Genomic DNA, 288,358 nt, shown 5'->3' on the forward strand with positions numbered 1-288,358 from the left:
TACACAAAGATTCTGCTTTCAAAGGTACATGCACACCATCTCAATTCAAGACAATAGACTTCAAGGACTCTTCCACTGACTTTTAAATTCCATAAAACACTGAAAGATTTTTCTTTTTTATTCTTTTTTCACTAATACAACAGGAAAAATTCACCTTTGACTACATCTTCAATTGATATATTATTTAAAAAAACACACTTTTTAATCTAATCTCTGGGATTGTCTTTAAAATCATTTTCTGAGACATGAAAGAAAATTGGAATCATTACCAATCATTATCATCCTTTTGTTTTTTAATGCAATGTTACACAATTTGACTTGTTTAATACTACTTTTTCACAAGAAATCACAGCAAATTGTTTGTGGTGGTTAAAAAAAATTAAGTCTACTCTTAGTGAATTCATCAATGGAAACAGCGAAAATAATGTTTCAAACAAATATGCAATTAAGAGAAAAAAAAGAACTAAATATAGCTACTCCAAAGTTTTCATTGACTAGAAAAACACTCATTTACATGTAATGGTTCTAAAGATTGACAGCATTCAGGGCTACTAAATTGAACTTATTGTTAATATATGGGGATCAAAAGAATGGATCCTGGAATCAAATTTCCTGGGTCTGAATCTTGGATCTGGGTTCACTAACCTTGTGATATTTGGGAGGTCACTTTACTCATTTGCAAAACAAGTATAGCATTCATCGTGCTCATAGGGTTGTAGTGAAGATTAAATAAATTATATATATATTGTGTATGTTATATTTTTATATATTATATTAAACATGTATAAAAATAAATACATGTAAATAAAACAAAATAATGCTGCTGCTGCTGTTAAGTCGCTTCAGTCATGTCTGACCCTGTGCGATCCCATAGACGGCAGCCCACCAGACTCCCCTGTCCCTGGGATTCTTCAGGCAAGAATACTGGAGTGGGTTGCCATTTCCTTCTCCAAAATAATGCTGGTATATTATAAACACTAAATAAAAATTGATACCACTACTACTATTATTATTAAAGGCTTTGTTTATTGTTTTAATCATAGACAATCATCTACAATTATTTTTTCATGAAAATAACCTTCTTCATACCAACTAAATCGAAACATGAAAACCCACTCCATAATTCATTTATTAAGCTGGAATTTACTGAGCACCTTATATGCCAGGCGGGCTACAGTCCATGGGGTTGCAAAAAGTTGGACATGACTGAGTGACTAACAGTTTCACTTACATGCCAGGAACTGCATCAAGCATTAGATATTTAATATTTTTCAGATTCCATTTTGAGATGATTAAAACTCTCTGCATTAACACTCTTTAGGATGTGCTTAGTTGCTTCATCATCTCCAACATTTTGCAACCCCATGGACCATAGCCCACCAGGCTCCTCTGTCCATGAGATTATCGAGGCAAGAATACTGAAGTGGGTTGCCATCTCCCACTCCAGGGGATCTTCCCGACCCAGGGATCACACCTGCGTCTCCTGCATCGCAGGCAGATTCTTTACCTGCTGAGCCACCGGGGAAGCCCCAACATTCTTTAAGGTTAAGGATTTAAATGACGCAATCAAAAACAATTTCTGAGGATATTTTAATTGTGGGAGGCACTCTTCCTCTTCCTGAACCCCATTCCTTGCCTTTGTCAAGGCAAACTAACATTTACAAGCCAAGCATTTTCTTATAAGCTTTAAAAAGAATTCTCTTCTGGCTGGTGATTCAAAATAAATAATTCAAATAAGATATTGTTTGGAAAAATGTTAATAAACTTGCCCTGGCAAACTATTTGAGTTTTCTTGCATTACTTTCATTTGGCAGGAATTTTATTTGAGGACTGAAAAAAATAAGAAATGAAGAAAAATGTCATGAATTTACAGAAGGATATTTTTATTCTAAAGTAATGATTATCTTATAAAACTACTATTCCAAGTTGAGAATTAGGAAGCCTTTCATTTAAATTTGAATTATATAAATTACACTGGAAAAATAACGAAATCATCAGAAAGCTTAGGATCATTGGTATCGGACTGAATTCTCAGCATCTCATCTGTCAACAGATTCTCACTGAGTGCTTGTTCTTGGAGACTACCTACAAGGTGCCAGAGAAACAGTGACTACCAGAACCCAGTCCTTTCCCCAAGGAGCTTTCATTCTTGCAGAAAATGCGAAATAATAATTACGAGTAATCTAAGAAATTATCATAAGTAAATAACTACCAGAAAATGAGTCACTTTGGCAAGTGGCCAATCAATATGGCCCAGATTTTGGCATTGTTTTTCAATATTTTAAAATCCTGTGTCTTAAGATTTCTTTATCCCAAACTCTTGATGCCCACTTTCCCTAAGTTCTAAACTTTGAGAAGAGGAAATGAAAAGTGTTCTCTTCACCTTCTTTAGCCAAGGAGAAGAAAATTCAGTTGTACCAATGTAGTGCTGGAAAAAAACAGCTAGGAAGAGAGCTAACATCATGGTCAGTACACATGGGTACCCAAGGTGCCTGTCATCACTGCTGTTGCTTCTTCTGGTTCACTGGTCACCCTTTCTTCTTATTAACTGCTAGGAAGGACTTTGCTAACTAGTAAGGCTGCAATCATTAGCAATTTGGTGAGATTCCAAAATACACAACCCCTAGAAATTTTCCTGGATCCCTTGCTTGGAGAAACACTGCAAGCAAATTACGGCACACAAATCAGAAAGGTTGGCCTGGAAAACCATTTATGTAATTTCTCTGCTTTTGTTTTGGGGAATCTTCCAAATGAACTGTCTAGAGAATCAGATATAATTTTGAGCAGGGGATGGTAACGTGGCTTCAACAATGATTTTACTTTTCTTGTAATTTTGCACTCGACATCATTTTTTCCAGTGGTGTGTCATGCTGTCCCAGTTGACCGTCTAGCCATATTTTGTTCTGGTGTTTGCTGTAGCAAAAAGTGCAGATATAAAGTTACCTTCTTCAACTTGATGTTAATTTCAGTGAAATATCTCAAGATGCATCATCTCCCCTTTTCCTCCACTAAATCTATATGATCTCGGAGTCCATCCTTTTTTGATTATATTTCAAATAGGAAATAGTAACTCTGATATTTTGAAATAATTCAAGAGCCTTATTTTAGCTCTGGATTTCTTCTTAATCAGTTCGTCATCACAACTAATAATTAGCAAATGTATTTATTTCTTATTTCTTCCCTTCCTCACCACAAAATGTGTTGTGTACATCACTTCAAATTGGAAGATCAGGAGGGTCAATGAATTTTTACACAACCCTTTGCATTTTGATCACATCATGCCTCCAACTATTAACCTTTAACTGTTGGCCTCCCATTGCCAGTCACACCCTAACTGATATTTTAGGAGTGACTGTTTCAGCTCACACCAGGCAGCAATCAAGAGTGATACAACCCTGATGTTGAATCTCGGTCAATGAGGCTGCTCACTTTGGAGCTGACCTTGATGCTACCTACCAAAAACTGGATTGTGATTCCTACACACAGGAGTACTCTTGATAATACTATTATTTGACTTCTATATATTCCTAGAGATACTCAACTAAACCAACTGGCGTTTGCATACATCTCCAAGGAGTTTAAGTCAATAAAGCAAGCATTCAACATTTGTCTCACATTATGTGTGAGGAGTCTGAATTTGTGAAAGAGAAGGGAAATTTCAGTCTTTTCATGACTTGATTATTTTACTTTTTTTTTTTCTTTTTAAAATTTTGACTGCAAGAAATTGAGTCAAAGGACGTGAAGCAGTTCAAAAGTGTGAGAACTCATCTTGAGAGTATTTCATTCTCATGATACTCATTTATATGCCATTTAAAATTTTTTTATCCCCGGTAGAGAGGGAGGTGGGAGGGGGGATCAGGATGGGGAATACATGTAAATCCATGGCTGATTCATGTCAATGTATGACAAAACCCACTACAATATTGTAAAGTAATTAGCCTCCAACTAATAAAAATAAATGAAAAAAAAATTTTTTTTATCCCCAAAATAAAACAGATGAAAATTTTGATCATTTCTAGCTCAATTGTTTAATTTCTTATTAAATTAACCTGTCATTCTTTCTTATATTCCTTGGTAAATTACTTACATTTCTTTCCATTAAAAAGCTATTGTTATTATTTTTAATACTTTTACTTGTGATACTTGTAGGAAACACAGAGTTCAACTGCTTTCAACTGGTTTGCTAACTAGTCCTATTGTTTGCTTTTTTTAATTTTGGAAACAAATTAATAACATCTGTAAGTTTTAAAAACCCATTATCCAAAGACTTCCTATGCTGGAAAGAGTGACCTTCCTTTTTTCAGGTTTATGGAAATACTGAAAGTAATTAACTTATTAAAAATTGCATCAGTTCTAAAGAATACAAAGAAATAGATTACTTCACATGCATTTTGTTGGATTAAGTGTTTCATATTGTAACTCATGTGACACTTAACATTTACTAATTGCATATTGTATGTAAGACCCAGTAATCATTACTGTTGGGTATAAAATGATGAATGAGCCTGAATATTGCCCTGGAGTAGCTGTCAGTCTAGCAAGAAAGATAAGACACTGGAAAAGAAACCAAGAGCCATGAGAAGGGTAAGGAAGATTAGGAGAGGAGGAGAAAGATCTCAACAGGGAGGATCAAAGAGATTTCCTAAATCAAAGATCTTGAGTTGAGTGTTAAAAGTTGGAGTCGAGCATATAGAGATGAGGAAGGCTCATTTTAGACAGAAAGGCAGCATAAGCAAAGGCACAAATACAAATAAATATGTTAGGTATTGGAAAAAGAGAGCCTTCAATTTGTTAAGTTAGTGTCTGAATCGGGATGAATTGCATACCAGAAATTATCTAAAACAGTTGTTGGGGTGTGGTTGGTCAATGGAGTCAGTAACTGGACATGAAAGAATAGAAATAAAGTAACATGAACCTACTCAGTATGATCATCCAAATATTAACACTTTGAATAATCAGGATGGCATAATTTTCATATGGAAACTTTCTACTTGGAGTGGCTTACTTTCATTAGTCAGATGTTTTGACTTAATTATTTCATGAAATGTAGCTAACATCTGTAAAATGGTGAAGAGCAGAGGTGGATTCCTGGTATGGGTCCTGTAATTTTAAGAAATGCCCATATTATTAAACTTTAACTTCCCCCCACACTTTTATTTATTTATTTTCAATAAGTTTAAAATCTTGAGGGGTGCAGCATCACATAGATTCTGTGTCCAGTGGCTTGAGCAGAAGGTTACTTCAGAATTTGGCACTCACCTTGCCACTGTTTCCATGAACACAAGTGGAATGACTTTTCCCCAGATTCTTTTGGTTTTGCTTGGTTTGCCACCAGGAGTCACTGTATTCTTTGCTTTGTACACAAAAGAGCAATTCTTGCTCAAATAGAATTCAGTTTTATTTCAGGGATTATTATCTTCAATTTTTAGAAGAGCTGTGTGGTGCTCTGTCTGGCTCTGGAGATCCTACTTAAGCCAGAAGAAATGGTCTTGGACTACAGCCTTCCAGACATATCTGCATTTTAGAAAGTCTATTCCCAGCAGGCCTTCACAGGTCCCAAGATAGTGGAAAGAGAATGTCTAATATTTTAACTAATCCATAGCAATCCATTCCTTTTTTTTTTTTTTACATTTATTACCTATTACCTATGATTGACACAGGAAGGAGTTTACTGCTGTGCATTATTTTTAAAAAGGGGGATGGAAGTAAAAAATAAGAATAGCCTATAAACAGGAATAAAATAAATAAATATATGTACATATGTATATATACATATAAAGCAAAACTACTAAAATGGACATTGTCACATGAAAGCCAAGACTCTAAAGGGCAACACTTCAATCTATTGGGACAAAAGGAGCCTATATACCATAGCTTTCTTCCACCAAGAATTTAATATTGAATTATTCCATAGACCAATAAAAAGTCTCAATATAGAGCTTCTTTAAACATGACTTAATGTTTAAACATGACAAAAATGCAGTCTTCAGATAATCAAGCAGAATATGTTTTACATGAACATTAATGCTGACCTGAAGAAAGGTTAACTATGCAGAGTAACAGTCATAATTTACACCTAGGAAAGCCACCTTTACTTCCATTTATTTGAGGACAGAGAAGCAGATGGCTCTAAATTTCTTTGTCCTAAGAAACTATTTGGATTAAAAAACCCTAAATATAGCCCCCCACGGAATATCTGAATATAAAAATATTGAGAGGAATTAAAATTACTCTATTTGAAGCACGTAAATCCAATAAGTTTGGCTTTGACCTATCTCAATCTCCTATCAGAAGACCGTAGTTTGGGTCTTCTTTTTATCTTCAGATAAAATTGGCTTCATTTGAAAAGCTATTGCAGCTGTGTTGGATACTGCTGAAAATTCCTAAGTATGACTCAGATGACAAATTCTATTTGATAGAGAGTCTAGTGGGATTTGCAGAGTGGAGCTTCAATCCTGAAAACAATTAAGACCCAACAGAGAACTTCTGAACTCCTATGAGATGTTGCATCCCAGAACCTTTAAGACAAAATTTATATTTTATAAATTACAACAGAATTTATAAAATAATTACACTGCTTTGAGATGAGTCAGTATGCTAGGTAATGTGATTGATTCTAATTTTCTATAAATTTTCAAACATAATTATAAAATTAAGATGGTAAATATCACTGAAACATAAGTATATAAAGACTTCATTCCAGGTGGAAATAACTACAATATTTCATAAACTTTCACAATTCAAACACATATATTAAGGCAGTTTCCATGAAATTTTACTTGCTCAAATTTTTGTCAAACTTTAAAAGCATATGTGAATATATTTTAAAATATATGCTCATGTATATATACATGTACACTTACACACAAACCACACGCATAGAAATACATATGCAAATTCTCTTGAATGCCCTAAGATTAAACTCCATCATTCAGTGTAAATTAATAAGGATTAACTCAAAACATTTACAGTTACAGCAACATCAGAAATTAAAGACTAGTGATGAGCCAAAATCAGAATATTCCTTTTTTAATCGGTCATTAACTCTACAACAGTATCCTTTCTCTTCTTTCCATCTTTTTACAATCCCTCATTAAAAAAAAATGTATTCACCAAGTTCCTAAATTGCATAAAAATACTGTTACCACATCAGTGACTAATTCAAGTGGAAAACATGGTGAAAAAAATTTGGAAAGTGTGCTATTTAATTCCCATTCCAATTCCAATGAGTAATTTTGAGGGTCATGTAACCTCTTTGAACTTTCTGTTCAATCTTGGGGTAATTTTCAACTGAAAAAATGCATGGAGAGAAATGCAGGACCTCAGGCTTAACAGCAAAGGATATTAAAAAAAAATAGATAAGAACAAAGATACTAGTGTTTCCAAAATGAGCATATTTCATTTTATAAAACATCAAGGAAATATACCAAAGTAAAATTTCTGTGTTAAAGAGAAGTGGTTATCAACACAGTTCTATAGGAACAAAAATAAAGGGACAATTAACTTTACTTCAGAGAATAGGAAGACATTAAAGGGTCTTGAAGAATTGATCATGGTAATCATTCAAAAATTTGCCTTGTTACGTCCCATTACCAATCTCACAGCCTCAATCTTAGGTAAATCTATGGCTAGATATGCCCAAGTCCTTCACTACAGCATGACATTTGCAATCACATCTTGGCTCTTCTATATGCATATTAGTATTTGTTTAAATTATTTTTAAAGGAACACATCTCTCCAAACATGATTTCACCACTGACCCACTTCTCTAGGAGTAGCAAAGAGAATATATGTTGTATTTTACAATTGTATTGTAAGTTATCATCTTTTAGACTGCAATTCTGCTATGGATTCAGTATATTTTTAGGTAAATCTTCCCACAGATACCTTTTAAGTGTTTTATAGTGGTTTGAAAGCATATAGAAAATGTCCATTAAAAATGCATCTCTTATGCTTAAAGAAGATAATCACATATGAAGCAATATAAGTGAGAGAGACAGAGAGATTTTCATGTGTTTTTCATGATGGAGGTAATTGATTTTCTTACTGCCCTTATAGAGAGCACTGCTGACATTCACTGGTCTACTGAGTTCATCACAGCTGTGCTTATGCGTCTCTCCCAAGCTCCTTTTCAACTGGAAAAGATTTGAATTTTTGCTTGATAATCTGCCACACCCTGACTTTGCCTCATCTTTCTAGTCACTCTTTTTTTGTTAAAGGAGAACCAGATTAATCAGCGCTTTAGTTGGTGTGGGTGTTTAGATTTGTGTTAAACTTTAGATGCAAGCCAGAGAGCAAACTGACATGTTCTGTTTGAGCTGGCTAATATCAGAGAAATCAGGGATGTATAGAAAGAAATGTGTGTCTAGGTTACTGTGAGGACATCAGCTGTTAGATTGCACAGTAGAATTCACCAGTGTGTGTATTTCACCCAGTCGTGACACCAACTGAAATCCACATCCATCTAGATACCATATTATAAAACATTTTGACTTGAAGAAGAAAAATAGGATTGGGGCATGGACTACAAAGGATCCTGGTGCAGGACCTCAACATGCTCAAGGTAGTGAAGAATGCTAAATCAGAAAATTTGGAGTACGAGATTTATCTCTGGATCTCTCATGGATATTTTAAAACACAATTTGTGTGTGTGTGTGTAAAATATCAACTAACTTTTCTAATGAGCACATTGATCATGGATTTTTCTTATGGGTATAACAATTTTATTTGAATAGATATCAAATTGAGAATTTTAAGACAAAAATTACAGTAGAAATCGTATATGTAATGCCTGAAATAAGACATAAAAAGCATTATTTTAAAACTAACATATCCAATTTTCCACATTAGAAAACAATTATAATTACAATGAAGAAATGTAAAGCATTTCAACTTTTATTGATCATTTAAAATAATAAGATAATGTGTACAGACAATGAATTTTTTCACACAAATGTCAAAGACATCAGGAGAAAAATTAACCATGTTTCAGAATTGGTTTGAACACAAGGGGATTTTTTTAAAAGTATAAAATAAAGATGATTGAGAGATAGAAAGATAGATATAACAGTCTTTTCCCCTAACATGTCCTCTATGATCCAAGAGCAGAGCTTGTTTTCATGACTGTTCAATCATTACCCTTTTTTTTTTTTCATTTAAGTAGCAAATCTCTGGTTTAAAATCAGAAGATGTACAAGAGATTGGTCCAACTGGTTTTCTTTTCCTGTCAGCAGATGATGTCATCTATATTGGAACATCTGTGTGCTTTTTGTAACTGGGCCTATAGGGAGGCCTGTGGACTACTGTCCTCACTTATAGCATGGATGAAACCTGGGATTCTACAGATAACATGTGAATCGAGCAAAAACTGAGTAATATGAATTGGCAGAAAGAGAAAGAAGATGAAAACAAGTTTAATGGGGAAAAGTTTTGAACTAGGCATTAGAGGAGTAACTTCCATGAATTGCTGTGAGGTGGGGAAAATTTTATGTGCACATACATGCATGGAGATGGCATGGTTAAGTTGACATGGCAAAAATAAAATAAATGCAGATGATCATGATTACAATTGAGTAGCTCATCCAGAATATAGAGATAAATGAAGGGCTGGTGATTAGGTTATAAAGAAATGTCTTGATTGCTAGAAATAACTTGGTACTGTAGATAAGCACATTATTCTTGCAAAGATTTATCAAAGACCTATAAATGGTATTTGCCCTTCTTTCAAATACAACCCAGAAATTACTCCCCACATCCAGAAATAAATACATTGAAAAGCTATCTTAATGTGGTCTGGAAATTAGACACATGGAAATCCAAATTTGGAAATATTTATACTAATATTTATACCAATCCAGATAAAATGAGAACTTCTGGTACTATTTTGATATTTCACATGACAAGCTCTTTCTCTTTCTGTTTCTTACACAGTCAAGACATGAAGGGCTAAATTTTCCTCTAGAAAAATCCATTTCAGCTTTTACAAACAGCATAAAATTTGAAATCTCACAAGGAATCCCTCTTTGGCTGGCTAAAGAAATTTGCGAGAAATAGAAACAGCTCTAGATAAGCATCTAACTTTTCAGGTGCCATTCAAACATACCTTAGATACATAGTCTTTTGACATTTACCTAAAACTGAATTTCCAGGACTCAGAGTGGGTGGATGAATGAAAGGGAAAAACAGAGGTTTTTCCTTCCAGTTAATCTTTTGCAGTTCCCTATTTAAACTGAGTTAGGGGGGATTCTGGCAAAATCCCAATATAAATATCTTCTAGGAAGATCAGGGTTGCAAATTAGTCATGCTCAAAAAATGGGCATCAGGCAATTTCTCAAAATTATGCAGCTGTTAATAAGGGGTTATTTAAAAACACACACATGTAATTCTTTTATTAAAACTCAAGGCAGAGCATTTTGATGTATATTTTAAGTTAGGCAAATATACATATGACTAAAATATACAACAAACATATATATACTCAGATGCACACAAACTCCAGAGGTGCCATTTTTCTTTGTGGGTTGTGTCTTCCATAAGGGAAAAAGGCATATTAATCATTTCTTTTACTGCTAAGGGGATGGGTGCTGCTCTCATATTTCAGAAAGGGGCTGGAAAGTGAGGGAAGCCAAACTTTTTCCTATTTAAGGCCAAAGCACAGGAATCTCAGTGGCTGAGTTTTATGACGGGCCCGGTGCTGAAGGGCAGGGAACAATTGATGGTGCTACTCTGACCTGCTTTTCTTTTCTCCTTTTTGCACAAAGAGTCTCATGTCTGCTGTTTAGACATGATGAGCTTTGTGCAAAAGGGGACCTGGTTACTTTTCGCTCTGCTTCATCCCACTGTTATTTTGGCACAGCAGGAAGGTGAGTAGGTACTGCTTTCAAGAAACTTCATGGGGTTTTCGTCTTTCCTTCTCCTTACAAAAAGGGAGAAAGGGGAAATCTCTCTCATAAATGCTAATTTTGTCTGTCAGCTCCCAGCTGTGAAATGTAGAACTGACCAGGATGGTGCCTTTTATATTTGCTTAAAGAGAATATTGTCATTTCTGTATTTAAAAGTTCTCCGGTCCTTGAAGATAAAGATGTTCTTGTACTAGCTTGTTTTCATGTTAAGGGCACTGGAAACTCTTTAAATGGCTTTAAAAAGTTCCCCTCCTGGATTGTTAACATCTTGGAATGCTTCCCTAAGCAATCTGGAAGTTATTGGTCTCTTGTAATACTTTTATGCTCTCCTTTGTATGCTGGGTTCTTTGTCAGGATAGTGTATTAAGAACTGTTTACTCAGTAAGATGAGGTGATTAAAAAATAGCATGTTTTAAGTATAAAGGGAAATACTATATATTACTAGAATCACTGAATATATTTCTGTAAATAGCAACAGTATCTTCAGCATTCTTTAAACAGTTTCAAACTGCAAAGAAGTTTCATCATTTCTATTTTTTTTTTTTCGGTTTTAAGCACTTACACAGTTGATTAACATGTATTTGTTAATACTTTATTGTTAAGGGTCTAGTGTTTTTGCATGTTCTACATTTTAACTGCTTTTATGTTAATAAGGAGAAGATTTATGAAAATATTTTCAATAGGAATGTTTGACTTTCCTGAAAACAAGGTAAAGATACTAGTGTCGTTTGACCTAAAAAGTTGATTTGCTCTATTTTCTAATAAATGCAAGCAGTGATTTTCATGTTCTAATTTCCTCGAAACTATGTTTGGTTCATTATTTCATTGTGTGAAAACATGTCTTTTAATTTATATGTTTCTCAGAGTCATGAAAATATCTGACATATTAGAATTAAAATTTTCATAGAAATAAATCTTTAAGTGCTAAATTTGAAGATGCTAGAAGAAGCCTTTACATCTACATTTCTACACACACATAATAAAAAAGTTTACATTTAAACCTATTGCTTTGGTGAACATGTGTCTGAAAACAGCTTTTCATTTTTAGTATCATTTCTTTAATGTCCTCACAGGTTGTGTATGTAAGTAAGGGGACACACCCAATGGTCTCTGGTCTCGCTTCAGTTATATTCAGCCCCATGCTCACAAAAGAAAAGAAATATCCATATTCTTTGTTCCCTTTATTTCTTCTCCTCCTTTTTCCTTTTCTCCCTTCCCTTCTCCACCTTCTTTTCTCTCCGCCCCTTTTGGCCTCTTTCGACCTCCTCCCCCTTGTCTTTCCTTCACTCATCACCCCACCCCCTTCCCAGGCAAGCCCATGTCTCCTGCTCCCTCTCCTCTTTCTCTATCACCCTCTCCCTCATCTCCAAGTGTCCTCCATGTGCCTCCATCTTTTTTCTCTCTTCCTTCCTTCTTCTTCCTTTCCTTCCCTTAATTCTCAACTCTCTTTCCTCCCCCCTTCTCTTTCCCTCCACATGCTATCCTCCCAGAAGATGTCACAACTCCCAGTCCTTGGCTAAAATACCAATGACTTCTACCACATCCCCACCTCAATAAAATCTTTTACTTTTCTAAAAATTCTTAAATTATCCTAATTTCCTGGGGCGGGGGGGGCGGTGGGAAATCACAGAGTTCTCATTTACTGGAAAGACTACAAAACTTTTGCATTTAATTCAAAAGAGTAACAAAATATTTGTGGTTGCTTGGTGGTTACAATCTTTTATAATCATTATGGCTATTTTCCTTCTCATTCTGACTTTAGAGGGGAAAAAGTATTTAAAAAGTGTTCTACAGTATCTTTGTATCACATAAGTTCTTTTCATTTTCCATTTAGTTTCAAAATATAGTAAATAGCCATGACATTTTGCTTTTAGGCTTAAAAAAGTTGAAAAAGATTTTGTTCAGCTTACTGTTTTTGTTTGTCATGAAAAAATTGTTTTAAAATAGTATATCTTATTTTTATTACAGATTTAAAAAAATCTTTCTGATAGATTAGCTATAGGAAAGTTATAGGAGGTGGTTGAATGTCCAACACATTGAGAATAGTCATATATAGTTCTGGGGCATGGATTTCTTATAAATGTCCTGAGAATACCAGATAGAAACAGAACAGCTCTAATGAACACTAACTTCTAGTCTACTAACATGAATTTTCTGGAACATAAAACAGGTCCTCACAAAATTTTGGTCTTTTTACAAATCTGTGAAAGTTCTATTTAATTCACATGTTTTTTGAACCAATGGAGAAATGTGATCTGTTTTATGTTTCCTGTAGTTTATAAACATGCCAAGTTTTAAGTATTGACACAAAGACTCGCCACCTAGTGGCTGACAGACAGTTACCATTTGCATACTAATGCCAACATAAATTTTATACAGCTGTATTCCATAACTTTATAATGATATTTTAAAATATTACTTGTGACTTTTAAATATTCAATACTACTTTTCTAAGAAAATAGGTATGTTACTGATAAAATAGGTATGTTACTGATAAAATATTGTCAAGCACACATACTCACACACAAACACATGGTAATAATATTCAAAGACTTAGGAAATGGACTTGAATGTTATGGCCATATTCAAAATTCAGTATATAACTTTACACATATAACATATAACTATTTTTGTGAATATTTGTAAAGTTTCTGATTTTTTTAGCATATTTGACATAAGCATTTTAGTTATAGCTTATTAGTTGATAAATAAAAGGATTAACAATTATTACTTATATTGTTTTATTAGGGTAGGGAGATAAACTTTTAATTAAAAGTGTTCTAATGTTTCAGCTTATATTTTGTTACTCTGATAATTCCACTGTGATAATGAATTGTGGGCATTTAATTGTTTTAGAATTAAAGTCCACTGTAAATGGACTCAGAGAATCAGTTCTTTAACCACAGGTTATGAGAGTCTATTTTCTGTTATGCTTATTTCCATTATGTTTTAAGAGGGGATTTGTAACTGATCAAGCTCGTTCAAGTTTTCTGGTTTGTGTTGTCCTTAAAATGAAACATGCCAAACTACTGAAAAAATATAGCATAAAATCACTAGAAACAATTGTACTTTTAAAAGGAAAGAATACATACTTGGTCACATAAATATAACATATATTTAGGTCAGTCATATAACATAGATTCAGTGCTTTAGCTAAGATTCCACAACTAGGAAATATCTAGGGGTTAACACTAGAACAAAAATTCTGTTAAATCTTAGGTAATTAGAGGATACAAAACAAACATTTAATCCAGAGTATCTTAATTTTCTTGTTTTTTAACTGTTGTTCATAGGAGATACTAAAAACTTGTATATTGTCCTAGAAAACATATGAGTTAATGCACTTCTAAGGTAAAAAAAAAAAAAGATAATTTGTCTGTTTAACACTTTGAATTGTTAAATCTACTTTTTAAATAGGAGCCTCCTTTATAATTTAACCAGAAATTATCTCAGTTCTGTAAAAATATAAATTTCAAGTAAATAAAGTACTGATACAAAATTTTGTGTTTTTCATTCATGAGACCTTGCATTTTCTTCCCATCTCTGGAGTATTCATCATCAGATGACCTAAATGCCTATAAGTAAACAGATTCTGATTAAATTCTGAAATTAAACATCTCTATTATAAGAGAAAAGAGCAAAGCCACGGAAACAATTCTGGTAAAGAAAGAAAGACTGTGGTTATGTGCTTTTTCTTAATTCAGATTCTTGGGTTGATGTCTTATCTATAGGTTCATTATAAAAAATCAAGAACAGTTGGATGTGAGTTTTCCAGGAGCAGAGTTGAAATTAGAAGCACTCACGAAAGTCCCTGTTGCACATCTTCAGAGTTGCAGGCAAGACTTTTGCGTAGTCACTCAGGGAGAAGAGCGCCATCTACTGAAACCCCGTAGTTTCGTTTCCCCTGTGGATGGCTGGCGCAGAGGTCCAAAGATTATGCAGCTCAGTTCCTTCATTTTGGAACATCAAATGGTATCACCACCTTGAAGTGATTAAAGTGGATTGCTTAAGAGTTAAAGTTTTAGAGATGAAAGATGTTATTGCCTTTGCTGGACATGCAGAACATTTGTAAAGTTTCCAGGTCTACAATAACTTTCTGGAAACGTCTCAGAGGGCTGTTTCTTGTAAAACAGTTTTCCTTAGAAAAAAGTGCAGTGCTGTTGTTTTCCACATTGAAAAGAAAAAAATAGAAAGGAGAGGGATGGTGTGGTATAACACTAGAGTTTTCAAACGGGAAACTTGGCCTGTTTCATGTCACGATGACAACGGAAAAAACGAGATAGCAAGTCTTCCACAAACCATTTGTTAACTGCAGTTTGGGAAGTTACATTAACCACTAGAATTTCTGTCTGCGCCTAATGAAAACACAGCAGAAATGGATTCCTTTCAGATTAACTAATACAACCCTTGTATTTTCCATGACTGAGGTCAAGAACTGCCGTTAAAATGTAATCTTAGTGAAAAAAAAATGAAAAGTTCAAAGAAAAGTGCAAAACTTAGTGTTCCCCGAAGATGTAAAAATTGAAGATAAAGGATCCAGAACCTACTAAAAGTTATATTTGCTTTGAAAAGTCAGATTAAGAAATTATTGTTTCAGCAAAATGGCATTTATTTTTTTCAAAACTTTGTTTTCTATAATATTTGGTTTGGAGGAGAGCAAACAGGAACTGTTTCTCAAGTTAATTAAAATCAGAGAAACTCTCTGGAGCTGCCTGATATGTTCATATATGTCCACATTCAGAAAGGAATTTCTTAATGAAGTTAGAAGTTCATTAATATGACTCATTTAGTTACTATATGTTCTGCCACTCAATCTTAGACATCCTAAATATATATATTTTTCTGCATGAATGCATAAGCCTTATCTGTTCATTGTTGTTGCTACAGACAGGATCCTGGTTTTCTGTATCTAGTAAAACATATGCTGAATTCCCAGTGCCAGTTAATCCTGTTGGTGGTCTGGATGTCATTAGGGTGGTCTTGGAGATTAAACTCTTTTTCATAAGTTCAGAAGAAAATAAACAACAGAATTCAATTCCAGATGTTATCTTCTTGTGTTGAGGCCAGATTGAAAAGATTTTCTGTAGGAAAATGTTATTCCTTTAAAAAAATAGAAAAGAAAACCCTGCTTTTTTACATTCTGATTTCAAGTTTGCTGGACTTAGAAATTATAATGGGACAGAGCCTATCCTGCCCTTGAAACTACAGAAAGGGAATAGAAAGTAGTAACTAAGAATATTAAATTTAGAGATACCTTTCCTAGGTTCGAATCTTAGCTTTACCTCTTAGCATATCACTTCCTGTCTGTGTATCACTTTACCTCTTAGCATATCACTTCCTGTCTGTGTATCTCAGCTTCCCTACCTATAAAATGAGTATTGTGATGGGACCCACCTCACCAGGCCAGTGGGAAAATTAAGTAGGATACATATGCAACACATTTAGAACAGTGCCTGCCACACAGGAAAGACAGACACAAACTCTGCCTAGTATGAGTTTTACTAAGACTGGAAAATAAAATTACTGTAAGGAAGGTGAAATTAAAGTACTTTATAATTCAGTGATAATGAAAGTAAGAATAGCATTTTGGTTATCAGACATAAAATTTAAAGATGTTTACCAACTGTAACTATACAAGTAGACTCTATTTTCTTCAGTATTCTTATAATTTGTCACTAATCAGGTTATATTATAATGCAATGGCTGATTGTTAGATAAATGATACTTTTAATTCTAATTCTTTAATTATTTTTATTTTTCACAGGACAAAATCTTAAAGGAAATTTCTAATTGGAGACATAAAAATCATATATCTATAAAGAATAAAACCAGAAAACATCTAGAAATGATTCATAAAATTTCTTGGTCTTTGGTTTTTTTTGTAGGGGATAAGAATAAGAAGACTCTACCTTGGCCATGCAAAAACCATTTTAAAATTGAAATTATCCCTCTACATAGGTCTACAGAGATTTCCTTCAGTCCTTTTTGTTAACTCATCTAACATATTTTAACATATTCTGATTAATAATAAGCAGCCAGAACATATTTAATAAAAATGTGTGTTTTCCAAACATAAGTATCATTTAAAAGCCAAATATATTTCAGTTGAAAACTGTATGAACTCCTTTTGTTCACACTTACAAAATATTCAGCTTTCTACAGTAACAGGAAAATGTTATGATAATTTGCTTATCACGTCTGTTATTTTTAGATTTTCAGATTAAAGAACACCTTTTCTCTGAGAAAGATTCAGTAAGAAGGGAAGAGGAAAAAAAACTAAACTTGCCACTCAAGCTAAATTAACAATTTGATTGGATGCTTCAAGGCATATAATTTTTACTCCAAAACTAGAATTAAAGATAACTTACAATGTATTATAGTTTAGTCACAAGAGTAAAATTTTATCAAATCAGCATAAATTAACATGAAGAACGGAAACCAAAACAACAAAACGAAAACTTTCAAGAACTTCTGAAAATATGTTACTCGATTTTATTTTTCTCTGAAGTTCCAAAACAAAGAGCTAGAAAATTAAAGAGGCAAGGAATGGATTATGTCATAGACTAGTTTCATTTTGTTTTATAACTTAGATGATGATTTAGTCTAATGCATTGTTGTGTGACCACAAAGAATTGATTTCAGGACTGCTTTTTGTACTCAGAAACAGGAAGTGACATGAGAGATGGGGTTTAAAATTAGTTACACATTGGAAGGGAGAGGCTTAGTTTAAGCAGTAACAATAAAGGAGGGAATTGGGAAATCTACTATTTGTCCAACAGTAAAAATTAGATTATTTGCCTTTTCTTTAACATATTTGCAAAAGTATGTAACGTTTCTTGTCATCAAAGCTTCTCTGAATTGAGATATCGAGAAAAGAAGGGAATAATATGAGATTACTATTGTTTCTGAATTTCATTTTTTATTTCTAAACACTGCCAGTGGCTAACTAGAGCATTTTTTTCCTTTTAAAAACAAAACATTTTTTTTCCTTGACTCTGGCACGATTTTCTCATGTACAGCTGGGCTATGGTCCTAAAACTGAGGACTGCGAGACATCTGTGTAAGAGGTATAGCTTCTAAGAGAACATACTGCCAACCATATTTGGTCATACACAAAACAAAAAGTTAAAGGGAACTGCATAAAATTCTCTGTTCTTTCAACAAGGGTGACTGAGATAGAACAGTAAAGTCTGACATTCGGCTGCAAGTTTCTATAGGAACTGACTTCAGGAGAGCCAAAGTTCTTTCAAATGGATGAGAGATAAATTATGGCAATAAACAAGTGCATTAATCCTTACTTTTCAACCATTCCAACTTTCTTATTTTATTAAGAACAAATAATAGGTTTTAAAAGGTACGCCAAATTAACTCAATCTTTATATTGAGACCTTTATGTTATAAAAAGCGTAACACACAGGTATGACTTCAAATAAAATTTGAAAACAAAAAACTAAATAATTTCCACTTATGTAACATTGGGCTTAACCCCAGTTCTAACAAATTCATTTACAAATTTAAATATCAATATTATGCTTATCTGTTTAATGGTTTGCAGTGGGAATGGAAAATGCTGTATTTCTAGGTTTGATGATATCTCCAATAAGACACAAACATAAGAGTATGAATACATAAGGGAAAATTTTTATGTTAATTTTAAGGCAGATTGTAAACATAGGAAGAGAAGATATTAAAAATATGAGATACTTGACCCTAGCTCTGTCATCTTCATTTGTCTTTAATACATCATCAGTATCCAGCAGCTAATTTTCATAACACAGGCCCTATGTTAAATACAGAAAGATATTCTTGACTCAAAGGCAAAGAGCTAAAAATTTGTTAGTATAAACTGATGGTGTCTTTTTTGCTTTCCTAGCTTTATTGAAGTGTAAATGACAAATAAAATTATATATATTTAAGGTGTGCTTCCCTGATAGCTCAGTTGATAAAGAATCCGCTTGCAATGCAGGAGGCCCCTGTTCAATTCCTGGGTCAGGAAGATCCTCTGGAGAAGGGATAGGCTACTGGCTCCAGTATTCTTGGGCTTCCCTTGTGGCCCAGCTGGTAAAGAATCTGCCTGCCATTCAGGAGACCTGGGTTCAATCCCTGGATTGGGAAGATCCCCTGAAGAAAGGATAGGTTACCCACTCCAGTATTCTGGCCTGGAGAATTTCATGATATTGTATAGTCCATGGGTCGCGAAGAGTCAGACATGATTGAGCAACTTTCACTTTGAAGGTTACAACATGATGAGTTGATATATATACACAATGTAAAATGATCACCACAATCAAGTCAACTAATACATCTAGCATCTCACATAGTTTCCTTTGTGTGTGTGTGTGGTAAAAACACTTAAAATCTACTCTTTTAGCAAATTTCAAACACACAATACAATATTGCTACCTGTAGCCAATATTCTGTACACTAGTGATATTTTCAAAGATGCTAAGAAGCCTAAGAGCCATATTATTAATGAGAAAAATCTTGAACTAAAACCAATCTGTTGAAATACTTCATATAATGCTAATTTAAATAATTCATTTAAGAAAAGGGAGCCACTGTAAACATTGAAGAGTGAATTTCATGCAATTTTATTAAACAATCTTTCATCTCATCAAAACTTTCAAACCTTTTCTGAAAACCAGTGAACTTAGTTCCTGAGTATAAGATGCCAGTTCTCCTTAGAGAAAAAGTTTAATGTCTGGATCCTTACTGTTCATAAAATAATAGGAAAAAAGATTGCACTTCTATTAAGCATGTCTTTCAAAACACCATTTCGATAGGCCTGCTTCATTCACATTAGGTAAGCATTCTGGCATTCAGCTTTTATGCTCTCAAAGTATAAAGGAATGCTCCTTTAAAGCCGAGACAATATTTCTTTCCAATGTTCTCATCTGTTTCAAACATGGAGGAGAAACTAAAATAACTTTTAAAAATAAACAGATTCTTTCTTGCCGACTTAAAACTGCAATGAAAAAAAATTATGCTTTCTTTTATTAGCTGTAAACCACATAGGGTAATTATAACATGTAAGAATGGACTTTTAAACCTCTTGAATCCATCAAAGGTGTAGCACAAGATCATTCAGGTTGGATGTACACACATGGATGGAAATGAGGAATAGAGGGATCCTGCACAGTCCATAGTTTCTAAAATTCTACTTTTTTTTCTAAATTTTTACTGAGTCAGTTAAACCTCTAAACCCAAAATATTGGGTTGGTCAAAAAGTTCATTCAGGTTTTTCCATAACATCTCATGGGAAAAACCCAAACGAATATTTTGGCCAACCTTCCATTTAACATTAATTCAGGTCTGGAGAGGGTACAAAAATAGGAACTTGGAAAGGTTTGCTTCATGTCTGTATGTAGTATCCAGAAAGAAAAGTCTAGGACTCTCCCAAAGGCTTTTAGGCCATAAGGCACCAAAAAGTGTACTCAGACTACTTGCTGTCTCCCAAGCAGGCCTCTTTAAGTAGGCATTTTAAAGCTTATGGCTCTGAGAAAATAAAATTTCACTGTTTCACAAAAACACAAATACTGAACAAGTATATGATTCGTTTGCAAAAATTTTTGCAGATGTTTAGTAACTTCTAATTTATTTATTCAGTTACTGGCAAGTCATCATAGTAGCCCTCAAGAACTAAAGTTGTATTCAACCACAATTCAGAGCCACTCCTTTAAAAATTGAGACCAGGTTTTAGTTTGGCAACCCTTAGGCCAACTCATTGTTAATAGCCACTGAAATTTCAGTACCCTACATATAATTAGGAAACAAGTCTAAAATTTTGGTCAAAGCGAATTTTTGACCATTTTAAGCCACAAATACACATGGTCATGATTCATATTTCTCCCTAGTATTTTAACATATTCCTTGCCAATGTTTGTTTAAAAAAATTTTAGTGATTTGGAGACCACTTTACATCCATATGGGTTATACAATATATTGTAGCATATCATGTTGACCTAGTAATGCCCAACAGAGCTAGCAGTGATAGTCAATACATGCAATGAGACTTCTTAAGGTTTTCCCAGGAATCTGAAAGAGTTTTACGTGCCAAGAGTAGCTCAGTTTTCCCCTGAATTTCTCAACTAGGTTAATAAAATCCAGAAAGTCTTCAGAGTTAGTGACAGAACCATCTTTATAGTTTAATGCTTCCATCTATAGCTAAAGCAAAGAATAGCAATTAGAAAAACTTCTTTTCAATTGAACAATTAATAAATAAATGCTTAAGTGAGTGTGGCATTTCCACTCGTGGTAAATTCTTACTACAAGCAAAATTAAAATATCTACTGGCCTTAAGGCAGTTTTATCTTGGTGTGCTAGTTTGATGTTAATAAACAGATTTGGTATTTTAATTATTACTTCATAATTAATTAAGACTACTTAGCAAATTATGTAGGGAGAACATAATACTCTTGAAGTTTAACTTCTGGATTTTTTTTAATGTGAAATATCACACCATCTCTCTCATTTTCCAGCTGTTGACGGAGGATGCTCCCATCTCGGTCAGGCCTATGCAGATAGAGATGTTTGGAAACCAGAACCGTGCCAAATATGCGTCTGCGACTCAGGATCCGTTCTCTGTGATGACATAATATGTGACGACCAAGAATTAGACTGTCCTAACCCTGAAATCCCTTTTGGAGAATGTTGTGCAGTTTGCCCACAGCCTCCAACAGCTGTGAGTTTAAAGAAAATCTGTATATATTCATGATTCTTGTTTAAACACATGAGTAGTTCCTATGTCATAGGAGCCAGAAAGGAAATGAGGTAATATCTGGCAAACAGTCAAATGGGCATTACCAGTAAAAGGTGAACCTTCCTATTTAAAACCAGGGGTTAGATATGATTTAGGCTGAGAAATTGGGACATATTTCATGGAAAAGTTTTTCCTGTGTTTAATCTATATCTTTTCCATTTATTAGCCCACTCGCCCTCCTAACGGTCTAGGACCTCAAGGCCCCAAGGGAGATCCAGTAAGTAAACAATGAAAGGAAATTAGTTCCTTGATTTTTTTTTTCCTTCTAATAACCTTTCCATATTTGAACTTTTATCATTTATACATTTCCTTTAGTACCACATATTTAAATAATAACACAGGATATCTCAAACTGAGAATCCATAACTGTGCATGTAAGCGTTTGATCTCCCAAACTTTGACTAATATGTCTTCACTCCTATTATCAGTTTGAAAAATAAAATAGAGGTCAATATACAAAGGAATAAATTACACTGAAATGATTTACATCATTTGTTTAAAAATGTATAGATTCCCAAGAAAACATATCACATATATTGATTTCTTATAAAGCACAGAATCTACAATTTGATAATGATTCTAAATCACTAAGAATTTTCAGTGTTTTCTTTATTTTTATCTCTATTTTTTTTAGGGTCCTCCTGGTATTCCTGGGAGAAATGGTGATCCTGGTGTTCCAGGACTGCCAGGTTCCCCAGGTTCTCCCGGCCCTCCCGGAATCTGTGAATCATGTCCTACTGGTAGCCAGGTAATTCTGGGACTAAAAGATCACCCATTTAAAACTATCTGCTTCATTTTCTCCTCTTTAGTCCATATTACATCTCACTCCTGTGGCGTCCCTATATCTATTCTCTGATCTTATGTATTTCACAAATTATTATTTAGTGCTTATGTTTGTGCTAGGCACGGTTCTGTTTTATAAATACATTCACTTTCTCCATAATTCTCATGCCATTGCTACTATATCTTTACAAAATTTCCCAACTTCTCAGCAGGCAATATAATATATGCACCATGTTTGAGAAATGAGCAGTCAACTACCCAAAGAATTAACCCTGCGAATTTAGGAAGCACTGCAACTGTGCCTTGTTCCCCTTATAATCCTCATGGTAAATCCTCTGAAAGTCTGTACAAAAGGCAGTTGAGGAGTTATGAACACTCCTTAATGGCTTGAGGTCAAAAGGATTATACAAGACTATGCAACTACTCTTGTCCGGGCTTCAGAGCATATCCTGCTCCTCTGGAAAATCATGGCAACCCACTAACTCTGCATGTAAACTCTACATGTAACTCTGCATGTACACAAATAAATAAGACAATGTTTCTGCTGCGTGGAATTAGGAAGAATTAGAAAACACATACACAAATCACTGTGGGTTGGGAAGAAAAAGATTAAAAAAAATCAATTCAACAGGAGGCAAAGGATAGAGTCTAGCTTATTCTTATACTGGCAAACAGAATCCATTGCTAGGCCAAGAATTCAAAATAAAATAATATCCAAAACAATCCAGTAAAAATATAAGCCTTTCCATTATTCTTGGGCTTGTTTTCTATGGGGATGTCTATTTTTTGGTGAATCTGTTAGGCATTAACCAAAAACTGGATATAAAAATTTCACTTGTATCAGTAACTTTTGGACAAGTGATTTGACATCTTCATTTTTTCTGCTCAAAATGAGAGTCAGGTTATTTGATCTCAAGGCTCTTTCAGCCTTAATCTATGATCCTATGTTTCCAAAGCTGTGGATATCACTTAGAAATGATAATGCTTGGTAAAAGCATATAAAAACAAATTATTTAGAAACAAATTGCTTACAGTTAGTTGAAAAAATGTTGCATTGCATAGACAAGTATTTCTGTAGGACATTTAATACCTAAAGTTACAGGGCGAATTAGCAAGATAATTAAACCATGCCTATACTCTCTGGCATGCAGAAAAATTTCTATCGATGAATAGATGGTGCATGCATTTCTACTAAATGCTTTTGAAAAGAACTATGATCTGTATCGCAACATGATCTTGTCTATCTGGTCTCTTTGCTGCAGAACTATTCTCCACAGTACGAGGCATATGATGTCAAGGCTGGAGTAGCAGGAGGAGGAATCGCAGGCTATCCTGGCCCAGCTGTAAGTACAAGTGTTTGTCAGCATTTCTGAGAATTATTTAACCTTCCATTCTGTTAACCCTTGAATGGTTGTTCTTCTAGTAACACGATATTACAGCAGAATTGTACAAAATAGCTTATTTTTGTTAAGGCTGGGAAAGAGAACGGTAGGTTTACCTTGATCCCTCTATCCGAATTCATTTTTTCCTTCACTGACTCATTTCACACCTGTTTGCCACTCCTTCCTTCTGTATACACCTGCCTTCATGCTTAGATCTTACACTCTATTTCCCAATTGTAACCAAATTTTGTTGTTTTTTGCTTCCACTTTTCTTCTTTTAATGTCCATTCATTATTTAAATGCTGCTATCTGGATGACAATCCACAGGATAAAAATCCATTATCACAATTCATCTCACCTCAAATCCTGAAATCAAATACAAATGTTTCCAGAATTTATCAAGTCTTTAAGTTCATCTACTGTAAGGGATAGCAATTCACATTGTACCCAAAGGATTTTCTTCAATGTAAATGACCTAGAGTTTTGGTAGAAGAAAATAGCAAAAGAACATTGAAACCTGGGCATTTATGCTTAATGCATGTGTCCCATGTAAATGATTGTTTTTGAAGAACAGCTCTTAGAAGGAACAGTAGCAGGGAAGGTAATCATTTTACTGCCAGAAACGTAAGTCTGTGTGAATGAGACATGGAGCTGGCTTGCCAGGGATCATGGAGGATTGCTGCCCAGATCGCTGGACCCCATATTTCTAAAACTTCCAAAACTAGAAAGTATAAAACTTCAGCTATTAGATCTAAATGATAAATTACAGAAAGACTCTTAGTAGGTAAAAAGTAAAAAAAGAATTTTAAAGTTTTAGAGCCTGGGTTTTATTTTATCTTTATTTTTTATATCTTTTAAAACCAAAATGATAATTGCATTAACCATGTAAATGTCAGTATCTCGCGTTTCTCAGCTACATTCACATTATTAATCCTATTTTTCAGTCAGACATACTGTTTTTACTAAAAAGCAAGCAAACAAAAAAAGCTAAAAAAATCGAATACTTATTTTTTTAATTACAAGATAAAATTTAAGAACTGATTTTATAAATTTATTATCAGTATTAAGTATGCTACAAAACTGAAGATTTTTCATTTAATCTGTATTTCTGAACAATGACAAATCGTTTATAATTTATTGTTGCCCCAGGTACAGTGAGTCTTACATACACATCTAAATCTTCATATCAACACAGCTCAATGATACTGGGCTGATTGACATCATTATTTTTAGAAACTTGTGTTTATAGTGTGCAGATTAATATTTTTCCACATTGAGTTGGGCTGCCAGGCAAAAGTGTTCTTCTTCACCAGCTCTAGCATCATCTTAATGTTGCCGAGATTCTCATAGCATTTTATGTAGATTTTTCCAGATTTGGAATGCCCCTTTTGGAGAACTCAGGTCAATGTTTTATAACATTTGCCTATAATTTTTATTGACTCTGAGAGAATTTCATTTAACAGTAATAAAATTAATTATATCTATGAATAGTTACTGCATAATGAGGTACGTTGTTCTCATTTTTAAAGATGTCAGCATCATTCCAAACAGAGGCATCTCTGATGCCTAGATAAAGTGTATTTCAGAAGCATTTGTTTTGTATTTATCCTTCTAATTTGTGTTACAGGGTCCTCCTGGCCCACCCGGACCCCCTGGCACATCTGGTCATCCTGGTGCCCCTGTAAGTATAGCCATTAGTGGTGATTTCTTTTTCATGAATATTATATGAATCAAGTTAATACAGATCTTGCTGTAATTCTGCCATTCCAGCAGACAATCCCAGTTAAGTACAGTAGTAACAACCAAGAAACTATCATTCCTTCAAAGATGGAATTTCATGCTTAGTTCCTTTCCACCAACAACTATTAGCACTTGAAACCTTGGTAAAATTAAATCATATTTTTAATTTGCATGTCATATGGCTTCAAGTCTGAAACAATGCAGTTTCAATAGAATTAAGGGTGTAAAATGGAATAAATGGACTATTCTGACCTGAAAATTTTTGCTTTCCATCTTTATGAACTGGAATAAAATTCACTGACTTCATTCACAAATTCTGATTTCATACTATCTTCAAGATGTAAATGAATCATATGAAATTAAGTTAATTTAAAAATATTTACATATTATTCTATCCACTAGGGCTCTCCAGGATACCAAGGTCCCCCTGGTGAACCTGGGCAAGCTGGTCCTGCAGTAAGTAACATTTATATCTATACTTAATAAATTGACAGTTTTAGATAGAAACCACCTTTATATTCAAAAGCATAACCTGCAAAATATTTATCAAATTTATTTAAAATACTAAACTGTACTTTTATGATTGTTGAACTGCTTCCAAAGATCTTTTGATCTCAGTCATTTTGATATCTTAGAGACACTATTTTAATCTAGGAATTTCTTGGCTAAATAGCCACCACAGCAGTCCACTTCCTAGTATGAATACAAATCCTCTTTCTGTTGAATATAGATTAATTTTCCTAATGCAATTCAGTTCACCTGCATATCTACTCTTTTGAAATATAATTTTTAAACTTAATTTTGTTGAAATAAGCATATTATAAAAGAAAATATGCTGTGTAAATAAGATGAATTAGTTTAAATTAATATTTCAAAATACCTATATATTTAAAAGTTCAATATCTCAAAAAATGTAGAAGTGTATTTGGATTATACATATATATATATATATATATATATATATATATAATGTGTTTTATATATATATATAAAACACTGATACATGGTACTTTTAATATTCTTTAAAAATAAGTTTAATAAACAGTAATAATTAGATTTAATATAGATAACTTATTAAGTCAAGGTTTCATTTTCATAATGAGACACATTGAGAGTATTTCTAAAAGGACTTTTTTTCTAGGAATACACCTAATTATAGTAATAAATTGATTGTAACAGAAAAATCTACAGATATATTTGTTTTTTATTTCCTTTTTTCAGGGTCCTCCAGGACCTCCTGGTGCTATAGGTCCATCTGGCCCTGCTGGAAAAGATGTAAGTTTTTAAGAAATGCATGGGGATACAGTACAATTCAATGCATGGGGATACAATATTCTAAATAATATATCCCATGTTCTAGAATCTCAAAGAAAAACCTTATTTCAAAATTTGTTGATATCTTAATAACATTTAAGCTCATGTTAATCTCTGAATATCTATGCTCTATTCGTATAGGTATATATACCATTTTTAAAATTCAAAACTAACAAAACCCGTCATCCAATGAATACATCACTTAACTAGAGATGTTTCTTCTCTCTGTCTCTTGTAATAAAGAAACTGGTATCAATGCTTTATGAACTCGAAAACTTAAAAAACACCATTAATTTTATTCTATTCTCTTTTTCCATTTAATATCCAACGGCAAATTCTCCCACTGGATTGAGAGTTGGTCATAATATTTGCTTGGAGCGATGCCTGAATTTTTAATGAGTTTATGTCAAGGTGGAAGAAACACGCCTCATTCCTTTTGCTGAGGAAGCTTTTCTCACAACCATATGTCTAGCCTAACCCTGTTCATGAATCCTCAGAGAGAAAAATACAAAGTAATCAGTTCACTAACTGGCTACAGTGAGTTTTCTCTTATACAAGCTCTCATATATTCTCTTTTTCTCCACCTAGGGGGAATCAGGAAGACCCGGACGACCTGGAGAGCGAGGATTGCCTGGCCCTCCTGTAAGTCTTTAGTACAGAATGAATTAGTTGGAGTAATCACAATGGTCTTAAGTTGAAATTGTATGATTAAATTATACTTTAAAATAGAAGGCATTTTATTAGTAAATTGTGAGTCTACTTGAAAATTCATTAATATCTTTTTTATTCCTTTTTTTTAGGGCATGAAAGGCCCAGCTGGTATGCCTGGATTCCCTGGTATGAAAGGACATAGAGTAAGTACAGTTTCTAAATTAACTCTTCCGTTGTTCCATTTGGCTATGTTTATTTACCTAGCCGACTTTATTGGGCAATTGAGTGTGTGCCAAAAATGACTGATTCCAACTAGTTGTTTGGGTGGTTTTTTTTTTTCATTTTCTGAATCTATCAACTTTATTGACCAAATCAACTACTTATTTTACATAAAACAATAAAGCTGAATATAAGTAAATGGAAGATATTTGTAAAAGAATAAGTTTCTCATCGCCACTGTCAGAAAAGATTAAAATAAATTATTGATAACTATTCTTGACTTAGTATGATTTACAGATCAAATCAAATGACTTTATTCTATGCAAAAACATTAGGTAGAGTCAAACAACTAGATGGAAAATCTATCAACTTCATAGAAATAAAATTTATGACGCAGATATTTGCTACTGTACAGTTAAGGCAACTTCCTAACTGGACTAAATCGTACTTTCTAATTAGATCACATTTTTTTACTGTAAAATCAATGTTCCAGGTCTTCAGTGCACTTAACAGCTTTTTAAATCATTTATGTCAGTGTTGAAACGAGTGCTATGTGCTAAAGCTAGCTATAAAAATTTAATGTAAAGTTTTTAACTATTCTGAATTGTTAACAGGTCTTAATATTTTTACTACTTTTATATATATCATAGGGCTTTGATGGACGAAATGGAGAAAAAGGCGAAACTGGTGCTCCTGGATTAAAGGTAAATCACAACAAACTCACATTTTGATAAATAAATTTATTTAAAATTATAACTATGTTTAAGGTTTATATTTTAGGGTTTGGATTTTTCTAAAACCCGCCTGAGTTTTGCATTTTAGGAGCTAAGTAATAGTGAGATATAACTGAGATGTTCTATTAAAGCTTCCATGAAAGCTGATAACTTAAACTGTCCAGATTAGAAATGACTAAGAATCCCCAAGTAACACGTTGACTTCTTCTGTCTAGTCTTCAAGTTTTTAAAATGCAAAAATTGAGGTTTACAGTGCATAAGATTGCTACAAAATTTTATATTGCTTAATATAATCTTTTTCTTCAGTTCCATATGTTTTTTATAATATACTATGTTGAAAAAATTATAAATTTTTTTCCTGTTATACAAAATGGTGACATATTTTACATGTTTCTAGGGGGAAAATGGCCTTCCAGGTGAAAATGGAGCTCCTGGACCCATGGTAATTATGTTTCCTATCATACAATCTTCAGCTGTACCATTAACTTCCATCCAATGCAGAACTTGCCTCACTGCTTCCCCAGCCATTTTTACACATGTCTAGTTGAAAGTAAGATCACACTTTTAATTTTATCCTCTAGGGTCCAAGAGGAGCTCCTGGTGAGAGAGGACGGCCAGGACTTCCTGGAGCCGCAGTGAGTATTCCTACTGCCATTACACAATTGCAATCCGAGTCATGGATAAACATCTCAGTCAGCTTTCAGGCTGTGACAATCTGCAAAAAGTTTTTTATAAAGTTGCATTTAAATATAACTGATAATATTTCCAAGGGATTTTTAGGTGATAGGGCTATTAATAATGCTGAATATTCTTGCTTTGTGACAATAATAAATATTAATAAGCATTTAAAAAAAAAGTCACCTCCATAATTAGCAATAATTATAAGCAAACAAATAAGCTTTTTATAGTTATTATCTGGTAAGGATTTTTTAATGTGTTAACTTGCATTCGGTTCTTAAAACACAGAATCCAATCTTTCTACATCAGATCATTGCTGTACATATCAGAATTTTTAACAATTTGCGTTTAAAAGTATATCATTAAGCAGATTTTAACACACTAGAGGAAAAGTCAGCTCAGTTACGTCAGACTTTTAGTTAAAATATCACTTCACTTGTGAGCAGCCTTTCAGAAAGATGAAGATGTTTGAGACCAAATTCTTTTTTTAGGGGGCTCGAGGTAATGATGGAGCGCGAGGAAGTGATGGACAACCGGTAAGTAACTTTTTGTTGAACCCTGATATGCTCAGTGTAATGAAAGATTATGGGACTGTGGAATATTGAAATAATATGGATTGTAAACCTAAAATTCAACATTGTTCATGAATATCTGATTCAAACTGACACTAATCCCATAAACAAAATCTAGAAACAGTTAATCTAAAAACTCTAAGTCCATAAACAAAATTCTGATACTCCTTATTATACTTGGCCAGTTGCTAACATCTGTATGGTGCTTAACAATGTTAGTTAAGGGCTAATATTGGATTTGGGACAATTAAAAGAGTCTTGCAAAGATAGATAATAATGTTATCTCTATTTTACAAATGATATTTCAAGGCTAAGCAACCTATACAAAGTCACAGAATTCATGGCATAAATGGTGGGGAATGGGGGATTGAAATTTTCATTTTATTCTGCCATATTGTTTCTCTACATAATGGTCATCTCTGCTGATAATACAGTTTTCCTCTGTATTGTGTATGTACCCATTCATTATTTACCAGTGGTATGAGTTTTCCTTTACTTAAGAGATCTTGAATTTTTTTTCATTTTTTAGGGTCCCCCTGGCCCCCCTGGAACTGCAGGATTCCCTGGTTCCCCTGGTGCTAAGGTAAGCATGTATTTCCATAGAAGAAGATAAAATATATCTTGAAGACTTCAGAAAATCATTGGATTTCTTCTTGAAAATGTTTTTTTAATAGTCAAGTGGATTTATTTGATTTATATGGATGTTTGAAGCCCTGTCCTTGACTCCAAAGGGGACGTTATCCCTGGCTTTCAGGATTCTGATCTCTTCTGATGTCTTTTCTTTCTTCCCAATCTCTTTCTGTGAACAGAGATAACACAGTTACATACACAGTTATGATTTTTTCTCTGCCTTTATGATTAATGACACCTCACTTTAATTTTCATACTACTCCAGCCTTTGAAAGATGAATTTAAGCAGGACTGAATAATAAACTAGCTAGGAGATTAGAGGTGGAAAGGGAGACTGACTACTAAGGTTTTTATCTCTTAGGGTGAAGTTGGACCTGCAGGATCTCCTGGTTCAAGTGGCCCCCCTGGACAAAGAGGAGAACCTGGACCTCAGGGACATGCTGGTGCTCCAGGTCCCCCTGTAAGTACCAAAAACTACTGAGAGGAAGTGTCGCTACACTTTATTTCATGAAAGCATATATTTTAATGTTGCTATCAATTAAAGTTACTTTTTTGAAAAAAAAAAATGTTGCTTAGTGCTCTGCAATACCTCTACTAAGATAGATACTGATTTGATTGTACTGAAATTAATTTTTGAGGTCTGTGCTTTTCTAGAATTTATGAATGTTGTGGTTATATGACACCGAATGAAGTAGAGGGTGAATAGCTATCTGATACTCTGAAGACTATTCCCCAAACTAATCAACAATCAGAAACACTCAGAGAAGAAAACAAGACCAAAATAAAACCTCTTCTCTTTATGTACTTACTTAATAATTTAGTCCAAGTGCATATTATCTTTAATTTATTCAGATAATGATCATTTTTTGCTACTTTTTATGTGTTGTCCTATAGTTGGAGGAATCACCCAATCTCTATAAAGCACAACATGTGTGTGTGCTAAGTCACTTCAGTCATGTCCAACTCTTTGTGACCCCATGGACTGTAGCCCACCAGGCGCTGATGTCCATGGGATTCTCCAGGCAAGACTACTGGAGTGGGTCTTCATTTCCTGCCCCAATAAAGCACAATACCCATCAGCAAATTTATTTTACAGTTTATATAAGTGACTTCAAATGTAGGTGCACCGTTGACATTATTATGAATATGCTCTTTCCCCCTCTAGGGGCCTCCTGGGAGTAATGGTAGTCCTGGTGGCAAAGGTGAAATGGTAAGATGTCCCCACAACTCACCCTCATCTCACTCACAGTCACATTTCTGGCTTCCTTTGCACTGAGCATGATCATACATGTAAGTTGGTTATTGAGAAAAGAAAATTCAAGTCTGGCTCATGTGAATGTCCTTGGGTTGTTTCTAGGGCCCTGCTGGCATTCCTGGAGCTCCTGGGCTGTTAGGAGCCCGCGGTCCTCCGGGGCCACCTGGTACCAATGGTGCTCCTGGGCAACGAGGTGCTGCAGTAAGTGGTTTGTTTTCCTTCATTGTCTGAGAGGTGTGGCTTATTTCTCACAATAAAAGTAACAGGCTCTTTGTTCTTGTTCATTGAATGTATATTGATTTCATTGTTTTTGTAATTGAATCAGCTGTGACTGGTGATGATTTTGTTAGTCTATTCTCCCTGTTTATTAAGCCACAATTATGTTCCATTTAGGGTGAACCCGGTAAGAATGGAGCCAAAGGAGATCCAGGACCACGTGGGGAACGTGTAAGTATTGCCTCAACAGATTCAGTTATTTCTTAGAAATATAGAACGTAGTTAAGAACTAAGCAGGTAAAAAAAAAAGTGCTTGAAGTTCAGTCATTATTTCTGTCATTTCACAGGGAGAAGCTGGTTCTCCAGGTATCCCAGGACCTAAGGGTGAAGATGGCAAAGATGGTTCTCCTGGAGAACCTGGTGCAAATGGACTTCCTGGAGCTGCAGGAGAAAGGGTATGTCTCCCATGGGCATGGAAAAGGAAAACAATCATAGAACTTCACCTTCATGGTGAGGCAATTGTGTTTGTTCTTAATCTGAGTAGTACTCAATCCCAACGATTATTTTGAAACATCTCATACTATGAGAATTATGAAAAAGTTTTCACGTTTTGGAGTTAAATATTTGCCTTTCACTATTTTCAGGGTGTGCCTGGATTCCGAGGACCAGCTGGAGCAAATGGCCTTCCAGGAGAAAAGGTACAGAACATTAGTTTCAAAAAAAAAAGAACATTAGTTTCAATTTTCAGAAATGCTTGTGCTATATATAGATATATTCTTCTAAACAGTGTCCCATTAGTTAAAACCTAAATATCTGAAAGAAATATATTGGAATTAAAAATAATAATTCCAAATGTAAAACAATGATTCCAGCTCCTGTTCAGCCATTCTCCTAGCTTTGCAACTAATGTTACTCAACCTCTGTGAGAACTCTTTAACTTATCTTTCAACTAGGAATTATTTATCTCAATATCATTGCAAGAATAAATTAAAGTGCCTGAAAGTTCTTTGAAAACTCTGAAGTGCAATATAAATTGGATTTCATAACATCAAAGATATTTGATTTTATATGCACCGAGATATATTGCTAAGCCCACTAAATATCAATTCCTTCAGCATGTGATGTTCATCAAAGTTACCTTATAATATTACCCAAGCTAATAGATAATGTACTTTACACTGAGCATGTCGGCAATGTCCCATCTCTCTTGAAGGGGCCAAAAGAAATTCTCTAGCTGCAACCCCAGTACCATCAATGTCTAGGTCAACGAAGGCACTTTTACATACATGTTGTTTTTTTTTTCACTACATAGGGTCCTCCTGGGGATCGTGGTGGCCCAGGTCCCGCGGGGCCCAGAGGAGTTGCTGGAGAACCTGGCCGAGATGGCCTCCCTGGAGGTCCAGGATTGAGGGTAAACAGAAACACTTGTTTGATCGACACTATCATTTAGTAAGAGGAGAAGCAAATGAAGAGGGTTCAAAAATACTTAAGTCAGACATTATGTTTTGTAGGCTCAAATGAAACAAAATTATTTTACAAAAATTTAAGCTGGTATAGATTGAAGAACATAAAATAGAATGCTTCAGTAAGATATTTAAAGACAGAAAAATGTGTGTAAATATGAGGCTACATATATCAGTGGAAATCTCAAAATTTTATACATAGATTTCTAGTTTTTTTTCAATTATCATTGTTAAATCAGCTGACTGACTGAATTCTTCAATTTAGGGTATTCCCGGTAGCCCTGGAGGACCAGGCAGTGATGGGAAACCAGGGCCTCCTGTAAGTACATTTTCAACATCTCATTTTACAAGTCCAGAGAGTGATTAAATGCACAATTTGGACTAGCCTTCATGTATATTGTATAGCTCTAGTATGTACATTGCATATTTTATCAGATTTTGAAATTTCTGTTAATATAATTTTTTCTTATTAGGGAAGCCAAGGAGAAACGGGTCGACCCGGTCCTCCAGGTTCACCTGGTCCTCGGGGTCAGCCTGGCGTCATGGGTTTCCCTGGTCCTAAAGGAAATGATGTGAGTTCCTCCCTTCATTTCTTCAATAAATAGTTGATGGAAGTCCTTTTATTTTCCATATGGGGGTGCAGATGGCCCCAAATTGATTTCCACTTCAAAACACAGAAGAGTATATGAGAAAGAGGTTTCCCTCTACTGTGTGAGAAGGGAGCTAACGTATTTTTTCTGGAGTTCTAGAAAGGAGTTTTCAGTTGGGGTTATATACATGTGTGAGTAGGGGGCAGATCAAAAACATGAGAGAATACGATAATGAATAATTTCCTTTTGAGATTTAGTAAATACTGGCTACTTCTTTAGGGTGCTCCTGGAAAAAATGGAGAACGAGGTGGCCCTGGAGGTCCAGGCCCTCAGGTATGTAGCATTTATCCACTCATTTCCAGTCCTCTGACAGTGCTCCCCAAGCTTTTTGGCCCCAGGGACCAGTTTCATGGAAGGCAATTTTTTCCTAAGACTGAGGGAGAGGGGATGGTTTGGGGATGATTCAAACACATTGAATTTATTGTGCACTTTATTTCTATTATCATTAGATAAGCTCTACTTCAGGTCATCATCCTGGAGGTTGAGGACACCTGTTGTATTAGAGGCATTTCTCTCCAACCCTACGACTTCTGTTTTCTTATCTCCGCTTCCATAACTGCTTTTTTTTAGGGTCCTGCTGGAAAGAACGGTGAGACCGGACCTCAGGGTCCTCCAGGACCTACTGTAAGTTTCCTGACATGAATTGGAAATGGAAGTGGATGGGAGTGGGCCTGAGGGAAGACTTTGGGAATTATGCAGTCTCTGACACTGTATTGTTATAGTTCGCCAAAGCAATTATGAAGATTGTTTATTTAATCAGCTAGCTAAATACTGCACTGAGTAAAGTTTGTGCTGTATATGTCTTCCTTACACCACTTCCGCAAGCCAGACTCTGCCTTCCTTCATACCATTGATTTTCAGATTAAGCAATTGGCCTGATGAGATGAAAAATATGTGGACTAAATATGAAAGGATATTTTATAGTGAAGCGTCTCGTTGTATTTTTTTACATAGGGGCCTTCTGGTGACAAAGGAGACACAGGACCCCCTGGTCCACAAGGATTACAAGTAAGAAATTGTTAATTAAATGTCATTGGGCCCCTATTTTTATCTGTAATTACCTTTGATAGCTATACTTGTTAAATTAATCAACACTTCAATTTTTTTGTGACACTGAAAGATAATTCATCTTAAGCTTAAAATGTGTGCATCTGACTTCTACTTTGAAGTTCACATAATTCATATACTTATATTTACTTTTATTGTAATTTAAATGTATCTGACTAAATTCATCTAATCATAATTCACTTTTATACACAACAACAGAAAGAATAGAGGGAGATGAACATAGGTTTCTAAGGTTGAATATCACCTCTGTTACAGGATTTTGAGGGCTAAAAATTTTCTACACCTAAAAAGACTGCTAGAACCATTTTTTGAATACTCTGCAGAAACATCCTTACTTAAGAGAAGCTTTCCTATAATCAACCTTTGACATGATTATACAATACAAATATGATTCTTTATAGGGCTTGCCTGGAACAAGTGGTCCTCCAGGAGAAAACGGAAAACCTGGTGAACCTGTAAGTTACATGTCATGTTTTCAAAACTCAGAAGCCAAAAGAATAAGCAGTAGCCATGTATAAATAATTAGCTCTCACATTTTCATGCCACGGTATCTGAGTTTTAACATTTAGTTTTGAAATAACAAATGTTATTTGTTAGTTTGTTACCAAACAAAGAAAAATTATTCAATCATAGCTATTCCATGAAAAGTTTGAATTTTATCATAAAAGGACCTAAAGGAAGAGAATATAGCTCATGACTGGATAAACTGAACAAGTCAAGTGTGTATTTTGCTTGTTTATTTATATAACATATATTCTGATAGAAGCCTAATCATGCAACGTCGTCACTGTCCTAGGGTCCAAAGGGTGAGGCTGGTGCACCTGGAATTCCAGGAGGCAAGGTAAATATTTCAACTTACTTTCTCATTTCTTCAGCATTTTTAGTATATCAAACCAAAATATTCTTTTTTTAGACACTCAACATCGAAAATGTTTGATGAATATATTTAGGGTAATCCAAAACATTTCCAATACATTAAATTTGCATCATCTGGAAAATTAAATTTTCTGACATGAATAAACAGGGTAGAGTCACCTATAGGCCTGAGATTAAAAAAAAAAAAAAAAAAAAAACTTTCTAGTGTACTGCTTCTCTACAGGAAAACGGTTTCGATAGAACAACTTTGAAATTTTCCCCTAGTGATAAAATAATAGTGTCAAAGCTAGCTCATCAGGCCAGGTATAAAAATTCCTTTGCTTTCCATTTTTCATTCAATTGATCAAATGCAGTTTATAATTATTAAAATTTCCAGATTATTCAAAAGTTAAGAGCATTGTGGTCTGTATCAAAAGAATACGATGTAGGGTATTGTTGTTTGGCTGTAAGCCTGAGTTTCCTAACGGGGATGTCTGTCTTCCTCCTGCAGGGTGATTCTGGTGCTCCTGGGGAACGCGGACCTCCTGGGGCAGGAGGGCCCCCTGGACCTAGAGGTGGAGCTGGCCCCCCTGGTCCCGAAGGAGGAAAGGTAGCGCCCCCAGCCAATTTGATTCACTTAGACTTTGCAAAATGCATTTTGTTTCTTTCTTGTGAGCTATGGTTTCTCCTTTAATTTCAGGGTGCCGCTGGCCCCCCTGGGCCACCTGGCTCTGCTGGTACACCTGGACTGCAAGGAATGCCTGGAGAAAGAGGGGGTCCTGGAGGCCCTGGTCCAAAGGGTGACAAGGTATCAACCTATTTCCTGTTAATTATGTAATATGACATACTTTTTTGGCTAAAGGAAGCAACATTACTCTAAAGTAATCTGTTTCTAGAGAAACTTTTTTTTTTTTTTTAGAGAAACTTTTTAATTGGAACACCTATGATGCATTGCAGTGAATCCTGAGGGTTGCTCTTCTTTTTGTCATATTTTCATTGGAGATACCTCTAATCTGATGCCATTGTTTTTTATTTGACAGGGTGACCCTGGCAGTTCAGGTGCCGATGGTGCTCCAGGCAAAGATGGTCCAAGGGTGAGTACTCAAATTGGGGAGAAGCAAAATTTATCTTTATATAGTATGAAACAGCCCTTCACCTCAACTTATTTTTTCCAAAAACTCCTCATGATAAGTTAGATCATACTTTGCCACCTTCAGGGCATTAAAAAGAACTAAATGACATGATTGTTAAAATTCCTGATTTCTATCACTAACAGTTCAACAATGACCTGAGAATGGAAAAATTTCAAAAGTATGAGAAATATTACAAGCTAAAGTCATAGTAATTGACTAAAATCCAAGATAATCAATACTGCTCATGAAGGAACTTTTTCATTTAAAAAAAAGCATTGAAATTCTGTGGTATATTCATACCATGGAATACTACTTAGCAATAAAAAGGAATGAACCATTGATACATGCAATAATGTATACAGACACCAAGGACATCATGCTGAGTGATAAAAGTCAATCTCAAAAGGATCCATACTGCATGATTCCATTCATGAAACATTTGAGATATGGAACAGCTTTATGGTTGCCAGAAGTGAGGAATAGGGGAGAGGGAGATGGATATAACTATAAAGAGATTAAAAAGAAAAACTATAAAGAGATGACATAAGGGGGTCTTTTATGGTAATTGGATATTTGAATATCTTGAGTGTGATGATGGTCATGCAAGGTTATACAAAATAAAATTGCATTAAAAATCACATACACATATACACACAAAAATAAGTGCATGTGTAACTGGTGCAATCTGAAAAACTCTATGGATTGTACAAATGTTAAGTTTCTTGGTTTTAATACTATACCATAGTTGTGTAAGATGCAATCCTGATAGAGGCTGGGAGAAAGATGCACAGAATTCTCCTGTATATTTCTTTGCAACCTTCCATGAATCCATAAAACTATTTCAAAATAAAAGTTAAAAAAAAACCACATTATAATCAATTCTGTCCACATTAGAGAACACCTAGATATGACTGTAGCAAATAAACATGATAATTAAGCCATTAGATAGACATTATCTTTACTGAAGTTGCCTTAAACAAATTCATAAATACTTCACTTTTAACAAACTAGATGGGTAAGCCATCATCCAATATTTTAAAATCTAATATTTTATTTATGTAATATAAGTAAACCTTAATATTTGAAAATTTTGATGTGAAAACTTTGATATGTGCAACAATACTTTGAGTGGCTATATATTTTGAATAATAAGTTAAATAAAGCAGTACACTTTAATTTTAAAAGATATGACTGTAACATCTTACATCATGTCTTATTTATCTTCTGCAATAGAAAGAAAACTGAATGAATAAATTGCCACAGAATTATATAATCCATAGAATCTTGTATTTAGTAAACTGTGCAGTATTTACACATTGAGTAAAGAGTATCTAATTCAAGCCATCAAGGAAACCACATTATCTAGTTTATTAGATGAATAATAATATATCCATGTATATGCTTTTTGATTAATAAGGAAAATGATGCTGCTCATCTTCAATATCAAAGTATATTTCTATTTCTTTAGGGTCCCACTGGTCCCATTGGTCCTCCTGGCCCAGCTGGTCAGCCTGGAGATAAGGTAACACTTAGCACTGTTTAGAAACAGAAAATGTCTTTTGTTGTTGTTTGGATGAAGGACAATTTTTTTTTTTTCTTTTTGAAGGGTGAAAGTGGTGCCCCTGGACTTCCGGGTATAGCTGGTCCTCGTGGTGGCCCTGTAAGTGTTACAGACATTTTAACATCATTTTAGCCCCACACAGGCAGCAATTATCTGTCCTTCCCTCTTTAGCAATTCTGTCCATGGCCCTAGTCTCAATGGTGGGATACTACCTGTTAGCATCATATGACACGCAAAGCAAGGTGAAAGTTGGTAAAGCCAAGATTCACGAGAGACTATGAGACCATTTCAAATCTTGCCATCTTTCCTAAGTAATTCTGGAAAAAATATAAAAGTTACATAAGTAATAATATGCATTTGTAAAAGAGTATTTCTTAAAGCCATAGGATCTTTGCCTGAGGCTACTTCTAGATCTAAAATTCTCTGCCTTCAGGGTTTGCAGACTCAGGAGATATATTTAGTAAATGTTCTTAATTAACTAATCGAATGATTTCTCAACACTTTAACCTTATTTTTATTTTCTAAAATCCTTGCATTTTTAGAAGTTATACAATTAGGTTTTTTAAATACTTCAAAATTCTCAAATTATTTTTATTACACATAATATCACAGTCAGAGGCAGAGAAATCAATGGTTCTGGTGCTACTTCTAATTTTATTGAAAAATGGAGATGTCTTTAGAGGTTAAGCTCTGCTAGCTTTGCACACTAACATTATCTTTCCTTAGCTTAAAGGAAAAGATAGATGATGTAGAGGATGACGTGTGCTCCCAATAGGAAGATGTTTCACTGTGACTAATGAGGATATTTTTCACTTAAGGGTGAGAGAGGCGAACATGGGCCACCAGGACCTGCTGGCTTCCCTGGTACTCCTGTAAGTATGATCATTAAAATATGCATGTCACATAGCCCAGAATCACTATCTCACTGAAAAATAGTAGGAGAATAAGTCAAGTCTGAATGCTAGTCTATCTCAGCCACTCATTCCCTATGAGGGTTCATTTATCCACCTCTTTTTTTTTAAAACTTTATTCTTACTGTTTAAAAGATGGATACAAAAACACCTGGCCTGCCTTTACACCAGATTAATGAGACTAACACGATCTCTTAGACTTCAAGCACTCTGAAAGTTTTTATTAAAGTTCTTCCATTTTTAAATGGTACTAAATAAAATTTCCTCTAAGCCCCATCTTTCTCAAGTGCATTTATTGGTGCTTGCTTTGAAATGCACAATCCTTAGAGAGAGGTTCTCCCTTTATGAAAAATAATGTAAATCGTACCACTTTCTTGACAACTTTCTTTTGTCATGGAAACTCTTTTTATTTTCTGGTGGCTTCATGTGGGGTGCAGGACCTTAGTTCCCCAACCAAGGATCAAACTCATGCCACCTGCAGTGGAAGCATGGAGTCTTAACCACAGGACCACCAGGGGAATCTTTATCATGGAAACATTTTCATTGACTTTGTTTCTTCCTCCATGTCTTCAGAGACTGTTCCAATTTTATTTCAACATTTAAATATATCCACAACTACGTACAAAATAGATAACTAATAAGAATCTACTATATAGCACAGGGAAATCTACTCAGTGCTCTTTGGTGACCTAAATGGGAATAAAATCCAGGAGAGAAGAGATACATGTATGCCTGTGGCTGACTCACTTTGCTATACAGCAGAAACTAACACCATTGTAAAGCAACTATATTCCAATAAAAATTAATTTAAAAATTAAAAATAGGTTAAGAATATCTCTCTGCATGAAGAATTCTGTTTTCTGAAGAAATAAATAAGGATAAGCCCAGTGCATCGTGAAGGGTGTCAGCTCACAAGTTGTTTTTGTTTCTGAATGCAGGGCCAGAACGGTGAGCCTGGTGCTAAAGGAGAAAGAGGAGCTCCTGGTGAGAAAGGCGAAGGGGGCCCTCCTGGAGTCGCAGGACCCCCTGGAGGTTCTGGGCCTGCTGTAAGTATCTCTCCTTCTCTAAGCCTTCTAAAAGAAAGTACTTAGCTTTGTCGATAATGTAATATTTCACACCGAGAGAGCATGTCATGGTGACAAGAATACAGTTTTCTTAGGAATACAGTTCTGAGTTTGAAGCTTAGCTCCAACCATCTAGTTACCTCCATCAGGTTATTTTCATGTCCTCAGAGAGTTACTGCTTTTGTGTTTTGGTGTAGGTTCTCATTTCTGTTGTAGTGTTTTCCCCCAGTTTTACTGAGATATAATTGACATATAACATTGCATTGTAGAAGTTTAAAATGTACAACATAATGATTGTATGTACTGTGAGATGATTGTCATGATAGGTAGAGTTACTGATTTTTCAAAGGCTTAAAGCTAATCCCAAATTTTGATTTTGATGCTATTCCTATCAACCATTTCCATCTCCATTCCATATAGGGTCCCCCGGGCCCCCAAGGTGTCAAAGGTGAACGTGGCAGTCCTGGTAGTCCTGTAAGTAATGATCTTCTTAACTATTATTGAAAAGCATTAATTAATATCAATCTGTATAAAAACTGCTTTGAAAGCCCTAGTTTCCTAAAGAGAGTATAAAATTATGATCACTTATTCATGCGTGAGTTATATGCAAATTCCAAGAAGAAAAAACAAATCATAAATCTCAGAATAGGATGCAGTTTCTACCACATTTCTTACATGTCATATTTGTTTTTAGTGGTTAATTAGTTGTTCTCCTTGATTTTTGACATTCAAAAGTATATTTATCATCTTGCAGGGTGCTGCTGGCTTCCCCGGTGGTCGTGGTCCTCCTGGTCCTCCTGGCAGTAATGTAAGTACTTTTTAAAGTAATTTTAAGCCATATATTCCATAAAGAGTACTCATGTATGCATAGGATGAGAAACTTATTCACTGCAACTTCTCTTTTTATTAAATCGCATATAAAATTATTTGAATCCAAGTGAAAGAGGGAAGAAAAAAATGTACTTTTTCATTATAAAATATTCAAATATCAAACATTTCTTTGTAGGGTAACCCAGGCCCCCCTGGCGCCAGCGGTCCTCCCGGCAAAGATGGTCCCCCAGGCCCCCCTGGTAGCAGCGGTGCTCCTGGCAGCCCCGGGATCTCTGGACCAAAGGGTGATGCTGGCCAACCAGGGGAGAAGGGGGCACCTGGAGCCCAGGGCCCTCCGGTGAGTGCTTTCTTTGCTCTATTGATTAACAACAGTTTTATTTTCAACCACAAATCAATAGAGGAAAACACAGTCACACGAAGAGTAACTGAGATTTCATTATCCGTCACAATAGGGAGCTCCGGGCCCACTTGGAATTGCAGGAGTTACTGGAGCAAGAGGTCTTGCAGGCCCACCAGGCATGCCAGGTGCTAGGGGCAGCCCCGGCCCACAGGGCATCAAGGTGAGTGCAGCTATCTTTCGCTGGACCTTTGTTTCCTTTGTGAAGTCTGATAGTCTTCAGACAGCACATAACCATGGGAAGTATGTAACAAACAAGTTTTCCTGTAATTAGATATAAATTCTTGATATTTTCAGTTTCAGGAAGCATGCATATTATTAAAAGGCTCTGGAATCCAAAAACAATGCACATCATAGACCAACTGTGAACACCATCACAAATAGATTGATATCACAGGAAATATCTTGTCATCTCAAATACCTCTGTTAGGAAACTTGTCAGCATTCTTCCATTTGCTGACTGTCAGTCTTGAAGGGGAAAATAATATCAGCTTGTAGACCTGTGATTCCTTTAATTGATACCAATTATCCATCAACTCAATTCATTTTATTCTCCTGACTTTCTTTCACTGATACTTCTATAACATCCTAGTGCTTAGCGTCTTAAATATCCATTTAGCAAATAGGGTAATAAAATTGTATCTTATTGGGGCTCACATTTGACACTTTGAGCACCCTTTTAAACTGAAAGTCATATAATACTGTAGTGAAATTACAATATAACATTTAAGTCTACTTGATTTATATGAACATATCCAATAAATGTATATTCTTTAAATAGAGCCAAATATTTGATATATCCTAATTCTAATGGGCACCATAAACCTCTGGTTTCATGATGAATAATCATTATTTTTTTCTTACAATAGCCATGTCTACTTATGCACCTCATTTTAGGATGTATTCTAATATGATCAACGTAATTACTCAGGCATCCAGGTTCATTGGACAAGTTAGAAAATACAAGGAGTTTGTTCCCCAAAGCATTTTTTCTCTGACAGGGATAGTTTTAGGAACAAATTCAATAAGAATTGAATAATACAAAGTTCGTCCCTGGAAAACGAAGACATCTAAAAGTATCATATTAATTGATTTCCTAGAAAGAAGTATGGATTTCTTTTATTTCTTTGTACACAGGGTGAAAGTGGTAAACCAGGACCTAGTGGTCAAAATGGAGAACGTGGTCCTCCTGGCCCCCAGGGTCTTCCTGGTCTGGCTGGGGCAGCTGGTGAACCTGGAAGAGATGTAAGTACTCGTTCTCAGAAAACATCCAAGAAGTCACGTTGTTGTTCAGTAGCTAAGTCATGTCTGACTCGGAGACCCCGTGGACTGCAGCACATCAGGCTTCCCTGTCCTTCACCATCATCTGGAGTTTTCTCAAGTTCATTTCCATTGAGTCAGTAATGCCATCCAATCCTCTCATCCTCTGTCATCGCCTTCTCCTCCTGCCTTCAATAACTTATTTAAGCAAGGGTCAAATTAGCCTTACGTGGGTCTAAAAGTGTAAATATTGCCACATGTCAAAGTTCACCTTCTTTCTCTAGTAAGAGATATTCTTTCTATTACAATTTATTACAACACAACCTTAACTGTTCATGTTCATTAATATTTATGCAGTGAATGATCATTAATGGAGAAGGATATGATCTTTAGCTAAATAAACAAAAGAGTTGGGGATAGGGAGAGCCCCAGTTTACAGAATTCCTTCCGGGTAAAAATATTCTGCATATTATTTGTGATTAGTGTTTCTTAAATTGTAGATTTTCATTATCTGCTTAAATTACTGTGTGTCAAGCTTTTATTCATTACCTCTCTCCTAAGACCCTTTTTAATTTCCTAGTCACTTCTCTCTCTTAGCCTGTGAAACTGCAGTTCCACGGGTGTACTGCGTCTCTATGTAGGCATTGTCAGCCCTTGCAGGGCCACACCCATTGTCATGTCTAAGATTTTTCACTCCCGAGAACCAATTTTTACTCTCTTTAGGAATGATATTTTACCCACTGAGAATGCATGGCTTCAATGGTATGTAAATAGTTCCAAAAAATTTGATTTCTTTTCTTATTTTTTTTCTTTAACCAGGGAAACCCTGGATCAGATGGTCTGCCAGGCCGAGATGGAGCTCCAGGTACCAAGGTATAACAAACACAAGTACAAAAATTTTTTTTGTAGGTTTTAATTATACCTTTTAATAGATGTAATTCGAGCAATAACTGCTGATCAGATCGATTTTGGAACTGTGAACTTGTCCGCAGGGCGACCGTGGTGAAAACGGCTCTCCTGGTGCCCCTGGAGCTCCTGGTCACCCAGGCCCTCCTGGTCCTGTCGGTCCAGCTGGAAAGAACGGTGACAGAGGAGAAACTGTGAGTGCTAATGAACACCATCTTTCCTTATTTATCCATTTTCCGCGCTAAAGAACTCAGCAGATAGAAGAGAGAATGTCACATCCGCCAACCAAAAGATCTACTCCCATTTGTTTTACAATTTTGTATGCTAGTCATTCCTTAGACAACTGTGGTGACAAAGATATACATGAAGTTTCTGACAGTAGTCAATGAAGAATTCATTTTTTAAATTCAAAACGGTATTAATCACACCAAGGGTATATCCGCTTGGTCAACATATAGTTGAAATAACAGGATGGTCTCAGTTTTCCTGTTTAGATGCCCAGGTAAAGCTATAAACAGGTTAAGGGTTTGTAAGGAAAAAGGAATACTAAGTTTCAGAAATATCAGCAAGCATACCACTATTCTCTCCCAATGAAAAAATTAGCATTTAAATAAAACAAATCTATATCAAAAGACAAACACCTCCCCCTGTGTTTGTCTGTTTGTTTATTTTTATTTTAGGGCCCTGCTGGTCCCGCTGGAGCCCCAGGCCCTGCCGGATCAAGAGGCGCTCCCGTAAGTTTTTTTGTTTGTTTGTTTGTTGTCTATTTTAACTAATTCTATGGTGTAGAAAAGTCTATTTTCCAGCATGTTCAGGAAAAAGGGATGAATAAATACATAACCTTGGAACCAAATTTAAACTTTCCTTTGATGAAACAGAAAGCAATTTAGGATCTAAAATGTCCTTGGGGCCATGGGTATACGTGGCAATTCTGGGGCTCTATACAATTCTCAGTCCAAAATCCAAACAACCACAACAGTTTGTATAGTTGCATGTTTGCCATGTCTGTCGATGGGACTTCTAGCTTGTAGAATATTATACAATGGACTTAATTGTTATAAGCTCTAACTTGTTTTTCCAATGTGTGTGTGTATGATCCTAATTTGAGATGTGTTTGTAAAGGGTCCCCAAGGCCCACGTGGTGACAAAGGTGAAACCGGTGAACGTGGTGCTAACGGCATCAAAGGACATCGCGGATTCCCTGGTAACCCAGGAGCCCCCGGATCTCCAGTAAGTGCATCCACTTTGTTAGAAAGTCCTCTTAATGCATTTTCGTTGATGAGATAGGCAAACCTTAAGAGATCAATAATAGAAAAATGTTCATCTCTGAAAGCCTATGCTACAAGAGATTAGAAATCAATTTAAGGACTTATTTGAAATAGTAGTTGGCATGAGACAATGGGGAGAATAAGGAAAAAGAACTCATGTTTCATCTTGAGCCTCAAGTTTCTTGATCTGACTGTGAAAATACAGTTTCCTGAGCTTTTAAAAAGGCATCACTCAAATTCACCTTCCTTTCCTTTCAGGGTCCCGCCGGTCACCAAGGTGCAGTTGGCAGTCCAGGCCCTGCAGGCCCCAGAGTATGTACAAGAGAGAGATATTGGAAGTTCCATGTTTTAAAATTTTTGCACTGCAGGGAAGTATTCTAGCATTGTGATATCATGATCATTTCTTAGGGACCTGTTGGACCCAGTGGGCCCCCTGGCAAGGATGGAACAAGCGGACACCCTGGTCCCATTGGACCACCAGGGCCTCGAGGTAACAGAGGTGAAAGAGGATCTGAGGTAAGACATTACTTATAAACATGTGTATTTAATTGGCTATAATCTGCACATTTTCAGAAGCACTTTGCCGTATTTTAAAACTGAGATAGCGAGTAAAACACAATACAATTACCAAACATAATTTGGGAGCTGAACAATGACTTTCGGACATTCTCCACCACGTGAAAACTTTCTCCATCACACTGCCAACAACAGGGAGAAAAAAAGAAAACCTTCCTTACAGTTTGGTCAGATAACAGTTATATCAAAATAAAAACATAGCTCAGTTAATAAAAAGAACTCTGCCAGTGCTGATCTCACATTAGAGAGCTCACAACTATGATCACCATAATGACAGGTTTAAAGTACTGATTCATTCCACTGCTCAAACAGCTTCAATGATTATTCCTGTTTTGCTGCTTACACCATCATTTCTAATACATTCTATCCCACACCTTTGGGGTAAATGGAAGAAAAACTATTATCTCCACAAGTTACACAATTAAACACAAAGTTAAGTGGTTAACCCCAAACCACAAGGTTAATGATAAATCTGGGGTCAGAATCTAGGTTTCCTGATCATAACTCCTCTGACATGTCAGCCTTAGAATTGCTCGCATCTTAGAATAAAACACGATAGAGTAAAATCTGTGATCTAACACCACTTCTTCCGATACAGTAGAGCACAGTAAACTTCATAATAATGGGTTATAGTTATAAATTGGTTAATATTCTATCAAAAAGCAACCCAAGTAAACTTGCATAGAAATAATTATGCTGAGACAATGTATTAATTCTTCGTAAGACATTTTCTTGGGCTAGCAAGGTATTTTTTCAGTGGATACCAAACAAGTTCACATCAACAACATTATGTTCTTACACATCAATGTGTGTGTTCTCACACATCAGTGACGTTAGTTCTTGCACGTCGGTGACGTATGTTCTTGCTCCTTCTAGGGCTCCCCGGGCCACCCAGGACAACCAGGCCCTCCTGGGCCTCCTGGGGCCCCTGGTCCATGTTGTGGTGGTGCTGGGGTCGCTGCCATCGCTGGCATTGGAGGCGAAAAAGCTGGTGGTTTTGCCCCGTATTATGGAGATGAGCCGATGGATTTCAAAATCAACACCGATGAGATTATGACCTCACTCAAATCAGTCAATGGACAAATAGAAAGCCTCATTAGTCCTGACGGTTCCCGTAAAAACCCTGCTCGGAACTGCAGAGACCTGAAATTCTGCCATCCGGAACTCCAGAGTGGTATGTTGGGGAAACTTTCACACTCATAGCAACAAGATAACAGAGAAAACTGCCTGTATTCAAATTTAGGGAAAAGGAAAATTTTACTGTGACTAGAAGATATTATATAGCAGGAATAATGCTTAAATAGTGTTAGTTGAATTGCAACTCCTTGATGTTGTAAGAAAACGTGAATTTGTAGGTGTGCTTGAATGGTAACATAAATTCAAAATATTCCAATATAGTAAAATTTAAAGACAATTTTGTAGAAATTTTAAAGCAAATCATGTTTGGGCACATTTCTTCATGTCATCACAAAGTTATTTGAGTTATAAACAACATATATCACTATGTTCTCAGGATCAAATATTTATAATTTGATGCAGGCATAATTTGCAATTTAATCATTGTAGCCTATATTCATTGAAACAGTTTTTATAATAATCTAATTACTAAATTTTTCAAATTAAGAAACTATCTAAAAGTTCCTCTATTATGCTACACTAAAAGTAGAAATATGTAAAATACAAATACATCGGCAGTCAACATTGTGAATGCCTCAGTCAGTCACTCCAGCTGTGTCAGATTCCTTGCAATTGGAAGGACTATAGTATGAATGCCTTACAAAATCATTTTTGCCCAAATCCTATTACTGGACTTTATAACTAATTCTGTTGTCCTTTTTGTGATTATCCAGGAGAATATTGGGTTGATCCTAACCAAGGTTGCAAATTGGATGCTATTAAAGTCTACTGTAACATGGAAACTGGGGAAACGTGCATAAATGCCAGTCCTCTGACTATCCCACGGAAGAACTGGTGGACAGATTCTAGTGCTGAGAAGAAACACGTTTGGTTTGGAGAGTCCATGGAGGGTGGTTTTCAGGTAAGAAAAGATATGCCATTTTTCTTTAACTGATTTATCTTTGCTTCCCTAATTTTTTGTTCCTCCCATTTGTTCATCACAAAGCAAAGATAGTTAATAAATAGAAAAGTGCAAGAGATTGTATATACTCAGGTAGCTATTATAACTTGTTTCTCAAGCTAAATTAGATTAAATGATTCTTAATACACAATCACCTTTCTTTCAAATTTAAGATCTTCTTTACTCTGACATTATGTGTTATACATGCAATTAAAAGTCATAGATAAAATACATAAACAATTTACATTATAGTGACATTACTCCCTGTATAAATCCACTAGATATAATTGCAGCCAAAATGTTTGATCAGCTTTATTTGTTCCCTACCACAGTTTAGCTATGGCAATCCTGAACTTCCCGAAGATGTCCTCGATGTCCAGCTGGCGTTCCTCCGACTTCTCTCCAGCCGAGCCTCTCAGAACATCACATATCACTGCAAGAATAGCATTGCATACATGGATCATGCCAGTGGGAATGTAAAGAAAGCCTTGAGGCTGATGGGGTCAAACGAAGGTGAATTCAAGGCTGAAGGAAATAGCAAATTCACATACACAGTTCTGGAGGATGGTTGCACGGTAAGTATCAGCATTTTTATAAGCTTGCCTTATGATGATGAGCTCAGCTTGCTCATTTAATCATGCTATTTTTAAAATAAGAAAGAAAAATAATGAGTGTGAACAAAAGGTGGCATTCAGTGTGAGTTATGTTGAATACTGATTCATTCCAGGGAAGGTTAAATATCACAAACAATGAGTTTATCTTCTCAACCTCCAGGTGAAAACTAGTTGCTGTGAAAGCAATTGAAATTTAAATCCATGATGTAAACTTTATCAGATAATTTAGATGGCTACTATCCATTCTACATAACTGCCATCATATGATCTCAATCTAAAATCTGTTTCTAATTTTAAAGGTTACTTTAAACCAACCCTTTATTATTATAATTTATAAACAGAAGGAGAATTCACTCCTAATATTAATAATATCTCACAAGTTCCAATGTAAGAGACCTATCTACTTCTTAGTAAACTAGCTCTCTACCTGGTAGCAATGATCGGAACTAAGGTTTCTGAGAAGGCACTGGCCTGTGGCAGTCTCCCTGTTGGGTTTACCCTGAAGTACTGTAAGGCCTTTGGTTAATGATATGGTTTACCTGCTGGGAGGATTATCACTTTGAACTGGAGCAAGTCTCATATGTATAGAAGATAACATCGCAAATTGCTAACTCCCTTTAAGCATAATATTTAATATTATTATTTAATATTATTTAATATTTAATATTATTTAATATTCAAGCAAAATATTTTTAAAACTTCATCAGAAAAATTAAGTAATTATAATGTCATTGTCACTTACATTTTTTATTTGCTCTTTTTTTACAGAAACACACTGGGGAATGGGGCAAAACAGTCTTCCAATATCAAACACGCAAGGCCGTCAGACTACCTATCATAGATATTGCACCCTATGATGTCGGTGGTCCTGATCAAGAATTTGGTGCGGACATTGGCCCTGTTTGCTTTTTATAAACCAAACTCTATCCAAAGTCCCAGAAAAAAGCTTCACACTCCATATGTGTTCCTTTTGTTCTAATCTTGTCAGCCAGTACAAGTGACCAAGTTCCAGTTATTTATTTCCAAAATTTGGGGGAAAAAAGTGTAATTTGACCAAAAAAGGATATTTGTGTTTGCTCTTACACCAAATACAGTTCAAATGCTTATTGTTCTATTTTTTTACCAATTTCAATTTCAAAATGTCTCAATGGTGCTATAATAAATAAACTTCAACACTCTTCCAATAACACTGCGTTACATTCTTTGAATCCTAGCCCATTTTCAGAGCAATGATGGTGCTTACCATTAAAAGATTACCTTTCTTCTGAAACAGTCAAACAAGAAATTAGAAAAGAACTTCCTGTTTCAACTACCTCAACCTGGTCAGAAACACAAATGAATTCTCTAAGTCCCAGAAGATGAAAAAAATTCTTATAAAATGCCAAAGCTTATAAACTTCACTGATTAAGTTCCTAAAATATTGGTTTTAAAAAAAAGGAGAATGTAGTGCAAGAATTTAAAGAAATCGTTTTGAAGCCATAATTAATCTTTGAATATCAACTGCTTTTAAAGGTGCTTTTCTTTTTTCTGGTCATTGCTGGTCAAGTTTACCAATATTTGGCAAGTCTTTAAAGACACATGGTCTGGTGCTAATGTACTTTCACTTTTAAAACTCTAGGTCAGAATTGTTGCCTTGCATTCAAAACATAGATGCACCATCTGTACTTGTCTCCTGTCAAAAGTGTTTCCTGGTGTATCACTGCAGGAGACACTTTCCCTGCATCCTGTGAAAGTCAACAACAACAAAAAACTAAATAAAGGGGCTGCTTTTGTCACAGTAACACAGAGAATGTGTTGAAATTAAACTTTGTAAGCTTGTATGTGGTTGTTGATCTTTTTTTCTGACAGACACCCATAATAAAAGATCATAATAAAACATTCCTGGTTTTTGTCAACTTTTCATACACATATGTTTGCACTCAGGAACTCCAGTGATTTTTCCTGGAAAAAGCATATAGAGTCTTAGCTCTCTCGCTTAATAATGCAATAATTCTCCTTCAGGAATATGAGATAATATAACTCATGATGGAAAGAGAAATAATGCTCAATGGGGAATCTTGCAAATTTTTAGATCATACTTAGTAGAACTCCTTGGGACATGTTCAAAACCGAGGGCTTCTATTTGACACAATTCCTGGAAATAGTAACATGGTAAATTAGCAAGTCCCTAAAGTGGAAGTAATAAAGGAGGAAATTTCTGGTAATTTAGAAGAAAGTAAGCTGGGTTTAGCAAAACAGACTTTAATATTGAGAATAATTGCAAGGTTAGACCTTTTCTACCTCTTCTAAACACCGCCTCATTGCAGTCATGGGTCAGGGCAATGCAAGTCATTAATTTTCTCCACCAAGTTATTAATTTTTTAGCTACTGTAAATAATAGTAGTACCATCTTACATACCTTAATTTATAGTTTGAAATGTATTCACTCTATGATTAATAATAATATTTTCAAAAATAAAAATTCCATCAATCATATGTCACTACTCTTTGTCCACATATCATCCTCCAAGCTCAGCTCAGTTCAGTTCAGTTCAGTCACTCAATTATGTCCTACTCTTTGCTACCCCATGGACTGCAGCATGCCAGTCCATCACCAACTCCCAGAGCTTGCTCAAACTCATGTCCATAGAGTCAGTGATGCCATCCAACCATTTCATCCTCTGTCGTCCACTCCACCTCTCCCCCTCAATCTTTCCTAGCATCAGGGTCTTTTCCAATGAGCCAGTTTTCATCAGGTGGAGTTTAAGCTTCAGCGTCAGTCAGTCCTTCCAATGAATATTCAGGACTGATTTCCTTTAGGATTGATTGGTTTGATCTCCTTGCAGTCCAAGGGATTCTCAAGAGTCTTCTCCAAGACCAGATCAAAAGCATCAGTTCTTTGGTGCTCAGCTTTCTTTATAGTCCAACTTTCACATCCATACATGACTGCTGGAAAAATCATAGCTTTAACTAGATGGACATTTGTCTGCCAAGTAATGTCTCTGCTTTTTATGAAGGTTGGTCATAGCTTTTCTTTCAAGGAGCAAACGTCTTTTAATTTCATGGTTGCAGTCAACATTTGCAGTGATTTTGGAGCCCCCCAAAATAAGGTCTGTCACTGTTTCCATTGTTTCTCCATCTATTTGCCATGAAGTGATGGGACCAGATGCCATAATCTTCGTTTTTTGAAGAGTTAGTTTCTCTTTGTTTTTTGAAGAGTTAGTTTCTCTTTGTTTTTTGAAGAGTTAGTTGATTAGCAAACTTAATTTTTTTATGCAACTTTAATTCTTTCATGTCTTGCCATGTAACATGGCATATTTCCAGGATCCAGGGCTTACGATATGGATACACTTAGGAGCTATTCTGTCTACTTGAAAAGCAATACACACAAGTAAGAAGAATAATGGTGGTCATAGCTGTAGTCAGGGCAGCAACAGCCAGGTTCCTAGAAGAACTCGGGCAGTAGAGACAGAAATGGCAGCCAGTGTCCAGTTTTTTGGTTTCACCAGGCTGCTTCTGGGGTGTGATTCTGAAGATGGCTCTGAATGTCAACATCCTCTTCATGTTTGTTCATTTTATGAACCTGGGTTCTATAGCTTTCTCTGAATTTTCCCAAACTTCAAATAAAAGCTATAAATTACATTTCTACTTAAATCAGTCAAAGTTGTTTTAGTTTTTGCAACTAAGAATCCTGACTGGACTAGCAATTGATAACAGAAGTGATGGCAGGGAGCGGGAAAACGGAAAGTTCGGGGATCAAATGTTTGTACTGGTTAGGGATCAATGTAAGAAAATCCAGGTTGTATCCTGGGATGAGAAGTCAGTGGCCCATGGGAATAGGATTTATCATCTCTGATTTCCTGGAGTGATTTGCACTTTGAAGCCAAGGCTTAAGAAGATGAATGGCCTCTGCTATACAACAGTATATTTAAATTTCATGAGAAAGTGCAGGACTCATGGGGGTATGACTGTTTTTCTAGTGATGCACAGAAAAAGAATGGTAAATTCAAATCCCTAACTTCCTGACTCAAGGTGCAGAAAGAAAAGCTATAGACTTTCTCTGTACTAGAATAAAAACAAATTAAAATGTTTTTTAGAACCCATCCCTTTGTAGAAGTCTGAGATAACAAAACTTCACCATAAATCTAAATGGATTTTCTGATTAACTGTTTGATCGTTGTGTAATTGGGAAACAAGGGGACCCCAGGAATTTGCATGGGGTTAATGCTCTTCAAACATTCCTGTTTCACATTAAATTTCTCTAGCCTTCTAAAATAAGACCTTTTATTTCCTGTCTGGTAATAATTCTGCTTCTCTTGAAACACAAGATGCCTATGAGAAAAGACCAGTTCTCCCCAAACCTCACTTCCACCACTGCTTATTGTCTCCAGATTTATAACTAAAGTCAGATTCCAGAATGCTTCGGGGGGTAACAATCAAAAGGCCAACCTCAGGAGGAGGCTTACACATAAAAGAATGGAAGAATTTAGCTAATTAATGTTGTCTAAAATTTGGGCCATATGTGTGGAAGCGTGTGGTGAGGTTACTAGACAAAGGAGAATTGTGCGATTCAGGTCAGACAAAATTTATCAATATGTCAGGGTAACAGAGAGTTCTAGGAAGATTATGATTATGAATGTGGCTGGTTGACTGAACCAGGCCTCAGTGACAGCACAAAGTAAATGAATTTGAGATATCAAATTGGCAAAAGGAGACTGCAACTGAAAACTAAGACAGAATTTTGAAATAGTTTATCATCTGTAATATACCATTCACCTTCAAATTTATGTTCTCAGGGTGGACCACCAAGGTCTTGAGAAATGAAAGGCAAGTGTGGGACAACACCCTTGAAAACCTTCTTGTAAGAGTGTCTTTAGTCTGGAAATGGAAGCAGAAAAAACCCAGCTGACATAAACTTCTTGGAGCTTAAGTTTCAATGGAGATGACAGAATTACATAAATTTCAATAGAGTTGACAGGATTACATTCCAAAGTCATCTCTAGATTACCAGAAACAAAGTGAGAATTATAAGAGACAGCAGGGTGGCATGGTTTAAAAAAAAAAAGTCTAATTCTGAAATGTCTCTGGTGTTGGCTAATTTATAATTATAGCCTATTTGATAGGCCCTATTAGATGGGCTGCCTGGGGCAGTTTTACTTAGTTTTTTATAAATGAAAAAATTCAAAAAATGGCCAAAAAATCAGTGCAGGTGAAAAAAGAGCTTAGCTGAGCAACCACCCAGGCCATAGTACTTTCACCCAATTCCCAGACTATGAGTTCATAGACCAGCACCTTCAGTGAAGAAATTCAGTGCTTTGAAGGCTGTCCTGTGCAGAAATGCCACAGCTACTGGGCTATTACCATAGGCCAAGCACCATTCTAGTCACTTTAAGCATTAATATCACTCACTTCAATATCCTGTGGGGCTTATTATCTTCATATTAACCAAAAAAGGGAAAATAAGGCATGAGCTTTTGGTAATTGCCCAAGTTCACCTTGTTAGTAAGAGGGAGGTCTAAGATTTTTAACTCAAACAATATAACTTAGAACTAAAACTCTAACCATGTAAATAAACATGTTTATTAAAATGTTTATTATAAAATGCTTATTAAACTGTTTCTACAAAAGAAATCTAAGCTACCATGTTATAGACACACTAGGGAAATAAAATGCAATTCTTGAAAGAAATTACTGAAGAGTAATTATAAATCATCACCAATTCCTAGTTATTCAGAATGTCACTCTCAGCTTGAGTTGGGATTTTGATTATGTACATCCAGGATGCTGCTAATTCATGCTTACTTCATATGAGCATGCGTTTATTTAGTAAGCCACTTGGTCATCTACTGTGTACCATTCATTGAGAAAATATCTTACTGTAAGTGAATTTCCTAAGTTACTTGACCATCCCTCCTCTATCTCTTCTTCCTCTATCCAATCACTAGAGTGGATTAGTCACTCTAGTATCTCTCCCTGACAGTCTCATCTAAAGATATGGAAACATCTTTAGTTATCACTTCCGTTGAAGATATTTCACAATCTATATCTGCATTTCATGCAACTAAAGACCATATAGTTTATGGTCTAATTAAGATCCCCACTAAGTTTTCAAATATTTTTCATGAGACAAGCAATATACTTGAAGATCTTGAAGGTCACTCCAAGCAGTATGTGGTAGGGCACTTCAATCATGTCCAACTCTTTGTGACCCTATGGACCATAGGTTGCCAGGCTCCTCTGTCCATGGGGATTCTCCAGGCAAGAATACTGAAATGGGTTGCCATGCCTCCTCCAAGGGAATTTCTCAACTCAGGGATCAAACCTTCATCTGTCTCCTGCCTTTGACAGGTGGGTTCGTTACCACTAGCACCACCTGGGAAGCCCCCATTCCAAGCAGAGTGAATAGCAGTTGCAAAAGCCTTGAGAGAGGGATGTTCCTGGTGGGTTCAAAGAAGGGTAAAGGCAGCATGTTTGAGGCAGAGTGAGCACATGGGAGACTAGTACAAGAAAAGATGACGGAAATAGTGAGGGAGTGACTTCCCTGGTGGTCTAGTGATTAAGAATCTGCCTTGCAATGCAGGAGGTGCAGATTCAATCCTTGGTCTACAATTTAAGATCTCACATTCCACAGGGCAACTGCGCCTGTAGGTCACAACTAGAGAGCCTGCATACCACTAGGAAAGATCCCGCATGCCACAACTAAGCCAAATAAACAAGACATAGTGACAGAAACAGATCGTATGGCATAATATAGGAAGGATGACAAAAGGTCTAGGTTTGCCTGGGAAAGCTCCAGTGTATGCGGATTCTTTTTATGTTTCATAGCATTGAGGATTTGGGAACTCTCATAAGTATTCTGATTTGATAACATTATGTGACCACCCTATTTTCATTTGGCTGCTGTGAGGATTTTTGCCTTTGCTCTCAGTGAGATGAGGAGCCATTGAGCAAGTGGATGACACAATTTGGCTTATAGGTTTAGAATGTTGCTGCATCTGCTCTCTTGAGATAACAGCATGTTGGAGCAGAATCTATGAGAATAATTAGGAGTCTAATGCAATAATCTGGGCCAAGGATCATGGTAACCTCCACCAGGATGGTAATAGTGGAAGTGATGAAAAGTAGTTGAGTTATGGATCTATTTTGAATACAGAGGCAACAGGCAGTGCTAAAAAATTGGAAGTGTGGTCTAAGAGAGTGAGAGATGCCAATCATGAATTCAGAAGTTTTGGCCTGAGAAACTTGGAGGTTTGCTAATAGCTACAATTGAATACCCGAACAACAAGATGGATGAGATTATCAAGGTGAAAGATTTGAGAAGATAAAAGAGTTTACAGGGCTTCCGTCCATATCTCAGTCAGTAAAGAATCTGCCTGCAAGGCAGGAGACCCAGGTCTGAGGCCTTCGTCAGGAAGATCCCCTGGAGAAGGAAATGGCAAACCACTCCAGTATTGCTGCCTGGAGAATCCCATGGACAGAGGAGTCTGGCAGGCTACAGTCCATGGGGTCGCAAGAGTTGGACACAACTTAGCAACTAAACCACCACAAAAGAATTAACAAGACAGGGCATGTTAAATTATAATGCCTGTCAATCACCTAAGTAAATTTGATGAGTTAGAAATTATATATAAATCTAAAGGTTAGAGGAAAGGTCCAAGTTAAAGAAATAAATTTAGGAATTTCAGCATATGCATGGTTTCTATATCTATGGAAGTGAGTGCAGTCATAAAGTAATTGAGTGTGGAAAGATAGGAGAACCTAAAACTGAGCCCTGGGATACAGGAATATCTACTGGCTGGAGACGGGAGGGTGAAGAAGCTAAGGAGATGGAGTGGGAATGAAGGGAAAGCAGGAAAGTGTAATGATCTAGGTGTCAAGTGAATAAAGATGTTTGTTGCTCTAATTTTAGAATTATAGCATTTCAAGAGGATAAGGAACCTTAAGGTTGATATATTCCAAGGCCACTAAGTATGGATTTTAAAAAGCGAGATCAGGTGAGGTTATATCAGTTTTCCTATGTCCTATAGATGTCAAATAATTATATTATCAAACCTTCTAATTCATGGTTATAGTATTACTTTATTATCTCTTTGTTGATGAAAAACTGAATACAATTCTCTTTACCTTCAAGCTAGCATTCAAGCAAAAATTATTTCACTTATAAAATTTCATCTTTGAGAATAAAATTTATTTTTGCAGTTATTAACAGCATTTCTGAAAATTGGAGAAAAGTAAGAAGAAAAATTAATTATCCTCATCTCACATCAGTGGATACTTCCATAAAATCTTCTCTGTATATGCTGACATAATTGAGACAAACTACATGTGCAGTTTTGTATATTGCTTATTTCATTTGACACAATACCATTTCATCCATGAAAAAAAAGTTTTATTTGGGTTAAAATTTGGAAAAATATAGAGAAAAATTAAAGTAATGGCTCCAAAGTTAGAAATAACATTTAAGCGATTGTACTTTTATCTAGTTTATATTAAATTTTTTTTTTGTCTGAGTTCTACCTTAGAGGAATGTACTTATTTTTAAAAGTGAGTCATAAACTGTGATAAACTTTATTATTTCAAACATAACTCTCCATTGAGTCATAACTCCCCGAGCTTGATACATCAGTGAAAATATTTTATATTATGGACATACATGAAAGTTCTTCCCAAATCTTTGTTTCCCAATTTATCACAACTGAGATTTTCAGAAATTTTTGAAGAACTACTTGTAGAGTCAATGTCATAAAGACTTTAAAAAAAAAAACAATCATCCATAGTGAATATTTTTTAAATAAATTCTTACCTGATTCTATTTTTCCTCCTCCTTTTCCTTCTCACCTCTTTAAATCTTGTTCAAAAAATATTTTCCTTTAACCTCCTGTGTGTTTTCACTAAAATACACTGCATGATTTGGCATCTTTTAACCTGATATTTATTAACAAAAAAAAAAAGGCTACCCTATGTGCTCCATAAAATTTATAAATGGGGATTATTATATTTCACAGTTTTTAGTGACAATGGGAAATCAATAATATGCTTGTTTCAATTTTGAAAAGGAGATATTTCATAATTAAACAGGTGGGAGAAATAACAAAAAGATTTAAGCTTTGTTTTAGACTGGGTTCCCTGGCAACACTCTAAGATGACGACTTAGTTGCATATTTAATGGGGAATCATCTCAGAAGACAGAGAAAGTCACATTTGAGTAGAATGAGAAGCTGACCGGCATATAATTGGCACTGAGACAATCCTATAAGAAGCTCTGGTACCTCATTGTGGTTTTGATTTGCATTTCTTACACGCCAGTCAGGATGGCTGCTATCCAAAAGTCTACAAGCAATAAATGCTCGAGAGGGTGTGGAGAAAAGGGAACCCTCTTACACTGTTGGTGGGAATGCAAACTAGTACAGCCACTATGGAAAACAGTGTGGAGATTTCTTAAAAAACTGGAAATAGAACTGCCACATGACTCAGCAATCCCACTTCTGGGCATACACACTGAGGAAACCAGATCTGAAGGAGACACGTGCACCCCAATGTTCATCGCAGCACTGTTTATAATAGCCAGGACATGGAAGCAACCTAGATGCCCATCAGCAGATGAATGGATAAGGAAGCTGTGGTCCATATACACCATGGAATATTACTCAGCCGTTAAAAAGAATTCATTTGAATCAGTCCTAATGAGATGGATGAAACTGGGGCCCATTATACAGAGTGAAGTAAGCCAGAAAGATAAAGAACATTACAGCATACTAACACATATATATGGAATTTAGAAAGATGGTAACGATAACCCTATATGCAAAACGGAAAAAGAGACACAGAAATACAGAAAAGACTTTTGAACTCTGTGGGAGAAGGTGAGGGTGGGATGTTTCGAAAGAACAGCATGTATACTATCTATGGTGAAACAGATCACCAGCCCAGGGGGGATGCCTGAGACAAGTGCTCGGGCCTGGTGCACTGGGAAGACCCAGAGGAATCGGGTGGAGAGGGAGGTGGGAGCAGGGATCGGGATGGGGAATACGTGTAAATCTATGGCTGATTCATATCAATGTATGACAAAACCCACTGAAATGTTGTGAAGTAATTAGCGTCCAACTAATAAAAAATAAATAAATAAATAAATAAAGAAGCTCTGGGACCAAGATGACCTTTCAGAGTGGTTATAACTCCCAGTAAGAGAGATGTATCTGTGCATCCTTGACTCAGGGGGTGATTTACTCTGGCCAGAATCTGGAAGGTGTGGGGAGTGGGAGGACCTTCTATAAGGCAGTCTTATTGACAGAAAGAAACTTTCAATGAGGAGCATGCCTGTTAGTCCTCAGTAACAATATTTCCAGGAGCTGATGCTTTAACTTTAGAGAGAGACTATGCATGGAGCAGCACGTTACCTACTATGAGCTCCTATTCCATCCTCAGCACTTTACCAAACATTATAGGGAAGTATAACATATGATTCCTCCTTAGGAATGTGTTGTCTAGAAAAGATATGTTGAACCCATATGAAATGGTACAAAAGCCTTCAACATGGTTAACAATTGAGTGCTATATTATGCTGGGCCAACCATCTGAGATATAGCGAGTAGATGAGAAAAGGAATTGGCCAGTGATGATTATATTGTTATAACAATCTTGGTTAAGAAGATAAAACTTGAGTTGTGCAATAAACAAGGGGTAAGATTTTGGTTAACTGTGGAGGAAAGGAAAGCCACTTTAGACTAGGAAACAAGAAAAAAAGAGAGGAGAAATAAAAGTAGGAATAATTATTCCATGCCCACAGGATAGTGAAGAATCCAGGCTACCTAAATCTATTTATTTCCATCCACAACATTGTTGAGCAATTTATAAAGCTCAGAACCAAGTACTCAAGAAGGTTCAAGGAGAATGAGATTCCATGAAATTTAGGAAATAACCTGTCACAAGAGTCAAAGTAATAAGTTGTGTTAGAGAGATCTAAGGCACTTAAGGACACAAGAAAGGAACTATCATGTCTACTTGGAGGCCCTTGGGAAAAGCTATGTGAAATATTTGGCAACTTATATTAGCTCAGTTTCAGATGAAGCATGGGTTTCACGTGGTGGTGTAAGAAAAAGGCTGAAAGTAAAGTCTGGACCAGAGAGCTTAGCAAAGCAATAGGCTTTGTCTTTTTTTTATTTTTTCCCCTTAATCTGCATCTCAATGTAAACCCATATAAACATTTTAAATATTGGAAGGCTTTTGCTTGAGGAATGCACAAGGTCAAGGGCAATGAAGTGAAACAGAATCAGATTTACAGCCAAAGAGGAGATACCTATGAAACCTATCATGGAAGGAAAAAGGATGAATGGACATTTTGGGGAAGAAGAGGATGAGACTAGGGAATCTTGGCACGGGAAAGAGCACATTTATTTTCAAAGACTAGACTGAGGAAAGACTCACAGAGTGTAGACATACTTGCTGGGAAAATTGGGTTAAGAGGGAAAAATGGGGACAGCAAAAGAAGCACATCAGAAATCATGGAGAGATGTTTCTACTTAACAGACTAGCTCAGTGGAAAGTTACACAACTCCAGTCTTACTCACCACCCTCTACGTGGCAGTTCACCATGACAGTGATTCATTTGGAAGGGTGGTTGAACATGATAAAATGTGTGACTGATTGGAGTATACTAGGTCAGGGGCGGCTAAGCAGATTTGGAAAGTATCTTTATACAGATGGTCGATGAAATCATCTGGCTCCAGATGAAATCATTAGGGAGCAAAACTTCCAAAGCAAAGGGGAAAAGGACAGTACAGTGGGTCTGTGATGGGAGGGGTGATGGGGAGAAAGCATCACCAAGGGTCGGATTTGGCATCCTGTGGTTCTTAAGGGTTTAAGAAAAGGAGGGTTTAATTTTGAGGACTAAGGTTGTGATTAATTCAGTGATTAATTCATGGGTTATGAGGAGACAGAGGAAAGGAAACAGGAGGGGACTTGCCATTTGTGCTATTGATAAAAATGATTCGGGTCTGACTTTCACATCTTGTCTTGAACTTAAACCACCTGGAAACTTTCCTCAGTGGCATCAGCAAGAGCATGGAATTGGAGGAGTGGAGGCTGTGAGAACCCACAGAGCCCAGCATTATGCAGAGCAGCTTGTCAGATATCTCTGGGAGGGGCTTGGACTGCAGCTCCCCGTCTGAATCTTCAGGGCTTACATTTGGACTACAGATGTCTTCAATTTCTGTTGCATTTTTTTCTCATTAAAGTGACTAACAATTGTGGTCATTCTGTATCTCCAGCTGCCTCTCATTATAAGATCTATCTCATAACAGTTTCAACTCTTGGGAAAATTGTTCACATTGCAGTTCTACCTTCCTCTATTTACCATCTGGAGCCACATTTATTTTACTTCACATATGTGCAGACCAATTTCTTATAGTATTGATGGCATTTAACCAGAATTGCTTATATACATGGGTATTTGTTACACACTCCTTAAATTGTGGTGAATCATTTCCTTGAAAAAATAAATGCACTCTTTGTGGTTTTGATTTTTTTAACTTGTAAGAGAGAAGGCATCTATATGAATTAAGTATCTTTTGAGGTGTTTGTTAATAGCATCAAAATAAAATCCAGCAGAGAATTAAAATCATGAATTATATAGGATTATGCTTAATTAGTACAGTTTCACCTTCAGGGTTCCTTATTATAATGGTCTCACTGGCGTCTTTGTTTAGATTGATTTTCAACCGGAACTTTTATCTTTCTTCATATTTCTTTCTATTGGTATTCTTGAATTTAGTCATGAAAGTGTAAAAGTGAGGAACTGCATTATTGACAAGCACCAAGGAAGGCTTTCAGCAAGCTTTTCCAGAGTTCATGGTTATACCTTTAACAACCAAGGTTCGGGACACTATAACCAAGAAACAATATTCCTAGTAATAGGAAAATAACTTTTCTTTCTCTCTTTTCCCCTTAAACAGCAGCATTTCCCAGTATCTGCTCTGGCTCACTGCTCTCCTCTGACATCCTTCTTGAGTGATCCCATTCCCACCCAAAGCCTTAACAACTCCTTGATGTGATGGCTCGTATAAATCTCTTGCTGTCTCACCCTCTCACTCTTGAATCAGACTTTGTTGATTCTATTTCTTACATATCTTCAAGTTCATCTCTTTCTCCATCCTCAGTAACACTGACTTATTCCCTGTTTCATTTTCCCCAATTTTGTTCTAACTAACCTCTCTGTTGTCAGTGTCACTCAGGTTAAAAATTTTCCCTGAGTAATGCTGCCAAGGTGATCTCTCCAACATACAAATCACAATTTGTATCTTTGTCGCTTAAAACTTCAGTATTTTGCCATAAAGTTTCTATTGATATTTTGGGTGGTTTAGATTTTGTTCAAAGGGATTGGTCTGCATGCAAGATATTCAACATCATTAGTCCATCCACAAAATGCCAAGAATATTTCCCAATTGTTACAACCATGAACACATATTTCCAAGGCCCCTCTGGAGAGTATGATTACACACCCAGCTGAGAACCAAAAATAGTTACCTAAGAAAAAAAGACTTCTTCAGAATAATTTTTAATTGCTTTAGCTTGACATACTTTCATGGTTCCTCTTTCTGCTTTATTTCCAAACAATCCCCTTGTCAGCCTACATGGGGTTCCCTGAATAAGCCACATCTCTTAACTGCGTGCCCTAGTTTATGTTCTTTACATCTGGTGTACTTCACTGCTCAAGATACTGTCTTTATCTTTCACAACTCATTGAGGGAAAATATTTTCCAGATGGTCTTCCTTGCTCCACCTCCTCTCCAAATCTCAGCCTACTTTTTAGATGGCTTAGTTCTGTGGTTCCACTATCCATACTTTAATTAGATCACCTATCACTATGTATTTATTCAATTCAGTTGATATATTGGTTTATTTTACCCACAAAATTATAAAATGGTAACACCAAAGCATAGAATGTCTTCCTGTAGCATCAATGGATACTACGTTCCAAACGAAAAATATGTACCAATGTTCTTACATTAACTACATAAGCAAAACATGCACTCACAGCAGATTCTTAGGCAGTAGTGTGAATTAATTGGGCTTCCCCTGTGGTTCAGTGGTAAGAATTTGCCTGCAATGAAAGAGACACACATGTTCAATCTCTGGGTCAGGAAGATCTCCTGGAGAAGGAAATGGCAACCCACTCCAGTATTCTTGCCTGGGAAATCTAAAGGACACAGGAGCCTGGCCAGCTACAGTCCAGGGGGTCACAAAGAGTGGAACACGGCTGAGTGAGCACACATGTAAATTAACTGGCCACCATTGTGAAACTGGTTGTGTTATGTGAATTTTAAGTTCCATTCTATTTTATATTTGTGTCTGCAACTTTTACAAATCATATGTTAATCTACTCATCATCTATTAAAATTCATGGTCCTGGAAGATATCCCAGAATATCCTGTTCTTTCTCCTGCCACCAAATCACTTCTGGTGGCAATATCTACTCACATTTACAGGAATTCTAAGTAAACCACTTTGATAAAATGACTTTAACTATGCTTTGCATGTCCAGTGAGAAAAACAGACAGAAGTGTATGTGAGTGTTTTCCTGCATCTTCTTTTACACCTAACACAATCAGATCTTTTAGTATTTGTTAAATTCTGATAAGACTTTAATATCTTACTGTTTTGATTACATTTTTTATTTCTAATGACATTACATATTCTCCACATGTTTATTGGCCTTTATATTATGGCTTTCTGAATTAGCTATATATTATTTTGTTTTTTGTACTGATTTCTAAGGGGTGTTTTTGCAAGTAAAATATATGAAGTCTTTTCTGTCATAGTTATTACAAAAAATTTCCCCATTTGAACAAGCTCTTAAGCACACTTATTGAGAGTTTTATAGTAAGATTTAAAATGTAGATTTTAAATTTTGGAATCTTATTGATCAATATTTTAAAATTTCGAAGATTATTAAACTACTGAAAATATCTTATGCAAATACTACATTTAGAGATTTTTTTTTTTTTAACGGAAATATTCGGTCCATTTGGGATATGTCTTGGTTCAAAGATTAAGGGAGGAAACCATTCTTTAAAATGTTAAATGTCTATCAAGTAACTGTAACAGCTTTTATTGAATTAATAGTGAAGGACAGAGGAGCCTGGTGTGCTTCAGTCCATGGGGTCACATAGTTAGACACAACGTAGTGACTGAACAACAACAATTTAATTAGGTATTAAATTGTACTGTAGATTCATGTCTAAATACTTTTCTTTCATCATGGTCAGTAACTTTTTATTATTTTTCATATCTAATAGGAACAATAACTTATCTTACTCACCATTTCTGTTTGGGGGGATTCCTTATCACTTTCCTTGCATATTTTTTATTCCAATGAGCTTCAAAATGGTTTTGTCGTGTTTCATGCTTTTAGGATCTTACAGGGACTATGAGTAAGATTGTATTTAATTTATGCTTTGATTTAGGAAAAAGAACTGCATTTTTCAAATACTGAGTTTCCCAATGTGAGAAAAAGGAGCAATTATTCCCATTTTACGTTATTTTACATATCTTGATCAAGACATAGTTTTTTTTCCCCAATCAGGTGCTAAAAATGTCTTATTATGTTAGGTCTTCAGTGTTGTATGTTGTTATTGCTTTTATGGATAGAATCATTTCTTCTGATATGTTTTCTATTCAGTAATACAAATAGAAACAGTAATCATAATACCATAGTAATAATGAGATGTGCTTCACACTAGTACATAAATCAAGCATTTATATTCTTTAAATATACATTTCCAGTTGTACAGTATTTATTTTCTCATCATTTGTCCAATGAATGTATTTTGAACAAACACAAATACTGAGTAGTTGGATCCTGTAAACAGCCCCCTGCCCTTTAATTAATAGAGAAGACCGACACTAATCCATAATCACATAATTATAGAAAGCATCATGGTTTGTGCTATAAGGAAAAGAATACAAGGTGCCAAGAAAATTCTTCATGGGAGATGTCATCTAATCTGGGAGGTAATGAAGGCTTAGGAGTCTAGGAGGATTTCATGAGGATGCAACAGTGAACAGAGCCCTGAAAGATGATAACTGGTAAGTCAGGCGAAAGAAATGCAAATGGCCCTTAACAGGATGGGGAATGCGGTTGAGGAAGGGGACAGAAAGACATTGTGTGTCGAGCAGAGAATAACAAAATGAAGCTTGAGGAAAAGGTCAGAAGTCAGGTCATGCCAGAGCCCTCCAAGAGTTTTATTAATTTTGTCTTAATCCTACAAGATACCACTGAGGCTTTTAAAGGGTGTGTGTGTGTCTGCGTCTGTGTCTGTGTTGTGTTGGTTGGTGGGTGAGGGCGAGGTGATGTATTCAGGTTTATATTGCAGACTGATCACTCTGGCTCTCCTGGGAAGAATGGATCAGAGGAAGGCAAGAGCAGATGCCTGAAAACCTTTTAGGAGGCTATTGAAGGAACCCAGTGGAGAAGTAATGACAATGTGGATGAGGACAGTGACAGCGGAGATGGAGTGAAGGGTATGGCAATAAGGAACATTTAGGGAACAAAACTGAAACTACTTAACAATGAGGATTCTGGCATGATAAGGAAGAGAGGGGTGACAGGAATGACCACCAGGATTCTGGCCTGTCCAAGGCGATGAATAACAAGGCTTTTACCTGAGATAGCAAATACAGAACATAAATCAGCTTTGAGATATAACTATCATAATTTTTAAACATAATGAGCTACATAAACTCATCATAAGCTTCTCAGGTAGCACAGTGGTAGAATCCCTCTGTCAATGCAGGAGATGCAGGTTCAATCCCTGGGTCAGGAAGATCCCCTGGAGTAGGAAGTGGCAACCCGCTCCAGTATTCTTGCCTGGAAAATTCCATGGACAGAGGAGCTTGGAGGGCTACAGTCCATAGAGTCGCAGACTTGGACTGAGCGACTGAGCTCTCATGCAGGCACTTGCTACAGGTACTTCTGAAATCCAAATGAAGATGGTGAGTTAAACATTTACACAGGCATTCCTTGAACTCTCAGGAAAGATTTGGGTTGTATATATACATTGAAGCTACTAGCATTAGATAGATATGATATGAGTAAGGGCCAGTGATGAGAGTATTGAGTGTAAGAGTAAAGAGAAAAGGGCAGATCCCTGGGGGATGTTGACACTGAAACATGGAGTAAAATGATGCACTGATCAAAGAGACTGGGAAGAAAAGCTGCTCGTGGGTAAGCCAGCCAGTCTGATTTAAAATATAAATATATATATATGTATATGTATTTATACCAAAAGCCTACTGGCATGCCCCACACTCCACAGGTTTTGGCTGTCTTTGCAGAATTATTGCATTAGTTTGCCACCATTGGATCTCAACCCTCAAATCAGTTTTTAACAGATTATTCTTAGTCTCTCCTAAGACTAATAGATGGTATCACCAACCTGATGGACATGAGTTTGAGCAAGTTCCGGGAGTTGGTGATGGACAGAGAAGCCTGGCATGCTGCAGTCCATGGGGTCGCAGAGTCAGACAAGACTGACTGAACTGAACTGAACTGAACTTAGTCTCTCCTGAAATTTTCATAATTTCAAAGAAAGGAGTTATCTTGATATGTTCTTTTTTCATGGTGGGATAGAAACTCTAAGTGAGGTGCTTCCAATCATCGATTTTGTTTCTTCCCAGATCTTTTCTGCCCTTGCTTTCTGCCGTATGACAATATTCACCTGAAAAGAGATTTCTCTATGATTCATTTCAGTCTCTTTTAAATTTAGAATAAGTTACACTGAGTGAGTGAGTGAAAGTCACTCAGTTGTGTCTCTTTGCGACCCCATGGACATAGTCCATGGAATTCTCCAGGTCCGAATACTAGAGTGGGTAGTCTTTCCCCTCTCCAGGGCATCTTCCCAACCCAGGGATCATACCCAGGTCTCCAGCATTGCAGGTAGATTCTTTACCAGCTGAGCCACTGGGAAGCCCAAGAATACTGGAGTGGGTAGCATATCCCTTCTTCACCAGATCTTCCTGAACCAGGAATTGAGCTGGAATCTTCTGCATTGCAGGTGGATTCTTTACCAACTAAGCTACCAAGGAAGCCCAAGTTACATTGAACTGACTATAATTTGACAAATTTTGTGTTATATGACTTTGGGACTTTTTTGGCCTTGTTTGTGTTTTCTTTGCTATTTTTCTCCTTTTTCTTCTTTTCAGTTAATTGGGGAATTTCCATTTGTATTTTTTAATAAAATAATAATAAATTAATGTCGCATCCCCCCAGAGGCAGACTATTTCACTTTTGGTGATGTAGAGTTGGAGGTGTCTGTTGGACATGAAAGAAAGCAGTACGCTTATCTAACGGAACCTATAGATGTGGAACTCAGGCAAGAAACTTGAGGGCTTCTGGAATGGTCTGGGACAGCTTTTATTTATAACATTCCTGAGCTCCAAATAAGAAGTGGTATTTCTATAGCTGGTAATTATTAGCGCTTTGACTTCACAGAACCATTACATGTTTCTGGCTTTTCTAGCTGAACTTGTACAAACTTGAATAGGTTGAACTTGGAGGAAATTTTAATACAAACAAAACTCACAAATATTTAGGTATATACATATTCAAATATTCATATTCAAGATGTGGAGCTCAAATAATAACCAATTTGGGGAGAAACAATACTGTGAAATAAATGTTGAAGATAAAATTCTGAAAACATTTAGGCTAAATTCATATGTGACACGCTGAGACATATATTATATTATCACAGTTTATTCAACTATGAAAAATCAGCTGCTTTTCTCTTGTTATCAATAGTAACTACCCTGAGATTTTTAAGGGCATAGATAGTGAAATTTGAGTCATGCTGCCTTTGTGAGTGATGTTGCAAACTGATTTTCATTATAAGCCAGTATCTACATGACAAAAGGCATTTGTTGTTTCATCTTTTAAACAAACAGCAAACAAAGAATACCACAGCATCTAGCTTTTCACTACTGAAAATGAAATGGATCTAGTACGTTCAAAGGAATTCCACAAAACGAAAACCATTGACATGACAAAAGCGTGCATTTAATTCAATGCTTTGCAGAGATACATGACTAAAGTTGTGTGCATGGCTTGTCCTTTGGGATGGTCCCAGTTGTTTATTTTTAAAGAAAAAATAAAAAATGGAGCCAACAGAGAATTAAAGGGAAAGAATCCTTGAGACATAAGGGGACCTACATGTTCTAGTCTAAGAAACATGCAAGTGTTACAGAACAGTATGATACAGCATGACAGGTGAACAGTGAACAGGCGCTGGAACAGTGCTCCTTCTTTCAGAAACGGGAAGTCTAACAGTTATGTTTTCACAAATGGTATCGATGAAGCCATCTTTATTTTTAAAGAACTTTATAGAAGGAATTTTAGCACCATCATTAAAGGATAATAATAATAATACATTTTAGCCCTGCCTATCTCCAGTCTTGGAATAATCACAGAAGCATAGCACCTTTTAGTACCTAAAATATAAACAAGAAGAGTAAGTCCATCCCAGCTTCTAGAGATGAGGTAGCTCATGCTAAAAAATGTTGGGTCATTTTTCCTAAGAGAGTTCAAAAACCAAATATTCTAATTCCAACTGTCACGTTTGATTAGACTCAGCTCCACAACTCTGAGTTTCTAAAACTTTTTTCTTCATTATAGGCTTTAGGAAGATGAGATTATATATGTGGAAGACTCTCAACTAAGGGTCCTGAATACTTGTTTCTAAAGTTGTATGGGAATTATTTTGCATTCTGTGTCTTCTTAAACAAGAAAGTGCAAATATATTCAATGGTATACTCATTTAATTTCTATCTATATTGATAGATTGAGTCAATATAGGGAAAGGTAGCTTTAAATTTGAATTCGAATGAAGTCAAGATTTACCACATTTTACAAAAATTTAAGATCTTTTTTTTTTTGGTCAGAAATCCCATTGAATATATACTACTTTAACATTCCATTTAAGACAATGAGAAACTGATATTTTTTCATGGTTCTCTAAAGAGTCTGTATGTTAGTTATACAATATCAAGACAAGCATTCAGTTTCAATCACAAGGATACACATTTTGATTTCATTTTTAATTGATAATCTGTAAATGAGAGGTCACAAAAGGGCATTACTTTGTATTTTTCCAATTGCAGCCACGTGAAATAAAAGTGTTGTGATTTTATATACCCCACTCTTTAAGCTATCTGCCAGGAAGAAAGTTTTTCTCATAAATAGTAAGCAACTTTGTCATTACACTGAAATGAAGAAAACGGAGATTTATTTATTCAATCAGTTTACTTTTTTTTTAAAAGGTGGTCTTTGTCATTGATCATTTTAAACCTAAACTGTTGTATTGAAAAATATTTTAAATCAATTAAAACTTGAGGACTGTAAGTAAAATAAATATTCTGAAGGATAAGGAGGCCAGGCACTTAAGACCATATATACAATGCTGATGCAGAATCAGCCATTACTTCAAGAGTCTCAGGATCAGCTTCAAACAGTCAAAGTCTTGTGAATGGTGGTGGTCACTGATGGTAGGGGTGGTGCTCATTGTCGATGTATCTCGGCTTGCTTTACACAAAACAAACTGGTCCAATTTCGATGCCAAATTCTTGGTCTGTACTGCCAACATCCACAGGGGCAAGATCTATGATGGGCAAGCGTGCCACATTCTGTGTTCTATATTCAAAGATGGTCTTGCCCACGTTTCCATTTCGTTTCTGGAATTAAATGGTGCAGTGGGTTAATAGCATACCCAAATTAGTACAAAAATGATAGACAGCAACTTCCAAACCAATTTTTATAATGTGAAAGCAATGATTTTTAGAGCACTACTTAAAAGAGAACTGCCAACATAAAATGAGATACTGTCATAACTGGCAGGCATTTCTTTCATTCTTTAAATTGGGAAGAAGCCCTTTATTCTTTTGTAGCTTCCCAAATGGTCACTAACAACATAAATTATGAAAGCGTTTTTGGTTTTCATGATTGAAACCAAAATTCATCATTAAATATTTTCTTTTTTATATATAGATATTCAAGAGGAAAGACAGATCAATCAGTGAAAAACCTAAGGTATCTCAGATGGATTATATATTTCAGAGTCCAGGAATTTTAAACATAGAATTGAGATTAAGTAACCTAAGTAATTTGCAGAAGAACTAAAGTGAGATTGCAAAAGAGCTGCAAGGATCCAGTCTTTTATGTTTTTTCTTAAAGCCTCTAGCGTTTTTCATATACCAACACACATTCAGGTTTATCCTGAGGAACAACTAATTGCTGTCATGTTTATACACAGGGTAAATTTGCCGCCACCTCTAGTACCATGACAGTATTTTTAACAAAGTAATTTTTTATTTTCTTCACCCAGATCAATATGGATCAAAAGTACTTACAGAGCAAGACTCAAAAATACTTACAGAGCAAGAATCATGAAGAACTATGTATCTGAATCTAACATTTCCCTCTGCTTTGATTTCTAAGTCATTTGACCCTTTGAGAACCACAGCTTTCTTCAAGTTCTTAGTTTGATCATCCATGTATCCTACACTGTTTTTACAGATGTAGGTGATGTTCTGGGAGGCTTCTTTCGATAAAAGGCGCAAGAAGGTCATCTGAGTAATGGCTGCATTAGGTGACTGGTGGTCTCCATAAACAAACTAGAAAAACAAAAAGAGTCTTTGTTATACATGTCTACCCCTCCTGAGTTTTTGTGATTGGACTAATAAAATTGACACAAGACAGATTAGCCGGAGAGAAAGAAACAACTTTAATTTGGGACACAGAGGTCAGAGGTCTCACAGAAATGGGACCTAAGTAGGGGCCAAAGAAACAATAAATTTAAGAGGAATTGACAGGACAAAGAAACCTAGGTTTGGATGCGTAATTGGTAAGGAATTTAAAGTTTGGGCTTGGGTAGTAAATTAATAAGGAAGTAAGGATGTTTGTTTATACAGGCTTCTTGGTTCTAAATTCCCTATCTGTGGAGATAAGGTTGTCTTTCTACCCTCAGTACAGGGAGATTTCACATGGGAGATTTATTTCCTACTTTCAGGGAGACAGAGAGCAGGATCAAAGCGTTCCTCTTGCAGCAACCATTACTTTAGTGACTTTAACTGAAAAAGATCAGTCAACTGAAGCAAGTTTTAGAGCAGCCTGCCCTGAGCCCCAATATACATAAAACTGATGGGTTTCAATAGCGCTGTGTGTGTGAGTATGTGTGTTGATTTCAGACAAATTAATTTTGAAGGGCATTGCTTCTATTCTTTCACATAACAAGATATTCTACCTATATATATATCTATCTATATATATATATAAATACCTTAAAATTTCTATGAATATTCACAAGTAAGAAACTTCATCCTTACTATCCCAAATGGTGGTGAAACCAAATATAATTATAACTCACCAGAGAAAGTTTAAGTATTTTAAAATTTGCTTCTCTAGTTCTTTAAAAAAATATTGAATATTACTTTTTAGAAGTTATATACTGAAGCATAGGTTTGGATATTCAATCATGTATCAAAAATAACTGATTGCTTTTATTGTCGGTCATGATAAAAATTTGGACTTAACTATTAGTATAAAATCTTTTTAACCCAACTGTTACATAATTATAGGAAATATGAATTACAAGTTTTCCATTAGCTAACAAAAACAAATAATCAAAAAATAATTTCCTATTAGATATTTCCTACTTAGCTTCTACTTTGAGCTCTACTTTCAAAGCTCCTGTTTGAACTTTTTACATAATATGTTAACTAAATTATATTCCAATTAGGTAGGTAAATTTAAAATTTTTTCCTGTTCTTTAAATAATGGTAGATCCTGCATATACCCATAATGTCCTCATACCATGTTCATTATGAACATGAGTTCTGAGGAAAGGTCTAGAGCAGAGGTGAGAAGAAAACTGCAAAGTTAAGCTACTACAAAGAGATGTGGAATAAAATACTCATATTGCAATAGGAAGTGGCAAGGCTAGTGAAGAATCTAAATACTGGACCATGAAAGAAACAGAGGGGATTAGACTCAAGAAAAAATATGAGGTAATATTATAATTATAAAAGTGCCTTAGGTTTAAATAACTACTAAGTTTACAAAGGGATTCAATTATCAAATTATCATAATAAGTATCTAATATTTATCCATAACTTACCAAATACTAGATACTATATACTTTATATACACATGCTTTATGTACACACAGAAGCCATGAGATAAATATTATCACGTTCACTTTAAAATGGCAGGACTGAAAACAAAAAAAGGTTAAGTGACTTTCTAGGGTCCCAGAGGTAGTAACAGATCCACCTATGAGTCACCTAGGTTTCCTGATGCTAAATATAATCCCTGTCTTCCAGCTACGGCAGAATCCCTTCAACTCTACTCCATTAGCAGTGTCACAGGCATTAGAGGAGCTAATATGAAAAATAATTACTTTTTTAAATTCCATCAATTGAAAAATTATCATTCAAAACTATATTAATTTAATTCAAAGCAATGTTTATGCAATGATGTAACTAATGAGAATCTATCACTTCCAATTATTAATAAACATAGTAAAATAAGCATGGTCACAAAAATATTTACAAAAGCCCTAAATAAATACTAAAATATAATAAATAAAGACAAGCGATGAATACAACTTTAAGTAAGCATATAAATTACCTGAGATCCTCGATTCATATCAAGACCATACCAAACAGGCTTATTATCAGGAGATTTGCTGGCCCACCAGGTTTTACGTGGTACACTGGATGGATTTGCTGAAATACACGTTTCTCCTGTTTCCATGTTGCAGTAAACTTTGATTGCATCTTCAGCAGATCCCTGGTTAGGGTCAATCCAGTACTCACCTGTTTTCCAAAATAAAAATATTTGCTAAATAAAAAGAATCTCAAACATGATTATGAGTCTCTAAAATAATTAGCAGAGGACCAACTCACTGATTAAGGACTAACATTCTTTTAAAGAGAATCCCAGTTAAGGAAATATCTGCAGCTAAGAAAAAAGTAACTGTTATGCATTCAGGTCCTTTCTCCTTTCTATTCTAAGGTGCCTGGCCAAATTAAGGTTCAAAACACAAATGTGAAGGAAATATCATCACACCCATTTTGTAGATTAGAAACTATACCAAAAAAATAATCCACAGTGAGTAAGTGGTTTTGCCAAAATGGATGGGTTCTCATTAAATTTACAAAGTCAATATTTTAAATCAAATAATAATTGAATATTAAAAAAATAATGTCTTTTCAAAACTATTAAGTGAGTCAAACTGCGATTAGAATGCTATGAATTATCTCACTGGCCCTGTTTATTTATTTAGGCCACATCATGTGGCATGTGGAATCTTTAAGTTCCCCCACCAGGAATTGAATACATGTACTCTGCAACAGAAGCATAGAGTCTTAACCATTGGATGGCCAGTCCCTCCATGGTCCTAAAATTGATCTCTGTTCAATATTATGTAGCATCCTATCGTAAATGGGAAAATAATTTGAAAAATAATAGATATATGTATATGTAAAACTGAATCACTTTGCTGTCACCAGAAACTAACACAACACTCTGAATCATCGATGCTCCAATATAAAATAGTTCAAGAAATTGATCTTATCATGTAGAAGAGATCCTTGAAGTAGGCTACACCAAGTTAGTGCTTGATGCTAGAGATATAATTTAATAAATATGCAAACAAATACATTTTTGTGCATATATCTTTATGTACATATCTGTGTGTATGTATATTCTGTATGTATATGTAAAATATATATATACAGATTATATTACATGTATATTTATATAAGCATATGTAAATACATATAATTTATATAATAGCATATGTAATATATGCATAATAAATATAAATTTATGTATGTATGTATAAATACAGTGGTGGATGTAAAGTATAGACTTGGTAATCAAATGGCCTGTTCTGCAAAGATAAAAATTTTAGCTATCCCTGTCAGCATCATTTCAAAGTTATCTGAAACTCTTAAGCATTTCATAGCTCATTCCCATGGCCCTCTTATGGATCTTTCTTTTCCAGGTCTTATTAGATTAATCAAAACGATAAAATTTTGCAAACTTTAGGCATAGTGTTTCCAACTAGGGGAAAAAACAATTTAATTTCAAAATATTTTATAAAATAACCATAACACAATTCCACAGCAGAGATTATTGAAGTATGATCTGTAGAACATTAAACTACATGAAAAGAATTCCATATTCTAATAAATCTGAGAAATAATGCATACTCTATTCTGCTCTCTCTGTTGTTGGAGTAAAATTGCTTTACGTGTTGTGTTAGTTTCTGCTGTACAGCAAAGTGAGTCAGCTATACGCATGAATAAATCTCCTGTTTCTTGGACCTCCCTCCCATCTCCCCTCCATGCCACCCACCTAGGTCATCACAGAGCACCAAGCTGAGCTCCCGCTATAGTAAGTCCCCACTAGCTATCTATTTCACACACAGTAGTGTATTTGCTGTTTTTTTAGTCACTAAATTGTGTCTGACTCTTTTGTGACCCCATGGACTGTAGCCATGGACCGTAGCTGAGCACTGAAGAATTGATGCTTTTGAACTGTGGTGTTGGAGAAGACTCTTGAGAGTCGCTTGGACTGCAAGGAGATCCAGTCAGCCCATCCTAAAGGAGATTAGTCCTGAATAGTCATTGGAAGGACTGATGCTGAAGCTGAAACTCCAATACTTTGGCCACCTGATAAGAACTGAGTCATTTGAAAAGACTCTGATGCTGGGAAAGATTGAGGGCGGGAGGAGAATGGAACAACAGAGGATGAGATGGTTGGATGGCATCACCAACTCAATGGACATGTGAACTCCAGGAGTTGGTGATGGACAGGGAGGCCTGGCGTGTTGCTGTCCATGGGGTCGCAAAGAGTTGTACACAAATGAATGACTGAACTGATCTGAACTGGACTGCTGCCTGTCAGGCTCCTCTGTCCATGGAATTTCCCAGGCAAGAATACTGGAGTAGGTTGCTATTTCCTTCTCCAGGGGATCTTCCCAACCCAGGGATTGAACTTGTGTCTCCTGCAACAGGGCAGCCCAGTAGGGTATTTAGTCTCCCAATTCATCCCACCCTCCTCTTCCCCAACTGTGTCCACGCATCCTTTCTGTATGTCTGCATCTCTATTCCTGCCCTGGAACTAGGTTCATCTGTACTATTTTTCTAAATTCCATAGTATGAAGGTATCTTTAAAAACTAAAAACAGAACTTTATTCTACTCTTGAGGATCCAGCTATATGTTAGCATATTAAATCACTGAGAATTATTGAGGAAACTAAATATATTTAACCTTGCTCAAGCAAGTATTTTTGACATTTACGTGGCACCACAAAATTATCCATATTTTAAGATTTTTGGAAGGAAATGGAAATACCACCATGAAATTGGATCATTAATAGGACATGTCCTCTATTACAGTACATATCTCACCCCATATTTTTTCATATCAGTAACAGTTCCCATCAGCAAACCTCAAACTCTGTGATGGGCCACCATTTTATCTCTCATGTCTATCACTAAATAGAGAGTAAAGAAAATATTTTGGAATGTTGGAGAATTACACATCAGAAACAATGAGCTTTGATCAAATGGCCAGCTGTCTACTCACCGCTCTGCTTTGCAGAATGGCAAAGCTTTAAGTCGTCACAGGTCCGGGCAGGGTGCTTTCTAGAGCCATCAGGGCTACGCATGGTTTCAATCTGACTACTGAGTGACTTCAGGGTCGCATGTACCCCGGGGTCGGTTTTGTTTTTGTCATCAGGAGCCGCCTGATCTTCAGTAAACTCCGGAAGTGGGTCTGGCATGCTCTCATCATAGTGCCCCATGATATCCCCAAGAGCAGCTGTAAGGTGGCCAGGGGGTCCCGGAGGGCCGGGGGGACCAGGCTCACCAGGAGGACCCTAATTTTAAAAAAATTGGAAATATATTTAATACAGTTTTTAGTTCTTGCTTTTCCATTGGACACAAAGGCACTGATGGGACTTGGGGCAAAGGGGTTACAGTGCAAAACCTCACTTTGACGTCACTGAGAGATCTATGGCTTGAGCCCTTTTTTAACTAAATGGTTCTGGTCTGCTAACTTATAACATTCCAAGGATGAGAAAGGATGCATAACTGTTTCTCAGACAAGATGTCTGCAAGTTGACATCTGAGGTTGGTATCTTTATTTAAAGATTAAAACACAAAATATGTGCTTTGATGTTTATGCATGAAGATGCAATACATTTTATGTTAGTTATATATAGATTTGTACACTCATTTTCAAACTATTTTGGCAAGGCACAACTAAAATGTTTTAAAAGGATGTATAAACAAAGGCTGAACAAGGAGATGCAGAGGAGTTTGTGGGTGCTACTTCCATAAGACTTCCCATCAGTACCAAGGGAATACATGAAGAAACACCCACAGGAGAATTTCCCCCATATCTAAATAAGGGGAAACCACAGGAAATCTTTTTATGTGCATGAATTAGTGGGTAGATCAAAATTATCTCTCCTAAACAAAACTGGAGGAAGTTATCCTTGCCTAAAGAGCTCTTTTAATAATTATTATTATTTTGCCAAATAAGAACTACTGGAGCAAAAGGGAGATGAGCACACCAAATATGAGAGACTAGAAAAACAGATCCCCTCTATTAATTTCCTTCTGCATTTTCCTGAGGAAGAACTCAGCATCTTGAGAGAATTACCCACAACCTGAAAAGATGTGTGGGCCACATCTCTCTTGGGGAGCACAGACCTGGCAGGCAGAAGGCTGGAGTTCTGTTACTGGCTCTGCCACTAGTTAAATGAGTCTGGACAAGTTGTATCAAGTTCTAGCGCAAACATTTCCTCACCATCAAACAACCATTAAATCCATTTTTTTTTCTTTAAGGTCATCTCATGATTCCATACATTCCTTTATGTTAAACTCAGGGGAAGAGATTTTTTTTCTGCTATCAAGGACCACTAAAATGCAAGATAAAGTTAATCAAGAGCCACATAAGTAAGAGGTATTCCAATTTTGCAGCCATTTTCTATGAACAATTAGAGAAGTAAACAGAAAAGATTCCTCTTGACCATAGGAAATGTAAGGCTCTTCTTTCTATGTAATAATAAATATTTGGTTGAATGGTATTATCATTAGGACAGAGACAGAATAAGAAAAGGAAAATAAAGCAAAAGAGGAAGAAACGCCAGGGAGGGATGCATAACCTCACATTACACATGCACACGCACACACACATGCACACGCACGCACACACATGCACACATGCACACACACATGCACGCGCGTGCACACACACACACACACACACACACACACACATGCATGCATGGCAGACAGAGCAGGCTGTTTCCCAAAGTTTGGTTTCTGAGAAGCCTAACTAAAGTCTAACTAAAGCAATTTAAAGCTTTACAAGTCAATACCCAAGTCAATACTACTGAAATATTCTATTGAAAGTTTTAATTTGAATCTTTTCTGAATTTCATTTTCAGTAAATAACACTTTAATTTCCTAGGCTTCACTTTCCAACATTGTCATGAACGAATACATTCATCGACTCTCCCATTGAGTCTATTGCCACTTTAAGCAAAGCCACATTTTCATAACTCTAACGATAACACAATCATAACTTACTATTTGCTCTCACTGATATCACTCCTTTCCTCTCACTGAAGACAAGGCCTAGGTAGCTTAGACTCTAATTTTATGTATTCTGAATAATCTATGTTAAAATGTTTGAATTAGCTATTATACAGACAAGCTGATGTGATTTTCAGGCTTGTTTTCAGAGTTCCTGAAGTCTTTTGTCCTTCATGCTGCACAGATCGTCCTTAGACAGAATCCAAGCTGTGGGAATCAATAGCATTACTCACATACAAATCTCTGTGATTTTACCTCAGGGCCTGCTTCTCCAACGCTGCCCCGCACACCAGGAGGCCCAATGGGCCCAAGCGGCCCAGGGCTTCCTTCTTTGCCTGAAGGACCAACTGGACCTGGGGGGCCCTGCAAGAAACAAAGACTGTATTTTAGATCCTAGGAGGAAAAGCTCTTCAAGGCCTTTCTTTGATCAAAGAACTATTTCTTTTTGGAGTTGTCACATTGATTTCTCATATTTGTATTCCTAATGACTAATAAATGGACTTCTAGCACTTTCTAATATTTACTGCTTCACCACACATGAGTTCTCCACCATCCATGCAGGGGAAAAGACCAGTGTCAGTTAAAACATTAATGGGCTAGTCATCTACTTTTAATGGACTAGTCATCTACTTTTTAGGGCTTCCCTTGTGGCTCAGCTGATAAAGAATCCGCCTGAAATGTGCGGGAGACCTGGGTTCGATCTCTGGGTTGGAAAGATCCCCTGGAAAAGGGAAAGACTACCCACCCCAGTATTCTGGCCTGGAGAATTCCATGGACTGTATAGTCCATGGGGTCGCAAAGAGTTGGACACGACTGAGCAACCTGCACTTTCCCTTTCTTTCATCTACTTTTATTGGCAGGAGCTGTTTCATCACATTTCACATATTGTAAACTTAATTAGAAATTCAATTTAAAAAAAAATAGAAATTCAATTAAGTAGGAGTAAGAAAATCACAGAAGTCACAGGGTTTGACATAAATTAAATTTGTGTCCTTGTACTCCAGAATTTTATCACATCTCAGTAATTTTGATACTATTCTCAATTTTATGTGTGACTTGTTTATACTGTATTTAGATATAGCAGAAATTCTTTCTAATGATTTTCCTAAATAATTGTCTTGTGGCATTAATGACCTATCAGACAGCATTAATGCTAAATGTAGAACTTCTATAACCTTCAAATATTTGTTTCATTTTATGATTTTCTTCCTAATTAGCCTTATGCCAACTTCTTCTGAGGAACTATAGCAATTGCTTAAATGAAAACAGTATATCCAGCTTCAAAATCTGTCTCCACTTCATGGTAAATCCTATAGTATCATCTCAAAGAGTACAATTAAATGGAAATTTCAATAAACACAGAGTAAGAAAATGAACAAGCAGATGAAATATCTACCCTAGGGAAGAGATTCTGAATGGACCTATGAAGTAATATATTTCAGGCTATGTCTACTTAAATGTAAATGCTGAATGGTTTATCTCTTACGTTTGCTGCCAGCTTCAGAGAACCTAAGCCAACTCCAGCTTCAATACCATGAAAATGATACTCAAGCACTAACAACATGTCCTCAGGTGCATTAATATTTACACCTGCAACTTACTGCTAAATTTTGTTACTTACTCTTGGGCCAAATGGTCCAGGGATTCCAGCACTGCCTTGTTCACCATTTGGACCCTAAGCAGAAAAAAAAAAAAGCCAAAATATTTATATCCTATATTTAACCACTCTAGCTTTCAAAAATGTCCTGTCATTGACTTTAGCAGCATATATTTCATTCATCAATCTCTATGTCTACATAAGTTGACCAATACTAAAGACAACTGTAGGAGTAATACTGCATATAACCTTTTGGTTTATTTCTTTCCCACAAAATTACAGAAAACATATGAAAAATTATATTGGGTACTTAGGTAATGACTCAATCATCAAGATATTCTTTAAAATGAAAATAAGATGCAAAAAGTCCATCCATTTTATAGACAAATAAATGTTCATGTCAAGATACCTTTGCATTTTCACATGGAGAGCAGGTAATACTTAAAAGAATAACTTACAGGAGGTCCAGGAAGACCTTGAAGACCAGTAAAGCCTCTGTGACCCTTCTGACCTCGATCCCCTCTGTCTCCATGATCACCTTTGTCACCACGAGGTCCTTGGGGTCCCTAGAAATAAGGTAAGAGCATGAGCATTGCCTATTGAAACTACAATTTACAATTTTACTTTGTGCAATTGTATTTGCTACAATTTTGAGCATTTTATTTTATATGAACTAATATATTTACTTATCTAAATGGTATTACTAGGAATTTTTATCTAATTTTATCTACAAATTTTATCTTTTTTTCTCAAGGAATGAAAGTGATCACTAAAAGCATAGGATATAATAATGTTTTCTAAAGATTCAATTTTTTAAATGTTTAACCTACATTTGGACTAAAATGAGCTATTTTAAGTTTAATCTAGCCTGAGATATTTTCCAAAGTTTGGAAAGTTTGGATTCTCCTTCACATATTTAGATTATATCATTATGTAATGATCTAGCTAAAAATAAAATATACTTGAATAGTACTTTTCAAGTTTACAAAGAGTTTTCAAACCCATTTGCCTACATAATTTTTAGAAAATCTCAGAGAATGGCACTGTTACCCTTGCTATTGTGGGAGAAAATTGTGACTAAAAGTTTTAATTGATTATTGAAATAATTTGTAGTAAAATTCAGATGAGTTATACTAACACTATAAAAACAAATATAAACTCCTGGGTGCTATCTTAAATTAATGTTTTATCTAAGGCTTGAAGAATTTGGTAATTTTCATTTATGAATCTTAAAAATTATGCTTTTTCTTTGGGAGTATATTTTATGTAAGAAGTCATATATTTAAAAAAATAAATAAACAAATCCAAGAACTTACAAGTAAGCCACGTTTCCCAGCTCGACCGGGTGGTCCTATAGGACCTCGAGAACCCTAGAAGAAATTTTCATAAAATTAATACAATGAAAAATATGGATATATTATAGAGATTTAGAATTCAAGAATATATGTCTGTAGTTGAATACTTCTATATGTGTAAGTGTATCTACGTGTATACTCTTATGGCTAATTAAATAAAACCAGGCTAATTTCCCTAGGTATAAGAATGTGCTCACTATAACCCCAATCACATCTCTATAATCAATTTTATTAATGAACTTCTCTGAATGAAGATCATCTTAGTTAATTATCATAAGACATTACTTGCTTAAATTTAACATGATCCATACTTACTTACTACAGTTCCTATAAATCACAACATTTTTAGATAATGAAAGCCAAAGCATCAAGATTTTTGAAGATCTATTAGAAATCAAATTTTTAAGACTAGAAAAAATAATTCCAAGCACACATGTCATTGCATGCATGCATATATGTATACTCATAATACAGTATGTTGATGTTTAAAACTGTCAGTGTGAAACTGACTCTCCTTACCGGATCTCCTCTTTGTCCTGCATCTCCTGGAGCACCAACAGGACCGGGAGTTCCAGGGGCACCCTGAGAGCCTGGCAGACCTGCAGGCCCAGGGTCTCCACGATCACCCTGACAAGGAAACCATGATATTACCTTTTTAATATTTATTATAAAACAGCAAAATTCTATATGCTTATGTTATTCATGAAAGGAAAAAAACACACCTTTTAAAACATTCTATTTATTAATTTATTTATATATTACTTAAATGTTCTACTTATATTTACATATTAATAAATCAAACTGAAAAGGGTAAGATATTTTCCTCCAATATCATCTGTCCCCTCACTCTCATCCTATTATTCCCATAGTCAAGATTGCTGGGTATGGAAGTTGTCACTTCCAGAATTCAGCATGTGACTTAGACCCACTGGGGTATCTGTACTGTTAGTATAGCATAAACAAAAATTTTCCAGCATGTGAAAACAGGGAAAATTCTAAGGAAACCACTTTCCAGGTTTACAACTTCATATGAGTTCTTTCAGAAAACTGATTTGAAGCATCTTTTCCTACTTCCTCTTTAATAATCACCCTTCTCCCATTTTATGAAATAAAAGCATATATCATACCACCTGCAACCTTAATATGGCACGATGCTCCAAGGAATAAACCCCCCTGGGCATCAAACTCAAGGACTTTTCCAGAATGCACAGTTCACTTGAGAATAAAACAAAGACATATTTGGAAAGAAAAGCTGCTTTTTATTTTGCCCAGTCTTACTTGGCCCCAAATCTTACTTGTCTCTTTAAGAAGTCAGAGGTGAGATTATAGTTATGTGGATACGTATTAATATAATTATTTGACTTGAAGAATGGAGCCAGATCTTTTTTTCTAACAGAAGTTAAGTCTTGTTTGACTGAATAGTTTGGCAACCAGGATAAACTTTGGCAATTAGGTTAGAGAATGGGCATGTAATAAAATACACTGAATACGCTGAATTGGCAACTCCAAGATTTAAAAAAATATATATATGATGAAAGCACATATACATTTAGAATTTATCAGAACTACTTCCTTTGTAACTGTTAGACAGTTAGAACAGGAAAAAGGAGTCCAAGATAGCAATTAGAGACAGTGGCGACTAGCAGAAACATCCAGAGGGCAAAAAAAAGAAAGACAAGGCCTATGAAAAAGGGAAAGCACTTCAGGCTGGAGTGAAGACCTCCAGCAAGAAAACATGCCCAAGCACACCCCCTTCCCTGACTGGCTGTGAACATATACCATATTTGCATTTCCTTCCCTGATTGGTCTTAGGTACAAGCCTTATTTTGCATGGGACAGAAGCAGTCAGGCTCCAGGGTCTCCTTAGGACAGGGAACAAAGGACAAAAAAGGAAACCCTAAAATGCAGCAGGACCACTCCCACCGGATTGCTCTGCTCTGAGAGTGTACTATTTGCCTGCTTGAGCTGTCTTAGTCTGTTGTTTCAATTCTTTGCTACAAGGAGACAAAAAGTGAGGGAAAAGAACTGACCCAACATAACTATCAAAACTTACGATTAAAATAAATGATGGTAACTTAAAATATGCACAGAGGTTCAGAGATTTTCAAAATTATATTGGGGGTACATCAGCAAAACCTCTGAAGACTACTACCCTGGACAATATATACCAACCCTGGGAAAAATTAGGTCCCAAGAGAATTTGCATTCCCTTGGCTTTACAGAAGACGGAGGGGGACCCTTGCCCCAGGATTCCTCAAAACTCTTTCTTTCCCTTTCTTTGAGTGCCTATGAGATACTTTGAACATGATATTTAAAACATAAGTCCTCAATGGTATAAATATTCATCACATTTAAAGTATTTAAAAACCAAGGTTCAGAAAATTTGTTCAAGATTACATAGCTAATTACTTAAAGAATAAAGATGAGAAGAAAGAATAGTTTTTTACTCTTTAGTATTACAGAGATTTCAAATGCACATTATTTCAGATTTTTTGATCAGTGAAATTGCCCTTACACGTTCTCCAACAGCACCATCCCGTCCTGGAGTACCATCATTACCAGCTGGACCCTATAAAGAATCATATTTGAAAAATGAATTAACTGAATAATAAAAAAAAAAATCACATTTCAATTGCCAGAAAAATTACAGCATATATTCCACCCCTATTCCACATTACAAATTAGCATTTATGGAAACTTCAGTAGAAGAAAGTTTCTGCCATCTTTCTATTATTCTGATTTGCTTGTAAAATTATTAACACATTCTTACACTTTTGGTGCCAATTTTAAATAGTTTTACTTAAGACACTATTTTCCACTTACAGTACAGTGCTTATAAAGTGCAATGTTATTTCATTTCCCTGTGTACATATTCCTTAGTCAAGAATTAAGGATGCCCAGTTATTTAATGTAGCAGTTCAACTTTAAAACTGCCCTGGAATTGCTACAAATTTGGGCTCATCAATGTTTGTTGTGAAACATACTACATCTATACTCAGCTTAATCAACCTCTTCAACAGTGGACCCAGAGGAACTACAACCAGACAGAGGTGCTCCAACACCAGAGAAGCCCCAAGACACTTCTTTTACTGTTCCTCCTACACTTAGTCTAAATTCATCTTTTTTTATTTTTATTTAAAAAAAATCAAATTATTCAAAATAAATAGACAACACTTATATTCCTTGCATTTTGTTTTCTTTATATTACCAGTGAATGGTTTCCCTCACTTTTACTTCCCCAAATAATATCCTTAAGGTTTTAAAATAAAATATCTGTGTTTAGACATTAAATTACATTTTAAAATATACAGTCTTCCTTTCCTGTTTTATTTTGATTTCTTTTTCCACAGAACTATATTTTTACCATTTGAACAAAAATTGTTCTGAAAGGCATTAATTGTTTCTTTCAAGAAAATGTGACACTAAACTTTTGGCAATTTACTCATTAAAGCACAGAACAGAGGAAATTTCAACCTGTAATTTTTCAAATCACCTTCCAAAAGCTAATTTCCTCTCAAAAGAGCCTAAGGGAACTTAATATCCACAATGTTATATATAGGGATATTTAAGTAAAATGATCTCTACTTACTTGGCCCTCTTTACAAGCTTTAACAATTATATTAATCCTATCACCATAAAACTTGGCAATTTTGACAAATATGCCATTCCAGAATGAAATAATAACAAGAGAAAAGATAAACAGTTGTAACCTTTCACCTTCAAATCAATTTGGCAACAACCTAAACCAACTAAAATACTTGGCTCCTGAGGAGATGAAGGCCAGTGCAAGACACCAATCTTATTACCTTTTTCTCATGTCATCATTTAGTCAACTCTCTAGGGAAGGAAAAACACATCAAAAAATAGCACTAGAAAACTTCCTTCAGGTCGAATGTACAATTTCTAGTTTCTAAATTAATTTCTAAATTTCAGAAATGTCCCCGTAACACCAGGCAAGGAGGGGAGGATGATCTTCACTGTGGTACTCACTTCCGGTCCTGGCTCCCCCACAGGGCCATTGGAACCTGGGGGCCCAACAGGTCCAGGTGGACCTTTATCTCCTGGGGCTCCAGTTGGTCCTACTTTTCCTGGTGTGCCCTGAAGTAAAGCATAAATACATCAACCACTTCTGAAGAAGCTTGAGGGGACAGTTCACATAACGGCTACGTTTAAACGGCACCCAGTGTCTCCCTCTAGAGTAATAACTGTCAGTTATCACACAAGACCAATATCACTGCAGTACCTTCCCAGAGGTGCGCCCACTTCTTACCACACCCATCCTGATATATCGATGGGACTATCCTTTGCACCAATTCAGGTGCATTTTGGGTTTTACTCCGAAGTACTATTTTCAGATCTGGATGCCCGTCTTGAATCTGTGTCACTAAGATATGCTCATCCTTACTCTTCCACTTAGTCTCCTCACTTTATTTCTGTATCCTGACAGTTTGAGCTCACTATTGGGAGACCAAATATTTCAGGTTCCTTGGCTCATTCCTGATAACAATAAAGCTGCTCTAGACTCCCAGTCTGCTGGTTTCATATCTCAACTCACATGTCCCCAGTTCCAAGACCCCAGCAGTAAATCTATCTCCACATTCCATATAAAAACATCATTTTTTTTCTCAAGTGTGTAAACTTTCAGCAGTAAAATTTAATCTCTTCAAAGCTAACAGTGAGTTAAACTTTTATCCATACTCCAGAGAATATGAAATTCTTAGCACCCTCCAGGGAATAGGAGATTGCTTTCAGAATCTGTCTTTATAGTTCACCCCACTTTCACCCCCAGTATTACTTTAGCTCAACTATTTCTTCCCTTTGATGGTTTATGAAAACTTAGTCTCTGAACTGTGAAATATGGATTTTTCCATTAGGCATGTTTATTTAAAAAGAGGCTACCTACTCACCAGGAGATTATCCCTCTTCTCTAGCTCCATGGGTATTTTTAATCTTTGAAGAAAGATTTAGAGTCACTAAAAATCCACATCCTTATTTGTCTAAGTCTCTAGTCCCAGGGTTAAATAAATATATTTTTCAAAGGTACTTAAGAATTTGACATTTAAAGTCAAAAGGTTTTTCAGATACTCTGTGCCTTTAAAAGATTTTAGATTTATTAAGGAAAAAAAGATAAATTCTCCCTTCACAAATGATATTGCACATAATCAGATGAAGTATTGACCAGTGCAGCTACTTACTGCTGGGCCTGGAAGGCCAGGCATCCCTCTCTCTCCACGCTGCCCCGGCATGCCGACAATTCCTCTTTGCCCAGTGGTTCCAGCTGGACCAGGGGGACCATCTGGACCCTAATTTTGAATACAAACTATAATAAGAAATCCTCCAGGGAAAACTATATGCAAGCACTTTATAACAGACGACAGCTTTATAGGTTATTAAGTATGAATATTATTATTACTCATAGTAATATATTAAGTATGTAATATTAGGTAAGTATTAAGATTCTGTTCTACTAAATCATACCATATATGAGCAGTCAAAATGAACAATCCACACTGAGCCTCTAACATTATTTAAAAGAGAGAACTGGTTGGAATTAAACCAATTAAACCATTATTAAAGCTGAGAATTAGTTTAAAAGAACTTGAAGATAATGTGAATATTGACAGAATAAAAGAGGTAAATATTCAGACAGTTTTCCTCCTTTTAAACTGACAAAAATTTTAAAACAAAGAAAAGAAGTTGGGCTCTATCTAAACATATTAATGTTGAGGCATTTATATATTCAGTAAATTGCTTTAAAATTTTTTCTTAATTCAGCACAGATATTTAACAAAAAATTGTTTTTTTGTTTAGTTTTTGAATACCATATCCATTAATGTTATATAATGGATATGTTATATGTTATGGATATGTTATGGATATAATGGATATGTTATAATGTTATATAATGGACATATACTTTTTCCTAGAGTAGAGAATTGTAAGTTAAAAACCTATAGAGCACAATGTACTCAAAGGATTATAAAAGTGCTCAGGATAATGTATAAACAGTTTCTTTGTGGCAGTAGTTATTATGAGTTTCTAGTTAGAGGTAGTCTAGAACCAAGATGCCAAACTTACAGGCTGTCCATCTTCTCCTGGGTCCCCTTTATCTCCTGGGCCACCAGGAGGGCCAGCTGGTCCTCGGTCTCCTACTCGTCCATGAGACCCGGGGTCCCCACGAAGACCTGGAGGTCCTTCCTTCCCAGGCTCCCCTAACGGCCCCGCGGGTCCTGGAGCTCCCTAGTATGACACGGGAAGAGGCCCAGAGGGCAAAGTGGAAGCCATGTTAGAATACCTAATACAGGGATCTCTGCTGCAGAAGCAGAACCCCATGCTTCACAGGTCCATTTTTCCTGTTAATCACTCAGTGGATTTAAACAAAAAGTAAAATACACAGCTGTAGGTTCATTTCATTATCTGCAGACACTTACCTCTGACTCATTATGAAAAGTGTACTGACAATATTATAAATGAACTAAACTTCAACTAAAAACTAAATGTGGTTTGAAATCATAAAAAAATAAAAAATGTGTTTGAAATTAACTTGAATTTTCAAGCTCCATAAGGCTCTTCACCAACAATGAATATGTATTTTCTTTTATCTGACTTGATCTTATAATGAAAAATAACTTCTATTATAATCTCAGAGATTCTTCCTAACTGAAAGGAATGATTATTACCACACAATACTGTGAGTGTTCAGTACCCAAATGAAGTAATAGTCAAATACTGGAGTTTAAAAGGATTTGCAAATAAGCTCCTCCAAGAAACATTCAATGATTAAAGATGATTTGCTTGACAACATACCTGTATGAATTATTGGGACAAGAACTATTAACACAGGATAGCAAATCATTAAGTGATTAAATAAAAGAACAAATAATAACTCAAATCTATGTGTGTGTATCATTATAATATGTACATGTGTATGTTTGTGTGTGTTTTTATGTGTTGTGTGTAATTATTCCACTATCAGTGATTTCAATTATTGAATTGACTTACAGCAGGACCTGGAGGTCCAACTCTGCCGGCAGAACCAGGAAATCCTGTAGCACCCTAGAAATACAATATCATATAAGCAACTTTAAAATAAAAAATAGTTATATATACTTTCTAGGGCCTACTTATTTTACAGGGATACCTAGGACTTTATATCCCTTTCCCTGTTGTGAGCAATAAATTTTTTTCCTGTATCCCGCTTTTGTGAACAGATCGGGATTAACTGGTAGGAAGGATGCTATTTTTCTCTTTCCACTTTCCATTTATCTTGAACATATACAAGTATATTGAAGACGAGCACTAGGATCACATTAGAATTTCTTATAACAGAATTACATAAAGCGGGTTCATATTATTCATTCCCTCTTCCATAGGTAATCTATTATTTAAGTTATATATGAGGAAACTGGGTCTCCAAAGTCATAAAACTAATTTTAATGCAGATTGTCATCCAAGTTCAGCACTTTTTCGACTGCAATATATACAACTAAAAATTGGTTGTTATAGCTTCAAAGGAACTTTAAGATGGCTATAAAGTACTAGATATCTGTGACTAGCTATGCATAATTCCCAGAGCTTCAAACCAACTTACAGGTGGACCCTGAGTTCCTCGACCACCTTTCAGTCCAGGAACACCATTAGGACCCTAAACAGAAAGAAACAAACAAAAGGGTGCTGCAGTAAAGAAAGATGGTCTAAACACAAGGTCTAAACAGTGGGAACTGGACTCAAGTCGTATCTTGTTTTACTTTAAACTTACGTGAGGCCCTGGGGATCCTGCTAGCCCTTGTGGTCCAGGAGAGCCAGCATCTCCCTTCTGCCCAGGCTCTCCAGGTTCACCCTTCACTCCAGGCTGCCCATCAGGACCCTATACCAAAGAATAAAGAAGGAAATGGCTGCAACACTTACAGACAAATTTTTCATAATAATTATCATTTATTCTTATATTATAAAATGGTGATTTGTAATCAGTATAAAAGCTTAGAAGAAAAAAAAAACACCCAATGAGATCTTTGAAGACAGTCTGAAAAAGTAAGTTATGCCACCACATTGTTTGTTATAACAAGTATATAATTCAAAATAATGCAGATGCATCCATTTTGTGCCAGTCCATGAAAAAAAAAAAAAAAGTATTGAAAATGAGACTATTGCCTAGAAAACTATGTTCTCCAAAATCTTGGATATACCTTCAAAACAAATGACAGTGATAATTAAATTCATTGCTGTAGCAAGAAGAATGATCATTTGTAAATTCAGGACATTTAAAAATCATACCTGGGGTCCAGCAAAACCAACAGCTCCAGTCGGGCCATTTTCACCACGTGAACCCTAGAAGACAAACATTACTGTAGGTTTCACACATTATTCTAAACAGGAACAGTATTTTTAAATACAATTTTATAAATCTGTAGTGTCTTGAAATGTACATATAGAGAAATTAGACATGTTGCTTGAGGAAGATCCCTAAGGGTGATATAGAGATGAGGGTCATAAAAAAAAAAATTCCAAGTCTCAAAGAAGCTTCTGATTATTTAGTAAATGAGCTGCTTACATAGACTTAATAGACTGTATAGAAATAATACACTGATTTTTTTTTAAGTGTAATAAGAAAAGTAAAAGGTGAAAACCAGGAAGTTAAAAGTAACCTAACCCAACAGGCATGGTTTCAAATAAATATCAAGACAAAATGATGGCTTCTTTTACTGCTCAATCTCATACTACAGAACATCAAAATACCGTCACTTACGGGATTGCCACGGGAGCCAGGTGGGCCAACTAAACCTCGAGGGCCGGGTTCTCCCTGAAAAGCAGATTTTGGATGGTTATTGTCCAAAGCAACGGGAAAACACAGTACAACTGTAGGACATGGTGCTCAATGTGTTGGGTGGATGGATGGAGAACTCTGACATGATCTAGCCCAGCTACCATATTTTATGAAAGAGAAAATGTTATGAAAAAGAGCCAGCACTCAGATCTCAGAATTTTGAGTCCACAAGATAACAACTTTTGACATTACCTTTTCTCCAGTAGGGCCTGAAGGACCTGGAGGGCCCAAGGGACCCGGAAGACCCTGTCAATGAACATAGCATAGGCATATTGAGGAAAAGAATGCGCAAAAATCTCCACATTTAAACAAACAAAGAAGGTACTATTTTGTTACAGATGATTGCTTTTGTAAAACATTACCTGTAATAAATGATACAATCTATATATTCTTAATATTTTTACATCTAGGCTAAAACAATTCCCAGGGGATTCTCTCCACAAAATGTTTCAATCTGTTTCATCCAACTCAACTCATCTATATACATAACACTGTCTTCAAATATTAGTCTGAAACCAGTGCTATCCTTCAACAATGTTTCTGTGTTTCTTAGCTTGTTTAATTTTACTAATATCTATTTGAAATTTGACAATAGATTGAAAAGGCTTTTCTTATTTTCTATAGAATACTTTATTCTTAAACTATACAAGTGAAATATCATTCCTTTATTTCTTATAAAAGTGAAATTGTGCTAAAGCCCTGTTTTCCACATTCCTCTGTGATGAAAATGAATGGAACCACCCCACTGCCCTGAAGGTGATGATGTTCTTTGGCTCAGAGTATAGCAGAGCGACACGTGGGGTTTTCTTGACACACAAGCACAGTTTTTAAACCGCTGCACTGCATTGGAGCCCTTCCTAAAACAGGTTTTCTCTCTGATATTTGTGTATTGCTTTTTCACAAGAAACTCAGATATTCCTTTGCCATTTAATTTGTGTATGCATTACAGAAGAAACTTAGGGAATAAAATGACTTTTTAATTTTATATTGTATTTTAAGACAAGAACATGAGAAAACTGTGATCTTAAATTCTCTAGATCTATAATGAAACAATATTCTGTCTTTCACCTAATACACTTCCTTAAAAGATTTGATTGAATATAAAAGTGACTACACTAAAATTTTTTCCCCTTTATATGAGATAAATTCTCTGCTTCTTGCCTGAAACAACGCATTTCCCTCACTAAAAATTAAGCAGTCATTGCTTAAGTCTTGATCCTATTGCACTGCAGTTTCAAAGTATTCAATAGTTCAAAGGAGCAATAGATGGATATTTCTCCTTAAAATAAACTGACAGCACATCATTCCTTCAAACAGCTCTTCATTATTTACTGTGCACTCCAGACCAACTGTGATGTGAAGCACAAACAATAAACCAGATTCACTTAGACCACTTTTAAAATATTGAATCGAATGTTAGATTTAATTAAAAGGCAAAGATACTTTGATTTCATAGTTTGCTAAATTGTTTCATCTTTAACTAGCTTTCCAGAAAAAGAAAAAAGGAATTATTATAATAAGGCTAAAACTTTCCTATAATATACTTTTTTTTATCAAAAGTTAATATAATCAGTGTATTAATAGTGACTCAATGGGCAGAATCAAAATATTAACAGCGGCTCAGTGTCATTTCTTTCTTTAATAGCACAACTGCTGTTGTCAGGGTAGAGCATGACAACTAAGAGCAAACTAAGTCATACTGAATCAGAAACTATTTAGCAAATATCAGGCACTATTTCCAGAAAACGCTGACTATCTGAGTGACTAACTATCTGTTCTTACCTGAGAGAATCATTCATGTCTGAAAATATATTTTCATTCTGATTGTTTGATTATCCTTAGAATTGCAAATACATTCTAGTTTTGAGGACATAAAGCTTGTTAAGCCTCAATTTCTGGAAGGGCATTAAACAATCCTTCTTTACATTTCGCTTGTTCAGTCTCATTAATGATGATTCATCGTTCAGTAATTTTCTCACACCTGACATCTAGCATTTTGAGAAACATTCACCACACCTTTGGTTACTCGGTAAAACTCTACTTGCCTACACTGGAAGGAAGTCTAAGATGACTCATTAGATTAGCATTTTAATAAACAGAAACATTGCATATGGAATAAATATGATAGAGAAGGAAAAAGAGGGCCCCACTGCTTAAAGCATCAATTTCATATGCACAGTAAAAATGTGTCTTATTTCATTCTCTCAATAATGACTTTATTTTTTTTGGCTTGTTCTAATTCAAGGTAAGCAAGTGAATATCCACAGGCAATCAATGTCAAATCTCAGATCTCATCATTCTCCCAAATCCTGACCACCACGGAAACATGAGGCTTATTCTAGAAAGTTCTGGCAACCTCATACAGTCATGATGATGTTGATTCCTAGCCCTGCCACTGAAAAGAATGGTTTCACTTACTCTTGCTCCATCATTTCCAGCTGTACCTTCAGCACCTTTTTCTCCTATGCCACCCTGCGAAAACACACAAAATGCCATTTATTCACTTAAGTGTCTTCTTCCTACACTGGCGTGGAAGCTTCATGAGGGCAAGAGCTCATCTCTAATGTCCATAGCTGTATTCCCTTGGGCCTAGAACAACGGTGGGAGCAATGCAGTTGGGACTGCATTTTCTAAGTGCACGTATACTGAAAGAATGAATGACTTGCAACTTAGGATGGCAGAAGTAAAAGTCTGCCCAGAAAATCATTATCAGCAGAAAATCTAAATGAATGAATAAAATAAATAAATAAACTTACTCTGTCACCCTTGGGGCCAGGAGTTCCTGCAATTCCCCTTTCTCCTGGCATACCTTGAAGACCTGGTGGGCCTGTATCTCCAGGGGTTCCAGGTGGTCCTGGACTGCCCTAAAATGAACCAACAATAAGTAAGCTCATCTATATATTAAGGTTTAGCCACATGGAATCCCTGTTTTGGTAGACCAAAAATAGTAGAATCTTGGCAATTACATATGGTTCAACCTAATACTTATATTTTTCATTTGGGGAAACTGTCTCTGAGGTCATTATTTTTTCTTTAAATAATACCTTTCTGTTTTGACTGTTGCTTTGCTTTCAGATTTCCTCTCTGGGAAAATTGGGTACTGATTCAAACAAAAATGATAGAGTTGCCTCTTTATTTTCTTTTATTGGCAACATCATAAGGATTCTAATAAGAAAAAGAAGACATTACATTTAGAGAGTACATCCATTCTCTCTCTAAAGAACCCATGAAATGAAGCTGGTTTTCAGACTTATTCAGTAATGAAACTGAAGTAGATCTTATACAATCTCTGGCCCTTGAAGGTGATAAGGTATCTAACATCTGATCACAAAAATTTCTGCTCTAGTAGTTTGCACTGAAAATGGCCACATTATCTTCTATCAACTTTAGAATGGGACCCAAAAGGAAATGGTGCTGATTTTTGCATTATAATGCACTGTACTTTCAGATTTCAAAAATGACATACTTTTATACATTTGGTGAGCAGAACTGCAGAAACTGTGACAAGGGAAATGGAGCATATGATTAGGAACATCTCCTAATAAATTATGCAATTTTCCATTTCTTGCCTCTGCTTATAAGTAAAAGTACTTAGGAAAATATATAAATAAATTTTAGAAATTGTTTTGTATACGAGGAAATATCACTACCTTGTGTACTGGATCATAAATCCCATCAAGGAAGAGACCCCTTTATACCCAACTCTTTAACGTCAAAGAAAATCAAGTAGGTGCTCTTTAAATATTTGTTAAAGAAATTACTTTGGAAAAACAAGAGAAATAAATTCTAGTACCACCATGTGTTTATTGACCGGTAAGTTAGAAATCAGCACAGTATTGTAAAGCAAATATTTTGCAATAAAACATTTTAACAATTAAAAAAATAAATTAATAAAAATTACTGAGCTCACAGCCACACTTACTTTTGGACCATCAGGACCGTGTCCTCCAGCCATTCCTTTCTCACCAGGAAGTCCAGTTATCCCTGGTTCTCCTCTCTCCCCTGGGTTTCCTCGTTCTCCCTACACAACACAGAAATGACAAACAGTCTCAGTGCTTGATCTGAAAATGGATTTAAATATGTTTCCAGACATCTGAAAAGTGACTTCTGGGAAAAAATTTAGAGATGAGCAACGATTAAGACTCAATTTTTTAATTTAGTGAGAAGAAATGAACTTGAAGCATATGCTGGCTTCACAGCACAGACTATTTCTCATCAGACTGATTTTCATCAAGTAAAAGAATTGCAATGACTAAAATACAGCCAAGTTTAAGATGAAAGATGGTTTTATAAACTGAAGCCAATGGAAACACAGTTAATCAAAAAAAGAAGAAGAAGAAGAAAATACTTACTCTAGGTCCTAATGGGCCAACTGCCCCAGGATCTCCAGGAACCCCCTATAAAATACATTTTTTAAAATGAAAAACTTTCAACTAAATTTTAGATATTTATTAGCAAGTTTTCCAGATCATATACCTAATTTCTTCTCTAATACATTATTGGACATCTGACTAAGCCCATAATATTGAGTAAAGAAAAATATGTACACTTTTATAAACGAGGGGATATCATATACATTATATGGAAATACCTGGATGACTGTTTTTTGGCAACGAGCAAAGGGCAAAATATTATCTCACAAAGATAGTACATTACTTAGTGACAAAGCAAAAGAACTTTAATTTCCTAACGGAATATGAAAAACTTTTAGCAGAGGAAAGTGAAATTAAAACTAATGAAGTACTGATCTTTAAAATAAGAACAACTTAATTCAATTTACTAAATATTTCTTGAACACAGAATATAGACAACACACTCTACTAGAAATTGTAAGTTCAAACTAATGCAGTCATGACTATGTTAAAAGTCTTAACTAAAAGCTCTTAACTAAAGGAAAATTTGTCACTTAAAATTACAAGTACAATTTTGTATTATAATAACGATACAAATGTTATTTGTATTTAATACAAATAATAACTTTATCAAGTAGGCCTCCAGTTTTATCCCTTTAAATGTACTGTCTTCATTGTGGCATGATCTTCCTAAAGCCCAAATTTCATAGTATTTCTCTCTAATTAAAAGCCCTTCCTTAGCTTCCCATTACTCTAGGAATAAGAACAAATTAGACTCAAAACATTCCCTGTCATCCTCTAACCTCATCTTCATCCTCCTCAAGTTGTTACCATATTTCTGACTTACCAAACATTTTCAGCACCTAAATTTGATCAGCAAACCTTTGCACTCGCTGTTTCCATTTCCTAGAATATTTTCCTACCTTCCCTCCTCCCGACTTACCATCATTTATTCTTCAGATTACATAAAAGATACTACTTTGTTGAGAAAATTTTTTCTAAACCTCCAATGTCTGAATTAGGTGCATCCTCTAGATTTACACATACATAGTACCTCTCTTAGCACTGTACTTAAAACATGCTACTGTCATAACTGTCTTTCTATACTCTCTGTCGCTATTAAAACAAAAATTAAGGCAAGGTCCAATTCATCTTATTCAATTGGTTAAGGCCGAAGTTTAGTAGAGCTTAGGACAGAGTGCTCAGCAAATATTTGTTTAAAAGTTAAATGAATGAATAAATCACTCCAAGAAAAATAAATTATATAAACCTATATGTTGGTAAAATGATATAAATAAAATGGTAATTTTCTGTTCTTAACTGCTTATGAAGTCTCCAGTAAAACACTACAGTTCCAATAAGACATATTTAGTGATTAATAACACAATCCTATAAGCACTTGACATCATATTGGCTGTGTGATTTTGGAAAAATTACTTAATATCTATGTGCCTCATTTTCCTCATCTGTAAAATGAGCTACCCAACGTCCAAGGTCAGGGGCAGTGGCGGAGAGGACCTACCCCACGTCCAAGGTCAGGGGCAGTGGCGGAGAGGACCTACCCCACGTCCAAGGTCAGGGGTGGTGGCCGAGACGACCTACCCCATGTCCAAGGTCAGGGGCGGCAGCCAAGAGGAGCTAACCCACATCCAAAGTAAGGAGCAGCACCTATGCTGCAGCAGCCATGAAGAGATACCCCACGTCCAAGGTAAGAGAAACACAAGTAACAGGGTAGGTGTTAAGAGAGGGCATCAGAGGGCAGACAGACTAAAACCACAATCACAGACAACTAGCCAATCTGATCACACAGACCATAGCTTGTCTAACTCAATGAGACTAAGCCATGCCATCTGGGGCCACCCAAGACGGTCAGGTCATGGTGCAGAGTGACAGAATGTGGTCCACTGGAGAAGGGAATGGCAAACCACTTCAGTATTCTCGCCTTGAGATCCCCATGAACAGTATGAAATGGCAAAAAGATAGGGCACTGAAAGATGAACTCCCCAGGTTGGTAGGTGCCCAACATGCTACTGGGGATCAGTGGAGAAATAACTCCAGAAAGAATGAAGGGATGGAACCAAAGCAAAAACACATCCAGTTGTGGATGTGACTGGTGATAGAAGTGACGTCCAATGCTGTAAAGAGCAATATTGCATAGGAACCTGGAATGTTAGGTCCATGAATGAAGGCAAATTGGAAGTGGTCAAATAGGAGATGACAAGAGAGAACGTCGACATTCTAGGAATCAGTGAACTAAGATGGACTGGAATGGGTGAATTTAACTCAGAGGACCAATATATCCACTACTGTGGGCAGGAATCCCTTAGAAGAAATGGAGTAGCCATCATAGCCAACAAAAGAGTCTGAAATGCAGTACTTGGATGCAATCTCAAAAATGACAGAATGATCTCTGTTCATTTCCAAGGCAAATCATTCAATATCACGGTAATCTAAGTCTATGCTCCAATCAATAATGCTGAAGAAGCTGAAGTTGAACGGTTCTATGAAGACCTACAAGACACCCAAAATAGACGTCCTTTTCATTATAGGGGACTGGAATGCAAAAGTAGGAAGTCAAGAAACACCTGGAGTAACAGGCAAATTTGGCCTTGGAGTACAGAATGAAGTGGGGCGAAGGCTAATAGAATTTTGCCAAGAGAACTCACTGGTCATAGCAAACACCGCCTTCCAACAACACAAGAGAAGACTCTACACAAGGACACCACCACATGGTCAACACCGAAATCAGATTGCTTATATTCTCTGCAGCCAAAGATGGAGAAGCACTATAGAGTCAGCAAAAGCAAGACCAGGAGCTGACTGTGGCTCAGATCATAACTCCTTATTGCCAAATTCAGACTTAAATTGAAAAAGTAGGGAAGACCACTAGACCATTCAGGTATGACCTAAATCAAATGTCTTATGATTATACAATGGAAGTGAGAAATAGATTTAAGAGACTAGATCTGATAGATAGAGTGCCTGATGAACTATGGAAAGAGGTTCATGACATTGTACAGGAGAGAGGGATCAAGACCATCCCCAAGAAAAAGAAATGCAAAAAAGAAAAATGGCTCTCTGAGGAAGCCTTACAAATAGCTGTGAAAAGAAGAGAAGTGAAAAGCAAAGGAGAAAAGGAAAGATATACCCATCTGAATTCAGAGTTCCAAAGAATAACAAGGAGAGATTAAAAAAAGCCTTCCTCAGCGATCAATGCAAAGAAATAGAGGAAAACAATAGAATGGGAATAACTAGAGATCTCTTCAAGAAAATTAGAGATATCAAGGGAACATTGCATGCAAAGATGGGCTCAATAAAGGACAGAATGGTATGGACTTAACAGAAGCAGAAGATATTAAGAGGAGGTGGCAAGAATACACAGAACTATACAAAAAAGATCTTCATGACCCAGATAATCACAAAGGTGTGATTACTCACCTAGTGCCAGACATCCTGGAATGTGAAGTCAAGTGGGACTTAGGAAGCATCACTATGAACAAAGCTAATGGAGGTGATGGAATTCCAGTTGAGCTATTTCAAATCCTAAAAGATGAAACTGTGGAAGTGCTGCACTCAATATGTCAGCAAATTTGGAAAACTCAGCAGGGGCCAGAGGACTAGAAAAGGTCAGTTTTCATTCCAGTCCCAAAGAAAGACAACCCCAAAGAATGCTCAAACTGCTGCACAATTGCACTCATCTCACACACTAGTAAAGTAATGCTCAAAATTCTCCAAGGCAGGCTTCAGCAATACGTGATCCGTGAACTTCCAGATGTTCAAGCTGGTTTTAGAAAAGGCAGAAGAACCAGAGATCAAATTGCCAAATCTGCTGGATCATCAAAAAAGCAAGAGTTCCAGAAAAACATCTACTTCTGCTTTATTGACTATGCCAAAGCCTTTGACCGTGCGGATCACAATAAACTTTGGAAAATTCTGAAAGCGATGGGAATACCAGACCACCTGACCTGCCTCTTGAGAAGCAAGGTCTGTATGCAGGTCAGGAAGCAACAGTTAGAACTGGACATGGAAAAACAGACTGGCTCCAAATAGGAAAAGGAGTATGTCGAGGCTGTATGTTGTCACCTTGCTTACTTAACTTATATACAGAGTACATCATGAGAAATGCTGGGCTGGAAGAAACACAAGCTGGAATCAAGACTGCCGGGAGAAATATCAATAACCTCAGATATGCAGATGACACCACCCTTACGACAGAAAGTGAAGAAGAACTAAAGAGCCTCCTGATGAAAGTGAAAGAGGAGAGTGAAAAAGTTGGATAAAGCTCAACTTTCAGAAAACTAAGATCATAGCATCCAACCCCATTACTTCATGGCAAATAGATGGGGAAACAGTGGAAACAGTGGCTGACTTTATTTTGGGGGGCTCCAAAATCACTACAGATGGTGATTGCAGCCATGAAATTAAAAGACGCTTACTCCTTCGAAGGAAAGTTATGACCAACCTAGATAGCATATTAAAAAGCAGAGACGTTAACTTTGCCAACAAAGGTCTGTCTAGTCAAGGCTATGGTTTTTCCAGTAGCCAGGTATGGATGTGAGAGTTAGACTACGAAGAAAGCTGAGAGCCAAAGAATGGATGCTTTTGAACTGTGGTGTTTGAGAAGACTCTTGAGAGTCCCTTGGACTGCAAGGAGATCCAACCAGTCCATCCTAAAGGAGATCAGTCCTGGGTGTTCATTGGAAGGACGTGATGCTGAAGCTGAAACTCCAGTACTTTGGCCACCTGATGCAAAGAGCTGACTCATTGGAAAACACCCTGATGCTGAGAGGGATTGGGGGCAGGAGGAGAAGGGGATGACAGAGGATGAGATGGCTGGATGGCATCACCGACTGATGGACATGAGTTTGAGTAAACTCCAGGAGTTTGTGATAGACAGGGAGGCCTGGTGTGCTGCGGTTCATGCGGTGGCAATGAGTCGAACACAGCTGGGTGACTGAACTAAACTGAACTGAAAATGGGCATTATGATAATACCTAGTACATAAAAGTTCTTTTGAGGGTTAAAATAGATAATTTAAAGCAAAGCAGAATAAAGCCTGACTCATAGTAAGTGATATTATAAGTCAGAAATTTTTAGTATTACTACTTTTATTACTCAAAAACTTACCTGATCACCTGGCTTTCCACCTTCCCCAGGAGGCCCTGGAGGACCAGGAAGCCCCTAAAGTAAAAGTAAGAACATAAACCTGTGTCTCCATGGAAGTTAATAGGCCACTAGTGTTAACACTTCACCCTTTACAATGTATGGATCTCCCTTACTATTTTCAAGAACATGATACTGTTCAAACAAAAGTTGAGCAAAATAAAACTAGAAAGCTATACCCTCTAATGTAACACAGAAGCTAATCCTTTTGTGGGTGTAGATTTTCATTTGCACACCACTTAGCAAAAATGATTATGTAGCAATAGGTTCTTTATATTTGTGAAGTATTTAATGGCTCTCAGAACAACATTTTAAGCTGATAGAATAAATATGGAAAGTTAGCCTGCAACTTTTCCCCCAAATTATGATTACCCAATTGTATTAAATATTCTACCAACATATTTAGATAAATCACAAAAATTTGTTCAACAAAAAAATTTATGGCTGAGCCCCTTCACCTAAAAACTGTCACAACATTGTTAATCTGCTATACCTCAATACAACATAAAACGTTTAAAGGAAAAATTTTAGACACCAATAAATTAGATAAGCCTTAATATAGTTAAATAAATCCTACTGAGATAGCAAAAGCATTTTATAATTTTTAATTTGTTAAAAGGTTTGGGTTTTGGTCAGTTTTTCAGGGGAAGTGTATTCCTGTTCTTTGAACAAAATTGTTTGATTTCATCCAAATGTCTATCCTATTTACTAAAAGAGGAATTGCTTCTTTGAAAATTGTAGAATGTCACATCATTCAACTTTATCCTTTTCATAAAGAAGCATTTTATTGAGGGAAGAAGGAAGGGAAGATGGGGTCAGTGCGTACCTGAAAGCCGGTGGGGCCTGGAGGACCCTGCTCTCCTCTCTCCCCGGCTAGACCCTGAGTGACAAAGAAAAGAGAACCATGAACCCCAGGAGGCAGGGCTACTCGCTTCCTCTCTGCATGAACTACCCAAGTATTCATATTTCTTTGCATTTCTTCCAATCACAAGTTTTTCACTTTAGCCAGATAATAAACTAGTCCTAAAAATCACCTAATGGTATTGTTTGAAGTCCTTCATGGTGTGAAAATACCTCCTAAAGCCAGCAAAGAAACTGACAACGTGTTCCTTTTTTTATCCAAACATAAGTGTCTGCAGTCAACTGTAAAATTTGTGGGAAAACTGACTATTGGACACAGACAAATTCTTTACTTTTTTATACCCAATCTAATGTTTCCATTATAGTTTCTCAGTGTTATAAGAAGTATTAATCAAACTTTCAAAACTAAAATAGAGAAAGCAAAGCTAACATTTTAGAAAGATATTTAAATTGCCCCAGTTCAAAACAAATAAACATGCCAAATGATAAACAGGTTTTAGACTCCTAGGATGAAAATAAACCTCAAAAGATATTATTCCTTTAAGGAATAAGGAATAATAAGTAGGAAATAATAAATTTATATAAGTTTATATTATATAATTATAACTTCTATCATAATAATTCATAATTATATATAACATAATGTATTATTATTCATAATTATCTTCCAGCTTAAATAAATTTCTATAAGGTTTAATATTAGAAAAATAGGCATATTTTAAATAAAATACAGTATAAAATATTTGTCAGATACTATTTTCCTAGCTGCTATATTTTTCAACTGTGACAACACAAAGATGATGAAGTAGCTTTTGCCATTAACATTCATAGAAGCTTAAAATAATAAGGCAGGAGATGCCTTTTTATTTCAGCTATCAAAAGATATAACTGAAATTCTTTCACCTTGCACTTTCTTACTTGCTTCCCCCTGAAACTTATCCATATGTAAAGTCAAGTCTTAGAGATAAGACAACCATCATTGACAAATGTAATGTGAATATATTCTCAATAAAACTTACCGGGGGCCCCACAGGACCAGAAGGACCAACTTCGCCATCTTTTCCAGGAGCTCCCTAGCATCACAGAGAGATAATATATGAGGTGAGGCCAAGAGAATTTGGATAATTCCATTTTTTTTTTCCTTAGCATAAAATGGGTAGTTACCCTCTGCCCAGGAACACCAGCATTTCCTGCTTCTCCAGGTTTTCCAGGATCACCCTAGAGAATCAATACAAACTAACTTAAGTTTCAGTAACAACTGATTGACAGTTGTTATAGCAAGTGAGGATTATGATGAGATGGCAACATTATACACGGTACTTACATTGCTACCTTTAGGGCCTGGAAGACCCATACTCCCAGGCTGCCCTCTGATTCCTATGGAGCCTGGAGGACCTGGCCGGCCATCTTCTCCTGGAGCACCCTACAAAATTGACAGGAGGAATGCAAGTTTCACATTAGTTCTCTCTAAGTGTCACAGCACCCAAACTGTCACTCATTTTTGCATACTATAAAAGTTATATAAGCTTTAAACTGTGCTACATTTTTATGTTAGCAAACCAGAATAGTTGAGTATTAAAAAAAATACTGCCGAGATATTTTAGTACTTAGAACAGAGACTTAATTCTTATTCTATATATGTTTCATCTTTATATCTCTTTACACTCTCATATTAATAGGGGAAATCCTTCTCTTCTTTCATTTACTCTTATATGTGGTAATGAAATCTCAGGACTTCTGTTTCACATGTACAATATAAACGAAGGGCCCAGAACATGTGAGCTGTCAAATTTTATACCTACTTATCTCTTAAATGTATAAGATTGGAAGGATATCAAGAAACAAGATTGTTACTAATAGACAAATTCTACAAATATTCATAAATACATCATTTCAAGTTTTTCATTTATGTCAGAGAAGTAATCACAATCTCAAACATTTATTTTTTTCAATGTGTGATCAATTTTTGGTCAATTTGAAAATACTCAGAGCCTTAGGATTTGCTTCCAGGAGGGGAGGGTGTGTTTCAGACATGATCAGCACCCACACAATCAAAAACATTGGTATTGTTCAGCTGATAGGTCATGTCTGACTCTGCAACCCCATAGACTGCAGTGCACGAGACTTCCCCATCCTTCCCTGTCTCCCAAAGTTTGCTCAACATACATTAACCTTAACTAAGGATCTTACCATTCAAGCTGCGTGTCTATTGAGAAATATTAATGGTGGTGGACTTTTGTTTAAATCACTTACCAAAGGTCCAAGTTTTCCTTCGGGACCTTGGACACCAGGATTTCCTGTCAGACCCTAAAAATTAAAAGCAACTGTCAGTTTGCTGCTGACCTACCGCTGAAATAAAGATTCTAAAGAGTAAGCCAGCCCAGGTTGGATGCATGAGACAAGTGCTCGGGCCTGGTGCACTGGGAAGACCCAGAGGAATCGGGTGGAGAGGGAGGTGGGAGGGGGGATCGGGATGGGGAATACGTGTAACTCTATGGCTGATTCATATCAATGTATGACAAAACCCACTGAAATGTTGTGAAGTAATTAGCCTCCAACTAATAAAAAAAAAAAAATTAAAAAAAAAATAGCACTGCATTTAAAAGATCCAGCCCTGTTTTGCAGTGCCCACTCTCAGGAACCTTAGGCTCCCCTAGACAAACTCAAGAGTTCCGTCATGGACTTCACCCAAACTGGCTCCAGAGGATACAGGACAGACAACACAACATGCCAACAAGGTACCCTAGGTGGAAGCCTCCACTGGGAGAAGTCCGCCCAGCACAGCCTTCAGGGCCAATGTCCAAGCCTCCTGTAATGGGAGGCCCATGTGAGGAAATCCGTCTACATGGGAAGTGCAGGGAGCCACCCTGGTTTGAAATCTCAAGGTAACCGATTTTTTTTAACAGCACCTTGGACTTAGTATGCCAGTCCTAGCAAGGCGAAGGCCCAGGTACAAGTCTCTACAAACTCAAGAAATACAATAGCCATGCCTCCTACCAGGTTCTTAGTATCCTTCAGAGTCCTCCAAGTTTGAAATCTATAATCAGGAGTCATTTTTACTCAAAGTAATTGGCCATTCAGTGGGCATTCCACCTTCACCATGTATCTAGAGAAGATTATCAACGCAAAGAGGAACCCAAGGACTGGTTCTCACATAGAAGGAGAGAGAAAGGGTGGTAGGAGACTTTTACTCCTACCTCTAATGCAGGGTTCAAGATAAAGAACTTATACTGAGCCAAATTTATCTTTCCAAGCAACTTTTCTATAATTTTTTCTCTTTAAGGGGCGTTGTTGACAACTGAATATGAGTATTTACATAGTTTGAATGAATTTTCAAATGACATTTTGTTAAAGTGAAATTTACCAGGAACACTCTCTGGTAAAAGTCAAATTGTTGTTTATTAGCAAATAAAGGAAAACTATAAAAATTGATAAATTGGAAAAAAAATTGATAAATTGGATCTTTTTGAATCAAGTGGTAAATTTATTAATACATAACCCTTTGAAAAAAGGAGATTAGAAGTTACTAGTTTTTTCTATACATGATAAAAATAACAAACAATCCATAAGGAATAAAGCCAAATCCATAAAAAAAAATGCTCCAAGTTGTGATATCAAGTTACTAAAAAAATAAAACCTTTAAAAATGGATTCTCAGGAGCATAGCCCTTGGGTTGATGTAGCAAAAACTTGCTGTGTTCTTACCCGAGCACCTGGAAGCCCAGGTTCACCTGGACGTCCTGGGTCCCCCTGACCTCCTTTAGGTCCTGAAGAGCCAACAGGACCCCTCTCTCCTTGAGCGCCCTGTTCCAAAGCAAAGTAGAACACGTCATGAAAAAAAGGAATGCAGGCAAACAAAAGCAACTGTATGTAAAACCCTTGTTTTATAAATCAAACCACTAGTGTAAAAGAATTGGTCAAAGTGGGTACAAAGACCTCTTTGTAAAGCATGTCACTTCACATTTTATTCTCATTTGGATTCCTTGCAATAAAGGTTTTTCATCATTATTTAATGAGAGTTGTGTTTAAAGCCTCACTCCAATAACTTAGATTTAGAAACCCCAGAATTTTAAGAGTCTAAATTTCTCAAAAAAGGAAGCAAACTATATCAGCTAAAGGAAAGATTTATGATCTGTTCTTCTCAAGAACTTCCCTGAAAAGTTTGAAAAGCAAACTCCAATATACCTCCAACTATCATCCTTCTCCCTGAGGCCTCTATAATGAAGAAACTGCACAAGAGGGATCTGGCATTAGGTCTAATATCTATGTCCAACTCTTTTCTAGATCCAGAACCCACGTGAGCCAAAGCTAGATAACCATTCTGGACAATGGCATCTTTTGCAAAAGCACCCACAAGAATGTCAGTCTTGACAGGATAAACGTACCTTTGGTCCAGGTAAACCATCAGAGCCTGGAAAGCCACGATTGCCAGGAGCACCCTGCAAGTGACCAAAGTATGATTTTCAATTGTGGGTGTTTATGTAACATACACTGAATGGGTAATTTTTATTCTTAGTATTATAAGATTTTAGGAGCTATGATCAAGCCAACACAGCAATAGATATGTATAAGAAAAAGTAACCTGACTAAACGAAAGAAACTTTAAATTTTGAAATATATATATATATCTAAGTCGGAGAAGGCAATGGCACCCCACTCCAGTACTCTCGCCTGGAAAATCCTGTGGGCGGAGGAGCCTGGTGGGCTGCAGTCCATGGGGTCACGAAGAGTCAGACACGACTGAGTGACATCACTTTCACTTTTCACTTTCATGCATTGGAGAAGGAAATGGCAACCCACACCGGTATTTTTGCCTGGAGAATCCCAGGGACGGGGGAGCCCGGTGGGCTGCCGTCTATGGGGTCGCACAGAGTCAGACAAGACTGAAGCGACTTAGCAGCAGCATATATATAAGTACTGAGCCAAAATTATTCAAATAAAGAAATATTCTAATGCTTCACTGTAAAATCAAACTTTGAGAAAAATTGATACCTAGATATAGATACAAGAGGCAAAGAAATGGTACCATGTTTGACAACCACAGTGTCAGTGATTATAGGCATTAGTATTGTCTTGGATGTGAAACTGTTTACATTCTCTGAAGTTCTGTACAAAAGTAAGGTGATATTGTTAATCTTCCTTGCAGACCGGTTTCATTATAGTCCAGTCACAGCAACTTTTTCTGATCATTAAAGTCACTCAACATTTACAGGCTTCCTGGATGTGCATTTGTTGTTTGCTCTGCTGAAAATGTTCTTTCTTTCAAATTTCTTGCTGACTTATCCTCATCTTATAGATCTTATCTAGATGCCAACTTCTCAAAGAATCTCATTTCCTAAACACCTAATCTAACGACACATGACTGTCATATGGTTACTCTCTACCACATCACCCTGTTATTCTCTAAATGTAAAATGTGTGATTACACTGAGGAAATCAGAGTTGAAAGAGACACGTGTACCCCAATGTTCATCGCGGCACTGTTTACAATAGCCAGGACATGGAAGCAACCTAGATATCCATCGGCATACGAGTGGATAACAAAGTTGTGGTACATATACACAATGGAATATTACTCAGCTATTAAAAAGAATACATTTGAATCAGTTATAATGAGGAGGATGAAACTGGAGCCTATTATACAGAGTGAAGTAAGTCAGAAAGAAAAACACCAATACAGTATATTAACGCATATATATGGAATTTAGAAAGATGGTAACAATGACCCTATATGTGAGACAGCAAAATGGACACAGATATAAAGAAGAGACTGTTGGACTCTGTGGGAGAAGGTGAGGATGGGATGATTTGAGAGACTAGCACTGAAACATATATATTACCATATGTGAAACAGATCACCAGTCCAAGTTTGATGCATGAGACAGGGTGCTCAGGGCTGGTGCACTGGGACAACCCAGAGAGATGGAATGAGGAGGGGGTGGGAGGGGGGTTCAGGGTGGGGGACACAGGTACACCTGTGGCTGATTCATGTCAATCTATGACAAAAACCACAATATTGTAAAATAATTAGCCTCCAATGAAAATAAATTAATTAATTAAAAAAATAAAATATGTGATTATATTTTTATGTATAGGTTGACTTATTTATTGCTTACCTCCCCACTAAACTATTGTTTACTATCTCTCCATGGAGGCTGGGACCATAGCACTCTTGTTCACTGATGTGTCCCAAGCACCATGTATCAAAATTGGCATGGAGCAGTTGTTCGATCAATGTTATTGAGTGAATGACTAAACAATGATTAGACAGTTGGCTTCCTTAATTCACAGATAGCTATACTGAACTGTGTAATATACCTGCTATCATTTCTCTTAACTGCTCTAGTTTTCCTCAATTTCCCAAAAGTTCCTCGAGTAATCTCCCCACAACTATAAGAATTTATTTTGTTATTCAAATTTTACCCTTTCTCCCATTGGGCCCGGAGGACCAACTGTTCCTGGATCACCTCGGGGACCTCGTTTGCCTTCTTCACCAGGTGGGCCAATTGGGCCCTGGATACCATGTGGCCCCTATTGAAAGCAGAAGGACAGATAACAGAAAGAACCATTCATCAATCGGGTTACAGTCAAAAGAGTTCAGTGAGTCACAAACTTTAAACTATAGCAAGTGAACTATTTCCATCAAAAAGTATAATTCTCTTTATCATCCTTTTAAATACTTGAGTATTTTGGGCTTACACTTTGGGATCACATTCATGCTCCTCTTATCAGTTAAAAGAAAGAAAACCTTACCGGTTCCCCTTTTGGTCCAGCTTCTCCTTTGAAACCTGGGACTCCTGGATCCCCCTAAAATAGGAACATAGAAAACTATAAGAACCAGGATATTTATCCAGCCCAACCTGCTTTAATTGTTACAGTGAATGGGCTTTAACAATTTCTGCAGCAGAGTCTGTACTGAATCAATAATACAGTAATTTTTTTAATGTACGCAAATCTTATAGAATGTGAGTGAAGTTTTATAAAATCCAGTATTGTTAGGTAGCAATTTGTATATTTTACAGTGATCTTCAAGAGATTTACCCTTAAAATCTTATTTTTAATCATGCATAGTAGGATGATTAGAATAATTAAATTATTATTTCAATTTGATAATAAAAATTAGAACTAACAATGACAACTTCAGTAGGTATATCTATTTAGGGTTTCTTTTAGGAAATAGATTTTGTTCACCCAAAACCAAAGTAATTTTATATCTATGCAGTATTTATTAAGATTTGACAACTTGAAATAGGGTATTTTATGTTTAGAGTATTCTAGGATTTGGGGGCATGTATAGGATTTTGGTCTTTATATACCAACTGTACTTTTATTTGTGGGAACCAAATTGCTAAACTGAGAACATGATAAAATCAAATGTAAAATATCAGCAACATTTATGTTTTTATAAATTTGTCATCAGTATTTGAAAAGGATTTATCAGTGTAGCCAATTACTTATAACAGAATCCAAAATATTTGTTTTAAGTAGTACTAGCAAAAGTTTAATTTTTTTTTATATCAAGCTAAAAGACACATAATTACAACTTCTCAGTATTTATTTCTTAAGAACTAACCGTACTACTTTACCAATAGATGAATACACAAATATAAAATATACAAATTTCTACAAAATATGGATATTCATTCTATATAAACAATATGTTGGAGTCACTTTTCAAGAATAAATCTCAAGATATAGCTGTTGAACACATGTTAGCCACGCTGTGATTTTAAATCCCCATGAAACTTCTATATTTCCCCATATCGGCTTGTAAAATATTCTCATAATATTTATCATTCAACTATTTATAAAATTCTATGAGGTGGATCATTAAGTTATGACCTTACTATTTTAAATAAAAGAACACTAAAATTGAATAAAAGGCATTAATTTTCCACTTTGAATATAAACAAATAAATTGTACATTAACATTTGGCTTCCACTTTACAAAAATTTCTATCTTCATCTGCCTCATTCAGATAAGTTACATTATCTATGTTTCACTGTATTTCATAACCTATTATTGATATTGATATTTCTCTGGTGACATTAGATGTATTATATAGGGTGATAATTCTTTGAAGGACATTACCGGTTGGCCTCGAATTCCAGGAGGTCCAGTGCTACCCTGAGGTCCTGGAGATCCAGGGGGTCCTGCTAAGCCAGGAGGACCAGAAGTACCCGGAGAGCCCTATTGGAATGCAAGAGTAATAAGCAGAGAGCTCAGCACAGTCTATGGTCACCGTCCAAAGCGCACTGTGTCCCTGTGAACTTCCCGTGGCTTAAATGCAGTTAGTTACTCACCGTTGGGCCTTTGGCACCAGGTGTACCATCAGTTCCTACTGCACCCTAAAGGACACAGGAAAAGTTCACAAGATATTAAGCCATATGTTGGGTGGGATTCAGATGTCCACCCACCTTCCAAAAGGAAGCAGAAAAATTTAACCAAAAAAAAAAAAAAGGGAGGGATAAAGAAATCAACCATTCTATCATAAAAGTCACTTTTATGATTAATTATCTTTTCCATAAAATAGACAAAATTTGCAGAGTTGACAAGGGAAATGTTTTTTTTTTTTTTCCTCATGAGTTCTAACAGTCAGAATTGAAAGAGAATATTTTAAAATAGATTGCCTTTGTTCTGATGTTATAAAGCACATCCAACTTGGAGTGACAAGGAACTTACAGGAAGACCTTGGGAGCCAACAGGACCAGGTGGCCCAGTTTCACCTCTTTGCCCCTGGGGACCTTCAGGGCCTCGTGCCCCAGTGGGACCTGCTTCTCCCTAAAGGGGTACAAGAGGGAAATGTTAATTTCAGAAAAGCCTAAATGCGATGTGGTTCAAAGCTGACTGCTTGTTTGGAGTTTTACATTTTACACCTAATCGTTTGAAGAGGTCAAGAGCACCAAGCAGTTTACAAGGGGTGTACGCCTGATTTTTCTTCAAGGGTGGGCATATTTCCCCAACCTTGTGGATGCTATGGTGCCTACAGCATGTTAGAGCAGAGCTCCTGGTCAAGGTCACCTGATAGCTTTGAAACACCCCAGTTTTCAACCCCAGATAGGAGTCCAGATAGTAAAAATATAGGATGCCTGGTTAAGTTTTAATTCAGATAAAAAACAATGGATCTCAGTGTCACTCTGTCCCATGCAATGTCTGGAAAACATTTACACTAAAAATTTATTCTTTTTTTATTTGAAATTCAAATTTACCTGGGTTTCTATATTTTATCCAAGATACTAAATACCTAATGTAGGTCAAATCCTAGAGGAACCTGGACCTGGAATTTTAGGACTAAAAATTCTAAGCTTAGGGGGTCTCATTGGTATCAATAAAACATACAAAATTTCTATTGAATCCTATTATCCTTCACTGAAATACAAAGAACTAGATGTGAAAGTTTATTCTTCATGCAGAGAGCCAGAGACCCTGGAAGGAGATTACAGTTATAGCAGAATTAGACCGAAAACAGACTGTGGCGGGGGGCGGTCTTTGTGTTGGGGGGGGGCGGTCTTTGTGTTGGGGGTGGGGGGTGGAAAACAATTTCTGAGAGAAACCGTTTCTCAAGGTGTTTAACTTTATTAAGTAGTTCTCAGTAGCCAACAGGCAGTACTAGAAAAACCCAGGAGGAGAGAGAAGTGTCCAGAGTGAACCATTATATAAACTACGACGGCTACTGAAGTCTGGTTCAGAAGCCACGGTAGGTGCAGAAACCACTTCCTGCCAAGTCAGGGTCCTGGGCTCTTGGGTATTCTTTCTTGAATTCTCTAGCCAGAGCTCAGTTTGAACGTGGAGAGTCTCACAGTGAGAGAGAGAGAGAGGGAAGGGATTTTGCATACTTTCATTGAGGTACACAGGGAGGTTGGGCCCCCCAAGGTCAAGAGTCAGGAGCAGTAGCCTTGGGACTTCGGGGAGCAGGCCAGATACAGAGGGGAAGAGAGAGGGTCCTCCTCGGCTGAGCTCACAGCGGGCTCTCAGTCAAAGGAGGGGCTGCTTCCCGAACTGTCAGAGGGCGCCATTTTAAAATAAAACAGCCACATCCCTGCGGCACGGAATTTACAGTCAATGTTAGAGAGAGCCAGAAAAATAATTTGACTTGATGACTCCCACATTTCAAAGAGCATTTGAAATGTCAACTATAGACTGTTTGTTTGCTTGCTTGTTTCAAAGTTCAAACCCAGTTTGAGCGAGCCCACTAACAAGAAGCATGAGCCTACAATGAGGGCGTCCTCTGCCTCAGGTGCTATGTTGTGCGTGTGTGTACTAAGTCCAGTCGTGTCCAACTCTTTGTGACCCCATGGACTGTAGCCCACCAGGCTCCTCTGTCCATGGTATTCTTCAGGCAAGAATACTGGAGTGGACTGCCATTTCCTTCTCCACAGGATCTTCCTGACCCAGGAATCAAAACCACTTCTCCTGTGGCTCCTGCATTGCAGGTGGTTTTACTGCTGAGCCAGTATCATGTTTTTCAAAATTTGAAAGTAGTGTTCTGAGTTTATTCACTAATTTAGCTTATATAATCTTAATAACCTCTTACTGCAATCCCTGAATTTATCATCCAAAGTACTTGGGAGAAGGAACAAACTGTGACTCACTACAAATGTAAATCATCCCAGCAGAATATTTTAATCCATTCCCACGGGGAGAGCCAAATAACCTCCCTGCCCATTCCTTTAATGATTGTGTAAGTTGGGGGTACAAGGGGAGGGGGGAGGCAGATGTGAAGGACCATATTTCATGAAAGAACAGCCTTTTGACAACCCCTGATTTATTTTAACCTCCTATCATTTAGAGCATTATGCTATTTATTACTGCCAGACACAGTATTCAAGAACAGAGTTACAATTCGAATTAAACTTTTTCCTTGCAGCTGTTAAATTGTCTGGCATTAGAGTCCTAGTGCAATCAGATTCTTTGATGTTACAATTGTATGATTATAGGTAATTCTTTTTAAATTACTTATATAATAATATCATCTTTTTCTTTTTTTCTTCTTTTTTTTCATTTTCTATTTTTTTCCCTACCATAATGGACATTGAGAGCACTCTAGGCGCTTTCCTTAGTCAACAGCAACTTCTATACTCCTCAATGAATTAAATGACATTCTTTATTTGGGGATTCACGTACTTAAGTAATTCATGTCATCAAAAGCTACACATATTAACATCTTACCTTCATTCCAGGATTTCCTGGAAAACCAGCAGAGCCAGGTATCCCAAGAGGACCCTATTAAAGAAACCAGCAAAGTGATGAGACATGTGTTTTAATCAACATTTTATCAACATGTAATCTTTTATCCTTTGAACATTCTGTACTTTGATATATAGGAATAATCCACTTAGTATTTTAAAACACAAGAATAATATTATAATTTTATTATAAGAATCTTGCAATATTGATATGAGACATTGGTAGAAGAGGTGTCCAGTGGTATTAAGCATAACAGAATCTTCTAGTTGTAGCATATGACGGTAAGTCAGTCACAAACACAAATTGTCTGAAACAATTGCTTCTTGAGAAATTACTTTCTTTGTGTTAACCAAGTAATAGTTTTTAGAAAGTTACACATTGTACCAAAACCTAGAATCTCACTTTATAAAAATGATGCTTAAGAATCAGCTGGATACCTTAGAGTGATTTTTTTCAGGCTACTAGCAAATGAACATGTGTCACTATACTACCTTTGGAAAGGCATGAATGGAGTCTAAACCGTTGATTTAAAAGCTGAATTGAGAGGAAATTAGTGTAGATGAATTTCATTCTAGGTTATCTTGATTCTTCTCTCAGGATTGCATTTTAATGCCATCAACTTTTGCGTTAATAAAAGCCCTTTTAAGTTACACTTATTTTTCTTCCTATAGTTTGTTTCATTTTTGTGAGTAACGAGGGAGAAGAGATCTTAAGCACAAGTAATTTCAAATCCAATCTACCCTCATAGTATTTCCCTGAGTTTACTGTGGACCACACTATACTCTTATTCTTATCACATGCTCATCTTTCAAGACTAAGCTTAACAGTTGCTCCTCTTCGAGTCGTCCTGGAGATCTTTGCCTCACCACTGGGGTCAGTACAGCTAGGTCCCCTACTGCGTGTTGCTTCTCCTATTACAGCAGTTAACAGTAGCATTCTGCTACAGTATTAATTGTTATATCTTTCTTCTTTGATAGGAAAATGCTCAAAAACAAGCACAGTGGATTTATTGTCTTTTTACTCCAAGCATCTGGGACACAGCAGGTGCTTCATAAATGTTAATGAATGTACAAATGGAAGAATGAGTGAATGAATGAATGAATGAATATGAAAGCAATACACTCACCATCGGCCCAGGTTTTCCAGGCATGCCATGTGCACCTCGCTGCCCCTGAGCAGAAGAAGAGAGATGGTAAGAGTGCATTTCTATAGCACTTGCTGACAAGTCATTCACTTCACAAAAATTTCCATGTTAAAAAATTGGAGAATATCTATTAAGGTTGACAACAACCTTAGCTAGGTTAAGAGCAATAAAAATACACATTTATACAACATGGGTAAGGAAGCAATAAAACACATCTATCCAAGGATAAGAAATAAAAATCAAAATTGGAAATATAAAACTGTGTAAAATGATTTTGTTTTTACTTGAACACATCACCTTCTATCAAATGAGCTCAAAGACAGAGAAACTTTGAACACTGGGCTCTTCTTAATAGCTAGAATAATAATAATAATGTGTTTGGAGTAAAACAAAAAGCTAAAGCTCACATGCACACGCATATACTCACCCACAAAGGAAATTAAGTGATAGTGAATGCTGTGTGCGTCACCCAGATCCCCCTTCAGCACAGAAGTAAGCATCCTATCACCACTGGAAGTGTTGTAAGCTGATGGCTCACATCTGAGACCCTCCCCATAAACCGCTGCAAGATGGGAGCTATTCCAAGATTATGCCTGTGCCCTTCCATGGTCAATGTAGTGAAACAAAGGATTAGCCCCATTCAAACCAGTCTGAAGAGCCATTTCAGCTCCATAGTTCTCATGGAATGGAAGATTCATGGAGACTGAGGCCTCTGTTGCAAATGCAACACAGCTTTTAATTTCTCCTTGTAACAAGTCCTGCTTATTTCATTAATTTCTTCATAGGTATAGTTCCTGAGTGCACTCCTCAATAAATTCCCTGCACACAAGTCTTTGCTTTGATGCCAGTTCCGTGGAAAACTGACTCATATGCCATTGGTGCCAGAGATAGTCAAGAAAGCAGATGCTAAAATGGAATTTTTAATCTGACTTCCACACTGGCCAGCTGGTGATAGATGCGGTATGGAATTCTCTTGGCATGCTGTAGTGATGTAGTGGTAAATATTGTTTCCAACAGTGAACTGAGATAGGGTACACATGTAAGGGAATGGGGCTTTCCCAGGTGGCACCAGTGGTAAAGAACCTGCCTGCCAACATGGGAGATGTAAGAGACACAGGTTCGATCCCTGGGTTGGGAAGATCCCCTGGAGGAGGGCATGGCAACCACTCTAATATTCTTGCCTGGAGAATCCCATGGACAGAGGAGCCTGGTGGACTACAGTCCATGGGGTCACACAGAGTTGGACACAACTGAAGCAATTTAGCATGCACACAAGGGAATGGGCTATGGGTGCAATAGCGCAGGCATTTGAGAAGGTGTAGAGGATGTAACAATGATAAAGTTAATGGAATCCTATGGGTCTTGCTGAGTGAACCCACTGGAGAAAGATGTTGTAAGGCTGATGGTAATTAATTATCAATATAAACCTCCTTAGCAGCATTTAAAAATATTATCATCTTCTACAGCTAGAGGGAAGAAGAAGTTGAAGACCAGCCCAGGACTTAATGCTAAAGGTTTAAGTACTCTTGAAAAGGTTGAATTCTAAAACATGGAAATTCTGCTATGCCATGGTCAAGGCCCTTGATTGGAAGGATGGGCACTGAAATTTAGCACTGGGATATATTAAGAACTTTGAAATCTCAGGGACCCTGAAGCCTCTGGGCCTACAGAAGTGATCCTTTCCCATTAACAGTTTATACTTTCCTCTTGCTTAAAGATGATAGAGAGCCCTCTGCTTTACCAGACAATATAGCTACCCCCACCACTACCTGCTTCTCCCCTGGCCACTAGACCAAGAACTAGCATCAAGTCACAAAATAGCTTGGTTGAAGGAACGCTGTCTCTGATAAAAGAAAGAATAGATTATTTACCAAAAACACTGTAAGTTCTATACCTCATGCAGAGGCCGGATTCAAGAAAGAACACATGGGACTAGGTCTTAAAGGTATGGGATTGAGAGGGACAGGGTATAAAACTGGAGAATTTTAGTGATTTGGAAGCACTCTACCATAATATATATTTAACACCCAGATAAAGACTCTGGGAAATAGTATTAACAGAGAAAATAGCTTCTGGAAACTTGGAAAGAGCAATGGCCCACACTAAGTGAGGTAGAAACGCCAGAGCTGCCTGGGCAGACAGTCAAATAAGGCACAGAGAAGTAAACACAGCAGATTGAATATAATATATATGGCTGGATAAAATAAGAGCTCACTTTGGCTGACTTTATTTTTCTGGGCTCCAAAATCACTGCAGATGGTGATTGCAGCCATGACATTAAAAGACGCTTGCTCCTTGGAAGGTAAGTTATGACCAACCTAGAGAGCATATTAAAAAGCAGAGACATTACTTTGCCAACAAAGGTCTGTCTAGTCAAGGCTATGGTTTTTCCAGTAGTCATGTATGGATGTGAGAGTTGGACTATAAAGAAAGCTGACTGCAGAAGAATTGATGCTTTTGAACTGTGGTGTTTGAGAAGACTCTTAAGAGTCCCTTGGACTGCAAGGAGATCCAACCAGTCCATCCTAAAGGAGGTCAGTCCTGGATGTTCATTGGAGGGACTGATGTTGAAGCTGAAACTCCAATAATTTGGCCACCTGATGCAGAGAGCTAAATCTTTTGAAAAGACCCTGATGCTGGGAAAGATTGAGGGCAGGAGGAGAAGAGGATGACAGAGGATGAGATGGCTGGATGGCATCACCGGCACAATGGACATGATGTTGAGTAAACTCGGAGTTGGTGATGGACAGGGAGGCCTGGCGTGCTGCGGTTCATGGAGTTGCAAAGAGTCGGACACGACTAAGTGACTGAACTGAACTGAACTGATATTCTACAATATTCTCTACTTTTCCAGGGGACACTCTGCCTATAAGTGATAAGGAATGGTCTAGTGAGAGGGTCTCACTTGTTCTGAACCAAAGCCCTGACTTCAGTACCACTGAGAAGCTCTAAGGTGGTTGTCTTCTGTGGGATCATAGTAGGGGATGTGATCAACCTGGGACTCTTAATTCTAAAGATGATAAGATATTAAAATAAGAAAGGTCAGATGGCATCCTTAGTTGTCAAAAGAAAAGTGAGTGTAATGTAATGAACTGCAAGTTTGAAATATTAGCAAGTACAGCCTGACTTCCAGAGAGCTGTGAAGAGAATGAATAAAATAACTGCCCCTGCCCCAGGTTTAAGGTAGGTGGGCAGAGAGCAAGAGTATTTCTCAATCTGTACAATTAAAGGGCTTCCTAGGTGGTGCTATTGGTAAAGAAACTGCCAGGCAATGCAGAAGACATAAGAGATGCGAGTTTGATTCCTGGGTCTGGAAGATCCCCTGGAGAAGGGCATGGCAACCAACTCCAATATTCATGCCTGGAGAATCCCGTGAGGATTCTCAGAGGAGCCTGAAGGACTAGTCCACAGGGTCGTGAAGAGCATGACGTGACTGAAGCAATTTAGCAGGTACAATTAAAATCAATCAAGGGAAAATGATCAGGAGATTCTAATCTTTTAAAGGGTTTATCCATAGTATTACCTTTTAGGATTGTGAGGAACAAGAGATAAAGATGTTTAGAACACTTGGTAAATAATAAGTAATAACATTTTCTTAATTTCTTTATTAAAAAAGTAGGCAATGAATATACTTTGGTTATGTAAGACGTTAACATTAACAGAAGGTAGGTAAAGTGTACCTGGGAACTCTCTATTCTATCTTTGCAACTTTCCTGTAAACTTAAAATTGTTTCAAAATGAAAAGTATAAAAATTACAAAGTAAGTAAAGTAAAGTTTATTCTCCCTTAAAAGGCATATTCAACAAAGTATTTGAAAGAGCTAAAATACACATACTTACAGGAGCACCCTGTGGTCCAAGCCTTCCTCTCTCTCCTGGCATTCCTCTTGGACCCTATAGATGAGAGATAGAGAATACCTCTTGAAACATCTTACTTGAATCTGACAGTACTTTGATTTCACTTTTCAAATCAATTATTAATAAAATCACTACTCATTATAATTGGTCTAAATAGATTTCACTTAATCTAGCATTAATGGCCTAAGTCTATAATAATCCTGATTTGGTCACTGGGTACAGAAAAGAAAAGTACATTCAACAATTAAGAAAAACAATGTAATGCAGGAAGCCTTTTCTATTTGAAGGGGCAGTTCCTATAGGATACTTGCCTTTCAGCTGATAATAAAGAATTATTTCACCAGCTAACATATGCTCTCTATGTCTTTTTTTCCATTTAAATATTCTCTTAGCATAATCTAAAAAGCAAAGAAATAGCAACAAATTAAATTGATACGTACCAGCGGACCCATGGCACCCATTGGACCAGTAGGGCCAGCTTCACCCTAAAGCAAAAGTGAGATCACATTACAATACAGGAAGCCTACAATTGATATTCACAATATTCTCTTCCAAGTGTGTTATTTTAAAGGCTTATTTTCAAAGTGAGCATTTGAAAGGTATACTTTCAATAAAGGACCTCAAAACTATGCTGTATCACCTATTCTCAAAATACAATGGAAATTTAGTGTCTACAGAAATAAGTCTAAAATCAAATTGGGAATTTAAGCAAGATTTATGGGACAATCTTTTTTCACTTTCATTTTCTTTACACCTAGCCACATTAATCAAATTTTAATACAAATGCTTAGTCTATGTCTGATAATAAAAGTAAAATTTTACAAAACTAAAATTGACTATAATATCCCTTTAAGATCTCTTGTAGGAAGCTTAGAAATGACAAATTTAAAGCCAAATGCTTTTTCACACATGTATCTCATTGTACTTTGCATTAAAAAGTCATCTGCACTTCTTAGATGTTCTCTTTCCCTCTAGAAGCATAAATAAATTTGGTGAAGAAACAATGGCCAAAAGGCCCTAAAATTAAAAGGGTACTAAATGATGGGACCAACGAACCATCTAAACCTCTCTGATATTTTTAAAGAAGAATAAAGAGTGAATGTGTTTTACAGAGTGGATTCATAGTGCATCTTTATATAAAGGTAACACTCATCTTACATTGGTAGAAACCAAATGGCATGGTAGGGGTTTCCAGCAGCAAAGCAAGGTCATATCATGTATCCTCTTCAATCTACTACCACTCATCCATGAAAAATTATATTTATCTACTTAAGTGTTCATTCTTTATACTACTCTTTCCTCTAGAACTATTTAAGAACTATTCTATTAGTTCTATTCTAGAACTATTTAAGAACCAGAACTATTGGAAAAAAATTTAGACTTGAAGCAGAACAGAAATTCTGTTGTGACATTGTATTGAGATATTATTCATTTACCTTGGAACCAGTTGCTCCAACTTCACCTTTAGGGCCTTCAAGACCTTTGTGTCCCTGAGAAGAAAAATATAAATTTGTATTTAACAGCTTTTTTGAGCCTCAGGCAGGTAAAAGAAGAACCAAAAACAAGTTCACTGGAAGTGCCTTATGAAAACAGATTGCAAATTTAAAGTCGTTACTCAAAATGTTCCCAAATTCTCATCTCTTTTTTTTGAAAGTCTACTCAATGAAAATTAAAGTAGGGTTTCCCTCTTTAAATAACATTTTCAATTTGCAATGGCTCATCTTTCAAATTTTTGTGACTTCATAGAAATTTAATTAATAGAACCAGAAAATGTATGGTGGCCTTAGGGGAAACAAATGGTTATAGAATTTAGTTATAAAATATGGTTCATATCCAAGTGATTTTAAGAATATTTAATAACTAGTACAGCACAAGCGTTCTAATCATAAGCTCAACCACTCAAAACAGAGGCCAGCCAATGTACACTGAGTGAATATCAACTATGCTTTCAGATAGATGTGTAATTTCTATGTACATATGCATGTAACTAATAGTTGCATATTCATTATCTTGAGTTAAAGAGAGAAGCATTCTACAGCCTTCCATGTCTGAGTTGGATCTGAGTTGACTAGGCCCCTGTGATCCAGTACACTTTATGGTATTATGTAAATATTCCACTATGTAGTAGTTGCCTATTTTCTTAAAGAAATCTCATTAGACTGAAGCTGAGAGTCATGGACATTTCTCATTTATCACTACTTTCTTATTTATAGCACAGTATTCAGCACATTGTAAGAACTCAAAACACATTTGTTTATAGAATCAAATGAAATTCAAAGGAAATGTAAAAAAGCATTGTGATTTTGGTAACTGACATCTACTGGAACCAGAGCCACTTAAGGGCAATTGACAAATGAAATTGTTAAGATTTTCAAGGTAATGCTCCCCAGACCCTACTCCATAAGCTAGGGTATCTAAAAGGATTACAGAGGATTGAACTTACTCGGTGACCCTTCAGGCCTGGAAGACCAGGAGCTCCAGGAAATCCTCGAGCTCCCTGTGGGGGGAAAAAAGAGATAAGGCATTTCAGAGTCATTAACTGCATAAAGCACTTTTTTTTTTTCCCCAAAAAAGATATTTGGTACATAGTTTTTTTTTTTTACCAACAAACCTAAGAAGAAAAAGGAGAAATATATTTTTATATGTCAAAATACTTCTAAGTTATCAAAAAATTAGCAAGACAAATGAAAACAAGTCTTACACAAAGACATGGGTTAATTCCAGGTGTTGATTTGATGACATTTTTAAATTTTCAAATGATATTGCTGTGTTATAATTAGTCAAGAATAAACAATAAGAAAATAAGCCTGAATCTACATTCTCTGTGTCTAAATCAAGTAGGTCAAGGTATAGGAAAAATAATCAGGAAACTTAAGGAAAATTATGCTTTCTCTCTTTTATATAGTGTTTTATTTGTGGTAGAATAATAAATGCATTTGTAGCAAATAAGTATAATCTATGTTTTCTGAACTTTTAAATATTATCAGTAGAGTATGATTAGAAATATTATATTAAACTGTTACAGAACTTTGTAATAAAATATTCAGGAGAAGCTTATGGATTTGTGATTGTTTAAAAAACTGAGAAAACGAAATATCCAACAGAAAAGAAAGTCAAGTAATACAAAGGTTGATTCCTTGACTCAACTTCTTAATTTGTCAATTCTGTGCATCCTTCGCCTAACTGTATAAATTAAAAAAAAAAACAAAAAGCCAGAAATCAGACACTAAGTCAAATCCAAAATGGCACAACTTCTTTGAAATTATGCTTGAAACTTTTTCCTCATACCCTCTTTAAATAGTTGAGGATCCAGTGACTTAATTACTCACTTATTCCAGTTATCTACATTAAATAGGTTTTGTGTTGAAGCCTATCTACTGTACCAGTCGAGTAAGCACTTTGATAGCACAGACTGACGCTATCAATTATTATCACTATCAATCTGCATATCCCTAACACTTAGCCTTCTGCCTTATTAGTAGGCATTCAAGAATAAAAACTGAATAAACAACTGAATAAAGAAATGACTTCCCATTCTTCATCTTCTTGACACTCATAGAGCTTTTCCTAAATCTTTCAAGGAACTTCTCTTGTCTTAGTACAATCTTACAGAGATGGCAAAATCCTTCTGTTCTGTATTACCGTACCCTTTACTTAGTGTTAACTAAATGAATGAATAAACAGCTCAATAAACAAACTTTGTATGATAAAAGCAAAGCAATAATTCTTCCATGACCTCTTTCAGGAAAAATGTCTCTGTAGTGTTTTGTAGGGGGTTATCACAGTAAGGGTACATCAAACCCTGCCCTCTGAACACATAAAGTTCCACTAAATCTTCTGTTTACACAGCCCAACTTAGGAATTCTTTCACTTCAAAAATGCCCTTTAAGTTTTTCCACTGGAATCCTGCCCTTTACTGAGATTCATCTCCCCACCATCCTGAGCAGAAACTCAGCATACATCCCTCTAAGCCTATAGAGGAATTACTGAGCTATGGTATTTCAAGCAATTAGTAAACTTTTGAGCTTTTGTGGTCTGCAAGGGAATTCTCCTGTGATTACATATCTCTAATATAGCAAGAAAATAAACCAGATGTACTAGCGCTCATAAAATTTTTCTCCTTCTGCTGACCCAAGACTGTCATCATACCCCAATCACACATCATTGCACGGCCCTTGCGGAGTGCATCTGTGACATGCTGGCGGGGCGCCTTTCTTCCCCGTGGAGGGCCCACGCTGTGAGTAGGTGCAAGTGTGCAGCAGGGCAGGAGTTCCAAGCCTGGATTGGTTCACACCGACATCTGTGCTAATGACTAAACCACCTGTCTTTGTCTGCAGGCTTTGTTTGCAGTCTGATGAGGGAAGAAAGGAAAAAGAGCAGGGAGCTGCAGGCCTGGTTTTATGTTCGAAACTAAATGATCCTTACAGTCCTGTGCTTAAATTCCCGTAAAAGATCATCAGCATTTGTTTGTCCAAAAAGTCCCTAGCATTGAACCTCATCAATTTTCATAAAGTAAATGGACAATAATTCAGTATAGTTGTATGTATATGGTGGTAGAAATATTAGGATATTACAGGAGATATAATAAGTAGGAGGTTGAATCAGTTTAGGGGATTCTGGACCAAGAGAAAGCCTAAGAGCAGGAACATTAGAGCATTTACGCTTACTTATCATTTTCTACCTTTCCCCACTGTCTCGGTAGCACATCCTAGGGGAGCACCTGTCAAAGTAACATGAGTGAAGAAAGACAGGTGGGTTCAGAGCAGCTAAATGACCCAGGTCTTGAATTCTGGTAGAGCTAGTTACTCTCCCTGTATTGAGCCAAGTGAGAAGACAACTGTTATGAGGAGACCTGGTGCTTAATATATCTGGTTACAAGCTTTTAGGAGAAAGAACATCAATAAAGAATTTCAGTCAACAATAGGGTTTGGGGAACAGCCAAAGAGGCGTCCTGTCCACAATTTATTGTTCTAGCATATAAAAAACAAATTAATAAACTCTTTAAACCTGTCATTTCTGACATATGAATACAAAATCTTTTGAAAAACTAAAAATATCTTTAAAAGATAAATTGGGATTGAGATATTATGAAAGGTAAGGAAGTCAAGCTGGTGACTTATCTGAAAATTTAGTACTCATTTTGGGAGAATCCATGTTAGGTTATAATTCTCTAGCTCTGGGAGGGTCATTCATATGGTGCCAATGCAAAGCTGGGAACTCGAATTAGCTCTCATCCTGGCAAAATGACCTGTTTCACAATAACAGAAGGGAACATGTCTTGGTGACAGTGTCTACTGTATGTGAAGGCAATGAATGGTGAGTTAGTTTTAAATGTTCTTTATTTTTTGAATTTTGTCTTTATATTTTTGTATTGATCAGTATAAACTTACCGGAGATCCTGCGAATCCCACTTCACCAGGTTTTCCATTTCTACCAGGCTCGCCCTTTATGGGAAAAAAAGCAAAGAAGAGGAAAGCAAAGAGGGACTTAAAATTTTCTCTTCTGAGACTAAATGACAAGTCAATTACAGATGAAAAATCTTGCTTGGAAAGTTCACATCCAATGGTCTAAGCAGTGTGGGGAATACAGCTCTACTCCTGAGGGCAGTCCATTATAGCAAGTCAGTCTGTGGAGATTCCATTCATTTATCAGAAGAAGAAATAAATATACTGGTCTGACCTAGCTCTCCATTTTACAAACATCAAAATTTGCACGCACACACACACACATACACACATGCCATGAAATTCTGCATCAACATGCAGCACTGAAACAGTGCTTCTCAAAATAAATTTACCATTTATTTCTTGTAATGAAAAAAAAATTAATAACTACCAGAGATATTTTCTTTATGGCCAAATTCATTGTAATCTACTTAAATAAATCTCATGACACACAAAAAGAAAATATTTTCATGTTTCAGTGCCAAATAGACATTAATGACCTACCTAATGATTTTATGCTCAACTTTGGTGCATCTAAGAGAGGAATTCAGGAAAGCAAATCTGTTGTTATACACTGTTCTTAAATGTTCTTAAGAACACTGATCACATGTTCTTAACGTTAAAATCTGAAATTTAGGCTTAACTTTAAAAATTCAATTAAAGAAATAACTTTTTGAGCATTGGAGAGCAATACTGACACTATTCTGTGAACACATTTTTAAAAATCCACTTAATGAGGGCCTCATAATGATCTTTTGGGATCGAAGAAATGTGTTTTTCCTTAAGATCACTTCAAAAGCTCTGTCCAACAAATGTTGTTGCTGTTCTGACAGCAATTCTAGAATCCCATGGAGAAATCATAATGGAAAACCTAAAGAATGAAGGCAAAGATACAGTACCTAACAATACAATACCATCACAATTAAGAGCACTTTCAGATTTTATAAAATTCCATTCTGACCTCTCCTGTTTTTATTAAATTTAATGACAGTAAAAAGTAGGGGAATGAAATGGGAACCAATGAATAATATTCATGTTAATGTCGCAGCTCTTTCCTACCCAAAATTTTGCAAATTTTGAAACTGGAAAAATTTCAAAGCAAAATGAAGAAAAGCAGCTTACATCTTCACCAGGTTTTCCAGGAGGGCCCTCTGGTCCTCGTGCACCAATTGGACCCTAATAACAAAACGAAACAAAAGGAAAGTAAGGATATTTACCTTTATTTACCCATATCCATCAAAGATACAATCCAAAATACTGTTGAGACAAACGAAAAATATCAGAGAAAACAACTTCATTAATATTCTGAAGTTTATATTGTATCTCTCAGATTATGTGCTCAAAGGAAAAAAATTTAATTTCACAGATGCACATATCTTAGCACTTTCCGCTGACCACATTCAAAGCCTCTGAATCTAAATACTCTGCCACAAGAAACATGTAGCTTAAGCCCAGTCCATAACACAGGACTCCTGAACTGGACTAGAATATATTGCTACATTAGGAAAAAGGTGGTAACATAAATAACTCATGACATCATTATAACGGCGGACCCATAGTTAACTGGGTCTACATGCTTACTTGACATTTACCATTGGGCCAGGGTCACCAGGTTCACCAGGAGGTCCTGCTGGGCCAACACCACCCTAAAATTAAAAAAAAAAATTGTATAAAATTTATATATAATACACAAATTATATGAACAAATCAAACACAATACTAAATCCTATACTGTCTGCAGTATAGTGCAATTGCTCAAAATGTTGACTCTACCACTCTCCAGCTATGACTCTGGATGAGATACTAATACTTCATCTCTCTATATTGCATTTCCTAATCTGTGAAGTGAGAATAATGTGGTGCCTACTTCATTAAGCTGCTATAACTCTTTAGGTAAATAATGCATGTTGAGAGCCTAGGACAGTGCTGGCACAGAGTGAGCGTCAGTAGTGGTAGTCATCTTCCTCTTCTCTTCCTCCTTCTTTATCAACTACATTTTCCATTCACAATGGCAGTACTGTAAACTAGCTTGGAGTAAAACCCCACACATGATAATGAAAAAAGAGCATGTTTGAGCTAGGAATTCTTTTCTCTCTCTCTTTAGAAAAAAACATTTTCTACAGACTGTCAAATCACTACAAAAATTAAAATAGCTCTACATCAGTATACTATTGGTATTTGAAAGGTTATAGAAAGAAAGTACAGAATTATATGCTTTGTAAAGATTTCATGGAGTGATCATTGTCACTGTTATTTCTGATACTACTACCTGGTGATATTCTTCTATGATCTCATTTTATAGCTCCAGAGTTGGCACATAATTAATTATAAGGATTTTCACCATGACATGAGATAATGATCTGTAATTTTACAAACATAGGCACATAAAAATTCTTTGTACTGGAGGTCAGTCACATAAAGAAACCAGGTGATAAAACTTTAACATCATGAAAAATCTTTGAAAAACATATTGAATATATTTTTTCAGTTCAGTTGCTCAGTCGTGTCTGACTCTTTGCGACCTCATGAACCGCAGCACACCAGGCCTCCCTGTCCATCACCAACTCCCAGAGTTCACCCAAACCTACGTCCATTGAGTTGGTGATGCCATCCAACCATCTCATCCTCTGTCTTCCCCTTCTCTTTCTGCCCTCAATCTTTCCTAGCATCAGGGTCTTTTCAAATGAGTCAGTGCTTCGCATCAGGTGGTCAAAGTATTGGAGTTTCAGCTTCAACATCAGTCCTTCCAATGAACACCCAGGACTGATTTCCTTTAGGATGGACTGGCTGGACCGCCTTGCAGTCCAAGGGACTCTCAAGAGTCTTCTCCAACACCACAGTTCAAAAGCATCAATTCTTCAGAGCTCAGCTTTCTTTATAGTCCAACTCTCACATCCATACATGACTACTGGAAAAACCATAGCCTTGATTAGACGAACCTTTGTGGACAAAGTAATGTCTCTACTTTTCAATATGCTGTCTATGTTGGTCATAACTTCCCTTTCAAGGAGCAAGCGTCTTCTAATTTCATGGCTGAAATCACAGCCCGCAGCGATTTTGGAGCCCAGAAAAATAAAGTCAGCCACTGATTCCACTGTTTCCCCATCTATTTGCCATGAAGTGATGGGATTGGATGCCATGATCTTAGTTCTCTGAATGTTGAGTTTTAAGTCAACTTTTTCACTCTCCTGTTTTACTTTCATCAAGAGGCTTTTTAGTTCTTCTTCACTTTTGGTCATAAAGGTGGTATCATATGCATATCTGAGGTTATTGATATTTCTCCCGGCAATCTTGATTCTAGCTTGTGCTTCCTCCTACCCAGTCTCATGATGTACTCAGCACATAAATTAAATAAGCAGGGTGACAATATACAGCCTTGACATACTCCTTTTCCTATTTGGAACCAGTCTGTTGTTCCATGTCCAGTTCTAACTGTTGCTTCCTGACCTGCATACAGGTTTCTCAAGAGGCAGGTCAGGTGGTCTGGTACTCCCATCTCTTTCAGAATTTTCCACAGTTTATTGTGATCTAAGTGAGTGAAAATTAATTGAATATAGCCCATTCAGTGTGCATTGTTGTTGTTCAGTCACTCAGTCGTGTCTGACTCTTTGAGACCGCATGAACTGCAGCATGCCAGGCTTCCCTGTCCTTCACCGTCTCCCAGAGCTTGCTCAAACTCATGTTCATTGAGTTAGTGATGTTATCCAACCATCTGGTCCTCTGAGCATTACAATATGCAATTTAAAGCCTAGCCAAAAGCAGTCAAGTCCCAGAGAACTTATTTATTTTTCTTTTTTTTACAGTATGTGATTTAATTATTGAAAAAACTTACCTGCTGCCCTTGTAAACCTTGAGGACCCCTTGGGCCAACAGGACCCTTAAAAACAAATGAGAAGAAAAGTTGCATAGTGTTCATGACAATTAATTCACAACTCTCAAAAATGTTGAATTCACTTTAGAATATGGAAAAATGAATCTCTGACAGTGAAAAGTGATGACACTGTCCTTCTGTATTCACCTGGAATACAGCTAAATTCAAAAAGGTTAAAGTTTGGATAATGTTTAGGATCATCTCATGACACATTCAGAGTCATGAAAAGAAATAAAAATGCCTGTGCACACCCAACGTCTTGGGATGAAAACTCTTGCATACTTAAGGGGTGGTTTAACTGAAGCAGAATAACCAACAAAGAAAAATCTTGGCAAGCATAAAGTTGTTATCAAACCATCTATTTAATTCTTCAGCTTCACAGCAAATAACTCATAATTTAAATGATTACATTGAATTAAATGCTTATGAAACTATCAACAATAGCAACTGGACTATTTTAAATGTAAGTTTTAAATGATCTGGGGCACTGAGTTTTGTTGGTTATTTCTTTCTTTCATGACATACATCTAAAGTTCCACGCAGACTTCCCCCATTTATTATGAAATGCTTACAATGTGACAGAACAAAGGTAAGAGAAGGAAAATGCTATTTTAAAAGTTTTTAGTAAATGTCTATGTAATTTTTTTTTTAATGTCACACTTTAAAAAGTGAAAGCAATTAAATCAAAATCTAGTTTGTTCTTATGGTGAAAACAAATTTTTGTTTTGGATTGATCAGATTTTTAGCTAGCAAGAAAATAAGAGCTTCATTTAAAAAAAGAAACACACCTGTAACTTGAACTTCAAATGGTTAAAAACATGTATTTCAGAAAAATACCCCCAGTTAATCATTGAATGAGACCATACTGCTGCTGACTTAGAATGTGTATAATTAAACAATGTTTAAGTGACTTAAAATATATACCAACAATGTTTAAATTACTCACTGGCCTTAAGGATGGGTGTGTGTCCACAAACATTCCATTTTGTCTGACTATTTGTAGTCCCATGGACTGTAGCCCACCAGGCTCCTCTCTTCATGGGGTTCTCCAGGCAAGAATACTGGAGTGGGTTACTATGCTCTCCTCCAGGGAATCTTCCCCACCCAAGAATTGACCTGGGGTCTCTAATGTCTCCTGAATTAGCAGGCAGGTTCTTCTTCTTTTTTTTTTTCCATTTATTTTTATTAGTTGGAGGCTAATTACTTTACAATATTGTAGTGGATTTTGTCATACATTGACATGAATCAGCCATGGATTTACATGTATTCCCCATCCCGATCCCCCCTCCCACCTCCTTCTCTACCCGATCCCTCTGGGTCTTCCCCCTGCACCAGGCCCGAGCACTTGTCTCATGCATCCAGCCTGGGCTGGTGATCTGTTTCACCCTAGATAATGTACATGTTTCTATGCTGTTCTCTCGAAAGATCCCACAGCAGGCAGGTTCTTTACCACTAGCACTGCCTGGGAAGCCCAAAGGATAGGCAGAAGGGGTGTTTATCTATGCGACCTGACTTTACATTGTCTGAAATGTCATTAATCTGGAATGCCTTTGAATTATGTCATGAGCAAAAAAGTATGGAAGAGTTGCTTTGCAAAGAGTTAATTCATTTCATGAAATTACATTGTTCCAAATTCCCAGGTTAAAGTAGAGAAAATGGGAATCTTCCTGGCTGTTGAAGAAATGCAAAACAGAATGCTAATGGCCCAGTGAGTAAATTTTAGAGTTGTCGGCATAAGGCAACCAAAGAGTATTCAGATAAGTAAGGAAATAATATAAGGAAATAATAAATTTTGCCAAATAACTTTCTACCAATACCATAAAACAGACTTTGCTTTGTTTTTTTTGTTAGTTTGTTTTAGTTTTTAGAAAGTACAGATTTTGTTGAAGTGGTGGTTATAAGTTAGGTGAAAAATACAGAAAGTCCTTTATTAACGAAGACAAATACTTTGTACAGTTACAAATGGAACACCGCTGGGCTTTCAAATATTACACAGCAGAGTTTGATAAGTAAATAGAATGAATGGATGGATATATTTTAAGAAGACACATATTACTTTTTAACTAGCTAACTCAAAGCTCTCTGCATAATCGTTTTTCCAAAGTACTTTGATTATCAGTAAAATCTACACTTACCACAGATCCAGGCATCAGGCCTACTTGACTCCCAAGTCCAGACTTCTCATCTAACCCAGCCATCTGAGCTGAAAACGGCTGTTAAAGCAATGTGTTGACATTATTTCCACAGTAAAAGATATATATCAACATACTTTTTAAACTGAGAACTGTACATTCTCTGGGATTCTTAAAGAATGACTCTTTTGAGAATCATTGTAAACTTTTGACTTTAAAGCAAGGAAAAAGATTCAAGTTGCTTTCATTGTATGTGTTTTTGAGTGAACAATCTTCCTCACTATGTTGCTTCAAAATAACTACTGCAGTGGGCCAAATGCTTGATACTTGATAAAAGCATGGATCATTCTGATAAGCATTTAGCCAGTCTAATCGATTTTAGGTTTAAGTCTCTTTATTTGCTTTCTTCCCATTGTTAGAGCATGCCAAACATCTGAACAAAACCAAAAAGTGCCTTTAAAACATTTGTCCTAAAGATTTTTCCATTATACCAGACTGCTTTACTTAGATGGTATTCTTCTTTCTTTGTTAGTGGCCAGTAAATTTTAACTGTATTTATATAAGTTGATTAAAATTTTATGATCTTTTTAATAAATCCTGGAATATTCCAAAATCGGTAACAGTTTTACCTTCTCTCCTTCACATCTAAAAATCTCTGGTAACTCAAGTGACTAAAACTGTCCATTTTCCTTCCAGGAGCTCTATCAATTTAAAGATTCTAATTGGAAAAGAAGGTGCGTATTTTTAAAAAATCAATTGGCAATTCCTTCTACAATGAGTTGAAAAGCAAATGTAAAAATTGTTGTAAAACAAAAATCACATTTCAAGGTTCCATTCATTCCCTTGCTGTACTATGCAATTTGCTCATAAATCTACTCAAAAGTCTGCCACTAAGAATTCAGAGGCAGGCATATAAAGACATTTCGTTTTATTTCTGATAGGAACTTAACATTCAGAGACGTAACCAGAACGCATTTTTAACGTCTACACAATGGCCCTTTCGCAAGCATCATCCCGGGTGTGTCATCTTTCCTCGGTGGGAGGACATGACACAGATTTTTTTCAGCATTCTGAGCCAAGAGAACAAAAAAGGAGAAAGACCTAGTTCTCTTTCCAATTCACGGTGGGAACAATATTAGTGGTCCTTTAGAATCAACAGAAAGAACAAAATCCCAGTGCCCAGAACTGACATTAGGAGATATAAGCCATTTGAAGCAGCATCTTTGAAAAGTGATACTTTGAGTTTTCCAACAATTCCCTGTGGAGTTCCTAGTTTTATTGTTACTCACAGCAGCATTATGTTCATTTAGCTGCTCTTACAGCTAAGGACCAATATGTGAACTAACACAATTTAAGATCCTAATAATATACCCAAAACTTAATATATTATCTAAAGAAGACATTAAGCAATGCATACCACTCACCCTGCTCATGCCATCAGGTCCTGGGTGAGACGGATGCCCAGGAGGTCCTGGGGCACCTGGCTGACCAGGAACACCTGGTTCTCCATCAATTCCCTGAGGACCACGAGGCCCCTGGAAAAATAAGTCAGAAGAAACTAGAATCCATTGCCAAATATGTACTAAGGAGAAAACAAAAACCACAAACTTTTTGATGGAGATGAAGTGTTCATTATTTTTTAAAAAAGAGCAATCTAGCCACCCCCAGTAATTTCATCAGCTACACCAAAACTGCAGATTTCAGCACTGGTCACAGCTTCTGCCATCAGGAGAGGACACATTCTGGGTAAGAATTTTACTCTTGATATGTTAGATTCCCAGTAATCAGCTCTTTTGAAATAATTATAAGAGAGTGCTCAGTTTGTCAATATTCTAGAATAAGTTTCCTTACTTGTTTGAGTTTTGCTGTTCAAGGGTATTTAGTCAACAATTTCTAAACTCACTTGTCTTAAATTAACTGTGTATGTTCTTGCTTAACTTTTCCCCACTTAAAAAAAGAACTTTATGGATCTTTGAACAGTGTTTGTGGTTTTCCTCAGCTAATTTTTAATGTTTTACATAGTTCCTGGCTCAGAGTAGACAGCATATGATTACTACATTTTCACATTTCAGTTTCTTTAGTACTTGAAGTCTGATATACTTTATTTTCCCTACTACTCCCAAAAGTAGACCAGCCCCATGAGAAGAAGAGGGAAAGGCACGGGGACTCAGCCAAGTCTAGTTCTCAGGGAAGTGAGCAATGAGTTAGAGCTGCCAAATTCCACCCTCCTCCTAACCCACATTCTGAAGGCAGCTTGGGGAACAGCCACGTCCCCAGTTCTGGAAATGCTCCATCTCCTAACCTCACCATTCCCACAAGTCTTGTTAAGGATTTTCTAGCTTTTTAACCCTGGAAATGCATAATAGGACCAAAGAAAGGAAAGGAAGAATCAAAGAACTCAAAACTCAATATGATTTTACTAATTAGAAGCAGGGATCTATATATACATAGATCTCTCTCTCTGTCTCTGTCTCTGTCTCTGTCTCTGTCTCTCTCTCTCTCTCTCTCTCTATATATATATATATATATATGATGAGTTAAACTGTAAAGGAGGTTTACCATGCCTACACCTGAGACTATCTATCAGCGCACAATAAGCAAACGTGAGCTGATACAGTGGAGGGAGGAAGCATAGGACACGCAGAGTGGGGAGGAGAGGTGGCTTGCAGATGATGGTTTGGGGGAGGGTGGCTTAAGAGCTATTCAGAAATGTAATTAATATATTCTTATATATTAAAACACTCCTGTTTGACATGTTTACTTCTTGGAGTAGTGGAATAATTAAACAAATTTATCTATTCAAACAGAAGTAGATAACAGCCTGAAAAAAACTCACATTTTGAAAACTGGTTTCTCAGACACTGACTACTCACTCTACTGTTTTTTCATTGTATTACATAATGGAGGCTAATTTTTCATTGCTGCCTAAGACTTCCAGATCATACAAGTGTGACACCATGATCTGGAAATGTATGCTGTCAATGGTGGCATATAAAACATAGTAGTCTGACCTACTCAGACCACTGTGTGTGGAAAATTTAATGTGTTTTTAAAATGTGAAATTGCTAATTAATAATCAGGTATCATTAATACAAAAAAAAAATGAGCTAAAACATTCTCTCTGCTCCCAAAGAGATTTCCAAAGCAAAATCAAAAACTACATTTAGTGTCACTGGGAGTAGAGAGAGGTTTGGGTAATATTAATCCTCAAAAATTGGGTCCTTTCCCCTGCCCTCTGTGATTAAAAATCCTGTTTCAAAGTCTGCTCTGAAGACAGCCCACTTTTTCACTGACTTCATGATGCATTCTATGCCTCCATGGTATCTCCTATAAATAGCCTACATGATTTACTTTTATACAAATTGAGGTTAAAATTAATAAAAACCTGTGAAAATCATCCAAAACTAAGTGAACATAATTAGCAAGACTATAAGTGAAAATAAGGAAAAAGGCATATAATATGTGATATTTTACTGATAAATATTTAAAACAAAAACTATAACTTCAGAATACATTAAAATATATATTTTCATATTTCCAGGTGTGACGAATCACAAAAGTTTTGTATCAAGGTAAGCATTCTCTCTATAATCATTCTTTCCCCTCCCCCAGAATACTTCACTATCTCAGGAGGCAACTCACAGTAAAAAGTACTTGTAGATTGTCACTAGGTGGCAACGTTTAAACATTCACAAAGAGGAATAATAATGCCCCCAAATCAAAAAGAACTTTATTCACTGATAGTAATATCACCCGCATTATGAAGTGTGAGAATTAGTAATAACTGGTATATTCTCCATTTTACAGATGAGGAAAGAGACCTGTAGAGGTTAAGTGACCAGCGCGATTAGAACTCAGCCCACCATTGATTGTTGTCCATCTCCTGACAGGTTGCTAGTTTGTCTCTATGAAGTTCCCAGGACAGTACACTTCAAACAAAGGATATGTGTGAGCGAGGACCAGGGTGATCACTGGCTAGTAAGGAGGGCTTTGTGAGAGGATCTCTATATCAGAAGTTCCCAATCTTGAGCACTTTGCTCCCCTCCCCACTGCCAGGGAACATTTGGCAGCACCAAGAGATGTTTGTATTCGTTACAGTGGTATGGGGGGGAAGCAGGTGTTCCTACTGGCATCTGAGTCGACACCAAGAACGCTGCCAAATTATCCTACAAAACACAGGGAATTATCTGTCCCCAAACATCAGTGGTGTTAAGAGTGAGAAACTGCTCTATTTTATGAGCTTTCTGTAACATGCGACGGTAACAAAGGGGAGAACAGTGGTATACGTGACTACACCACCAGCTTATTTCGTGGCATCCACAGCGTCTGTCCAGGTAAGGCTCCTAGGACCAGCCAGTCTTAGCACCTGAGGGAAAACATTCTACCTGCAGGTATTTGTGACATCATGCCAGCATCTTGGAGAAAGTTGTGGTGGGAGTACTTATACCAGAGAAATCAGCAAAAGCTATAGGCATATTTTAAAAAATAAATCAGTTATTATACACGTGGCCATCACACCACTGCTTGCTAGGATTAAGAGAGGAACAGATTTTCCACTTGGGTATCTACCAGCACTGCCTTGCTCAATTCCAAATAAATAATTACTTCTCACTCTTTTTAACACACACACACACACACACACACTTCCCATTGATTGTCTCAGACTAAACCAAGATAGGAAATGGAGCTTAGAACATACTAAGTCGAGAAGAGAAGAGAAAGGAAAGAGAGACTAAGAGGAGTGGGGAGTAGATTCATTGAATCCTAACAAGAAATTCTGTAATTCCAAACATGAGTTTCACAGCAGCTTCCACCTACACTTAGGACTCAGTTTTATCAATTATTCGGGCACAAGTACATTGAGGCACAATGTTTTCTGCATGAACACCCACCCTCCACCCAACTGAAGTCATGTTCCACCTGTCTCTGTCATCCCAGGCTTCTGGACAGACATCCGAATGTCTACCAACGGGGTTTCAGCTACCAATGCCAGGGAGGCAGCATGGCAGAACACCAATGAAGAATGGGCCATGAGGTCATCAGAAACCAGCTCTACTGCCCACCTACATGGCTATGACCTTCTTCCTTGGGACCACTGTCGTTTACCTGCATGCCTGCAAATACTTCCCATAACTTCAGTTGCAGTTTGGAAACAGTACTGGCATCATCCCCTTCTTGGTGAAATGAGTAGAAGCGAAAAACAGTATCAAAGATGAAACCAGTGGCTAGGGTTCCTAATAACATGATCTAGAATATGTTTTTTTCCTTACTTATATATTTAAGGTGGTTTGTTGCCTCCTTGCTCATCCATTTTTCCCATTTAGATATGGATAAGTACATATTTGGAAGGTTAAAAACCCATAGAAAGTTACAGCTTAGTAGATACCATTAGACAGAAAATTAAACAGTTTGAATTTTTCAGATTGAAACATAGGATAATGATAGATTCATCTGAATCTATTTTTGACACACAAATTCATCGAAGTATTTGGTATTAATATATAAAAGACAAATTTTGAGGGTGAGATATAAAAAAGAAAAATAATTGCTATAATAGGACTTCTTAACAAGAGAAAACATTTAGCATGTATTATATAATAATCTCATGGCTTATCTCAAGAACATAGAGTTGATTATTTAAATTTAAAGGTATTCCCTATGGTAATGAATTTATTGATATTTAAAATTACTCCTTTGATAGCTCTGCAGCAGCTGCCCAATGAAAAAGGCAGCATTACTCAGGAAATCAGTTCATTACAGAACCACTTGAAAGAAAATTTTGCCCTCTAATAATTTCTTTTTCCTTTATCCAATTTGGTTATTCCTAGAGCAACCACAGATCACATAACTTGGGTGTTTTCTCTCAAGGATGCATTGTTGGCATTGTTGACTCATAAGTTACAACTTCTGAAAACAATATGAGGTATTCACTATGTTTCCTTAGATTCTACTTTAATTTGACCTCATAAAGGACACATGGATATCATCTGTGTTATCTGAGATCATAGGTAATTACTAGCATGTAGTGTTTTCCTCTGAATCAGGATCAATGCACAATCGCTTCATGACCTGAATTCTATGTCGTGTTTAATAGACGTGAGAAAGGAAAACTGCCACTGGCTCTTTGCTGCACCCAACGGAACTCGCCGTAGATGGGCTTGCTCGTTAAGATTCATGAAGAGGGGGCTCCACCATCAACGTACAGGTTTTCCTTTTGGGCCCCTCTCTCCTCTCGGTCCTTGTGATCCTGGTGGTCCCTGAAACAGAAAATGATGGTTATGTCTGTAAAACATGTATACTTCAGATAATTTTGCTTTAAAGGTTACTGATATAAGAAAATTGGAAGACAGAAATACAATCTATTTTAAAATTTCCACTGAAGACAACAGAAAATAAATCCATGTATGTATAAAAGTTCTGTGTATACAGGAAGGCTGTTTATTTTCACACTGAAGCTTAAAGACTTGTGAAGAAGTAAGTATAACAATGTGGTACCCAATGAGTTGTATATATTAGTCTGAACAATAATTGTAAATTTGCAAGGATGATTTTTTTTTTGCTTTCTTGTCTTAGACACAAAAACTTACAATTCAAATTTTGAGAACTACATTATTGTCCAAACTCCAAATTTTCAATTTTTTTGAGGAAAGGTACGAATTCATGTTGGTACACAATATCCCAAACTATTCATCACTATTCAAGATGCTGACAAAAGCAATGGCAAAACAAGCTTACTCTGCTACTACCTTGTATGCCTTCAAGTATCCAATATCATTTTTTAACTTTGCCTCACCTCCATTATAAATTTAAAACCCACCAAGAATTTTCCAAATGGTAACTTCAACTGCAGTTATTTTTCCATTAAAATAACAAATGATTATTATATTTCAAAACTGGCATTTTGTGCTTATATCTTAAATTAACTTTTTTCCCCAGAAAATGGCAGTTGCCAGGAGAATTTTATTTCTCTTCAAAAGAGTTTCAACTGAGTTATAAAAATTTGATTGTACATTTACTCAATCCAAAACATAATGTTCTTTAAAAGCAAGTGCTTCAGAACAACTACAGCAGGTCTGTTGAAGTGTATCAGTATTTCACTTACATTGATCTACTGTGCTTTAAAATTTATGAGTGTGTGTGTGTGTGTGTGTGTGTGTGTGTGTGTGTTATACATCTGGCTACCTGTGAATGCTACCACTAATCCAAACCTGAAATCAGTAGTCTTTTATGCTAAACCAGAAATATGCCATTCTGATGTATATCTTCTCAAATTCTACTGTAATATTTACTCTTATATCAATATAATACATATTAATATACTGTTATATAACGTAATGGTAAATATTACAATAGAATATATCAGAAATATATCAATAATATCAAATTCTATCAATTTAATTTTAATAACAGATGGAATTAACAGTTTATTTCATGAAACAGATAAAAGTAGTCTACCCTTAATCATTGTCAGCAAGACTAATTTGCCCTAATTTCAACGAGTACAGTTAACCTAAATAGGGTTCATCAATTTCATTCACTGCTGCAAAGAAATGTTTAAACTTTAAATTGTTTCAAAACAAAATGTTTCAAGAAACCAAGCACATCATTGTTTTATAATCTGTTGTCTTGTCGTGTACATAATATCCATAAAGATTCAGTATCTCAAAGAACTTAAGGAATACCACGAATACTGAGAAACTACTTACTGCAGGTCCTGGACGTCCACGTATGCCTGTCACCTAAACAATAAATGAGACAATGTGCAGAGATAAAGTTTCAAAAGAGTTTTAGAAAACTCAATAGTCAGATAAGAAGAACAACAAAAGGCCCAGTTGTTATTTTAGAACAAATGGATGTTAACAGATGGTGCCCATTTCCTCCCCAACTTTCTTATAAGGCTAAGACATTAATTTAAATTCTAATACAAGGAGGCAGTACTGGTATAGTGATTAAGAGCCAATGCTGGATCCAGGAAACCTGCATTCAAATCCTAACCCCAGCCCTTACCAATTGTATGACCTTGAACTAATTAATTATCCTCTCTGTACTTAAGATTCCTTTTCTGTAAAATGGTGATAATGATTATGAAATTAACTCCCTCTCAGAGTTGTTGTGAAGACAAACAAATAAATATTTAGGAAGTGCTTAATACAGTACCTTAGGTATTGTGCTTTTAAATGAACACAAACAATATGAATGGTTTCACTTTTTAGGTAATCTTTGTTAAAAACAAGTCAATTTAAAAGCAAAGCAAAAATGCAAATATTGTCAAATAAATCAACATGCTCTACTTTTGTCTTAACAAAATGATAACTCCTTTAAAACCAAGGAGAATAGTGAGGAACTTTCATCCTATATAATGATATACTTTACAATCATCTCCAAGTCTAAATAACTCTTAAGAACTCTATACACTATGGACTTTACATCATGATAATGACATAACATCGGAGAAGGCAATGGCACCCACTCCAGTACTCTTGCCTGGAAAATCCCATGGACAGAGGAGCCTGGTAGGCTGCAGTCCATGGGATCGTGAAGAGTCGGACACGACTGAGTGACTTCACTTTCACTTTTTACTTTTATGCATTGGAGAAGGAAATGGCAACCCACTCCAGTGTTCTTGCCTGGAGAATCCCAGGGATGGGGTCGCACAGAGTCGGACATGACTGAAGTGACTTAGCAGTAGCAGTAGCAATGACATAACATATTTCCAGAAGTGTGGCACATTAAATCATACCTCTCCATTTGGATGATATAGCCAAATATACTATAAAAATATACATCTTAATTATCACTTTATATTCACATACAATATATTTAATTTTGTAAAATTTTGATTTACACTTTTAGTCATGGGACAATAAATAAATAAAAGTCAGGAAAAATAAACAAGAAATATCATATTAAATTAAGAATTGATCTATTTTATTTTGCTTGTTTTATACTAAAAGTTTGGTTATAAAATAACTAAATTCCCTATTTTTGAAAGTATGTGTATAAGCAATAATATACAATGATGCTATAACTAAGTTTATCAAAGGTACATGAAAACATATACACATGTATACTTACAACAGGTACTAATCCTGGTTCTCCCTTTTGTCCCTATGAAGAAAAAAAAAATTCAATTAGCAAAATATAGTGGCTTGTTGAGCATTAACATGTTATATCAAAATATTCCATGTAAACAATGGAAATTTGTAAGAAAGGTAAAAAATAAAATGAGAAAAAGGTTAACAATCAGTTTTAGAATATTGTCAGACCTTATTCATGAAAAAAACACTACTTCTTTCAAAAACATGAAAATAGAATTAATCCACTGTGTGAAATGCGTAGTTTCCATTCCGTTTTTACGGCAATCAGACCCAAAGAGATGATTAGAGATGTCTGTGATGGGACTTCCCTGGTGGTACAGTGGACGGGAGTCCACCTGTCAATGCAGGGGACACAGGTTTGATCCCTGGTCCAGAAGGATCCACATGCCATGGAGCAACCAAGCTCGTGCACACAACTACTGAGCCCATGCTCTAGAGCCCGTGAGCGGCGACTACCGAGCCCAGGTGCTGGCAACTACTGAGAATGAGCACCCAGAGCCCACGCTTAACAACAAGTGTGCTTTAAGGAATAAGAAATATAATTAAACACAAAGACATGCTTGTGATAAAAAAAAAAAATGTAAAGTCAAAGCACCATAGGAAAAACTACCCAAAGACTGAAAACACAAAGGGAAATCCAGAATATATATATATTTGAACTCTCACACTCATATTACATGCCATTTAGTTTTTAGTGACTTATCAGATGCCAATCCTAAAACACCTGCCATCTTTTTTTTTTTTTTAACTCATGGAAGACTATGAGAAATAACAAGAGATATCTGATCATCTTTTAAAGAAAAAAAGGAAAGAAAATAAAAGATATAATGACATTAGGTAATTCTCAATATCTAAGGAAAACCTAGAAAAATTATTATTTGAACAGGAAAATAAAAAATAACACAAGAAACTATCATAACTCAAAGTGAATAAAGCATAATTTGCTCTTATCTTTATCTTAACACCATCTTTGCATCTATATCTTAACACCACAGATATAGATGGAATTTCTTTTGATTCTTAGAACTTTAGATTATCAAAAATTGTATTCTTATAGCATGATGTCAAGTATGTTGTTTAAATAACATTGGTTGAATTGTATCTTTATATATCTCTACTGTGAACTCCCCCAGATGGTAAAGAATCTGCCTGCAGTGTGGGAGACCCAGGTTCAATCCCTGGATTGGGAAGATCTCCTGGAGTAGGAAATGGCATCCCACTCCAGTATTCTTGTCTGGAGAATTCCATGGACAGAGGAGCCTGGCAGGCCACAGTCCATGTGGTCACAAAGAGTTGGACATGACTGAGCGACTAAGCACACACATACATGAGAATAATTCCTTTTTGGAACAAGTCTAAAAATACAAGTAAAAAGGGAAGAGAAATTACTTCAGCCAAAATTAGAAAAATGAGCCTTCCACTGTTCCACAATACTTGATATGGGATTAAATGTTCTATAATTAAGTTTTGATAACAAATATATCTAATGATTCTATGTATTTCTTATTTTGGAAATAAGTCAAAAACAGAAATATTTACCACTTTTGTTAATGTGAGCTTTGAATAAATCAATTGTGGAATGATAGTTTTACTAAATTTGACTCTCATACCCCTGGGAAGCATAAAATTCAAGTATTTGTGTTCAGATGAGAATTCCAGTTTAATTTAACTTCTCATCTGTTACTCATCACTTAATGCTATGTGGATATGCCTCATCACTTTTATAGAAGCCTTTACCATGGAGGCAGTCACAGTTATTTTTCCCACCATCATGGCATCTGCATTATTTGCCTCCTACAGGATTTTAACAAAGGTTCAATAATCATTTGGTGGTTAACATGAGTAAATGAATAAATTATAAATAGAAATCAGTATTATATAAACCTAGCACAAAGTGTGTTTATACAATATTGCTCTGCTCTCATATTTCTGATGACTTGATAATAAATGGCAGAGACATGAAGATAAGCACATAACTAGAATGTGCTAAATTAACAGCTGCTTTGAGAACGTCCTTCTCCAAGCTGTCCCACACCACCTTTGGAAAGAGGCAGTAAACTAGACGACACAACCCAACAGTTGTCCCTCAGTAAACTGGATGATTACTAACCAAATTAAATTGATTACATCAAGGCAGTTCTCACAGTCTATTCCTTTTTTATTTCACAGTTTATCTATTTACCTACTAATTCATTTATCTATCTGTTTGCATACTATATTCAAACATTTAAGTTTCATAATTTTTTAGCTTTCAAATGTAAATTAAATGTGAGCTGGCATTTGCAGTCCTTCTCCTCTGACATATATTGACGTATAAATAGCTTCACTGATATTTATGACAAATAAGATGAATTCATGGTATTGCCCTCTGAGCCAAAAATGTAAGAAGTGACCAGGACCTCCCCTTGATGACATCACTTTTACTTACCATAAAGGTGTTGCATTGCATTGTACGATTATTAATTTTATGAAGTTCCATTGCATGCAAAGGCAAAGAATTTAAATTTGCTGTCTAATAACTGCCAAGAAAATTGAGATGATTCCTCATTTTCATTCTTAATTCCTGTGTCCATCCCATCTGGATAAGACCGAGCAAATGTCATAGTTTTCAACTTAACCAGAAAACAAAGAACACTTCCAAGGGGATGGAACTCTCTCACGGAATGGGATTACCCATGTCCAATCACTGGTGACTCAGACGATAGTCTGCCTGCAATGCAGGAGACCTGAATTCTATTCCTGGGTCAAGAAGATGCCCTGGAGAAGGGAATGACACCCACTCCAGTATTCTTGCCTGGAGAATTCCATGGACCGAGGAGCCCAGTCTGCTACAGTCCATGGGGTTGCAAAGAGCTGGACAAGACTGAGCGACTAACACACACATGTCCAAATAACAAGTGACGAAACTAAGTAGGCATACCAGGGTCTTGGCTACACCCCATCATTGTCCTGTTGAGTGTAATGCTTGTCTCTGGGATTAGATTCCAGGGTCCTTCAATAAGAAGAGGAGAGAAAGGGAGGTGATGTGTGTCAAATCATTCAACTAATTCTTTTAATTGAATCTTTGTGTGTGAAAGTTGATCAGTCATGTATGACTCTGCAACCCCATGGACTATACAGTTAAATGAATACTCTAAGCCAGAATACTGGAGTGGGTAGCCTTTTCCTTCTCCAGGCGATCTTCCCAACCCAGGGATCAAGCCCAGGTCACCCATATTGCAGGTGGATTCTTTACCAAATGAGCCACAAAGGAAGCCCAAGAAAACTGGAGTGGGTAGCCTATCCCTTCTCCAGAGGATCTTCCTGACCCAGGAATCAAACCCAGGGATCTCCTGCACTGCAGGCTATTTCTTTACCAACTGAGCTATGAGGGAAGCCCCAATCAAATCTTTACTGCCCAACTGATGGGAGAGGGACCACAACTCCACTGAAGTAGAACAAATATCCTCTCACCCTTTCTTCCTTCTTATCTTCATTCCTTACTTCATTCAACTAAACTCTTATTGCGGTGTCTACTGCATTGCAATTAGACACTTATTCTAATATATATGATCAAGGTGTATGATTAACATGACATAGTCTCAATCCCTTAAGGATTCACAACCTTCTGAAAGAGCCATCTATAAATAAAAATTTTAAAAGTGAAGAAAATAGAGGAATCTATAATCTATAATCAAAGTAGTTAAACTATGCTTATATAGTTATATTCATATGGTACTTTACAAAGGGCTTTCAAGCTCTTCAAAGCACAGAATTATGTAGATATCATCAGAATTTTTTAAATTTACAAAAATGAAACTATGCAAAGTAAAACTTACCTTTCTTCCTCTTCCTATAAAAAAGAAAAGAATATATTATTTTATGCATATATATTATTAAGAATCTCGATACTTATTTCAATAATTTTTATAGAGTCAGAATTTAATTTTAAAAGCTTTCCCTGTCACCAGTAGATAGAAATCCAAATTATTTGCACAAATATTTTCATAACAGACAAAATAACGTGCCCCTTTGGAAAATTCTGACATTTGAATATTCTTCACAACTTTTATATAGAAAAAATTCAGTAAATTATAAAATTAGCTATTAAATTATAACTATCTTCAATCAATATTCTCTATTTTTGGTTTTTATACTTTTTTGAGTAGGTTATTCATTCACATGATTAAAAAAAAACAAACCTAAAATATATTAATAAAGGTATAGATTGTACAGTGAAAATTTCTTTGTCCCCTTTTCTCTATTTCCCACATTTCACTTCTCACCAGAGGTCACCATTATTGATTTTCTTTTAGTCTTCCTAACCAAGAACATAATAGAACATTACATGTATTAAAGTCATTATTTGAGTTAGTAGTGTTCGAAAGTTTTCTTTATATATATCTTAAATATTTTGTTTTGTTTATCCTTAACCACCTTATCCTATATATTCCTACTACAAATGAGATAATTTTATTCTTATTATTCATTCTATGAAGTAATATGCAAATATATATTATAATATACTTGTATATTACTTCATAGAGTGAATAATAGGAATAAAAATATTTATAATAGCAATATGTAGGTGACTCAGATGGTAAGGAATCTGCCTGCAATGCTGGGTACCAAGGTTCAAATCCCTGGATTGGGAAGATCTCCTGGAGAAGGGAATGCCAACACATTCAAGTATTTTTGCCTAGAGAATTCCATGGACAGATGAACCTGGAGAGCTACAGCCCAGGGCCTCACGAACACTTGGACATGACTGAGCGGCTAACACACATACATTCTATGAAGTAATTGTATATAGTATATCTATTAATTTGTTAATTTTATGTTGCACTATCTTACTAAATTGTTTTGTAGCATTTTTTTACTCCATTCCCTAAGGTTTTGTAAGTACACAGTTATATTTTCTGTAAATTGATCATTTAACCTCCTCTTTTCTAATATCTAGATTTCTAATTTCTTGTTCTTATCTAATTGTTTGGTCAGGTACATTTAATAATGTTTAATTGTTCTGTGATAAAATAGAAATAAGGGTTGGTCAGAATTTTTATCTGTTCTGTGATGATATACTTATTGGAGTGTTCTTTATCTCATATATTTAGTTAAACAGTCTCATCTTTGCCTTATAGTATCTTTGTATCAACACTGTTGTCAGTACTTTTTAAAATTATTCATCATGGAATAAATTGGGCTTTCCTAAATCACCTATTTTCAGGAAGCTGTGTATTTTGCTCATTTTTTTTTTAATATTTAGAGGAGGTTGTGTATTTTGCTCTTTTTTTTTTTTTTTGCTACTATTGTCTCAACATGAATTTGTCTCCACAGGTTTAATTTTGCTTTACTCCCAGGGATTCTGTGCAGATCATATCCACTTCAGGTAGTCCATTAGTGCCTTGTTTTCAGTTCTTCCCATTATGTCTTCCTTACTGTGTGTATGCTAAGTTGCTTCTGTTGTGTCTGACTCTTTGTGACCCTATGTAGTGTTAGCCCACCTGCTGTAGCCCACCAGGCGCCTCTGTCCGTGTGATTTTCCAGGCAAGAATACTGAAGTGGGAATTTTCTTATTACATGGCTAAAAGCTGTTTGGGTATGTATTCTAGGCCAACTGTTACTGTTGAATGATATCCAAGAGGCTAATTTGTAAATTATTGTGTAATGTTTCCATGAAAATACTTTTGAGCACTTCATTATATTTGTTGTTATTTGCAGTGAAATTTAGGGGGAAAAAATAAAGCCTTGAAACTGTCTTGACAAGGGTACATGCAAGCCTCCATTCATGGCTACTAAAACAAATAACCTAAAAGTTTAATATTAATCTTATCTGGTTCACTAAAACATATAAACATGAACTTGTTTCTCTTATATGTAAGTTTTTCTAACATGTACATGCAAATACACAGTCTTTGCTAAACACAGACACTTTTCTCCAAAAAAGAAGCTTTAAGAACCAATAATTTATGTTATTGTTTTCTCCAGGAAACCCATTCTATTCTCTTGTTTTTCTTAGCCAAAATTAAAAGCATTCTGCATTTATGAGCCTTTATAATAGAGGGTGCTGTGGCACTAAATTACATTAGAGATTATTACTCCATTACCAAGGGCAAAGTTGGCACAGGGAAGAGAAATGTGTTTTTAGATCTCCTCTTAGACATTAATGGACTTCATAGAAAACCAACAAATATCTTGGAGGCACCCAGCATGGATAGGGTAACAAAACAACATCTTAAGCAGTACAAGGAATTCTCAAATTAGGTATAGTCACTTAAATGCAGCCCAAAAAATTCCTTGTTTTTTAAGATGAAATAACTTTCTTTTCATTACTGTTAGATTAAAGTGGGTGAGTGGAATTATTACGCCAAAGACTACTGAATAGCAGCTTAATTATCTTCTTGGGTTGCTGAATTTCGAGAGCAAAAAACACTGTAACTATAAAGATAAATCACTGGACAAATTCTAAGTTGGCCTTACGCATTCTTACCAAAATTGGTATTGCCACCTGCAGTTGTGTGTGGACAGACAGGACAGCATTCCCCGGGGGGAGTTACGGGGTCAGCACATTCAAGCACATCCTGGCACTGAATCTTGTCACAAAGAATGGCGCCATTGTCACAGACACAGATCTGGCAAGGGGCAGGTTTCCAAATGTCCCTGTTTAAGTACATCTGACCATTCTGGGTGCAGGCTATTTCTTCACCATATCCTTCTAGAATAAGAAGAAAAACAAAGAGGTTAGTATCTGAAATTTCAGAATCTGGGAAATATTTAGGAAGGTAAATCATCTTGTGGGTTCTAAAATCTCTGGGCTAAGTGGTAACCTCCTAAGGAGCCAAACAGAAATGAGCTTACTCCATTAGTATTTAAAGACAAACATGTAATTCACAATTAAATTATTATGAAACATATTGTAGCACGATGGGGGCAGGGAAAGTGATCCAAAGTATACTAAATCAGAGTGCTTCCCAAAATCATTTTTGAAGATACAAATAGTCAAACAGCATAAGATCATGTTTGAGGGATAAAAGTAAACCATTTGAAGAGAGGGCAAAAAGAATAGTTCTAAAGAGAATACATAATTTCAGTGTTTGGTGAACCCTATGTGACTTTAAACTGACTTGAAACTTTCCATCAGTAAATCCCACAACAGAAGACAATAAGTATTCGTGTATCATGAAGAAAAACTTAAATTCATTTTAAACATTAAGATAAAAAAAGCTAATGGTTGACCCATTCATGGAGTGGGTTCCGCTAAACATCTGAAAATAGTTTCCTAAACTGTAGTGGAAATGCAAAGCTTATACAGCCAATGTGTTAATTATCTTTGCATCAAAATTAACTAAGTCAGGACCAAGACAACATGGTAAGCTATTACATAATATCTGCCAAATACTTTACTATATTTAGATAAAAATTTAATGCAGATTTGGAAAAATATATGCAATTTTATACACATAGCAATTCTATCATGCATTTGCTATAAAATAAACATATACATCTTTCACATTGTGATTCTCGAGAAACAAAACTATAGTATTTTAAAACACAATGTGGATCATAAATCTTTGCTTAATTCCTTTCATTTCCAACTACTTAAATTCAAAGCTCCTTTTTAAAGCCCAAAAGTCCTCCCAAAGGAATCAGTACAACTCGATCCCTTTGCCTGGTACTGCCTTTCCTTTCCTCAATCCAACTCCAGTAGCCCACTATCACAGATTGCTTAATTGCCACCTGTCCCCCACAATTCTTCTCTGACTAATCTCTAAAAGTAGACTTTCTTTATCCAACTGATGTGCTTTATAGAACACTACATTTAAATCCATGGCTGATTCATGTCCATGTACGACAAAAACCACTGCAATATTATAGAGTAATTAGCCTCCAACTAATAAAAATATATGAAAAAAATATATAAAAAAAAGAACTCATTCATCCATCCTTCCATTGATTCATTCTTTTTGTATTATAAGCAAGGTAATTAAATATTTACTAAAATGGAACCGCTAGGCAAAAATCACTGCTTTCATAAGGTTTATCACAATTAGTATTTACTTATTTATTTTTACTTGTCTATTTTCATATTTCCACCACCAGGCAGTATGAAAGTGAGAACTAGTGTATCTTGTTCATCATGGTATTTCTAAAGTTTGGCACCATACCTTGCATAGAATCAACATTCAACAAGTACTTGTTCAATGGATGGACATGAATGAATGAGTGAATCTAAATTATGGTTGATTAACAATTGTACAGCTACTTTACAAAAATAAAACAAAATTTTAAAATGCATTTACAATAAGTTTATGAAATATAGTTACATTTAGTAACATTTATATATATCTTTCACAATAAATACAGTCAAATGCTAATATAGAACTACAGACGGAAATGATTTCAGTTTAAACAGACATTAGTCTAAATATCCATCTTCATAACTTCAGAAAGTTTTTCTTGGATAACATTCTTCTCATTGCTCTATGGAATACTTTGCCTCACATATTTAGTCTCTCATCACAGATATTTGGTAAATGGAAAATTGTTTTCAAAGCATGGCACCACATCCTGGCTTTTGTGCTATTCAGAAGAAAAGCACAAAATTTCTAATCTGTCTAATCTTCCCCAAATGATGTTTATCACATACTATGTAGCTCATCAATAAAATAATATTGGCTCTGTCTATCCAGTGTTACTATAGGCATGTTCAAGGAAGGAGAAAATAAATATCTAGCTTCAGCATGCTTTTCTGTGGAACTATTTTGAAAACATAAGAAAATAGTACCTAAAAAAAATAATGTATTTTTTAATTCAAAAAGCAGTGCTACTTTTAGATGAAAAGTCACTTTGAAACAATGCAGTTCCAAGGTGAATGTTTCCATAAAACACAATTTCCATAGAAATAGATTCACACCCATAGTCCACTGAGCTATTCCATTAAGTACAAAAAAAAATACTTTTGTTCATTAAGTTTTATGATTAAGACGGAAATATCTAATCACAAGGACTAAGCGCCATTGGCTGAAAATGAGATACACCACAAGTTCAATTCGCTTGCTTCTCCCTTACCACACCCTGGGAGGCAGAAGTGCTCACATGTATTTACAGAGGGTTAAGTGGGCTTGTGCCTAGTACTGCATATGCAAAATATTAAAAGCATTCTGCTCTCAAAAATATATACTATCATTGTGAAGCGGATCTCAATTTCACTGATGAAACAATTATAAATGGGGAAATAGAGAATATGGAAAACAACAAGAGGACGTACAATGATGTTGTCAATTAAATATCATTAAAATGTGAGAGACTCTTCAGGGGTGGGTTATCCTGCTCACTGTGTCTCCTTCAGGGTTGGGATAAAAAGACACACTCTCTCAGACTTGTGTTAACTCATAGGTCACTTTCTTTCTGAAAGCTTAAAACAGTTTTGACCTCACTCCAAAGAACAAAGAAGTGGGCCACTATCTTACTTTAAATGACAATGTTAAAAGTTAGTTTTATACTCTGAGTCATCACTGGTCCGTTTCCCCCTGAGGATTTATAATTAAATTTAGGATGATGTGGAAAGTTAGTTGGAATGCTTTTAAATGGCAGGGAGATGAAAACCCACATTCACTGCTAAACCCTCCCTCTCTGCCCCCACACAGAATCCACACACATCACAGACTGCACAAAAACTCAGTGAGTTCCCATTGTTCGTGTCTGGATGAAAGACATGGACAAAGAAACACTGGGAGGAAAATACAGAGTGTCTTGCAGTTCTCAAGTTTGTACATGGTAGTTGTGTACCTTATGATTTAGGTTGTCTTTTCTGTTTTCTGCATAGATGTTTACTTAAATGAAAAGAAAAGTAAAATAGGAAGCAAAATTGCAGCCAATTTGCAGTGAAGTAGTCATGACATAATTATTTTATGAATGACAATATTATTAAAAATAACTAAGAATTTTTATATGACATTCTGAGAGGGTCAATACCATCCTCCTCCCGATTCCTCCATAGAAATCATAAAATTAATGCAAGCTGACATTAGCCTTTATTGAAGGCCCAGAAGTTTAAAAATCATTTCTTGTAAATATCTGAAAAAGACCTCCAAAACCAAAGTACTTTGACACTTGTATTTTTTTCTCCATTTATATTTCTTTAACTTTTCTATAATTGAGGAGGACTGATAGATACCTGATTGTATTGCCATTATTTTGTAATCTCTCATGGTGGTGTAACTTCCAGAAATTTTATCTTCCAAGCTACATGTTTCTTTCACTCTTACCAAATGTTCCAACAAACTGAATCAATCCATTGCAAAGTCATTATCACAAACATCTTGGCACTGATCTCTTAAGAGAGCAGAGATACATTTTATCTGATCATGTTTTGCTTGAGAGTAACTCAGTTGTTCTGTGTTTCTCAAACATCCTCATAGATTTGTCTTCTCACAAAGTTTAGGTGCTTTGGAATTTGATTGTAAGAATTCAGTTCTTAATCACTAGATGGCAGACCAAATCCACCATCTTATTATAAAAAACAATTAAAAACTCATCCATCAAAATTGCTGTTTGACAACTATGCGCCACACCCTATGTCTACATTTCTTTATACATACTTGTGCAAAAAAGTGTAACTAGAAATGGCCTTATTGAAACCTTTGGCTGTTCAGGAGAGATGTGATTCTATTTTTAATATTAAATTATTGGGCTTTACCTAAAAATTTTGAAAAATATACATAATAAACCTTCCTAAGCCTATGCTGGACATTCTGTAGACATTAACTAAAGAACTTTCCTGAAGAAATAATATGCTCAGCTATCACAGAAATTTTAAATCTTTTATTCAGAGAAGTGTTTGTTCAGATCATTGTATCTCACTAGACTGTGGGCTCCTTGGGAGCCAGACATGTATTCATCTTGGTAATCTTCATACCCAATGTTACATAATCAGGATGTGTACTATGGACCTCTATTTTGAATGAAAGGGAAATGGGTCACTTGGTGGTTCTTGCTAAGTGTACCCCTGACATCTAGACTTCTGTGCAAACAGAAAGGAAGAAGTCTATGTCAGTCATAGCAGCTCATATTTTGAAAGAAAAAATAAAATAAGTTAATAGCAGTCCTTCAGCTTTCCTGGGCTTCCCTGGTGGCTGAGACAGTAAAGAATCCGCCTGAAAAGTAGGTGACCCGGGTTCAGTCCCTGGGTGGGGAGGATCCCCTGGAGAAGGGAATGGCAACCCACTCTAGTATTCTTCCCTGGAGAATTCCATGGACAGAGGAGCCTCATGTGCTACAGTCCATGGGATGGCAAAGAGTCAGACATGACTGAGTGACTAACACACAGCCTTCCTGGCCCACTTGGTCTAGGTCCCATTGGAGGTTATGAAAGTCTGGGCTAACATTATTTAAAGTTTCTCTAATTGCAAAAGTTTCTGCAGGGTTAGAATCATGGCTAGGCAGCTGGTGCCCTCCTGAAGTGGGCAGAGAATGCTTCACGGGACAAAGAGGATGCCGCAGAGCAGCCCCTCTGGTCCCGATGGACCAAACCACAGACGCTGCATTTACCAATGCACAGTGGAGCCCGGCTGCTGGGCTCAGCTCTGGAGAATCTTCCAAGGAAATCCCTCCCTTCCTTCTGCTCTCAGGCACTCTTTATCATCACAAGGGAGAGACAGAGAGGTTAGAGTATTGAGTTCTTCCTTTAGACCCTTCTGACTCAACGCCAACAGTTCTGCACTGATCATCTCTCTTTCCCTGTCTGATCCCTCACATTTAAAAAATTAGACTCATATGAGGCCACCAGAGATAGCTGAGGGGTACGTGTCACATACTTTGACAATACTTTTCCACCTCAGCCTCAAGGTCTGAGTGGGTGGAGAGGTGAGTAAGAAGCAGACCTATGAAGTTTTGCATCTTTTGTTTCTTCAATCCACTTATCGATTTTTACTTTCCAGCAAATCATCTGAATTTAAATCTCTTTTTAGGATGATTAAACAAATTATTACTTTCTTGCGTCCTTCTCTATTTTTTTTACAATTAAATAAAGTCACCTCTCAATCATTATTTAAGCTGAGTTGAATTTCTCTTCCACAAAGATAATATACTTAATATTCTAAAGCAACATAATAACAATTAATTATGAAAACTTATCTTGAAATTTGAGAAAGTAAAAAGAAGACAACTAATACATAGTATTTCAGTGAAACATATAAGTACAGATAAAATGAGATTAGATCAACTGTACAAAGGTAGTTAGTTTCTTCAATACAATCATGAAAGCTTTCTGTCTCATGTCCAAGGGCTTTTCAGTTAACTAGTAAAGCTGCTGTTTTTCCTTTACTTAAAATGGAAAAAATACAAAGGAAACTTTTATATTGGGTACTACTTAACTTTCCATGTATCATTGGGAAATCTAAATGACTGTGGCCAAAATGTGAAACTAAAACTGCACATAATGCACATGCAATGCTCATCTACGGTTTTGTCTGGAAAGCCAATTTTCAGTCTGGTAATCCATTTGACATAGTTTTTTCCCTCCAAACACAAGGCTCAATAATGAATAGCTGTAAAAACGCCACAAAGAGAACTGAGCCTGCCTTGTATTGAATACACTAGAAATGTTAGTAGTAATATCTCTAGCAAACTCTAGTCCTATTCTCAAATATTATATTAATCTTAAGTGAATAAGGAAGTACAATCTCTGCCAAGCAAAATGTGTCTGCCTGCCTAAATGAATGAAAGATTTTGAATTGTGTTGGATGAAGTCTGGGTACTTAATCTATCTCCAGCAATGACGTTGCTTAAAATAAAGAAGAGAATCAAAAATCTGCCTAGCCATTTCTCTCTTCAAATGGGTACTATCATGAGTTTTATGTAGTCATGGAGATAAATTTACCTCCAGATACTCTGGTCGTGGAGTATCTGGAGATAAGTAAGTAGTAAATCCTGAGCAGTGTATAGTACCCACATTTCAGATTTCCTTCATTTCCTTTACTTTTAGCTCAAATGTCACTTTCTCCATGAAGCTACCCTGACCACCTTACAAAAAATTGAAAACTACCACACACAAAGCCATGTCTCCCTCTATCTAACAATCCCTGCTCCATTTTTTTTAATGTGGTATTTAGCACTTTTGAACCTACTATACTGTTGTATTTTTGTCTATTTTTTGCCTCCTTGTGATAGATTTATAGTTCTGTAAGGACAGATATCATTTATTCTGACTTGTCCATTGATATATCCTAATATATACTGGTGTTTTAGAATAGTAGTCAGGATCATAGTATATGCTTATTAAATATCTGTTGAATTAATTTTTTAATTGAATCAAATATTTGTTATTTGTATTAGCCACTTTAGGTGGTAGAGTTGTCTTACAATTGTAGAGTTATTGTATGACTAAAAGGAGTTATTGTTATATTATAAGAGAATATCTAGTATGGTATATTCAAATAAGTATAAAATTAAATATTATATATAATAAGACTTCTAGAATCAAGTCAACTCTGTATCTCATGATTTCTCTGCAGGTGCATTTTGCCTTCTTTTCTTACCTTTCTTCATGCAGAAGAATATTAAAGCCTCTAGAGAAACTCTAGACATCACGGTAGTCACTTTATTCCTTCTAATTCATTCTTTATTGGCTTATTCTTTATTCACTGCCCTCACTCTAACTAAATTGAACTTGCTCTTATAGTGAACTAAACATTCCACAGTTCTCAATGGTTCTTTGACCACATTCACTTTACTACCAATGATTCTAAAGTATTTTAAAGTGTCTAAAGTGAACCTTAGAAGGAAAGTTATGACTGACCTAGATAGCATATTAAAAAGCAGAGACATTACTTTGCCAACAAAGGTCCATCTGGTCAAGGTTATGGTTTTTCCAGTAGTCATGTATGGATATGAGAGTTGGACTGTGAAGAAACCTGAGCGCCAAAAAATTAATGCTTTTGAACTGTGGTGTTGGAGAAGACTCTTGAGAGTCCCTTGGACTGCAAGGAGATCCAACCAGGCCATCCTAAAGGAGATCAGTCCTGGGTGTTCACTGGAAGGACTGATGCTGAAGCTGAAACTCCAGTACTTTGACCACCTCATGCAAAGAGTTGACTCATTGGAAAAGACCCTGATGCTGGGAGGGATTGGGGGCAGGAGGAGAAGGGGACGACAGAGGATGAGATGGCTGGATGGCATCACCGACTCGATGGGCATGAGTTTGAGTAAACTCTGGGCATTGGTGATGGACAGGGAGGCCTGGCGTGCTGCGATTCATGGCATCGCAAAGAGTCAGACACAACTGAGTGACTGAACTGAACTGAACTGAAAGTGAACCTGAAGGAGCTATCTCTTTGTGCCCTATTCCCTCTGGAGCTCACTTCTGGAGCTCATTTCTAGTGCTTTCATTCTGAAGACATAACTTCTATGTTTATCCACTTGAGTATATCTAGAGACCTGAACAAATATCCATAATACCCACTTTTGTCCTGATCTACCCTTGGCTCAGATGGTAAAGAATCTGCCTGCAATGAAGAAGACCTGGATTCGATACCCGAGGATCGAGGAAAGGAATGCAACCCACTCCAGTATTCTTGCCTGGAGAAGTCCATGGACAGAGGAGCCTGGCAGGCTACAGTCCATGGGGTTGCAAAGAGTTGTACATGACTGAGCGACTATCACCATCACCAAGACTTAATTTATGTCTATTTGTAGCTATTAAAAATTAGAAGTCAATTTCTCTGAAGAACAGAAATGAAATGGATTTTACCCTTCTTTCTGGTATTCCCTTACCATCATTTCAGAATATAAATCTATCTCTTTAATTTCATGTTCAGCTTACCTACTATAATGCACATTCATGACTGTATAGAAGTCCCCTTATTTAAGGGTCAAGCCTCAACACCAGTCTCAACAGAGGACAAATGCTCCAGGAATATTCAGGAACAGAAAGAGAAGTTGTGGCCTTTGCTGAGAAGTTCTCTTAATAACTTTCTAGATGTATAACAAAGTTATTCATTGTAAAATTTCTGTGCTTGTAGGGAGAACAATAGACAAGAAAAGCAAAGATAGAAGGAGCAGGAAGAAGAGAAGGAGGAGAAAAAGGGAGAAGCAGAGGGAGAGGGAAGGAGGCTGAGAAGACCAACAAGCAAGATAACCATTTCTTCTCTGACAAACCTTTACTACATAGAGAAGGAAGATCAATTTCAAATTTCTTTAGCAAAATACAGAACTAAACTAGTGATATTTCATTATCCTATGTTTGGATAAGACAAAAAAAATTTTTTAATGGAATCTAGGAATTTGACCTGTAAAGCCATGTGCTTCTGAGAAGTTATTATCCTAAATAACTAAATGTTAGGCTCTCAGTCATGTCCAACTCTTTGTGACCCCATGGACTGTAGCCCACCAGCCTCCTCTGTCCATGGAATTCTCCAGGCAAGAATACTTGAGTGGGTTTCCATCTCCTTCTCCAAATAAGTAAATGAGTGGAGACGAAATTAAAATACCCTTATGTAGAGAAAATGTGAACAGGGACAAGCTTTATTACAATTTCAAAAGCTTTAAACTGTTAATAATTATTAATAATTATTCAATACTATTCCTTTTAGTTTTAGACTACAATTTTTTACATTTCTCTTAATTTCATATTTTAACTTCTTAAAATATGATGACTATAAAAAGTATATAGAGGAAAGGAACACATATTATTTTCTTAAAACATCTGTTGAAAGATTTAGAGCTTTCAAAATAATTTTTATTATTTGTTCAATCCCAAATAGCTATGGAACACATTTTTGGGTTAATGCAATGGGTTAGCTCATGTTGAGATTAGAGGACAAGAATGTAAAACATTTGCTAATGTGGAGGATAAGACTTAGGTTGAACAAAAAGATTAATTAGGCTGTTAAAGGAAAATGTGCCTCAGTTTCTCTACTCATTAATGTATAGAAAAAGATAAAATATGATCCTTCACTTTCAGGTGGGATGAAATATACCAGGATATGACAAATAAAGAAAGAATGAGTGCAATTGTCCCTTAGTTTGAACATTTAGAATTTCGCATGCTAGTAAGTTTACACTCAAAATCCTTCAAGCTAGGCTTCAGCAGTATGTGAACTGAGAACTTCCAAATGTACATGCTAGGTTTATAAAAGTCAGAGGAAACAAGATCAATTTGCCAACATCCGTTGGATCACAGAAAAAGCAAGGAAATTTCCTAAAAACATCTGCTTCATTGATGATACAACAGCTTCTGACTGCGTGGATCACAACAAACTACAGAAAACTCTTAAAGAGATGGGAATACTAGAGCACCATATCTGTCTCCTGAGAAACCTGTATACGGGTCAAGAAGCAACAGTTAGAACATGGAACAACTGACTGGCTCAAAACTGTGAAAGGAGTACTACAAGGCTATATATCATCACCTTGTTTGTTTAACTTCTATGCAGAGTACATAATGAGAATTGCTAGGCTGGATGAACTACAAGCTAGAGTCGAGATTTGCAGGAGAAATATAAACAAGCTCAGATATGCAGATGATGCCACTCTAATGGCAGAAAGCAAGGAGAAACTAGAGAGCCTCTTGATCAGGGTGAAAGAGAAGGGTGCAAAGCTGGTTTAAAACTCAACATTCAAAAAACTAAGACCATGGCATCTGGTCCTATCACTTCATGGCAAATGGATGGGGAAACAATGGAAACAGTGACAGACTTTATTTTCTTGGGCTCCAAAATCACTGCAGATGGTAACTGCAACCACATAAATTAAAAGGTACTTGCTCCTTGGAAGGAAAGCTATGCCCAACTTAGCATATTAAAAAGCAGAGACATCACTTTGCCAACAAATGTCCATCTATTCAAGGCTATGGTTTTTCCTGTAGTCATGTATGGATGTGAGAGCTGGACCATAAAGAAGCCTGAGCACTGAAGAATTGATACTTTCAAATTGTGGTGCTTTGGATAGCACCTTGGACAGCAAGAGTCCCTTGGACAGCAAGGAAATCAAACCAGTCAATCCTAAAGGAAATCACTCCTGAATATTCACTGGAAGGACTGATACTGAAGCTGAAGCTCCAATACTTCAGCCACTTGATGCGAGGAGGAAGATTTCATTGGAAAAGATCCTGATGCTGGGAAAGATTGAGGGCAGAAGGGGGAGGCAACAGAGAATGAGATGGTTGGATCACAGATTCAGTGGACATGAGTTTGAGCAAACTCCATGAGATAGTGAAGGACAGAGAAGCCTGGCATGCTGCAGTCCATGGGATTGCATAGCGTCAGACAAGACTTAGCTATTGAACAACATCAATGATAAATAAATTTGCCATAAAAATCAAATTGCTGCTGAAAGTTAATCCAAATAAGTTAATCCCAAAATGAATAGAGACATTATTTAACCCATTTAGTCAATATATATTTATCTAGAAAGTTTTACTGAATACTTGTCTAGTACCACAACACAGTTTAAGTCGTAGGATGAGACATTTGGAGTCCAGTTTCCTTGTCAAAAGCAATCAAGATATATAGAAGCTGAAAAAGGTAATGAAACTTTCTTGTAGGAGAAAAAGTAAGTTTGCTCAAATTTATATTTCAATAATTCATTTTGGAAAATTTGCATACACATTGAAATTTTTATAAACTTAATTCTACTTTCTCATTAACCTATATGAGCCCCAGGCCTTTTTGAAAAATTGTTTCTTATACTGGAAATCTTCCTCTGTGTGTTGGAGAGACCTCTGCCTAATGCTATTTATTTCAATTAACTAGAATTCTCAGGAATAACAACCTGAGGGATTCCTAGGATCCCAAACAAAAACAATCTTCAATCATTTGGTAGAAAAAGTTAAATTTATAAAAGCAGACTACAAGTAAGCTAGGAGTGAAAGGAGTGCAGAATTCTAAAAGGCATTAATTTGTGAGTAGATTGATCATGTATTAGCCGTCTTTCAAAGTCCTATTTGGTAAGAACATGTATTTCAACTCTAGGACAGTCTAAATGCGTATCAGTGAAAGAGTTGAAAGCCACAATTTACACCATCCAATGAGCCCCCACAGTACATCTGCTCCTCTGTGCATTTTTCAGGCTTCCTTGGATGTTTTAGTCATCCAATAGCTTTGGCATTAAGATAGCTTTAAATTATAAAGTAAACACACTGACTCTTGAAACAAACATCAGAATAGCATAATATATGCTTTTCGATAATAGAATTTATTTATTTAGCAAATATTTATTATCTATCTGTTATTTTGCCAAACACTGGGAATACAGAGATAAGGTAACAAATTCCTCCCCATCCTCAAGAAGCTCACAGACTTATTAGGGAACCACTCCAGCAATGGACTAGCAGGACATCGTTCTTGAAGTATAAAGCTAGATGCAAAGCCAGGTTGTTGTGGGGATATTTAAGAGGGGCACTTCATCTAGGCTAGAGGTCTGAGAAGTCAAAAGCGTTCTACAATGTCCTTATTTCCTTTCATTTAATACTTTTAAGGTATTTTTAAAGGGCCAAAACTAATATCCAATATGGTTTCTTCCAAAAATTCACTTCCAAGCTGTATAATATTGTCACTCCTGGTTCACTTACTGGCGTGTAACTCTTTCTTTCTGCCAACTGGCTGGGATGGGTCTGGAGGAGCACCGGCACTTCCTCTCACTCATTTCTTCCTGTTTTCATTTCTTTGGCATCTATTCTCCTGTCTGAGAGTCAAACAGCACTCTGGTTCCTAAACCCCCCGATGTCTTTAGGTGGGTGCCTAAGAGGGGAGCAGGGGCGTGGCGCATCAGTGGATGGAGCCGACCAGCAGTGCAGAAGCCGGGACAGCGGCACATAGCCACACAGCAGCAACCAGCTGCCACCAATGACTAAGTCTGGCAACACTGTGTTGAAATATAAATGCATTTTTCCAGGTCCAGTTCTACAGCCATTTGGAAATACAGCACAACTGAATTAAAATACCATTCCTCAAAATTAGATACAGAATTCTGGATTATGCTCCCTTGACACTTTAGGAAGTCAAAAATGGTTGTATTGTATAACATTTAGCTTGAAAGACAATGAGCTTCATCCATGGATGCCAGTTTATGATTTAGAAAACAGTGAGAAATAAGATATTAAATATCTGTACTAGAAATTCACTTTTTATATTTTATACCCAGCAAATCCATTCAAATTCATTTTCATACATTAGATAAGTATGTATCAAGAATCTATATTCAACCACATCCCAGAGAGTTACAAAAGTAAAAGACACATATCCTACTCCAGAAGAACTTTTAGTTGAGTAAATAAGAAGGAAGTTTATAAAATCATGCTTTTAACAAATATTTACTAAGGACTATCTAAACATAAATTATCTTCTATCCAATTATTTCCCCAATGACCACAATTAGTCAAGAAAGCTCATTGTATATTCTAGGTTTGAGAAGTTATGGGTAAGAAATCTAAAAAGATGAGATCAAGATGAGCTGAAATTATCTGAGGAGGGTGAATATAAGTGGGGTCTAAAGTAGGTCTTGAAAAATGCAAACTCTTTGAGATGGTGGAGGTAAGGAAGGTTGCCTGGAATGGGAGAAGGAACCACCTAAAAGAGGCGTGGAGAGGAGGGCAAATGTCATATTAGTAAGGAACAGAAAAGAGAGAGGGTGTGAATTCTTGTGTGAGCAATGCTTTTTCCTCTAGGAAAGTGTTCTTGACTTAACCCTTTCCCGTATGCTTCTCTGTGCTCTGATTTTATCTTATCCATACACCTAGCAAAATACCTGCAACAATCTGTCTATTGTTTGTTTACAAGTAAACACTACCAGGCTATACATTTCATGAGGGAGAACACATTTAATTTCTCTCTGCATTGTGAAAGTAGAACAGTGCCTGACACATACAACATGTCCGACTCTTTGCGATGCTATGGACTGTAGCCCCCCAGGTTCCTCTGTCCGTGGGGATTTTCCAGGCAAAGATACTGGAGTGGGTTGCCATCCCTCCTCCAGGGGATCTTCCCATCCGAGGGACTGAACCCAGGTCTCCCACATTGGAGGTGGATTGTTTACCAACTGAGCTATGAGGGAAGCCCCAGAATACTGGAGTGGGTAACCTGTCCCTTCTCCAGGGGATCTTCCCAACCCAGGAATTGAACTGGAGTCTCCTGTACTGCAGGAGGATTTTTTACCAACTGAGCTACCAGGGAAGCCCAACAACATGTCCAGTAAATGCTTATTGAATAAATGAGTAAGTGAATAAACAGAAGAATGTATAAGTAGCTTTCAGGAATATTCATCTAACAACAGAATTGAAGATGAAAGCAAATGAGTCAGTAGTTTAAAATATTATACTGTAGTTAGGAGAAATAGTCATTCTGGGAATAAGAGGGGTAAATCCATAGGACACAAGACAGAAAATATGTAGAGTGTGATTGACTATGGATGGGATAAGGTATTAGAAAAACTAGAAAATAACTTTCAAGGTTAATTATAACTTCAGGAAAGAATGGAGGAATTAACATCTGTTGGACACAGTGGTGGATTGAATGTGTCCACCCGGAAGGTATGTTGATCTTTCTTGGAAATAAGTCCTTAGAAGATGTAATTAATTAAGTTGAGGATGAACTAGAATAGAGTTAGTCCTTAATCCAACATGACTGGTATCCTCACAAAGAGAGAAGACAGCACACAGAGAAACACAGACTCATGTGATAGAAGCAGAGGGACTACAGTGCGGCAGCTGCAAAGCAGGGAAAATCCAAGACTGGAAGGCAACCACCAGATCCCAGGAAGAGGCAAACAAGGTTAATCTTCAGGTTTCTGAGAGATCATGGCCCTGCTGACACCTTGATTTTGGACTAAAGCCTGCAGAACTGTGAGACGATACATTTCTGCTGTTTCAAGCCACTCGGCTTATTATTCTTTCTATTACAGCAGTCCTGGAAAAGTAATACAGGTAACTACAGAAAAGGAGGATGGCCTTGACATTGAGTGAAATGAAAGTTTTGGATAGATACATAAATTTGATTGGATAAATTTATAAACCCTGTACAAGTCATACTGGGATGAATATTAAGGAATAACAATGAAGTATAAATATTAGTAGCTACTATTTATTCTGTTGTAAGAGCTGTGTTAAATTCCTATGTACATTTTATATTTAATCCTTAAACCACATTGGTAGAGGCCTGGAGTCAAGCAGGATTACAAAATTAGTGAGTAGCAGAACCAGTATTTGAGCAACTACATCCTCCTAACTACAACATTCTAAATTATACTGCTACCTTAGAGAGTATATAAAAGAAAGACAATTTTGTATATATAGGACTTAAACTTCACACTCTAACTGTAGATTTTGAATATTGAGAATAATAACCTGACAATCCTTATGAAGGATGACGAGCAAGAGGAGTCTGGACTGACTTGAAAGAAAAAAGAAAAATTTTAAAGAGTAAAGCGCTCTTAGAGATAAGGAAAGGGAGAGGTAGTGTGTTTTTTTTTTAAATGAATTTGTTATTAAAGGGAAGCAAATGAAACATACTAAGAATATGAACTCCATGTTTTCTTTCTGTTCAGCTCCCAATTCTAAACAGTCAATATTTCATTTCCTGATGCTATGCCTGTCAGCTACCAAATGTTACCATTCTAATATCCTGTGAAATTTCCCCTAGCTTTCCTGAGGCTTCACAGGATATTGATGGGGAAAACTAGCTCCATGACACAAATAAGCTCTCAGACATTTTGATGAGCATGGGTAGTTAATGACTGCATACCAACTATTATTCAGTTCTTTTTCAGATTGGTTTATAGAGGACAGGAAATGAAAATTTCCCCCAGAAAATTCAGCTTACATTGCATAAATGTGATTTTCCTCATAGCAAACAATATACTTTATTCTATCTACTTTATTTAAACTAAAAAGGGATGCTGAAAAAGCCACTGGGGGAAATTCAACATTAAAAAATACAATTTAAAAGCAAACCATCAAACACCTGCTTCTTAAATTACATCGTATTCAGTTCATTTCCTTTCATTTTCCTGAAGTCTGAACTAGTCTTTACAAAAGTTAACTATTTTCTTTTTTTTAACATTTAATCTTCTCTTAAGAGCTTTGAAAGTAGAAATTTCCTCAAAGAACCAATCTACAACTTCAAGTTTTTCCTGTTTAATAACTATCAGTTCAGTCACAATCTATTTAACCGGCAGTCATGATTAGAAATAAAAGGAAATAATGGAATAGATGTGATTGGACATTTTGCTTTATGTTAAAGGAAAAAGGCAATGTGATCTAATAAAAATTTTGCCCTGATCTATTTGCGTCTTAATCTAACAGGAAAAAATTGGGTTAATCTGGATATTCTTATGATATTAATGGGACAGCAGTGATTAAGATTTATTTAATGGAAATTTTTGGCTAAATATCAAATATAAAGACTGACGGGATTTATCATGAGCTCAGTCAAACTTTTCATGACTGGATCACGTTATCAAATAAGACAATTAGATGAAAATGTGGGCTATAAAACAAACAAATGAACAAAGAAACAAAAATACTGACAGTGTATCTCCACCAACAGAAATCTCCCTGGAGTTAGAGATTCAACCACAGGAGAATCAGGTCATTCTCAGCATCTAAATTGCCAAACAGAATAGATTGAGAGGCATTATGTCATGCCTGTAAACATTTACAAATGACTACTCTTAGAGTTAGGAATTCTAAGGCAAAGGCAAAATCATTCTCCATATTCACACCAAACTGTATGTCCTACATAATAGCATAATTTATGTATTCAACATTATTGTACTTCTTTGCATTAAAGTCTTTGCATTTCATAGGCTCCCAAGTTTTGAGTCCTTAAACTGTCCCTTGAGTAAGTGAAGAGTTTATCCAGAACTTAAAGGAATACGAAATATGCAGAGATACACCTCTCTCAGCCATGACTTTCTGCTATTTTATGCCAGCCCATGTATGACAGAATACAAGCTCCATTATATAGAGTGTTCTACAGATGTCAGAAATGTAAAAACTAATTCTTAAATGAGAACTACATTATACTTAAAATTATTGGGGGTTAATTTAGCTCATCAATCATTCAGTTTGTCAATCTTAAGACTGAAACAATTTAAAATATCAGTAAAGGGAAAAAGCCAATGTGACAATAAGGTAGCAAAATGTATATTATCTAATAGTCAATATATGTAGATTCTTTACATAGTGGTATTTATTGTGATAGAAAGAGACTATGGAAAATTTCCCTCAGTCATTACTGAGTTACTATTAACTCAAGTACTATTAACACCAAGTTACTATTTTCTATTTTAAAATATTGTTAATACTTAGGAATTATTTAATAATCAAAAAAGTGCTCTCTTCCTTATATAAAATTGTATTTCTTTCCATGTTGCCAAACAAGGATGAATTTCAAGAAAAGTGATATAACACTTAGACCACATCAAGTGAAACATTCTGCAGAATTTCCTAAAAGGAAAGAGGAAATGACCTCTTTGGCAGTTATACTAAAACATCAAAAAGTCCTAAAACTCAGGAGGAATAACTTATGTGTCTTAGTGAAATATGTAAATAAAATAATGTAAATCAAATCTTATTTCCCCTGTGAGGTAGCACTGTAATAAAAATGCATTCCAAACCAACAACAGCAATGACAAAAATGATCATATTTAATTAAATGAAAGGTATACAACCAAATGTGCTACAGAGGGGCTTTGGACAGAGTCAAACAACTAATTAGAGTCTCCAAAGAAATATCCACAGAAACACTCCAAGGAAAGCTAAGTCCATGAGGAGAGGCAATATGGTCTTTATCCTGTCAACAAATATTGAGCACCTGCTATATGCCATTTCTCTACCAGGTATTAGAGCTGAACAAAACAAAATATACCATCCTAATTCCAAATAGCTTCAGCCCAGTGAGGAAGACAGGAACTTAATCAAGCAATTAAAGTATGTAATGGTAAGTACCTTGACAGAAAAAAATACAGAATGCTAAGGGCCTCCCAGGTGGTTTACTGGTAAAAAATCTGGCTGCCAATGTAGGAGATGTGGGTTTGATCCCTGGGTCAGGGAGATCCCCTGAAGGAAGAACTGGTGACTCACTCCAGTGCTCTTGCATGGAAAACTCCATGGACAGAGGAACCTGGCAGGCTACAGTCCATGCGGGTTACAAAGAGTTGGACGTGACTAAACACAACACAGTTAATGCCACAATACTTGAGCTACCTGCCCACAGCAATATACCAGCATTTAATGTAATCACAGTTAATTATATGGCATTTTGACAAGAGGCTTTTAAAGTTGTCACAGTATATTTTGTGATTTCAGCCAATATGACCCATAACTTGCCACTTAAGCTTTTAAAAAGTAAGTGGTATTGAGCCTACAGGGTTGGGAGGCAAACCCCAGTGTCATCTTTCAGAGCCATTTAAAGTTTCAGGTTATTTTTATGTCCACAGTTTATGATTTTTCATTTCTTTCCTCAGTCAAAGATTTCACCCAAAATCATTCCTGTAAAAACTATAGATTTTTGTGATTTTAAATGCTGTATATGCCTTAGATTTAATTTCAGCCTTTGCTTTAAGTTGATACAGTAGAATCTACTCGAAAGAATTTTTTTGAAATACCAGTTCCTAGAATCTACCTCTTATGATGCCAACTTTGTTTTGCAGCTGGAAATCTCTATTTTTGTAAATGCTTCTCTGTATTTTGATGCCTGATTTGGGATATTGCTGTCATCACAACGAGCTTCCCTAGTAGCTCAGTTGGTTAAGAATCCACCTGCAATGCAGGAGACCCCAGTTCAATTCCTGGGTCAGGAAGATCCCCTGGAGGAGGACAACTCCTCCAGTGTTATTGCCTGGAGAACCCCCATGGACAGAGGAGTTTGGCAGGCTACAGCCTAAGAAGTCACAAAGAGTCGGACATGACCGAGCGGCCAAGCACAGCATGGAAGTGCCATCACAATAAGAACTTCCAATGATGTACCATGTTCTTTAAGTGGAAGAAACAATAGAAAAACTATTGCTGCTTAGTGAATTCTGCCCATTTAGGACCTTTCCTTCCTTATGGACAAGTTATTAAAGAGTATATTTTCTGCCTCTTCATTATAACAACACAGATAAAAGCTAGATAGCATTCCCCTCCATAGAGGATTTCCTATGAAGAATGACCACAAAGCTGAAATCTCACTCGGTAGTCATCCTTTTAAGGTGTAAACACCTTGAAGTTTAAGTTGCTTTAATAATTACGACTCTGGTATTTCAGTAATAAATGTCACTAGAAGAGTGTCCAGTTTTGATCAGTACAGTGAGACTCTGGTGTGAATGTAAGAACCTGCAAAGTTCCTTGAGAATCCAATTGGGTCTTTATGGTCCACTAGTGAGTTGTATCACTGGGCAGAATTCATATCAAAGAGAAATCTCAAGGAAAATATTTCACAGGGAGAATTTAACAAGAAAAAATAACAACTAACTTATAGAAAACAGATGCTAGTGTTGGTAAAGCTGGAAGGCTGTCAGCCGTACCTTCGCCTATTTTCTGTGCCTTTATAAATTGGCATGGAAAGTCCCTTATGTTTTACCTAAAAGGGTACAGCCTGTAAAGAATTGTTAAAGAAATCTGAAAATCCATATTTTGGATATGAAATACGTTAAATGATTGAAGAATGACTTTTTAGTTCCTTTTGAGAGATGATTCTGAAACATTCCTCAAGTATGCAAGAGAACATAGAGAAAAACCATGTAAACAAAACAGTAGGGTCTATGACGAATATCATTTTTGTTGCTGTCTTTAAAAACCCTCTTCTCACTTTTACATTCAAAACTACTTGGAAACCACCTGGTGTTGCTGCTTCTGCTAAGTCACTTCAGTCGTGTCCGACTCTGTGCGACCCCATAGACAGCAGCCCACCAGGCTCCTCTGTCCCTGGGATTCTCCAGGCAAGAACACTGGAGTGGGTTGCCATTTCCTTCTCCAATGCATGCATGCATGCTAAGTCACTTCAGTTGTGTCTGACTGTGTGTGACCCCAGAGACTGCAGCCCACCAGGCTCCTCTGTCCACAGGATTCTCTAGGCAAGAATACTGGAGTGGATTGCCATTTCCTTCTCCAAGGAAATCACCTACTTAATCTCAAAACAGATGAAATTTATAGCCTAGGAAATTATTTTCAAGTTAGGAAGCAAAGAATGACTTAACTGTATTGTGTGCATTCATTCAAACTTAATTTATGCAAGGGACATAGGAAAAGAGGTTGGATTATAATTTAGCCATTTATTAAACAGACATATTATACTGCTGTATTATGGTATATAGTATGCTAGGAGGTTTATAGTGATATAAAGTTCATGCCTCCATGTGGTATGAAAGCTTCAGCTGTTTTAAATTTTGCTCTTTTAATGGTCCTGTCTAAAGTAGTTATGAATTTTATGACCATAACTGCCACTGAAGCAAAAAAATATGAGAGAAATGAACAGTTAACTAAAATAAGACATCTGAATTGTGATATCTAGGGATCTTTTTGGCCACAGAATTAAAATACTTTTCCTTCCTTATATTTCTTCAGTTCAATTTGACAAAAATGCATTTTCTATATTCTATATGTCAGGCATTTCCCTGGTCCCTGGTAATACAGTGATGGACAACACATGTCTGAATAATTCTACTTCTCACCTGGCTTTGCAGGATAATTCTCCTTCCTTTAGTAATTCATGGAAAGATGACAGTATTTGTAGGTAGAATTCATGTGTGTACTTTTGGACAATTTAATACAAATCTTGTTAATCACAGAGATATCATGAGAGGAGATTCTATGAAAAAAAAATGTTTGCTTTTCACTAATAAGTGAAAAGAGTAAATTTTGATTGAGAATTTTTAAAAATTCATTTACTCACTCATTTAACATTTATTGAGCACCTAATATGTAATTCATTTCAAAAAGATACTTCTATAAAAAGCTCATCATATTCAACCCTAATTTTTGCTTTAATACCTTCCAGACTAAACTCTCCATGGAGGCAAGGTAACTCTGTTCTGTTCACGGCTAAATCACTGACATCAACCAGGCAACCTGAGACCTGGTGTTCATTATAGCTGCGTGGTAAACTGAAAGGAAAGGAAGAAATCAAGCCAGAGGATTGCTACCATATTTAAATAGCCACTTTGGCTCCGAAAAGATTTCATACATATCTTTCATTTCTTCTAAAGGGATATGTCCATTTTCTAGATGAAAACATATTCAGAAGATAAACCAGTCTACAATCTTACCTTTGACACTGTAACTGTGAACTGAGTCTGGATTTAAAGTCCCAAAAAGCTCAATAGATTTCTTTGTCATTCATTCAATACATATATATTGAGTACTGCTCTGTACTGGCACCATACCAGTATTAGGAAAGTAAGTATGGACAGACTATAAAAAGATCTCTTCCCCAAAGACCTTACAAACTAATGAAGAGAAAGAGAACATAAGCAAATTAACTACACTATCACGTGATCTGTCTAACAGTGATGAGCAAAGAAAACTGTAGCAAGGAAGAGACAAAGAATGCTAGAAGAGAAAAGAATTGAATGGGGAGAGGAAAGCAGGAAAATTTTTGAATAATCAGGGATGATGTTACAGATAGAGTGTGAGCAGAGATCTAAAGGAAATAACATAGTATTTTTTTTTTTTAATTTTTTATTAGTTGGAGGCTAATTACTTCACAACATTTCAGTGGGTTTTGTCATACATTGACATGAATCAGCCATAGATTTACACGTATTCCCCATCCCGATCCCCCCTCCCACCTCCCTCTCCACCCGATTCCTCTGGGTCTTCCCAGTGCACCAGGCCCGAGCACTTGTCTCATGCATCCCACCTGGGCTGGGGATCTGTTTCACCATAGATAGTATACATGCTGTTCTTTTGAAATATCCCACCCTCACATTCTCCCACAGAGTTCAATAGTCTGTTCTGTATTTCTGTGTCTCTTTTTCTGTTTTGCATATAGGGTTATCGTTACCATCTTTCTAAATTCCATATATATGTGTTAGTATGCTGTAATGTTCTTTATCTTTCTGGCTTACTTCACTCTGTATAAGGGGCTCCAGTTTCATCCATCTCATTAGGACTGGTTCAAATGAATTCTTTTTAACGGCTGAGTAATATTCCATGGTGTATATGTACCACAGCTTCCTTATCCATTCATCTGCTGATGGGCATCTAGGTTGCTTCCATGTCCTGGCTATTATAAACAGTGCTGCGATGAACATTGGGGTGCACGTGTCTCTTTCAGATCTGGTTTCCTCAGTGTGTATGCCCAGAAGTGGGATTGCTGGGTCATATGGCAGTTCTATTTCCAGTTTTTTAAGGAATCTCCACACTGTTCTCCATAGTGGCTGTACTAGCTTGCATTCCCACCAACAGTGTAAGAGGGTTCCCTTTTCTCCACACCCTCTCCAGCATTTATTGCTTGTAGACTTTTGGATAGCAGCCATCCTGACTGGCGTGTAATGGTACCTCATTGTGGTTTTGATTTGCATTTCTCTAATAATGAGTGATGTTGAGCATCTTTTCTTGGATGAAATGGACAAATTCTTAGAAAAGTATAACCTTCCAAAACTGAACCAGGAAGAAATAGAAGATCTTAACAGACCCATCACAAGCAAGGAAATCGAAACTGTAATCAAAAATCTTCCAGCAAACAAAAGCCCAGGACCAGATGGCTTCACAGCTGAATTCTACCAAAAATTTAGAGAAGAGCTAACACCTATCTTACTCAAACTCTTCCAGAAAATTGCAGATGAAGGTAAGCTTCCAAACTCATTCTCTGAGGCCACCATCACCCTTATTCCAAAACCAGACAAAGATGCCACAAAAAAAGAAAACTACAGACCAATATCACTAAAGGAAATAACATAGTATTTTAAAATCACCATTCTTATTAGGAGAAATGTTGTCTCCAAAAATTGTAATAATGAACAGTGATTTCAAGTTGATTCTTCGGTTATAGGAGGTGACTTTGACAGTTAAGTGTATTGAAAGTTCATATAATGGGACATTTTGCAAATGTTAGTTAACAGCACATAAAATACAAAGCATTTTAAGAACTCTGTTTTGCCCTTAAGTTGTTCATACCATTTCAAAGATTTCATGAAAATATGACAATCATTTAGTGAGGAAATTTAACTTTTGCTTAAAGAGCTCTCAGCTGAAAAAAAGTTTAATGAATTAGATTGCCTTAAAGCATCAAAATGACAGTCTTAAGACACTTCACTGGACAAAAGATTTAAAAGTCAGAGGTTAGGTTTGACCTGCTGCTGGATACTGAAGGCAGCTTTAAGCACTCTGCTTAGTCCATAGAGAAAGGCATGTGATGTGTGTGTCACAAGCAGGTAGACTTCTGTTGAGCAGAAACAATAAAAAATTAGGCTTGGAGTTCACTAATAAGATGCTCAGCCTGTCTGTACCCTGGAGGATGAAAAAATATATGATACTTCTTGATGCAATTGGGCTTCAGAATAATACACTAGTGATACACTCTTCAGCCCTAAAAGGTTAAAACTTAGCAACTCCAGAGGAATCGGGTGGAGAGGGAGGTGGGAGGGGGGATTGGGTTGGGGAATACATGTAACTCCATGGCTGATTCATGTCAATGTATGACAAAACCCACTTCAATATTGTAATTAGCCTCCAACTAATAAAAATAAATGAAAAAAAAAAAACTTAGCAACTCTAGTAAAACTTGAATTTAAAAACCAAATTGTTGAAAAGAATGAAAACTATGATTCAATTAGTTTTACAGTCTCGCCAAGAGAATTTCTTCATATATGTGTAAAAATTTTAGCTAAATTCACCTCTTGTACTTGGCAAAACAAATTAGAAGGGAAAGGGAGAGACTGTGTATGTTAACCATATTTCTCATAATACTATTTGAATTTTAAACATAATATTTACATTTTGAACAAAATGATCCTATGTACTATAACTGATAAAATATAAATGTTAAATTTGGGTTAATTCAGAGGATATTAGATTTTTATTATATCTACAATTCACACACTGAGGTTCATATTTTGCTTGTCTTGTATAAAATGCCTCTTATTTGAAAGGTTAAGTCATTGAGACATACGGACATGTGATTAAACATGTTCATGGCAAGCTTCTTTGACCTCAAGATGCCAGAATAGCCACGTTTTACATCTATTTTTATGATATGTAATCATGGCCTACTTTTTAGAGACATAAGTAGAAGTTTCCTACCACATCAACATTCCAGAATAACAGTATCATTTTGGTACAGACAACTTCAAAAAATCCAAGAAAAAAAGATTGTGTTTTAGGAAGAGTTATAATCTTGATTGGATGCATCTTTTTAAATTAAAAAATTGTTAATCAGATAAAATGAATTTTATACACTCAAGGAAGTTGTATAAATAATTGTTTTAGCCCTGACTTCAAATTTGAAGTAAAAATTATCCTGACTTTCTAATAACATGACTCTACTTTTATTTAAGCCCAGGCTATGAATTTTTTAAGCATAATAGAATTAAAAAGCAAAGAACAAATTCAACTAGCCAAATCATAATATATAGCCAAAAGATATGTATAATAACCACCTATCTAATTTATTGTCAAAACTCAATAAAACAATTAGGTAATTACTGCCCATAAATGCCTATTAGGAGTTTCAGAAGCAACAAATGGGGAGATACTCAAGAAATTACTCAGAGATCAGGAGTTAAAGATGGGATATGCTTAGGGAGCATTGCAGAATTTGGTTTGCCTGATACTGAGTATTCTTATATAGGGAATAAGTGGAAGAAATGCCAGAAAGTACCAGTTACTTCCAATCATAGAAATCCTGAACACCAACTAACAGTGCTGTATTTAACTTGATTGATGATGACGTAAAAGCACTGAAGTCCTTTCCTTAATTGAGCAGAAAAATGAAAGGAAGAAGATTGAATCTCCTGAGATTGTAAACAGGGAGAATCACAGAGGAGAGAAAGATTCCAGGCAGCAAACCAGGTCATTATTCTGGTCCTAGTATGAACTGAGGAGGGTTCAGCCTAAGGACAGAGGAGAGAAAAAGAGAAAGAAACTAGAGAGGCCATGGGAAGCCAAAGGTTGGTGACAGAGCCAGAGGAGTTCAGAAGTTATGTTTCTTACAAGACATGATTTTTAGGAGCAGTTTGTCCTGCCTCCAAGAGTGGATGGGCTGGTTCTTCTTCTAGGTGTCTTTTTCCGAATAAGAGACTGAGGAGACACACTAGACCTTACAGTCTAGTGAGGACACAGCCATGGAGACTCGGTTCACCAAGCCTGAAAGCTCTTCTTTGACTAATAAAAACAGAAGCAAATACTGAAAATGATGTGCTCATAAATGTTCTTTGGTATCAAGAAAGATTCCTAGATCTAACATTCTCTCCATAATGATCTGAGAGTTATTAATATTTCTAGCCCTCCATTCTGCTCCAAAAGTCACTCACCTAGAACTTATTCTCTCACCAGCCAGTAGTCTTTACAGAGTTAGTAGTAATTATATCTTGAGAATGAAAATTATTCTATCAAAGTAGCTGACAAATAAACACAATAGTCTCTCAGAAACTTGCTAGAATGTGCTGGAGTGCATAATTTTCAACAGTTTTGCAGAAAGCAAATTTAAATTTGAGAAAACACAGAGTTAAAAGAAAAAAACACATAAAAACATTCTTTTAGAATTTGGGAGCTGCCAAATACCAAGAAATAAAGGGCAAATTTCAGGAAAGTGAGGTAAATTATATAATAAATGGCAATGCAAGAGATCCATTTATATGTCTTAAGCCTGTCTATAAAGAAGGAAGTGGTGTAGATAATCAGTTTTAAGATTTATAAAATGAAATTTCCCTAGTCCCAATTATTCCATTATTAGTAAAAACACTAACTCCTATGTTAACCTTAATGACTCCTTATTAACCACATGAAATTAGTACAGTCTGAGAAGTTATAAGAAGTATGAGTTTCAAAGTTTTGGCAAGTCACTTTGCCCTTAGAACATATCTTCAGCTCCACAATCTAGGGTTAGCTGGAATATACATATAATGTATATAATAAATCTTTGTATATAATAAAATAATTTTTATTTTTGTTCTCCTATTTCTATTTGCCATTTCCACTTACATTTATGGCTGAAGTCAAAAAAGTAAAGTACTAGCTTAATTTAAAAATAATTTCTAATTCAAATCACAGTAAAAACAGAATCTATCACAGTCATACATTTCTAGAGTATTATCTCAACCCCTTTAGAAACTATTTTCTTATCAAATTTGGATAATAACATGCAATATGTACTTTATGAAGAAGATATTTTTGGACAAAACATTGCCACACACGGTGTTCTGAACAGCAACCCAAGTATTTTCTAGTCTCCATGAAGCTGCAGGATACGTGGTAAGAGAAACACTACCTAAGATTGCAATTGAAGTACTATAACAATTTCTAACAAATTCTACTCTACCATGTCACAAATATTGGTTACAGCGTACTGGAAAACCCAAAGTAGTATTCCACTTGGAAGTTTATTGTGCATAATAAGCTGCAGGCTGAAATATTTCAATTGTTGCAGCTTCCAACAATGGCAAACACTATGGCCATACTTAGACACACTTAGGAAATTTCTGGATTAATGACAAAGAACTGGTGGCTCAGCATTTTAATGCTAATCTTTTTTTTTGTTTTCTAAGAGTTATTAAAATAAAAGACAATTCAGTTTCAAAGAACTTTAATTAAAATGATAGTCACAATAATGTAGCACTAGAAATAGCAACAGGAGCTTATATTTATTGAATACTCGATATGTACTAAGTATTATCCAAACTGTTTTATACTCTTGATCTCATTTAACCCTAAACATAATTTCATTCCCAGTAGGTAACTGACAGTAGCTCATAGTAATTAAACAACTTGCCCCATTACCAAGATTCCCACACCTCAGAGGTGAAACCAGACATCATAGTTGTAGGTTTAAGCTTTTTTATGAGGAATGAAAAATCAGCATAGAAACAAGTTTTATTTAATCATACATTTTTTATCAGCCACATTCATTTTCTGGATGTGATGCAGTCAGATGGGTATTAGTACAGAATGATTGGTAGCATGAGACCTGCTGAGATATGGTCATGACTCAAGCTCTGGCTTCTCAGCACTGAAAGGCCAGAATCTTGATGTTTAACTCAATCTACATTCATCAGATTTATTTCTCTAAATGTTAACTTATGTGGTATAAGTTCACAAGAAATTAATTTGTATATGAAAAAGCAACACATTGTTCTGCAAACCAGAAGTTTCCATTGAATTCAGCAGCATCTTCTAATAGAAATATTACTATTATGTATGTAAAAATAGACTTCCCTGGAGGCTCAGATGGTAAAGCGGCTGCCTACAATGTGGGAGACCTGGGTTCAATCCCTGGGTTGGGAAGATCTCCTGGAGAAGGAAGTGGCAACCTGCTCAGTATTCTTGCCTGGATAATCCCATGGACGGAGGAGCCTGGTAGGCTACAGTCGGTGGGGTCACAAAGAGTCAGACAAGACTGAGCGACTTCACTTTCACTTTTCACTTTCATGTAAAAATAGGGCTTCCCTGGTGGCTCAGATAGTAAAGATTCTGCCTGTAATGCAACAGACCTGGGTTGAGAAGATCCTTGGATTGAGAAGATCCCCTGGAAAAAGAATGGCTACCCACTCAGGTATTCTTGCTGGAGAATTTCATGGAGAGAGGAGCCTGGCAGGCTACACTCCATGGGGTCACAACTAGTCAGACACAACTGAGTGACTAACACATTCACTTTCATGTAAAAATATCTAGTAAAATCCCTATGTCATATTTCTCCTTATATGTGTATATTTACTTATACACATATGCACACATAAATATAAAACACATAATTTCATACTGTGTGTTGTATTTCAGTTCAGTTCAATTCAGTTGCTCAGTCGTGTCCAACTCTCTGCAACCCAATGAACTGCAGCAAGCAAGGCCTCCCTGTCCATCACCAACTCCCGGAGTTTACTCAAACTCATGTCCATTGAGTTGGTGATGCCATCCAGCCATCTCATCCTCTGTCATCCCCTTCTCCTGCCTCCAATCCGTCCCACCATCAGGGTCTTTTCCAATGAGTCAGCTCTTCGCATGAGGTAGCCAAAGTATTGGAGTTTCAGCTTCAGCATCAGTCCTTCCAATGAACACCCAGGACTTATCTCCTTCAGGATGGCCGGGTTGGATCTCCTTGCAGTCCAAGGGACTCTCAAGAGTCTTCTCCAACACCACAGTTCAAAAGCATCAATTTTTTGGTGCTCAGCTTTCTTCACAGTCCAACTCTCACATCCATACATGACCTTGACTAGACGGACCTTTGTTGGCAAAGGAATGTCTCTGCTTTTTAATATGCTGTCTAGGTTGGTCATAACTTTCCTTCCAAGGAGTAAGTGTCTTTTAATTTCATGGCTGCAATCACCATCTGCAGTGATTTTGGACCCCAAAAAATAAAGTCAGCCACTGTTTCCATTTTTTCCCTATCTATTTGCCATGAAGTGATGGGATTGGATGTCATGATCTTAGTTTAGCTTTAAGCCAACTTTTTCACCCTCCTGTTTCACTTTCATCATCAGGCTCTTTAGTTCTTCTTCACTTTCTGCCATAAGGGTGGTATCACCTGCATATCTGAGGTTGTTGATATTTCTCCCAGCAATCTTGATTCCAGCTTGTGCTTCTTCCAGCCCAGTGTTTCTCATGATGTACTCTGTATATAAGTTAAATAAGCAGGGTGACAATATACAGCCTTGATGTACTCCTTTTCCTATTTGGAACCAGTCTGTTGTTCCATGTCCAGTTCTAACTGTTGCTTCCTGACCTGCATACAGGTTTCTCAAGAGGCAGGTCAGGTGGTCTGGTATTCCCATCTCTTTCAGAATTTTACACAGTTTATTGTGATCTACAGAGTCAAAGGCTTTGGCATAGTCAATAAAGCAGAAATAGATGTTTTTCTGGAACTCTCTTGCTTTTTTGATGATACAATGGATGTTGGCAATTTGATCCCTGGTTCCTCTGCCTTTTCTAAAACCAGCTTCAAAATCTGAAAGTTCACAGTTCACATATTGCTGAAGCCTGGTTGGAGGATTTTGAGCATTACTTTACTAGAGTGTGAGATGAGTGCAATTGTGTGGTAGTTTGAACATTCTTTGGCATTGCCTTTCTTTGGGATTGGGATGAAAACTGACTTTTTCCAGTTCTGTGGCCACTGCTGAGTTTTCCAAATTTGCTGACATATTGAGTGCAGCACTTCCACAGCATTATCTTTTAATATTTGAAATAGCTCAACTGGAATTCCATCACCTCCACTTGCTTTGTTCATAGTGATGCTTCCTAAGGCCCACAGGATGTCTGGCTCTAGGTGAGGGATCACATCATTGTGATTATCTGGGTCATGATGATCTTTTTTGTACAGTTCTTCTGTGTATTCTTGCCACCTCTTCTTAATATCTTCTGTTTCTGTTAAGTCCATACCATTTCTATCCTTTATTGAGCCCATCTTTGCATGAAATGTTCCCTTGGTATCTCTAATTTTCTTGAAGAGATCTCTAACTTTCCCATTCTATTTTTTTCCTCTATTTCTTTGCACTGATCACTGAGGAATGCTGTCTTATCTCTCCTTGCTATTCTTTGGAACTCTGCATTCAGATAGGTATTTCTTTCTTTTTCTCTTTGCTTTTCACTTCTCTTCCTTTCACAGCTATTTGTATTGTGTTTAGAGATATTTTGTTTTATATAAATGGTTATTTAGACTCATTAGGCAGCTGTAATTTTTCATAGATACAAATATATACACCTAACATTATACATGCATAAACAAGATAAAAATCTTGTGGTTTTTTATTTATATATACAGACAATCATGCATAAACATAGTAAAATTTATGATGCTGACAGTTACACAGTGACATTGGGGAAGGGAGGTGGTCAAATTTCTGAACCTGATTTATTTTATATACTTTTAAATTTTGTTTTATACTATACTTATTTTTGTGGGCACCCCTTGTGGCTCAGGGGTAAAGAACCCACTTGCCAATGTAGGAGATTCTGGTTCAGTCACTGGGTTAGGAAGATCTCCTGGAGAAGGGAATGGCAACCTGCTCCAATATCCTTGCCTGGAAAAGCCCATGGACAGAGGAAGCTGACAGGCCCTAGTGCATGGGATCGCAAAAGATTTGGACACAACTTGCGACTAAAAAACATACTTATTTTTATACTTAAAACTTGATTTAAACCCTCCCCACCTTTATTCAGGTAATTATAATCTTTTGTTGTTGTTGTTCCTGCCATAAGTCACTTGTCTTGCCAAACATATCTAATTTAGTTCAATCAGTAAAACATAGTAAACTATAAGCTTGCTTCCCTTCCAGCTACTTATAATCCGGGATTTATTTTCATTTTAACTGTTAATTGCTCAAACTTTCCAATTTCTCATAATGTTCATCATTTTAAAAACAGAAGATAAATGCTAAATATGATGCTAAATCCATATACTCTATATTTAGCATACCAGAAATCTATATTCTACAATTAATGAATGTTGTCTTTATTCATTTCCTTTCAGAATAAAACTAACTAGACTGATCTTTGCAACAAAAAAATACAAACATAATGTTTTAAATATAGCTGTAAATGTAGTTTATGGATCCTGAGTATATTATTTTCATTAGCCATTTACACAAAGTAACATGTTCAAGATTTACAAAAATTGTCATGAAAAAATATGATATTAGAGATGTCTTCTAAAGATTTAAAACCTGGCCATATAATAATAGTATATACTTTAAGGCCACACAAAAATCCAAACTCCGTGCTAGATCATAATACTTTGTGGAGCATTTTATAGAAGTGGCAGGAAGGAAGACATTTTGTTCTGATCCTCACTGGAGGACCAAGGATTAGGGCAAACATACAAATTTAGTGGACAGGGCTTATTTTGCACTAGAATTTTAAGTGGTGTTATCTTGATGCAGTGACACTTTGCAGATCAAGCAAATAGGAATATTTCTCACAATGTGCTTTCTCTCATTTTACTTAAAAAACATGTCATAGACAACCTTTTGTTTTCCCAATGTGCGAGTCACAGGTTCAAGACTATGTGAAAAAACAGTGCATGTGGGGTGAAACCTGAACTGGCTCGTCAGTGTCCAAGTGTGCAATCCTCACCAAGGTTTCAACCACCATTCAATGCAAGGTGATTGATACATGAACAATATGGGGCCACGGTTTCTGAGACATGATAAATCTTAAAGTGACGCTGGAAATCAACACTTGTAAGTGACATCTCTCAATTTTCAAATGGTAGTTTTTCAATTCAAAGAGTTAAAAAAAAAAAAAAAAACACCATGTGGTCCAAACAAAACATATATGCTGGCCCATTCAGCCTGTGAAATTCAGGTAGGGATCATTGGCTTAAAAAACCATATAGAACAAGTTCAGTTCAGTTCAGTCGCTCAGTCGTGTCCAACTCTTTGCGACCCCATGAATCACAGCACGCCAGGCCTCCCTGTCCATCACCAAAGCCCGGAGTTTACTTAAACTCATGCCCATCGGGTCGGTGATGCCACCCAGCCATCTCTTCCTCTGTTGTCCGCTTCTCCTCCTGCCCCCAATCCCTCCCACCATCAGGGTCTTTTCCAATGAGTCAGCACTTCGCATGAGGTGGCCAAAGTATTGGAGTTTCAGCTTCAGCATCAGTCCTTCCAGTGAACACCCAGGACTGATCTCCTTCAGGATGGCCTGGTTGGATCTCCTTGCAGTCCAAGGGACTCTCAAGAGTCTTCTCCAACACCACAGTTCAAAGCATCAATTTTTTGGTGCTCAGCTTTCTTCACAGTACAACTCTCACATCCATACATGACCACAGGAAAAACCATAGCCTTGACTAGACAGACCTTTGTTGGCAAAGTAATATCTCTACTTTTTAATATGCTATGTAGATTGCTCATAACTTTGCTTCCAAGGAGTAAGTGTCTTTTAATTTCATGGCTGCAGTCACCATCTGCAGTGATTTTGGAGCCCAAAAAAATAAAATTTGACACTGTTTCCACTGTTTCCCCATCTATTTCCCATGAAGTGATGGGACCAGACGCCATGATCTTAGTTTTCTGAATGTTGAGCTTTAAGCCAATTTTTTCACTCTCCTCTTTAACTTTCATCAAGAGGCTTTTTAGTTCCTCTTCACTTTCTGCCATGAGGGTGGTGTCATCTTTATATCTGAGGTTATTGATATTTCTCCTGGTAATCTAGATTCCAGCTTGTGCTTCTTCCAGCTCAGCATTTCTCATGATGTACTCTGCATATAAGTTAAATAAATGAAACTAAGCCATGCCGTGTGGGGCCACCCAAGATGGTCAGGTCATGGTGGAGAGTTCTGACAGAATGTGGTCCACTGGGGAATGGCAAACCACTTCAGTATTCTTGCCTTGAGAACCCCATGAACAGTATGAAAAGGCAAAATGATAGGATGCTGAAAGAGGAACTCCCCTGGTCAGTAGGTGCCCAATATGCTACTGGAGATCAGTAGAGAAATAACTCCAGAAAGAATGAAGTGATGGAGCCAAAGCAAAAACAGTATCCAATTGTGGATGTGACTGGTGATAGAAGTGAGGTCCAATGCTGTAAAGAGCAATATTGCATAGGAACCTGGAATGTTAGGTCCATGAATCAAGGCAAATTGGAAGTGGTCAAACAGGAGATGGCAAGAGTGAATATTGACATTCTAGGAATCAGCGAACTAAAATGGACTGGAATGGATGAATTTAACTCAGATGACCATTATATCTACGACTGTGGGCAGGAATCCCTTAGAAGAAATGGAGTAGCCACCATGGTCAACAAAAGAGTCCGAAATGCAGTACTTGGATGCAATCTCAAAAACGACAGAATGATCTCTGTTCGTTTCTAAGGCAAACCATTCAATATCACGGTAATCCAAGCTATGCCCCAACTGGTAATGCTGAAGAAGCTGAAGTTTAATAGTTCTATGAAGACCTACAAGACCTTCTAGAGCTAACACCCCAAAAAAGATGTCCTTTTCATTATAGGGGACTGGAATGCAAAAGTAGGAAATCAAGAAACATCTGGAGTAACAGGCAAATTAGGCCTTGGAGTATGGAATGAAGCAGGGCAAAGGCTAATAGAGTTTTGCCAAGAGAATGCACTGGTCATAGCAAACACCCCCTTCCAACAACACAAGAGAAGACTCTACACATGGACATCACCAGATGGTCAACACTGAAATCAGACTGATTATATTCATTGCAGTCAAAGATGGAGAAGCTCTATACACTCAGCAAAAACAAGACAGGAAGCTGACTGTGGCTCAGATCATAAACTCATTATTGCCAAATTCAGACTAGAGTGGGTAGCCATTCCCTTCTCCATGGGATCTTCCAGACCCGGGATCAAACTCAAGTCTCCTGCACTGCAGAATTCTTTACCATCTGAGCCACTGTACATGCATACAAAAAGGAAGGGAAAGAATGGGAAAGTTTATCTTTGCTTAAAATACCTAATGCTATAGTGTCAGAGCTGTAAATATTCATACTCCTGTTTTTTAGGTATTATCTTTACCCTTTCCCCTTGTTTTTATTAAGTATTATTTCCCATTGTAGAGTTTTAATGTATACTAGGAAAAATCATTTCTGACATCTAAAGATCCAGCTCTAGAAAATACTAACAGGGACACCTTCAGTAAGTTATTTATTTTTCTAAGTCTTAATTCTTCCAATTCAAAAAAACAGGTTTAATAATGCTTACCTCAAATCTAGTGAGATAAGTTGTGTGAAGGAAGGTACTGCCCTCTACTTATCACTACAAAAATATTACTTGTTAATGAATAAAGATTCAAATATCCTATTCTAAAATGTACTCAAAATCATACTTTGCCCATTTGAAATTTAAAAATATTTTTAGTAATAAATCATCATTGTTTGATTGAAAAAAAACTGCTGGGAGCCGGCACACAAGATCCCACCCATGACAAGGTCATGAGGAGATAACCTGACAGGCAAGGCAGATCAGGTTTTTAGGGATTCCGAAAAGCTGCCCCCGGTGCTCACCTTAAAGATGATATCTGTCTTTCTGATGCTTGCTTCAATAAACTACTCCCTAATTTCTGTGACACAGGCAGAAGGCCTTCCCCGATCTCTTTCCAAATAAGCATCAATTTAGATCTTTAACCAATAAGTTTCCCGGGTGGTGGTATTTTATGAGATTATCCAGGGTGAAAGTAGTGTTTTAATTTAAACTCTTTTGCTGGTATTTTAGTTTGTTTGGCAAATGCGCTTATGCCCTTGGTACTAATATGCATGATTGCTTATAATACCCTAATCATAAAATAACATAAAGAACCTGATCACATAAAGGCCCTAGTAGACATAGAGCCCTTTGGGGGGGTGAGGAAGCCCTATTAGAAAACACAAGAAAAATTATTCTAAAAGTAGCTATTGGGTTAACATTTGCTTGCTGTGTTTTTGCTCTTAATGTGCTAAGGTTGTGTTATAGAAACCACTGTTAATATAATTATAGATCTAGAAAAATAAGAGCTTAGCCCTAGTGTGGTAACAATGAGATGGTTTTAATTGTCACCCAGGAGTGCTAGGCAGAGGATGCCTACCAAAGTCGCAGAGTCAGTGTGGGGTAAACTTCTTAGATAAACTCAACTGACAACTTCTGCAGAAGGATTAATTTTTGTGTTAACAAGGTTATACTTCTACTCTGTACTGTTGCCCTATGAGACTGCTACCTTTCAGTTAAGGTCACCATAGAAACAGAAAATAGGTTTACATTCACCTGACTTGCATAAAATGTTAATAGGCCCCAAGGCCAGAAGATAATGTACAAGACCCTCATAAACAATGGAGTATGGAGAAAACATCCCGGTTTCGTGAAGAACAAGCTGATGTAACGTTAAACTATCTTCCCCTTAGAAATGTACTAACTTAGGGTATAAAAGCTACGGTAAAAAATAAAACATTGCCAGACCCTGCCAGACCCTGCAAACACCCCCGTCTGGTCACTCTCTCTCTCTCTCTCTCTCTCTCTCTCTCTTTCTCTCTCTCTCGCCATTCATCCTTAGACTTGGCCCTATCAAGGCTGGTCTCACATGTCTTCTCTTGCCGACACCGTTCATCCTGAGGGTACCCCCTGGATCCTGCCAAGGCTGGACCCCGGCAAAAAACTATAATATAGCCAGATGTATTCCTTACCATAGAGATATGCTGAAAGTGAAACAGTCTAAGAATTAAAACAAGATTGGCAGGCAGACATGGGAGACGAGTAACACAAACTAAGGATTCCAGATGGTTTAGTGTGGATCTATAGTGTGCAACAGAACAATGAAGATATTGCTTAATTTAGATGATCAAGGTCATCAGTAATCATAAGAATTACTTATTAACTGTTTACTTTTTTCAAGACATTTTTCAGATGTTATTTGATAAATGCTCACAACTATTTGAGATAGAAATTATATATCTGTTTCCCCATTTTACAGATAAAGGGACTGGGACACACAGAGGCAAATGATTTCCCAAAGTACTAAAGAGTCAGTTTTCAAAGGCTTATTTATGTGACTGCAGAAGGTGTTTTTTTTTTCTATTACTTTAGCCAAAAACTATGTCATTGATATATAGTAGAATGTCCAACTGTCTAGGATGATTTATTCATGGCTCTGGTTAAAGATCTCTTCTCACGCAATAAATAAAATAAGTTTACATAGTCACTTGGGTCACATGGTTAAAGCAACCTTTATAGTTTATACACTCTCTTCTCTTAACTTTCCCCTGGATTCTTGAAATTTACCAGTGTTGCAGGGAAAGAGTGAACAAATTCACTGCTAAATTTCCTCTGGATTCTTAAGGTAAATGCTGACCTGTAGACAAAGTCAAGTGATCAGTTACTTGGATCAAAGAGATTATAGAGCTTAGTAGTGAAGCCATCTCTTCTAAATGTAAAGAAATCCAGTTGTGCAATAGATTTCACTTGCTTAATTTCATAATGAAGTTTATGTCAAAGACTTAATTTATCACAAAAATTAAGCTTTGTGATAATAAGGAAAAAATTGAGATGTTTTATGGATATTATCAAATTTTTCTGGAATCTCTTATGGTTTATGCTAGCAGATTATATAAATTTGATATGTGACAGCTAAATTTTCCCCTAATCTATGCAAATATTAAAAACATTGCATAGAGATGACAGTCTACAATTGGAATATATACAAACTATTCTGAAAGATTTAAATTAAAACTATTTTAAATGTTTTGCTGATTGAAAATAACTGTATTTTTTTTAATTGGAGGATGATGGCTTTACAATGAAAATAACTTTAAACCAAAAATTTCTTTAAAATAGTAAAATTCTTTCTCCTACAGGTTTTCTTTTCAACTAAATATGTCTAAACATTTATGTTCTATGCTGTGCTTAGTCACGCAGTCTATCCGATTCTTTGCAACCTTATAGACTGTAGCCCACCAGGCTCCTCTGTCCATGGGGATTCTCCAGGCAAGAATACTGGAGTGGGTTGCCATGCCCTCCTCCAGGCTAAACATTTATAATTACCCCTGATTTCTTTTTATTCTTATTCTTGATACAAGCTTAAAATTTATGAAATAAGTAAACTATAAATCAGTACTTCTTCTTTGACAGTCAACTAATTCACCACAATCAAAAACTCTGTACTTGTTTATATTACATACCATTATTTCTGTGTATTTTCCATTAACATTTATTTTAATTTGACTCTTCTATTTTTGAAGCTTTAAATTTTTAAACTTAGTTCTAAACAAACCTCAGATTTGATAAGCTATACAGTTTTTTTTCTAACATACATATAAACATATAACTGCAAAATATAAAATGTGTGCTACATGAAATTATCCTGTGCATCATTATAGACCAATATTCTATTCTTTGGGAAACATTCCCACAAGATCACAGAATTTTAGAGTGTGAGTAATTTTTGAAGCTAGTTTATGCCATTAAAATTATAAGCAGATTTTCAATTAAGGAAAATAAATGATCTTTTATTAAAAATGAATACTTTAAGCCTATACCGAGGATATCATATTTTTGAATGTCAATTCAATACTGTTTTGCTTTAAGAGAGCTTAATAATTGAGTGCATATATTAGGAACTCAATAATCAGTACTCTCAAAACAATAATAATTATTTTTACATTCATGAATATCCAAATAAAATAATAATTTAAGTCATTACTATCCATTCTATTTCCTTAATTTCAGAGCACACATCCTCAGATTTTATACCCACATAGAGTCAACCAGAAATTTTTCTCTATACTTTATCTTAATCACTCCCCTTGAGAGAGTCACTTCCTAGGCAGGTTGATAAGAAGTCCAGGGGTCCCCAAGGAGAGAGGAATCTGGAATTCTCAAGGAGGAGGAAAGGCCAAACTTTTTTTCTTCCTCTACATTCCTTAGGATTATATAACAATAATGTATCCTGCTTGAGGACAGTTTCTAGAAAAAACCTTCTGGCTAATCCTGTTATCTTAAAATGTAAATTATGGGAGTGGGTCTAGTAAGGTCTTTACAATCTCCAGACATTCTTTTGATTCACTGTAATAACTAATTAAAAAGTATGTAACTCCATCGCTAACACTAGCAAGGGGTTCCTCTTCCTGCCCCCTTCTGATGTCTATGTCAGAAGCTTCTCTATCCCTTTTATACTTTAATAAAACTCTATTACACAAAAGCTCTGAGCAATCAAGCCTTGTCTCTGGCCCTGGATTGAATTCTCCTCCGGATGCCAAGAATCTCGGCATCCTTCGTGGTTCAGCAACATCCTTTCACCCTTTTCTTTCTGCTTTCAATACCATATACATCTTGCAATTTTTTTTCTACTATTGGTACCCTGCAACCTATTTTAAAGGCAGCTTCTAAAACTGTCTTCTTAAATGGCACTCAACCACATCACCTTTCTCGAATCTGAGCGATAGCCCTTGGTTGCACTCTGCCCTAGTAACAAATGCATCCACACCTTCAGCACTGTGTCATTTTCTTCACTCTGTTGCTCACACCCTACAAACCTCACCTACTGCTTTCTTACTTTCCTACCCATCTCTGGCCTTTTCAATCTCTTAAATATTTCTACAGCTATTTAAAAACCTAGCTTCTTAAATATATCTTTTTCACAACAGCCACAACTACTCACAACTCTCTTCCAGCATGTAACTCATAAAATGTCCTGGGTTCATAGGCTCTAGCTTCATGCCAGAGTGAATTACAGAGTGTAGGCACTTCCTCACCTACCAAACTTCCTCTACTTCCATGCATCATCTGTGCCACTATCTGGAGGGCGGCTATGTATCACTTGCACTTTGAACACTTCACAAAGCTCCAACTGAGGGGCCCAATGGGAGCTGAAATTAATTCCAAGCTCCCTTTGTCTTGTTTATGAGCCTTAGCTAGAAAGTTGCACCCACTGGATGAAGAGCGACTGACCTCTTACCTAAGGTCACCCAGAGTTGACACCTTCTCTAATTCACACAAAAGCTGTGTAAATGCTAGACCTGGCCCTCTAATTGAGGTTAACATTATACATTACAATTTTTTCCCTAACTTAATCCCTTCCTAATATAGTCTCTCCCACATTCTGTTATTAGAATGAGGTTTCTTCAATGGCATTAATTAGTATTTATTCAACAATGAGGTCATGACTATCCATTGTGTCTCTTATACTGTCTCTTACACTTCACTACAATCCACAAAAAGAATCTTGCTATCAAACAATTTTACACTCTGATTGAGGAACCAAACACTTATGAAACATTTAAACCAACATACACCATGATTTGGTGCAAAAAACAAGTACTCTGGGCAATGAAAGAGAGATGCATGAAGGTTGGTTTAACTAGGAAAGACTTCACAAGAAAAAAAGACCTTAAACCAGCCTTTGAAAAAGGAGTAAGATGTGGCTAGGCTATGAAAAAGAATGAAGACATTACAGCACCATGGTAAACGTCCTACAAATGGAATGTCATAGGTAGTGTGTGTTTCATCCTTAAAAAAACCAGGTAGCTAGAGAATTGAACTCCTGGAGAATTTGACACAGTAATGAAGATTATTATATTAGGGATCATCAGGGTAAAATTTTAGGTCCAATCTCTTTCCCAAATCATTAGGGGGAAAAAAAAAATCTAGTGCTTGTATTTTTCATCTGCGAACCAGATGTTTATAGAAAGGGGTGCGGACTCTCAAAGACATTCTTCTCCTGCAAGAAACATGTTGTTGTGATGCAAGACTCTAAAAACAGTGAACTCAAAAGTACTTTAAAGTTTTCTCAACAATTCAAGAAATCAGAAAAATAGACAAAGGAAAGAAAGAAATATGCTGTTTGACACATATGACGAATAGGAATCTCAGTTTCAATAAGTAAGTACATTGTTGGGAATTTGTTTAGTTTTATCTAGTTAGGGGAGCAAAAGTTTTATTTCTGAGCAAGAGTTTTCTAAAAGGAGAGGGAGGAAAAAATAAATAATCAGTGCTTGTTTATTGTAAATGCTAGATTAGAAAATTGGACTGTGATTTTATAAATATATCTTTAGCTTCATCAAGACTCAGAAGACTGCAATGTCTTTGTGGTAACCACAAAATGCTGAAAAGATTGTGAGCCAAAAAAAAAAAAAGATATACCTGATATGATATGTGACACTTTTTCAAAAAAATTTTGACTGAAATTCCATGAGCCATCTTGTTAAATTTTTTAAATATATACATTTTCATCAAAGTTTTTTTAAAGTCATAATGAACTTGAGAAATGGCAAATGCTTACTATTCCAATAAATAATGCGAATCACTAGCTGCACTAAGTAGTTTATATGAATAAAACATCCTGAGCAGGAAGTATTGAGCACTGAACGGCCCTGACTTTCTGAGGTGAATGAAGAATTCGCCATTTGGTTCTGAGTAGGAACAGATGCCTCATTTTCTTTTTGAAAGGAAATTACATTCTACGTAAGAGGAACTCAGCACTGCCAAATTAATAATATAAGAGATTTCATCATCTCCTGGAACACTTTAGCACGCAATTTTCTTCCTATTACAGTGATTCTTATTGAATTAGCCCTTCAAGTTTGGAAACTCATGGAAAGCTGAGCTATAGTCCGCAACCAGCATTGCCTTCAGAGCATGGCAGAATTCCTTCTAAATTCTTACATTATGGAACAATGGAAGCCAGGAGTGTTTCCTTATTCTCATAAAGACTTCCTAAATCCCAAACTCTGAAAAAAATGGGATATGAGAAGATAGAAGGATTCTTTCATCTGGAAAGCACTAAAAAATACTTCTTGGGGACTATGAATTCAATATAAACCTAATTTAAATGAGTAAAATAATGTGAAAATTCACTTACATTAGAAACTAAGAATAATGTATTCCCTGAGCATCTGTTCCTTGTTTAATATTTGTACATAGGTTCAAGGCAGTGTTCACTGGATTTCTTATTTAATAGTAAAATTATGGTAATGAAAATACACTATGGTTCACTAAAATAATGAAACTAAACTGAAAATATAAATGATTAGTTCCTACAAACCCAAATATTTATTAAATACCTATTAAGCACAGCATTATATATGTGTGTGTGTGTGTGTGTGTGTGTGTGCAACACTCAACTCCGAGAATTGCAAAGTGAAATAAGACATCATCCTTCCTTTGAGTTTACAGACTAGTAGAGATTAACCCACAAATAACCACTTATAATAATTCATGGTTACCTGTAGGAATAGAAGTATGTATTGGATGCTATAGCAGCCACAGGAATGACACCAAATCCACCTAGGGATCCATATCAAGTAATCTGTAACCATGCATGGCTGCTTGAATGACATACTAAATTAGAAACTCCAAGAAGGGAAAAATTTTATCTGCACTTTCACCACTATAGAAGTGCTGTCTGCTACATTCCCTAGATCACTGTGGGCACTTTAAAAATTACTGTTAGGTAATAAGCTGAAGATTTTATTCAGTAAGATTTCTATTGGGCAAGCACAACATTGCCAAAGAAAGAATACATTTGCTAAGTTGTTTAGAGCATAATGGAGAAGGAAATGGCAACCCACACCAGTATTCTAGCCTGGAAAACCCCATGGATGGAGGAGCCTGGTGGAGCTCCTAGAGGAGCTACAGTCCATGGGGTCGTAAAGAGTCGGACACAACTGAGTGACTTCACCTTTCACCTTTTAGAGTATAAAGAAAGTCTGTATGGAAGGTGAGGCCAGACTACAAAAATGTATGAAACAAGGAAAGATTTTTTTTTTTTTTTTTTTGAGAAGGAAGGTATGGGAGAAAAAGAGATAAATAGAGGTAGAAATAGATGGAGTCAAAGACAGAGAAGAGTGATGAAGGATGAAGAAAGAAATTGTGATCTTAGTCCTTAATAACATGCCTCTATCTTAGAATCCCAAATTTTCAATTAAACGATTAAATGCTCAGAGAGTTGGTATGAATGGTCTTTATTGTGTTTCCAAGTTACAAGCTGACTCTCACATCTGGACTTACACAGGGTGAGACAGTGGAATTACATAGAAGGCAAAGGATCATAGATTTAGGTAAAGTAATACATAATTTAAGGGATTCCCTGGTGGCTTAGATGGTAAGGAATCTGCCTGAAATGTGGAAGACCGGGGTCCGATCCCTGGGTTGGGAAGATCCCCTTGAGAAGGGAAAGGCTACCCACTCCAATATTTTGACCTGGATTATTCCATGGACAGAGAAGCCTAGTGGGCTGCAGTCCATGGGGTCTCAAAGAGTTGGACATGACTAACAGACTAACACACACATATGTAATTTAGGGCTTCCCTGGTAGCTTAGCTGGTAAAGAATCCACCTGCAATACAGGAGACCCTGCTTTGATTCCCAGGCTGGGAGGTTCCTCTGGAGGAGGGCATGGCAACCCTCCCCAGTGTCCTTGCCCAGAGAATTCCCATGAACAGAGGATCCTGGCAGGCTGCAGTCCATAGGGTCACAGAGTCAGACATGACTGAGCAGCAAAGCACACATGCACACACATATGTAATCTAGCTGCCCTGGTGGCGCAGACAGTAAAGAGTCTGCCTGCAATGTACTGAAAAGTGGCCTACAGATAACATTGTGATTATAGTGGACATCTGGATTACATTTGAATACATGAAGATAGAAACAAGTATTCCAAGAAGATGTGGGAGAAGGTACAGATTTGTGAAATTATACCAATTATGAAGAACTTTATTGGAAGAGCAAAGGAAGAGTTTGTGTGGGAAGTAACTGATGATATGCAATTAGAGACCAAGTTATCAAAGGCCTTGTTTGTTAAAGAATATGAACCTTTTATTCTAAATGTTATAGGGAACCATTTTAAGGAAAATAATCAGAATAGTATACAACAATTAAGAAAGTGAAAATACTCGATAAATTAATGATTATGTGAATTTATATTGTCAGTCTCCCACAGGCAGATAACCAAGCATACAAGAGATTACAAACATCTGCTTGGTAAAACTGAAATTTCAGAGTGTCTAGACAGAATTGAGCAGGAATTGATGCAGGCTCTATCATGAGTGCCTGAGTCTGTCTACTCATTACTTACAATAATAGGTTCAGCATTTGGGCAAAAGAAGGAATGCCATATTAAATAATTTAATTTTGGGAAAGAAAGCCTAGGAAAATGTGGCCATTATTAAAAAAAAAAAGTAAAAAGGAATAGTTTAAAATAAAATAAACCACAGGAAGTCTGGAGACTATTTTAAAATGCAGCATTAGAAGCCCAAGATGAATTTTTTGTTCTGAATCATAAAAACAAACCAAATGCAAAAAAAAGAAAAGAAAAAAAAATGCTTTAACAGCAGATTGCTACAGTACAAGCTGACTTCATAGAGAGTAAAGCAATAAACATAAAATGGAAATATTTCCAAATCAAGAAAGAAAAGGGAAAATTCCAAAATATGCGAGATCAGATACAAATAGAAATTAAGCAAATCAGAAAAATATCTGGAAACCACGTTACAAGGAACATCATAGCCAGTAATGAAAAGGACTTCTAAAATTTTTCAAAGAAAAGAAGAAATCCAACCATTCAAAAGAATTCAAAAGAATGATAAATATAAAACAGTATATTGGAGGAATTCTCTAATAGTTATTTTTTTGTTTTGATGTATTCACTTTATGATTTCAACATTTAAACTGTATATTGAGGTAGGCACATCAGAGTTACTAGATTCAAGGTGCTAAAAAATATATTAAGTGTTTTCTTCATTTGGAAATTGGGCACAGATAAATACCTGTGATTATATAGCATCTACACAAAAATTATGAAAGAATTTAAGAGTGAGTGTTGGACAGTGAGCTAACAAAGACATGTAACGTATCAATAGCGAATTACACCAGGCCAGAAACGGTAAAAGGTAAATAATGACCCCATTCCTAAACACGAAGTCCAGTGAAGACCTTGGAAATCTAAGATTGATTTTCACCCAGGCAATCTTATGAAACCTGCTATTAAATGGGGTATAACTATGTGCTTAATACACCAGAACTCACAGAGGAATCATTGTCCTGGAAGGGCAAATGATGCTTGACTAATCTATTAGAGGTGTCAGGCTAAGTAAGCAATTTGGACAGGAGAGACCTGGTGGTTGTAATTTATTTATATTTTCAAAAGGACTCTGACACGATTCATACCAAAACTGCTTGAATATTGAGTCACCAAGAGAATTGGGAAGATGTTTTGACTTGCATAAGGAGCTCGCTTAGAGTCAGGAAACAATAAGTAGGAGGGGCAAATAAGTACTTCTTAAGATAGAGAAGTTCAAATACTGGAACATTTTAAGCAGTAAAGTGCTCTGATTTCTTTAGACAAAGTAGTGCCCCAAGAATTCTCTCGAATCATGAGAGTGATTTTTACCTTCAAATCTGTCTACAAGTCTTCCCCAATACTCCAGCACCCCAGGAAAATCTCTTGGGTAGGGAGATGAGAGAGTGGCAGGGTGGAAGAGATGGAGGAGGAAGAGGAGGGCGTTATAGGAGGAGGAGGATGAAAAGAAAAGAAGCCTCATCTCCTCTCTCATGCTTTCTGGACCTATACCAAATAAGCTAGTAGAAAAAAAATTGAGCATTTTATCACAAATCCTTAGAACTGCTAGTTTGTTTAGAATCTTAGAATCTGCTAGATTGTTTAATCTTCAGCCCTCCGAAAATTAAAAAACCAAATAATGATTATCAAGGAAATGTTCTGTGATGCTCTAAGTAGACAGATAAAAGGACTAAGGAACTTATCTGTAGAAAAATATGGTTACATTTACAGAAAAGCAAATGTCCATTCATTGGGGGAAGGGGGGAATCCTTAGATAGAAAACTATGCTCTGATGGGAAAGACTCAGAAAAATAATCTGAGCTTTTGCACAGTTATCTCAGAAGATATTCCAGCAAGACACTAGTTTAAAAAGGCAACATATTAGTGATGAGAGGAAAGTATATAAACAAAGCTGTGTCTGACACTAAAAGTCATAATGTATCTGAGCCTGGAACGTGTAATGTAGCTTAGGTTGCTACATCTAGGGAAAGACATGTAGAGGTAGAAGGAACCTAGTAAAGGCTAAGCACAGACCCAGGGGAGGCTGGCATCTGGATAAATTCCTTCATACAGAAGAGATGAAGCTTCCAGGCTGAGATGAAGCCAAGAAGAGTGCAATAGGCCAGTGACCTCTATTTAGTCATAAGGATATAAATTGAGGCTTGAAAGATGTAAATATAGGATTGAAAAGAAAAGAACATTAAAAAGTTAGTAATAAACATAAAATCCATATTTGCCTCCTATATGGTATTAGAAAATTATGAAGTACTGCAACAAGATTTAGCAAAACTTAGGAATGCTAGAAAAAATACAAAGATGTTTCAAAGAATTTTTAAAAGTCCTTCATCTCCATGAATTATAGATTAAGCTGAATCTTCATTTTGCCACAAAGAATTAATGCACAAACTTGATCCCACATATAGATTGATAATTCACATAGACCATGGCTTTAACCAAAGATAGAATTCCTAAAATATGATCTGCATAAGAAATACTGATTGTTCTCCAATAAAAGTTTGAAAAAGTGTAAAATTTTATTTCTCCATCAAAGTCTTCTCACTTCTCCTTATCAGAAAGAAAACTTGATATGTGATTTTAAGGTTAATATTTTCTCACCATTATATCTTTCATGTTGTTTCAGAAACTAGTGATGAAGTCAACTAGATCTAAATTTCTACAAAATTCAAACAAGATTACTTTAGAGAGTGAAATAAATACATTAACATTTGCTAATCAATAACCTTAGAACACTAATATTTTAATTGATAACTTAAATTTTTGACTTACCACAATCTAAAGTAAATTAGTTGTAAATATTTTGCTTATTTAACTTATGTCAAGAGCACATAATATGAAATGCTGGGCTGGATAAAGCACGAAATGAAATCAAGACTGCAGGGAGAAATATCAATAACCTCAGAAATGCAGATGATACCTCCCTTATGGCAGAAAGTGAAGAGGCACTAAAGAACCTCTTGATAAAGGTGAAAGAGGAGAGTGAAAAAGCTGGCTTAAAACTCAACATTCAAAAAATGAAGATCATGGCATCCGGTCTCATCACTTCATGGGGAATAGATGGGGAAACAATAGAAACAGTGACAGACTTTATTGACTTGGGCTTCAAAATCACTGAGGATAGTGACTGCAGCTATGAAATTTAAAAATGCTTGCTCCTTGGAAGAAAAGCTGTGACCACCTAGACAGAATATTAAAAAGCAGAGACATTACTTTGCCAGCAAAGGTCCATATAGTCAAAGCTATGGTTTTTCCAGTAGTCATGTATAGAAGTGAGAGTTGGACCATAAAGAAGGTTGAGTGCCAAAGAATTGATTCTTTTGAACTGTGGTGTTGGAGAAGACCCTTGAGAGTCCCTTGGACTGCAAGATCAAACCAGTCAATCCTAAAGGAAATCAACCCTGAATATTCATTGGAAGGATTGATGCTGAAGCTGAAGCTCCAATACTTTGGCCACCTGATGTGAAGAGCTGACTCATTGGAAAAGACCCTGATGCTGGGAAAGATTGAGGGCAGGAGGAGAAGTGGACAACAGAGGATGAGATGGCTGGATGGTGTCACCAGATCAATGGACATGAGTTTGAGCAAACTCAGGGAGATGGTGATGGACAGGGAGGCGTGGCATGCTGCAGTCCATGGGGTCACAAAGAGTCGGACACAACTGAGAAACTGAACCACAAGTATTTCTAATATTGGGTCTAAATTCCATTTAATTCTGAGAGTCTATGATTCTTTTAATAGTTAGATGAAATGCAATTTTATTTGTAGAGGTCTAATAGAAAGGCTATGGTTTTTCCAATGGTCATGTATGGATGTGAGAGTTGGACTGTGAAGAAAGCTGAGTGCTGAAAAATTGATGCTTTTGAACTGTGGTGTTGGAGAAGACTCTTGAGAGTCCCTTGGACTGCAAGGAGATCCAACCAGTCCATCCTGAAGGAGATCAGTCCTGGGTGTTCATTGGAAGGACTGATGCTGAAGCTGAAACTCCAATACTTTGGCCACCTCATGCGAAGAGTTGACTCACTGGAAAAGACCCTGATGGTGGGAGGGATTGGGGGCAGGAGGAGAAGGGGACGACAGAGGATGAGATGGTTGGATGGCATCACCGACTCGTTGGACATGAGTTTGAGTAAACCCGGGAGTTGGTGATGGACAGGGAGGCCTGGCATGCTGCGATTCCTGGGGTCACAAAGAGTCGGACACGACTGAGTGACTGAACTGATCTGAACTGAATAGAATAAAAACTAATGTGATACTTTACATTAAAAATAAAATAACAATGTCCCATATTATTAACAAAAAAAACCCCCACAAATTATAAAGGCTAGTTATAAAATTAAACTGAACTTGGCTTAATATCAACATATTCTGATAATACAGAAAATAAAGTGCATTAAAAATGACTGATCTTTCCGGTGGGTTAGGATCTAAATTCCTTGTTCCCCTGTTCCTTTTTAGTAGCTGCTGGCTTCCAGACAGTTTGGAAGGCTAGCATTAGGAACTTCTATCATCAAGCCATTAACCTCCAGAATAAAAATATGGGCTTCTATTGTACAAACTGACATTCTTCTTCCATAGCCAAATTTTTCTAGAGAAAAACTTTATGATAAGTTATTAAAATAGAACCTTTTATTTAGTGTTCTTTGTAACATCTTAGAAACTTAAACATACACTTAGCAAAAATGATATATGTACCATATGGCTATATAATTTCAGGATTAGTGCAAGGGCTTTAAAATCCCTCTGTGAAGTGTATTTTCTATGTACCCTCAGTTGTTATGGTTTGCTTTAATTTATGTAATTATGTATGAGGTCAATATGGAAAAGTAGCCCTCACTCATTACTGGCAAACATTCCTGAAAAATATGTGTGCTTTCAGGAATCAAACTAACAGGCTCACAGTCTATAACAAGGTCAAATGAAAGCAACCAATTGTTCAGCCACTAAACGGTTGTGATTGTTTCTTAAATTACAATTGCACTTTGCAGATGGCTTAACAGGCAATAAATTATGTCCAAAATACTCTCAGATGACAAGCTACAGCACAGGAAGTGAGTAGAATTCATGCTATTGTCACATATAAAGGCACAAACACAAATTTTCTGTTACGTCAATATAAAAATCCTTGAGACATGGTTCACAGAAGAGATTTCTATTTGAAATTTAGTCAACTAGAATTCTCTGAGACAAATAGTTTTGAAGATGTAAACTTTAAAGTCCTTTAAAAGTTCTCAAAGATTGAAATGTTAGTTTGAAATGTTATTATCTCTGTAGGCTATCATTATTTTCTATTTTTTAAGAAAATAAATCTAAATCAGGTTTGGGTTCTATTCCTTGTTAAAAAAGATCCTTGACAGATAAAGAGTTTTGTATATGCAGTGGATGTTTCCTGATATTGGTATGCTTGGTTACTTTAAGAGATGGAGAATTCACCATCTAAACTGTAACCTATTCTATTTTTGATTAGGTCAAATCATTAAAAAGATCTTCCACAAGGAATCCTAGAGGGGATTTCAGAGTGTTCCTATGTATAAATACACAGCAGAGCAGTCTTTGATGTAATACAATGAATATGTCATGGATTATGCAGCAGCCAAATCAACCTACCTATACTTTCTACCATATGGAGCTACCATGGCCTGTTGGAGTCGTGAGAAATAAACCTAATTCATTCCCACACAGATGATCCCTTAAAATATTTTAAGATGCACTAACAAGGCCATCACCTTATTATCTTCTCTGATACATACTCAATCACTTTACCCTTTGTATTACAATAGAATTACCATATTCTTCCCTGAACATACTTCCAAAATGTACTTTCTTTAAAATTATCTCTTTGGCAAATAGTCTTACAGTCAGTCAATCCCAAGATGGTTTTATGGTTTATATTCAATAAAGGCATGATGACAAATGAAGCATCTTCAGAGTGAAGACACTCATAATCAAGATAAAAAGTCCTTTCAAGAAAAGCAATAATGAAAATAACTGGGCTTTGTTTGACTCTTTTTTCTATGGTACCCATGACTAAACCCATGGATGCATGGAAAAGCTTAAAGAGAAATGATGGTATAGATAATCTAAAAATCAAGTAAACATCTGACATTTAGCTACTGCTTATATAAGATTCCTTTTCAGTTAGCTTATTCTCCTTCCACAATGAGTTTTAAAGGTATGTTTAAATTAAACACACTTTACATAAGCCAGTAAGAATTATATAAAAGCTATTTTTATTTTAAAAAGCACATTGCTTCTTTAAAAGATCGATCACATAACTATGGAATTCATCTGACAGTTGTATTGTTGGGTCTATGATCTTAGCATTTATATTTGAAAGACAGCTGTTCTGTTCCTTTGCTTACTTAGAAGCTTACAAAGATAACCTATAATTCAAGGCATAAGATTGTTTTCAAACTTCTAGAAAAATAAAAAGCATAATCATCTAATCTGATGTAGAAGAAAACATATTTAGGTAAAGAAAAACTCATTAGAAACATTTTTAAAAATCACTGGTTACCCACAGTCAAAATTAAATCTAAGGGATTTTGTGAGTTTAATCCATACTACACATTGTGTTAAGTACTGTAAGTATATTCTCTTGTTTGATAAATCAATTAGATAAGTGATGACTTTCATCCCATTTTACAAATGAGATAAATGAGGCTTCCTGAGGTTAGATTCCTGGTCAAAGTCATACAGAACAAGGCAGCCTGGGATGTGGATTTGTTGCAGCTTGACTTCCAAGGCCCGACTCAAGAGTGTTCTATATACCTCCCCTGGATCAGCCAAGTACTAGATACTGTGGCTGTGACAAATGCATAGAAATAAAAATGATCTCCATCCTTTTAGTCACTAAGCCGACAAGAGTCAAGGGGCTTCCCTGGTAGCTCAGATAGTAAAGAATCCACCTACAATCCAGGAGACCTGGGTTCAGTCCCTGGGTTGGGAAGATCCCCTGGAGGAGGGCATGGCAACCCACTCTAGTATTCTTGCCTGGAGAATCCCCATGGACAGGGGAGCCTGGCGGGCTACCGGAAATGGGGTCACAAAGAGTCAAACACGACTAAACATGAGCACCAGGCAGAGCCAAATAAATTACGATGTAAACAGAATTATTCAAAATCTCAGAGAACTGAGACCGAGTCATCCACTCTGTTTCAAGTACTTCAGCACACATGATCTCCTGCAGTCTGCACCCAGTGCAAGGCAGTCAGAGCAAGTCTTCTTATCTTCTACACTTGATAGGTGTAGAGTCTGAGGCTTATGTATATGATTTAAACTAGAAGATCATGCAGCTTGTCAATGGAAGAGCTAAGATTTGCACTGAACATTTTTAACTCCAAGTATAATCACAGGTTATAATCACAGGTGTCAGGGCTTCCCTGACACCTCAGTTGGTAAAGAACCCACATGCAATGCAGGAGACCCTGGCACGATTCCTGGGTGGGGAAGATCCCCTGGAGAAGGGATCGGCTACCCACTCCAATATTCTTGAGCTTCCCTGGTGGCTCAGCTGGTAAAGAATCCACCTGCAATGCGGGAGACCTGGATTCGATCCCTGGAGAACAGCTACCCACTCCAGTATTCTGGCCTAGAGAATTTCACTATGACCTTCGGACTACATGAATCCTGATACAAAAATGTTATGAATTGTATCCCTGTGCTTTTCTTCAGAGAAACCAGGATGGCAAGGTGCATGGGCAGCTAATGTGTAAATTGAAGTGGCAGGAAGATCAACACAAGGTGTAGCTCAAAATTCCTACTTCAAAGCTTCCACAGCAAAGTCACAGAGGAATGCAGCCAAAGGTCCAGGTGTGGAATGACTAGTTCCCCATGGGGATCTCTTTCTGTTATCCTGGCTCCCTTTACTCTGCCCCTTGGGGAAATAGTTGCAGTATAAATTATGTTTTTAGGTTCCGACTCCAGCAGAGGTTGACCTATTGGAAGAACTTGGTATTTTCCGGCCCCAGACCAGACTTAGCACAGAGGCTGGGGAAAAAAATCTCTATTTCAGAAAAGATCTGGGGCAGAAGGATTGTAGGGAAAGGAGAAAATGAAAGTGACTTAGAGAGGGAAGTCCAAGATCTCACCAAGATGTGAAGGCAGATGGGGAATTTATCTGTCTGGAACTGCTTGGAACTGGTTGACTAATTTGGTAGGGCAATTACCAGTCTCCTATTTAAAATCACCACATAGGTTAAAAGAATGCTGGAGTAAAAGAAGCATCATGGCTATTCACTATATAAAAGGAAATTTATCAAGGACGGATTTTTATTTTCATGTTTTCCTCACCCTTTATGAAACATTTCCAAGAGGATGCCTGATACATAGAGAGAATACATGGTGGCCCGTGTAATTCTATTACAAGAGCTCACAAAAAGTCAACCTGGTAAAAATATCAAATTGGTAAGTCAGCCAACATCACATATATTTAACTCTCACATGTCTTCTGAAAATGTCTTTTTCCTAACTGGACAAAAGCATAATGCTAATCCTGGAGGTTGGCTGAAGGGGACCAAAAAGAGAAAAAAAATAATTCATGCATGCACTTCACATACATTATTTCATTTGATTCTCACAACAGGCCTTTGGCAATGATATTATAACCTCCATTATGCAGATGAAGAAGCTGGACAGATTAGGGGTTGAACAACTCAGTCAAAACCACCCTGGTGGTAAACAAGGAACCCAGAATTTGAAGACAAATCTGTTTCCCTCCAGCCACACAGGTTTTATTAACCCCATAATATCTGACAAACATGCTATCCAGAAAGAGTTTCTTTATTAATATACTGTCAAAAACAGTTATAAGAAAGATAATGAAGGCACAGGAAGGAGTGTGGGGTGCACAGCTGTGATAAGCTTGTGTGTGCATCCCAGGACAGAGGCAAACATACTTTCACTACGTGCAATTAATGGGGGCACCAAATTTTGATCTCTTGGCTCAGCTATCATCCCTGTATCTATACTCTCTGGGTTCTTCTGACCTTGATTTCCATGGGCTTGATCCTGCTTACATCAGGGCTTCACATCCCTTCTGGTTGTTCTGGCAAGACATGCTTTAGCTTTTTGGGAGCAAATGCCAAAACAAGCATTTCAACATCTGGAAATCATCCCCCATCACTTTCCCTGGTAAAATGCATTTGCCTTAAAAGGTAGTTCCCGTATAGACCCCTGGAGATTCCACATTACCTCTGAGTAACAACTTTTCAGTGTTCCCTAGCTATGGAAATTGCAATCCACTGACTGCAAACTCTGGCACTTTCTATCAACTGAATAATGATGTATTTTATAAGCCAATATTGTAGCATCTTAAAGTAAAATACTTTTAAAAGGAAAGATTAAAACAAATGATGAAGCAAACTAAAAAGCATGCAACAATACACACACATACACAACTTCCCGGATTCCTTAAAGGAGAAAGCCATACCAGAAACTCTATTGTTCATCCTACAAGACATGACAGTTGAAAATCAATATCACTGATATAAACTGCAAAACAACAATGAAATGAATACTTAGTAGCAACAACAACAAAAATACACTATGAAGATGAAGTTCTAGTTCAAGATTTACTAACAGAAGGACTTAAGTTTTACTGAAGATGAGCCTAATCGGCTAGGGGAGCCATAATTCATGACTCTTACTTCTGCACCTTCCACTGATGTGATTTGTGCTTTTGGCAGGGATGTGTCAGTTCCAGAAAATGACCAAGAAAATGTCTTTGATACTGGACAGGAGGGCAGTTCCCAGCAGAGCAGAATTCTGAAAACCCCCTCTTCCCTCACCCTCCCTAGAACAAAGCAAAACTGTTAGTTTAACTCTCTACCTCTGGAATCAATGGCATTCTGAGGCCATCAAGTTCAGTTCAGTTCAGTCACTAAGTCGTGTCTGACTCTTCGCAACCCCATGGACCGCAGCACGCCAGGCTTCCCTATCCATCACCAACTCCCAGAGCTTGCTCACACTCATGTCCATCGAGTCGGTGATGCCATCCAACTATCTCATCCTCTGTCGTCCCCTTCTCCTCCTGCCCTCAATATTTCCCAGCATCAGGGTCTTTTCCAATGAGTCAGCTCTTTGCATCAGGTGGCCAAAGTATTGGAGCTTCAACAGCAGTCCTTCCAGTGAATAATTAGGACTGATTTTCAATGAACCATAATTTTTAAAAGGAGAATTCTACCAAACTGTGAGTTCCATGAGTCTAACAACTCTGTCATATCACTTTTGTATGTATGTTATCTGACATAGACTTTGATGCAAAATTAGGCTGTCAGTAAATGCTTGCTGAGTGGATGAATGTTTCTTTACAGGTACTTAAAATGGAAACCATGTCTCTAAAGGACATTGAATGGATTTTAAGTGCTCTGTGTCTCATTTGTCTGTTTTTCTTATTTTATAGCATATATTGCTCTGAATTCTACACCTTCTGCCAGAAGTGCCTTTCCTTGGCCTTTACATGCCTGATTCCTTTTTCTCATTCAGATTTTAACATAAACTAAACCCACCTTACGTGAAGCAGCAGTACACCCCAGCTCTCCTGAAGAGCACTGCCCAAGAGGCCATTCTGTTTCGATGAAAATGTTCTATTGCCTGCACTGTCTAACATGGTAGTCACCAGCTACACTAGTAGCAAGCACTTAGATTTTAATTAAATTAAATTTAAATTGTTAAAAGTGGATAGTGAATATATACTAGCCAGCACAGCTTCAGGATCCTACTCTTCCTTTATGCTACTTAGTAACTGAAATTATCTCTTTTTTTAAGAGAATTATTTTACTCATGTATTGTCTTATCCCATTGTATTAATTTTTAATTGCTACTGTAACAAACTATCACTGACTAAAGAGTCTTAAAAATACCACCAACATTATTTTATAGTTCTGGAGATTAAAAAAAAAATCCCAAACAGGTCTCACTGCCTAAAATAGAGGTGTTGGCATTCCTTCTGGTGGCTCGAGTAGAGATTAATTCCATGGCCTTTTCCAGCTTCCAGAGACTGCCTGTATTCCTTGGCTCATGGAGCCATTCCAAATTCAAAGCCAGCAACAACAGGCCAGTAGACCCAATGCTGCCATTTCTCAGTTTCTTTCTTCCAGTTTCCTCCTCTACTTTTATATTGCTGAATTTGCTTCTCACTGCTGCTGTAACAAACTGGTACACATTTACTGTCTTAACAACATAAATGTATTATCTTGCAGTGCTGAAGATCAGAAGTCTGAAATAGGGCTCACTGATCTAAACTCAAGATGCCAGCAGGGCTATACTCACTCTGAAGGCCCTAGAAGATTATTCATTCTATTGCCTTTTCCAGCTTCTGGAGGCCTACATTCTGTGACATATGGCCCCTTCCTCAATTTTCATCACTAGCAATGTAGCATCTTCATATGTCTTTCTCTGACTCTGACCCCTGCTTTAGTCATCATATTTTTCCTGACTTGCATCTCTTTTGCCTCTTTTTTTCCTCTTCTAAATATTCTTGTGATTACATTGGGCCCACTCAGTTCATCCAAGTTAATCTTCCTCTCTTAAAGTCAACTAGTAATTCCATGGATCCATAATGCCATGGATAAACTTAATTCCTCTTTACTGTGTGAGGTAATATATCCACAGGTCACAGGGATTAGAGCATGGACTTCTTTGGAGGGCCATTATTTGCCAGCCACACCCTGGAGCAGAATTCCAGTTCCACATGGTCAGAGCTCTACTCATTGCTGCATTCCCAGAGTCTCAGAATTGTGTCTGTCACATTGCACTCAATAAATAAGTCAATTCTAATTTCCCTTTTAAGGAACAATTTTTTTTTTGGCGGGGGGAGGCGCATATGGCATGTGGGATCTTAGTTCCCCAACCAGGGATTCAGCCCGGGCCCTCTGCAGAATCTTAACCACTGCACTACTAAGGAAGTCCCTAGGGAACAATTTTTTACTATATATACTGAAGATTATAGAATTAAAAAATACAAGAATAAAGCATACCATAAATCATAATTTACATTATTTGAAAACAAATCAGTACAATATTTCTTCTTTGCAACATATTGTCTTTTAATAAGGATTTGTCAAGACCTGAAAGTTTAAATATACACAGTTTTTTTCTGATACATATTAATGGTCTTGCCCTCATATATTAATTTAAAAAGAGTCTGGCTATCCTGCTTTGTTGGAGAGATTCCCCAATGAGTCATAGGCATTGCATAAGCAGAAAAATATCACACATAGATGCATTAATAGAATAAAATTAATGTTACTTTTGCATACCTCAAAATATATATTGGTGTGCTACAACTACGATTGTGTGCTAAATGTTTGATTCTGTTATCTAAGAACAATTTCTATTAAATTTTCAGTGTTATGCTATCTTCTGAAATTTCCCAAAAAGTTAGTGTAAAATCCAGTGTTAATTCACACTAGGGAATATAATAAGCATATGGTCTATTAAGCTACTCTAATAAGTTGCAATAAAATAGTGGAAATATGATGGAGGATTAGTTGCCATGGTAGATGAAGAATAACATCTGGTAACAAAATGAAAAATTCAGCCTAAGAAGCTGTTAATATGACTATGTAATAGCTTTGACTGCCTTCTACTTCTATATTTTTCACCCATCTTCCAGCAGAGAGCCCTCAGCACTCAGGCTATAACTTAGCAAGTAGCTAAATGTTCTATACAATTCAATGAAGATTAGAAATCTAGATAGATAGATTACATTACAATGCAGAGTACAATGTTCTACATGAGTTTTGTGAGATAATATGAAGATCTGAATACAACTAGTGCTGAAAATACTCAATCCCATTAAAAGTGAAAGTTGTGTAAATTTGCTTTCTCTTTTAAAAATTTGTTTCTTCCATGTTTGTTAAAGCATATATAAATGATAACACATCTGGAAGCTTGACCTAAAACCAAAGTAAAAAACAACACAGTGTTACAGAAGAATTTAAAATATCCATTCAGTTAACAGGGCATTCTAAGAACATTTTAGTAAAAAGTACACAAAGAACGGGAATTCAACTTCATCGATTATCTTGAACAACAATCGCAAACAGGATTTCGTTACTTCCTTGTGCTAAAGGAAGCCCTAGTCACACCACTTTGCTGAACTGGCTGGATGGAGTAAACAACATGGAATTCCAGCCTACACTATTGTCTGCTTCAAAGTGTACTTCACACATACCAGTTACAGGAAGTCTGGAATATAAAGTGCTTTGGATGATAAAAATAAAATGTGGGCTAATTTTTCAGTGGAACTAAATGTTTTGTGGTGTTCTTGCTTGAAATAAAACTTTGCCGAGAGTTTGGTCAAAATGCCCTACTCCCTCTGGTATGTCCTGGTTTAAAGAAACAATATTTTTACCATCAGTGAAATCCCTGAAGTAATAAACAGCTTTTATCTGATATTAGTTATAGGGTTTCCCAGGTGGTGCAGTGGTAAAGGGTCTGCCTGCCAAGATCCCCTGAAGGAGGAAATGGCAGCACACGCCAGTATTCTTGCCTGGAAAATTCCACAGACAGGGCAGTGGGGAGGGCTCCAGTCTGTGGGATCCAGCTGGACATGACTGAGCACGCACTCATGCACGCAGATATACATATAGGACTTCTTCTTGATCTAAATAGAAAATAGTACTTTATTTGTGACCATTAAATTTTTAAACATTCCCATTCTATGTACTTGGTTTTTCCTCTCTCTCTAAAGAGACTATATGTCTTAACTACTGCAGTATCCCTATAGCTTCACATAATTTCTGGACCACAGTAGTGTCCAATAAATGTATGTAGAATTGTAATAAGAAAGTCAAGATTTGTAGGTAATCATACCGATATTTAATAGATTAGTCTCTGAGTATCAGCACAAAGATAGCAGAAGATATATGCAATGACTGACTCCATAGGGATGACTTTATTGAGTAATTTATGGAAATTTATGCTACTTTCATGGTAACAGCAAGTATTTTTCTCACATGTAGATTAAATATCATCAAGCCAAAGAGAATTTTATACAGCTATCTACCTAATCCAAGATCACCATTCTCTACTTTTTGTAATACCTAAGCTGAACTACAAACATTTCCTGGCACTAAAAATATTCACATAATGGAAACACCAACAGATCATTTCTATCATTTCATTAATGACAGCCAACAAGCCATTAGAATTACAAAACAGCACAGAACTAAAACTAACTGAGTACAGTCTAGTTAAATATACAACCTAAATGGCTACCACGTGAAATTAGTTCAGCAACCAGTATATTTAGAATATACAAGAAGTCTGAGCTGCGGAAATTTTGCTTTGGTTCTTAACTGTTTGGACAACCACTCTCAAAGGTGAACAGGAAACTCCACACTGCCAGATCCAGAACTTTGCCTCCACCACCCTCCCCTCGGCTCCTGGTGATACAAATGACATTGATTTCTGCTTAGGACACTTCTGATAGCTCTCACAACACTACATTCTCCAGGGAAATCTCCATTCATTTCCTGACAACTCCAGCTGTTTCTCTCCCTACTGAACTGACTCTAGGCTTATTCTGAAAGGTTTAATGTACTTTAGTTCATGTTACATATTCTATTTCTTAGCCTAATTACTTCAAACGTTTACTTTCCAACTAAATTTGAAACTCCTTATGGTTGGGAATCAAGGATTCTACTTCCTAACTTATTAATAAATATATAGGTTAAGTGCACCATAGCACTTGACTTGGTACACAGAAGTCAAATAAATACTTCTTATTGGCAGCTTGAGTGATTACCAATGACAGCATGTACACAAATTGGTAAAACATTTTTGCAGATGATTAAAGTTTTAACTCATTTGTAACTACATCAATGGAAACTCTTACAAATGTTTTGACCAAAAATGTCACTGAAGCGGGAAGAAAAATATTTTCTTAGCAAATAAATATTTTCATTGCAGATACTCCCATTGAAAGTGTTCGGTTCAGATGTCTGATATTTATAGTTTTTGACTAATTTATAAACCAGCTTAAGATGGTCTTCACACATGTTGTTACCTGTACATCCATCACGTCTTTTTACAAAAATACATAACAGATTGGGTCTCTCATAATGGGATTCTTCAATATAAAGATCATTTATTATTTTTCTTTCAACTTCCTATTTTTAATATGGCACTTAGTAGTTAAGGATCAATGAAACACTCAATAAATGTACGGCCAATGGTGGTTCCTTAATTTTATAATCAGTGTGGTGCATAAAGCCAGGACAGAAAGCCTAATAGTTAGAGGGATCTCACTAAACATTAAATCAGCATAGTTTTTCTTTCCAAAAGTCACTTTTGCTCCTTGCCCTGTAACACAACCTGTGATTGCTTTTGCTTTCACAGCTATACAGATTCCAGATTACAAGGTTTCCTATTACATCTCAAGCAAAAATTTTAATTGGATAAATCAAAAGATGTATGGTCCTTTCCTCCTCACTACAGTCTTCATGAAAGTCCCTAACTTCCAGGTTTAAAAAAATAAGCTTCTGCAAGATAGATTTATACTTTCCCTAATCTTTGCCTGTCACAGGTTTGGTCTTACTGAAGTCTTTAAGAATGTGGCACTGCAGAGAAATGATTTTCATATAGTAGTGTGGAGTGCTTTTCTTGGTAACTAAAACTATCTTTCTCTTTCCTTTTCTTCTCTCTGTGAGATACAATTGAAAGAGTCTTGGACTGAGCCAGGAAACCTGGGTTCTCTGCCCAATATCTGCTGCATCATTTATGCCTATGCATCTCAATTTCCTCATCTGTAATCTAAGGTGCTTAGTTTTACAGGGACATCAAATGAGTGGATGCACTTTGTGAATTGTACAATTTTTTTTTTTTTAGGTATAGTGTGATATTATTACTAATAAAAGCAGAAAAATCTAAAAATAAACATCAACTAAATATAGCCTACTGGCCTGTAAAGGCTAGACTACTCCAGCCTTGCCTCTGAGAAAGTGAATCTCTTTTTATTGTTCTGATTTAGTAACAGTTGACCTTTCGAGGGGCTGAAGTGGGAAGTGGGGAGAGTTAGTAGCTGATGGAAATCTGAAGCTGCCTATCCAAAAGCACAACACACTGCCTAGTCAAAAAAGGAACATCACGTGTCATAATGCAAGCATTTTGAGTAACTGTTTGATATCTAATTGACATTTCACAATAAAAACAAATGATTTACTGATAACATAATCTTTACATGATGCTAGCACAAGCAGAGCAATAGGTGAAACAACTGGTCTCAAACAACATCCTAGTATATGTACTTTGTTTAAATTAAGCTGATTCAATTTTAATTTAAATTAAAATAGTTGCATGAAAATGATTGTGACATTAAAAATGATTGTGACATTAAAATGATTGAGACAATAAAAAGAGTTAATGTCCTCAAGCATGAACAATCACATCCTCACCTCTTGTACCCCAAACATATCTCTTTCCCCTGAAGCTACACCTGCATCTTTACCTCCCTGTATCTAAAGTCACATACAATAGCCAATCTCTCTTAGACTCTAACTCCTCTCCCCTTACACCCAGTGTTGCATCTTTCTAAATCCTGGACAGTCTATACCCCCTTTCTTTCTGTATCTTTGACATCTGACATCTGTCCCTCCAAGGGACTCTTTCTTTCAGTTTATGAACTGCCATCTGAAAATAAAAAAACAAAAATCCTCATTTGACTCTACCTAACTATGGTCCTATATCTCTTCTTTCCCTAACAACTAAGTTGAGTAATAAATAAGGAAAGAAAAAAAAAGTCTATACCTTCTGTCTCTGTTGTTGTATTGAATTTTAAAATAAGTAATAAACTATCCCAAAAAGTCAAGTCTCTAATAATAAATGGGGCTTCCCTAGTGGCTCAGTAGTATCCAAGAATCTTCCTGCCAATGCAGGAGACACAGGTTTGATACTTGGGTCAAGAAGAGGCCCCTGAGGAGGAAATGGCAACCCATTCCAGTATTCTTGCCTAGAGAATCCCATGGACAGAGGAGCCTAGCATTACAGTCCATGGGGTCACAAAGAGTCAGACATGACTTAGCGACTAAACAACAATGATTAATAATAAATGAGATCATCCTACATTCCATTCTCCAAGCCATCAAAGCAGTTGTAGTTTCCTATGAAACAATACTAAATTTACTTCTGAGTATTTCAAGCATTTTTTTTCCCATCTACATACTATTTACTTGCTCCTCTTACCTCATTTTGGTTACTGTGCATTCATCATTCATATTTTGGATTTATCTCCTCCAGGAAACCAACCTTTGCTCTAATGGGTGAGTTGGATACTCCCATGCAATTCTTTTTCATCATATTTATTATTATATTGTTTTATAATTATTTGTTCACATGTCCATTGCTCTCATTAGGGATGTCCCTTAAATACAGGTAGTATATCTTTGCATCCTTATAACCTGAGTAAAATCATGATAAATAGGTAAGTTATAAAATTAACTTACTTTTGTATTTATTAGTCAACTAGTGTCCTTTGAGATATGTATTTTTATGCGGCTTCACACAAAAATGTACTAAATACAACTAACCTATAAGTAAAAGCTGGTTCCATTTTTTAAAATTTGCTGTTATGAATGTAAAATCAAGCTAGATTGAGTAATATAATTAGACAACAATCTGACAATCAATGGAGAGAAGGCATTTGATTTGAATCATCAAGAGAAATATAATTTGTTCAAACTGTTAATCACAAACATTTATTGAGTACCTAATATATGCATAGCACTGAGTCTGTACCTGACTTTCTGGGTTTGAGAAATGGTCTTTACACTCAAGGGACATATGATATAAGTAAAGAACCAATGACATTTATTATCGTTGTTGTTTACTCACTAAGTTGTGTCTGACTCTTTTGCGACTCCATGAACTGTAGCCCACCCAGCTCCTGTCCATGGGATTTCCCCAGGTAAGAACCCTGGAGTAGGTTACCATTTTCTTCCCCAATGACATTTATTAAGTGATATTAAAACAATGGGTTATACAGAAAAGGTTTTTATTAAATGCTAACTATGTCAAAGAAAGGAGAAGTGCTGTAGTTTACAGAAAAGAGAATAATCAAAAGGTTTCAAAGAGGATACACATCAGACTTGACTATGATTTGAAGGATGTGGATGTGTTAGAAGAGGATGACATACAGACAGAGAAAATAACGGGGTGAATGCAGGGGAAGACTGCTCAGGTGTTCCCTCCTCTGAGACCTTCCCTGACCTCGCATCCCGCCTTCCACCTCTCAGGCCCTGTGCGGTAGGGATGCCTCGTAGACACCGCCTGGCATCCGCTGTGGGCCTCCATCACCGAGTGATGTTGTTCATATGTAGTAGTCAATTGTCCTTGATATTTATTTGTACTCTTTAGACAACTAGCTCCCTGAGCCAGAGGCGGTGGGAGGAGGGGGTGGGGCGGCAGGGAGATTAAATACTTGATTCTGTATCATTCAGTAAAGTGCCTGGTTATCAACAAGTACTCATTAATCATTATAATAAATAATGAAGGGATGAAAGTAGGTTGCAGGGTGGGAAAATACTGCCCTGTAGAGAAAAGCAAGTCAAAATCATCATTGCTTGAGATCAGAGAACTATTTCTTTAAAACTATTTCTTAAAAAAAAAAACAAAAGTCAAAATTTTCAGAATCATCTGAAGCAAATTCTGTCACTAAAACACTTATATAATGATTTTTGAGAATAGAATAAGATTTATATTCCCCAAAGAAGTAAATTATTGTCATCTGCTTTAAGATGACCAAACATATCTCATTATCAAAGAGTACATTGATCTAAAACCTGACAGCTTTCTCCCACCAGTATTTCTGATTTTAACATGGACTGTAAGCATTTGTGAGTGCCTCTTTAAAATCTTGTCAGATGTTTAATTTAAATTTTTCATGTATCTTAATTAAACAAACGTACTTCTTATAAAGACATTTTTAAGGCTAGTTTCTGCCCAGAATGCCTGGGAGTGAATTTCTAGCAGATCTTGGGTACCTAAATGTTTAGAGAACTAAGTCACTATCCACGAAGGAGGAAAACTGGGAAATAAAACACAAAAATGGAGTTCCTCATTTTCCCTGAAGAAAATGGGAGGCAAGTAGCATGTGCCAAAAAGTTCTCCAGTATTCTTGCCTGGAAAACCCCATGGACAGAAGAGACTGGCAGGCTACGGTCCAGGTGGTCAAAAAGAGTCAAACATGACTGAAGCAACTTAGTATGGTGGTGGTGGTGGTGTTTGGTTACTCAGTTGTGACTGGCTCTTTGAAACCCCATGTGCTCAAAAAATACCCATGGATTAAATCAAACCTTCTAAATGTTCAAACTAAATATGTACATATCTCCCAACAAACATTATTAATAAAGAAAAATAAGGGCTCGGGAACAGGTATAAGGAATCAAGAACAATCATGATAATCTCATGATCTACTCTTCAGGGAGATCTCATAAGCTTTAAATTCTCCTTCCTTCTATCCTTCCTTCCTTCCAACTTTTTTTAAAAGGCTAGATAAAATAGCAGTTTAGTAGGTTTAGCAGATTGGCAGGAAAAGTAAGCAATGTCCTCACTGCAAAGACAAACCCATCAGCTTTAAGAGCAAGAGCCTAGAATGCCACTAAACTTTGACCACTATCCCCCCCAAAATATTTATAGGGCATCAAGTCTTACGATTGAAATAGTATAACACAGCACTGAATGTATTTACATATTTTCTAATTTAAAAATTCAAAATTAATCTGAAATATACAAAATTTATTGCCAGATTATTGTGAATTTTTTTTCACAATTACCTTTACAACAAAGTCTAGAAACTTTGTAAAGACATTTGTGTGTGTGTGTGTGCTAAGTCACTTTAGTCATGTCTGACTCTTTGTGACCCTATGGTTTGCCAGGTTCCTCTGTCCATGGGGTACTCCAGGCAAGAATACTGGAGTGGGTGGCTATTCCCTCCTCCAGGGGATCTTCCCAACCTAGGGATCGAACACAGGTCTCCTGCATTGCAGACAGATTTTTTACTATCTGAGCCACCTAGGACACCTGAAAAGCCATTCACTGGAAAACAGATCATTTTGGAAGTTGCGTTTCTTAAATAAATCATAGTAAGGTAGTCTCCTGCCAATGCAGGAGACGTAAGACTCAGGTTCAATCCCTGGGTTGGGAAGATTCCCTGGAGGGGGGAACGGCAACCCACTCCAGTATTCTTGCCTGGAGAATCCCATGGACAGAAGAGCCTGGCAGGCTGCATTCCATGGGGTCGCAAAGAGTCAAATATGACTGAAGTGACTAAGCATGATGTTGTTGTTAAGTAGCTCAGTCATGTCTGACTCTTTGCAACCCCATGGACCGCAGCACGCCAGGCATCCCTGTCCTTCACCATCGCCCGGAGCTTGCTCAGACTCGTGTTAATTGAGTCAGTGATGTCATCAAACCATCTGCCCCCTTCTCCTGCCTTCAATATTTCCCAGCATCAAGGTCTTTTCCAGTGAGTCGGCTCTTCACATCAGGTAGCCAAAGTATTGGAGTTTCAGCTTCAGCATCAGTCCTTCCAATGAATAGTCAGGATTGTTTTCCTTTAGGATTGACTGGTTTGATCTCAAGAGTCTTCTCCAACACCACAGCTCTAAAGCATCAGTTCTTCAGTGCTCAGCCTTACACACAGGTAAATAACCAGAAACCTGGATCAAAACTTCAAATCCTAATTTAAAAGTACAGAAAGATATTACTTACAGAAATTATGCATAATGCCTCAATCTACCAAAACTCATACATGAAATTCTTCATGGTGGTATAGCACAAATCTGACCTATGTGAGTAAGTAAGAATGTAAACATTCTATAGTCCTAAAACTTTAGAGTAGGAAGTAGCCCTGGATAATATACCACAGGTCTTACAAAGGAGGAAACTGAGGCCCAGAGATTTTAAATCATTTCCACAAGATCACCAATTTAGTTCATGACAGAGCTACAATTAGAATGCAGATTTCCTGTGACCTGGTCTAGTTTTAATTTAGAAACTTTTCTTTAAAATTATTTCAACAATTCATTCATGAAAGAAAGAAACAGTCTATTTAGTTGAGGCTCTCATCTCTTTAACTGCATGTTTCTCTCTGAACAAGTAGAGAGTCTTAAAATACACCAGAAAGTAGACAGGCTTGAGGGATGATGGAACCTTTGTCTAAACACTTGGCTCAGATTGCTGTGGATATTTATCATCAATTTAAACTTCTGTCTCACAGTCACCTTCTGACCCAGGGAAAAGGGATACCATGCTGCAAACAGGCCCTTAGAGCTTAACTTTGATTTTGAGACAGGCTTCCTGATGAGAGATGAATAGGGAAAAAGTAATAACAACAGTGGATTCAGCCTTCTGCCAGGAAGCTACATTTTTGCTTGTAGAGAGACTGCAGTCCAGTTATATTAGAAAAATCATGTTTTGTTTTTCCATCTATTCTGTTTACCCTCAAGGCAAGGTCTCTATTCTCATTTTTTCCTATTTAATTCCTATTTTGGGGCTTTGGGAGTTTTTTGGATGGTTATGTAAGCAAGGTATTTTACTCTCTGCAATTCAAGGTTTTAAAGAAACCCACTAACTTTGCTTTCTTACATTTCCATGAAGAATTTTCTGTTCCTTTGGATTATAAATATTCTCATTTACCTAAAATAAAACCCTTATTTTATATTCATCTAAAATTTTATTACAATAAATCATATAGACCCTTACTGAGACCTTTAAATCTGACACAGAATTTCTGCAGACATTATTATGAATTCTTCATTCTGAACCTGTGAGATAGCAAAATAAAAAGTACTATCCCTGTTTTATAAATGAGGAAATTAAGGTTCCAACATATTATATTTATAAGGAATTTATGAGGGAAGAATCAGGACTTTACTAGAGTTGCCTGACTCAGGGACAGGTGCTCTTTGGACCTTGTTGCCATGTTGAATTAGGAGAAGTGGAGTGAGCTCACTCAGCTCCTTCTTCCACCTTGACCACCCAGGTGGAGGTGCACACCATCCCTCATAAAAGCATTGCCAGGGTCCAAATAAGTCTGTCTTGAACCAGTAAAATCTCAGGAAAGGAAATAAATGCTGTATGTATTGAACATACTTTCAGTTTTCTGGAACAACTCTACATGAATCAAATGTTTAAACAATTTAAATCATTATAATAGAAAAAAAGAATAAAATCAAATGAGTATATGTACCACTCAGTTTGCGAATGCATCCTAATACCAGAGTAAAACTTTCAGGAGTTGTGCTGGTTTGCTTTTCCTTTGTGAATAATCAAGAGCTCAGCACAGGCCTGGCCCAAGGGAAAAGCACAAAATAAACAAAATTTCTTATTACCATTTCACTCCTCCCCACCCCCATCCCCAGCCCTGTTCTGCTCCAGGAATTCTGCTCCTCCATCATTTCTCTTACCATTTTAGTAACTGAGAATGGTCTGATAAAAATTATTTCAGTTATGCGGAAAACTCTAATGGCCCAATCAGAGGATTCATCCTGAAAGAACAATATCCACTTTTCTTCAGTGCCTATAAATTGCAATTCAATTTTTCAATATGCAGATGAGAATACTGAATCTCAAACATCCATACCTTGCTCAAGGTCACAAGGTTGCAAAAACACAGGATTCAAATGTGAGACTCCAAAGACCCAGGCTCTGTTAATTGCTTTTTGAAACTAAACGGAAAAGGAGAAGTTCTAAATGTAGAAACTGTTCACTGTTAAAGGTCCTAAGTGTAGAAAAATGGTAGTAATTGGGAGTTGAAGAAATTTCCCAGAATTAAAAAAATCTAACTGTGAGATGCTACCCTCTTCCTACTATTCCTATGGCCTATTTGGCCTAGTTATAAGTATCTATGTTGTTAGCTCAAAATAATAGAGTTATAGGACTGTGGTTGTGTTTATGTGTTCTTTCCAAAAAGAACGTGTCTTAAGCATATAGGGTTAAAAAAATTAGAGAAATCAAAGAAAAAAAATTAAAAGATATCACAAACTTTCCCAGCCTCTTTGAAATTTTCTAAATAAATCCCACAAGACATGATAGCCTTCAATGAGGCTATCTGTGCAAACTGTTAGTTGGTGTCTTGGGTACCCACAGAAAACTCCCATGTACTTATACCTTCTATATGATGCACAATCATACAGTTCTATTCTGAAGAAAATCAAATATCCTCTTCAGAAACAGTGGGAATCCTGTGGACAAATTTCCATTTTGACTATATGAAGTCAACTTTCAGTTTCTATTAGAATGGATTTGAAGTGATTCTAATGTCTTGACTGTGGAACCATCCACGGACAAACACAGACTCCCATGACAGCTGTGTTTCGTCCGCCTATAGTGTGAGCCAGAGTCCACCCAGCACTGGGACTTTCACCCAGAGCCATGATGTCAGCTGATTTTGATGGCCAGAGAATACTGGGGAAAAATCATAAAAGGCAAATTACCATATAATAATACACTCAGATTGGGTGACTGCTCAGTTGCTCAGTTGTGTACGACTCTTTGTAGCCCATCAGGCTCCTCTGTCCATGGGATTTTCCAGGCAAGCATACTGGAGTGGGTTGCCATGCCCTTTTCTAGGGGATCTTCCCAACCCAGGGGATCTTCCCCATCCAGGGATCAAATCCATATCTCTTAAGTCTCCTGCACTGGCTGGAGGGTTCTTTCCTGCCAGTGCCACCTGGGAAGCCCATATTTGAGAAGAAGACATCCACATAAATCTTCAGTGTGAGACCTTGATTCTCAGGTAGATTCCTGAATGTCTTTCCTTCAGACTGAAAGTATAAAGCATATTTCCCTTAAAAAAAGTTTAAAAGTCATCTACTTCAAAACAGTTTTCTTAAAACTGGAACTGCTTGTCCTCCTAGGACTTTAGCAACATTACATCCACAGAATAGATGTGGAGGGGGTACAAGGTAGATCAGGTGAGTATAGCTTTAACAAATTTATGAAATATTTATATCCTGAATGTACCAAAATATCATGAAAATACTAATTATCATAAGACACTTAATTTAATTTTGTTTCATCATCCTCCGCCTACCCAAACACAAACACTGCCAGTGGAACTTTGAATGCATCCACTGATTAATTTCTTTAGAACTCAGTGCTTCAATCTTGATTCATAAACAAATTACCCCACTCTTTTTTATGTTTTAATGAAATAGACTGTGAGTATCCTGAAATCTTCCCAGGCTAATAAGAATTCCATTGGTTCAGGAAATTATTAGTTGTTTCTCAACAAAATTCAGTTCAGTTTTACTGTGCCTAAGGGAGAAAATAAAAACACAAACAAACACATGCCTAATCTAACCTGTAGAGACCAAGATTTAAAAGGAAATGGGGAAGTGATGAAAAAAGAAGTCATTTTTTTGTGAATACTCAGAAAGACATAATACTTGTAGCACCTGAAAGCTTAAACACAAGCCGTCAATGGAATGTTCAATTGTTCCTCCTTCATTGACTCCAAGTGTTTTTTTCTTTGTTTCAGCACAAGCGCATGTAAAAGAAGATTCCTATATTAGAATCACTCATTTGCCTTAGAATGGCCAGTGCCCTTCTGCCTTTCAAAAGAAAGTATAAGCTTTCTTTATAAAACTTCAGAGGGTTTGTGTTTGTTGCCAAAGACCAGAAAACTAGAAACTTTTTCTTTGCAGTTCATCTTCCCATAGTAACCAGTTAACCTCACTGTTCACCCACCAGTCCATCCTATCAGAAACTCTAGATGAAAGTTGAGCACTAAATGAGAAGCATAATGTTCTGAATTAAACTGTAACTTAATCATTTCTTCAATAGAAAGCTCTGGAAAGAATGAAAAAGAAAAAATTTAAAAATAATTTCAAGCTAGCATCAATGAATCTGATAGGTTCTTCTACCTCAGGAGCAAATAATAACTATATAACTGCTATTTAAGCAGTTAAACTTTTTAATGAAAATATTAAGTCTCTATAAATAAGTTGTATTTGCTATGGGACATATCCATATATTTTTAAATTCTCTATTGAAATATCTTTAAATTTTTAAATATTTTTAAATTCCATAATGAAAAACTATAAAGCTGATGGCCACAGAACAGCTCTACTGAATAAAAAAAAATTTAATTAAAGTAATTCATAGCTACTAATTATCTGGTGAAATTCCATGCACATACCTTCTTCCAAGTTAAACCCATTATTTTGTTCAAGTTTGAAAAACTGAGAAGAGAGAAAACTGCAGCAAAATAAGGAAAGTGTGAGCATGAAGAATGTGCCTACATATTACATCAGTGTCTGCTTTCTGGAGTCAATTTCACAAAAATCTCCTGGGAGTGAAGGGAGTGAAGAAACCAGCAGTCTTTGGAAAATGAGGAGACTTGCTGCAAAATCTGGGAAAAGATGGTCACTCCCACTACTCTATCCAAATAGTCCTGGGAGCTGCCTTGTAAATCCCCATGCAGTGAAGCAATTCCTCTCATTCCAGATGCAATCCAGAGCAATGCAGGGTGGGAAATAGGCTTCCAGTTTTTAATACAGACTTTTATGACTATCATATTTTCAGAAAATAAACTCTGAAACAGACAGAGCTGGTAGACAGACGTGAGGCAGCACGCGCTGCATGGAGTGGGTAATGCTTGGCTTGCTCACATCTTGGAGACAATCGCAGAGAATGAAATGTGTGTGGGGTATGAAACAAGAGAGCAGGAATAATGCTTCAAATCACATGGCCCTTAGAAAGTATTTAATGGAAAGAGGTTTTTGTTTCTTTTTTTTCCCCATAGTAAACCTACACAAGAAGACACTATAGTAAAGCTCTTCTATTTGTAGGGCAAAATGTATAAGTAAGCTTAAAATATAGCCGATTTAGATATTAGATAAAAATACTGACGCATTGCCTAAGTGACCGTAGTAGATAAAATTTGCATTTTAAGATTTATAATTTTTTTTTTCATTTAATCTCTTTGAGACAAAAGTTGTTTCTTTATTTTTTCCATAACATCTAACATTTTGGTTCTTATAATTACCCAATAAGCATTTATTATTATTGTTATGTTATTAAATAGTTGAATAATAATATCAACTGGATAATTATGTCAGACAATAGTATCAATAATCATTTGATGAGCTCCTACTCTTTGTTAGGAATCATACTACTATGTAGGTGGTTTAATACATGATAATCTTCAAAATAATTATTTAAGGTAAATATTGCTATTCTAATTTTATAGATGAGAAAACTAAAACATAGAGCACACAAGAAAATTACTCAAGAATATGCAACTATAACTTGAAAAATCTAAATCTGAAATTGGTTCACTCATATTTGAATTAATAAATAGTGGGAGAGGTTTTTTTAGATTAAAAAAAATAATATTCAATTGGCCTATGTGCAAGGAATAGCAATCATATACCTAATACATAAAATAAATTTATGACATGGAGTGGAACCTGGGAAGTAGACTAAGGAAAAGTGTGTGTGCGTGTATGTCACGGGAGGTGAGAACTACAGGCAATTCCTTATTTCGAAGCAAAGAATGACAGCCACTGGACTAAAATTCTAGAAATGATACAGATCATGAAAGGTCTTGTATGCTTTGCTTAGGAGCTTGAACATTATTCCTTCCTCAAGTTATGGGAGTCAATGGAAGGTTTTAAGGAAGGTAGTGAAGTGATCAGATTTCAATTTTATAACACAATAGCAACAGAGGTGGTCCCAATAGGTACAGATGGGAAGTAGCCACATGGGAGGCAAAGAGACGAACTTACATGCTATTGCAGTAAAAAGCAGTAATCCATGAGAGTTTAAACTGGTGTAAGAGATGGGGTAGAGATGGAGAGGAGGTATATTTGAGAAATATTTAGCAGGTACGATGGTAGAATTTAGTAACTGATTCGAATTTTGCTTGAATAACCAAGTAGGATGATGTTGCCATTAACTGACATAAAGAATACAGGAGAAAGACGATCCTGTCTGGAAGGAAAGATAATGTGTTGAGTTTTGGGTACACTGAACTTGAAGTGGTTATGAACCAACCAGTGGGAAATTGGGTATTCTGAAGTTCATGTGGAAGATCAGGGTTGAAGAGAGAGATTTGAAAATGATCAGCAATTAGCTGTTAAGCAAAACCCTGAGAGTAAGATTCCTAGATAATCTAGGAAGAGAAGAGACGGAACCAGTGGACTAAACCCAAGAGAAAACAAAGTGCTAAGGGATAAAAAAAGAGAGAGAGAGAGAGAGAAGGAGCCCATGAAGCTGAGAAGGAAAGGTCAGGAGGGTAAAGTGGGACCCTTCAGAGCACGGCCTTTCAGGAAAGCTGGGGTCGTTAATGGTAGGTGAAAGGAGTCCACTGGAACGTCACACATTACCAGACAAGGTTAGGAGGAATAGAGGGAGAAGAGTGGGAGTGCATGGGATGAGCGAGGGCACAGGGTCGGACAGAACACTGTTCTGCTCCTTTAAGGCAGCTAGGCTAAGAATAAAGAAAGGGTGAAAGCCAGACACAGGCCCTGGGGGAGAGCTGAGCTGTTTACCGGCTAAGGGGAAAGAACTCATAGAAAGGAAGCTGTTGAAGTTATGGAAAAGAGAGCATGATTAACGGAGCAACTCGCCCCAGGAGATGGAGAACAAACAAAATACAGAAGGAGGACAAATCCGGAAGGTTCTTCAAAACTAATTCAAAGATTTGGTAAAAGTAAAATTTATGCCACCCAGATTTATAGCTGTGATGACTGAGATCAGACCAAAATATCACTTTGTGAGTCTCATGTAAATGCTCTAAAATTGCCTTCAGGTAAATTTCTCAAATGACCCTCCTAAGAGTTCCATCAGATTGACAGGGGTGTGTATAATTTCTTCAAATTCAGATGAGGACCCAAAGGTTTGGTAAGATTTGTTGTTGTTGTTCAGTCACTAAGTTGTGTCTGACTCTTTGTGACCCCCATGGACTGCAGCATGGCAGGCTTCCCTGGAGTTTGCTCAAACTCATGTCCATTAATCCAGTGATGCCACCAAACCACCTCATTGTCTGTCACTCTCCTGCCATCAGGAGAAAGGAGTCTAAAGGTTGCCTAACTCCTAAGTAGCAGAGATGGATCAGAATCCAGGTGTCCTCCCAATGATGGTGGGACCATGGCTTACTTTACTTACTAAAGTATGTAGACTACAACAAGGCTATGATGCTTATGTTGCAAGCAATAATGTCATCTTTAAACTGAACTTATAATTCTGATTGAGCAGACACCCAGAAAGAAAAAGGAAAGAAAACCAGCCAATTGTGAGACTGTCTTTCCTCCTTCCCAGATGTAAACTAAAAAAAAAAAAAAATTTTTAAAGCACACAAACATTTTTGAGTTTGAAAATTACACCAGAAAGCTATAGAGACAACGTTCATTAATTTATTGATGCTAACTTTTTAACATTGTTAATGTTACCTCTCTGTAGAAGACAACAATTGGGTAAGGAAAATCTTGTGCTATTGTAATGTCCCTGATACACTGTTCCTTAGGAAAAATACTCAGTATGAGATGGAACCATCCTGATTTCTGTTGAAGAGTTTAGTTTTAAACATACCAATAAAATAAAGTAAAAACACGAAAGCCACCAATGCAGTCACAACTTCAAAGAAAAATTTTCCACTGGATAGACTACTTCTCACACAAAGGCCAAGAATAGATACCCTTTGTGTGTAAAAGCTCTTCAGCATTAAATAAAATTTAGAAAAAGCCACATGAAATTTACATGAAAAGAAATTTAGAGGAAAACTGAATTGTCAATATATTCCTAGCAATTCCACTGTCTTATATAAACTTGTTCAACTTGCCAAAATGTATATAATAGGTCAATTAATAATTAATAACTTTAGTCTTTTTTTCCTACTATTACTTTATCTCTCATATATAAATCTAAACTTTTCAGTGTCGTAATCTCAGAACACAAAACATCAGTCAAAAAGTGACTGATCCAATGTTAAATATTTTATAAATTGCCATATAAGACTAAGAAATGACACATGAATTCTCCTTCAAGTAGGAACAAACTATTTGATTAAAAAAAGAAAAAAAATAGATTAACATAACTTTAATCTCTAAGTCTCCTCCTCTCAAAACAAAACTTCCTCTTGATGTTTTTACTTAACATATGGCATTATGTGCACTTCTAGAATGATCAACACAATGTGTCTTTGGCCTGCGGGGATATGATAAAAGTGTGAAGAGCAGGAAGTAAAGGAAAGAAAAAGAAGACTAGATAGTCACCTGGAAATACATTTTAATAGTGTGGCCTTAGAATGATTCATCTAACTTGCCATAAGGAGGATTTGGGTCTTGAGTATTTTTTCCAGAAATGATTGTGAATTCACAATGTCTTATCTATAAATTTTAAATAAGCAGGCTTGTAAGTGAAAGGAATGACTAGAATAGCAAGTTATTAGCAAAGTCACAGTGTGTAGCCTTAGAAGAGGAAGCCAACTGGTGTCACATCAAGATCAAGAGTCTAGGCAGAGACTTAACACAGTGGTTCACCGGCATGAATCCATCACCTAGAAAGCTTCCCAAATCCCATCCACAACCAACAAATCAGGATATTTGGGAACAAGAGGAGCCTAGAATCTATACTGGCAACAAGCTCTTCAGGTGATTTTTTTATGCAACCAGCTCAGCATTGATCTGTGTGGATTGCTTACCAACTAACACAAAGAATCATGATCAAAGTCTACACTGCATTTGTCAATATCAAACATTTACTGTACCTATCAATCTACCAATCACATATATAGAGAGATACTCTCCAAAATAAAGCCTCGTTCTAATTTTTATAAAAGTAAAATTTATTTGAAGAGACTATAGAAAGAATTGCAAAGAATAAAAGCCTAATGTTTAAGTGCCATCCGGTGTTCCTGGTTTCGTATTCTACTCAAGAATGAACAATAACCAGGGTAAATCTGGTTACTCACCATTGAAACCAGATCTATTCCACTGAAAGTGGTTGACAATTATGCGCATTGTGGCCAGGATTGCCTCCTAATAGCTATTCTCCCTTTTATATCCTTCATAACTCTATTCAACAGAGTACATTGTCAGTGTTACCCAGCTAAGACTACATTTCCCAGCAGCCCTTGTAGCTTTGTGTGACCACATGACTTATAAGTAAATAGAAATGATATGATGACTTAACAATCTCCATTAAAGAAGAATTACAGCCTTTATCTCCTATTCCCTATCTAGAAGCCAGGAAAGTAAATATAACGGTTGGGATTCCAGTAGCTGTCTAGGAATTTAGAACATCAAGGACTGTACCTTAGAGAGCTAGAAAAAACTGAATCCCTGATGATTCTGTAGAGTTGGTAAACCAGCCATTCACTACTAAACTAGAAGCTTATAAAATAAGAAAAAAACACTCTGTTGCTTAAACTACTACATTCTCCTACATGTAGGTGGACCTAGCTTAAAACATTCACTGTAAAAGAAAAGTGTGCATATCCTACATGAGTATGATCCAAAGTATCTATTTCAACAGTAAAAAGTTTAAAACAATTTATGAGTAAACAAGTATCTTAAACTATATATTTGCATTCTCTACTGCCTTTAAAATGATCCCATCCAAGTATTGCTGAGTATTAAGCATTGTTTCTTGATATTTGTATTTGAATGATGAGATAAGTGCCAGACATAATATAATAAAAATGCAGGAGGCCATGCTATAGAAAGGGCTTCCCTGTTGGCTCAGATGGTAAAGAATCTGCCTGCAATGCAGGAGACTTGAATTAGATCCCTGGGTTGGGAAGATCCCCGTGAGGAAGGTATGGCCACTCACTCTAGCATTCTTGCCTAGAGAATCCTCATGAACAGAGGAGCCTAGCAAGCTACAGCCCATGGGGTCACAAAGAGTTGGACACAACTGAGCGACTAAGCACACATGCTATAGAAAGAACTGTGAGCCCCTCAGTTCAGTTCAATCTCTCAGTTGTGTCCGACTCTTTGTGACCCCATGAACTGCAGCACTCCAGGCCTCCCTGTCCATCACCAGCTCCCAGAGCTTGCTCCGACTCATGCCCATTAAGCCAGTGATGCCATCCAAACATCTCATCCTCTGTGAGCCCCTCATCTCTTAGTAATCAGAACTCAGCTTGGGTCCATGATACTGGTATAGGGTTACAAACAAGAGGGTTGCAAATTTATGGTCCATGAGCCAAACCTGACATTCAAAATATACTGTATTTGGCTTAGGTAATACTTTCTGAAAACATTAGATATGAATGGCTTCAAGTGGGCATGCATCTCCAGTTCTCCACAGATCTACCATCACCTGTTGATATATATACTCTCTTGCTTCACTTGTTGATGTCACCTACCTGACCCCTGAGAAGCACTGACATTTATAGTCTCTGGAAATAAAACAGTATGCTTCTGTAGCTTTCCTTCTCTCCACTGTTTCTCTGTTGTTGAAATCAACGGTTCATATCAAAGATTATTTCCCAAGATTAAGTATGTCCACTTCTAATAACAAGCATGTATTCAAGTATTAGGTATTAGACCTTTATTAGGTATTAGACCTAGGTATTAGACCTTTATTCAGGAATATAAAAATTAGTATAAATGCACTAGTATTTTCTCCTACAAAAAACAAATGGGAAAATCTCTTCAGGTAGCCTCCCAACAACCAACACACTTCCACACACACACAAACTCATAAAAAGCTAATTTTTGTTATCTTAACTCATTTGTTTACTTAATTTTACTTAATAGTCCCAACTGAACTTAGTCCAACTCTCAAACTTTCTCACTTTTATGAATTTAAACAATCAACTCGGTTCTTAAAATTTAGTGAGAAGTAGTAATGATTTTGGCCTAAGAGGCCTAAAGCTTTATTTGTTTTCTTTTATCTCATCATTCATAAGTATTTCTATAAGACATTATATATGTGATTTATGTAAAATATAAATTTTAAATTTCCGGTAAAAATAATCGTAAACAGAAGAAAAATATACCTTGAAGTTCTGAAAAAAAAAAAACTTATAAGTATGTACTTGCATATGATAATAAGTCCCTACATTTCAAAGAGGTCATATTCGTACACAAAGTCAGTACCACATTATATGACTGAGAGCTAAAATTTGAAAAACATATTGTTTTGCATGTGTGCCTTAGAAACTTCTTTAGTTTAAAACATTCACCTTAACTTACTCTTCTCCAAACTTAAAAATCACATGGAGTTTCAAAATTCTGATTCTTCTATTAAGTTTGTGACAAGCCTGAACAGGAAAAATAAAGTATTGCCAAGTATTTACACAATATAACTTAAACCAAAATATGCATAGTAAATTCAAGTTATGTAATTCTGAATATCCTGGATTATGGAATTCTTTTTTATATCACCTTTAATTAAGACCTTAACTATTTACTTTTGCTATTGAAGTTTTATCACACATATTCTCTTAGCTTGAGTAATATAACTGAGCAATTTATTCTTTTACAATATGTATGCAAGCAATTTACCCTTTTTCTATAAAATGTTTGGATCTCCATGTTCCATGCTATTTGGATATATTAGGGAGAGGAGAGTTGGTATGGAATCAGGGGCTTTTTTGCACCAAGCATCACATTTCTAACATTTATATAAATTAGGATTAAGGTAGATTGAACTCTGCTCATTTTTCAGAAACACCTACAATGTAATTACAGCTATTTGAGAAAGTCTTTTAACATATGGCCTACACCATATACTTTAGGAAACATTAATTTATTCACATGTTCAATTATTTTCATACCTTATAAATGAAAATAATTTATCTTAAAATATAGTAACAAGGAAAGTTGTGTAAAATTTTGAATGAAAGTTGTTGGTTTTTCTGGTGGGGAAGGGGAGTCGACTTCTTTTATATTCAGATATTTCTATCACTATAGTAATTTTGTGCATTTTTCCCTCCCCTTTCCCGACTTCTACTTCTTATTCTATTATCTCCCCAGCCCTTCCAAACTACACATGCTTTTCACAACATTACAGGGAAACTCAAGAGGTTTAATCTTCTATGAATTGTCTCATTTTTTAAAACATAAAAAATAACATAAAAGTTTCAAGATTTCAGAAAGTGCCCCCTCTATGGGACTCTGGACAGATTCTTGGGTATTCATCGCAGATTCTTATTTTCACTGTAAATGTTTTTTAGACGTTGGGGTCTCTAGATTAATTTTATGAACATTTACAGAGCAAAAATACACAGAAACAGGTTTTAAATATATATACACACACATATGTAGTACATATGTGTGTGTATATAGCCAAAAAATATATATGAAGGACAGTAACAGAAAAGTTTAATAGGTGTGCTAAGTTTTAAAAGCTTGAGTTTGATGTTAAATTGTTATGAAAATCTTTAATGGCCTATTATGAAAGAGTACATGTCTGTATTTGAAACTTCAGGCCTGGAGGGTAAGGATTTAACAATGTGAAACCAATTTAAATATTTTCTTATATTCGCTAGCAGCCACACATTTTTGCTTAACCCTACCATAGAAAGCAACCCTAACATATGCAGATTTCATAGGGAAAAAATTGGTAACCAGGCAAGATTTGTCTTAGATCTTTAAAAAAGAGAAGAAAGGAAACTTGTGTCTAATGAATAATGCCCATGCAAATACTCCGTGATAAATAAAATTATATAAGACATGCCGATTTCCTGCCTTCCGCCTCCAACAGGGAACCACCACTGTCCTGATGGTCAAGTCAGTAGGGTGGGAAAATAAGAAATCTGGCTTCTATCAACCTCTGCCATGGAGAAAGAAAGGAGACTTGTCTCACAGAAAGCAAAAGTGATTGTAAGATCACAAATGAAACTAGGAGAGACGCAAAAATCTATAAAGAGAAAAGAATAAGGAGCCAAAGACAAAGAAAAATCAGTTATCAGAGTGGCTACAGAGGTTTTTCTAAACAAAGAATTTTATGAAGCAGCTGAAGTTCAGTACAAAAAAGGCTCCACCCTGCTCTGCTTCTGCCGCGACGTTTCCTTGCTCTGAGAACTCTAGCCCACAGCACAGACCTCCCCTAACTAAGAGTGTCTCTAGCCCTCCGTTTTAAGCACTCTCCTTTTCTTTTAAACTTCCCACTCTCCACATTCAGGCAAAAGGACTTATCCTAGACTTTCCCCCAAAGAATTCAGCAGTGTACTCTTCGAACGGCAGATGTAGGGGCTCCGGATTTACAAATGTCCCCGATTGTCTTCCGAGCCGTTTCCCAGGTGCAAATCTGTCAGCCCCCTTCTCAACTTCAAACCAGAACCTCCTCTTCGTGCTCTTCCTGAGACTTAATATTCCACCCATTTCCCAACCCGTGCAATAAACACCACAAGGAAAGCAAACGGCAAACTTACCATCCTCGTCTTCTTCCTGGGCTTTTATTGAGACGAATTGCCCTAATAAAACAGTAAGAATGAGCAGAGGTCTTGCTGCCACCCAGTTTGCCATCATGTCTAAATATTAGACATGTGGGTCCTCCTGGGAGTTAAAAGTATATTCTAAGGTTATTGTAGCACCATGAAGTCAGCTGCGGGCTCTTCTTTCAGCACCAGCCCCAGGGCAGCCTCTGCAAACCCCCTTTTTCAGCACCAGCTCCAGCACAGTCTGCGAAAACTTTTTTCAAGCGATGCAGCTTTAAATAGGAAGAATGTTGCCTCCACTGCTTTTCCTGCCCCTTTTCAGCTTGTTCAGGCTCATAACCATCCAGTGTCTGCGAAGCAACGGTCTGATTGATGGTAAACAACCGAATCAGAACACAAGCCCCTGTGCCTTGAACTGTCCCTATTTCATTTATGTTTTAAACATAAATGTGGCTTACTCACAGAAGCAAACGTTTGTTTCTCTTTCCTTTTCTTTTTTTTTTTTTTTTAAAAGAAAGCCTATTAGAAGGAAAGAGTCTTATTCTTCCCTCCCTAACCCTTCCCCCAGACACACACCCCTTCACTTTTTCCCTATAAGCTGAAAAGACATCAGGAAGGAAATACAGCTTTTCAGCCTAGTTTTTGGTATCTAGATAATTAAACCTTAAACTGTCCACCTTAAACTTTCAAAGGGTCAAATTTTAACCCTTTCCTTTTTACTAAGGAGGACTTATTCTTGGCCCCATGCTACATTCTGTTTCTTTTCCCAGTTTCTGGAACAGGACCGGTAAATGTCCAGGTGAGGAAATCATTTTAGACAAATGCATCATACTTGGGATTAAGATCATCTCCTTATCTCTCCATCTCTCTTATTTAGGGAAATACATCTGCATCTCTTTCTTGTCCCAGAGAGTTTTATTATGCAGAAAAGCAGTCCACTTTGTCAGTGTAGAGGGATGGGAAGAACACGGTATTTGGATGCAGAAAGCCTTGCTTCAGACATCAGCTCTGCCACTCACCCATTTTGTAAACACTAAACCCTTTATCTCTGTGCACTCCAGTTTTCTCATTTGAGAACAGAGCTTTGCTCTGATCAGAGGACAGAGTTTAGTGACATTAAAATGAGTAATACATTATTAACTAAGTTTCACGCTGCAAAGACATACCTAAAAGTAGTTACAGTGGTGTTTTTACCCCTTAACTAGCTTTGCAGGGAATTTGGTAGTTCCAGTTGCACGTGTCATTCAAGAGCATTGTTGATGAGTTTTTGTGCCACACTCAATGCTTGCCAAGATCTTAATGACCTCAGAGAGTTCCACATAATCTAGTAGATTTGCTACCTGGAGTCGACCCAGAATGAGAATGGCTGTTCTACATAGCACAGGTGAGTCAATGGTTTAAAATTACTCAGCAATGACCAGGAACCCTGCATTGTGCTCAGCACTGGAGGGAGAGGATGACACAAAATAAGTGAAAGGCATGCCCACTGTCTCCAAGGAACACATATAGACACTAAGAAAAAAGATTTACATGAAGCAAGAAGCATAAGCCAGAGCATATACATTAGGGATACATTAGACCCAGCAGAAATTCAGAGAAAGGAGAGATTATAGGGTAAGAATAGGCAATGAATGCATTATCCTTGCTTTTTTTGGTAGAAGAAATCCAAGAACCTTTGCATTTTCACTTTGGAGCTGTAATCTCTGGAGAAGTATTCCAGAGGAATATATGGAATGCAGCTCTACCCCACAGTCTAACTTGTCACTTCGACCTGTCCCATTTCAATCACTTCTGGCAACACCACACTTAACACAGTGCCCTGCTTCCACTGAAATGAGTGCATTGAGTAAGGATCAAAAAGTCACCCTTCTGCTAAGTCTAGCTAGAATATTTGAGAGAGGCCAGGACTTGAAAAACACCTTGCCAAATATTCAAAAAGAATAAGTGGAAAATGCAGAGGAAAAAAAAAATTAACTGCTCCACGTGCTTGCCACATCTATTCTACTTTGAAACCATCTTGAGACACCAATATCACAATACCAAAGGGCTGGCCCAATTTTCAGGCATCTTGTGTGGGATCTTTACTGAGCCACAGAGACTAAGGACATGTACGGAGAATCTGCAGTTCTCATAAAGTATTTTAGGTGCTGAGAGCACAGAGATGGTAACAGGACTTGCGGCAGAATCACTGTCCATGAAGACTCAGTGTTTGCATCTCAGTATCTGTTAGTAAAACAGATATGATCAGCATAAAATACAGCTATTTTCCATTTAAATGTAAGCACAGTCTTTATAAAAGTGATTAAAACTCCAAAGCGACCTCTCCTAGTTTCCTCCAGCCTCAGTCACCTCTCCCCATCACACCAAAGGCACATGTTGTGATAGGGACCAAGCAAATATTTTCAGAACTGAGATAAATTAGCATTCTCTCTTATCTTGGTAAGTTTGTGACCTGGGCTTTTCTTCTACGGTTGGCTTTAGGTTCTACATTAAAATCTGGAAAAAAGTGAAACATATACAGGTGTTGACCAGGTGTGTCTGTTTACTAGATGTGCCTGAGTTCATGGAGACTTGGCCATTTCTCAGTCCCCAAAGAACTGATTCTAGCCTTCAGTGCTTGAGTGGAGAGCTCAGATATCTGTCACAGTTCCAATGAATTGTGTGTATTATAATAATATGTGCCTAGTGGGTGAATTTTTACTAGTCCAAATTTTCACAGTAACACTGAAAGGTATTTATCATTTTTCTCAAGTCATGTATAAGGGGATTATGCTTCAAAGAAGTTTCAAGTTTGCTAAGCTAATAAGTGGTAGATTCAGGATTCTATGACTCTAAAAATCAGTGTTCTCACCACTGCCTAGATGTTAGATCTGCTGCTGCTATGTGGTCACTATGTCCAAGTCCATCTCTTTTGCAACCCCATGGACTGTAGCCTGCAAGACTCCTTTATCCATGGGATTTCCAAGGCAAGAATACTCAAGTGGGCTGCCATTCCCTTCCCCAGGCGATCCTCCTGACTCAGGGGTCAGATCCACGTCACCTGCCAGGCAGGCGGGTTCTTTATCACTGGGCCACCTGATCTGTGCTTAGCTGCTCAGGCATGTCCGACTCTTCACGGCCCCATGGACTGTAGCCCGCCGGCTTCCTCTGTCCATAGGGATTCTCCAGGCAAGAATACTGACGTGGGTTTCCATGCCCTCCTTCAGGGGATCTTCCCAAGCCAGGGATCGAACCCAGGTCTCCCGCTTTGCGGGCAGATTCTTACCATCTAAGCTACCAGAGAAGCCCAAGAATATTGGAGTGGGTAGCCTATCCTTTCTCCAGGGGATCTTCCCAATCCAGGAATCAAACTGGGGTCTCCTGTATTGCAGGTGGATTCTTTACCAGCTGAGCTACCAGGGAAGCTCAGCCACTTGATCTACTTGCCACCAACACTTCCAACCTTAGAAGGTGTCTCAGCACCCTGCAGGCTTAATCCCTCCCTCTGCTCTCTCTATGCCTTCTCTTTACATGTCCTTCAAGACATCACTAAGTGTGTTCCTCAATTTCTTCAAAAGAGAACCAAAAAACCAAAAGTTTCCTTTAACTCCACATTTTCTATCATCTTTTTTCCTCTCTGTCCTCTCCTGGTTATATTTCACCTGTGCATCAGGATATCATTACCAGCTCTGCAAAAGACACCAATAACCCTGTGTTGATCAATCCAAAGGATTTTCCTCCTTCCTCATGTAGTGTCTGATATTCAGACTACTCCCTCCTTCTTTCTGGAACTTCCCCCCCTCCCATGGCTTCTTGGCCCCAGATACGACTCCTACTCCTCTGCTTTTGGGGTCCAATTTCCTTTGCCAATCCCTCTCAGAAAGTTTCTAGTGCTTTCTAGTGCTGTATTATCAGCTTTTTTTCTCTCCTTGCCCATCGTCTTTATCTGTTAATTATTAGATCCCTTGACTTTGTGTCCATTTACATTTTAATAACTTCCAGTCAAGTTTCAGACCCTAAGTACTTGCACTGAACATCTCCCTCTGGACAAGTCCATATAGCTGAGTCCAGAATGAGACAAATCATCATTTCCCATTGTTCTTTATACCGGTTAACACTACCACAGTTATCCTCGTCCCAAGATAAGACACAGAGGACACTCTTCCTTCTCCCTCATCCCACACACAATTGTTCACTGAGTCTTGTTAGCTTTGTTATGCATTTGAATTTTTTTTAATGTAGTTTATTGATAATGTTATATTAGTTTCAGGTGTACAACAGAGGGATTCAATATTTTTATACATAATACTCCATTTAAAGTTATTATAAAATATTGGCTGTATTCCCCGTGCTGTACAATATATCCTTGCAGCTTATTTTATACAGAGTTTGTATTTCTTAATTCCCTGCTCCTGTGTAGCCCCTTCCTCCCTCTCCCCACAGGTAAACACTAGTTCATTCTCTATATCTATGAGTCTCTATTTTATACTTGCTAATTCCTAGATAACTACATGAAGTAGCAACATGCTATTTAAAATAATAACAGAAATAATAATAAAAGAGGAGAAGGGAAATGCCTAGCTCTTGGCCTCCATATCCCTCTGCTTTCCTCTTTTGGCTTCAGCCATTGGAAACAGATTTTCCCAGGAACATAAGCAGTTTCACACCTCCAAATTTATTCAGGCTCTGACTTTTGCCTTAAATAACCACCTCCCAGTTTTAATTTGTTTTCTCATTCAACAAATATTGGTTGATTGTATATTATTTGCCAAAGGATACAGTGTGAACAACACAAACAAGGTCTGCAGTAGAGGTATGAACAACACACACAGGGTCTTTGATGCTACAAAGCTTAAAACAGCAAAAAATAAGTGAGCAAAGAAGGTGATTCCAGACAGTGATATGTCATGAAGGAAATAAACAGTGTGTTGTTTAGGGTTGCTTAGGAGTCAGTAGTGGAAAGGATGCTGCAGATAAGGTCATAAGAGTAAAATGCTTTAGAAGGTAACAATGAATCTGAGACCTAAAATTGGAAAAGGTTCTATTCCTGGAGAACTGTGAGGAAAATGGCATTCCAAGCAGAGGGAACAGCAAGTGCGAGTGGCCTGGAATGATGTATTAATTTTCTATGGCTGCCATAAAAATTAGCACAAACCTAGTGGCTCAAAATAACACAAATGTATCATCTTACTGTTCTATAGGTCAGAAGCCTGGGTCTCATTAAGCTAAAATCAAGATGTCAACAAGACTGTGCCCCTTTTCAGAGGACCTAGGGATGAATCCATTTCTTTACCTTTTCAAACTTCCAGAGATCGCCTGTGTTCTCATGGCCTCTTGTCATCTTCAAAGCCAGCAACGTAGAACCTCTCTGACACTACTTTTGTGGTTACATCTCTCTCTGACCATTGCCAGGAAAGGTTCTCTGCTTGTAATAATACGTATGACTGCATTGGTTCTACCTGAACAATCCAGAACAATTTCCCCATCTCAATATCCTTAATCATATATCACAAAATCCTTTTTGACATGTAAAATAACATATTCACATGTTCTAGACACTAGGACATGGAGGTTTTGGGGAGGCTATTATTCCTCTTTCCAAAGATAGGAATAAGCTTTGAGTGTGAAAGAACAAAAGAAAACTATTATGACTAGCCTGATGTGATGCAAGGTTGGAGACAAGGTCTGTCAGTAAAGTAGGTCGTGTGTGTTTAGATTTTTTTCTATATGCAATGAGAATCCAATGAAGGGTTTTAAACAAAGGAATGACGTCCTCTAATTTACTGATTTAAAAAAAAAAAAGTCTGAATGGCTTGTGAGAAACGTATTATAGCAAAGCAAGAATGGAAGTGAGGACGTGCTTTTAGTCCAAATGAGAGATGATGGAGATAGAAAGAAGCAGAAAAATCCAGAATATATTTGAGAAATAAAATCCCTGATGAGTTATGAGAAGTTGAAGTACGAATTTGAAGAGGAAACGTCTGCCAACTAAGTGGATAATAGAGCCAGCAAGCTCAAGCTTTGGTCCCCCGGCAAAGCAGCCTTTTCCCTTGTAGAGCTGACCAGCGTGTTCTCCCTGTTTCTTCCTGTGCTACGCTTAGTCGCTCCGTCGTGTCTGACTCTCTGCCACCCCATGGACTGCCCGCCAAGCACCTCTGTCCATGGGATTCTCCAGGCAAGAATACTGGAGTGGGCTGCCATGCTCTCCGTCAGGGGATCTTCCCAACCCAGGAACTGAACCCAGGTCTCCCTCATTGCAGGCAGATTCTTTACCATCTGAGCCACAAGGAAGCCCATGGGCCTCCTTAACCTCACACAATATTTACATGTCTGACTTCCCTGTCAGACTGAAAGCTCCTTAAGATTATGGACATTGTCTAGTTATTTATATTTGTTGTTGTTGTTTAGTCTCTAAGTCTTGTCCGACTCTTTTGCAACTCCATGGGCTGTAGTCTACCAGGCTCCTCTGTCGGTGGGATTTCCCAAATAAGAATAGTGGAGTGGGTTGCCATTTCCCTCTCCAGGGGATTTTCCTGACCCAGGGATCAAACCCGTGTCTCCTACACTGCAGGCAGTCTCCTGCTTTGCTGGTGGATTCTTACTGACTGAGCCACCAGGGAAATCTAACTCTCTGCGACCCTGTGGACTGTAGCCCGTCAGGCTCCTCTGTCCTTGGGATTTCCCAAACAGGAAAACTGGAGTGGGTTGCCATTTCATCCTCCGGCGGATCTTCACAACCCAGGGATCGAACCCGGGTCTCCTACCTCAGAGTCAGATTCTTTACTGTCTGAGCCACCGGGAAGCCCATATTAAGTATTTATTATGTGTCAAGTACTGTGTAAGTACTTTGGACAGACTCATCAACTTAATCATCATATCAATACTGTGGAATTAGTCCTATTATTTTCTCTGTTTTACAAATGAAGGAAGGATATTGAGGCTCAGAGAAGCTAAATAACGTGCCAAGTCATACTAAACTAGTCAAGAAATGACATACTAGTCAGGAAAAAGCTAGGTCCTGGTTGGAACTCTCATTTCACACTCTATTCTCTTAAGGAGATGTGGTGCAAAGAAATTATATGATACTTATTTCTTTAGCTTAAGCTCCATCACTGATGTTTTTAGAACAAATGACAACACTTAGGGAATCTTTCAAAATGTCTTTAGCATAATAGCTTTTCAAGTAAACAAATGCATGAATCAATTTAATTATAAATGCTATCTACATTCAAACTTTATAAATACAGGTTAGCTCTATCTGAATATTTGTATTAAAAATGTAATTTTTTACAAGTAGGCTTAATAAGGAATATTTTCTTTTTTAACTTCTTAAAATATGAACTTTCATTTTAATCTGGATCTTTATATTTTAGAATAAGTCATATTTTGAGAAGTTTGCAATTTTAAATTTTAAAATATTGTCTTATCTCTTAAGATAATCAATTTAGAAATTATGGAGAGTCCTGTAAATGAAAACCATAAAATGATCTAACAAATAATGTTAGCTCATATAGCACCTAACTGTTTACATACTCTTTGACAATAACCCAGTGTAATAATATGAGCAGGATAATCATTCCCATTTTACACTGAGATTCATTGAGATTAAGTGGCTTTTTAGACGATGCAAACAATAGTTATAAAATGGTTTCTAAATCCTAGCAGTCTATGCTGTGTACGTCATGATAATTGAACTATAATATAATTTCATTTTACTAAGTAGGAAGATAGCATCAAAAAAATCTGCAGGCTGGATAAGAGAGTAGGTCTTGATTGTTCTTACCACCAAAAAAAAAAAAAAAGGTAACTATGTTATGTTTATTAAGGTATATTTTAGACAGAGTAAAATTCACCATTTTAGATGTCGAGGTCTTTGAGTATGGCAAAGTTACACAGTTGTATAACTACCATCACCAAATAGAGGACATTTTCTTCACCCCCAAGAGTGCCTCCACTTGTGAATTCAACCTTCCCCCAACCCTACTCCTGGCACTTCCATTCTCATAGCTTTGCTTTTCCAGAACATTATGTAAGTGGAATCAGACATGTGCACACTTTTGTATCCGGTCCTGATTCATTCATGTTGCTGCATTTATCAGTAGTTCATTCTTTATTTTTAAAGAACTGTGTTCACATTTTAAAATTTTACCCTCATTCTTAACCATTAATCCATTATTTCTTAAGCCTAATGAATCCTAAAATGTGGACGATTGTTTGAATTGGAATAGACAATTCTCTGTAGCTAAAAAGAGAGTCCATGAGTCAGGACTCCCCTAAGGGAAACTTGTTAGACGGCAGGAGCATGTACAAGCTACAAAGGGGAAATTGTCCAGACACTCGGTGACACCAAAGGCCACTTGTACCAAATGAGCTTGCCATGCTCCATATACTGTTTTAAAAAAATTAAAGGCCTGAGAGTCCCAAGTTGTTTCTCAACAAAATAAGGGCTCTTTCAGCCCATAAGACTTTTGAGTTCTTATACTGTTCAGTTGACAATTATGTGGAGATCAGAAGTCTGGGAAATTGGTCCTTGGAATGGAGAGGGCAGCAGAAGGCAAAGAAATCAAAGTGATATATTTTATCACACTTCATACCTCCTTCAGTATTTTGTTTAATATTCTACATTTTCCTTGCTTGGGGCAAACTACCTTTCAGACCCTTTTATAACTTCATTTTTGTTTTACAGAGCTATGGAATTCTATGCTTTGAGAGGTCATAAAAGAAATTTTTGTAAAATTGGCTACTTAAGAAAGTATAGCATTTTATATAGCCTGCCATTTCAAGTGTGATTTATGCTATAATTTTGCTCGATGTTTTACATTTGTGTCCAGAGTTTGAATATGAAAAATAACTACACCAAAAATTACATCAGTTGTCAATATGTCAGAAGTATTTGATGCCAATTTTTAAAGCACTTTTTTAGACAACCTACGAGCAATAAAAAATTCATCCCTAACTCCCTCTTTCCAATGTGTATATATCAAAGGGGAAATGGCCAGACTTCTGCTCACAGTCTCTACTATCACAACTATTTGTTATATGCAAGTACTTTACTAATCATGAAAAAGCTGAAATATATTGATTAAAAACTTATGACACATTTAGATTATAATTTTTGTTTGAATATCTCCAAGTAATTAATGAGTTCACTTTGGAATACACATACAAGTATAAATTAAGACAGGCTCTGACCTCAGGATTAAAGTCTTAATTAATTATTAAAATTAGTTACTCTGTATCCAAGTTTTTCAGTCTTCAAAACACCACAAGGACCCCGTGGCTCACTGATAATATGCCTTAGAAATCAGGAGCATTCTATATATTTATCACATATTGCCTTAATTACTATTTAATTAAAATATGTAGGTATCTACGCACATATACAAAGAGTTAGCAAGAGAACAATTTATAAGCTTGACTTTTAATATATTCTTGAGTTATTACAGCCACATAAATTTGAGTCCTGAACACCCAAGGATAAGAAAATCATAGCCTCCTGTGATCACTTACTGCCAAGAAATGGGTCATTATTCCTAATATATAGAAAATACTAATGTAGGTTTCACTCACCAGTTGAATAATGTTTTATTTTAATTTTTTAAGTATGTGAGTGATATCGTCTCATGAGATTAGAAGGAACACATGGATCTCATTTTCTGTTTTACAAAGACTTACTTTTGTTCTCTCTGGAATAATTGCAATCACAAGATACTGTCGAATGAGTGAAATTTTATAAATGTGCCTTGTCTTCTCTTTCAGTATCATCTCCACTTCCATGATTTTAGAATGAGAGGAATCCAGAAAATTGTTCCTGGGACATTTGAAATCCCTTCTCCATAAATATATAGCTAAAATAATCAAGGGATGCTTAGAACATTTGGCCATTTCCCTTCCTATTAAACTAGTTAGCACTAATTTTCTACACACTTATTTGTAAGAAAAGATCATTTATTAACTCACATCTTGTAGTGAATCTCTAAGGTCCACCAGTTGTTTCCAAAAGCCACAGTGCACTTACTTAACTAAATTTATTCTGGATCCTGCTCAATTTTTATGAATCTGTTAAAAACTCTAAAAATTACTTCAGTTATCTGTGACATGGAAACCATCAGTAACAGGGGGAGTTAATAAGTCACTGTACTGCGGAAGCATGAGCAGTATACCTTGCCCATCCTAATATGTCCATTTTACTTACTTAAGGAAGAGGAGGTTCTGGCTTCAGAAGATATATGCAATTCAATATAAGGTACATTTGTCAGGAAATTATGTTGAGGATGCAAATATATTTAGCACCTAGTCTTGGTCTTCCATGGGCTTACCTGACTTGGTGGTAATAGACATAAGCATTGATATCTATTGATATAATCCACCTAACATTGGCATGAGTTCTATATTGTAAAAGTACACAGAGCAATGGAAGAATAGAGGAGGGTAAATGGACTTAGAATAGCAAGCAATCTGGAAAAGAGCCCATGGATATGATGGAATTTAAGCAGAGCATCAAAGAATGAGTAATGCTTCAACAAAGATTGACTGAAGGGAGGTTAGGGAAGATACAGAGAACACTCAAGTGACTTAGAGAATCTGATAGTAATCTAGCAGATTTAAATCAGAAGCCACTTAACACTACAAAGGAGGGACTAAAAACTCGGTGTTTTTAAAAGTATGAAGCATTAAAGTAAAGCACATTAACTTATACTTAAAATCTTATTAGTAAAACTTAATATTTTACTTTGTAAACCTTTTATTTTATATTGGTGGATAGCCGATTAACAATGCTGTGATAATTTTAGGCGGACAGCAAACGGACTAAGCCATATATATACACGTATCCATTCTCCCCCAAACTACCTGCCCAATCCAGGCTGTCACATAACAATCAGCAGATTTCCCTCTGCTATACAGTAAGTCCTTGATGATTATCCATTTTAAATATAGCAGTGTGTACAAGTCAATCCCAAACTCCCAAACTACCTCTTCCACCCATCCTATCCTTGGCGTTTGTAAGTTCATTGTCTAAGACTGAGTCTGTTTCTGTTTTGCAAATAAGTCCATTTGTATCATTACTCTTTAGAATCCATATATAAGAAATGTCATACAATATTTCTCTTTCTCTGAAAACTTGATATTTTAAAAGTGTAAGGTATTTACAGTAAAAGAAATAGGGAGAGGAGCCAAAAAATATTTAAAAGCCAACTGCAATAAACCCCAACCTTAACAATACCTTTATCTTTTAAAGGGCTAGTTAGTATTTCAAGTTAATTTCTATGGTAATTCTTATATTTCAGGGTACAATGATTTTAATATGATTTCACTAAACTAATGGGCTTCCCTGGTGGCTCAGATGGTAAAGCGTCTGCCTGCAATGCGGGAGACCCAGGTTCAATCCCTGGGTCAGGAAGATCCCCTGGAGAAGGAAATGGCAACCCACTCCAGTACTCTTGTCTGGAAAATTCCATGAACAGAGGAGCCTGGTAGGCTACAGTCCATGGGGTCACAAAGAGTCGGACACGACTGAGCGACTTCACTTCACTGTTATGGATTCTGCAGAACTCCCTGTCATTCGAGAAGCACAGAAAGACATTGATAATATCCCCACATCTTTAGTCTTGTAGCAAAAATGAAAAAACATTTCTAATACTTTGCATGGTTTTGTTTCTTGCAGAACCACACCCATATCTTAGCTTCCAAAAGAAGACATACTTCAAGAAAAAATGTGCATGAATCAGTAACTATACATAAACTTGAATTGTTTTTCACATAGCAACCTCATCTCATCTAAGCTCACTCCAAAGTGATTTTTCAGCAGCTTGAGTCAACACAGCAAGGAGAAGTAGAAAATACACATCTGAAGGTCCCTATCTTATCTGTCTGTGAGTGTTACTATCCCTTTAAAATATTTGGAAAGATAAGTACCATTTCAAATTCCAAATCTTAAAGAGAGGGAATGAATAGCTAGTACAATCAAAGTAATTTAGGTTACAAAAAACAAAAAAAACTACAAAAATTCATCTTATGTCATTAAGAACTTGAAGTGTGATATCTCTGAAAGAATTGAGGCACAGACTATTATCACCAGCAGTACTGGGCCTTGGGAAACACAAGCCCTGGTCCTGGGACAATCTCTGATTAACCTCTTGACTGGAGAAGGACCCCCTCTACATTCTCAGAGCCCAATTTCTTATTTACACAATGAAATAGTAGAAGTCCCTTCATATTTCCAAGTATTGTCACAGAGATTATTCATGAATGAGCATCATAAACTCTGAAAATTAATAAAATATAAGCTATCATTCTCATTATTAACACACTTAAGGAATGATTAAATATAAACAGACCATTTAAGAAAAATCCTATCGCTTTCTTTGCTTAGGAACGGACAGTGAATCCTAAAGCTATTTTTAGCCATTAAATGCATATTTTCAATGGGTAAAAGGACGAGACAAGTGAACAAAGCGATGTTCCTTGGTTTGGCAGGGTTCCCTTTAGACTGCCTAAACTCAAAAAGAACTTCCAACTGGGTACTGATCTCACAGAATGAGCTAAGAGGAGAGCAAGATTTTGGAGAGACAGGATGGGAGAGAATAAGGAGGGGGGCTGTCCAACAGCCTTCTGAAAAAAAAGAAAAGATATTTCCTTTTGCATAGAAGTAATGCCCAGAATTAAAATATTATTCCTTTGCCACTTATGACTATGAAAGCTACAAACAGAACTACTACTATCTGATTAAACCGAGAAAATAGGAAAATACTACTACTATCTGATTAAACCGAGAAAACAGGAAACTGACTTGTGTTGCACCTCAAGGCTTTGTTTGACAATGCAAAGGAATTTCACAACAACAATGACTTTTCTCAAACACAGTGGAATGCAAAGCTCATTTCACAAGTAACATTTAGTTCAGTGGCATTAAATGAAATGTCAGAATTACACAACTAATAAATAAATCACTTATCTAGGACTCAAACCCAGATCTGACTTCCCATTCTTCCTCCACCTCAGAGGAAGATCTACATACTTGGGTGCTCCCAAGACTTTCTACGTTCAGGGAGTTGGGGTGTAAGAGGAAGTCTGTGAAGCTTTCCTTTTTCCAATCACATATCTCTATGAATCCATGTTTTTTAATATACTTTAACCATAACAAAACATGGCAACACATGGAAATCAGATACAAATATGAGAATCTGCTGTATTCTGCTAAGCCAGACACTTACGAGATTTGCAAAAATTTTAAATCATGCCACTCATCTAATTAAGTTCTTGTTTTGTTAAATATGGTTATTTTATAATAATACATCTTTGGTATTAACATAAAATAGGTATATTGTTTTCAATGAATTAATAACTTTTTAAAAATTGCTGAGATTTAACTTCTAAAACTGTAAATATCAATAGTTATAAACTACTAAATGTTATTTAGAGTCCTTGATAATTATACAAGTGAAAAAGCCTCCTGAAACCAAACTAAAAGTTCAGGAAACACTGCTCTACACCATGATCCAAACATGTCCAATTCTCTTCTACATTTTTAAAATAGCATGCAATTTTCATGTTTACAAGAGTAAACATAGCATACACTTCCCCATCCCTAGAAAATGGAAAATATAGAAAGTACAAAGAAAATGATTTCATTTAATAAACCCTGATATAATAATTTTTAACACACTATTTGTTTCAAATTTTTTTCATTTGAGAATGCATGTTACATGCAATCTCTTGATATACTACTAGTTTCCTAGTGTCTATGAACAGCCCTTTTAGTGACTATGTAATAATATTCTATCACACATCTAATCTATAATTCATTTAGTCATTCCCCCATTATCAGATATTAAGCTATTCCCCAACTTACAATATTATAAATAAAGAAAGGTAGAAAGAGTTCCTGGAAAGATTCTGTTTCTGTGTGATAGATAAAGCCACTGGAGACAAGTATATGCTTTATTGTGGTTAAGAAAAGATATGTTAAAGCTGTTGAATTGGTTTAAAAAGAATGTTTATTTAGGTTTATTTAGTTTACTAGCGATGTTTAAACTGAGAGCCAAATGACAAAAAGTAGCTAGCCATGAAAATTTTCAAAGGTGGAAAACTCCAGCAAAAACTCATACAAATGCATTAAGATAGGATCTGCTTGATAGTTAAGAAACAGAGAAAATCCGTATGGCCAGAGGCTTCATATTACTGTTCTTTTATGTAACAGAAGTTTCTCATAAGCCCATGTTATTTTTCATTCTGCAAATTTAACCTTTAATAAAATACATATTTAGATCTAGGAGTATATCACTCCTACCTGGAAGAAGTGTATATTCTTCTTTAACATCAATTTTCTACATGGAGATTGAATACATAAATATTATCTTTATACAATAAAGATAAAAATATATAGACATAAAGGTAAGGAATACACTTACAAGCACAGAATCTATTCTGGCAATTACTCATCTTTGGCAGCGCTGTTGGGAGTAAAGTGAGATCTTTTACCACCTTGCATGGTGCGTGCTAAGTCACTTCAGTTGTGTCTGACTCTTTGCAATCCCATGGACTGTAGCCTGCCAGGCTCCTTTGTCCATGGAATTTTCCAAGCAAAACTACTGGAGCAGGTTGCCATGCCCTTCTTCAGGGGATCTTCCTGATCCAGGAATCGAACACATGTCTCTTATGTTTCCTGTATTGGCAGGTAGGGTCTTTACCACTAGTGCCATGTGTGAAGCCCCTCTTTTACCACCGCTCTGTGATTCTTTGACTACGAGCAAAAGATCTTATGGAAATGAAACAGTACGAAGCTCATCTTTAAGTGGATGAAATGTGGATAGCAAAAGGGAAACACGGTGGAAGATACCACTCTTTTGGAAAAATCCAGGGAGAAAGGATAAGCTGGGTAGAATATTTGCTAGAAAAATGGATGGAGGTATGAAGTTTTATTTGTTGGTTTGTTGACAAGTGGGAAACACATGCTGACTAAAGCCATTTATCAGATACTTCTATTAATGATATGTCTAAAAACTTAATTAATCATCCAGAAGTTGCTTTTATAATAGTAGATGGAAAACAAATTAAAGGTCTGAAAATCAACCCTTTACCTACTGTGTAGAACATATGTAAGTCATCCTCTTGAGGGATAGACAAAAGTGATATTAACAAATAAGCAGAAGAAATGATAGTCAGTGTTAAGCCACCAATCTATCAACCTGATATATAAACTAATTTTTTCAGCAATAGTCGATTTTTTAGATTCCAAGTTGGAAAGAGAGAGTTATTGATTTTTATTTTCAGAGTAATTCTAATTTATTCATCTAATTTATTCATCAACTACTTCATTGATGTATTCTCTCATTCAGCTACATTAATATTCTTCCTTTTCTAAAACTATGTTTTTACATGATAGTCTATCTTTTCAATAGACTATGACTCAACAGAATCAAGACCAGTTCTTTCTGTAACATTTTTGAGTTGGGTTCTTATAAATACAAATTGTTGAGCAGGCTCATGATGAAAAAGTAACATGAGTATTTTGTTAATTCCACTCTTACTTGGTAAAAACTTTTAAAATTCACATATTGGTGGACATTAAAAACTTAAATGTAAAACTAGCTGGTAAATGTTAGCAAGGGAGATGAAACAGGAGATAACGCCATAACCATCTACAGAGTAATATTTATTAAGGCAGCATTTAGTCAAGTTTTTTCTCATCTCTTTAAAATACAGAACAACCCGCAATGTTATATTTGTTTGCTTTTATTTCAAAACACAAAGCTGTAGAGTGGCTAACTTAAAAATTATAGCCAGAACTCTAAAAAGTCAGGTGAAAAAGACTATTCAATTTAAAGTCTAAACTATGTACAGATATGGTTCTACAGACTTTTCTATAGTTAGAATATTTATTCTGATATAATAAATTTCCAAAGAAAGCAACAGATGTACTTGGTTTTCTCCTTTTGCCCCATCAGATTCATTCTCTATACATCTCTTTGTCCCAAGAGGCTCACATTTACAGTTCCATCAACAACCTCATTCTCTGGCTGGGCCTGTTATGGTCTGGGCATTGGGAAGCACAGTAGGGGATTGGAAAGCAGGAAGAGAATGAGGTCAGAGTATTTATTCTCCTGGCCCCCGCCTGCCAGGCTGTGGTTAGAGAATGGCTGCATTCCTGCAGGGTAGCTTTTTCCTAAAGCAACATTTCTCCAGGTTCCAAAAACTGTTCTCCTCTTTTATTTATCCAGGCCCAAGCATGATAAACACAGGTTTTGGGTGTTTTACCATTTGTTGTTGAACATACTTTCCTTCTCACATCGTTGTAAATGTTTTCATTCATCATCCTCTATTGCATCCCAGAGGATCTCATCTGTTTCTTGCCAGGATCCTGGTATACACAATCTATCAAAAATAGAATTCCTCCAAGCGTTAGATACAAAGACTACTGGTAAGAAAAAGAAAAATGAAGACTGAGAAAAAGTGATCCAGATGAGATTAGGGGAAGTTTTTACTTTAGCAACTTGTAGGTAAGGATTTCACAAATTTATAAGTCAGACAGAATGAGTAGTTGAAAGCAAAATGATATAATAAATACAAATTACTAACAGCAATAATAATAATAAAATCTATTGAATACTTAGTGCCAAGCATTCTACTCAGTGCTGTTTGGGAATTAATATCATTTAATACAAACATCATGTATGAGGTAGGTTCAAAGTTAAGAAAACCAAATACTAGAATGGTTAAGTAGAATCAGGCAAAGACAGTGGTTAGAACTGAGTTTCAAGGTCTAGTACCTTCAGCTGCAAGACAAGAGTCCATTCCCTCAGCTACAAGACAATATCAACACAAGATAATTATTTAGCCATATAATTTCTACCTTTTTCAATTATTGTATTTATATATAACATTTACACAAGGTGGTAGCCGAGCTCTTAATCAAATGATCTATAACATTTACCAGATCAAAGCCCAGAAAGTCTGTGGGGAAAGGATGGGTGAACAGGAAGGAGATCTTCTCTGTAAACATCACTGTCAGCGTACCAATCTCATGGATGCTGAAAACTAAGTAAAGATGTACCCTGAAGGGGTGCTCAAGAAAAGAAATCCAGAAAAAAATCACAGGCCCTTCCAGCTTGTTTCTTTGTTACTTTTTCTTTCTCCACTTTCAGTTCAGTTCAGTTGCTCAGTCATGTCCAAATCTGCGACCCCATGAATCGCAGCACGCCAGCACTCCATGTCTATCACCAACTCACAGAGTTTACTCAAACTCATGTCCATCGAGTCGGTGATGCCATCCAGCCGTCTCATCCTCTGTCGTCCCCTTCTCCTCCTGCCCCCAATCCCTCCCAGCATCAGGGTCTTTCCAGTGAGTCAACTCTTTGCTTCAGGTGGCCAAAGTATCAGAGTTTCAACTTCATCATCAGTCCTTTCAATGAACACCCAGGACTGATCTCCTTCTCCACTTTATCTTTCAGCAAATTCCTAGCCCTGTTAATGCCAGCACAGAAACTAAAAAGAGAAAGGGAAAAATAAAAAGAGAAAAGGAAAGCAAGCAAAAGGTAGAAGAGGGAGAATAGGAAGGTACCTGAAAAAAACAGAGCCATGGTTCAAACAAAGAATTCTTCAGGCTCAGTAAAATTAGTGCATGATGTTTCTATTAACAAATTATACTCATAATAAATTAGGAGTTCAAATTTTACATGTCTATAGAAGATGAAAACTGAGTTTATAAGTGCTCAAAAAGGGACTGGAAGATAAATATAAACAAAAGCCATAGTGAAAGCAAAAGCAATGGAATATATATTACTGGAAACCAAAAAGATAGTGAACAGGTTAAAGGCACTAACACAAAAATAAGTGGAAGATAATACAGTTACTAAAGTACATAAAGACAATGATAGGCATTGTAAAACTAAGGAAATCAGAGATTCAAAATATATATAATTGGTGCTTCTGATTTTAAAAAAGAGAACAGAAAATGTATACAAAACATGAGAGAAAAAGCTTTTTTAACAAAAAGAACATCCTGAACATACAATATATATATCTCATATATACATATCTTGAACAAGAATATATATATATATCATAACAAAAGTTGTTACTGAACAATCAACACAAGATCATATATTAGTGGACTTATTGAGTTTCCATGATAAATAAAAAAAATCTGAATATAGAGGTAGAAAGAAAAAGTTCATTCAGTTCAATTCAATTCAGTCGCTCAGTTGTACCCGACTCTGCCACCCCATGGACTGCAGCACACCAGGCTTCCCTGTCCATTGCAAACTCCCAGAGTTTACTCAAACTCGTGTCCATTGAGTAGGTGATGCCATCCAACCATCACAGCCTCTGTTGTCCCCTTCTCCTCCTGCCTTCAATCTTTCCGAGTATCAGGATCTTTTCCAATGAGTCAGTTCTTCACATCGGGTGGCCAAAGTATTGGAGTTTCAGCTTCAACATCAGTCCTTCCAGTAAATACTCAAGACTGATTTCCTTTAGGATGGACTGGTTGGATCCCATTGCAGTCCAAGGGACTCTCAAGAGTCTTCTCCAACACCACAGTTCAAAAGCATCAATTCTACAGCACTCAACTTTCTTTATAGTCCAACTCTCACATCCATCCATGACTACTGGGAAAAACATAGCTTTGACTAGATGGACATTTATTGGCAAAGTAATGTCTCTTCTTTTTAATATGTTGTCTAGGTTGGTCATAACTTTTCTTCCAAGGAGTAAGCATCTTTGAATTTAATGCTGCAGTCACCATCTGCAGTGATTTTGGAGCCCCCCAAAATAGGCTCTCACTGTTTCCACTGTCTCCCCAACTATTTCCCATGAAGTGATGGGACCAGATGCCATGATCTTAGTTTTCTGAATGTTGAGTTTTAAGCCATCTTTTTCACTCTCCTCTTTCACTTTCATCAAGAAGCTCTTTAGTTCTTCATTTTCTGCCATAGGTGTGGTGTCATCTGAATATATGAGGTTACTGATATTTCTCCCAGTAATCTTGATTCCAGCTTGTGCTTCATCCAGTCCAGCATTTCTCATGATGTACTCTGCATCTAAGTTGAATAAGCAGGGTGACAATATACAGGGTGACAATATACTGTTGTTCCATGTCCAGTTCTAACTGTCGCATCTTCACCTCATACAGATTTCTCAGTAGGCAGGTAAGGTGGTGTGGTATTCCCATCTCTTTCAGAATTTCACAGTTTGTGGTGATCCACATAGTCAAAGGCTTTGGCATAGTCAATAAAACAGAAGTAGATATGTTTCTGGTACTCGCTTACTTTTTCAATGATCCAATGGATGTTGTCAATTTATCTCAGGTTCCTCTACCTTTTCTAAATCCAGCTTGAATATCTGGAAGTTCACAGTTCACATACTACTGAAGCCTGGCTTGAAGGATTTTTGAGCATCACTTTGCTAGCTGGTGAGATGAGTACAATGGAATATTGCTTTTGAAGTAGTGAAAGAAAAAACAATGTCAACCAAAAATTATTTATCCAGAAAAAAATATCTTTTAAAACAGAAAAGAAGTACAGTTTAGACAAACAATACCTGAGATAATTTGTTACTTGAAGCCCTGCATATAAGAAATGTTAAACAAAATTCTTTAGGCAAAAGGAATATGACAGAAACTTGAATCTACACAAAGAAATGAAGAATTCTGGAAATAGTTAAAATTATGGTAAATATAAGAGATATATGTTATTATTTTTTGCCTAAAATATAACTGAATGTCTAAAGCAACTATAGTAACAATTATAGCATATGAAAAAGTAAACTCTAAGATAAAATAGTATAAAAGATGACAAAGAAAAATTGGAAATGTACTGTTATAAAGTTTAATACTACATGTGAAGGTTAACCTTGATTTCAAAATGTATATTATAAACTCTGGAACAATCACTAACAATATATTAAAAGCATACATTCATAAAAATTCCATAATGGAGGTAAAATGAAATCATACAAAATGCCCAATTAATTCAAAAGCCAAGATATTAGACACAACTAAAGAGAAAACTAAAAATTAGAAAACAGAATTTATGAAAATATCTAGAATGCAATATAAAAAATAAAATAAAACTATAAAAGGGACATTAAGAAATATATAACTTAAAATTAGAAGTTCTAATATACATCTAATTAAAATCCCAGAAGGAGAAAGTCAAGAGAATGGAAAAGAAGCAATATTCAAAATGATAATGGCTAATAATTTTTTCAAAATTACTCTGATCCTCAAAGATAAAAATTTTAAATACCTAAATAGGATAAATAAAAAGTTGCACAAATATGTGCATTGTATTGAAACTGCAGCACACCAAAGACATAATATTGTAAGGGCAGCAAGAGAAAGAGAAAGACAAATTATCATGAAGGAAACAACAGATAAGAAACAGTTAATTTCTCAACAGCAAAAATAGAAGGCAGAAACCTATGTAATAGAAATACACTATAAGAAGAAAACAAGCATTATCTGAGTAAAAATATTTGAGATGCAAGCAAAGAAAAATGTTATCCATTATGTGTAAATCTAAATAATCATTGACCATATAAGCCAATTTCTAAAAATTCCAACAGATTAATAGCTAAAATTATGTATATTATCATTTCATATTAATTATTATACATATGTTATATTGTACATAATGTATTACATGAGTGAGTGAGGGAGTGAAGTCACTCAGTTGTGTCCGACTCTTTGCGACCCCGTGGACTGTAGCCTACCAGGCTTCTCCCTCCATGGGATTCTCCAGGCAAGAATACTGGAGTGGGTTGCCATTTCAGTATATGATAAATATACATATTCTATGTATTATACAGACAATACATATATTCTGTGTAATAGGTAACATTATATGTATCCATTATATATATTGTATTTTATGTATTATATAAAAAATATAAGCATGATGAATGTATATATGTATATGTAGTCCATATATATATATGTCTGTACATATATATATATATAGTCCAATGCATGAGACATGGGTTTGATCCCTGGGTTGGCAAGATCCACTGAAGAAGGAAATGGCAACCAACTCTAGTATTCTTGCCTAGGACATCCCATGGACAGAGGAGCTTGGCGGGCTACAGTCCATGGGGTCACAAAAAAAGTCAGGCATGACTTAGCGACTAAAAAACAACATACACTCATAGGCTTTGGGAGTAAAACATTTTAAGCTGCTGTTATAATTGGTAAGAGATTAAACATATTAATCTCTTCAGACTGTTCATCTTAATATATATGTAAAAAGTGGAAAAATAATTTTAAAAATAAAAATTAAATGTATAAAATACAATCTAGTTGGGTGAAGGGGAGTAGAATGTACACAAACACAAAATCCACTAATCTTCTCTCTGAAAAAAAGAAAAAAAAAAAAAACAGAAAAACAAGGTAAAGCAAAAGAATGAAATGCAACGTTAAAGATTAAGACATAGTAAATGTAAATCAATTGAGTTATACAGTTTAAAGTATAGATTTTCAGAGAGGATGTTGAGGAAAAGCTGGACTTGGAATGAATAGAAGAGAGAAATGAGAAGAATACATGCAGGGAAACAGTGGGGAAACTTATTCAAGTTGCAATAAGTGAACAGGCCAAGAAGGCAGAGGTTTCATATTCAGAGGCTGTAGAAATTAATTTCTACAGATTTAAAATTAATGTGGTAGAAGAGTGAAAGCTACTGAGCAAAAGAAAAAAAATGAGAGTAGTATATATATAAGCATGTAAGATAAATTTATGATACATTCATGGTGGGCATGATGAATTTGAGTTATCATTAAAATTATTGCCTCCGGTGGAAAATTCAGCCAGAAAGTAGAAATGTGGATGAGGGGAAGGGAAACTTGAATCAGAGACATAAAGCTCATTAATCTTTTCTCAGGATCAACTTCAATCATTCATATTTCATTACTTACGTACATTTAAACTTACCAATATTTAAATGAAGTTATTTTTTCTACAAAAGAGTTTTGCCTAACAGCTCAATTACTAGAACAATATTATTACTGATAGATTCCAAGCCTCTTCTCTGTTAAATAATTTTACCTCTACTAGTATAGAAATGCTAAGAATAACATTCAAGTTCAATAACTTCCCACTGGTACAGATTATAAATCTGAAATGGAGTCTTTAAAGGTATATTTTGGAAACAAGAGAACGTATGAGTTCTTCAAATGTCTATACAAGTCAAGGATATAAAATGAAGATATAGCATGACCATAATATAATAGTCCTGTCTTATTTCTTTGCACCCTCCCAAATCTAAAAGTGGCATTGCTTTCAAGTTCCAACCAAAAAAACTTAGGATGAACTTAAGTACAATGTAGTCAAGAACCAAACACCAGAGCTCTAACTTACAGTCAACACACCCATCCCATAAATACAGGAGAAACTCCCGTGGCGTGGTAGAATTACAGGGAGCAGACCAGTATTTGCTTTGGCAGATGTGAAGTCTGTGCAAATCAGAACACAGCTGTATGCTGAGTATTTTAGTGTTTCTAAAACTGCTGAATCAGGTATAAAACGATATCCAAAGTTGCGGTGTATCAGCAAGTTTAGAGAACAGAGTGCCCTTCTAAGTAATTTTTAAATTTTTATATAATAAGTGACCTGTAATAAGCATTTTTGTCACCATGTCAGTTGTAACATAGTACTTCAATCTTCAATACTAAGGGTCACATCTTACTTACATGACTACAGTCCCTGTTCGACTTTAGGTGTTTTAGTATTTTTCTCCAGTGTAAAACCAGCAAACTCCAGAAAACTAGTGAAACGTTAGCCTAAGAGAGTCTTACCTGAAAATATAAAACTTATGTATGAAAATTTCAATAAAACTGAAATACCTTACACTGACATTCTGAAAAGCAATACTGAAAAATTATTGAGAATAATATTGGAGAACTTGACCCAGGACTATCCTTGTCTGAAAACTGAGTCATTTTCACATACCACACTTTAATTCTCCAACTAAGTAAATTATACTATTCTTGTGGAGAAGTCAAGCTCACTTTAACATTTTCAAAAACAAGAATGAAAAAGAAGCACCTTCAGTCAGTTCAGTTCAACACTCAGTCGTGTCTGACTCTTTGCAACCCCATGGACTGCAGCATGCCAAGCTTCCCTCTCCATCACAAACTCCCAGAGCTTGTTCAACCTCATGTCCATCAAGTTGGTGATGCCAACCAACCATCTCATCCTCTGTCTTCCCCTTCTCCTCCTGCCTTCAATCTTTCCCAGCATCAAGGTCTTTTCCAATGAGTCAGTTCTTTGTATCAGGTGGCCAAAGTATTGGAGCTTCAGCAACGGTCCTTCCAATGAACATTCAAGACTGGTTTCCTTTAGGATGAACTGGCTGGATCTCAAGAGTCTTCTCCAACACCACAGTTCAAAAGCATCAATTCTTCCACACTCAGTTTTCTTTATAGTCCAACTTTCACATTCATACATGACCTACTGGAAAACCATAGCTTTGACTAGATGGATCTTTGTTGGCAAAGTAATGTCTCTGCTTTTTAATATGCTGTCTAGGTTTGTCATTGCTTTTCTTCCAAGGAGAAAGCATCTTTTAATTTCATGGCTGCAGTCACCATCTGCAGTGATTTTGGAGCCCCCAAAAATAAAGTCTCTCACTGTTTCCATTATTTCCCAATCTATTTGCCATGAAGTGATGGGATTGGATGCCATGATCTTAGTTTTCTGAATGTTGAGTTTTAAGCCAATTTTTTCTCTCTCCTCTTTCACTTTCATCAAGAGGCTCTTAGTTCTTCCTCGCTTTCTGCCATAAGGGTGGTGTCATCTGTATATATGAGGTTACTGATATTTCTCCTGGCAATCTTGATTCCAGCTTGTGCTTCATCCAGCCCAGCATTTCTCATGATGTATTCTGCATATAAGTTAAATAAGCAGGGTGAAAATATACAGCCTTGACTTACTCCTTTCTCGATTTGGAACCAGTCTGTTGTTCCATGTCCAGTCCTAACTGTTGCTTCCTGACCTGCATACAGATTTCTCAGGAGGCAGGTCAGGTGGTCTGGTATTCCCATCTCTTTCAGAATTTTACACAATTTATGGTGATCTACACAGTCAAAGGCTTTGGCACAGTCAATAAAGCAGAAGTAGATATTGGAACTCTCTTCCTTTTTCTATGATCCAGTGGATGTTGGCAATTTAATCCCTGGTTCCTCTGCCTTTTCTAAATACAGCTTGAACATCTGGAATTTCACAGTACACGTACTGTTGAAGGCTGGCTTGGAGGATTTTGAGCATTACTTTGCTAGCGTGTGAGATGAGTGCTGTTGTGCATTAGTTTGAGCATTCTTTGGCATTGCCTTTTTTTGGGATTGGAATGAAAACTGACATTTTTCAGTCCTGTGGCCACTGCTGAGTTTACTAAATTTGCTGGCGTATTGAGTGCAGCACTTTCACAGTACCATCTTTTAGGATTTGAAATAGCTCAACTGGAATTCTATCACCTCCACACGCTTTGTTCATAGTGATGCTCCCTAAGGCCCACTTGACTTCACATTCCAGGATGTCTGGCTCTAGGTGAGTGATCACACTGTCTTGGTTATCTGGGTCATAAAGATCTTTTTGGTATAGTTCTTCTGTGTATTCTTGCCACCTCTTCTTAACATCTTCTGCTTCTGTTAGGTCCACACCGTTTCTGTCCTTTATTGAGTCCATCTTTGCATGAAGCAAGCAGCCATGAGGAGATACCCCACGTTCCAGGTCAGAGAAATCTCAGTAAGATGGTAAGCACTGGAGAAGCTATGAAGAAATACCTCACACCTAAGGGTAAAGGAGACGCCCCAGCAAGATGGTAGGAGGGGCAAATTCACATTTAGAATCAAACCCCACTCCTGCCAGATATTCTCAGAGGGCTCAAACAAACCCTGTGCACACCAGGACCCAGGGACCCCACAGAGACTGAGACAGAACTGTGTCTGAGTGTCTCTTGTGGAGGTACGGGGCAGCAGTGGGCTGCCGCAGGAAAAGGGGCTCTGAGTGCAGCAGACGCGAGAATGGCATAAGCCCTCTTGGAGGAGGTCACCATTAACCCCACCATAAAGTTGGCAGACCTTACACAGGACTGGGAATAGACTCTTGGAGGGAACAACAGAACCTTGTGTGCATCAGGGCCAAGGAGAAAGGAGCAGTGACCCCACAGGAGACTGTCTCAGACTTGCCTGTGGGTGTCCAGGAGTCTCCAGTGGAGGCGTGGATCGGTGGTGGCCTGCTTTAGGGTTGGGGGCACTGAATGTAGCAGTACATGCATGGGATCTTTTGAAGGAGGTCTCCATGATCTTCATTACCTCCACCATAGTTTGGCTCCAGGTAAATAGCAGGCAGGGAGCCCAACTCCACCCATCAACAGAAAACTGGATTAAAGATTTACTGAGCATGGCCCTTCCCACCAGAACAAGACCCAGTTTTCCCCTCAGTCAGTCTCTCCCATCAGGAGACTTCCATAAGTCTCTTATCCTTCTCCATCAGAGGGCCAACAGAATGAAAACCACAATCACAGAAAACTAACCAATCTAAGCACATGGACCACAGCCTTGTCTAACTCAATGAAACTATGAGCGATGTTGTGTAGGGTCACCCAACATGGATGGATCATGGTGGAGAGTTCTGACAAAACGTGGTCCACTGGAGAAGGGAATGGCAAACCACTTCAATATTCCTGCCTTGAGAACCCCATGAACAGTATGAAAAGGCAAAGAGATAGGACATTGAAAGATGAACTCCCCAGGTCAGTAGGTGCACAATATTCTACTGGAGATCAGTGGAGAAATAACCCCAGAAGGAATGAAGAGACTGAGCCAAAGCAAAAACAACACCCAGTTGTGGACGTGATTGGTGATGGAAGAAAGGTCCGAGGCTGTAAAGAGCAATATTGCATAGGAATCTGGAAGGTTAGGTCCATGAATCAAGGCAAATTGGAAGTGGTCAAACAGGAGATGGCAAGAGTGAATGACATTTTAGGAATCAGTGAGCTAAAATCGACTGGAATGGGTGAATTTAACTCAGATGACCATTGTTTCTACTACTGTGGGCAAGAATCCCTTAGAAGAAACGGAGGAGCCATCTCAGTCAACAAAAGCGTCTGAGATGAGTACTTGGATGCAATCTCAAAAACGACAGAATGATCTCTCTTCATTTCCAAGGCAAACCATCCAATATCATGATAATCAAAGTCTATGCCCTGGCCAGTAATGCTGAAGAAGCTGAAGTTGAACGGTTTCATAAACACCTACAAGACCTTCTAGACTAACACCCCCAGAAGATGTCCTTTTCATTATAGGAGACTGAAATGAAAAAGTAAAAAGTCAAGAAACACTTGTAGTAACAAGCCAATTTTGCCTTGGAGTATGGAATGAAGCAGGTCAAAGGCTAATAAGTTTTGCCAAGAGAACGCATGGGTCATAGCAAACACCCTCTTCCAACAACACAAGAGAAGATTCTACACATGGACAGCACCACATGGTCAACACCGAAATCATATTGATTATATTCTTTGCAGTCAAAGGTGGATAAGCTCTATACAGTCAGCAAAAACAAGACCGGGAGCTGACTGTGGCTCAGATCATGAACTCCTTATTGCCAAATTCAGACTTAAATTGAAGAAAGTAGGGGAAACCACTAGACCATTCAGGTATGACCTAAATCAAACCCCTTATGATTATACAGTGGAAGTGAAAAATATATTTAAGGGAGTAGATCTGATAGATAGAGTGCCTGATGAACTATGATGGAGGTTTGTGACATTGTACAGGAGACAGGTATCAAGACCATCCCCAAGAAAAAGAAATGCAAAAAAGCAAAATGGCTATCTGAGGAGGCCTTACAAATAGCTGTGAAAAGAAAAGAAGCCAAAAGCAAAGGAGAAAAGGAAAGATATACCCATTTAAATGCAGAGTTCCAAAGAATACTAAGGAGAGATAAGAAAGCCTTCCTTAGCGATCAGTGCAAAGAAATAGAGGAAAACAATAGAATGGGAATGACTAGAGATCTCTTCAAGAAAATTGGACATACCAAAGGAACATTTCATGCAAAGATGGGATCAATAAAGGACAGAAATGGTATGAACCTAATAGAAGCAGAAGATATTAAGAAGAGGTGGCAAGAATACACAGAAGAGCTATACAAAAAGATCTTCATGACCCAGATAATCATGATGCTGTGATCACTCACCTAGAGCCAGACATCCTGGAATGCAAAGTCAAGTGGGCCTTAGGAAGCATCACTACAAACAAAGCTAGTGGATGTGATGGAATTCCAGTTGAGCTATTTCAAATCCTGAAAGATGATGCTGTGAAAGTGCTGCCCTCAATATGCCAGCAAATTTGTAAAATGCAGCTGTGACCACAGGACTGGAAAAGGTCAGTTTTCATTCCAATCCCAAAGAAAGGCAATGCCAAAGAATGCTCAAACTACCACACTATTGCACTCATCTCACAGGTTAGTAAAGTAACGCTCAAAATCTTCCAAGTCTGTCTTCAAGAATTTGTGAACCGTGAACTTCCAGATGTTCAAGCTGATTTTAGAAAATGCAGGGGAACTAGAGATCAAATTGCCAACAACCATTGGATCATCCAAAAAGCAAGAGAGATTCAGAAAAACATCTATTTCTGCTTTATTGACTACACCAATGGCTTTGACTGTGTGGATCGCCAAAAACTGTGGAAAATTCTGAAAGAGATGGGAATACCAGACCACCTGACCTACCTCTTGAGAAATCTGTATGTAGGTCAGGAGGAAACAGTTAGAACTGGACATGGAACAACAGACTGGTTCCAAATAGGAAAAGGAGTACGTCAAGGCTGTATATCATCACCCTGCTTATTTAACTTATATGCAGAGCACATCATGAGAAATGCTGGGCTGGATGAAGCACAAGCTGGAATCAAGATTTTAATTACTCCCTTCCTTTTCCAAATTGCTGTTAGCATCTCTTAAATCTACAATAAACTTTTCAACGATTACTCCATGTACATGTCACATCATAGCCTGGGAGTAGAGGAACACAGTAGGGCATGTGGAGGGATAACTCAAGGTGTGTAGAGATACTGAGCCCCAACATGACACCGAGAATGGGAAATTAATAAAGAAAGAGCTGGTTCAAGTGAGTTCATGATGGACTCCATAAGAAGGGTAAGTGGTAGAAATAAGTCAAACTCAGGGACGGGATTATAACCAGACAAGCAGATGGCAAGAGTTAGAGCATGCAATCTTAAAACAAATGCTGAAAGGAAGTTTGGGGGAGTCAGTTCAACAAAGAAGTACAAGTGCAGAGGCCCAGACCAAATTCCACCATCCTTATCTGTCACAGCACTCTTAGGTCCTAAAGGCACTACACCCAGTTTGGTTGGACCAAAGGCCGATGTGGTTTTATCTTGGATGTAATGCCCTCCAGGCCAGCTGCATGCAGAGGCAGAAATAGTAGCTGCCTGTGTGTTGTGATTTGTGAGGAAAAAAGAAGTTTCTTCTCTAAAATATACCCTGTGATGAATAAAAGTCCTTTGAGCTAAGGGGTGGCTCTCTGTTAGAAACAGGAAGGGCAGAACCAAGCCTAAGTAACCATTGGAAAGGGAAGAAAAACCACTGATCTGTATTTGTCATTTATGACTTCCTTCAAAAGTATTTGCCCAATAAAGTCATACTGACAGCAATTTTGTGAAAGTTAATTTAAGACTGGGAAACAGAGAAGAGAAGAAGAACCACAGGGGATGACAAGGCTATGAAAGGTGACCTTGAAAGGTTTTCATAACAATATCACTTATTTGACAATTTTGTGTAGAATTGGGCCAAATAACCTCTGATAATTTGTTTTGAATTGCAATTGTGAGTAGCTATTCAGTAAGAACATCAAGGAAATATTAAACTTGGGAGGGACCCCCCTGGTGGCTCAGAGGGTAAAGAATCTGCCTGCAATGAAGAAGACACAGGTTTGATCCCTGGGTTGGGAAGATGCCCTGGATAAGGGAATACCCACTCCAGTATTCTGACCTGGAGAATTCCATGGACAGAGGAGGCTTGAGAGCTATAGTCCATAGGATCACAAAGAGTCAGACGTGACCGAGCTTGACTTGCAATATTGCAGATATTTTTTATACATAATTCAAATGTATACTTTTAAAAGTATCAAAAGTTATTCTGTAACATAACCTTGGACTTCACACAAATTAAAGACAAAAATTAAGATGCTTATTACTCCTATAACAGTGGAGAATAGATGTTGAAAGAGACTAGTAATACCACTGCAGATCAAACTCTTCTTGTATGTGTTAAGTCAGAATAAAACTAGGGTACACCTATGACTTTTCAGACTTAAGCAACAGGAATATGGATTAGAGCTGTGAAGTTTATGGCATTGTGCTATTTTCAAAAATTGGCTTTATTTTCTCAATGATTCCTCTACTATTTTAATTGTTAACATGCAAAGTTTTTTTGAATCATTGAAACATATCTTCAAAATTAGGCCAAAAATAACTCAGGAAAAAAAATAATAAATATTTTAGCTTCTATTCTACTAAACCTAAGCCACAAAAACGCTCTGTGCTATGACCTGAATGTGCATACATGCATATTTGCAGAGTTGCTTCAGTCATGTCCAACTCTTTGTAACTCCATGGACTGTAGTTAGCCAGCCTCCTCTGTCCATGGGATTCTCCAGGCAATACTGGAGTGCGTGGCCATGCCCTCCTCCAGGGGATCGTCCCGATTCAGGGATCGAAACTTTGTCTCTTATTTCCCCTGCATTGCAGGTGGACTCTTTACCCTCTGAGCCACCTGGGAAGTCCATGAATGAACCTAACCATCCCAAATTCATATGTTGAAATCCTAACCCTAAACATGATGATATTTGTTGGTGGAGTTTGGAAGAGATGCTTAAGTCATGAGGGAACCCTCATGAATGAAAATAGCCCCTTATATAAGAGGCCCCGGAGTGATCCCTAGTCACCTTCTATCTTGTGAGGATACAGTGAGAAGTCTGTGACCCAGTAGGGGGCCTTCACAGACCATGACCAGACAAGCACACTGATCTCAGATTTCCAGCCTCCAAAACTGTAAGAAATAAATTCTGTTGTTTATAAGCTCCCTGGTCTGTGGTAGTTTGTAATAACAGCCCAAACAGACTAAGACACCCTGTTATTTTACAGTTTTAATTAATCCCCTTTAATAACCTTCATCAGTCATACAATTCCTTAACAAGCATCTAGTAGGTGCCAGTTGCTGGTCTAAGTGGTAAGGTTACATAAGGTACCTGCAGAAAGTACATGCTGTAGCTGGTTAGAAAAACTGGAAAAGAATTCTAACACAAGAAAATAAGTACCCTGGGTCTTGTTCTTCAAGTCAAATTTCTCTTAGGTTATCTAGCTGTCTCCATTTTCACTCCCTAGTTCTTATTCTATGTGTTGGTGCCACTGCTTCACTGAAAAAGATCTCCCTATGATCAGTATGAGGTCATTTAAATCCAGTGCAAAAGTCTGCTTCTCATTTTATTAAACCTCAGCAGCATTCAACACTGTTGCTAATTCACCTTTTTGAAATGTATTTTTCATTGTTTCTGCTTTTAATCCTCTCAATTCCCCTGACTCAGCTTTTAATTGTTTAAGCTCTTAAAAATTTAGAAACTGTCTCTTCTCTTTCCTCTCCTCTCTTCCTAGGACTGTGATTAGAATGTGTATACTAGAGAGTGTCAATGTACTTTTCCAGTTAGCCCTTACTTTGACCCTACTTGCTCAGTTATACAATAGTCATATCGATTCTCTTGGATTTATCAATCCCAGTTTCCTCCAATCCAAGTTCAAAAATAATTTCCTCAGGAAACTCCATATAGCAAAGACCAAGGGCATTTGGTTCATCATTGTATACACTATGCTATAGAGTTAATACACACCTGATTTGAATGAATATACCAATAATCTATGGAAGTACAGAGGAATATATCATTAATATTGTCTAGAACTCAGTTTAATGGAAGAGTTGACTCTAAAAGAATGGACAAGATCTTGTCAAAATGTGAAAGAAAGTCAGAAGATGAAACAGAGTAACACAATGGAAGTAATTAAATGTTTTAGAAGAAATGAATCAAGGACTGCACAGCAAAGGGCATGGTGATGAGGCAGCTGAAAGTTAGGAGGTAGGGTGAGGATAGAAATAAGGGATGAAAGGGAGGGTAGGGGAAAGAGTGGAAGAAGTAGATTTTGACCAGAGAGTAAGGAGTCTACAACTCTATCCCTTAGGTAGCAAGGAGCCACTGATTGTTTTCAAAATGCAGAGGAGAGATTGTATTTTCAAAAACACACTCTACTCGTTATTAAGCTTTTGACTCTCATCTCCAGTCCATCCTTCAGTACTCTCTCCTGGGATGCCAGTGCTTGGGATTCTGTGAATAACTCTCTTTTGTTATCTGGTTCTTTTAGATTCTTCAGTAGGGGACTGAAGAGGGAAACTAGAAGACTGGGGAAAGGGATAAGGGACTCTCTCCTCTCTGGTCGCTGGGTGGCTTTACCTGTCACCCTACCGTGGTACTCAGGCTTCTTTTGACTTTCCCAAACTCTCCTCATGAGGCCCCTTGGTGGATATCAGTACCTTCCAGGTAGTGCTCCTTCCTCCAAGTCTGAGTCCTCTTCTCAGGGCCTTTCCCTTAATCATCCAGTTTCTGAAAACCCCAGCTAATGCCTCTCTTCACTCTGCCTTAGGAGTGGTAGCAGCTTCTGCAGTTATTCCTCTGATTATTTCTTTGTTTTTTTCAGTTCTCTAATAACTATTATTCAATAGCTTTTCAATCCTGTTAAAATACCTAGTATAACTTCAGTTGTTCTGACTGAGCCCTCACATTTTCCTTAGATAAAGGAATTGAGTGATTAAGAACTAGAGTTAGAAGACTACTTTAAGAGATCATTTCAATATTCTAAACAAGAGATAAAGTAAGTCAGTAAAGCTGTGAAGATTATAATGATGAAAATAATAATAACTAATATTTACAGAGTACTTACAATATACCAAGTACTCTTCTAAATTCATAATCTCTCTAAATTCATAATATCTCTATAGATATTATACTTATTTCCTTTTCACAGACAAGAAAACTGAGACCCAGAGAGGTTTTAACAAACAGGCTAAGTAACACAGATAGTAGTGGGTGGAAACAGGATTTAAACCTGGTTCCAAAGTCCTTCCTTTGAACAATTAAAAAGGGATTGAATTCTTGAATTATTTCAGAAAAGGAAGCAATAATATTTGAACACTTATTCAATAGGAAGGATCATGGAGAGGGAGGAGTTTAAAAATACATCAGAGACTTAGTTTTGGAGATTGGGTGAATGATGAAGCTATTAATATTAACAATGAAAAATTATTTTGAAAACCATGTTTGGGTGCTCAGTAGGAATAATTAATTCCATTTTGATATTTTGAATTAAAGATGTTTGTGGGACATCTGAAGAATGACGTCAGTTGAAAGTTGAATTTGAGTCAGGTCCTTTAAATGCTTCATAAAAGTAAAGATTTCAGAGCTCTTAGAATACAGATGTTAGATGAAGTTATAAAAGCAGATATTGAGGTACATATATCTTTTTCAATTATTGTTTTCTCAGGGTGTATGCCCAGTAGTGGACTGCTGGGTCATATGGTAGTTTTATTCCTAGGTTTTTAAGGAATTGCCTTGCATACAGTCATAGTGGCTGCATCAATTTATATTCCTACCAACAGTGCAAGAGGGTTCCTTTTTCTCCACACCATTTCCCGCATTTATTGTTTGTAGATTTTTTGATGATGGCTGTTCTGACTAGTGTGAAATGATGCTTCATTGTAGTTTCGATTTGCTTTTCTCAGTACTATTTACAGTACTATTTAGCCAGAACATGGAAGTAACCTAAATGTCCATTGACAGATGAGTGGATAAAGGAAGTTGTGGTGTATAGACAAGGGAGTGTTACTCAGCCATAAAATGATGAATTTGAGTCAATTGTAATGATGTGGATGCACCTAGAGCCTGTTACACAGAGTGAAGTAAGTCAGAGAGAGAAAAGCAAATATCTTGTATTAATGCATATATATGGAATCTAGAAAAATGACACTAATGAATCTGTTTGCAGGGCAGGAAAGAGATGCAGACGTAAAGAACAGATTTGTGGACACAGTACCGGAGGAGAGGTTGGGGCAAACTGGGAGAATAGAATTGAAGCATATACACTAGCACATGTAAAACCGGTAACTAACAGGAAGTTGCTCTATAACACAGGGAGCTCAACCTCGTACTCTGTGACAACTAGAGGGATGGAATGGGTGGGACGTGGGAGGAAAGATCAAGAGGGAGGGGACATACATATGCTTATGGCTGACTCATGTTGTATGTCAGAAACCAACACAACATTGTAAAGCAATTATCCTCCAATTAAAAATAATTTTTAATGAAAAAAAAAGAAAAGCTAGGCAGATATTGAGAGTAATGCCAGTCCTGAAATGGAGGCCATGGAAAGAGAGTGAGCCGAGTTTTCAAGCTGCCAAATATAAATCGTATAGCTCTTTTTCCTACATAAAGCATAGCCAATAGTTTTTAGAAGAAATATGTATTAAGCAGTGGAATGGAGACATGGGGATGAAAGGAAGTGTATGTGGTATGACACACAAGCTAAGTATGAAATTACTCAAGACTTTTTCTTAAGGAACCAAAAAGAGAGGGAAAGGGGAGATAAAGAGTTTAAAACAAAATGCTTTAGTTCCTACACTGAAATGCAGGGTCCTCTAGATGGATTTTTTGCCTTAGAATGACTTGGCAGCAGAGAATGAGATGACATCAGCAGGCCAATCCCTAGCCGAGTAGAATGAGTCACATTTCGTCTGTTTTCACTTGCTTAAAATATTTTACATTTGTTGAGCTTGAAAAATAAAGACAAGAGGAAGCCACTGAGAAGGGAAAATTAAAGTCCAAATACGGTGTGTTTCTGACTCACTAGAATTGCAGCATCATAGGAACTAATAACTTTGACTTAGAGAGACATTAAAAAAAAAAAAAAGCCTCTTCTTTAAGAAATAAGTCCCCAAATCGGATAAAAGTGCTTTACAGCTTTTTAAAACTTTTAACTTAATACCACGCAGAGAAAACCTTATAAAAGGGTAATCTTCTATAATACTTTAAAAAATATAAAGATCTTGGCAGCTGTAGAGAAAAATGGGTAATATTTAAATATCATCTGGTCTTTATAACTGATTTGGTTCAGATTATCTCATTTTGGTTCAAAATGAGAAACTGCTCATTTTGATGGTTCAAATGTGCCTAAACGTTTCCTTCTTTGGAACAGAGCAGGGCAAGAAAAGTAGACTAAAGAGGTTGGGGGTAGATCTGCTTCTTTACAGGGCTTTATGCCAAGTAATCTGCAAACAATCCATTTCCTGGCAAATGTCTCTAACTGGTTTGTCCATGATTCTTCTTCTTTTTTTTTTTTTCTGTACTGTAGTTACTAATACTGACCTTCAGATCCCTTAAAAACAAGAGAGATTTATAATTAGGCAGAATTCACTTGGAAAACAAATCCACTGCTGCTGATTTTAGGCAATTCTTTTTTAAGAATGTGAATTGTTGTGACACAAAATATATAAGTGAAAGAAGTCTTTAAATAATGAGGCACTGCAAAAATCTTAGTTATTGCTTGTTTAATAGATAAGAACATATAGAGATCATCTATGAATAGGAATAACACTGTTTGGGGCCATTTCCTATTAAGAAAATGTGCTGCTTTCCAAGATTTCATTTTTTTTCATCCTGAAGTGGTATTAATTAAATATTGTTCACCAGTAAAACTTATTAAGCTTTTTACCAACTAGTGGGTGAGTCTCTCTAGTTTTATTTTTCTTTAATTGAAATATAGTTAACTTACAATGTTGTGTCAATGGGTCAGTAAATATAGCCAAAAACAACATAGAAAAAATTGAGAAACTTATTCACTTAAAACTATATTATGCCAAAATAAATTTAGATGATAAATATCACACTGTTAAAAATTATTATCATTATTATATCATCATTATTATCATTGTGAGATACTCAAGAATTATAATGTATATCTTTTTTTTTTTTTAATGTATATCTTAAGAAGAGTTCTTACATATTAAGGAAAAAGCTGTATACAAAAGAAAAAAAAATTCTCAAAAGGCTCATAATCAATATATACATAATATTGTAAAATCATTATCAGGTTTAGTAAATATAAAGTAGAAAATTTAAAAGCACTGAGATACCATTCTCACATTTCATACTGACAAAGATGAAAAATGAAAATACTGAGGGGGATTCTGGGAAGATGACTGAAGTAGGGACAGCAGAGGTGTTGGATCTTCCAGAAAACCTGTATGAAAATGGACAGAAGAGCAGAGAGCAAAATCAAAGACCCATGGACAACATGTTCAAAATAGAAGGCAATGCACGAAAGTACAGAAACAAACCACCAGTAGCCTCAAACCTGCAAGAGAAGGGAAGGTGTGCAGAAGTCAAGGGAGGACAAGAGGCATCTGATGGATTTGACAAAGGAGACAATCCCCAAACAGCTGCCATCAAGTATCCCTGAAAATTCCAGTAAGCCAATTTGGGATCAACTGCTTGGAGGGAGAGGTGGCACTGTGAGACTGATCCATTTAGGTAGAGAGGATTATTTTGTCGATGACATTGTGTCAGTGGAGAGTAATAATGTAAAGTCGACCAAGTTTTAGTAGCTCATTTTTAAAAATTTTCTGTAGACAATGTGGCCCTTTTGGGTCAAGCCACTATTCTCTACTAACTGCTGTTAGATTCATTCAGCAATTCACTAACTCATTCATTCATTCAGTGTTTTTTCTCTAGGAGTTAGGGGATGAGAATTCAAAGATGAGAAAACTAAATACCTGCAGCCTTGGGATCTTAAGATCTAGATTATAAACAACACAACAGAAAACTATAATGTGATTAGTGCTACAGTATACAGGACTTCCCAGGTGGCACTAGTGGTAAAGAGCCTGCCTGCCAATGCTGGAAACTTAAAGAGAGAGATGCAGTTTTGATCCCTAGGTTGGAAAGATCCCCTAGAGGAGGGCACTGTAACCCACTCCAGTATGCATGCCAGGAGAATCCTATGCACAGAGAACCCTGGTGGGCTACAGTCCATAAGGTCGCAAAGAGTCAGACACGACTGAAGTGACTTAGCGTGCACACAAAGGCTATACAGATCACTAGGATAAGTTAATAGATTAAATAGTAGTCACATTAAAGAGCAGTTGGTGGGATTCTAAATAAACAACATATAACGTAATACAATATGTTAAGATCACAAACGCTGGAGTCGCTAGTCATGGGTACCACAAGAAAGACATGACCTCAGTGAGGAGATGCTCTACAGCTGAGATCCAACCTGAAGGACTTGACAGCTGGCAGACAAGAAAAGGGACCAGGCATCACTTACCATCACCGGCATCACTTACTCCACATTGTGTTGAGATCTTATCACAAGACTTTAAAGATAAATTTTGTTGCCCAACTGTTTCCTTCCTCATTATATATGTAAAGATTCTCAGAGTTGAAGTCATTTTCCAAAGTCATAATTTCTTAGAAAGTTCTTTACTGGGGAAACTCAAATTTATTTGAAAATTACTCTTTCAAAAATATTTTAACTATATTTTAAGTTTACAACTTTAACATTAATTCAGTGCATTCAAGAAAAAAGATAAGGACTAATTTTTTACAAGGGTTTTAATATGCCAATCATTCCAATACAACATAAATACAGTAATCAATACAAACAGACAATTTTCAGGCTCTGTCTTTCTCAAATAAAATTTTGCTAACATTGCAAATGGACTAATTCAAATAAGGACATACTTTAAGAAAATCTTGCATTTAGGGGATTCTAGAAGCAAACCAGTAATCTTGGTTATAAATTAGGAAATAAATCACTGAGAGCTATTGTATGTAAAATGAAAGACCCAATGCAAACAATATTTTAGCATACCAAAATTATTTCTGATGTCCTGTGGTATGTAGTAAGTACAATAATAACCATGAGGACCATCACCCAGGCCTCCTCATTCTTCTTATCCTGCTCACATTTTTCCATAACACTTATTTCTTTCTAACTTACTACTCACATTTGTTTTTTCTGTTACCTGTCTCCTCCCTTTACAACAGAAGCTCTATGAGGTCAATATTTTCTGTCAGTTTTGGTCATTGTTGTATCCCCAGTACAAAGAAGATTAGCTAACCCACAAGAGGTGCTCTAACATAAGTTGTTGAATGAACACTTGCATGATTAAGTCCATAGAAATTTTTAGAATTGTGACTAAAAATATAAAGTTCATAAATTCACACTTGTATAATCAACAAAAGCCAAGTGCTATTATACTATAACTTGACAAAAATCAAAATGGAGATGATAACATACTACTCATACCCTTAAACACCCCAAATTATGAAAAATAGTTACAGCACATTCCCCTTTGAAGTTCAGCTTGTTTGTGAATGATTTAAATCTACTCAGGATCATGTTTTTGTCACAATCTAAAGGCTATCTTAAATATCTGAGCAAAGCAAAATATCTGAGGAAAAGTTACTCTGATTCTTTTTTTAAATAAAGTAAAATCAAATGAATAGTGATGAAGTGAAGTGTTAGTCTCTCAGTCATGTCTGACTCTTTGCGACCCCATGGACTGTAGCCCGCCAGGCTCCTCTGTAAATGGATTTCTTCAGGCAAGAATACTGGAGTGGGTTGCCATTTCCTTCTCCTAAAGAATAGTATCCTGTGCTAGTAATAAAACTTGTTTCTATTTTTCTGATCAGGATGTGATTAATATCTTATCTTTCACTGAGGCATAGGGACTTGAATCCTCAGAGCAGTGAGAGTGAGAAAATAAATGCTAAAGGGAAAAGGATAATAGTCAGGCTAACATTAACACTGAAAGTACATATATGGTATGAAGCTTACATCCAAACATTACAACCTCTTTATCAAAAGGTATTTATTCAAGAAATACAATTATATAAGCTTACAATTAGGTAAAGGAAAAAAGGCATGTGAAAGTTACATAGGAGTATCTCTTAACTCTTGTAAATAGGGGTTTCCCATTCTAACAACTCTTATTCTTAAGAAAAATTTATTCACTTCTCTCATTTTTTTCTCTCCCCATCTGCTCCTCTGTGGCAGCAAGAGTGAAAAAATAATATATGGCAACGATATAAAAGTTGAACTAGAATTTGGCAAATTAATGATATTGGAAGCCCACTATAACTTCATTGTCTACAGAATAGAATTTTCTATGATGTGGATTTATTCAAGATACAAATCGAAGGACATTTAGTTTCTGAAATATAAACATGTTAATGAGACACTCACACCACACTCAGTACATTCCAAGTTATGGCCTTAAGGCTTTGAAAAATATTCCTAGAGTATTACTAGAATTAAGGGTAATTAATGCTTAGCCATTTAAACTGATCCATTAAATTACCATCATTTTGTTGCCATTTAAATTTCCTCTTATTTTCAAATGTATTCTAACTAGTAGAATAAACTCAACTGATTGTGCTTTAAGGTTTCAGCCAAATGTCTACAAACATTAGTGTATGTCAAAATCATCTGAGATGACTGATAAAAATGGAAATTCTTAGGTGCTTTTCACAGAGATTCAAAAATAACAGGACAGGAGATGTGGTCTACATATTAAGAAACATTAGAACAAATAGCTGTGAATTCCAAGCTTTTGTGAGAGATAGAAATAGTTTTAGAAACATTATTACATAGCAAAGATAAGGAACATTTACTGGATAAAAATGTTACCAAGTATGACTTTTCATAATATATCCTTTAATACTTCTAGGTCAATGAAAAATAGTTCATATCTCCTACCAGTTGTATCCTCCTAACCAGGAACAGTGTCAATTCAAGTTTGCTCTCCTGCAAAATCAAAAGAAACATCTGTGTACTTGTAAATGCCAGAACAAAAATGATTGGGTAATTTCCTTCTTAGTCTACCAAGCAGACTGATCCCCAGAGAACCTAGACTGGGCACTCAAAAAAGCACTTAAGGGCTTGACTCTGGGCCACTGGACTTTGGCCAAGGCAAACCTGTCTGCTTTCCTCCTCAGAAGGGGCAGTCATGTTTGTAGTTTAGGAAAGGAAATCACTGATGCCCAGTAGAAAGCCTCCCAGAATTCCAACTGTACAGTTCTGCTGCAGGCTGTCTGCAGAACATCATTGAGCATATGAAAACCAGATCTTAACCAGAGTAAGTCAGCATCAGTCATGAGAGCTACTTTACATGAGGTTGCTTTAGTCTCCTGCACTGAGAAATTCTCACTCACGCAGCTCAAGTATTCCTAGGATGTATGTCAGAATAGTTCATGAATAACATTCAAGGACTACAATAAATAAATTCTACATTTCAATCAAAAAGAACAAATATCTGAGTTTTCCTTAAGTCAGCCCAGCTAAAAATGTGTTCCTGTATAAGTTAGTGCTATAATATCTTACTATCTGTGTTTATTAGAAAACAGATTTCTCCAAACAACTTAGCACACAAGAAACCTTCACCAAAAGAACTTCTAAACACAGCCATATTTAAAAAGGGATCTTTCTCATCCAAATTCATCCTCATCCAGACTCTTTCACATGTAAGATTGACTTCAACAAGACTGTTTGTTCAGACAGTATTTTGTGCATAAAGCCAGTCTGGCCTACACTTGCCTAATCTATAGTCTCTTCCTGTTTTTCCAAATTCAGATTATTCTCTTCAATTGCTGGGTTTCTGTGAATACTAGGCCAAGCTAGGCAGTCAGGTTGTAATGAATGTATATGTGTGTTCAACAAAAGACATGTATGAGAACAGTCATAGCAGAACGTATTCCTAATAGCCAGAAGCTAGTAGTCACCCAAATGTAAATCAACTAAAGAATGGATAAACAAATTTATGGTTATAATCATACAGCAATGAGAATCAATCATCTATAATTATTCACAGTTGAGTGAAAATCTTACAAACATAATGTTGAGTGAAAGAAGTTAATATTATGTTGTTAGTACATAACTATATTTCTGTTTATATAAAGTTCAAACTCAGAAAAAATTAACCTATAGGGTTCTAAATCAAAATAATGGTGAACTTGAGAGGGGAGGAGAAAAGACATGAATAGGATGTTGGTACAAAGAGATTTTCTGGGTTGTTAGATGGTTTTGTTTACTTATCTGGCTCCTGAACACATGGGTCTGTTCACTCTAAGAAAGCTTATGTGTATTGTGCATAAAAGATATAACACTTTTCTGTACTTCAATAAAAAGTTCATTTTAAAAAATTCTGCCATGTTGTGCAACCTCTGAGGAAAACAACATGAAAATGGACTAAAGGAGATGAAAGTAAAGGACAGGGAAATGTTCTACCAGGAAAGCTAGAAAAGGAATAGATGGAAGAAATATCTCAGAAAGTGAATGCCAGGCTTCTTAAGCGGGAAGTCTAAACCAAGGATAAAATCTAAACCGAGGATTTCCCTGATGGTCCAGTGGTTAAGAAGCCAATGAGGGGACAAGAGTTTGATCCCTGGTCCTTGAAGATCCCACATGCCTCAGAGCAACTAAGCCCGTGCACACAACTACAGAGCATGCGCACTCTAGAGCCTGCGTGCCAGAACTGCTGAATCCCGCAAGCCCTAGAGCCTGTGCTCTGCAACAAGAGAAGCCACTCCCACGAGAAGCCCATGCCCCGCAGCTGGTGAGCAGACCCTGCTCGCCACAAGCTGAGAAAGCCCGCACACAGCAATGAAGACCCAGCTCAGTCAAAAGTAAAAGAAATAAATAAATAATAATAATAATAAAACAAACACCTAAACCAAATGGCTGGAAAACACTGAAAATCATGCCCCACCACCAAACCCTCAAACCAATTTCTCCCTTAATAAGAAAATACATGTCAAAAATCAAATGCAACTTAGAAAAATAAATGGCATTGTCTTCCCTAACTAATGATTTTTTAAAAATTGTGAGCTGCCTAGTTCATACCATGCAATCTCCCTGGAAATCAGTTGTGCTTTTGGTTTAGATGAAATAAAGTACAAAAAAAAGGAGACAAATAAAAGAGGAATCAATTTTTAAGCAAGCATGAGTTACTGTAAGCATTGTTGTTGTTATTGTTCATTTGTTAAGTCATGTCTGACTCTTTGCAGCCCCATGGACTTTGCACGCCAGGCTTCCCTGTCCTTCACCATCTCCCAGAGTTTGCTCAAACTCACATCCACTAGTTGGTGAGGCCATCCAATCATTCCATCCTCTGTTGCCCCTTTCTCCTCCTGCCCTCAGCCTTTCCCAGCATCAGGGTTTCTTCACAACAAGTATAATACCATAATTTTTCCACTTGAAAAATCAAAAATATCTATAGACCTAAAAGCCAAAACTGGAAGTAAGAAGCTTTTAAAGAGATTTGGGAAAATATCTGCAACTTATTTGAAAGGCAAAGAGTTAATATACTTGATTTGCTAAGAATACTCACAAACTGATAAACATGTCTTAATGGAAAAATAGACAAAGGACATAATTAGGCATGTCCTAAAAGGATACAAGTAAATGAAAAATGAATCATTTTCAATGCATATCAAAACAATTATAGCATTTTGCAGTTATAAAATTGGCAGGGGCTTTCATAAGCGTTAGTCATTAGTATTGGGATAATACAGAGATATGGTGGAGATACAAGTATTAAAACCATCTTCGAGGAGAGTAAGTCAAACTAAATCAAAACTCTGTATACTGTACACACATAGTTCACATCTGACCCTCAGCAATCTTCAAAGAGAATCAGGAAGCTCTGTATGGACAGTGACTCTGGGATCCAGAAGCTTCTGGACTGCTGCTGGGTATAACACCAGTGAGGAAAAAGACAGCTGGGGTCTCAGGACTTCGGATACAGCAAGAGCTGGTCCATAAGGAGATCAAACCCAGAGAAAAATATCCGTGACAAACCGTCTCAAAAGGACAAGCTGCAAAATGATGACAACTTCTCTCATCTTGAATATAGTCTCTAACATTATTTTAACCTAAATATCTCTTATCAGTCTTAATCATAACAGTCAGACTCTCAAGGAAATCTATATCCAAATTTGGCAAAACACTAGTTGTGTTCCCTTAACACCATTTTGCTGAAGAATAAAGCTGATGTAGGACTTTTTTTTCCCCTATTTACAACAAAGAGAATATAATCAGTGTGTTAAAATGTTTTAAACAAAAAGGATATTTTTCAAATATGAAAAATTAAAAAAAATTAACTATTTTAAAACACAACTAAGGCAAACCACAACAAGAAAACCAAACAAGCAATAGTATATGTTCCAAGTTGGGCACTGAGTTTTGGGGACATTTATGCTGTTGTGTTGCTCTGTTTTTCCCTCTTCTGTTTCCTTTCTAGAGCAACCCCTGAGTTAAGCTACATAAGTATGATGGTTACTGTACACTGTCTCTGACTCCAGGGCACAGGTTCTGTAGCTAAAGTGTTTGGGTCCAGTTCCCAGCTCTTCTGCTAATAAACTGCATAAATTTGGGTAAGTTAGGGCTCTCTGGTGGCTCAGACAGTAAAGAATCTGCCTGCAATGTGGGAGACCTGGGTTTGATCCCTGGTTTGCGAAGATCCCCTGGAGAAGGAAATGCAACCCACTCCAGTATTCTTGCCTGGAGAATCCCATGGACAGAGGAGCCTGGCAGGTTACAGTCCATGGGGTCACGAAGAGTCAGATCATGACTGTGCAACAGTTTCCTCCTCTGTAAAATCAGAAAAATAATAGTAACATATCTGCAGTGTTTTGTGAAAATTAATCATCACTGAATAAACACTAAGGATAATTACTGATGCAGTAAAATTCTACATAGATATTGCCTGCCATTATGATTTGTTTCTGTTATTACAGGTAAAAAGCATAGAGCATGATTTGCTGGTGATAACATTTCCAAGAACTCAAACCAGAGAGGCACATGTAGGTAACAAGGAGAGGGTGGGGCGAATTGAGAGAGCAGCACTGATGTATACACATTACCTCTCCCTGGCACAGCATCACACAATCAGGAGAAGACTCTCTCCTGGTTTTTTCTTGGGAAGGAAAAGAGAAGACCGGACCATACATCCAACATTCTGACTTCTCAGAGAGGCTTCCCAAGGGATTGGCTGCTATCTCACCTGTCTCAGAGTGTTGCTCAGAGTGGTCTAGCAGGACCACTGAGGACAAAATAGCTGGACACCACACTGATGCTCCAGGGGACACACAGTACAGCACATGGAGGATAATATAGCTCAGCAGCCTCTCTCTCAGTGAAGAAAGAAAAGAGTGGAGCATGTGACCAATTTTCCAGCTTTTTGAAAGCTTCCCAAGGCACTGGTTTCTGTACAACCCAACTCAGAGCTCTGACAGGACCCAACACACTACTGATGACACTATAACAGAAGAAAACTATAAGCCAGTATTCCTGATGAATATAGATGCACAACTCACCACAAAATATTAGCATATTAAATTTAATACCACATGAAAAGACTCATTCAGCATCATTAAGTAGAATTTATGCCAGGGATGCAGAGATGGTTCAACATATAAAAATCAATTCATATGATACACCATATTAACAGAACAAGAGGTAAGATGCATAAAAAGCATCTAACAAAACTCAACACCATTTTAATATAAAAACACTTCATAAAGAGGAATAGAAGGAGAGTACTCCTACATAAAAAAGACCAAATACAATAAGCCCACATTAAAACCATACTCAGTGGTGGAATACTGAAAGATTTTTCTCTATGGTCAGGAAAAAACAAGCATGTCTACTCTTACCCAGTTGTAGTCAACATAACATTGGAAATCCTAGTCAGAAAAATTAGAAAAGAAAAAGGAACAAAAGACATCCAAATTGGACTGTTTGCAGATGGCATGATCCTCTACATAGAAAACCCTAACGATTCCACCAGAAATTACTAGAGCTAATCAATGAAAATAGTAAAGTTTCAGGATATAAAACTAACACACAGAAATCCCTTGCATTCCTATACACTAACAATGAGAAAACAGAAAGAGAAATTAAGGAAACAATTCCATTCACCACTGCAATGAAAAGAATAAAACACTTAGGAATATATCTGCCTAAAGAAACAAAAGACCTTTATATAGAAAACTATAAAACACTGGTGAAAAAAATCAAAGAGGACACACAAAGATGGAGAAATATACCATGTTCATGGATTGGAAGAATCAATATTGTGAAAATGACTATACTACCCAAAGCAATCTATAGATTCAATGCAATCCCTATCAAGCTACCAATGGTATTCTTCACAGAACTAGAACAAATAATTTCACAATTTTTATGGAAATATAAAAAACCTTGAATAGCCAAAACAATCTTGAGAAAGAAGAAGGAAACTGGAGGAATCAACCTGCCTGACCTCAGGCTCTACTACAAAGCCACAGTCATTAAGACAGTGTGGTACTGGGACAAAGACAGAAATATAGATCAATGGAACAAAATAGAAAGGCCAGAAATAAATCCACATACCTACAGAAACCTTATCTTCGACAAAGGAGGCAAGGATATACAATGGAAAAAAGACAACCTCTTTAACAAGTGGTGCTGGGAAAACTGGTCAACCACTTGTAAAAGAATGAAACTAGAACACTTTCTAACACCATACACAAAAATAAACTCAAAATGGATTAAAGATCTAAATGTAAGACCAGAAACTATAAAACTCCTAGAGGAGAACATAGGCAAAACACCTCCGACATAAATCACAGCAGGATCCTCTATGACCCACCTCCCAGGATATTGGAAATAAAAGCAAAAATAAACAAATGGGACCTAATGAAACTTAAAAGCTTTTGCACAACGAAGGAAACTATAGGCAAGGTGAAAAGACAGCCCTCAGAATGGGAGAAAATAATAGCAAATGAAGAAACAGACAAAGGATTAATCTCAAAAATATACAAGCAACTCCTGTAGCTCAATTCCAGAAAAATAAATGACCCAATCAAAAAACTAAACAGACATTTCTCCAAAGAAGACATACAGATGGTTAACAAACACATGAAAAGATGCTCAACATCACTCATTATTAGAGAAATGCAAATCAAACCCTCAATGAGGTACCACTTGACACCAGTCAAAATGGCTGCTATCCAAAAATCTACAAGCAATAAATGCTAAACAGGGTGTGGAGAAAAGGGAACCCTCTTACACTGTTGGTGGGAATGCAAACTAGTACAGCAACTATGGAAAACAGTGTGGAGATTCCTTAAAAAACTGGAAATAGAACTGCCATATGAGCCAGCAATCCCACTGCTGGGCATACACAATGAGAAACCAGAAGTGAAAGAGACATGTGTACCCCAATGTTCATCACAGCACTATTTACAATAGCCAGGACATGGAAGAAACCTGGATATCCATCAGCAGACAAAAGGATAAGAAAGCTGTGGTACACATACATGATGGAATTTTACTCAGCCATTAAAAAGAATACATTTGGATAGGTTCTAATGAGGTGGATGAAACTGGAGCCTATTATACAGAGTGAAGAAAGCCAGAAAGAAAAGCACCAATACAGTATACTAACACATATATATGGAATTTAGAAAGATGGTAATGATAACCCTATATGTGAGACAGCAAAAGAGACACAGATGTATAGAACAGTCTTTTGGACTCAGTGGGAGAGTGCAAGGGTAGGATGATTTGAGAGAATAGCATTGAAACATGTATATTATCATATATGAAACAAATCACCAGTCCAGGTTCGATGTATGAGACAGGGTGCTCGGGGCTGGCGCACTGGGATGACCCTGAGGGATGAGATGGGGAGGGAGGTGGGAGGGGGGTTCAGGATGGGGAACACATGTACACCCATGGTGGATTCATGTCAATGTATGGCAAAACCACTACAATGTTGTAAAGTAATTAGCCTCCAATTAAAATAAACAAATCTATATTAAAAAATAAAAAATTCATAATAAAAATAAATATATTCTACTGTATATAGTCATAATAAGACTGATGTAATTGTATCCTTTATCTATATTCTTTTAGAATTGAAATTAGGTGATAGTTTTACCTATAGAGAGTTCCAAAGTAGCCAGAGGATAAACTCATGCAATTAGTAAATACCATGGGGAAAAACAACTCATTGATTGTTTAATAAACTGCTTTTTGTTTGGAAAAAAAAAAAAAAGACATCCAAATTAGAAAGAAAGATTAAAACTCTCTCTGAATACAAATGATAAGACATTAAAGATTTCATTTAAAAAACTGTTAGAACTAATAAATCAATTCACAAAGAAGCAAGATAAAAAATCAACATACAAAATTCATCTGCATTTCTCTACATTAACAACAAATAATCTGAAAAGGAAATCAAGAAAATAAACCCTTTTACCATAGTATTCAAAAGAATAAAATACTTAGATATAAACCGAAGAAGCAAAAAACTTGTACAATTTAAAAAAATTAAAACTTTGCAAGAATAAATCAAGAGGATACAAATAAATGGAAACACATCTGTGTTCATAGATTGGAAGGCTTAATACTGCTTAAATGTCCATATTACTCAAAGTGATCTATAGATTCAATGTAATCACTTTCAAAAGCTCAATGATTTTTTATTGCAGAAATAGAAAAAATAACCCTAAAATTCATGAGGAGGCACAGTTGTGTCCAACTCTTTGCGACCCCATGGACTATACAGTCCATGGAATTCTCCAGGCCAGAATACTGGAGTGGGTAGCTTTTCCCTTCTCCAGGGGATCTTCCCAACCCAGGGATCGAACCCAGGACTCCCGCATTGCAGGCAGATTCTTTACCAGCTGAGACACAAGGGAAGCCCAAGAATACTGGAGTGGGGAGCCTATCCCTTCTCCAGTGAACCTTCCCAACCCAGGAATCCAACCAGGGTCTCCTGCATTGCAGGTGGATTCTTTACCAACTGAGTTATCAGGGGAGCCCTAAGGAGCCACAAAGGACCCCAATAACTAAAACAATCTTGACAAAGAACAAAACTGGAAAGCTCACACTTCCAAAAGGATGGTGATGATGGTTTAGTGGCTAGGTCATGTCCGACTCTTGTGACCCCATGGACTGTAGCCCACCAGGCTCCTCTGTCCATGGGATTTTCCAGGCAAGAATACTTAGTGTTAATTAATTTAAGATGAACTCTTGCCTGTTCAATGCAGGGATGCATATTGTCAGTGTTTTATGGCATGACTTCTTTCTGAGCAGCTCTTGCCAATCAGTGCCTCTTTTAATTGGCTTATCTAGGTTTTACTCATCTTATTGACCCGGTAGTCATCCAGTGTCTTTAAGATAGTTTTATAGATCTCTTTTCTAAAATATTATGGACTGTTCTCATAACATGACTCTCAGAGGGTATCTTAATTTATTTCCAGGTTCTCAGAGTTATATGTTAACTCTCAAGTGCCATCAATACATAATATAACACTTTAATATAAGTAATGTATAATGGGAAATTAATGAATCAATTAATTAGTCAATAATCTGTGGAGAGAAAATTCAAACCATAAAACTATACTCAGAAATACACAATGTGAACAGAAGCATAGTCATAACATTTTGCCTCTTCTATCCATGGGTATTTGCTTCCTCAAATTGGACTTCAAATCATATATTGTTTTATCATTAAAACCAAATAGCTTGCCACTTAGACAAGAAGATCCATTAACTCCCATTGTATGTTACTGGTATTAATGTTCCATAGAATTTGCATTTTCTTTCTTCAGTTTTCTATAGTGTTCAATGATGCCCTGTTCCACATCAAATATAATCATCAACTTTCTTCACCACATATCCTTATTACTCTCTGAAATACAACACAGCTCTTGAAGAGGTTCATTGAGGTATATTTTCTTGCCCACAATTAAATAGCTAGTAATCCATAGATCCAGGATTCAAACACAGCTTTAGCCAACATCAAAATCTTCTTCTTTTCACTGTGTTTAATATTGCTCACAAATAAACATGCCCTACAATGGTCCTACTTCACTGTGTTCACTCTTAATTAAAAACTCAGTTGTTCATATTTCACCTGCTTTTTATGGTCCAACTCAAATTTTGCTGCCTTTTATTCAAAAATACATTTTTTGTGTGTGTGAGAAACATCATAATGTAATGCTGGAAAATGTTAAATTGCAATATAATATTAACTTTAAAATATGCTATCAAACATAAAACACAAAGTGGAAAATTTGATAACTCAATGGAACAAGTTGAACTTGATGAGAGGAAGAGATAATGGATACAGGAAGGAGGTTGCAGAGAGGAACCTTATTAGATCATCCTGGAGATTCTAGGAAAATGGGACACTGAAGTCTCAATTTCCAACAGCTTCCAGGAGAAGTAGATGAGGCATACTGGCCAATCCAGTCCCCAATCTTATACTCATGGAGTCAGAGCACCAAATGGAGATATCAAAATAGATAAGCCAAAAAATAAATGACTAATATGAGAGCTTGCCTTGTTTTGATGGGTTGATGAAAGGGCTGATAATAGGAACACAGTGAGCCTCTGAATGGATCAGGAAAATATCACCATTCAGGGAGAGTCAGGCAAAGAAAGAAGCACCGTAGGAATGCTATAGCCAAAGCATATAGCTAAGTGCTACATGAGGCTAAGGAACCACTTAGAAAGGAAATTGAACCTGTCCACAGGTGGGCTTTAGTCAGGTACAGACATGTGATAGACTGCAGTGTGCGGATGTGGTAAAAAGTAACCAAAACCAAGTAACAGGTCAATAGAAAACAACGCTACTCTTAGAGAAAAACCAGCACAAATGGGAAATAACTTTGGTACAAGAATCTAGCAAAATACTTTCTTGGTGAGAGAGACTGATAGTTGAAGATAAAGGCTGAAGCAATGTTTGAATGCATTATATCCAGCCTTCTGGACTAGAGAGGGCTGTCTGTGGTCCTTGAGAAAGAGAAAACTATGATGCAAGCCTAACCAAAGAAAGAAGCAATTCATCAAGTCAGTTCTTCTGAGGAGTAATCACTTCTCCACTTCCAAACAAAACAAAAAAGCACGACTTATATAGAGGAAATGTTTCTCTGCTAGTTGGATAAAAAGATCACCCTCAATCCAAGACATGTAGAATAGTGACATGGTCCAAGCAAAGGTAATAGAGAAGCAGGTTTTGTACACTATCAAGAGACTCCCCCAATTAAAAATGAATAAAATTTTTAAGAAGAGACCTGGACAGATTGTGGCTCCCATGCAAATGGGCCAAGAATCGCTGACAGAATCACAAATGGTGAAAGAAGCATCAGCATGAAGAGCAGAGTGACAGACAACAGTCCAGAGAGAAGGCAGGTAAAAAGCAGAGGTGCAGGACTATGAAATGAATTAAAAAGGTAAGAAAAATGGGAGGGGGGATCGGGATGGGGAATACGTGTAACTCTATGGCTGATTCATATCAATGTATGACAAAACCCACTGAAAAAAATTTAAAAAAAAAAAAAAGTAAGAAATGAACCTTCTTGGAGAAATCCCAGAGAGCCAAGTAAAAGAGAAAAAATATTTGGCAGCTGGTGTCTCTTTACCTAACAGTCTTAGTTAGTGTCTATAAACCAGTGGGCACATATGCATGTTAATATATGCATAGGTTAATAGGAGCTATGTACCCCATCCTCTCTCCCCAAAAGAAGCTCCATGATTAAATAGCATAATGAAACTAGCACCTATAGCCCCTCTTTGAGATTTGCAATACATATTATTTCTTTTTCTGTTTTCTGAATGATATTTAATAAAAGGAGACTGTTGTCTTTGACTCTTACCCTAGGCATAGAATGATATTTTAAACTGAAAACATTATAAGGTTGTAAATATCATTCTCTATTTTGTGTGTGTGTGTGTGTGGTTTTTGCCATACATTGATATGAATCAACCATGGATTTACATATGTTCCACATCCCGATCCCCCCTCCCACCTCCCTCTCCATCCCATCCCTCTGGGTCTTCCTAGTGCACCAGCCCTGAGCACCCATCTCATGCATCCAACCTGGGCTGGTGATCTGTTTCACACTTGATAGTATACTTGTTTCAATGCTGTTCTCTCTGAACATCCCATGCTCGCCTTCTCTCATAGAGTCTAAAAGTCTGTTATGTACATCTGTGTCTCTTTTTCTGTTTTGCATATAGGGTTATCATTACCATCTTTCTAAATTCCTTATATATGCGTTAGTATACTGTATTGGTGTTTATCTTTCTGGCTTACTTCACTCTGTATAATGGGCTCCAGTTTCATCCTCATTAGAACTGATTCAAATGAATTCTTTTTAATGGCTGAGTACTATTCCATAGTGTATGTGTACCACAGCTTTCTTATCCTTTTGTCTGCTGATGGGCATCTGGGTTGCTTCCAAGTCCTGGCTATTATAAACTGTGCTGCGATGAACATTGGGGTATACGTGTCAGATCTGGTTTCCTTGGTGTGAATGCCCAGGAGTGGGATTGCTGGCTCATATGGCAGTTCTATTTCCAGTTTTTTAAGGAATCTCCACACTGTTCTCCATAGTAGCTGTACTAGTTTGCATTCCCACCAACAGTGTAAGAGGGTTCCCTTTTCTCCACACCCTGTTTAGCATTTATTGCTTGTAGACTTTTGGATAGCAGCCATTCTGATTGGCATGTAATGGTACCTCATTGAGGGTTTGATTTGCATTTCTCTGATAATGAGTGATGTTGAGCATCTTTTCATGTGTTCGTTAACCATCTGTATGTCTTCTTTGGAGAAATGTCTGTTTAGTTCTTTGGCCCATTTTTTGATTGGGTCATTTATTTTTCTGGAATTGAGCTACAGGAGTTGCTTGTATATTTTTGAGATTAATCCTTTGTCTGTTTCTTCATTTGCTATTATTTTATCCCATTCTGAGGGCTGTCTTTTCACCTTGCCTATAGTTTCCTTCGTTGTGCAAAAGCTTTTAAGTTTCATTAGGTCCCATTTGTTTATTTTTGCTTTTATTTCCAATATCCTGGGAGGTGGGTCATAGAGGATCCTGCTGTGATTTATGTCAGAGAGTGTTTTGATTATGTTCTCCTCTAGGAGTTTTATAGTTTCTGGTCTTACATTTAGATCTTTAATCCATTTTGAGTTTATTTTTGTGTATGGTGTTAGAAAGTGTTCTAATTTCATTCTTTTCTTTTACAAGTGGTTGACCAGTTTTCCCAGCACCACTTGTTAAAGAGGTTGTCTTTTTTCCATTGTATATCCTTGCCTCCTTTGTCGAAGATAAGGTTTCTGTAGGTATGTGGATTTATTTCTGGCCTTTCTATTTTGTTCCATTGATCTGTATTTCTGTCTTTGTGCCAGTACCATACTGTCTTGATGACTGTGGCTTTGTAGTAGAGCCTGAGGCCAGCCAGGTTGATCCCTCCAGTTTCCTTCTTCTTTCTCAAGATTGTTTTGGCTATTTGATGTTTTTTGTATTTCCATAAAAATTGTGAAATTATTTGTTCTAGTTCTGTGAAGAATACCATTGGTAGCTTGATAGGGATTGCATTGAATCTATAGATTGCTTTGGGTAGTATAGTCATTTTCACAATATTGATTCTTCCAATCCATGAACATGGTATATTTCTCCATCTTTGTGTGTCCTCTTTGATTTTTTTCACCAGTGTTTTATAGTTTTCTATGTATAGGTCTTTTGTTTCTTTAGGCAGATATACTCCTAAGTATTTTATTCTTTTTGTTGCAATGGTGAATGGAATTGTTTCCTTAATTTCTCTTTCTGTTTTCTCATTGTTGGTGTATAGGAATGCAAGGGATTTCTGTGTGTTAATTTTATATCCTGAAACTTTACTATATTCGTTGATTAGTTCTAGCAATTTTCTGGTAGAGTCTTTAGGGTTTTCTATGTAGAGGATCATGTCATCTGCAAACAGTGAGAGTTTCACTTCTTCTTTTCCTATCTGGATTCCTTTTATTTCTTTTTCTGCTCTGATTGCTGTGGCCAAGACTTCCAAATCTATGTTGAATAGTAGTGGTGAGAGTGGGCACCTTTGTCTTGTTCCCGATTTTAGGGGAAATGCTTTCAATTGTTCACCATTGAGGATAATGTTTGCTGTGGGTTTGTGATATATAGCTTTTATTATGTTGAGGTATGTTCCTTCTATTCCTGCTTTCTGGAGAGTTTTATCATAAATGGATGTTGAATTTTGTCAAAAGCTTTTTCTGCATCTATTGAAATAATCATATGGATTTCAGCTTTCAATTTGTTAATGTGGTGTATTACATTGATTGATTTGCAGATGTTAAAGAATCCTTGCATTCCTGGGATAAAGCCCACTTGGTCATGGTGTATGATCTTTTTAATATGTTGTTGGATTCTGTTTGCTAGAATTTTGTTAAGGATTTTTGCATCTATGTTCATCAGTGATATTGGCCTGTAGTTTTCTTTTATTGTGGCATCATTGTCTGGTTTTGGAATTAGGGTGATGGGGCCTCATAGAATGAGTTTGGAAGTTTACCTTCTTCTGCAATTTTCTGGAAGAGTTTGAGTAAGATAGGTGTTAGCTCTTCTCTAAATTTTTGGTAGAATTCAGCTGTGAAGCCATCTGGTCCTGGGCTTTTGTTTGCTGGAAGTTTTCTAATTACAGTTTCGATTTCCGTGCTTGTGATGGGCCTGTTAAGATCTTCTATTTCTTCCTGGTTCAGTTTTGGAAAGTTATACTTTTCTAGGAATTTGTCCATTTCTTCCAAGATGTCCATTTTATTGGCGTAGAGCTGCTGGTAGTAATCTCTTATGATCCTTTGTATTTCATTGTTGTCTGTTGTGATCACTCCATTTTCATTTCTAATTTTGTTGACTTGGTTCTTCTCCCTTTGTTTCTTGATGAGTCTTGCTAACGGTTTGTCAATTTTGTTTATCTTTTCAAAAAACCAGCTTTTAGCTTTGTTGATTTTTGCTATGGTCTCTTTTGTTTCTTTTGCATTTATTTCTGCCCTAACTTTTAAGATTTCTTTCCTTCTACTAACCCTGGGGTTCTTCATTTCTTCCTTCTCTAGTTGCTTTAGGTGTAGAGTTGGGTTATTTATTTGGCTTTTATCTTGTTTCTTGAGGTAAGCCTGTAATGCTATGAACCTTCCCCTTAGCACTGGTTTTACAGTGTCCCATAGGTTTTGTTGTGTTTTCATTTTCATTTGTTTCTATGCCTATTTTGATTTCTTTTTTGATTTCTTCTATGAATTGTTGGTTATTCAGAAGCGTGTTATTTAGCCTCCATATGTTTGAATTTTTAATAGTTTTTTTTTTTTTTTCCTGCAATTGGGATCTAGTCTTACTGCATTGTGGTCAGAAAAGATGACTGGAATGATTTCAATTTTTTTTTTAATTTACCAAGGCTAGATTGATGGCCCAGGATGTGATCTATTCTGGAGAAGGTTCCGTGTGCACTTGAGAAAAAGATGAAATTGATTGTTTTGGGGTGAAAGGTCCTATAGATATCAGTTAGGTCTAGCTGTCCATTGTGTCATTTAAAGTTTGTGTTTCCTTGTTAATTTTCTGTTTAATTGATCTATCCATAGGTGTGAGTGGGGTATTAAACTCTCCCACTATTATTGTGTTATTGTTAATTTCCCCTTTCATACTCATTAGCATTTGCCTTACATATTGTGGTGCTTCTATGTCAGGTGCATATATATTTATAATTGTTATACCCTCTTCTTGGATTGATCCTTTGATCATTATGTAGCGTCCTCTTTGTCTCTTTTCACAGCCTTTATTTTAAAGTCTATTTTATCTGATATGAGTATTGCGACTCCTGCTTTCTCTTGGTCTCTGTTTGCGTGAAATATTTTTTCCCAGCCCTTCACTTTCAGTCTATATGTGTCCCTTGTTTTGAGGTGGGTCTCTTGTAGACAGCATATATAGGGGTCTTGTTCTTGTATCCATTCAGCCAGTCTTTGTCTTTTGGTTGGGGCATTCAACCCATTTACATGTAAGGTAATTATTGATAGGTGTGGTCCCATTGCCATTTACTTTGTTGTTTTGGGTTCGCGTTTATACAACCTTCCTGTGTTTCCTGTCTAGAGAAGATCCTTTAGCATTTGTTGAAGAGCTAGTTTGGTGGTGCTGAATGCTCTCAGCTTTTGCTTGTCTGTCTCTCAGCTTTTGCTTTTGAATTCTCCTTCATATCTGAATGAGATCCTTGATGGGTACAGTAATCTGGGTTGTAGTTTATTCTCTTTCATTACTTTAAGTATGTCCTGCCATCCCCTTCTGACCTGAAGGGTTTCTATTGATAGATCAGCTGTTATCCTTATGGGAATCCCTTTGTGTGTTATTTGTTGTTTTCTCTTGCTGCTTTTAATATTTGTTCTTTGTGTTTGATCTTTGTTAATTTGATTAATATGTGTCTTGGTGTATTTTGCCTTGGGTTTATCCTGTTTGGGACTCTCTGGGTTTCTTGGACTTGTGTATCTATTTCCTTCCCCATTTTAGGGAAATTTTCATCTATTATCTCCTTGAGTATTTTCTTATGGCCTTTCTTTTTGTCTTCTTCTTCTGGGACTCCTATGATTCGAATGTTGGGGCGTTTCACATTGTCCCACAGGTCTCTGAGATTGTCCTCATTTCTTTTGATTCTTTTTTCTTTTTCCCTCTCTGCTTCATTTATTTCCATCATTTTATCTTCTATCTCACTTATCCTATCTTCTGCCTCCATTATTCTACTGTTGGTTCCCTCCAGAGTGCTTTTGATCTCATTTATTGTATTATTCATTGTTAATTGACTCTTTTTTATTTCTTCTAGGCCCTTGTTAAACATTTCTTGCATCTTCTCAATCCTTGTCTCCAGGCTATTTATCTGTAACTCCATTTTGTTTTCAAGATTTTGGATCATTTTTATTATCATTATTCTAAATTTTTTTTCAGGTAGATTCCCTGTCTCCTCCTCTTTTGTTTGGCTTGGTGGGCATTTTTCATGTTCCTTTACCTGTTGGGTATTTCTCTGCCTTTTCATCTTGTTTAGATTGCTGTGTTTGGAGTGGCCTTTCTGTATTCTGGTGGTCTGTGGTTCCTTTTTATTGTGGAGGTTTCTCCCAGTGGGTGGGGTTGGACGATTGTCTTGTCAAGGTTTCTTGGTTAGGGAAGCTTGTGTCCGTGTTCTGGTGGGTGGAACTGGATTTCTTCTCTCTGGAGTGCAATGGAGTGTCCAGTAGTGAGTTTTGAGATGGTCTATGTGTTTGGTGTGACTTTGGGCAGCCTGTATGTTGACACTAAGGGCTATGTTCCTGCGTTGCTGGAGAATTTGCGTGGTATATCTTGCTCTGGAACTTATTGGCTCTTGGGAGGTGGTTGGTTTCAGTGTAGGTATGGAGGCTTTTGGATGATCTCTTATTACTTAATGTTCCCTGTAGTCAGGAGTTTTCTGGTGTTCTCACGTGTTGGGCTTAAGTCTCCTGCCTCTGGCTTTCAGTTTTATTCTTCCAGTAGCCTCAAGGCTTCTCCAACTATACAGCACTGATAATAAAACTTCTAGGTTAATGGTGAAAAGATTCTCCACAGTGAGGGGCACCCAGAGAGGTTCACAGAGTTACATGAGGAAGAGGAGAGGGAGGAAGTAGATAGAGATGTGCAGGAGGAGAAAAAGGGGGACTTAAGAGGAGACAGACAGATCTACGCAGTACTCTGTTCCCTAAGTGTTCTCTGTAGCCCAGAACACCCACAGAGATTCACAGAATTGGATTGAGAAGAGAAGGGGGAGGGAGGAAAGAGAGGTGATCTGGGGGGAAAAAAGGTGAGTCAAAAGGGGGAAAGAGTAATCATCACATTCCTGAGTAAAAATGGGTACTGAATATTGGATTCTTAAATGTCCAAAATTGATATCAAATACTGAAAAACAAAGATTAAAAATCTAGAGTAGAAGTTAGACTCTTAAAAATACAATATTAAAAACAAAAACACAAAAAATTTAAGAAATATATATGAAGTTCGCTTTAAAAATAATTTCTTTTTTTTGCAAGATTATAGTGAAATGAAAATGAAAATGAAGGAGTAATAGAGGAGTAATAGAGGGCTTTAAAAGAAAATAAAAGAAAGAAAAAAAGAGAAAGATTTTAATTAAAAAAATAGTAAAAAATATATGAGAATGAAAATGAAAATTAAGGAGTAATAGAGGACTTTAAAAGAAAATAAAAGGAAAAAAATTTGTAATTAAAAAAATTGTAAAAATATATGATAATGAAAATTAAGGAGTAATAGAGGAGTAATAGAGAATTTTAAAAGAAAACAAAAGAAAAAAGTTTTAAAAAACAAAAACAAAAAAAAAGAAAAGAAAAGAATTTTTTTAATTAAAAAAAATAGTAAAAACATGTCTAGGAATTTCTCTGGAGCTGTTGCGGGCAGTGTGTGTTCAGTTCAGTTTCAGATAGCTCCTTGTTCCAGCTTACACTTCTCGATATCTATAGGCCCCTTCCAGTGTAGTCAGTGTTACCTATAGGGATTTTAATCTGCTGCACTGGTCACTTCTGAAGCGGTTCCCTTTGTTTATTTGGCTTCTGTTTGCCGGTCTGTTCAGTGTCTAATTTCCGCCCTGACACAGGCGGGCGGAGGTGGACTCTTGTTCAGGTTCGCTTGTTCAGTTGTGCTGTGGGGAGGGAGGGGCGCTGCAGACAAATGTCACTGGCGTGTGTGGGGAGCACTGGCAGTGTTCCGGCCACACGGGGTTTGCCCCCGCTCACGGGTGTGTGCTTTCCCCGTCTACACTGCTCAGGCTCCAGGCTGCTCTATAGGGAGCGGGCCCTGGGTTGTGTGCGGTTTCCACATTCAGGTCTTCCACAAAAGCATGGACGCGGTTAGCCTGCGTGTTGTGCCTTCCCCGCCCGAGCTGCTCAGGCAGCCAGGAGCTTGACGGGCGCACTCTCCCCAGGTGTGGTGCGCCTCATCCCCACCGCGGTCCCTGCCTCAGTTTTCGCACGCGCCAGTCGGGTGCGAGCAGCTTGTGTCTGTTCTGGGGAACTGCCTCTAGCCGTGACCCTCCCGGCGGATGTCAACCATCCAGAATCTCAGGAAGTCTTTGGTTAGAGCCTGGGAGCCTGCTTGCAGTTTGGTAGGGGGTGCCATCTCCGGGGCCGAATTTGCCCCTTTCCCCTCCCTGCTGCCTCCTGCCTCCAGCGGGGATGGGCCCGTCCGCCGCCAGCTAGCTCTTCTCTGGAGTTGCTCAGGCCCTTTGTTCTGCGTGCGGGCCCACAGTGTGTTCGGTTAGCATTAGCACGCTTTTTGCTGGTTAATTTTCTCTCTCTTGCTATCCCACAGTTTAAGTTGCTATCTCACATTAGTTCCCTCCGATTGCCCTCAGGACACTCAGGCCCGGTCCTTACCCTAAGCGATGCCTCCCGCTCCTCTCCGTTCAGCCCCCACTTGCTGGTGGCGGATGCGGGCGTCTGGGGTACTTTTCTGCTGGGAGTTGCTTTTAGGTATGCAATCTGTGGGTTTTATTTATTTTTCCTCCCAGTTAGGTTGCCCTCTGAGATTCAAAAACTTCCCCCAGACCCACCAGTGAGAGGGTTTCCTGGTGTTTGGAAACTTCTTCTATTAAGACTCCCTTCCCATGATGGGTCTCCGTGCCTAACTCTTTTGTCTCTCTTTTTATCTTTTATATTTTGTCCTACCTCCTTTCGAAGATGATGGGCTGCTTTTCTGGGTGCCTGATGTCCTCTGCTAGCGATCAGAAGTTGTTTTGTGCAGTTTGCTCAGCGTTCAAATATTCTTTCAATGAATTTGTAGGGGAGAAAGTGGTCTCCCCGTCCTATTCCTCCGCCATCTTAGCTCCGACAATACATATTAGAGTCAGAAAGTTCCACAGTAGAGAAACCTGAAATAATCAAATTTATTTGCCTATAGGATGTTTTTTCTGCAACATATTTATTGGCACACTGAGGATTATAGGACATATAGTTAAAGAATCCTGGTGTGAAATTTTTGTTTTTAAAATGTAAGTAACCCAGTGCATTGAACAATGATAGGTTCTGAAAATATATTTGATGAATACTCAAAGCTTTTAAAATTAATACACATTCTAATTTTTCTAGGAGTAAAATCAATTGTTATAATTCATTTGGAAATACTTTACTTCCAAAATAGTTTAAGCTGCACTTTTAAAATGTTAGTTGTTTGCTAATTCTTACTATTAGCTCCAAAATATCAGAGAGAGAATGTACGTATTCAGTTTACAAAATGTCACAGCTTCTATCCTAAGAGCATTTTAAGGTTTGTTTTCATCAAAGTCAAAAATTAGTAGTTTTCATTATCAAGAAATAGCTGTTTGTGCCATAATTTATGTTGGTGCAACAAAGTCTGACATTTCAGAGAAATTTCCCTTATCTACAGCTATTTCCATGTTTTAAAAAATTGGAGAAGAAACAGATGTTGAATGGTGAAACATAATTTAAACTATTTCAAAAATATTTGGCAACAAGTGCTGGAGCATTAGTGGAAGAACAGTTCTGTATAAATAGCAAGTTTATTTTTCATGTACTTTTCTTGAAAGAAAAATAATTTGAAGAGAGACAAATGAGAATTATTGATGTGTATTATATAAACATTTATTAATAATGAAAACAGCTTTTAGTGAATATAATATTTCATGATTTTGAGTCTCTATAAAATTCCATATATATATATGTATATATATATACACACACATATATATACATGTATATATATGAGTATATACTCATACATGTAATATATTTTAAAACTTTCAAGTTCCTTCTGCTTACTATAACTTGTGATTTTTTAAAAAAATTATCCCTGATTATTTTACCCTTCCTTCCTACCTTTTAATTTCTACTATAGCTTTTAAACTAGTCCTTGCTCAAGAAAACAGACTGATCCAATATTGCTCTACATTAATCTCTGAAAGATTCCTGTGGTTAAGTAACAACTCAAGTTTCTGGGCACATCTGGTCATTTCGTATAAAATCTTCATTTCACTCTTGGTCATCAAACTATGTTTCTACATCATTTAATAGCTTTAAAATACCTTAATCTATCTTTAAGTCTATTCTGGTGGATAGATTAAAAGATGATTCCACTGAAAAGAAGGTTGTCATAATAGTTCAAGAAATGTGGGCCAATAAAGCATTAGTTGGCTTAACTCAAAATTTTTAATGATTTTTTTTAACCATTTGTCCCAGAGATACCCAAATCTGTAGTTTTCTTTGGCATACCAAGAACAATTTTTTTAAAGCAAACTTTCAGGGAATGAAGTTAGCAATGTATAGGATCAGTTCAGTCCAGTCACTCAGTCGTGTCCGACTCTGCAACCCCATGGACTGCGGCATGCAGGCTTCCCTGTCCATCACCAACTCACAGAGCTTACTCAGACCCATGTCCATAGAGTGATGCCATCCAACCATCTCATCCTCTGTCATCCCCTTCTCCTCCTGCCTTCAATCTTTCCCAGCATCAGGGTCTTTTCAAATGAGTCAGTTCTTCACATCAGGTGGCCAAAGGATTGGAGTTTCAGCTTCAGCATCAGTCCTTCCAATGAACACCCAGGACTGATCTCCTTTAGGATGGACTGGTTGGATCTCCTTGCAGTCCAAGGGACTCACAAGAGTCTTTTCCAACACCACAGTCCAAAAGCATCAATTCTTGGGCACTCAGCTTGCTTTCTTTATATAGGATAAGCATATATTATTTCAGATTATTTTTCCTTTGGTTAAAATTCTCTAAGATGCCTGCTGGAATTGATATTGCTTTATCACTAATTGCAATCATTTACCAAAATAGCCGAAACTCAGAGATTATGTACATATGATATCAAAATAAGGTGGCAATTTTAAAGTTCAGTTAATGATTCTGTCATTCATGAAAAGCTTAAGTTCTTTTCCAGTTGTCCTTGAAGTTAAAGGTTATGTGTGATGTGGCCAAACTCCAACAACCGCCTAATTTATGAACAACCAGTAGACCATTATAGTTTCTCATGGTAATTTAAGATCCAAAGTTTTTTAGTCAAACACAATCCAAAACTCATTTTAAAAAACTTGAAGTACAAATAAATTGTTTTTGTCATTTTATTCCAGCATTCCAAACTTAGGTTTAGAAGTAGTCTTTTTGTCTGTGATCCCCGATTGAATACTCCTGCTTAATTATTTAATTAAAAATAAAACAATCCAAAAACCAAAGACATCCCTCAGTCACTAGCTGTCAGCTGGATTCAGGCCAGTGTAGCTACCTGTCTGTCATCATGAACATGAGTATGGTTGTATAAACAGAGGAAAGAACAGTGTGTTTCACTTCTGGTCCGCAGCCAAAACACATCTTCCAATGAAAATATATACTATAGGAAAAGGATGAACAATATTCAAGATACTTAAGGTGCTAGGGAACACACCACATAGCAGAAGTAGCTTCCACTTATATAGGGAGAGCTTTCACTGTGTACAGAGTTCACTTCCTAGAGTTTGGGACATATTAACTCATATAATTCACACAACAAATCTGTGAAATTGGTATAAGTTTACCCCATTTTTTCAGTTTGTTTTTGTCCATGCTATGTGGCATGCAGGATCTTACATCCCTGAAGTCAAAGTCAAAGTCACTCAGTCGTGTCCAACTCAGCGTCCAACTCTGGCCTGGAATTCTCCAGGCCAGAATACTGGAGTGGATAGTCTGTTCCCTTCTCCAGGGGATCTTCCCAACCCAGGGATCAAACCCAGGTCTCCTGTATTGCAGGTGGATTCTTCACCAGCTGAGCCACAGGGAAGCCCTTTACTTCCCTGACCAGGGATCAAACCTGAGCCCCCTGAGATCATGGAGTCTTAACCATTGGACCACCAGGGAAGTTCCAACATTACCCCATTTTACAATGAGGTCTAAAGCACAGAGAGATTAACTAACATGCTAAGATCATGTAGTTGGTAAAAGGAGGAGCCGTGATTAAAATCCAAACAGCTTGATCTAATAACCCATACTCTAAACCAAGTAGTAAACCTAAAATGAATCAGGCTATTCTGCAATTATAGAGACTGATATTTTAGTCAACTACCTCCAATTTTTTTGTCCAAACAATTTAGAGTCACTTTTTCTAGAATCTTCAATAGAGTGACTAAACTTACTGATATGATTTCCTTCAACCTTCTTTCCTCCTCTACTTGACAACTGATCTTAGATCACTCCTATTTTCTCAACTTTTTATCCTTCATTGAAAGAATAAATATCCCTCTTTCTCTCCAAGACTAACTAAAGGTTCCACTTTAGCACTTAGTTCTATCCCCTATCACACCCTTTAAAAGACCATGACTCATAACTCTCCTTACAGAGCAGCACAACACTTCTTCCTTTACTCGAGACTATGACATATTCACATTTCTACTTCCTTTGACAAAATAAATCTTCCCTCAACGCCTCTAGAACTTTTATCCCATCTTCACTCTTTTACTTCATGCAAGTTTTATTTTAACTAAGGAAAGGTGGCTAAAGCAGGGCCAAATTAGTCACTATGATTTAGCTAGGGACCAAAAAGAAATCACAATATAAATTGTTCAACTGTTTTGATATAAAGAGATCAAAGACTTGGAGCCAAAAATCTACCCTGATTAATAGCATGATTTCTGGGCATCAGTCATTTGCAAAATATGGATGTTGGACAAGGATACCACTGCATTATGTTCTTGGGAGGATTCAGTCAGTTCAGTTCAGTTCAGTTGCTCAATCGTGTCCGACTCTTTGGCGACCCCATGAATCGCAGCATGCTAGGACTCCCTGTCCATCACCAACTCCCGGAGTGACCAAAGATGAGAAAATCCCACAGACTCATCTTGGAGTACAGTAAATAATTAGGAAATTTTTGCTGAATAAGAATTATAAATAATAATTAAGTCAGAAAATTATTTTATATTAAATAGGGAATGAGATCAGATTGGATGAAAAGGAGAAAGCACATATATGTGAAGGAGAGAGCAGAGAAACAGAGATCAAAATGGAGAAATAATGACAAGATTATGTAAGCACTTATCCTCTGGAATTCATTGATTCAGCAAATATTTAGAGAGCACCTACTACATTCCAGGCAGGGTTCTTGGCACCTGGGATTCACTAGCAAATAAGCAGAGAGACTCTCTCTACATCTGATTTTGTCTACTCCAACAAATTAATTCTTATAAAGATAAGGAAATAAGTTATTTCCTTTTTGAAAGTCTTTAGCATTTGTTCATTGTCTGCTTATTAATTCCACCCCCCGCCCCTTAGCCTGTCTTTCAGTGTCTTTTTAAGTTTTTTTAACTCCTAATCTATTTCTTCAATCTATTTCTTACTATTTCAGCTTTCCTCCAACATGCACTCCCAGGAGGCAAAAAAAAAAAAAAAGATTTTAAAGGGACTCTAGAGTTCTCCTAGAGTTCTGGTGTTGAATCATATTTGAGTAGAGCTGGGACATCTGAGAGCCTTATGCAGGGGGTGGGGTTGTAGATGATGGGGTTGTGAAAGAAAACTGGACTAGAGCCAGATTATAAAGGATAATATATGCCACACTAAGAAGGCTGAGTTTGTTCTTAAAGGCAGTTGAACACTGTTTTAACAAAGGAATGACATGATCAGATCTGTGTTTTCCAAAGGTTAATTCTGGAGGCAGTGGTAGAGAAAATTTGAAAAGGAGATGTCTAGTGGCGTGGAAGGCAGTTAAGAGAATATTACAATAATGAAGATAACCAAATAATACAGTGGAGCTGATGGAGTGAAGAATCTAATTCTTAAGAAACATTTCAGGGTTATTATCAATAAGGTCAAGAATAAGTTGGCAGAATGTTTTAATGTTATGTGACTCTGGAGTCAGACTGCCCATGTCCAAGCCTTGCCTTCCACACTTCCTAAATATATGACATATCAAGATAACATACCTCCCTGAGATTCATTTTCCTCAACTGTAAGGTGGAGACAACCAAAGTACCTATCTTCACAGATGCTGTGAGAATTTAAGTCAATAGTTCACATCAAGTTCTTGATACCATAATCTACTTATTCACCATAACCTGCTTATTAAGGGCTCTATAAATTATACTCCTAGAATGTAGCAATGCATCATAAGACTTTAGATCCCTCTCTCAGCTTTCTGTCCTCAAACTTGTTAAAATTTCCTTATATTTCATACATAATACATTTTGCTTCCCTGGTAGCTCAGTTGGTAAAGAATCTGCCTGCAATGCAGGAGACCCTGATTCAATTCCTGGTCAGGAAGATCCCCTGGAGAAGGGATAGACTACCCACTCCAGTATTCTTGGGCTTCCCTGGTGGCTCAGCTGGTAAAGAATCTGCCTGCAATGTGGGAGACCTGGGTTTGAGCCCTGGGCTGGGAAGATCCCCTTGAGAAGGGAACTGGCTACCCACTCCAGTATTCTGGCCTGGAGAATTCCATGGACTCTATAGTCCACAGGGTTGCAAAGAGTCAGACACGACTGAGCTTTCACTTTTTACCTCTTTCACTTTTATCTCTATTGGATCATACTTCATGCCATCTCTTTCACTCTGGTTTCCATCTACCAAAATTCAACTTAACACCAGAGTCTGTGGTTTAATCATCCTTGAATTCCCAGCATTTAGGTTAATTTCGGCTGGAATTAAATTTGTTCAAGTTCTCTGTAAACCTCTCCAAACATATTTTTTCCAGCCCCTGAACCTTCACAGGACTTTATGTCATCTTCGATCCTACACACGTCTTGTGTTTGAGGACTTGATGTATGTAATTAATCTCCCCTCATTGCTCCATGTGTCATTTCTTGACTCCAACTTTTCTGGGGCTCCACAGATGAGCAGATTGGTGTCTCAGAAAAATAAATCCAATGTATAACAATTTGATGACTTTTCTCATTCACTCAATTATATGACAAATAATTCCAAGGAAGGCCACCAACTAAACTCCTCATCGCTATTAACTGAATGTCTTTGTAGTCAATACTTACATGTACTGTTTCATCATCTTGAAACCTGTTTCCGGGGAAGTACTGGAAAGTGTTCGTTAAGTAATCTTGAGTTCACAAGATTTGATCTTCTGTTGATTGCCCTTGGGTATTTTATGATTCTCCCAAAATCTTTCCAAAAAGTAAAACTCAAACCTTCTTAATTAAGATAATTTTAACTTTTACACATGTGCTGTGCTATAATTTAACAGAAAATATAGTTGTTTGTCCAGCTTGGGTCACATTATATTTCACTGCATGGGCAGGTATCTGAATGTTTCACAGACAGCAGTTATAAGGGGTGTAAATATTGGGTGGCTTATACTTAGTTTAGAAGCTTAAGGCTGCGATGGCCAATGATCTAAACCAGCACCACTGTTCCACTAAAAGATCTTGGGCAGGGCTTTAAAACAGCCAAATACATGTGCCATCCACATTTCCAAGTCTGGGGATATGAGAAAGGAGGAGTCCTGCCCAAGCGTGCTCAGAGCAGACAGTGTACCCAGGTCGCATCTCCTGTCCTCTCGTGTTGTGCGCCCGCCTGGACCATGGCAGCACTCCCACGCTGCCAGCTGCCACCCCAAGCCCAGTGTCACAGAACACCCCCTCTGACATTCTACCACCATCAGCTGCCTCTGCTGGCCACCAGCCTCCAAGAGACAGTACTCGACTGCATTTGAAGTAAATGCTGCTGAGCGATGCCAGGAAAAATGTGAACCAGGGGCCAATTTGGGAAGTAAACCACCTCACAGCTTCTTACTCAACCTAGGAGCAAAACTCCTGGCATTTGAAAGCATCAGTACACACTTCTTTCATTCCAAATATACCATAATCACACTGTATCTTATAGACTTTATTCTGCTGTGTGTGTGCATGCTAAGTTGCTTCAGTTGTGTCTGACTGTGCGATCCTATGGACTGTGCCCTGCCAGGCTCCTCTGTCCATGGGATTCTCCAGGCAAGAATATTGGAGTGGGTTGCCATGCCTTCCTTCCTCCAGGGGATCTTCCTTACCTACAGATCCCTGCAAACAATTGTTGTCCATTAAATGCAAAAAGAAAGTATCTGCATACTCCATCCTACATCCCTTCCCAAAGGACAGTCCTAAGATTGTAAAGGGTGTACAAAAGCAATGTATCACTCTTACTCCCACCAATCATAACACAGGCTAGCAAGGGTCTTTTCCATGTATTAGAAACGTGTGCCTCTGGTCCAAATACTTTAGTTGACAGAGTCTAAGAATCAAAACATAAATTCCAAATGCTGATTAACAGAATGTGTGATTAAGTCAAACAGTTAAAATCCAAACATAGAAGTCTAGTTCAAACATACATTTCTTACAAGTCAAAAGTTTGCACTCCCCAATTAATTATTAAGACAGTCAAACTTGTGTAGTCATTTAACATTCTTTCCAGTGTGCAATAAAAATTTATAGGGAAATCTTAATGCCATCTGTACTTTTACTTTCCTCCATCTAAATGCCCACCTTCTTTTCCCAACATAAATCCAAAATTTCTTTGATGCTGGAATTCTTTTCTGAAACCCACTATTATTTGGATAACCATTTTAAAAATGACAATTTTTTTACAAAACAAACTAAATTTATATTACCCATAATATAATAATTATTTGTGCCATACAAATAAATACTTTGTCTTATAAAATTTTTGACTTGATTCAATTTGATAGGCATTTATTAATTCTTATCTTTATTGGTGCCAATGCTAGCCACCATATACAATATGGGCTTCCCTAGTGGCTCAGTTGGTAAAGACTCTGCCTGCAATGCAAGAGAACTGCATCAGATCTCCGGGTCGGGAAGATCCCCTGGAGAAGGGGATACCCACTCCAGTATTCTTGCCTGGAGAAATCCATGGACAGAGAAACCTGGCAGGCTGCAGTCTGTGGTGTCGCAAGAGTTGGACACGACTTAGTGATTAAACTACCATTTACAATGAAGTACGCTTCCTTGGGGAGTTAATAGTCGACCAGGTAAGATAGATATGAAAATATCTAACTGTAACATAAAGTGGAATGATGTAAAAACTAATGCCCACTGCAAACCTGTTGTAAGAGCGGGGAGTGGGAGAACCATTCATCTTGTTGAGGGGAATCAGGCAATGTGTCAAGCAGCTCTCAAGTATCTTCAAACAGGAGAAAGATTGTGACATAAAAGAGATGGATGAATATTCTACTCTCTGAAACAGCATGTCTTAAAATACAAGGAGGATGAGGAACAAATAGTGTGGAATGGCCAGAGTATACAGAGTGTTGGAATAGGAGCCGGGGTTTTTAAGATGAGGAGAGAATCATTACAACTTTCAGCATACATTTGTTATTTGTTTAGGCATACTCAGATGTAGCTATTGCATACATGTTATAACTCAAGCAGAGCACTCATACTGAAGATTCAGTCGGGATTAAATTCGGTCCATGTCTTCCTATCTAGAAAGTCTTGAAGGCAAATTTAAGAACTTTTAATTTCATTTTTGTAGGCAACAAGAAGCTTCTGAAGGCCCTTGTGAAAATAGATGGAATAAATGAGCCTTTATTTGAGACCACTGCTCTTTGATAATATGTTAAATAGATTGGGGCCACAAAAGTGAAAATGAAATGGGAATATTAATATGTCTGGAAGGACACTTTTCCCTCCTCTGTTGTTTCCTTCCTGGTAAAAGGAGGGCCTCTAGCAGTATTACTCATAGCATCTCTTCTCACCCAGAGGAAAAAAAGTGACTTAAGAGATTCATGAATTTCAAAGGAGAAACCAGATATGTGGAGCCCTGCCCATTCCTCTTTCTGTCCCCATGAGAACACTTGACCTCAAAGAACTTATGATCCCCTGAACTTCTCCATTCTCCAAGCCGTCCATGGTTGACTCCAACTGGACAGGTAAGACTGGCTAATTCAGGAATTTATCATTAGGAAAATTTTTTGGAGATCTTTTCAACTCAGCGAAGAGTATTCTCAATATTTTGTACACCTGCATAGTATTTCCTTCTTGAATGCACCCTCATTATTTAACTTAGCTACTATTGTAATAGCTAAGTTCTTACTTGCAAACTTTTCTGTTATAATACTAAAACTCTATACAATATTAATTACCATTTTAAAACAATATTGCATTTAGTGATGTGTGATATATTCACACACATAAGAATGCATTTGTCTTGAGAATAAGGACTCAGAATTAAAGGCTATATACATTCATAACTTGGGGCTTCTCCAATGGCTCAGCTGGTAAAGAATCCACCTGCCAATGCAGGAGACGCATGAGATGCAAGTTCTGTCCCTGGGTCAGGAAGATCTCTTGGAGGAGGAAACATCAGCCCACTCCAGTTTTCTTGCCTGAAAAATCCCATAGATAGAGGAGCCTGGTAGGCTACGGTCTATAGGGTCACAAAGAGTCAGGTACGTGACTCAAGAGACTTAGCATGCACACATGCACAAGTATATCTAAGTTTATTGGGTATATCTAAGTATATCTAAGTCTTGTTGGGTAAATGCCTATTTATTCTGTTGTGAAGTTAATTTCTGTCAATGCAAGAGTATAACTCCAGACAATTAAATAAATAATACTAAAAACTTTGGCAGAGTGACTTTCTACCTCATATTTTCTTCTGTGTGTATGTTGTCACTCCAGCTGTGTCCAACTCTTTGTGGCCCTATGAACTTAAACCACCAGGCTCCTCTGTCCACGGGATTCTCCAGACAAGAATGCTGGAGTGGGTTGCGATGCTCTCCTCCAGGAAATCTTCCTGACCCAGGGATCGAACCCAGGCCTCTGACATCTCCCGCACTGGCAGGTAGCTTCGTTACCACTAGTGCCACCAAAATATTGAGGCTAATAATTAACCTATGATGTATCATTGTGTATTCAAAATAATTACTTTACATTGCTGCCTTTTCTCTATAACTTTAAATTAACATCCTTTTCCGAACAGAGATCTTAGTTAATTATACCCAATCATTTTATTGGAAACAGATGATAATTAAGTCAATAAAAAATAAAAGTGTCCTTTCTTTGCTTAACATAGTAATTCTTGTCCCAGGATTGCTGAAAAAGCAATATGCACTTTCTTAATCAAACCCTACCCTCAAAATGAATGACTGTAAGGAAGGTGACATTTGATTGAGTTTTTGTGTGTAAACAGGGAGACAACGTTAGGACGCTTTTTCACTCACATGGGAATTTTATTCCTTTCACCTGAAAGAAGAAGGGCAGGGAGCTGTAGAGCCCAGGAGACACCCAGTTGGCCAGGGAGTAATATAGTGGCCCAGGAAAAAGATGCACCCAGGAGCTGGGAGAATGGGCGCCAGCCTCAACTCTGACTTCCAAATGACCAAGGCAGATCACCTGCCAATCCTTGATGTGTTTCCTCAGTTGAAAAATCTGACCATCTGAGAGCCCTTCCTGGTCCAACATTCTAGTCTAGGCTTTGATAACTCCAATCTTATCCATCCTTATCCAGCTGGGCTTTCACGACCCCAAACAGAGCAGAACAGAGAAGCTTCACTTGTCTGTGTGTGAAAGGAGCAAACTGATTTCCAGTCTCCTTGTACCCACCTCATGCAAGTAACTCGTAATGAATCCTTGGTCCATTTTAGCCCCCAAATGCCTTTGGTGGCAGAATAGTTGTTATTCAAAGAAAAAAGTGTGCTAGGAGGTAATTACACAAGCAATAAATGTGTATTAATTTCTTTCTCAAAATGTGAAAAAAAAAATCTAACAATGTTGTAAGCCATTCTAAGATTTTCCATTTATAGCTTCTTAAGTAATAGCCATTCAAGTCTAATTTTCCAGCGTTATGTTTAACCTTACACAGTGTGATTATTCTACTTCACTGTGGTAACCATACATCACTAATTTTCCAAGGCAGCCCCACTACCAATAGTTTTGTCCAAAATTTAGGCCATGTTTTAAACTTTATCTCTTGTTTTTAAGCTTAGGAGATATGATTATCCATATACTTAGCTATTGTCTTTCTGTTTTTCTTTTCTGATTATAATAACAAATTTGAGATGGGACATGTAGACTAAGGAGACACCCAGAATTTTATATTTCACATCTTTGTACAGTTTCACAAGCTGATGTGGTGACAGAAAAAATTGGAGCCCCACGTAAGATTTACCCATTAACTAGACAGAGATATTCAGAGATATTTAGCTATAGGAACGGAGCACAAAGAGTTTAGAAGGCCTGTGAAGCAAAGTCAGGATTGTTCCACTGTTAGTAGCATTTCCAAGTGAATATAGTAGGGTCCTAATGAGGGGAAAGAAGTCAGTTAAGCTTAGGAAGCTGACAGACCAGCAGTGGTCTTCTGAGGAGAAAATACAAGGGCTTCAGGACTTGATAACTAGGCTGAGGTACCCATTAGGAATCCAAACAGAGAGCATAGAGTAAGGTGCATCATCAGATATCCAATGCTGGGCACAAGGATATATGGAAGCAAGGGGAAATATTTATTTCTTTAATTTTATTTTCTACTGGCTGTAGATACCATGAT

The 288,358-nt window shown here is 36.7% G+C and overlaps 2 protein-coding genes across 3 annotated transcripts; one reads left to right on the forward strand and one right to left on the reverse strand.

Moving 5' to 3' along the window:
• The first annotated feature begins 10,654 nt into the window (after window positions 1-10,654).
• COL3A1 (collagen type III alpha 1 chain) lies at window positions 10,655-50,346 on the forward strand. Its single transcript, XM_043487850.1, has 51 exons — window positions 10,655-10,862; window positions 21,380-21,582; window positions 21,827-21,877; window positions 22,295-22,408; window positions 23,706-23,786; window positions 25,453-25,506; window positions 25,968-26,021; window positions 26,787-26,840; window positions 27,468-27,521; window positions 27,680-27,733; window positions 28,400-28,453; window positions 28,881-28,925; window positions 29,065-29,118; window positions 29,653-29,697; window positions 30,263-30,316; window positions 30,725-30,823; window positions 31,529-31,573; window positions 31,721-31,819; window positions 32,012-32,065; window positions 32,182-32,289; window positions 32,479-32,532; window positions 33,147-33,245; window positions 33,563-33,616; window positions 33,771-33,869; window positions 34,167-34,220; window positions 34,518-34,571; window positions 34,902-34,955; window positions 35,417-35,470; window positions 35,812-35,856; window positions 36,382-36,480; window positions 36,571-36,678; window positions 36,911-36,964; window positions 38,472-38,525; window positions 38,610-38,663; window positions 39,383-39,436; window positions 40,414-40,521; window positions 40,960-41,013; window positions 41,294-41,347; window positions 41,546-41,707; window positions 41,823-41,930; window positions 42,905-43,012; window positions 43,847-43,900; window positions 44,020-44,127; window positions 44,614-44,667; window positions 45,056-45,163; window positions 45,460-45,513; window positions 45,610-45,717; window positions 46,654-46,951; window positions 47,628-47,815; window positions 48,187-48,429; window positions 49,237-50,346. The coding sequence occupies exons 1-51, from the start codon at window positions 10,784-10,786 to the stop codon at window positions 49,381-49,383; spliced, it is 4,401 nt and encodes a 1,466-aa protein (XP_043343785.1). The 5' UTR covers window positions 10,655-10,783; the 3' UTR covers window positions 49,384-50,346.
• Window positions 50,347-67,476: 17,130 nt separating this feature from the next.
• On the reverse strand, window positions 67,477-219,360 carry COL5A2 (collagen type V alpha 2 chain). Of its 2 annotated transcripts, XM_043487638.1 has the most exons (54): window positions 218,924-219,359; window positions 142,464-142,688; window positions 139,813-139,826; window positions 135,972-136,004; window positions 134,603-134,635; window positions 133,100-133,153; window positions 128,321-128,431; window positions 126,900-126,977; window positions 124,726-124,770; window positions 122,486-122,539; window positions 122,016-122,069; window positions 120,840-120,893; window positions 117,893-117,946; window positions 116,886-116,939; window positions 115,890-115,934; window positions 115,432-115,485; window positions 111,575-111,619; window positions 110,431-110,484; window positions 107,944-108,042; window positions 107,565-107,609; window positions 107,353-107,451; window positions 106,014-106,067; window positions 105,684-105,791; window positions 103,646-103,699; window positions 102,966-103,064; window positions 101,515-101,568; window positions 100,586-100,684; window positions 100,426-100,479; window positions 100,281-100,334; window positions 99,227-99,280; window positions 98,365-98,418; window positions 93,238-93,282; window positions 92,808-92,906; window positions 91,642-91,749; window positions 91,304-91,357; window positions 89,078-89,131; window positions 88,808-88,861; window positions 88,336-88,389; window positions 87,821-87,928; window positions 87,653-87,706; window positions 87,064-87,117; window positions 86,140-86,301; window positions 85,257-85,364; window positions 84,052-84,159; window positions 82,577-82,630; window positions 80,581-80,688; window positions 80,023-80,076; window positions 79,165-79,272; window positions 78,731-78,784; window positions 77,365-77,472; window positions 75,092-75,383; window positions 72,122-72,309; window positions 69,868-70,107; window positions 67,477-69,168 (listed from the first exon to the last, which is right to left on the reverse strand). In XM_043487638.1, exons 1-54 carry the CDS (start codon window positions 219,018-219,020, stop codon window positions 69,022-69,024), a joined length of 4,500 nt encoding a protein of 1,499 aa, XP_043343573.1. In that variant the 5' UTR covers window positions 219,021-219,359; the 3' UTR covers window positions 67,477-69,021. The 2 variants fall into 2 exon arrangements, with proteins under 2 accessions (XP_043343573.1, XP_043343574.1); XM_043487639.1 differs by lacking the exons at window positions 99,227-99,280; window positions 100,281-100,334 and having other exon boundaries at window positions 98,365-98,414; window positions 100,440-100,479; window positions 218,924-219,360.
• Window positions 219,361-288,358: the final 68,998 nt, after the last annotated feature.

Source organism: Cervus canadensis, chromosome 15, assembly GCF_019320065.1.
Source record: "Cervus canadensis isolate Bull #8, Minnesota chromosome 15, ASM1932006v1, whole genome shotgun sequence".
Lineage (NCBI taxonomy): Eukaryota > Metazoa > Chordata > Mammalia > Artiodactyla > Cervidae > Cervus > Cervus canadensis.

Bases quoted from the DNA above. Each gene is read 5' to 3' on its own strand.
- COL5A2 (XM_043487638.1), bottom strand. From the start codon at position 219,020: ATGATGGCAAACTGGGTGGCAGCAAGACCTCTGCTCATTCTTACTGTT. The intron at 122,070-122,485 runs GTAAATGTCAAG...TTTTGTTATTAG, and splicing joins CTGGTGACCCTGGCCCAATG to GGTCCAATTGGTGCACGAGG. The intron at 108,043-110,430 runs GTAAGATGTTAA...GTACCCCTTTAG, and splicing joins CAGGAAATCCTGGAATGAAG to GGAGAAGCAGGTCCCACTGG.
- COL3A1 (XM_043487850.1), top strand. From the start codon at position 10,784: ATGATGAGCTTTGTGCAAAAGGGGACCTGGTTACTTTTCGCTCTGCTT. The intron at 31,574-31,720 runs GTAAGATGTCCC...GGTTGTTTCTAG, and splicing joins CTGGTGGCAAAGGTGAAATG to GGCCCTGCTGGCATTCCTGG. The intron at 44,668-45,055 runs GTAAGTTTTTTT...GTGTTTGTAAAG, and splicing joins CCGGATCAAGAGGCGCTCCC to GGTCCCCAAGGCCCACGTGG.